Source organism: Battus philenor, unplaced genomic scaffold (assembly GCF_028537555.1).
Source record: "Battus philenor isolate CCGP_79_NKW_IND1 unplaced genomic scaffold, ilBatPhil1.0.hap1 SCAF_30, whole genome shotgun sequence".
NCBI lineage: Eukaryota > Metazoa > Arthropoda > Insecta > Lepidoptera > Papilionidae > Battus > Battus philenor.
The window spans coordinates 4,009,076-4,275,483 of record NW_027181694.1 but is presented as its reverse complement, the minus strand read 5'-3'; the positions used below and the strand labels follow the sequence as shown (position 1 = coordinate 4,275,483).

At 35.2% G+C, this 266,408-nt stretch overlaps 15 protein-coding genes and 1 long non-coding RNA gene across 26 annotated transcripts in view; 6 read left to right on the top strand and 10 right to left on the bottom strand.

Annotated features, from left to right (window-relative positions):
- Positions 1–4,566: 4,566 nt before the first annotated feature.
- LOC137927349 (uncharacterized protein MCAP_0864-like) lies at positions 4,567–10,057 on the bottom strand. 4 transcript variants are annotated; one of them, XR_011107753.1, is made up of 4 exons: positions 9,512–10,057; positions 8,496–8,870; positions 7,052–7,241; positions 4,567–6,582 (listed from the first exon to the last, which is right to left on the bottom strand). XR_011107753.1 is itself a non-coding variant. In XM_068771143.1 (3 exons), the coding sequence occupies exons 1-3, from the start codon at positions 9,890–9,892 to the stop codon at positions 6,286–6,288; spliced, it is 1,053 nt and encodes a 350-aa protein (XP_068627244.1). In that variant the 5' UTR covers positions 9,893–10,057; the 3' UTR covers positions 4,567–6,285. The 4 variants fall into 4 exon arrangements, 1 of the variants encoding a protein (XP_068627244.1); XR_011107754.1 differs by having other exon boundaries at positions 7,073–7,241; XR_011107755.1 differs by having other exon boundaries at positions 7,052–7,152.
- A 1,260-nt stretch (positions 10,058–11,317) lies between these two features.
- Positions 11,318–13,449, top strand: Pisd (phosphatidylserine decarboxylase). Its single transcript, XM_068771139.1, has one exon. The coding sequence runs from the start codon at positions 11,454–11,456 to the stop codon at positions 12,582–12,584; it is 1,131 nt and encodes a 376-aa protein (XP_068627240.1). The 5' UTR covers positions 11,318–11,453; the 3' UTR covers positions 12,585–13,449.
- Positions 13,450–41,072: 27,623 nt separating this feature from the next.
- Positions 41,073–58,168, bottom strand: LOC137927373 (solute carrier family 25 member 44). Its single transcript, XM_068771168.1, has 8 exons — positions 57,999–58,168; positions 50,367–50,792; positions 48,895–49,046; positions 48,186–48,275; positions 46,846–46,971; positions 45,780–45,963; positions 43,318–43,445; positions 41,073–41,278 (listed from the first exon to the last, which is right to left on the bottom strand). The coding sequence occupies exons 2-8, from the start codon at positions 50,473–50,475 to the stop codon at positions 41,084–41,086; spliced, it is 984 nt and encodes a 327-aa protein (XP_068627269.1). The 5' UTR covers positions 50,476–50,792; positions 57,999–58,168; the 3' UTR covers positions 41,073–41,083.
- Positions 58,169–58,748: 580 nt separating this feature from the next.
- LOC137927407 (calmodulin-like protein 4) lies at positions 58,749–63,200 on the top strand. Its single transcript, XM_068771205.1, has 6 exons — positions 58,749–58,849; positions 58,929–58,959; positions 59,985–60,098; positions 61,573–61,664; positions 62,170–62,277; positions 62,945–63,200. The coding sequence occupies exons 1-6, from the start codon at positions 58,847–58,849 to the stop codon at positions 63,044–63,046; spliced, it is 450 nt and encodes a 149-aa protein (XP_068627306.1). The 5' UTR covers positions 58,749–58,846; the 3' UTR covers positions 63,047–63,200.
- Positions 63,201–66,620: 3,420 nt separating this feature from the next.
- LOC137927362 (uncharacterized) lies at positions 66,621–86,156 on the bottom strand. Its single transcript, XM_068771156.1, has 4 exons — positions 85,782–86,156; positions 85,224–85,314; positions 71,563–71,681; positions 66,621–69,183 (listed from the first exon to the last, which is right to left on the bottom strand). The coding sequence occupies exons 1-4, from the start codon at positions 85,921–85,923 to the stop codon at positions 69,008–69,010; spliced, it is 528 nt and encodes a 175-aa protein (XP_068627257.1). The 5' UTR covers positions 85,924–86,156; the 3' UTR covers positions 66,621–69,007.
- Positions 86,157–94,270: 8,114 nt separating this feature from the next.
- Brd8 (Bromodomain containing 8) lies at positions 94,271–125,898 on the top strand. Of its 2 annotated transcripts, XM_068771100.1 has the most exons (19): positions 94,271–94,524; positions 94,796–94,976; positions 96,447–96,645; positions 99,042–99,143; positions 104,582–104,725; positions 105,545–105,698; positions 109,076–109,163; positions 110,206–110,265; positions 111,404–111,538; positions 113,180–113,295; positions 114,785–114,969; positions 116,784–116,953; positions 118,380–118,550; positions 119,526–119,598; positions 120,245–120,358; positions 120,632–120,746; positions 121,840–121,974; positions 122,981–123,089; positions 124,548–125,898. In XM_068771100.1, exons 1-19 carry the CDS (start codon positions 94,340–94,342, stop codon positions 124,698–124,700), a joined length of 2,589 nt encoding a protein of 862 aa, XP_068627201.1. In that variant the 5' UTR covers positions 94,271–94,339; the 3' UTR covers positions 124,701–125,898. The 2 variants fall into 2 exon arrangements, with proteins under 2 accessions (XP_068627201.1, XP_068627202.1); XM_068771101.1 differs by lacking the exon at positions 120,245–120,358.
- Positions 125,899–126,715: 817 nt separating this feature from the next.
- Positions 126,716–180,108, bottom strand: LOC137927471 (uncharacterized). Of its 7 annotated transcripts, none has more exons than XM_068771284.1 (46): positions 179,657–180,108; positions 174,532–174,645; positions 173,776–173,905; positions 172,531–172,610; positions 169,007–169,111; positions 168,658–168,740; positions 168,276–168,358; positions 167,511–167,640; positions 165,942–166,078; positions 164,964–165,083; positions 163,896–164,010; positions 162,918–162,984; positions 162,177–162,321; positions 160,861–160,945; positions 160,275–160,359; positions 159,410–159,477; positions 158,494–158,576; positions 156,493–156,724; positions 156,208–156,328; positions 155,430–155,555; positions 154,504–154,616; positions 150,360–153,472; positions 149,384–149,472; positions 147,349–147,447; positions 146,405–146,521; positions 145,414–145,554; positions 144,643–144,741; positions 143,832–144,364; positions 143,307–143,442; positions 141,965–142,121; positions 140,711–140,808; positions 140,241–140,360; positions 139,299–139,422; positions 138,360–138,491; positions 137,736–137,857; positions 136,333–136,461; positions 135,717–135,924; positions 135,163–135,326; positions 134,369–134,440; positions 133,959–134,045; positions 132,993–133,101; positions 131,763–132,772; positions 130,872–130,983; positions 130,093–130,221; positions 128,574–128,698; positions 126,716–126,882 (listed from the first exon to the last, which is right to left on the bottom strand). In XM_068771284.1, the coding sequence occupies exons 1-46, from the start codon at positions 179,951–179,953 to the stop codon at positions 126,787–126,789; spliced, it is 9,840 nt and encodes a 3,279-aa protein (XP_068627385.1). In that variant the 5' UTR covers positions 179,954–180,108; the 3' UTR covers positions 126,716–126,786. The 7 variants fall into 7 exon arrangements, with proteins under 7 accessions (XP_068627385.1, XP_068627386.1, XP_068627387.1 ...); XM_068771285.1 differs by having other exon boundaries at positions 130,093–130,218; XM_068771286.1 differs by having other exon boundaries at positions 154,504–154,598.
- A 5,341-nt stretch (positions 180,109–185,449) lies between these two features.
- LOC137927472 (uncharacterized) lies at positions 185,450–192,504 on the top strand. Its single transcript, XM_068771291.1, has 3 exons — positions 185,450–185,658; positions 188,746–189,509; positions 190,321–192,504. Exons 1-3 carry the CDS (start codon positions 185,463–185,465, stop codon positions 192,214–192,216), a joined length of 2,856 nt encoding a protein of 951 aa, XP_068627392.1. The 5' UTR covers positions 185,450–185,462; the 3' UTR covers positions 192,217–192,504.
- Positions 192,505–196,020: 3,516 nt separating this feature from the next.
- LOC137927266 (myb-like protein X) lies at positions 196,021–204,364 on the bottom strand. The gene is made up of 7 exons (XM_068771046.1): positions 204,349–204,364; positions 203,509–203,550; positions 202,276–202,719; positions 201,464–202,039; positions 199,190–199,336; positions 198,919–199,059; positions 196,021–196,102 (listed from the first exon to the last, which is right to left on the bottom strand). The coding sequence occupies exons 1-7, from the start codon at positions 204,362–204,364 to the stop codon at positions 196,044–196,046; spliced, it is 1,425 nt and encodes a 474-aa protein (XP_068627147.1). The 3' UTR covers positions 196,021–196,043.
- A 463-nt stretch (positions 204,365–204,827) lies between these two features.
- Positions 204,828–207,866, bottom strand: LOC137927479 (uncharacterized). Its single transcript, XR_011107761.1, has 3 exons — positions 207,795–207,866; positions 206,782–207,021; positions 204,828–204,891 (listed from the first exon to the last, which is right to left on the bottom strand). It is a non-coding gene; the product is annotated as an uncharacterized lncRNA (long non-coding RNA).
- Positions 207,867–208,371: 505 nt separating this feature from the next.
- pn (exopolyphosphatase prune) lies at positions 208,372–215,555 on the top strand. The gene is made up of 7 exons (XM_068771297.1): positions 208,372–208,564; positions 209,699–209,976; positions 211,101–211,396; positions 212,373–212,493; positions 213,369–213,498; positions 214,562–214,717; positions 215,340–215,555. Exons 1-7 carry the CDS (start codon positions 208,529–208,531, stop codon positions 215,502–215,504), a joined length of 1,182 nt encoding a protein of 393 aa, XP_068627398.1. The 5' UTR covers positions 208,372–208,528; the 3' UTR covers positions 215,505–215,555.
- Positions 215,556–220,261: 4,706 nt separating this feature from the next.
- On the bottom strand, positions 220,262–233,122 carry LOC137927473 (zinc finger protein 57-like). The gene is made up of 12 exons (XM_068771292.1): positions 232,946–233,122; positions 231,976–232,101; positions 230,166–230,813; positions 229,499–229,668; positions 228,453–228,530; positions 227,677–227,811; positions 226,715–226,792; positions 225,934–226,107; positions 223,934–224,044; positions 223,350–223,461; positions 222,759–222,857; positions 220,262–221,598 (listed from the first exon to the last, which is right to left on the bottom strand). Exons 1-12 carry the CDS (start codon positions 233,060–233,062, stop codon positions 221,428–221,430), a joined length of 2,019 nt encoding a protein of 672 aa, XP_068627393.1. The 5' UTR covers positions 233,063–233,122; the 3' UTR covers positions 220,262–221,427.
- Positions 233,123–234,655: 1,533 nt separating this feature from the next.
- LOC137927476 (zinc finger protein OZF-like) lies at positions 234,656–248,834 on the bottom strand. The gene is made up of 10 exons (XM_068771296.1): positions 248,673–248,834; positions 247,668–247,775; positions 246,043–246,495; positions 245,621–245,709; positions 243,077–243,199; positions 241,760–241,867; positions 239,916–240,131; positions 239,121–239,232; positions 236,888–236,992; positions 234,656–234,794 (listed from the first exon to the last, which is right to left on the bottom strand). Exons 1-10 carry the CDS (start codon positions 248,793–248,795, stop codon positions 234,657–234,659), a joined length of 1,575 nt encoding a protein of 524 aa, XP_068627397.1. The 5' UTR covers positions 248,796–248,834; the 3' UTR covers position 234,656.
- A 3,022-nt stretch (positions 248,835–251,856) lies between these two features.
- On the bottom strand, positions 251,857–260,806 carry LOC137927474 (zinc finger protein 782-like). The gene is made up of 9 exons (XM_068771294.1): positions 260,606–260,806; positions 259,329–259,463; positions 258,000–258,488; positions 256,462–256,580; positions 255,845–255,955; positions 254,573–254,776; positions 253,668–253,779; positions 253,120–253,227; positions 251,857–252,146 (listed from the first exon to the last, which is right to left on the bottom strand). The coding sequence occupies exons 1-9, from the start codon at positions 260,747–260,749 to the stop codon at positions 251,907–251,909; spliced, it is 1,662 nt and encodes a 553-aa protein (XP_068627395.1). The 5' UTR covers positions 260,750–260,806; the 3' UTR covers positions 251,857–251,906.
- A 455-nt stretch (positions 260,807–261,261) lies between these two features.
- On the top strand, positions 261,262–263,265 carry LOC137927478 (uncharacterized). The gene has a single exon (XM_068771298.1). It carries the CDS (start codon positions 261,411–261,413, stop codon positions 262,242–262,244), a length of 834 nt encoding a protein of 277 aa, XP_068627399.1. The 5' UTR covers positions 261,262–261,410; the 3' UTR covers positions 262,245–263,265.
- A 2,015-nt stretch (positions 263,266–265,280) lies between these two features.
- Positions 265,281–266,408, bottom strand: part of LOC137927475 (zinc finger protein 117-like) — an 8,811-nt gene continuing 7,683 nt past the window's right edge. The window contains exons 8-9 of the mRNA XM_068771295.1: positions 266,228–266,332; positions 265,281–265,502 (exon numbers count right to left, since the gene is read on the bottom strand). Coding sequence (XP_068627396.1) covers positions 265,365–265,502; positions 266,228–266,332 — 243 coding nt within the window. The 3' untranslated portion in view covers positions 265,281–265,364. The remainder of the gene's footprint in view (positions 265,503–266,227; positions 266,333–266,408) is intronic.

Below are 266,408 nucleotides of genomic sequence, written 5' to 3'. Positions count from 1 at the left end.
ACCGCATGCGTTATCCCTGCCAGTGACGACCAAACAAGAATCAATCGAACCCTTATATTCGCCATTACCCGCGAACAAAATTCTGGAGCCATAGCAGCTACTTCCTATACGCAAATACTAACCGAACGACCGTGAAGTGGAAAGGCGCTCGCGGGAGCCCTTATTAGATCCTATAGATACGATCACGATGCGATGACATGCAATAAAATTAAATATGTTATCCACAATTTACACCCGCGGAAAGTGCTGGACTCCGATGGCATGACCAATAAAATGATCAAACTCTTCCCGATCTACATCATTCAGGTTCTAATCAAAGTTTATAACGTGGTCATGACCTACGGATTTTTTCCCAAACAGTGAAAGAATGCGGAAGTCATAGGATTCTTGAAACGCTCTAAAACCGCAACCATCCCATCGGCCCATTGTCCTAAAGACTTTTCGAAAAACCAAAATAATACTTATCTGATTATTCCCCAACCAAAACAAATTCTGGTTTGGTATTAGCTAAGTGGAATTCAGGGGCGGCTCTAGCTCATGTAGTGTCGCGAAATACGCGATTTTTCGGACGCGTGACTATGACAAGATGGAAAAAAAGATGAAGACCGAATTTATATCCGTGAGGACGAAATGTTATTCGAAGGACCGAATTTTATTCGGGAAGAGAGAGAGCTAGCATTTTTCAGGATAAAGAGGACATGCGTTGGTGAGGCATGTGTTAGCGCACGAAGTGAACAAGTACAGAGGAGAATACGACACGTGTTGGTGATGCATATGTGGGCGCACGATGTGCGCACGTGCAAAGGAGAATACGACATGTGTTGTTGAGGCATGTGTTGGCGCACGGAGTGTGCGCGTATGGAAGAAAAACCAACATGCGTTGGTAAAAGATGTGTTGACGCACAGAGTGCGCGTGTGAGATGTGCAAAGGTGGAGCCGTGTTGTGCTGTGACCGATTGGTAAAGGCCTCACGTGATAAGATTCTTGTACGATGACGGTTGATTAGTACTTATCCATGGCCCGGATAACTTACACAAACCATTAGTAGATTGAATTGTATTATGAAATGATGTATATCGAGAGATAGAATAAAGACCATGTTGAGATAATGGTGGTTGTAGTGGGTCTGCAGGGGCTAGTGTGGAGGACCCTTCCGGATCAATGATCCGGCCGTGTTTGATGATAGCCTAGGACGACGGGCCTACCTGATTTACACAGGAGCCGTGCCCGGGTTACTGGGACTCCTGGGCAGGACTGGGTGTCCTAGGTAGAGGCCGATATGCTTGAGACAGTGGGTTCACCTGATTATTTAACATGGGAGTCGTGCCTGAGTTTCTGGGACTCCTAGGTGGATCGGGGTGTTTTGCTATCGGCGTTACTCTGTAGTGATGTGAAATGGTAGACATTAGTGGCTGGAGCATAGTTGGCAGCGGGCGTGTCCGTCCTGTGGGGACCGTGCACCGTTTGGTGACTCCCGGGTGCGACCGTGTCAGTGCGGGTTCGGATGTATGTGTTGGGTCTCGATTTCTCGGTATACATCAACGTGCTTTTGTCGCCAAATTGATTTTCTGTTTGAACCTAAAGTAAAAATGCGAAGCAGATTGATTGTCGATTACACTATTTATGACAGTAGTTTTAGTGTAGTGTGTTATACAGTGTAATATGTAAGGCGGCAACATGTACGCTCGTGTGCAATGAAACCCTGGCGCCCCCTAGGCCTGACCCCCTCCCCCCTGCGGCTAGAACTATTAACTCTACTGTCGTAACAAGAACGTTTTTTTCATATTCCAACAAGCTATTTTGTAAACAGGTATAGCTTACAGTGTGGTATTAGTTACGGCCTTTCTTCTTATGACGGCAGAATAACACTCACTTTTTTATGCCTAACATAGGGATGGCGGGCGACTGCACGTGCTTTTGATAGCATATTTATGATAGCGATAGTTTATTTCGAGTTGAAACAAAATGTTCGAAAAAAGAAGCCGCCCACAGGGCGCACGCGTTTGATAACTGCCGCCACCGCCCTGATTGGCCGCTTGTCATATCATTGTTTTACCATGATGGTCCAAGACGATGCTCTTAGCTGTCACAGGAAGCGCCGCGGCGCTCGTGTGCATTGCACACCCTGGACTATAAGTCAAACCACCCTTGGTAGAATTCATTTGTAATTTTGCCATAACTTAGACCACATTATACTTTATTGACCCGATAGACTCAACACCATAGATAGTTTAACTTATTTCAAAAGTTAACCATATTTGCAAAAACCCGTTTACATGGCGGCGAAAAGAAAGACGCAAACTTCATAAAAAATACAGCTGGGCTTTAAATGGATGCTTCAACTGCCAAACCGACAAATTCAATTTTTTTGTATTATTAAATTTTATTATTCAAGCACTAAATGAAAGAAACCGTTGTAGCTATTGAATAATAAATAATTTATGTCAGAAACCAATCTGATTAACCCCATACTATTATGTATTAAATACATGAAAGACAAATGTAAACCTATAAAAATAGTGCCGTTTTATAAGATTCAAATGATAGATAAGGACTTTTCTTTGCAAGTACTTTAGAAAATTCTATCAATAATAAAGGTATCAGTTACATTAACACCAGTAAATTGGCTCAAAACGCACTGCATAGAATTAGAAAAGTCGAAACCCCATCTGACACAATTTAAGTATGACTCTAACGAAGATACCGAATTAAATGTCATAAATAGACGAAAAAGTGTAACAGGTATACCACTATATCTAAAAATATGATCCAGCCTTTATTGCATCCAATAGATAGAACAATGAGAAGGGAAAAGAAGAAAGATGTGATGGACTTGTTGAAATTTTTTCCTCCTATTAAACACGAGTATTATAACACTTAAAGGATAAAACAACATGGTGGGAGCTCAAATAGAGCTAACGGATATGATATCATTTATAATGACGATAACTCAACTTAAACAAAGTAATACTATTATTAATATTATTGTTACGAAGCACGAGTTACAGAACCCTCTAAACAATAAACACTGAACTCTATTGCCGTGAACACCGTGACCTTGAAGTTATTTATAAATTTTTGTATACGGTTCTCGGAAATTATAACCGAGTACTATCTCGAACTTACTAGAACCTTATCCGTAGTATAAACAGGTGTAATCTCCATGTCGACAATTCAGTGTTGTTTTTCGAGTTATAAGATGGACTATAGATGTAAAAAAGCCGATTTAAAACGTTTAAAACCAAAAGTGGCGGTTTAAAACCCCAAATAAATCTTTTTAAACGGTTTAAAACTCGCCTACTAAAATATAAGAACAGTGTTTTTACACATCATTATCGACAATACTTGGTCTTGTGTTAGTTACCTATGCAGTTTATACCTATGTATATTACATATAAAGTACTATAATTATAAAGAAACAATATTACATACAATAGATTAAAATATGTACCTAAATCATAAAGAAATTGTGGATAGGAGTTTTGACCTTTATTTCCAAGTAGTTAAGGTCTACTCAAAGTTCTCATGACGTCTCTCCGCGTGAGAAGTGCAAGTGTGTGAGTTTGGTTTTAAACCGAACGAAACTGATTGATAAATCTTTTCAAAATAACCAATATAGTTAACTAGGTAATAGTTATTCAACTTAGCTAGGTAATGTCTACGCTTGGAATAGATAATGTGTTTATATTTAAGAAAAACATAGTCGTCAACATAAGCGTTTAAAATCGAAAAAAATAAGTTTTTTCGGTTTTAAACGGTTTTTTTCGTTTTAAACCGATTGGTTTAATTCGTTTTAAACCGGCCTTACATCTATAAGATGGACATCTCCGATCAGTGATACAAAGTGACTATTTAGTAAATTATTTTAGTGATTTCTTAAGCGATTTGGAAGCAAAGTTTGGACTAAACGAAAGTATACTTTGTGTTAAAGTAGGGTGACAATCTGATTTGTGAATAAAATAAAAGACTCCTTATGAATCAGTGGTGTTTCATTTCGAGTTCTGACTCGCTCTACCCACAGTACGTAACATTATTGTAAGGCTAACAGATTATTATTATTCAATTGTGCTAAAATATTTAATAAATCATATATTCATGTAACGAAATTTTTTCGGTAATAAAAGGATAATTTAAAGATTGCATTTGAATTTACCTTCACTTGACAAATCTATTAACTCCCCTAATCACAAAAAAAAATGTAGTAATAATACCAAATAGTTCAAATATATTCCATCTTCTACTTCCTATATGTCATCAGATAAAAGATGCGTTCGCAATAATAGTGCACATCGTATTTCTGAATTTGCAATTTAAAAAGAATTTTAAAAAGCAACATGCAATATATTGTCTTATAATATGTTTCAAAAGAATTGAATTGTAAAACGCGAAAACAAATGTTCAAAAATAGCTCGGGCTACCAAGGAGCTTAGCCGATATATATAGATACCGTTTTTTGATGATAGCAGTAAATGAATTACTTGGGCATTTTCAATAAATAGCCATGTATAAACGCATCTTTATATTTCAGTAAAATTATTGATTACAATTACAATCATCTTACCCTTATGGTTGAAAGAGCACTACAAAACATCTGTCTGTCATATATTATAGCATTACTCGACTATGCTATAAACATATATTTTTTCAATCTCCAATTTTATATACACACAGTTTTTTATAATTACAGTTTATAAAAATGATATACCTGATAATACCACATGTCATCAAGTAATTTTATAATTCTGGAACCCTGGTCAGACTAAAATATTTTAACATACTCTTGTCTGTATTGGTGACCCTGTTTTCAAATTAACATAGAAGTAAATTAATTACCTTAAAAATATTACACATGTAATTATTAAACAATATACTTTTGCAGTATATATTCCAATCAGGGCCGGATTTAGTCAAAAGCCACATGGACCCAGGCCCAGGGCAGCAATTAATTTATGAATGGGCGCGGTGAAATCCTCTGGGCGGGTCATAATATATTGTCATTTATTGTGATTCTAAAAACTGTTAGAAAAATACTGCATTCCTTAAACATGTAACCTCTATTTTGATTCATATTTACATTTTTAGTACACTTAAACTGAGGGTAGGTTTATATATATGATGATGGAAACAAACAAGATTTGTCACTATAAATTTTCCGTACTTTGTAATTACAATTCAATATCAAAAAAGGAATATAAGTCCAAATTCTGCGGTTTTAGCATCAAAACCATTTTTTTTCTCTTAGTGACACTAACAAAATGGTCATTATATCATGTCAAATATGTTTCAATCGGTTAACCCTTTAACTGTTTATGTCGAGTATACTCGTCAGTGCGAAACGAAAATTTCTCGCATAATGTCGAGTATGCCCGTCGTGAAGATAAAATAAAATCGCATAAGTATTGTTATTAAACAAATCAACTTTTGTGCCTGAAAAGGACAAATAAAGATCTTTAAGAAAATGTACATTTTAAATATTCGTTAGACTGGCAACCTTCGAAAAATAATGATAGGAGAGAATCCAGATAATGGTGAACAATATGCAAGGCATTATGTGCTGCGCTTTGCTTTAAAAACTATCATTGCCGTCAATTTAAATTTTTGCTTTTATAAGATAGATTTCTTGAAAGTCTGTGGGTATTTTAGCTGTTTTCATTCCTATAGTGCCTTAATTTCATCTTTATGAGATATTTTTATTATTAATGTAATAAATTTTGTTTCTTAAAAATAAACAAAAATATACATATTCTAATAAACCAACACGAGACGTTTGATTTTTAATCATAATTGGCTACTTTTATAGGCAGTAACAGTTTACTCTATTTGTGTCGAGTATACTCGTCCATGCTCGAAAATAATTAAGCAGGCGGAAAAAGTTTTTCGAAACAAAGTTAAACAATTTCATTTTATCTTCAGTTTTACAACATGCCTGTAGAAGCAAGGATGACATTGAAAAAATACTAATTTAATAATGTTCCAGTCATAATAATTAAAAAAATTGATGTAAAATAATTTGTGATATACGAAATCTATTAATATGTATTTCGTTGCTAATAAGTGCATAGCTATCATGGTAGCTTGAATTTAATACTATCTTCATAGAAGAGCGAAATGGGTTCCCTTCATATTTTTATACTAATTTCAGCTCTAGGCAACAAGAACTAAATAAATCTATCTTTGTGAAGCTCTGAGAAGAAGAAGACTTTACCAAGTTAAATTAAAAAGTGGTTATTTTCAGACAGTGGCTGATTTACACTTCAACAAATTGAGTAGTCAATTTAATCAAATTTAAAACTCTACAGGAACTTCTTCTACCACCAGCTGATATGGTATATTTTGTAATGACATAATACATGATATCAAATTATTTATATTCGAACTTTGATCACAGATGATCTGATCAGTTTTGACATTCATATCATGAAATTCTTTTACTTCAGAAGGGTTAACAAGGAACGCTGATGTGGACTCATTTCCATCATCAATGCCTTCAGTCTCCTCTCCAACCACTCTTTCACATTTGATATGTTGAATAGGTTTGTGTCTCGCAAGGAAGTTTTTACAAGGATTTGACTTTCCACATTCCTGAAAATATGAAAATAACATTTTAAACATATTCACATCACCATTGTGTCTATCCTGGATAGAATACTCCTGTAATGCATAGGGCTCTCCCAAAGATTACAGTGATGACCAATCTTGTGCTGCTTGCATCCAGTAACATCCCATGACTACGTAACACATATTTAAGAGCCAACCCATGCTGCATCTACCAATATTTGGTTGTTACATTTTTAATATTAATCATTTAACCATAAATATTAATCATTTTTCGAAGTAGTCATTTCTAAAAATGAGATAATATAAAGTCTTCCTAAGTGAATCAACCTCTTAATGTTCATACTACTTAAAACTACATACATAAGTACCACTTCCTACTACTAAATTATTTCTTTTAAGGTATACCTGTTATTGATCTAGAACTGATATATTCCCTTTGCATGGCTAGTATTGTAAATATAATAAATTATATATTTTGATAATTTCAACTCACAATCAAATAATTTTTTTTCACCTTGTGTAAATCCTTTATACGGTGGTACTGGGATACATAATAGTCCCCATATCTCCTTCCATGGTTGATAATAGAACCGGCTAAGGAAAACATATTTACAGATGATGAACAGTTCTTATTAGAAATATGGGGCTGTCCATGTCCACCAGTGGACATTTTACTGAAAATCCTAAACATAATTAATTCGGTTTAATTATTAATAAGTTAATTTTATGAAATAAATAAATAAACAATAAATAATTCGTGAAACTTTACTAATTACAGTTCATTCTACATGACAAAGAAGTCAAAATCAGATCCTGTTTGGTTATTTCTGCTAACAGCAATATCAAGGGCCAGATTCTGAGATTCTACTTTTCTATGGTTAACTGTCCACCAGTCATTTACATGACAAATTATTGATATTTTTATTCACATAGGATCATTAACAGTAATCACTAGCAGAGTGCAAGCATGCTGGGCGCATAACACCCTGAATAGTTTTCTGCATACCTCAAGGCATTCATTAATTGTGGTAGTCACCAAAATAAAAGTTTAAGAAACTTATCTTAATGTTAAGTACTTATCTTAATCTTAATGTAAGTTAAGTCTGATGTTTAGGTGCAAACAAATAAATTTTGAAGTAAAGTTCAAAAAATGACTGATAGATAATACAAACCAGGTACAATACAAGCTAGTGTCGTTGATGTTGTCTCACTCTAATAAGTAAATTTTTATTTCTAAAATTATAATGCAGTGTATAAAAGAGTGCATCAAAAATTTGCAAAAAAGCAAATAAAATCGCATAATAGCTATAAAAAATTGTTTTTGCTACGCAATCAAAAGTATTTTTATGTGCAAAATAGGAACTGCATCATGTAGAAAGTAACCAAAACGTTAATAAGAATTGCTTAAAGATATAACCATTATTCTTCATAATCTGACAATATGCAAATTTTATTTTGGGAAACAGGTTCAAATTAGACTTTTGCCAGAATGTAGCACACAAAAGAGGTTGAATAGTACTAGCAACTTATTGTGAAATATTTTATTTCTGGAATAAAGGGTATATAGTATTAAAGAATGTAGAGGAAAAAAATACGCCTGAAATATATTGCATTGTGCTGATTTAAACTGGTCAAATATAGAATTATACAAAAATATGACATCAAAATTGTAAGATTAGTGTCAAAAAGTTATTTTTCTTCTTTTGTTAGAATCAATGTTCTATACCTGACAGTAATGTATAAATACATATTTAAATTTATATTATATCAACATATTGATTTTCCAAAAATGCACAGCAAAGTCTATTTGGAACATAAATATGTGTTTCATTCGCAAAATGTTTTTAAAAAGTCTGTACCACAAGAATTGAGTACATCAGATGAACATGCATCAATAATAGTATCTGTTGTGTTATAAATATAAAAATAACACTTACCTCACAACAGTGCTTTGAAAGTTTTTTCCTTTTAAATTTTTGATCATCAATTTTTTTCAATGATGGGTTTATATTTGATTTTGTACCATTTCTAACTTCAACCAAATTTTCAGTGGTTGAATTAATATCTGTTGAGTTATCTGACACGGTATTAAATGTTAAGTCTTTTTCATTTGATATTTGTGTAATATAGTCAATTGAATTATCAATTTCAGCAATATTATCCTTTGATGTTATATTTTGATTAACATTGCATTCCTTTATATTACCATCAATATTTATTGGTTCTAAAAGTCTAGCTTCTGAATCACTATTTAAAGTATCATTTGTAATTTTTGATTCCTGAGGGTTGTCTGTCGCTTTCTTTGGGCCTCTCTGTAACAGATGTATATACATATATATATGATAGTAATCCATTGAATTTTTGGAAGTCTCTTTCTGTGACTGCTTTATCTCATATTTGCACATGTGATAAGTTGTAGTATGGTTTTAATTTATTATAGACTTTGTTATTTATTATTCCATGGTTTTGCATGTTAATGAGGGTATATGTGGTATAATAATCAACTTGGTACTTTTCAACACAGAAGTTAAGCAAATAAACAGAATTTTTAATCCTAGTTTTATATATATCTAGAAATATGCATCTTCTTTATTATAAATAATACAAGTGATATATGATACTTAATTGAGTCTTTTATATTAAATTGGTTTTTCCATATATCACAAACAGCATGTGTTAATGTGTAAAATTATGGTCTCCCTAAATTCTCGACACTGAAGTAAATATTCCTGCATAAGTTACAAGTACATAATTTTTTTTCAAGACAATTCTGGTTATGTTCATTATATTTAAAGTTATTTCGTAATAATACACTGCCTGAATTCCAATGTAATTTAAGTTGTTTTTTTAGCTTTCGTTTTGGATTAGTAGAATATTTTAATATGTTAATACATTTTCTAGATATCTCTTTGTATTTAATCTCGTGAACTGTTACATGATCGGAGAAACTCACCCGTTTTTGTGGTCGTTTATACTTTGCAACATGTTTCGCAGCATTTTGCAATCTTTTCGAGGTTTTGCAACTGTTCTTATTTATATCTTTAAAGTTAATCATGTTATCTGTATTAGCAACATAGATTTTGTTTAATTCTCTCTTTAATTCCTCCAAATCTTGTCTTATTAATGTAACGGAACTCTTCAAAGACAGCTTCAACGAATGTAATTTAAGCTTGGTTCCAGTTTTCAAATTAACATTATATTTTTCTTTACAATTGTTAGTTTTTCCATTTTTGTTAGATGGCGGCATATTTATACGTTCAAGTAACACCCTCGGCTGTTTTTCAAAACCGCGAAACGGCTTTTCCTCCAAGAAAATTTCTTCTGATTTTTCCATCTCAGTTTCTGCCTTCTTTTCTGTACCGTAAAATTTGGAATAATGTTTTACTCGATTTCTCAAAGACAAGAACAACAATAAATGCAATATTTAATCAGTAAAATATAAGTATTTCTGGTAATGCTTGAATGTTACATTAGAACTTAAGTTATAAACAAAACGTCAAACCACAGAAAACCACAAGGGCCATTAATCGCGCTGAAACTGTATACATACATACATATATATAAATATATATATATGTATTTTTAACTATTTTGTTTCAAAGTAATTCTTTGTAATATATTTAAAAAAAAACAGATACATGATAATTTTGTAACTATAATTAGAATTGTAAATCGTATTTTAATCGCATTTGAATTGTAATATAACAAAATTATTTGAATACCCCACTTAACGCATAAAATAATAAATAACAGTTTCTCGTTACAGTGATTGATTGAAAAGGTGTTTTTCTATAAATTAAGTCAAGTTACAAATCTTAAAATTTAGTTATTAAAGTTAAGTATTAAAATATACATGATCATAAACATACGCAAATACTCCATTAAATTTCGAATTGAACGACTTATTTGTCAACAACGAATATTAGTATCAACGAGAGAAAATCCAGCCAAACTACAAAGCTTATAAATAAGTAGGTAAGCCATAAAATTGATTAAAAACGAGAGATTTGTTAATGAAAAGAAATAACCAACTTAGTGAAAGCCGAGATAAAAGTAAAAGACGTTAATTGATTGACGTACTTTGAAAATTAAAGTTATTTAAAAAAATAGTACGTAGATTGGAAATAAGAGAAATACTGGACGACAGAATACTACAAAAATCATAACAGTTAAGTATGTTAATGATAAAGAAAACCACCAAGACATGTGGACTAGACTGACTTATAAGGGTGAAATGTAAGCTCTGGCCAAAGCCCTTCGACAAAAACTAGTAAAATATCAAAAGGTTATGATAAGAAGCATATCGTTCACACGAAGACAGAATCTGAAACGCTGATATTCGTATCAGAACTAAACTACCTTACACATTGGCAACAATAGATTTACAGTAGGTAACGGAGAAGATGTACGATTCGAGACTCGAGAGAAAAAAGGCGTATAATTAAATATTAATAAAAACAAGTTAAGTCTTTGGTACGTACTTTTTAATTTATTAACCTACTGTTTTCACAAATATTAAAAATCTAATAAAATTTTCTCGTTGAATAATTAATTAAAATATTTTTATATATAAATAAAAAGAAAGTAAATGTAGTATCTACATACGACTAAAATCTAATTTAAATGATAACTTTTTAGGTAATTACTATTTAGAATTAATTTTTAGTTGGTAGCGGAATATATTTCCATCGATTTTCACGTAATGACAGTTTTATGTATGGAAGCATATTTCAAAACGCATGCACGTGCAAAATTTAGTATTGTGCGTCTCTGTCCTTGTAATTTAGTTTCGATAACGGACGCTAGTGATTGAGTGCGCGAATCAGTTGAGAAGAAGTAGTCAGATAAACGTTGTTTTATATTTATAAAAGTGACGGAAGGCTGCCGAGCGCGAGATGTTTCCGCCGACGCGCATCCAGAGCTGCCTTCCAGTCATGAACCCGGTGTTCAAGCGGCTACGCCCGCATCGGCCTTTCCGACAAACGTCGCACCATAATCAAACAAAGGTTTCTAACAATACACAAATACAGAAGACAAAATGGATGAATTTAAGAGCGATATTCACTCGATGGGTGCCCTTAGGGAGCGTTATGTACGTGGGATGGTGTTATATCCGGGCTAGCGTTAATTATGAAGTGTCTAAAGTAGAAATTAAATTTTATGAAATGTTCCCGTTTCGCATAACCAGTCGTCTCTGGGGGCGGTTGGCAGCTTGCGAATTACCGACTTCAATTAGGAATTTCGTGTACGGGACGTATGTGAGGGTGTTTAATGTTAATTTAAGCGATGCGGCAATTACTGATTTGAAGTATTACAAGAGTTTATCTGCTTTCTTCACTCGGTCTCTTCGCGAAGGTGCTCGATATATTTCACCGTCTGCCTGCGTGTCTCCTTGTGACGGCGTCGTTCTCAACTGCGGCCCCGCTGACACGGACAAGATCGAACAAGTAAAAGGCGTAACTTATAGCTTAGAAGAATTTCTGGGTGAAAACAAGTGGTCGGAAAAAGGGGATAATTATTACAAATCTTTGTTAGTAGACAAAGAAAATATTTTACATCAATGCATAATTTACCTAGCACCTGGAGACTATCATAGGTTCCACTCTCCATGTGATTGGACATCTAAATTCCGGAGGCACTTCTCTGGTAAACTTCTATCTGTAAATCCTTGGATGGCGCGACTAATTCCTGGTCTGTTTACAATGAACGAGCGAGCTGTGTACATTGGTGAGTGGAAGCATGGGTTTTTCAGCATGACTGCAGTTGGAGCTACAAATGTAGGTTCCATAGAAATCTACAGTGATCCAGACCTGCGAACAAATACAAAAGGAAAACGAAACAGAGTTGACGAGTTGAATACTGTGGTTTCTTATAAGAAAGGAGAGTTGTTTGGTCAATTCAACATGGGTAGTACTATCATACTTCTCTTTGAGGCTCCGAGAGACTTCAAGTTTGAGTTTAAATCTGGGGACAGGGTGCTAGTGGGTCAGGCATTAACTGCGAATGCAGCGCAGCAAGCTAGATGACCTGGTTACAGTGATCTCATGCACCTAGTGCAAATTGGGTTAGTTTTTTACATGCTCTCCCTGTTACTATAAGTAATAGGTATTATTGCCTTGCCATGTTTAAAAAGATTCCATAATAATGCTGTACATGGGAGTTTGAGATTTTTTATACACCATATTAGCCAATAGGAGTCTTACAAAATAAAGTTTATATAGTTATAGATACAGCCTTGCTCAACTAAAAACAGAAACAGTTGAGGTTAGCATAATACACTTATTATTTATGAGGTGAGATTTATTTATTGATAGAAGAACAATTGAGGACCTTGTGTAAAGTTGTTTGTATATGTTCCTATGCTATAAAGAGCATTGGTTGAACTTCATTGTCATGTTTTTGTGGGTTTAATGCCAGGCTTCAATAATAAATAGCAAAAAATGGTACTACAGAATATATTTATTATAAAAAATCTCAAAATCCTTTATAATGTCTATTTATGATGTATATCCTTGTTCATTTGAAAAATGCACTGTTTGTTTAGTATCTTCTTAAGGCTATAATGTTTCAGTTGCCTTATTTTATTTACCAAATGGGCATTCAAACTCTTAGCTCCGAGTTAGATGAATCTATAAAAGCCAGAAAGGCTAACAGGGCTCAATTTTAATAATATGTGCAAGGCTATAAATGTTAATAATATTGCTTTTATTTATTGACTTTTATATCATGGGAATTTATGCAATCATCTACTTGCGAAGCTTGTTATGGTGGTAACTTTTAATAACATGTATTTAATTATTTATTAGGGGACCAGAAAGTAATGTTGTTTCTGTCAACATATTTTACAGAAAAATTGATTGATATTTATCACTCTGGCATTGAACATTTGTATACTAGATGGCAAAAGGTTGTTAATAATGAAGGTGGATATATTGTTGATTAGAAATAAAAACTTGTTAAAAATGTAGTTGTGTGAATTTAACCTAAGAAAGTGACATTACATTCCTGTCCCCCTAATGCATTATGATGTATCAGAGATATTATACTATATCAGAGATGAAAACAAAAAAACAATTAACTTCACACAGGCCAGTGAGATTAAAATTTATATGATTGTTTGGCAAAATATAATAAAAAATAACTATTTACTGAAAATGATTTGAGTAAAGTATTGATATCAACTAGATTGTTTCTAAGTGATGGGCCTGGTCATGAACTTTTCACTCCTCTCTACAAATTCTTCTCCAAGCAGTAAGTCATCCACCCATCTTTTGACTTGCCTGCCCTTGCTCATTTTCTCGCCCCCTAGCGTACCATTCTATGATGTCCTTTGTCCACTTCTCTTTAAAACCATGATTAATTTAAAAAGAAAAAGATTTCAGATTTTGCATAATATATAAAATATCAATTTAATTCCGATTTTCATACAATTTTAACCATGCAAATTAGCCCACAACTTCTCACCTTACCACAGATAAATTATTACTTTGATTTAGTGGAAAGCAATTATTGTGACAAATTTATAAATTGTACACTGTACATATAAATGAAAACAAAGATTTAGAGCTTTTTTTTAAAATTGTATCATTTTTACTCTCAATAACAGAAAGTTCCAAATTTAGAAATGTCTTCATCTAGATTCATACCAGACCAAACTTTGTTAATAATTGAAATTAATTAAAATTCTTTTTTCAAATTGACTTATTTTTCTATCCACTGCCGCCATGTGCATGTTTTTTCATTATCATTTCACATCAAAGGCTATGATATGATAGAACTACTAGTTTGTATCTTGGATTGTATTGCGGAGTGAAAGCTGTGAAATTGAGCAGTGGTAGCCCAGTAAGGACTGTCTATGACAAGGAGTAATAAGGATGTCTATACTTGTGATTGTAGGTCATGGGCCCAATACCTGAAATACAGACTTATGTTTAGTGACATTTGACTGAGACAATATGTTGCAGGTTGATTTCTAGGATGCAATGTCAAGTAATCCACACTTTGTGCATTAATTATCTAGGATTGCCACTGCTCAATAATAAGTTTCCAGAGAATGGGCAACAGCCTCCTCTGCTTATCATAATACCATACTGTGATCACCAACCAGTTTGCCAAGCATGGCGATTATGGTACATAACCCCATAGACTGGGGGAAGGCCTATATCTTGCAGTGGACAAAATAGGTGGCCTCATAGAGTTAACTTCACTCACATCTATATTATAGCAGAATTATGCCCTATATGAAGTAATAAACTAGCAATAGACAAATGTGAACAAACTTTAAATATCTTTTAGGTATTTATTTGTATATTTATTTAGCTGGTATTTAAAACATATGGTAGTTCTACAACAAATATAGTATTAAAAAGACAATAGAAAATTGTGTCAATTCTTTTATTATCTAAATAATTACATATATTTAAACAACATACTTTTACTGACAAGAAATGAGCTGTATATATTTATATATATATATATTTTTATATTTATATACATATATATATATTTATATATATATATATATTTTTATATAAATATATATATATATATATATATATATATATATATATATAAATATATATACTTCATACTACACTACACTACACTAATTATTTACCTTGTGTTGTTCATCTAAAACCATTCACAATCATTCTGTAAATGTTTGCACCAAATTTCCCAAAGAGCTTAAAGACTACTAAATCTGGTTGAATATTTATTGTATTGGATTAAATTAATGATCAAGGTAAACCTTGTTAAGTTATTGTAAATAGATCTAGGCTAAATTCCCTCGATTCTCCGACATAAAGTTTTTTTTTTATTTTCGATTCTGTATTGAACACAAATGCTTAGAACATGGTTTGTTTTCCTCAGCTAAGTAAATCAATGAGAGATTTTATGTCTCCTAGATGTGGGCAGAGTTCATTTGCCTATGCTAGAATCTATCCATCAAAGAAGTGTATACACATAATGTCGCTAGTGTTTCACTGAATCTTTGCCAACTACTTTCCCTTGACGAATTTTTGGCAATGGTTGCAAATTCTAATGACTCATAAAGTTTAAACATATTTATATAGATTATAACATTTTTAGATATTTTATAATGTGAAATGTGTTTAAAAATTCATTTGAGGTTATTATAGATGTTTCAAACATTTATCAGTGTTGCGATGTTGAGATATTTTAATAAATTGTCAGATATCCTGTAGTTCAAGAGTTTGGTTATCATGGAAAGCACTTTTGAATCAAAATATTTTTACTAGTGTGAGTGAGGTAACAAACTGCACTTGCTTCATTGTGAAGTTTTTGCTTTTTTTCATTCAGTAACTCATTAAAGCTGCCTCCATAGTTTCTGAGTTTTTGTATAAAATGCATCGGAATATCCATCCATATATTGTTGCTCAAAATATCCTGTGTTTGCCCTGATTATATTCTAAGTTTTTTGAAGTCTGGAAGAGTTAATGTGTTTTTAAGGAGAAAATGACTAGAAAAATGTATGACAAACACAATTTTAAATTGTGAATTATAATAAAGAAATAATTTTTAAACAAATCATAATACATGGTGCAATTTACCGAAATTGATATCAAATATATACCTTAATGTGAGTAAGCTTTCAGTTCAACGTTTTTAAAATACAATTGCGAAGTTATTAAATTGGCATTAATTACTGTTTTTTTGTACTTACCTCGAAAATCTGTTCTATAAGATTAAAAATTTGATGCAATGAATAGTCTTATAAACAAAATCAATTAAATGTAAAAAGGCATGTTGGGGTATGTCGATATTTAATTTCTTCTTTATAAAATAAAAGAAAGCTAAATTAAAAAAGTAAAAAAAATAAGGATTGGCATGGGTCTGCTTTTGATGTTGTTAATGTTCTAAAAATACAGGTCTTCGTTTTATACAGTTTATGTGATTTCCAGAACAAGAGTTGATAAATTTAATTATTTAAAGAGAATTTTTTTATAGAAAAGAAACTACAGTACATGTTTATGGATACCTAAAAAATATTTAAGAACTTTGTTTAAGAACGAATTCACAAAAGTTTTTAAACTACTCTCACTTTCCAAAGAAATGAGAGGATGTTATTCAATCTAAAAATTTGATCTTTTTAAGGTCACCCTTCTCAGTATTTTTGATTAAATATTTAACATAAGTTATATTTAATGTGCAGTAAGGAAGGGAAAAACTATATTTGAAAAGGAAAACCAAAAGTGTACTTGTAATATCTTAAATAATTTCATAAAATTGGCATTTTAAAAGCAAATTAAGCTTTGAAGAAAATTACCTTGAAATAATTTCAATTTTTAATTTTTTTAAACTTTGCTTTTTCAATGTCATTTTTACAACTTTTTTTGCTCAACTTATTTGCCAAAAATTTCAAATGTTAGTCCAACAGTTTAAACGCTGCAATATTATTTAATTTACATGCTATTTGTTTACTTTTGCATGTATTGAAGGTATGTTAACTTTTGTTATATGAAATATGTAGATAGTTATTATTACATAAGGACATGGCTGGCAATCTTAGATGTAACCCAATTAGTCTAGTCTAACGGACATAAAATTTGTGATCAGTGCAATGTATGTACAAAAAAAACCAGTTGAGGCAGTATTTGTTGAAATTTTTTTTATTTAGATGTGCTAGTGTTTTGAGCTACGGAAGGATATGTAGATGGATTTGTTAAATATAAGGCCTTCACCTTCACCGACCAAAGAATGTTGCTTGTGTGTTTTTCAAGTAAATCATGGTTAAGGATCACACATACACACACATCTCTGATAATGCTGAAATGACTTAATATTACAAAAGAATAAACTAAGATCCTATACACAGGAACAATGATTTATACATATTACAATAAGGAGAAAAATATACAGGTAATAAATTATCTGTGAACAATTAAAACCCACCGATATAATTAGGTGAGAACTGCTGTATTAATATTGAGACAAAGCCTCAAGAAGGCAACCCAAAGAGTAACATTTATTTTTATGTCATATATATACAAATATATTATCCATTGAGAAAAAGTCAGTGTGGTCCAGTATATTTAGTTGGATTTGCATAGAACAAAGGGACCACCAGAATGCTTTCGTACAAATCCACAGCCCTTCAAAGTGATTACTTTCAAGTATTTAATTTTTTAGCTCCTTGCAGCGAACTATCATATTAAATCCTTTATTGAGGAGTATTTATAAAAAAATATTAAAGTAAGTCTGTCATTTTTTCTATTTTTGCAGAGACAAGACCTTGAGCGTAGTATTGCTATTGTTAAAATTATGTGTATATATAAATATTCTGAACGAAAATCCAAAAAATAATTGAAAAGTCTATAAAGACCTGCTGAAACGAAGCGTGAAGCATTCGGTCCGCAAAGGGTTAAGACGTTTAAAAAAAAACATTCCTTCCGTCGCTCAAAATTATGTGTAATAAAAATGTTTGACTATGCTCATTACTGTATCTAAACATTTTGGTGTATTGAAAATAGTGTGCAGAAATATATGATTTTGTCGCAAAACTTGTTTTATTTGTTAATATCAGTATTACTAGATATATCATTGTAATGTCTTGCTTCTCCTTGTATCAATAAAACACATTTTTACCATGTGATAAATGATAATGCAGATAGCAACACTGAGCACGTCCGCACGCTGTCACGATCGGTGCCAGAGTGTCGTAGTCTGGTTGTGCATACACTACATTCATATTGGGCACGTGTTTACTTAAAGAAAGTTTTGGGTAAGAAATGATTTCAATTAATAGATTGATTAACGAAATCAACTATTTTAGGTGTACCTGCATACAAGTAAGGTAAATATAGGATATCGTTTTCTGGTTTATAACAATGAAGTTAGTATAGATGATGACTTGTATAATTTTACATAAATTCGTGATCAGATCAGATAAGAACAGTTTCATATTTCCAATACAAGTCGTGTGAATTTTAAGTAGGCGAGAGAATCGCCATTGTAAACATTCGTCTCAATCTCCCAATTCCCCCGAAACAGCGATTATACTGGACTAAGAATTCAGACGTGGTAAAGCAATATATTTTACATATGGTTGCTGGTTTTCAAGCAATCGTCTGTTTAGAGCAGTGGTTCCCAAAGTGGTCTATATCGACCCCTAGGAGTCTATGACAACCTGCAAGGCGTCTACGTCAGCGAAAAAAAATTTGGGAGTCAATGAAATGAAAATGGGGGTCCACGATAGTGTATCTCAACACATACATTGATAGTACCTATTTACTTACATCATACTATCTTATAATATCAAAACATTTACATTATTTATAAAAGTACCTATGAAGTAAAAAATTTATTATAAAGGTTTATAAAATTGTGTAAGTTGTAGGATGTTGGTATTCGCTTTGTGGTCGCAATACATTTTGAACTTGTAAAAACCGGAGAGTCGCAGTCTCAGAGCTTCGCAACCTTGCCCTGACTTGTTCAATACGTCACTTAATAAATACGAATGTGGGACAAATACGTTTATTCGTTCACTGAATCTTCAAAAGGAAAGTGCTAAGAAAATATTTTAAGTAAGGAGTTAACCCAACACGGAAAAACATGGCAAGAGGTCTACGACACATAAAAGTTTGGGGAACCCTGGTTTAGAGTTTACACAGTACAATGTAGAATAAAAACATTCTAATTTAAATCATATAGTTTAAGATCAAATTTGTACTTGTATGTTAAGCCATAGTAAAAATAATACCACATTTATTGAAAGTTTTCAAGAGAAAAGACAGATTAGCGATCTGCTGTTTTTGTAAACGCTCTACCATTGTTTGACGTTTACCTTATTTTCTAAAGATTAACACGTTCTCTGCTAACGCAGTCAGTGAACCTTTAGGCCTTTTAAAAATCACATCTCTTTATACTTTTGTCTTTTATTCAAATGTTACTTGGTTGTAACAAAAATCAATTTGATCCATTATTTATGGATGGTTTTCTCAATAAATTTTGTTTGTATGGTAATTGTTGTTTTTTCAAGTTCTTAAATTTTTGATAAATCAACTTATTATGTAAAAGCTAGAGGGCCACGCGGGTCAATTAATATGAGATTTTGTTTGATAGCACTACCTAACGGCATATACGAACGAAACGAAAACTCTCGTAAAATGCGGTCATTACTTACTGACGCGGTTTGAACTGAAAGTCTATAGACTTTCATATATGTCTTTCATATTGCCTTTCATATTGTCTATAGACTTTCATATATGTCTTTCATATTGTCTTTCATATATGGACATATATGTCCACCATCTCTGACCGACATAGCTTGGACAGGAAACTGCGTGTTTCTCGTCATAATACTCTGTCGTTTTAACTTACACATTGCTGGTGTAAGTATTGTATTTGTTCTGGGTGCCACTACACGAGTTCAACTTACACAGCGGATTAGCAAGATGAAGTGGTAGTGAACAGGACAAAGCGCGCAGAATAGATGTCCATTTAGGTCTCAGGTTTCAAGCGGGGACCGCTGACCATCAAACGCAGCGTAAGACATTACTCACAAGGTATACAGACGACCTTAAAGTTTTCGAAAGTCTCCAGAAGCTGGATGAAATCTTTTGAAGAGGCTTGGCAGCGATGAACATCTTATAGCTGAAATGACAACTTATACATAACACTTATTCTGTAGCACCGTCACATGAGTATTTTAGAATTTTATTCTGGAATAATTACAAGATTGAAGAAGATAGTAATGGATCCTGTTTTCATATAGTGCGCTGTAGTTTGATTGCAGATTCTTCATCGATTCCAATTATAATCTTTCAGTTGCATGTATATAATGCTACCGAAACTGCTGTTTCGCGTCTTAGAGGCGGTGAGGTGGGGCCCGTGCCTTCACCTGAAACACCAAAGAGGAATCTAGAACCTTAGTTATAAGAAGAGAAGCCTTAAGACGACGTCTCTTCGCGAACTTACCAGTGATGGTCGGCACTTCACCGTGTGTAGAAGTAGAGTTCGTGGAAGTGACTTCGGGTGTTCACGTATTTAAGATGTTACATACGTATTGTTAGTATTGATCCATTGCTATTGTAACGTCGACGCTGTAAATAAACACTTCTTTTGAATAAAAGAATCATTTTATTTCTAACGCCATCCTATTTAATGGAATCAGGCGTTATTTTGCGGAAGTCCATCCTTAGTAAGAAAAAGACTAATATTTAGTCACTTCCGCACATGCAGCGGTAGTTAAACACAGAGTCCCAAACTCTGTGTTCGGTATTAATCGGTGTAACATAACTACTGAAGATGCCCCGTGGAGGGGTGAAACACGTGTTGAGTGATTTAACGGTGGTAGTTGTGTAATTCGCATTGTTTGCCGCATGCGCATTTATCAGCGGGCTGGCGGGTGGTGCACTTTCTTGCACGACTACCACTGCATGTGCGGAAGTGGCTAAATATTGGTTCTTTTCTTATTTAACCTCACCCTGATACGTAATAACATTAAATAAACATGGTCAAATGGTCCTGATGTAATACAACACAGGGCATTACTAATGGGATCAAGATACTAATAGGATATGCCTCTCCCAAAATTGGGGGGGGGGGGGGATTTCATAATCGCTACGCTTGGCAGACGGGTTGGTGTTCGCAGTGTAGTATTATTGTATATAGAAGGCGCTGCCGCCCATTCTCTAAAAGCTTGTTTGTGAACATTGGCAATTGCATATAACATTATTTATGTACACACAGAGTGTGAATTATATAAGATTGTATCAGGAATCGAAGCCGTGACCTTCGATCGCACGCCTACCATTACTCCCGGTAATTACATTGTTTTTATTCTAATACACACAGGTGTATAATCTCAGACCGAATGTTTATACATTTCTATCGCATTACACGCTAAATCCACGTTGGCAACAGTCCAACTTTTTTTGCTGTGTAGTCTATTAGAAATTTATTTTGTATTTGCGCTTTAAATAGAAGGAAATAGAAGTGATTTCACAAATGTTGGGCGTTGAACTTAACGGATCAACAATACCATAGAGCATCACAATGAAACTATTTTCACATGAAAATACATTTTATAAGTCATTTTACGTTACATCGCATACGTATTACATTGTATGAAATATGAAACTAGTTTTTATAATCAATTCACTATTAAATCATCAAATAGTTAATAAAATAAATTTTCAGTAAATTACGTTTCATTTATTTAGTTTTTCTATTGAACAGCGACACGTCATTATGTTTTGATAAAGTTGTCTATCGGGTAGCTAGTGTATAAACAAAATAATATGTGTTGTTATATTTTACTAAAAATAAAACTTTTAATTTTCACACCTTATACTATATCAGTACAAATCACTTTTCATTTTTCTTGGGATTTTATGGTGGCCTATATTGGCATTGACAAAAAATGTGAGGTTCGAAATTCAAAAGCAGAATTCATAAAAATTTTATTTCTTTCGATAATGAAGAACTAAAATTTTGACTTGACGTTACCTGTCAATGTCATCGTTGTTTCAACCCGTAGACGCCCACTACAAGGCATAACCTTTCCCCAAAGATATCTACATATATATACCATAATCCAAAAATGCTGCTGCCTATCCTCTGGAAATTAGTTAGTGAGCGATGGCAAAACTATGTAATTAATGTACAAAGTGTGGATTATAAGACTACCCGGAAATCAAACCTGTGAACTACGATAGTGTCAGTCCTCTACCGCTCGTATACCACTGTTATTTAAATTTAGCCAGATAATATAATAAGTATAGCTTAGCGTTTGTTACTTGTAAAAAGATGCATACTCTATGTTAGGTTTAATCTTCACAATTTTGGCGAGTTTTGTGAAATATGTTCGAAATGTCTATTGTCCACTAACCACGGAACCACATAGGAACCACCTAAATTTTGAAAGTGAACTATGTGAATAAATGTCCAGGACCTCTGTGTTAAATTGATGAATAATTTTGAGCCAAGAAAACATCGAATATTAGGTATACTGTATATAATAGTTAAAACGGTAAATCAATACGAAATGGCGACATGATATCTTTCTATATGACTAAAATGATGAAAGGTGATAAAATAAACATTTATAACTAAAAAAGGTTTAATAATAACATTTTTTTAGTTAATAGATCATGTTTACAATATAAAATTTCACATGTTAACCACAAATGTTTATTGTACAATGCTATGATCTAATTCCAGCGTGGGTGTCTAAGAATATAATTCTTCCTGTTCTTCTTTTAGATAGACGTCCATTGAAAGGCATAAGCTTATTCCAGAGACTGCCACGATAATCGATGTTGCTTTGATCGATCCAGCCTTACCATAATCTGAACCACGTCGTCATTCCATACAGAGGGAAGTCTGCCCATCGATATAGTTATAAAAATGGAGAAAAAATAATGGTACTAAATCTGAAGGAAATAGGTTTTTAATTAGAGTTTTGATGTGTAAGTTTCTTTATGTAGGGGAATAAATGATTTAGAAGCCGCAGTATCAAATAATCAACCGCCACTTCTTATTCCAGAGCTAACGCTTTCCGAAGTGGTGGTACTAGCCAGGTGATGGCAACCGATCAAGTCCAAAAGGCGACCAGAATATGATAGAGTCATCGTTCATTTCTCAAGCGCCGTGTGAGATATATGAAAGGTGAGACGGCGTAAACAATGCGCAAGTTCTTCCCGGACGTTCATGATAGCCTATCGTGCGCTTTGCAAATTGGACCTGGACACAGGTCTAATTATTCACCGACTACTTAAATTTGTTTAAACCAAAGGAGAGTCCCACGTGCATCTGTATCTCAGCGATGGACCAGACGGTTGTGCACGTGATAACTAGCCGTGTGTATTGGGTCGGGCCAGAGTGAACTGTTAGCTGGAGGTTGGGAAGAAAATAGAAAGTGCATTTTTTTACAATACCGTCAGTATTTTAAAAAAAGAAAGAAAATAGTAAAGGACGTAACTCGATAAAAACACATAGGAAGTATGTAAAAGAAGGATACAGGATTCGAAAAATATTGTAATATAGTATTGGAAATAGGACTAAAGTTTAAACATTTTACTAATGTCCCTACTATCAAAAACAATGTAAAAATAAGTAAATAGTGGAAATTGGAAAAAAAAAGAATTTGTAGTATATCATATGGCTAAGTATGGAAGGAAATGAATGGAAAGAATATATATAAAAACCTACAGAATGCGAGAATATGTTAAGTGAGAATATGTGTGTTATGAAAGGAGTTGCAAAGGATGAAAGAGTATGGCAAAAAAAATAATAAGTGAAAAATCAATGAAATAAAAGTCACTGTCTTTAAAATGACAGAGGAACATGAGACTCCAAAACGAGGCCAATAAAAAAACCGATCGAGTTGAAATTCGACCCTCTCTAGCACTCTTGAGTTGTAATGCTAAACGGATATTACCTGCGAGTGACAAGTAAGTCGAGGTTAGATCGAAGGGGCAGTTGAACTTAGTTCCAGAACAAGCGACCTTGTTAAGTTCGTCTGAAGATACTAGATTCAGACATATAGATTCAGATACTAGATTAAAGACAAGAAAGATATAAATCTTTTCAAAAGATATAATCACTCTCCAGCGCGTGTTTCATATCTCTGTCTTTATACTTATACCGAGTTGCAGCTAGTTCAGAGTTAAACAGTAAGAGATGGGCTTATATATCAATATACACGTAAAAGAGAGAGACGGATAGCCATTGCATGTTTGTATTAAAAATGTAAACACTGATTTTCGGAACGACAACATCACGCGCGCGGGCGTTTAGCTTTTTGAATCTAAAAGAAGCAAATTTAAGCTCATGTATTTATTTAGGTTGACAGTCTTGAGCTTGTTTAGTATGAAGGAAAATTATTGGCTCTAATGGATTCCATTATTTCAATTTTACACATTTTATTCAGCCTTACTGAGTTTCAAGTCTGAGCTAAAAGAGCCGAAGATATAAAGGATATATGTTTAGTGTTAGCTGCCTGTCCGAGCTAAATGAGATAAAGATATAAAAAAGTAATATATATCTCAAGATCGAAAACTTATAAATCACTTTTTCATTTCATGCAGACCGCTATTTACATTTGGAAATCTATTTGGAGGCCCATATAGTGAACATTCTGGAGTGTTTTATTAAATCAGTAATATTTATTGTAATTCTGTCACTATGGAAATAAAAAAATGTATTATAATTTTAATAAAAGAACTAAATATTGATAAACTAGTTTGTATTTTCGATTACTAGAGAAATGTGAAACTCGGCCCATTAAAAAAACGAACATCCTGTCACTGTGTCATAAAAATCCAATATTCGGTCCGATTCCATTGAGTAGAATTATTACGTAAGTAAATCTGTTTCGTGAATTTTTGCTGTATTTCTCAATTTTATTTATATTTCTGTTATACCCTAGCTGCCATTACACTAACATATAACATATTACATTATTGTACTATATCTAATATATAAAATTCTCGTGTCACGGTGTTCGAACTTGAACTCCTCTGAAACGGCTTGACCGATTTTTACCAAATTTTATATGCGTATTTAGTAGGTCTGAGAATCGGCTACTATCTATTTTTCATACCCTTAAGTGATAAGGGTTGTTCACCCTTAATTTTTTTTTTTGACGAAATTTTTTGTTTTTATTTTTTTATGATACAACATACAAAAATACATACAACCCTAAATTTTCACCCCTCTACGATCAACCCTTATTTTTAAATTGAAAATTAAAAATATTTTTTTTGCAAAACAACGTTTGCGGGATCAGCTAGTTTCATATATAATTCTGGAATTTCAAAGCTACATCCGTGTTAACAAATATGCTTATATTTTCCTCAAACGGCCATTTTATCTATCACTGGTTACCAAGTTACATAACGTACAATAAAAGTAAATAATGATATCGCATTTTTAAACGCGCTATTTTATAGTTCCGTGATAATATAATTAATGAACACAGATAATAAATAATTTCGTTTTTTAACCTATCATACAGACGAAAATTATTTAATAACAAATAATTATTTTTGTAAACAAAAAGACGAATAATATGCTGTGAATAATAGGTTATCTGCTATATTAAAAATGTTTTTAATTCTGACAACCAATATTATGAGTACTACAGATTTGGCGGGAAAACCTGTGCACATGTTTTAATATATAAATATCTTAATTGATACTGTAATAGTAGGCTGTATACGCAGCCATTCGAAAACTAGCAGGCCTTAACGGTTCGTAAACTATAGAGAAAGCCAATCCTTGATCATTTAGGACAGAGTTCCCCAAACTTTTTTGTGTCGAAGACCCATTGCCATGTTTTTCCGTGTTGGGTAGACCCCCTACTTACCTGATATTGATTTCCTGTAAATTTTTAACTGTAGTGAAGTTTAGTGTTAAAAACTTAAAGTAAAAACACATGTTAATTTATACATTTATTAATTGAATTTAAATTAAAACTATTCAAAATAAATTTTGTATCTGTTATGTAAAACATACGTAACATTAAGTAAACATAAAATTTGATTTCATGGACCCCCAAATTTTTTTTCGCTGACGTAGACCCCTTGCAGGTTGTCATAGACCCGTGGGGGTCGATATAGACACTTTGGGAATCACTGATTTAATTTAGAATTTAGAATTTCTTCTTCCTGCGTCAACGCCTTCCGAGGTAATGTTAGCAATCGACAAACTCTAGGTTCGATCTTTCTTGGTGCTTTTGTGACGTAATACTAAATGCTAAAATCATCTGCCCTAGATCGGTTTCATGCGGTCAAAGCTCAGAAAATTTGTTACCTTTAAAAGAAATTTAAACTTTGCACTATTTGCACCCCGCTCTATCAAACTCGTGGAATCTGCAAATGCTTTATGCGCAGCAGTATATATTCAGACGACAAAATGCCAGAGCGGCAATCCCATCTGGTCTGAGTTTTGACTTACAATCATTATAAAGTAGAATAAAAACAATCATGCGCTTGTGTAAATTATGTTGCGTCATTTTAGGAGTGAAATTTTTATTTGTGAAAATGCTTACAGAAAATAATAAATACTTACCTAATGATTTCAGCTGAAGGATATTCACCGGTGGACAAAACCCTGCTCACAGATTTTTAAAGGGACCTGTCCGAAGCGATCTATATCCCGCGTCTTCCGACGACCTTGGCAAGATCGTCTGTCAACTTTTCGGGTGAATGTCCTGCGATAATAGTCTCTATTTAAATAGTTCGAAGAAAAAGTCTTAAATAAATATCTTTGACTGTACTATTTATATAATCTGGTTGGATTTGATGACATTAAAAAGCTCACATTAAAAAAAAAGAAAAATACTGTCAAATGTTGGTTACTGCTGTCCTTTATTTGTTTTTTTTTCTTTTAAAGTGAGTAAATCTAAGAAATTCGATACATTTTTAAATGTTACTCTAAAAAAAGACAAAATGGAACACAAGCCCCGAAAAAGATGATGCAGCCTGTATGGTGGGATTGGAAGGGAATTGTTAATTATAAGCTTATACTGCCTGATTATTCTTTTACAAAACCGTTCATTTTGATCTTTACTTCCAATAACTGATGATATTAAGAAGTTGGGAGAAAACAGGCGAAATTAATCAATAGAAGAAGAATCATTAGTTTCATCATATTAATGCTAGAAAACACAAATGTTTAGTTATTCAGATTCAGACAGTTTAGTTGGGAGATGATAATGCATCTGCCATATCACCCTGACCTTCTACTTTCATGGTCTGATTGTCACCTGTTTCAATCTCTTCATGATACTTCGTCTTCGGCTATCGTCACATCAGCACATAGACGCCCACTGTAAGGCATAGGTCTTCCCCAAGATACCTATGGGGGATATGCCACCACGTTTGGCAGAAGAGTTGGCGATCACAATGTGTTAATATGTTACACAGAGGATGCTGCACCCTATCTTCTGGAAACTTGTTTTTGAGCAGCGGCTATCCTATAAAATTAATGCAAAGTGTGAATTATATTACAATGCATCACGTAAATCGATCTCGTGTCCCAGGATTGCGAGTCTCAGTACTGTACTGATAAGCTATTACTGCTCACAAGGTGGCGAAATGTTATGGAACCAAGGGCACCTATATACGAGTACTCTAGTCATGTAAATAATGTTGTAAATAAACTTTAAAATTTTTTGTTTCTATTTTCATTTTAAATTTAAAAGAACCTTTTTTCAAAAATATTTAGTGTTATATCCACCTGTTGTAATTGTAATTAAATAACTGATTATTCTTTGTAAGAAGAGGACCAATATTTAGCCACTTCCGAGTCCACTCATGAGTGGTTTAACGGTGGCAGTTGTGTAATTCGCATTGTTTGCCGCATACTCATTTATCGGTGGGCTGGCGGGCGGTGCACTTTGTTGCACGACTACTATTGCATGTGCGGAAGTGGCTAAATATTGGTCCTTTTCTTACTTAGGATGGACTTCCGCAAGGTAACGCCTGATTCTATTAAATGAGTATTCTTTTATAAACTGTGTAATTTTCTTCTTACGCAAAAGTGATTTTACTAAGCTGTTACTTAAATATGTTAACCGCAGGGTTGCAGTATTAAAAAGGATTTATCATAAATTAATGTGTTTTACATTGTCATTCTCTAACACAAAATTATATTATCATTACCATTTCAGCTGTAAGATGTGCACTGTAGGACAGAGACACTACAGACATGCATTCTTCGTGCCACGCCGGCAAAATATAATGGCAAAGTAACTTTGTTTTAAAAGAGCAAGGCGTTTACCTTTCGGCAAACGATTTAAGATCTCGAAACATTCTAAACAGTTTTGAAGTATAAGATCATATTCAAATATTTACGTAATTCAGTATTTTTATTCACCTCGTCACTATCTAAGCAACCATTAGTAAATATTACAATATTGTTTACAATCTGACCTAGTCTTAAAGTAGGAAAATTTCGCAATCGAGGAAGCGTTTTGCCCTCATAACACAATCTTAAAGTTAGCAAATTATTTAAACATTAGGTATGTAACACAGCAAAAATGTTATTTATAAATTGCGCAAGAGTTCATCTGACCAAACATGCATACTAAGCAGTTATGTGTAGACAAAATAATAATTTGAAATTTGCAAATTAATTATTCGAATACATTTTCGTATAGAGAACCCTAAGATATATACATATATTACTTTCTGTATATAGATATACTTTCTCTACTCGTAGGGGTAAAATCTAAATCTAATCTAAAAATCGTAGATCTTTGGAAACACTGCGGTGAGGTGCCGATCGACCAGCAGATCAAACGCCGCAAGTGGAACTCGATAGGCCACACGTTCCGAAGGGTCCCTGATCATATACCGAGGCAAGCCCTAGAATAAAATCCTTAAGGAAAGTGTAGACGTGGCCGCCCAAAGCAAGCCTGGTGGCGGACGATCAAGTGAAGGCAGTTGGAATGACTTGGAGCGAAGTAAAGCGCGAGGCTTAAGACCGCTCGGGATGGCGTACTGTGGACGCCTTCTGTCTCATCTTGGAGATATAGGAATAAATAATGATGAAGGGTAAAAAAAAGAATTCTGTATTCTAAATGAAATCAAAGACTCATATGAGAATTAAACTGCGTGACTGTTCCATACGGAACGTCATTACGAAATGCTTGTATTTATCAAAGTTACAAAGCTATTTAAACACCTGTTATCATTAAAAGTTACGTAGCTCTTCATCTGTTGCTCGAAGTCCGTTGTTTATTAACAAGACGATAATATTGGCGTCGACTCTTTTTAAGGCCCCCGCTATTGCGGACCTATCGTACCTCTTGCTTTTCACATACTTTTTTTTTATTTTAATGCTCTTTTATCATTCCTTTTAAGATCTATCTTTCCTCTTCTTTCATTGTACAACATTCTTTCATTTTTTCCATTCTAATTTCCGTTTATTTATCGATTCACTTCCTTCGCCCCGTTCTTCAAAAATCACTGAATTATCACATCTGTATATTTGTTTATGCTTTTATATTTTATCTTCCTTATAATATTCTATTTATTATTACTTATCATAGATCACCATTTTTTTACGTTTTATTTTCTTAACGTATTTGGCGTCGATAGGACTCATGAGTTGACAAGCGGCTTATATGAAGGTTCAAGTGGCAGATACATTATATTCGAATAGTAATTTTAAGTATTATATTAAGTATCACACAGCATTAGTTAAGCCATCTGGTAGAATATCCCAATATAAGAAAAACTGCTAAGTGATGTCCATTACTATATATAATAAAATACCATTGCATATAAGAACACTACCACAAAGGCTATTTTTACATAATGTAAGGGTATGGTTAGTAAATAAATGCTACTATACTGTTAAGGATTTTGTAGATGATATTGAATAGAATAAATACGTAATGTAAGTTAGTAGTTATAAGTAGAATTGTTTTAAAACAGGTATAATACCTAGTTACTTTTGCATGCCGATATTGGCTAGACATGTGATACTTATGTTTATAAAATGTAACAAATTTTTAACCATGTTTACGCCAATAAAAATATTTCATTTTATTTCATACTTCATATTTCATTTTATTTCATATTTCATACTTCATATTTCATTTTATTTCACTCTTATTTATATTAAGTATAAGTATTGAAGATTTTATTTTTGTTCTCGAGTGGTGACCTCGAGCCGGTAGACGCAGGTTGGGTTGGCCCTCACAGTATGGACTGAAGATCTGGACAAGGTCACGGAAATTACTCTTCGTGGGCAGCGCAAGCTCTTCTTGGCGACCCTTAGGAGAGGCCCATGCCGTGCAATAGTTTTCTATCAACTGGTGTGATGATAGTGAATTATGTAGATAGGTATAGGTTCTGACATAGCCCAGCGGATTGGAGAGTTGATGCGGTAGTAGGCAGGCCACATAGCGAGTGGAACTAATGGCCCAATGATTCTGGAATTGAAGCCACGGATCGGCAAACACTGCATGGGACATCAAACTACAAGAAGGACAAACGAGTTCCTCAAGGTGGCATTAATTTTAACGCATAAAACAACATGATACACCCATAATTTACTGAGTTGAGAAGGCGAAAAGTCAAAGTAAAATGATAAAATAAAGTAATATATATATATTAAACAAAAATTTAAATGATAAGAATCCTTGACAGTGATGTAGCCTAATTATTTTGATTTTATTTAGGTTAAATCTGATAAAGAGTATATGTAAAAATCAGTATTAAATTTTTGTGTTGTTGTAGAATTTCTTCCTGCTTCTTCTCCACAACTATAATACATTGCGAAGCAGAGTAGAGTCAAAAATAAAATAGATAAAGAAGAAGATAATAGATAATAAGTTGTCGATCGATCAGAGATCTGATAAAATCTCATATGTTTAATAAACGTATTTTATATTTGCAGGTTTGTCAATGTTGTCAGAATATGCTGGTTGTAGATCGCTTCCAACTGTTCCTGCTGGAAAGTTATCTGACGGTTTATGTTCAGCTAAGTAGCTCTTACGGGTGAAATAATGGAATAATTAATGGAATCAAGCGTTACCTTGCGGAAGTCCATCCTAAGTAAGAAAAGGACCAATATTTAACCACTTCCGCGTATGCAGTGGTAGTCGTCAAATCACTCAACACGTGTTTCACCATTCCACGGGGCATCTTCAGGAGTTATGTTACACTGATTAGTGCCAAAAAAAGGCTCACTCTGTGTTTGGCAGTAATCGGTGTAACATAACTCCTGAAGATGCCCCGTGGAGGGGTGAAACACGTGCTGAGTGATTTAGCGGTGGCAGTTGTGTGATTCGCATTGTTTGCCGCATACGCATTTATCAGCGGGCTGGCGGGCGGTGCATTTCATTGGACGACTACCACTGCATGTGCGGAAGTGGCTAAATATTGGTCCTTTTCTTACTTAGAAATAATGGAACTTTTGTGACGTAATATTTCAAAGGTTTTCCAAGGCTTTCTGAACGTAAGGTAAACTTAATTTTAAATTGACAATTATAAACTATTGTCAAACTATTGTCATAATTTCATATAACCAAACTATATTACCTCCCCCGAAATTGGATTCTTTTATATTCGGCCTTTTTGTTGCAATATAAGAACTGCAATTGAATAACCCAGATAAGATAAAAAAGTGATTTTGAAACTCGGCATTTCATGACTAATTTATGACATCTATCGACGGATATGATGCGTCAACAGATATGTATAATTACTGCAAAGTACTGCACAAACCTATCACCGGATGACATTACGTCATTGTACAATACATTGATATTGCATTTTTTAATACATACGTGGCAAAAATGCAAGCTCTGCGTATTTATAACTAATAAATAAATTATCTGGATTTGTAAAAATTGATGAACGAACAACAGCAACAGAGAAATTAAGTTTTTTTAATATATTTTAATTATAGTAAACATTTTAGCTATGACATTTATCAAAAATTGAATACTGGATATAACGTATACTAACCTGGAAATTCTCTTCCTATGTGATCACTATACAATTGTAAAAAAATGTCGTATCACTTATAAATAGCAGAACATTTAGTTCATCTTAAAACAATATTATAATTTTTGATAACATTAAATATTTTATTATCTCTGGTGTCAGACCTTGACTTTTAAATTACACTTATAAGCTCATAATATAAAGAAAAATAGAGATAACTTTTTAGGTACTGTATTAGAATAGTAAAGATAGTAACATTTTTTTTTATGACCCCCGCTATTGGGGGCCTCTCGTACCCCTATTTATGGTGGGACAGGGACTTTATTTGCAATTTAAATTTCACATGATATTTTATTTTCTCTCTCTTCTTTCATATTTTACTTTCTCTTTCGGTCTATTATCTATCTTTCATGCTACATTTCTACTTTCTTACCCTTTTGCTCTGTTCATCTATCATTCTTTCCTCTTTTCTTATTAGATTTTTTCATTTTACATTTTTATTTTACATTTTTACTTATTTTCTATAATACATTATATATCACATTTGAGTTTTATTTTATTACATTTCTTATTGTATATTTGGTTTTTTATTTTTTTTGTATAACGTTTTTAACTATTAGTTTCTTTTTCGCCTATCAGGGAGGCTATTGTCTCCTCCCTGGTTTCAACGCCAGACCGGCACTCGAAGCCGTGCCGGAGTCCCACGAATGCGGGACACCGGGCCACAAGGTGGATCACGGTCTGGTCCACGCCCGGTTCACAGAAGCACGAGGGGTCCTCCTTGAGCTTGAACCTGTGAAGGTACTCAGAGAACCCCCCGTGCCCCGTGAAGAGCTGGGCCGAGGCCGCGACCACCTCGATACTGCGGAGCACGCGGTAGGCTGAAATGGCGTCCGGGAAAAATGTCCTCGTTACTGAAGCCGTCGTTCCTTCCATATACCCCCTGTTCCATTCGTCGAGCGACTCCAATCTCAGTTGTCGCTTGACGAATGAAATGGGGCATCTCTCATATCCAGGTCTTCTTTTACTCTTCAGGGCCGCGTCCTTGGCCAACTGGTCCGCCCTCTCATTCCCCTCCGTCCCCGCGTGCGCTTTCACCCAATATAATCTTACATCCTTCCCTTTTTCTCTCACTTTCATAACATTTTCTTTCACTCTGAACGCTAAAGGATGGAGGGTGTCTGATCACGCAGACTTGCGCTGACTCGCCGGTCGCGTACCCTGTTGCCTCAGCAAGAGCCAGCAGCTCTGCCTGGTATACGGTGCAGAAGTTGCCCATAGATAGTAACATTAAGAAATAAAACGGACTAAGAGAAGGTATGATAATAATATAATATACAAATTATAATGTGTATCATCCAAATAATTATAAGGTAGAGATAATAATAAGAAAGACTAATTAAACTGTAAATTGTTAGAGTACTCACGCTGCAAGTCAATGCACAAGACGAAATTTAAAAACTACCCTTGATTAGAACCGCTTCCTTGTATTAAAAGTTGCAAACTCATTTTGGATATTATATTATTAACAGCTTTATGTTATTCCTCAAAATATTATAATAGAGCCGATATGCTTGAGACAGTGGGTCCACCTGTTTAACACGGGAGCCGTGCCCGAGATTCTGGGACTCCTGGGTAGGATTGGGTGTCCTAGGTAGAGGCCGATATGCTTGAGACAGTGGGTCCACCTGTTTAACACGGGAGCCGTGCCCGAGATTCTGGGACTCCTTTGTAGGACTGGGTATCCTAGGTAGAGGCCGATGTGCTTGAGACAATGGGTCCACCTGTTAACACGGGAACCGTGTCCGGGTTTCAGGGACTCTTGGGTGAATCTGGGTGTTTCGCTATCAGTGTTACTCTGTAGTGATGTGAATTGGTAGACATCAGTGGCTGGAGCGCAGTTGGCAGCGAGCGTGCCCGTCCTGTGGGGGCCGTGCACCGTTTGGTGACTCCCGGGTGCGACCGTGTGTCAGTGCGGGTTCGGTTACGAGTGATTACATGTGTTGGGTCTCGATTTATCGGTATACATCAACGTGCCTTTGTCCCCAAATTGATTTTCTATTATTTAATGGAATCAGGCGTTACCTTGCAAAAGTCCATCCTAAGTAAGAAAAGGACCAATATTTAGCCACTTCCGCACATGCAAAGTTAGTCGTGCAACAAAGTGCACCGCCCGCCAGGCCGCTGATAAATACGTTTGCGGCAAACAATGCGAATCACACAACCGCCACCGCCAAATTACTCAACACGTGTTTCACCCCTCCACGGGACATCTTCAGGAGTTATGTTACACCGATTAGTGCCAAACACAAAGTGATTTTCTATTTGAACCTAAAGTTGATATGCGAAGCAGATTGATTCACTATTTATGACAGTAGTCTTAGTGTAGTGTGTGATACTGTGTAATATCTAAGACGGCAACAGTCTGGACCTACTACTTCTAGACGTTCATTGAGAATTTTCCCTCTTTGTTTAAAATTGTAAATTAAAAACAGGCTCTGACTACGTTTGAGGTATCTTTGTAAAAAAAACTAGGATCAACAGTTTCCACGAGGATACATCTGCTTGGTCGCTAGTCGATAATATACATTCAGCGTGTCAGCTTAAAGGGCGCCTGAGAGTGCCAAACATCGACTTGGAGTTATTACTTGGCTAATAATCACATCGGCAAATGAAAGCGTTGGGAAAAGAACCAGCGGAAAGAACTCTAGCAACGCTTCTCATATGAATGATCAGAGGTTTACGACCCTGTGATACATGGCTCCGACGAGGCCGGTTGGTTTTCGAAAACTTGCTTTGCTTTGCTTGTTGGCAAATAAGAATCTTTTCGGAATTCTTCAGACAGTATCAGGTTAACAAGAAGAGAAGTCTGCCAAAACTTTTTGTCGATTTTTTTGATCTTCTTTTCAGCCGACAGACGCCTACTGCAAGGTAAATGCCTCCCCCAAAGATCGCTACGATGTCCAGAACTGTGCTGCCCACATTCTGGGGTAGATCCACCGAGTGGGGGCTTACCCACGCCGCGTGTATTGACTATAATTAATGCACAGTGTCAATTATATAAGATTGTACTTCGTGGATCGCAGCCAGTACCTATGATCGCAAGTTTCTTCTACCGTTTGGCTATTCCTGAGTTTCAGTAAGAGAAAGTCTGTGTACAGCATTATAATTTTTTGTGAATTGTACTGCAAATAATACGACCCATCAGATATTTGATACTACCTTATAAATTTCAGCGTTTGTACATAAAATAACACCGATAACCCCATTTCCATGGCCTGATTAAGGAATCTTTATAACGTCTTATCGAATTTACGTTACTAAATGTTTTCGTATATTTTTATCTAGTACGCAATTACGCCTCGTCGCTTTCATGCGAATTTTGTATGAACATCAAAAATTATCAGCTATGAGTAAACAGTATGACTTCTAAAAATTTGCTCAGTAAAATGTTCATATTACAATAAAACTGCTTTAAGGATAATGGATGGGCTTAGTTTCATATAAGTGTATGTAGAATTGTACTATTATCGCATTCTTCAGTGTAAATGGATACGTAACACTTGTATTGGCAAGGGAAATTGTGTTAACAATTTGTTCATTAAAATTTATTTTATCGCACACCACTGTTTTAATTGAGAGATAAAAAACTGTAAAAAATCATTGACGTGAACACGCCTATTTTATCTGTGTATTTTTTAATCATCCGGTGATGTATCAAGCCACCTTTCGTGTCAGAGTTAAATGACAGATAAGAAGGCAATTTAAACAGATGATTACTGAAATATAAAATTATTCGCAGCGCTGCGTTTGAACATCTTTATATTTTTATTTACGTTTTGTTATTAAAAGTTTCTCACTTGTTTACTAGCCTAGATTGTCACAAGATGATCATATTTAAGAAATAATTCTAATAAAATTAATTCCATCGATGAAGAAGTTTTGTGTTATTTTGACTCGACGCGAGAATGTCTTAGTTTATTTTCATCATTTCAACTGTGGAACGTTTACTTCTAAATTTAAACCGACCCCACAAATTTCTAATGAGACTAGATAATCACTTCAGCGTATCGACATTTAGCACCGAACCATGGGCGACTTTGATCAGACGGTAGGAAGTCTTTATATGGAATTCAATATTCTACTGCTTGACGAACTATATTCGTCACTACTTCCGCGCAAGCTGACGGATCACTGGGAGAAATGTAAATGCGCTGACAGGGATAAGATGCAATAAATGAACGCATCCCATCCCAATCTGCTGACTTGCAACGTCATACTTGTCGGATTCCCACACCATAATAATCGGGTATGTTGACCCAGATTTTACCAGATAACGGTCAGAGCAACCTATAGGTGAAGAAACTGGCACAGAGTAGCAGTGTGGATCCATTTTTAGAAGGTGTAAGAAATTAGTTATATGTCCCTCAATATCGGGCTTGCTTGTTGCTCATTGAACTAGCTGGGTGAGGTTAAGAGAGGCTGACCGAAAGCTAGCCTGCGCCCTTTTCGTCCAACATGGTCAGTGTACTGATATAGGAAAAGCCTTTCCTGGTAGTGGGCAATAAGGTTACGTAGGTGTCGATAGCATTACCTCCCTAGAGATGTTCATCAGGTCATCATGTACTACCGCCAACCAGCATGATGGCGCAACCCTGGACTTTTCGTCTAATGGCTGGGCTGCCGTTTGAGTATAGAACACTACTTGAGCCCCCAACTATCAACGGCTAGATAGCAGAAAAAATTGCTTTGGATCTTGCAGTTTTTCGGAGCTAATCACTCGATATAGTCTGCCTAAAACAAGGCTACTGCTCCAACCTATCCACTTAAAGTGGCTGCACCGCACATCATTTTGGAACACGATCGAACTGCTTAGCGGCATGGCTTTGTTCCGTGTTCTTTTTGTTGTCACCTGTTTAACAGCGACCAGGGGTCACTCGTAGAGTCTCGATGATAAACATACAGACGCGTGTATTCCAACCTCTGTAAAATTTATACGATTGCCTCTAAATATCGCAAAACGTGTTACAGCAAAAGGAAAAAGATAAGTTATCAGAATTCGTTAGGAATTTTTATGCTTATCTGTGTTTAGAATTTGCGAAATGAACCACATTAATGTCAGGGTTTATTGTCAGATAAATTGACTATGGCAACACAGCATATAATGACTTTCCTTTTTTTTTGCACAAGATCAAAGTTCTAGTGTTAGTAAAGATAAAATTGACTTATATAACCTAGACATCGAAACTACGTAATCGAGATTCGATGCCTTGATTATATAACTGCGTAGAACAGGTGGCTGCTGGTGTATTATGGTTCTAGAGTTGACACCACAGGCTTCCACGAGGAGGATGTCCACCTACAAGGGGAATAGATGATCTTGTAGGGCCGTGGGACGACGCTGGATGCACAAACTTTCTAACTGGTCTCATTGGAAATTTATGAGGTAGGTTCATGTTTAGCAGTGAACGTCCCATAGTTGAAATAATGAAAATAAACCAAGACATTCTCGCGTCGAGTTAAAATAACAAAAATTCTTAACCGATGGAATTAATTTTATTAGAATTATTTTTTAAATATGATCATCTTGTGACAATCTAGGCTAGCAAACAAGTGAGAAACTCTTCAAACGCAGCGCTGCGAATAATTTTATATTTCAGTAATCATGTATTTAAATTGCCATCTTATCTGTCATTTAACTCTGACACGAAAGGTGGCTTGATACATCACCTGATGATTAAACAATACACAGATAAAATATGCGTGTTCACGTCAATGATTTATTGCGGTTTTTTATCTCACAATTACACGAGGGGTTTGCGATAAAATAAATTTTAATGAACAAAATGTTAACACACTTCGCCTTGCCAATACAAGTGTTACGTATCCATTTATTTGAATACTAAAGAATACGAGAATAGTACAATTTTACATTAACTAATATGAAATTAAGCCCATCCATAGTATACAGACAGTAAAATGACATCCGAAAGATTCTCGAGTGACCAACACATTTCGGTAATCGCGACGTGGATTGGCCCCCCATTAGGTTGGCCTCCTTTTGTGTCCGTCATGATCCAGAAAGAGGCGGCCAAACGGGATCTGTCCTCTGCAGGCCTGCCTCGGAGTCGAAGCCGCTGGCGCAGGGACGCGCCTCGCGACATCCCTCCGGGGAATGGTGATCCCTTACCATATACGAGGGCTTCGCACTCACGGGTGTTTAGGGCGGGGGCCCTAAACTTCCACTAGCTTTAGCGACTCTGAGGCGGAAGATGAGTCGATGTGGTCTCGAACTAGATAGCACCACAAGGGTTTAGGTGGTAGCGTCAACTATCCACGCATACCCTGGGACGGGCTACCTAAAATAGCAAAACGCGAGGGAAGACGTGTGGCGATCATTGACCGGGAGATACCGCGGTCCCCCGCATAGCACAAAGGGCGATCATCGGAAGCATCTTAGTGGATGGGGATCCCAAATAACCCGGTCCTCTCCCCAGAGGTAGGGTATCTCGAACATCCTGAAAATTTCTCCCCCGAAACCAAAAAAAAAACTGGCTCGTTATTAGGTAGACCAACCAACAAGGTTACGTGAAGTCACTGAATGCGGGTAGTGCAAGACCTGTCATCGTGGCGCTCTTTGGGCCTCTCCCAAAAAAACCGCAATGCCTGACGACGAAAGTTTTTGACCAATATGTGTTACCGGTGATGACGTACGTATCCGGAACGTGGTCGCTTATAGTGAACGTCTCATAAGACGGCTTAAGCTCTCCCGGAGAGCAATGAAGTGATCTATGCTCTGAGTTATGCGGCGAGATCGAATCAGAAATAAGACCAGCATACTCTGAATCTGTGTTTGGCACTAATCGGTATAACATTACTTCTTAGGATGCCCCATAGAGATGAAACACGTGTTGAGTGAATTAACGGTGGTAGTTATGTAATTCGCATTATTTGCCGCATGCGCATTTATCAGCGGCGGGCGATGCACTTTATTGCACGACTACTACTGCAGCGGAAGTAGCTATATATTGGTCCTTTTCTTACTCAGCATAAGAGGCGAGGTTACGGATGTAGGTTTAAGTATAGCTTGTCTGAAATGGTAGTGAGGGGAGCACATCACTCGTGCAACCGATGTTGGGGCCGAAAGGTTCTCAAGTGGCGATCACTAGCTGGTAGAAGCGAAGTGTGTAGACCCCCGCTAGGAAGACTGTCGAAGTAAATAAGGTTGCAGCAATTCCCTGGATTCGAGCGGCGCAAGACTGGTCATCGTGATGATCTTTGGGAGAGGCTTATGCCTTGCAATAGACGTCTATCGGCTTACATAATAATGAAGATAATCTCAAGCTACGAGAGTTCTAAACTCGCTGTGATGTAAAAGCCGACAACAAACTCTTTGGGTTATTTATGATCACTTTTCAACAGTATCATTAAATTAGATCAACCAAATCAATCCCAAGCTGTATGGCTAAATAATATCGTTTTGAGATATCGATCTTCATTCGCTCGATGAACACGGGTAAAAATCGATTCTCTGAAAGAGAACATTAGGGTTTTATTAAGTTTTGCGTGCAGTATAATTTTTTCTACATGTTTATGTATGAACATAATTTGATTGTGTTTTTATTATATAAAGATTAACACATTTAAACGCTTCATTGTGATAATATAGACTGAGAAGAACGAAAGATGAGTATGGATATAAAACGATCACGTGAAAAAATTACTTTGTTAGAAAGATACTCCCCCCATGCCTGAAAACGAGGCCTCAAAAAAAATACTCTGCACTAACTGTCGCAACCCTGACTGCGTCTGGTGGTAGGGGTCGTAACTGCTCATGGTTTTAACAAACGTTTGTTCACTTTAGAAGTTACGAACTGTTTTCTGTGCAGGGATTATTCGGAAGAGGAATCTGCTGCTATTAATAGTCTACTGCTCACGTACTACTACAGTTAATACCTAGTATCCTACAGGGCCACCCACATTGGTTCACCAGGGTGCCACTCGATATCCTCGGCGACATCAATAGTCTTCTGTTCACGAAATACTCCAATGTATATTTAGCATTCTGCAAGGCCACTGCTTATAAAGGGTGTCTGGTTGCAGATTTGTTTTTAAATACGATTATTTCAAAAAAGTAATGTGCGGAGGGTGGGCGTTGGGGTTGGAATCACTGGCCAGTCACGATATTGCAGTGGTTGAGTGAGAATCGTGCGTTCGCACACACAAAATCTTTTAAGAGTAGAAATTCTTATTTTGTATGATGGATGAATGATGGGCTGAGTGTAAGTTTTATTTGTTCCAGGGAACAGAGCCATTCGCGCAAAAACAAAATTCAAATTGTTCAACTACTGCTTGAAAGTGACTTTTACGCAAACAATTTTGTCAAACGATGTTGGAGCGTTTTAGCATTGTAAATCATAATAGGCTGGTACATTCTTCATTATTATATTTTGTAAGCAAGAAAGGGTTGTCAGAGTTTTTATCGGAGATGATCTCCGGCATCCCGTCAAGATCTATCCTTCTCCCCATCACTGACGCAAGTCACCACTTTACTTACCGTTATCTTTTTCAAGACCTTTACCCTTCACCGACAGCAGGCCTGTGTGGCGGTAAGACTTGGGATCATGGAAGTCGGATTCCCCAGACTTGGGTAGAATTACCACCACTGCCCTTTTTTAAGAGGTAGGCAAATGGGCCAAAATCATCTCCTTGAACAAGGAGTGAATCGATTCGTCCTCTTTCACCTTGTCGTCGGGAAAAAATATGCTCAAAAGGAGCTCTGCCGACCCACGTGAATCTAAGGTGTCTCCATTCCTCACAAGCAAACGGTCTTGTTGCTGCTTTAAGGTCTGGCGGATCACCTAGTAGATCCTGACCCAAAGATTTTGAGTCTGGGTCATGCAGAACTCCTTCCAGCTCCTCGTTTGGGCCACCTTAGCGGCAGCCTCCTATTTATCTTTAGCTGATAGGTATTGGTAGTGTAGTGGTAAGCTTATTAATTATTCTATCATATTCAAGTGAATAAAAATATTTTAAATTAGGAGCCAAGGTTATTCAAGGGTAAAGGAAAGTCATTTTGTGTCATCAGATTTAATTCACCACCGCACCCTCGTCCTGAATTCGTCGTTCACGCTGAATCTCTTGATTGTCTCGTAACCCAGGATAATTGAGAAGGAGAAACAGGCCGACTGCGCTAAGCGCGCCGACAGTCCTTTCGCGTACAACCCTATGAGTCCTTCTTCCCTCCACAGCTCTTTGAACACCTGCCGCATCGATCCAACACCTTCCACCTGGAACACACGTTTATTTATTTCATGATCATACCAGCTAAATGCAAAGCAATAGATATCCCCCATAAGATGTAAGTCAAAGTCAAAACTACTCTGTTATATATTACAAGGTCATTACATCAGCTTTAAATAAACACATTGGGATTTGTCATTTTTCTGTGATGATTGATATAGTAATCTTTTTCCTTAGCATTAGAACAATTTATTTCCGATCATTTTTATCCTGTGCTTAAATTACAAAGAGATAAATTTACCAAGACGTTTGGTAGTTTATTATAGAATCTTTTACATTGACGTGTGAATGAATAAGGCACTGTGGAACCTCATAGCGGGTGCAGCAAGTTTATTTTTATTCCTTACATTACGTTAATGAGATCACTGTCTGTCTTAAATTTACATTGATTTCTATGTAAATACATTAAGTGGTCGTAAATATTTTGTAGGTGTCCTGTGAGAGTACCAGGTCATACACATTATTCCTGAGAGAGTATTACTCTTAGAGCCACATATCTTCTAAATATTTAAATATATATTTTATTCACACCACATGTGCTACCCAAAAGACCAGTTTTTTTTACTTTTACACATATTTTTTTAGTGATGGTAAAAGGCTCAAAATTAACAAGAAAAATAAACGTAAAAGTTTACGCGCAACAGATGAAACTTGAAATTGTCTATGCCTGCTCATTCTCCTATGTTTATGGAGAAATCTTTTACTGTTGTCGCTGTCAGGTTATGGAATGAGATACCAGAACCAATTATATGCGCTAAATCGCTCCGCTCTCGTCCGGATTTAAACAATATGGTAAAAAAGCACTTCCTTGGCCTCTAAAATATGATATTGTGTAGCATTTGTATTTTGTTCATACTTATATTTTACCTTTCTCAAGTGAATATATATGTATATGTGTGTATATATATATATATATATATATATATATATATATATATAAATGTGTGTGTGTGTGCATTTTTGTATATGTGTGTATAGTAATGTATGTATTTGTATATATGTACAACCCAAACTGCCCTATCCTTCATGTTTGTCATCTCCATCCAAAGGTTGTCTGGTAGAGATCGCCTGGGGTGATAAGACCATCTCTTGTACCTCTATATAATTGATTCTTTTTTTAAAATATCTATGGTGTACAATAAAGTGTACACAAACAAAAATTCGGTATTCTTCACGGCTTACGGTAAGACAGCTCAATATAAAAACAGCTGCCGACCTGAATTCTCAGCTACACTATCTATGCTACTTAATTTTGTCTTATAAGATTCTTTCATTTTCTTAAAGATTTGGTATTCCTTATACCTAAATTATTTATATCAAGATTGATATTTGAATATTGTCGTTGAAATATTGAGCGTGAACGCACCATATTGCTGTAACACCTGTGTCAAATTATTCTTGCGCATTTGAATTCAAATATCGAACGCCAGTTTGAATTCGGACGCCATCAGTGATATGATCGTTGCCGTTGCGTTAGGTCGTGTAAATTGTAAATACTCTTTGTTCACATGAATACACTTTCTTCCATCACTACTGGCTCTCATCATCCTTGCCAACATACTGGGATAATAACTTCCGCTGACCCTTAATTAAATTACATCAACTAATTTTATAGCTTGATTCCTTTTCTTCTTTTGTAGATATCAAACATGATATTATATTTTTTAATTATTAATATTTATATTGAACAGTAAAAACTTTTTTTTGGATTGAAAGCTATATCAACTAACTTTATCAACACTAACACATTTTGGTGTAAATGAGATCTAACCATGAACATTATATTATAGAAATATTGTGTGTATTGTTGTTGACTCTCATTTCATTTTAAAATCCAAGTGTGATTAAACTGAACAATCTTGCCAATACAAAACACTCTAGATGATAGCAAGAGGAGTACCTATGTCGCTATATTATCTCGAATAGCATATCCCGATAATGATTGTGTACGCAACTTATAAAACCCTCGTTTATCGTGATGGTTCTGGACCACGTCTGATTCAAGAATGGAACAATCTAGACTTACCTGAAGCCTCGCCCGTACGATGTCCAGTGGGTTGGTGAGGATGGTGGTGGTGAAGCCGCCCAGGGTCCCGGCAACGCACTGGATGAACAGGTGTGATATCCACGCGGGACTAATCTTGAGCAACTCGTCTGTGAATGTACAAAAAAAAAACATTAAATTTTTTTACAATATTTAATCAAGGCATACCTTAAACTTGGATTTTTACATATTAGGTTAATGTGAAAAGTATTTTCGTATTATCCATTTCCAGAAAATATAATATGGCAACACGTTTATAAATTCAACGAAATGGCGACCAATGACAAGTAGGGCTCTTGGAGGATTGCTCTTCAGGCATGTTTCTTAGAACAATACAAGCAATTATTATTAGTATAAATTGTCATTATTAATCAAAGTGTAATAACCAATAATGGACAATTGTACCTCACCTGTTAACCCACGCGTGATTGTTGAGCGTGGGAACAGATAAAGCTATGAACAGTAAATTGGGCCTGGAAGAACTTGCATATATACTTGTAATAAAATGTTTCATCTTATTTGTATATGGGTAATCTTGACGACATTAAAGTGGATAAGGAACCTAAAGACCTCTTCACCACCTTGGGTTGACTGGTAGAAAATGCCTAAAGGCATTAAGTCCGCCATTACACAAATTGTAAATAGGCTTATTAAATAATATGGTTACATTTTTAAAAAAGAAACAAGTAGGTAGTATTCATAGATTTGTGTCTTTACAATGTTAGTAAGAGGGCAATATATATATATATATATATATATATATATATATATATATATTGCCCACACACATGTAAATATATATATATATATATATATTTACATGTGTGTGTATATGTATGTATAACATAGATAATGGCCGGAAATAATCATATGAGCAGTGGCAATCCATAATCCATAATTAATGAAAGTATCAATTATGTATAAGATTGTATTGAACATATAAGATTGGATTCAAACCCGGGACTTACGTACCTCAACCCTAAGGTATTAGGGTTACCGGAAAGTAATGTCGTTTCTGTCGACATATTTTACAGAATAACTGTTAGATTGTTACCGCTCTGGCATTGGAAATTAGTATACTAGATGGCAAAAGGTAGTTGACAACGAAGGTGAAATTATTGTTAATCAGAAATAAAAACTTGTTAAAAATGTATTCGTGTGAGTTTATTTACGAAAGCGAGATTACTTTCCGGTCTCCTTAACCTAAAAGATTTAAAAGTATGTACAGTATGAAAATCTAAAATACCGTGAAAAACTCATTTCTCTGTATGTCGAGTTATCAAAAATTATCGAAAGAACACAACTGCAATTTTAGAGGTAGTACAACTTGTAAATAAATGTCATTAGTATTTTATTAATAATGATTGTAAATGATCATAAAAGATACAGTTGTTTGTCGAATTATTTTAGATCATGTCATGTTCCAAACATTCAGCTTCATATCTTTAAGTAAAAGAATACCATAATATGAAATCTCAATGTTTCTAGATTCTGTCAAAATTGATCTCTTCGGGCATACGCACACACGAGTCACTTTATTACAAGTGATAACTATATCAGAGGTTCACAGACATTTTTTATTGATCACTTTCAAAATTTAGTGGATTCCGGTGAACATCTTGCTACATTTTTACTGTATTCCCAAAACTTTTAAATTTACGTTGCGGTTGAGTTCCATCCATAAATAGTTTTCTAAAATAACAAATCAGTCAAACACTGTCAGAAAAAGTGAACATTTTAATTCTGCACTATCTAAATCAGATAAATATTCGTTGACCCCCCCCCGTTTACAAGTAAGGAACTTCCATTTTTTTCTCAACGTGGACAATACCTTTACACTTCGATTATGTGAGGTTGTATAATGAAGTATTAATTTGTTAAGAACCATTTCATTGCACTTTTATGGTGTTTAACTCGTCAACCGCCTATGAACGTATCTGATCGCAACGATAGACTATATTATATCGAATAACCTTGAAAATAAAGTTTAAAATCGCTTGCTCTGGATGAACTGCAACACAGAACCATAAAAAATAATATTTCAATTACAATTTTTTAAAAATTCGTTCTCATCACTGACAAGCGTCATGTTGCACACTTTTCGGCCGACGAAACGTTTAGCTAACCATTAACCCTTAAATGCATCTTGTTGCCAAATGTATATATACCACGTTTCACGTTATTTTATTGAAGTCGTGTGGTATGTATTTCTGAACGCATTTTCACGACCATAAGATAATTAATATATTGAGTGTGAAAAAGAAATTATGCAAGTTTTGGCGGCAAATCTATTTTTTTGAATAGATATTTGTAATTATTAAATACCTACCAGGAAACATTTTTTCCAGGCCGCAATAAAAAACCATGCATTTAAGGGTTAATGTTCATTTTATATGTAATGTAATGTTTGTATGTAATGATTGAAAGTAAATTCGATGCGGTACCTTGGTAGGCGGTGTAGAGCGCCCACCAGAGGGCGGAGTTGGGCACGTATGCGGCCAGCGAGGCGCAGTAGCCGCGGTAGTATCCCAGCGGACCGTGCAGCCGGTACACTCGGCGCGCCACTTCACGCGCCAGCGCCGCGCGGGTCATCCGACGATCCAGTTCCAACCCCAAAGGGTTTAACTTCTGGAATCACACAAACAATTACCAACTTCTCATCTCAAGCATTTAATGTCTTTGTATTTTACTTTATAAAGCACAAAAAAACTAAACGCGCGCTCGCATGATGTTGTCGTTCCGTAGTTTACATTTTAATATAAACATGTACCAGCTATCTATCTCTCTTTTGCGTGTAAATTGATATATAAGCCCATCTCTCTCTCTCTAACTCTGAACGAGCCGCAACTCGTTATAAGTATAAAGATATAGAGATACAATTGCAACGCGCGCGCTGGAGAGTGATTATATCTTTTGCTAAGATATATATCAGTGATTCCCAAAGTGATCAATATCGACCCCTAAGGGTCTATGACAACTTAATTTACTTACATCATACTATCTTATAATATCAAAACATTTACATTATTTATAAAAAGTACCTATAAAGTAAAAATTTTATTATATATGTTTAAAAAATTGTGGAAGTTGTAGGATGTTGGTATTCGCTTTGTGGTCGCAATACATTTTAAACTTGTAAAAACCTGAGAGTCGCAGTCTCAGAACTTCGCTACCTTGCACTGACTTGTTCAATTTATCACTCTATAAATATTAATGTGGGACAAACAAATAAATTTACAGGAAATCAATGTCAGGTAAGTAGGGGATCTACCCAACACGGAAAAACATGGCAAGGGGTCTACGACACAAAAAAGTTTGGGGAACTCTGATATATATCTTTCTGGTCTTTAGCTACCGAGCTACCCATCTCTGATAGTCACCTACTCGCTCGGCTGTCACAGTTATAAATACAACATCACCCTTCACCCTGCAGAAGAGCTGATTAGTCTCTGCAGTATAACATACCGAGCAGTAATGTTGGTGGTTTTAGGGTGTGGAAGTATGACTTACGGGATTTATGTTGGCGCCGGGTCGACCTTTCGCGAGTCCCAGCACCATGAGGTGTTGGCTGAGAACGTCGAAAGGCACGATAACAGTCTGCCCCACCATCGACGCGCATCCGCCGCCTATGAACGACTGTAAATACGATACAACTTCATTAGTAATCACTTAGCTGTTATACCATCGGGCGTTTGATTTGGCACGCGGAATAGCGTTGTCATTTTCACAGCTTTCGAAAACGAAACCAAGGCGAATGTCCCTTAACTGTTGTTACCCACGTGCCAGATCAAATTTATAATTTCACGGTTGGCAATTTGAAGAAGTTGGTGCTGCTATATACCAATTTTATCTTAGCAATCTTTTACTTATACACACTCACACGTATGTATATATCTAATATATAAAATTCTCGTGTCACGGTGTTCGAACTTGAACTCCTCTGAAACGGCTTTTATCAGTTTATACCAAATTTTATATCCGTATTCAGTAGGTCTGAGAATCGGCTACTATCTATTTTCCATACCCCTAAGTAATGAGGGTGGTCCACCTTAAATTTTTTAATTAATTTTTTTTACAAATTTTATGGTTTTTATTTTATTATGATACAGCATACAAAAATACATACAACCCTAAATTTTCACCCCTCTACGATTAATCCTTATCTTTAATTTGTTAATTAAAAACTTTAATTTTTTTGCAAAAGAACGTTTGCGGGATCAGCTAGTATATATATATAACACATACATAAACATAAATACCTATTTCTCTTAGACACACCTTAACTTGTGAACGACTTCATTAGTTAGTTTGCAAAGAACTTCATGCGTTTGACAGTTCGCTGTGAAAATCGCGTAATTGGCACTGCGCCATGAACTTTGCGCGTTTGGTCATTGCGTATGAACTTGGCACGTTTGGCATTTGGTTCTGAATTTTACTCGTTTAAAAATCCGCTATGAACATCGCACGTTTGACATTTCGCGCATCTGGCAGTGCGCTATGAACTTCGCGCGTTATGTAGTTCACTATGTGATTAGAATCTTTTTAAGTGTTACGAATACATGGCATTACTTAATAGTGAACTATTTTTAAATAGTAAAGTAATTTTAAAGTAACAACTAAAGAATCCGTCTGAGTTTGAGGGTTCTTGTCAGATCAGAGGGGGTTTGGAACCTTTAGCTGTAAGTTAAAAGATGTTGTTGTATTACAAAAAGCTTCATTTTGATACCAGTTTCTTTAAATTGAGCTCTTTTGTCCTCTCATAGTGTACACAGTTGGTCAATTTAAATGGTGCAACGTAAATAACAATATGAATAAATGTATAATAATAATAAATAAATAGATATGCACACCTTCATCTTTGGACTGACATCGTATTTCCCGAGCTCGTGCCGAACGCCCTCGTAAGTTGAGATGTAGAATACTCCTGAGATTATCTGAAACTAGAGAAAGAGAGTACATTAAAGACTCTGTAAAAAGTAGAGACCGGGTATTCCTAGGCATATTTACCACAAATGGTCGTTAACGTACGAAGACAGCTTCACGACTTACTAGTTGATCATGTCATAGCCGATAGACGCCCATTGTAAGGTATAGGCGTCCCCCATAACGACCTCCCGTGAAATTGAGTATGATCAATCCACGCCGCGTCTATTGGCGCCACTCAAGAACCACATATACTGACATGACTTCTTATACGTTTCAGTGTTCAGTATTCAGTTAGATTTTCTATCCAAAATTTCTTCTATCATAGATAGATTTATATTTTTTTGCCAAGGAGGACATCCTCATAGATTTCTAATAGAAATGTTTGGAAGCGGGCCACATCCAGGGTCTTTTGATGACCTTAACAAAATGTATCCATCTTGTAAATGACGACTTTATGGTAATTTATTTTCGTTTAGATGTTAAGTGCTGGAACATAGCCTAGATATCTTTAGATATCGATGGCACCTTCAGTAATCTCAGGGGGAGGTTTAAGTTCAGCAGTGAACGTGGACGTCTTACGGCTGAAATGATGATAATGATAAAGCGTCAAAAATAACTTCAAACAGCACTCACACTGGATAACCAAAAGCCTCGGTAAAGACCGGAAACGCCCTCGTTTTGATATATCTTGGTGATCGCGTCCGTGACACCCTTGTAGGCCTCCTTCTTCCGCTGCACCTGTATCTGAGTCTTCACCAGAGTTAAAGGATATAAGGCGCAGCGAACTGGAAACGAAGAGTGTTCAAGTAAATTTCACATACCGAATCAATACGGTCAAAGGTTATGAGGACACGCCTGTCGATCATAGATAATAGAAACTTGGCTACCTTGTTAAAAATGATAGGTATTGTGAAAAAGAAGTTTTAATAATTTATTGCTAGATGGCATTGGTGACCTATACATCTCGATGTGTACGCTTAATTGTGACAATTTAACAGCGACATAGATAATTTAAATTACATCTCTGACAGACTTGACATGTCAACTGCTTATGTACATTATGCGTCCGACCTCCCCGGGTGATGGGCTGATGGGATCGTACCGTATGATCTGCCCGAAATAAAGCAGGCTACATTGCATCGAATCACCTTACAAATACAGTTTAAAATCGCTTGCTCTGGATGTACTGCAAGCCACGGATCATAAATAATAAAATTTCATTTATCATTTAAAAAAATTCGTTCCCGACAATGACAGGCACCACACGAAGGGTTAAAGGCGATATAACTAATGAAGTTGATTAATGCGTTCCAAACTAGAGGTAAAAGTGAAAATTGAAAACTTCTTCAACCTCAATACTACCACGTGATAAAAGCAGGTTGCCAAGAATAGATTTTTTTGTTTATGGAACCTTTTAAATATTAACCCTTAGTAGCCTGATTTACGAAAGTGATTTTTTTAAATATTACTGTGTTTGCTTGAGGGTCTAGATGAAGGGAAAAACAGATTTTTTTTTTAATTTCGTTGGAAAGAATATTATACAACAGTAAAATACGTACAGCCAACCTATAAAAAAACAATGTGAACATTCGGTTTAAAGGATTGGTATCAAAATTGAAACTCTAGGTTATTAAGAGTTAAATGCATCAGCAAAGCGGTAACTGAAGAACAGTGGCTCCACGGTACACCCGACCACCTCACATCAAGCCCTCAGAGCTGCCACCTTGGATCAGTACTACACATCGGGCTGGCCAGTTTGAAAGTGACTAGTTTAACATTGGCAAGGAGCTCGCGAAGATCGCCCAGTTTTGCTGCGAGATCGAACCAGATATATGGAGATCCGCAGAAGAACCAAGGGCGCTGACGTAACTTGAAGAATTGCTCGTTTCACATCGCTCGTGCAACCGATGGCTTTGACCATGAGCCAGCAGATGCGGTGTGGGTAAACCCTCCACCAGATAGACCGACGACATTGACAAAGTTCAGAAAAGTCGGTGGATACTGGCAGCTCTAGACTGGCCAACGTGGTTGTCTTACGGGAAGGCCTATCAGCTGAAAAGAAGAAAAAGGAACTGCGATTATAGTGCCATGTAAATTGAACTTACCTGTAAAACTGCTCAGGGTGTACAACGGAAAGAACTTGCTTTTGTCCATCATACTCCACTCTATTGTGGTGATCAACTGCGGCGGTGGTGACTCCACCATCGTGGCCATTCTCCCCCAACCCACGTCGTTTAACCCGTCCCGGTGTATTTCATACACCAATTAACATTTACGTAACTATGTCATATATCTTTGGTTATTCTCTTACATTTGTACATTATGTATTTTATACAGAATATATATGGAATAATTGGTAAATAAATAAATTATAATTTAACGTTCGACGTCAATAAATGAAGACTAGATGTCTAAAATTTGCCTAAGTTTTATTTCACGTGTTATGATATCTTCGCTCGGTTTTTGTGTGTGTCGCATACGATGGTCGTTTCAAGCTCTTCCATGGCTGGCATTAAAGATTGTTTTCACAGCTGCGAACCAAAAAAAAAAAAACAAATCATTGATTATATTCACAATATATATTTACCTTATTTACTCTATAAATAACACAATCAACGAAGCATATCGCTTCGTTTCCCACAGAGCCTATTTTTCAGGACCTATATACAAAATTTCAAAATCAATCGATATATGAAAATAACGATATTAAAATGTTATTTTATTAATTACAAATTTACAGAATTCTTTTTTGCGATAGTCTATGCGTGTATAACATTTCGTTGGCCGGAAAAGAGTGCAACATGGCACCTTTAAGTGTCGGGAACGAATTTTCTTTAAATGACGAATAAAATATTATCATTTATGGTATTTACCAATACTCTAGAGCAGTGATTCCCAAAGTGGTCTATATCGACACCTAGTGGTCTATGACAACCTGCAAGGGGTCTACGTCAGCAAAAAAAAATTTGGGGGTCCATGAAATGAAAATCGGGGTCCACGATAGTGGATCTCAACACATACACTGATTTACTTACGTCATACTATCTAATAATATCAAAACATTTACATTATTTATAAAAGAACCTATGAAGTAAAAAAAATATTATATATGTTTTTAAAATTGTGTAAGTTGTAAGATGTTGGTATTCGCTTTGTGGTCGCAACACATTTTGAACATACACTAAACTTCACTACAGTTAGAAATTTACAGGAAATCAATATTAGGTAAGCAGGGGGTCTACCCAACACGGAAAAACATGGCAAGGGGTCAATGACACAAAAAAGTTTGGGGAACTCTGCTCTAGAGTATATTCAGAGCAAGCGATTTTAAACTGTATTTTTAAGGTAATTCGATATAATGTAGCCTACTTCGTTTCAGGCAGATATGACCCGTAGGTACTCGGGCGTTGCGCGCAGATATGTCCATAGGCAGTTGACTTGCGTAAGATGTTTTATATCTATTTCAAATCGCCATGTATACAATGAACAATATGAATTGTGTTAAATTAATTTATTTTCCTATTTGAATGTTACAGGCCAATAACTTCTATCAGTACCAAGTCTGGAGGAATAGATGGTAAACAATAAATATAATGTTTCTTTTGAAGCCAATTATTTTTGAATCAAGTCTAATTAAAATCAAAGGATATCAGCCCCTTTAATGCTATTTCATTTGTTTTCGATCACCTTGTACCAATATAAAAGTTTTCATAACAAATTCCAAATCAATCAATAAAAATGTAGGTGAAATCTTTTTGTAAACGTTTTCGCAATACCACCAATAAAAAAGGAACCCTAAAACGACTGTAATTTTTAATGTATAAGTTACCAGGCCTTGCCTAGCGCCGCCGTTGACGGAGGATTGGCGGAACGAAGCGGTCAATACTCCCCCTCCGTCTCGCCGCGCACACACCTAAGGCGCGGTAAAATGATTTTATTTTCGAGATGAACGGCATCCTATTGTTACTACGGAATACTGAGACCATGTTCCAAATGTGTCCAGACGGCCATCCTTTGTACGAAATATTTAAATTTAAAAAATCAACAATTTTCTTTTTCGTTCAAGTTATAATATACTTTTAGAGGGCATTATATTAATCGCACCCACTTCCCTGATCAATTGCAACTGTAACACACTCCGACACATTGTCCAAAGCCTCAAAGCATAGACATTTTCATAAAAAATAATGACACAACTTATTTTTTGTATATTTTGTCAGAAAACAGACGAAAAAACAAAAAAAAAACTTGAACGGCTCCCAGCCAGCGGAACGTCTCGTCAGTCTGCAGTCAAACTGTTAACGGTCTGTAGCGTTTAGGCTGTTGACTTGAAATTAAATAATGTACCAATTAATGTATAGTTTAGTAAAACTTCCAATCTAAATTGGATATGTATACATTTTAGCTGTATTCACCAATAATTAAAATTGTAAATAATAATAAAACGCTGTCGTGAATCACAGCTGGGAGAAGAAAGATCCGTATCAAATAGCAGCAACCCTCTCCCAACTGTCTGCGCTCAGAAAACGCGAAAAAAACTAAACAAAACACTACCGATACAAGTAAGAATACAGACAGATACCGATAAAAGTAAGAAGACAAGAACCGATAGAAGAAAGCCAATTCTTTTTGTACGTAAACATGATTAACAAATAATTTTTGACCATTATCAAAACGGTTTACCTATCACTTGCTTTCTTCACAGATTGTTACAAGTTGCTAGCTGTTGCTAGTTGGATCCATTTTAATGGACATATTTTCTTTATTTACTACTAAAGGTATAATAGGTTGTAGTGGAAAGAGGAAGACTGCACTTATATTAGGAAATATGAATTATAGAAGATGATCAGCGACTGACATCACCATCATCAGCCGTCTGACGTCCACAGCTGGATATAGGCCTGCCCGATATATCCCTTAGGACCGTTCTGTAGCTGCATCCAACTTAATCCGGTAACTTGAACAAAGTCATCTATTCATCTTGTGGAAAGACGTCGTGCGCTTCTCTTGCCGGTGCCAGAGTTTAATAACAACCAATTCAATCCCTTCATTCACAGCTGCCTTGTACGAGTTATACTTATCAACACTAGAGATGATCAAAATGTATATGACATGAAAAGAGTGATTTATATGTTTTCGATCTTAAGATATATACCACTCTTTTATATATTTAACTCGGTACGGCTCAGAGAGAATTATACAACTAACACTTAAAACATATCCTTTATATCTTCAGCTCGGATTTAGGACTCGGTAAGGCGGAATAAAACGTGTGAATTTGAAATAATGGTACCTTAAAATTATGGCGAATTTTTGAGCTTTTTTGGTTACGTTTGCTTCTTTTTAAGCACTTTATGTCTTTGTCATAAAGCGCAAAAATAATGTCGTTGTTAAAAAACCCGAAAATCCATAGTTTACATTTTAATACAAACATGCAATAGCTATCCGTTTCTCTCTTTTACGTGTAAATTGCTATATAAGCCCATCTCTTTCTGTCTAACTCTGAACTAGCTGCAACTCGGTATAAGTATAAAGACAGATATAATTGAAACAAATTTAAGTTCACGGACCCCTCCGTTCCGTGAACTCTTTCCGATGAAGCTGTAAAAGCCGCAAGGCTATCAGCATTAACTTCTTCCGAAACAATACAATACAATACACAATTGAAACACTTGCGCTGCAGAGTGATTATATCTTTTGCAAAGATATATATCTTTTCTTCTCTTTAGCTCGCGAGCTACCCATCTCTTATCAACACTCTCTACCCTTCATTACAAATCTGCAGTGTCATCGTCATTACGATCATTTCAGTAATATGTCCACTGTTGGACATAGGCCTGCCAATAGATTTTCAATAGGACTGATTGGCCTGCGTCCAGACTATAACACATACGCTGCGCTGTACCAGTTGTGATTTTAGATTTAATCTTCAGTGTAAACGCTGCCTAATACTACTACTACTACTACTCCGCTGGCTCAGTGACCCAAAGTGAGTCTTGGCCTCTGAAGCGAGAGACTTCCACTTTCCTATATCTTGCACCATCGTCTGCCATTGGTTGACATTCAATTCGCGCAAGTCTGCCTCAACGCGATCGATCCAGCGATATCTGGGTCTACCCACTGGTCTTCGACCCCTCGGTTTTTCCAGGTACGCTACCTTCACGCTCCGATCCGATCCCATTCGCTCCAAGTGACCAAGCCAGCGGATTCGTTGAGCTTTATATTCGCCAATCATATTTGGCTGTGCTATGCTGCCTAATAGGAGATAATTTTATTCACATATAGGTTACATAACAACGGGCATTAAAACTATTTTTCTGTCCAAATTTTTTCACAATAACCTTTTCTTATAAAAAATAAAAAGCTATTATTAATATCGATTGAGCCAACGTAATATTAGATTGACAATAGTCTTTATTACTATGATGATACGACATAAAATCCCTTATCAGTATATGCAACATTGTAAAGTTGAAACCTTGAAATTTGTTTACTACATACGTGACAAATAGGCCTTACCAGTTTATGACAATATAGGAAGTTCGTATATATATATATTTCGCTGCGATAACGAATCGGAAATGAGGAAGATTTATAAGAAAATTAGTCACCGACGTAGCTCGAAGAATTGCTCGTCTGGGTTCTCGAGTGGTGACCACCGGTTATCGTGGTGTCAGTAGACCCCCCCCCCCCTCCAGCAAGATATGGACAACGCAAGACCGGTGGAGATCTTCGGTCCTATGCTTTGCTGTGGGCGTCTGGCGGCTGACATGAATGTACCTTGATAAGATATTTCTATGTACTGACTCATCACGACATCTCTGGGACCTTAAAGTGGTCACTAGGATTTTACAGAATTTCTCATAATTTAATATTTCTCTTTGTATTTTATGCCATAAGAAACTGGCCGAAGGCAGCTCAGCGTAAATAATAGCGTGTATATATATATATATATATATATATATATATGGCCTAAACCTTGCTAAACTTATTTCTAGAATAAACTTAGAAAGCAGCATCGGTAGGATTATTTAAAATCTGTCAGGATTGCCAAGTCAATCCATTGAATGCTGAGAAGCTATATCTCTTTACTATAATACAGTGTATGTAAATCAAAGCATATATAAACACAAAGTACTGTCACAGTTCAGACTAAAACATTTCTCAAAGACAACTTTAAAGTTAGTTTAACCTTCACTCTTTAATCTCAAATTTGTTAGCTGTAACAAAATTACATTTTACATAGAAACCATGGCCTTCAATCGCTTGGCACAATACATGAACCTGAGGTTATTCATTACTTTCAAATTTTAATATAATAAATTATTTTTAAAGATAATTTATTTGATTAATAACATCAAGTATACAGAAGATCAACGAAGTAACATTTTTGGTTAGAATCTTTAGTGTCCTAACATGGGTAATTCATATAATATCATTATTTATCATCATGTCAACCATGTGGATGTCTTACCACTCCTGGATTAGGACCTTCATAGGGAAGCCAATAGATTTACAATAAGACCCGTTGGAAGTGACCGACAACATAATGTGTCGGCCAAATATAATATGAAAAAATAAGTAATCAAAATCAATAACTTATGGCAAAAACATATCTCTAACTGATATAAAATTTAATGTCATCTTTCACATTACCTTTAGCTATTAAATGTATTATCGGTTTGTACTTAGAAACCTGTTTCTGTTCAATTTTTTTAAGCAAAAAGTTTGATGGTGACAGGAAAAATAGTATATAACTGTAAGATAGTCATCACAAAAAATTCAAATATTCAGCTATTCAATTATTTGCAATAAGCACATCATTTTTTATAAAATCCTTATTAATAATTATATCATAAAGTTTAGCACAGTTTATAGGCTTCTTACACTCTCTCTCTCTCTTCTCTCACGCAAACACAACTGAAAATGTTCAAACTCAAAAGCCTAACAAAGGATACCTTACATACATAATATATAACCTAACATATATATAGTATAAAACTCTAAAATATATAACCGAACAAAGTAAGAAAACTTAATAAAGTAAAATAACTATTCTGTGGTACTAAAGGAGAGACAAAAAGAGAAGAAGGCCATCACAATAGTGAGACGATCACCTGCAATGGAAAAGCATAAATACCAATATTACTGCAAAGGTCCAAATACAAATTTATACAAGAAATATAAATATTAACACAAAATTACATCAGCAACACATATTAACCTGTAAACTACCTATGGACATATCTGTTCAAATGTGTATGAGTCAGATCTGCCCGAAACAGGTTACATTATATCCAATTACCTAAAAAATACAGTTTAAAATCGCTTGTACTGAATGCACTACAAACCACTGAATCATAAACAATATTTCATTCATCATTTAAAAAAATTTGTTCCCAACATTGACAGGCACCATGTTTAAAGGAATCAGCCATTATTTTTAATGGAATCAGGCGTTATTTTGCAGAAGTGCATCTTAAGTAAGAAAAGAACCAATATTTAGCCACTTCCACACATGCAGTTGTAGTCGTGCAACAAAGTGCACCGCCCGCCAGCCCACTGATAAATGTGCATGCGGCAAACAATGTGAATTACACAACTACTACTGCTAAATCACTCCACACGTGTTTCACTCTTCCACAGGACATCTACAAAAGTTATGTTACTCCAATTAGTGCCAAACACAGAGTCACCATGTTGTCGCATACAAAGGGTAAATAAGATATTTTATGCTAGTTTTTCTAAGCTCATTTACATAAAGATAAAGGCTAAGTGTATTGTATAAATCACGTACAAGGACATGATGAGCGAAATAGACCCACTTAATTTGTAAGTAGGATTACAAACTACAACCTCTTGTGCACAAGTATAAAAAGATCCAAAATGAAATCTAACAATCTTGTCTATCCACCATATGAGGCTAAAACCTATGCTGTGCTTGCTTGCCCATTATCATATATAAACAATACAAATAAACACACAACCTTCATTAAAAGTGTTCAACACATAGCACTTTGCTATTCCAAGATATTCATAGCAAAACTTAAAATGAAATTAAGGATAGATTTTAATAACATTGCCATCAATGTTATAAATGAATGTAGTAAGTAGAATTAATCAAAATAAGTTTTGGTTGAAAATAAACTTATTACACACATAAATATTTTTTTACATTGCTATCATATCTATATGTAGGCTTTTAACATCCTGCCACATAAATGCTCTCAAACTATCCAACAAAAGAGATTCTTAATACAACAGTCAAAGAACAGCTATATAAGAGAAGCTTAAAATTTGTTGTGTAAAAATAAAATTATTATTATATAACAGATAATATAACTTTATAGAATACTACGAATATTTGTGAAATTGATCGAAATAAAATTGTTTTAAAAATTATATTATTACAAAAATGTATTTTAGTTATTTATTGTTACAAATAATGAAAGAAGGAAAACAAGAGAAGTCAAAATATTACGAAAATTTTATGCTCCAATAAAAATTTGTTTAACTAATATATTTTTAGCTTTTTTGTCTAATCTTATCTATTCTATTAGTTTCGATGGAGAAATCTAGTCGACTTACTGCACTTAAAAATAATTACACCGAGAGTTAAATGAAAATTTGCCATCGATACGGTTTTTCATTGCTTTCTGGAATGAAAATCGATTCATCACTCTTAATTAAATAAAATACACACTAATACACTTGCGTAAGCATTAAAAAATTCTTACCAAAGGCTATAAACAAATTCCATGATTATGAAGCACTCACTAATAATAAACAACAAAGTTTTAACACTGTACACGAATTATTAAAATGTTTTATTTAATAAATTACACAGTTCGTTAGATTAAATGATCGAATAATACATGTCCTTCCGCGATGTCAGTCAGCTGATTGCTTATTCTCCATCTTTGACATGTAGATGATATAAATTTATTGATGACTTTAGCAGATAGAATTCACACAGATAACTATGGCGTTAGTATGCAACAAATATCATTTTATTATTGTAATCAATTAACTCTTTTTTCAGGGATTATTAAAAAGAAACAAATTCTCAAGTCTTATAAAAGTTTCTTTTGAAATCTGAATCGTAGAATATTGGTAAGTTAAGAAGGTTTATTTGTAAAGGACGTGGTCGCTTTACTTTTAAATTCCATTTTCAATCGGTCTCTTCAGCTGTATTCAAGTTCTTACATCGCACATACTAATAAATTGTTATGTACAGTAGGAGTTAATCTATCTGAAATAAACGATCACGAAATTTTCCCCGTTCATAATTTTTGTACAAATTAGCGTTGCGTACATTTGCTACATTGTAATATCAGTCTTTACAGTATTTTTAAGTAACTTAGTGCTTTCTCAAAGAAGTTCAATTAAACCCCAATACACAGAACTGTAAAATTAGTTACACTAGATAGTTTTTTTCAATAACTATTTTCCTTTTATCTGTGGCTAATAGCTGTCGTCTTTCGTACTGTCATACGTCATAATAAAGTCTTGATTGACCTAAACTTTCTCTAAAAACTTTTCTTTTCGTATTTCTTTTATTTTTTTTTCTTTATTAATCTCTAAAATGGTACTTGTTCAATTATTTATATTTCTTATTTATGTTATTAATAAAGTGTAACTATAAATACTTTTATAATTTGTTGCAGGCTCGCTATTTTAAGGAACAAGATATTGATGGTAAGGTGTGAATTATGCTATCAGTAAATATATATTTTTATCATATCATCCTACCTTATTGATAACCAGCTATGCTCAGAACTTATAGACATTGCCTGACGTTGAGATCATGTCTATACTATATTTTCAGGACAGTAAATATTTATGATTGATACCAGAAAATGAACCATAATTTCATTGATTAGTTATAACCACATATAGGCGTACTTACATTGGCCATAAAATGTCAGTTTTTCATGTACAGTTTACAATTGTCAAGGAAAAACACAACCGGTGTATCATCATCCGAAAAAGAAAATACTACTTATTTTTTAAAGTTGTCTTTTTAAGTGTCACAGAAAGTGACTGTGAAACGGATAATGACAAATCTAGGATTTTGTCAAAAATATGCAAATCATACACATAGTACAAATAAGTAGTAAATGAGTATATCATATGTCTCATTTACTTGTTTAGTGAAGTGTGATTAAAAAAGTAATGTAGTAACTTTATCTGGTACACATGGTATAAATGTCTATTTTTTTATTTTTTCTGTAAATTCTACAAAGTACACTATTTACACAGGAACTGCACAGATTATATTTTATTTAAATGCATTAATACTTATGAAGTAGTAGTATAACATAAATTCTAATGTTTATAAATTCATTCCTTAGTATTTTGGAGGATTTTTTAAAGACATTGGAGATCCTGCTCAGAGATCCAGTGGTGTAATGCCAGAAGCTTTGGTATTGAACAGCCTGATAAAAGATATGGTGACATGCCATATAGTTTTAAAACTTTTAACATTATAATCTAAACCATAAAAACCTTTTGTTTGAATATACCTTATAACTATATGGTGTATTAGGCAGCAGGTGCTGCTGAGACATAATTTAAACTGTCACATGACCTAAGCAGATAGTGTGCACTGATTGGTAGCAAAACTCTTGGCCATTTCATTCTGGCGGGCTTAAACTAAGATATATTAATTTTATAATTAATGTTGATTTATGAGTTAACCTTATTGTTCATATAATTTCTAGAATTTAGGGAATGTTTCTACCTGTTTGCTCGGTCTGGGCAGATCACATCCCTGGATGAGCTGACAGTAGTAATGAGATCACTTGGCATGAGCCCCACTATCCAGGAGCTTACAGGTTTGGATAAAAACTTGTCTATTATATACATGTCAAAATTCCAAAGTCCCCTAGTCTTAGGATTTAGTATATACTAATTGATTGATTTAGATAAACTTAAATGGAATATTATCCTAAGATCAAGCCATAGCAGGTTTTTGAATGTTCTGGAAGATACCACTACAGTAATTCCGAAAGTTAATGGTTTTTTAATAAGAAAATGTGCCATGTTTGTTGGCAGAAATTAACCTGTGTGCCATATATCATTTAAATTTCTAGAAAAATGTACCAGGGAGATGTAACTAAAAATTCCATGGATTTACTATGTGAACACCTGTTCCATCAGGCATAGCTGGGAATGGTGCTTAGGGCCGATGACCAGTTTTTTATATGTATCTGTTGCATTTTTATATTTCTCTTCTTTCACTACTATCAATCTATTGAAGAATAAATCATATATGCCTTTACTTAAAACCATTTGGTCAATGATATTAAAAAATAAAAAAGTAAATTATGGTGGGAACAGTTTACCAAATAAAAGCAAAAGGCTTTTTTAAACTATACCTGTAAAGTTATAATAAGTCATGAGTCTATTCAGTACACTGTTTACAATGATTTTTGAGACAATAATAAAGAGGGATGTGAATAATCATCATATCAGACATGGGACATCCATTGCTAAACATGGGCTTATCCAAAAGATTTCCAATGATTGGTTGATAGCTGCATATAGTGCCTTGTCGTGTGAACAAGATTAGTGTTCACCGATTATATATGAAACTTCTTGAATCCTGGAGATTGGTATTGGTGATGTTTGGTGTTATTAATAGTTGAATCCTGAAGGAATATATATATATTCACCCAACTCTTTTTTATATGGTAGACATGTTCCTAGGAACAGTTCCAAAAATATTGTGTAAGATAAAAAATTCTCCATTCAAAGGTTGTCTGGTAGACATCGCCCCAAGCAAATAAAACCGCCGCTTGTACCTCTTTTTGAATTGTTTTTTTTTAGTTATTATCTACAGTGTACAAAAAAAGTTAAATAAATATAATAACCGTAGTCAAAATTCCAATCCATAAGTACAAAGATAAAAATACAAATTGTAATAAGATATAAAAAGCAATTTTGTAACTATTCATCACTACTTTGTAACAAGCATATACATGTTTATTACAAACAAAAAGTCCTAACATCAGATATGCAGATGTCTGACACAGTGTTTGAAGAATTTCACATGTCCCTAATTTTATCTGTTGCTGTTTAGATAAGTATCTATAAGCACCTGCAATATAAGTATTTAAAAAAACTTTATCAGCATTCATGTTAGAACAAAAAACTTGTGTCAAAAAATATATTTATTTTTATTGCTGAACTGATTATTTTAAAATCGTGTCAAATAAGAGTTGGGTGTACTCAAAAGTATTTTTTATAAATCACTTTATCTTATCAGCCGGCATTAAAATAATTAAAACTTTTTCTTCTACATTGCAGGTTACTTGAAGGGTAAGGGCGGTAAAATGTCGTTTGCCGACTTTCTAGAAGTGATGCACATTCATTCCCGCGCCGAGAATCTTCCTAGTGAGGTAATGTTGCAAATTCATTTAAAGCATGTGGTTGGTCCAGCTAAATTTTTTTTTTGTGTTTTAAAATGTTCACTTTTGACTTAAATATATTAAATATAATTATTCTATGAATATTTTCGGGGATATAGGTTGGTGTGACGCAAAATAAGGGTTCACAATTCGACAGCCCACTAAAATTTTTCTGCTTTCGACTGTCAAGAACTAAAACATTGACTTTGCTTGTCAATACAGCAGATAATATTTTAAGAGGCTTAGAGACTGTTACTCGAATAATCCATATTCACTACAATATGTAATGATTTGCTTAGATCTATTCTTCACATTTTTGGTTGAGTTTTGGGAATATGGTAGAATTGTAGTTGCCACAGGAATCAGCCAAATTTTAAAAGAATTCAATGTGAAAAGAAGTTGGGCACCTCTGATACACACTTATATATTTAACTAAGTGTTGTGCTGCTAAGTGGGATCATAGTCAAGTGTTTATTTATGTATCCATGCAATACAGGTGGTGAATGCGTTCAAAGCTGGCGACCCTGAAAAGAAGGGGACGGTGCCTGCAAGGCAGTTGCGGAATTTGTTGCAGAAGTGGGGGGAAGGATTGTCGCAGCGAGAGGTACTTTTGTTTTTTTTTATTTTTCATAGTCATGATCACGGGAAGTCCATGAATACAGGCAGCGCAAGAGCAGTTATCGTGGCGATCATTGTGAGAGACAAATGCCTTGCAATGGGCGACTATCAACTGCCATGATGGTAATCGATCAGTGGTCACATTTTCAATACCACAGTTCTAAAAAATCGTAAATTCGATTAACAGCTAATATGGTGACAAAGCAGAAATTTTAAGACTTCTGATAAAAACGCTACGAATAGTTTTCAAATTTCTCTCAGACTAATATTTAAACCAACTTTGTGCATTAGTTCGAAAAATGTTACATTTTTTTTATATGGCTTACATTTCATAATAAAACTAAATCATTTTGTCACAAAAAAAAAGAATCAAAAATAGCACTTTACATATTTTTAATTATTTGTTTCCTTTGAAAAAATCTAAACTTTTTTATTATATCAAAATCAGTCAGCGGCAAAAAGTCAGAGATTTTGTTAAAAGCTTATACATACTATATAGTCTAAAGATTTTCCCTCACCTGTTAGTTTGAATTTTATTTTTTTTTCTTTGATGCAGTTCCCGCTCTAAAAATTTTAGCCAGTATTATGTGCTATACACATTGCCAAAAGAGAAAGCTATTTTTTCAAATTATGACACTTTCTATTATTTTCAGGTTGACAACATATTCCGAGAAGCCAATGTCTCTAACGCTGGCACCGTTCGATATGAAGATTTTGTGAAGATTGCATGTGCTCCTGTTCCGGACTATTATTAAATATAAGCTATTTGATATCTTAATAAATCTTTAAAGTTTATGTTATACTAACACACATTCCATTATTTATGAAATTGAATTGTATGCTAAATGGTAATTTGGAAAAGGTGCCGTCCAACTTTATTTGTAATATTTAGGAGAATTGATTATTAAAAAGAAACTTTTTTGTAATACTCTTTTATTTTCAATTAAGGAGAAATGTGACATTAATAATTTGGTATCTGTCAATATTTAATGAGAATGCTGGCAACACTAAAGAATTTTTAGGACTGTCATATCAATAGCCCTACTACAGTATGTGTATAAACATCGATTTTTATTATACACAATATAAATATCAATATTTAAATTTCAAAAACCATGGGATTTTGCTGTGGAAGAACTGCCACGTAAGATTCCACATGCACTCACAGATCTATGTTCCAGGGCATTCGCCGCTTCAAGCGCGGAAGTGACGGAAATTTGCCAATATTGATCTTAGATATTTTGAAAACTAACACTTAAACATTTCGAAAGAGACCCTCGCGAGCACCAAATGTGTCCCGATTGGGGCTATCCCTTTTTTAAAACAATATTTATTTGATGTTTTTAATCATAAAGTGAGAAATTTTTACTTAATGTTTATACAATTCTATCAATCAATTTCTATATCTAAAAATTTTCGTATTATTTTGACACAATTTTTATTGAACATTATTTTTTAATATTTGATAGAAAAAGTAAGCGATGAGTAGTTATGGATAATAATTTTACCATGTTGGTAGAGTAGACCAACACCTCTTAAATTATCCTGTTGCTTTTTTCAGTTTCTCCATTTTTTCATTTAGTTTTTCCATTTATTGGGGCGAGCATTGGAGAATGCTTTGGTTTTGTACGCATTGACATCTTGTTTTAAGATTTATCACAGTTTATTTTTTTAAAGTTTATATTATGATTTATACTTTATCAATATTATTAATAAAAAATGCTTTATTTTACTGCATTTCACAGAAAACCCCTGGTATTAAGTGGTTTATTAAATAAACGCTTATTTTTAAAAACGCCTAAAATCGTAATACGATAGTCAATGTTAAAAATATTGACAAATATGCACACTTCACTGTCAAATATATCTTACAGTACTCGGCAATTAATATTGCACATCGGCCTTTGGAAAACGACAATCGGCTAATTTCGGCTTTGTAGAGCACTATCTCTGTCCCACACTACCTATGTGACGTTTTGTCAGTCGTTGTATTTCGTACAACAGAGATAACGCTCTACGAAACCGAAATTAGCAGATTGACTTTTTCCGAAGGTTGATGTGCATATTTATTGCCGGGTACTGTACTGTTTTTTTAATCTCTTGGGACTGCAAACATCAGATGATGAAATGGGACTTTACTTTCATTGCTCTTATATTTCCTTTTTTTTAAATAGATTTATTCGCGAAGTGACTAGTTAACTCTTCGTAACATAAACAGAAAAAACATTTAGAAATGTAATGAAAGAAAAACACATTCAAATTCAAACTGTTTATTTTCAAACATAACAACTCTACATCATGATATGGCACTAGTCGTGGTATGGTCCGTTCGCTAAAATATTAAAAACATTTGACTGTAAAAATATATACTTTTGTCAACCTACAATGTCTAACTGAATAAAAGAAAAAAAAATGAAATTTGACATTTATATTTCCCGCGCATTTTAATTAACGCTGATGTGTCAAATTGACGTATGTATACTGTATTCTACGGATAGAGGGCATTTACATGATTATAAAATATGAGCCTACATGCGTCGAGGAAAAAATTTATTTTTTTCAACCTCGACAACTTTAAAAAAAAGGTTAAAATATATTGAATTATTTATAAGAACAACACTGCACCTTTAAATGGGCTATTCATAATAATTACTAAAAGTGTTGAGTAAAAAAATCATATAGATCATGAGGTGTAAGTATTCGAAATATATGGAAGAAGTCTATGTCTAGCCGTCGACGTCGTACATCTGACATAGTGATAAAGTTAAAACTATAACATGAAAATAAAGACGATGTTTTGTATTACATTTAACATGTTATTTTCGCACCTTTAAAAATGTATACTCATCTTAAGATCTCTTTACTACACTGTTCAGTTTTATTTGACTTTCTTCGTTAAGCGTTCTTGTGTCCGCAACCAACGACTTCTGTCTCTTTCATTTGCCTACAATAGTACGATTCATAGATTTTTCCTAACCTCGAATGCATTATAACATTTTACGAGATTCACAGATTATAACCATTATGAATTTACGTCATGTGATTTTTTTACCCACTAATTATGAACCGGAAATTAACTTTAATGATTGCTTAAATATTCAACTTTAAACTATTTTGACATCTCAGAGTTAAGCTGCGTTTTCACCAGAGATGTGAGACGTCGCAGGTTCTTATCAATCGAATACGTAAGGTTTCCAATGTGGTGCCCCAGAGTTCCGCGGAATACTCGAAGGTTCTCTCAATATATACCACATTAACGTAACATAAAATGACGGTCCACTAAAACGATTCCACTTCACCTATCATTGTAGGCAGATAATATTGTAACATGCTCAGAAATTGTTATTTATAGAAACATGCATATACTATATTCGGTACAACGTGACAAGGATTCAATTTCTCACTTTTCTTTTCGAAAAATATTGATTCGTGATCTGTGAGAAAAAAAACTCTGGAAACCTTTACTCTAGTGGAATCGCAGCTTAACGGTTAGAAGTAGTTTTATTTATAACTGGTGAGACATGATCAATATCTTCCTTATCACGGACGGATACAGTTGAGCCGCGCAGACTACTGATGTTAGTTTAACTGTAGGCACTTATTTTATCGGTTTCATAAATTATTCTCTAGTACATACGTTTACAGTCAAACAGCTTATTAAAACTACAAAACCCTACAAAAAGCTACATTTATTGCACTCTTAGCTTGCTAATTAAAAACAATATGCAATCACTCTCAATATACTAGTATGATGATTAAGGCGTACATGTCAAAAATGTAGTTTTGCTTTTACGCGGGAAAAACTTATGGCACAGACTATACATATGTCAAAAAAAGAAAATGTCTAGGTTTAAACATAATTTTATTTTTGACCGATGTTACGATTTTATGTTTTTCTATTTTTCGTTAATTTTTAATTCAAAATGTGCAACCTAAATGTCTTATAAAAAATTGTGTTAAATGATTTTTTTTTGTCATATGAAAACATTTTTTTCTGTCTATGAATGTCCTTAACAGTATTTTTTTAAGAAAAAGTATATAATAAGATAAAGTAATATTTAGTTTTCTCGACCTCTAAAATTATTTGTGTTTTAATTTTATTTAATTTTTCGTGAAGCTAATTAAATCATCCCAGTGGACTTTATGGTATGAATACGGAGAAACACGAGTTTGATTTTTTTTAATGTAAAGGGCAGTAGAAAGATTAAGTCACGCACGCAGATCAAAAAAATAAATATGAAAGAAAGTTATGGATCAAAAGCCAACTATTCGCTACTTAATCAATTATTTTTAGATATATTGAGAGAATAGAGATAATTGAAGGCAATTAATGTCAAACAATTGGACGTAGATTTTTGTCTATGACAGAATTATTTAGCAAAATTTCACTTCGTTCATAAAGAGTACACTATGTGGTGCATTTGACATTAATTTAAAATATAATGATTGCACATAACAGTTATAATTAGTTTGCGTCTATCTGTTGGATTGCATTGCACTATGACATATGTACTGCTTGCAGTAATAAAATGTTTACAGAACTTGGATTTAACAGCATATAAATTAAAGCTAAGGCAATAAGAAGTATAATAAATAATAATACAACTCCATTTGCTAACATGCATTACAATTTGGCCGTATATATTCCTAAGTGATTGTTAAAAAATACAAGAACGGTTTCTATTGTCTGTGATCAAATGAATGAAGATCTTTTTGTACTAATATTTCTCTTTCGCTCTCTCTCTAACTAACACAAGTAGACAATGTTATGATAGATAAAATTCAATATTGGAAATAACAATCAAACATTATTTTCACTATAATCATATCATTGTGTTTAAAACGATAACTAATTGAATATAAAAGGAGTAGATTCTCGTGATATGGCATTTAATAATTGACTATTGCATCTGTATTGTATAAAAATCCTTTATATTGGCACTATTAGTAATAATATCAAAGAATATTTAAGGTGTTCTAAAAATTTAAAATGCTTATTTCCATACATTCATTCATTTCAGCCGATAGACGCCCGCAAGGAATAAGGGTCATCCAAAGATCGCTACGATCGAGCTAGTTTTCTGCTTCATCCGGCGACTTGTGAGGACACCCAGCGATGGGCTACTACTCGTACCTGCGACGCGTCTACTGGCTAGTGATCGCACTCGTGAACCATATTCCCAAACACGGTATCAACATTTTAAAAGAACTGTCATTTTTATCGATCTTTTTATTTCGTTCCATACGAATGTATAAGTAAAACATTGTTTTTAATTATAATAAAAAACGATATATCGTTATTGATAAAATACAAAATAATAAATATTTATTGTAAACGGTTAAAACTTTTAAAATATATCAGGAGAACATTCATAAAAGATGTGGTGGAGGATCGCTTAATGTGACAAGAGTTGACAGGAGGGTTAAATTTCAAGTAATGTATTTTACGAATTACCCTCCCCCCTCCGTCTACCGTACTATATATAAGATCAACAACAATCTTTTTGACATAAATTGGAAGTAGACTAGTAAACTATGTCACTATTACTTATCTGTGCTCAAAATTAACTTTCTGACAGTTGACGTAAAAAAACCGGGAAAATGACAGTTCTATTTAAAATGACATTAAATACTTAGACTACAATAACTAATGACCTATAGGCACAGCAGTGTCGTAAAATTATATAGCTAACTTGAACTCTATGTACAAACACGCAAACAAACTAAAATATGTGTACAGATGTATATAAGAATATTGTACCAAGATAACTGTAAATATACTAATTCTATTTCGTTTAAATGTATATAAATCTAAGTAAATAAATCACCTAATGTCATTTCATTCGGTTCGCCGTGAATTATTTTTTATCTTTATAACCGTTGACACCTGTCAAAATAACTAGTGTTGCAACATGGCGTATGAAAAGACATTTCGTTTTTATTCCATTAAAAAATTACCACCTAAAAAAACCACACAACACGGAATAACTTCGGTACAAATATTGGTCGATAAAATTTATATAAATATATCATAGTATATGTTACTTGTACTAAAAAGCTATCAGGCACTAAAATACGCAGTGTATTGCATATATTCGTTTCAATTTTTCACGAAGCGGGAGTTACTTAGATAAAAAGAGATAAAAGGAGTTGATTAATAAACTTGATTGTTTTGAAATTAATAAAAAGCTATAGAAGCACACGAGCACACACAACAATCACACACACACACACACACGTGTCGTACTCACCTAAATTTGAGGAGACCTACTGATTATGAAAAAAATAAAAATTTCTAAATTTTTGAAGGTAATTAGTTTTTAACTAGAAATCCGTTCTGATAGGAATGAAATCGAAGTAGCCTACTTCTTCAGCTAGCTTTTTCTATTCCATAATTTACTAAAATATAACAACAGGTGAAATTCTAAGCCATTCAACATAAGGGATATGCCTTGAATTAAATAAGACACTATTTAAGAAGGCAAGTTATTTTGCCACACCTCAACTTATATGGGGTTTAAATAAATAATTATTGCTTCGAAATATTCAAAACCTAATTTTCTAAAGATTTTTTTAAAAATTTCCACATGTCACCGACGACATTTTTTTTTAATTTATCACAATATTTTCGGAGAAATACGGAAAAATAACTCCTTTTGGTTTTGTTAATTTTAAAACCGTAACAAGTTTCTTATTTTCGCATCGCAACACCACGATCAGACGTGTTTATTTTTGATGGGGTTGCCAGCTTTCCTCCGTCTAAAATTTCCCATTTGCCGTAGAATATGGACGTTCTCGTCGTCTACCTCCCTGTCCATGCCCGACGTCCCGGGCACTGTGCCCCACAGCCTCAGCTTACCTGGCAGGTAGATAAGGCCCAAAAGTGTGATAGCTGAAAAACAGATTCGTTAATCATTAAACAATTAAAAAAAGACGAATAAATAGATAGGATATGGTAATAAAATTCATCTGTATAAAATAAATACTATGACCACATAGAATATTAAGAAAATAAAAAAGTGAAAATAAATGACCAAAATAAGATAATACAAATCCTGTAAAACTCGGTGAGGGAATGCGACGAAAGTGATGTGAGGTATGAATGTAACAAATAATAGAAAGGAATGGAAGAATATGCGAGGAATAAAAGAAGTAAGAATCATTGACATCAAAATGGAAGAAAGATGGGGATTTAAATAAAAGAATTATCTGAAGAAATTATAATATCTATAACAGTTATTTTAACCTTGAGAACCGGAGAGAGCAAATAAAATAGTAACAAATTTGTACAGTCTTACAAGTTTAGGGTTCTTATATATTTAACACTACATTTCTCATTAGAACTTTTATAGTTTTAATAATTATAATAAAAATGTAATGTCTACTAATTGTTCGGAATAGACTAAGAATTTTTTATATAGTGCTACGGGTACTGCTGTACCGCGCCTGGGGAAAGCGCGGCGAGGTGGGAAGGGAGGAGTAAATAGAATTCACTTGCAACGAGATATAGGTGGTTGCTTCATACCATTATTTTAAATCCATCGTTTAAACTTACTAAAAATCTTGAAATCATATTTATATTTACATAATAATTTAGACATTATTTTTGATAAATTACGCAATCTCATTTAACTTAAATTTATTTCAGATATGATTCGGGTACGAATAAATAAATTATAAAAGGCGGTGTATATCCTCATTTTTTTTATTTTTTAGGTTATTATTTTATCTGTCAAAGTTTGCATGTGCTTCCCTTCTTACTTGTAATGGCGCTAAAAGCTTATTAAATGCTTATAAAATAATTACTGTTTCACATATAAAAAATAACTTCGGCGGACTATTTTTAAACCGATACCCAAACCAAGTATAGCATGTGACACCTGCCAAATTTTTGACAGTTTCATGAATTCCATTTTCAAAATTTCTACATTACTACGCATGGCCATATTCAGGATTGACATTATCTTACTTAAATCTGTCACAGATCATAAGTTAACGAATGTAGATGTTTTTGATCAACGGATGAAGGAAAAAAAATTACAAAGTAGTCGGTCTAGATAGCGGGGGGCCTAGCCAAGTTTATTGGCTCATAATTTCCACTCGAGAACCTTTCGTGCCTAACGGCCGATGATTGCATGTGCTCTGCTACTTCAGACAACCAAGTGACTACGGTACTTCACCCGATTCTCATTTCCGATTCAATCATGTATGAATCATTCGATGGATGCGAGCACAGTGAGATCGGTCATTGTGACTGTTTTGGGAAAGGCCTGCCTTGCATATTAATTTTAAGAGTAGATTTTTAATTCATCGTGTCAACCTATAGACGCCAGTCTACAGGTTGACACGATGAATTAAAAATCTACTCTTAAAATTAATATCTTCATAATAATAATACGTATTTATTGCTAGTATAGTTACAGTAATTTAATGTATAAAAAATATGACTTAAACACACAAAAACAAAAAAATCTGTGCTAATAACATGAAAACATTTCTGAAATGTATCCGAACTGCCGTGCGTGTGTGCGTGTGTGTGAGGGTGCGCACGCGCGTGCGTCTGCATGTTGTGTGTGTTACGTTATGTTTTATAGATGTGCGCGAATTGATCATATGTAGGGGTACGGAAATTTCGTATTTACGAAATAGATGCGAATAAATGCGAAAATTACTCATAAATGCGAATAAATGCGAAATGTATGGTATTTTTCTTTTTTCCAAGGTCTTCCTCAAAATGAGCTAATTGATGAATATGCACACTGTCATAGGCTAATTATTCGGCCCATTAATATAAATAAAAACCCCAATGTGCAGGACATATTGTTGGCCGTCAAATGCAACTTTTCGTTTTTTTGCTGAAGCAGCATTACATAATGCAATTAACAGCGTGGACGCTTAACGCTTCTGCTGCATATAAAATCTCGTCGTACAGACCAAAAAACGACGTTTAAAAAGTCGAATCTTTATTTTTAACAATGTTATTTTTTAATTAATTAAAACTGTTTGATGTTAAGACTTGTACTTTAAAATTTTGTTAAATTTTACTTTCATATTTAGCAATAAAATTACTAAACAAAAATTTTTGTTTAATAAATGCCTAATTTACCCAAATTTTATAATTTTAAAGTATAAATGCGAAATTTGTGCGAAATTTGCAAATTTTGAAAAATATAAATGCGAAATTGGTGATTTTTTTTTGCGAAAATTCCGTACCTCTAATCATATGCCATTGATTTGAAAATTGTTATTACAGTATGGTTAGTATACTCACTATTCAATATACACGGAAACACGACGTAGAAGTTGAGATTTGTTGAATGGAAATAGAAGGCTTCGGTGATGTACAATATGATGGTCAGCGACAACGACCAGTAGCCCATCGACACGACGCTGAAAAAAAAATAAAACTCTATTTAGTTTTCATTGCACTGATACGATCGCTTAAACTGAAAGATCCAAGAAAAGCATTAACAAATTGAACTGTCCAATTCGAATTTTGAATATGGTGTCACGCCACCATTTCGGTACGAGCATTGGCCACATGTGAATGCCCAAAGACGGCTCTTACCTACCGCGACACTGACCCGTCTTGCTCTTTAACATGTTGACTGCCACGTCAGTCATCTATGACACCGATCTTGACTGTCACAGCTTTTCGTTCAGGCCTTGACAGTCACCAGTGACTGACAGTTGTGTAAAATTTATCCAACAATTAAGTCCACCTAAATCTTTACCAATGCTAAATTTATTATCGATGTACTTGAACATGTTCTAACTTTATTGGATTTTATGATAACATGATTTATTAAAAAATTGTTGTCCCTCGTATCACAAAATGTTACAACCTGTTTGGTCAAATTTGTTGCGTGGCATTCAACGTGTTAACACTTGTGATGAGAGTGTTTTACATTAATAGGTTAAAATTTGTTTTATATATATATATTAAAAACATGATGAAAAAGCTTTAAGCTGCTCAATGTACAAATGTATGTACGTTGCGGAATAAAACGTAAGTTTGTATCAAAAATTTTAGGACTGGTAGGATACAGACTAAATCTAAAGAGGTATGTTATATATACAGGATGATATAGATGTAAAAGATTTTTATGGGCGAATGTATAGCTTATTTGTTTGCCAATTTATATCCGTGTTGTAATGATGGAATTAATGTAAGTGATGCAGATTTGCTTCGTAGTGTATATGTATACAGGATGATTTGAAATAAATGTTTTTTTACTATCTATACTTGCAGATATCATTACGTTAATTATTATTTTACGTTAATTATATTTATGATATTCATGCTTTTAAAATTTTAACAGATGCAACCAATCAGCCTGAATAATTTATACCATGCACCTGCGGAAAGCCGTATATATGAAGAATCGGTCTAAATCCATTGACCGCATTCGAAAATCCATTCGCCATTGTGTACTGCTCACAAATCGATAGTGCGGACAAAGCCTTAGAAAAATTCCTCAACGAGTACCACTTTATAATATAGGTTAACCGCTTCCGGCTGTCGCACACTCAACTCGGATAAATGTATCCGGAAATTTTACGTTCATTTTTTTTTGCACGTTTCAACGACTTCATGGTACGGGAGTAAAAATTTTAAATGTACTTTCAAAATGCGTTTATTATTTTTTACCAGTAATAAGCAAATATCGATACAATTTGTGAGCTCTATTTATTTATTTAAAATACTTTTACTCATTTTATGCATAACGCCGAAGGCATTCTCTACCAGTTAACCGTTAAGCGATGCACAGATAAATTAATAAAGGTAGGTGAAACAAGTTAAGTGAAAGGGAAAATAATCACATGAACATATTTAAACATCCTATATACATATACTCATGGATAGTACTTACTATAATTACGTGTTAATATACCATAATATATATATTTAAATATCTGCATATACTCTTTATAAAATAAATAAATAATTTGAATAAAAAAAGGCTTTTCATGTAACCTAATAGGAGAAACTGTTTCAGACAACACGTTTCGTGTAGAAAATGTACTTTTATTTATTTATTCCCATTTTACAATTATGTAACATATATTACATACAATACAGTGAAAAAGGACATTTCATTACAATATATTATATAGAACATGACGATAGAACATAGTTGATATATATATGGGGATGTAGCAGGGTAAACATTTGATTTAACCCTTAATAGCTTGATTTACGAAAGTGATTTTTTTATACTACTGTGTTTGCTTGAGGGTCTAGATGAAGGGAAAAATAGATTTTTTTTTAATTTCGTTGGAAAGAATATTATACAACAGTAAAATACGTACAGCCGACGTATAAAAAAAACGAATAGTAATGTGAACATTCGATTTAAAAGATTGGTATCAAAATTGAAACTCTAGGCTATTAAGGGTTAAACAAAGAACATTAATTAAACAAACACACTCGTACATTCGTCATACATCGCAAATCTGACAGTCCACGCGACATCTACTATTAATGTCAACCCTTACATCCTTCTATCCTTACGCCTGATAACCATTTTTCTTCTACAAATATATGAGACAATCGGGTCTTGTTTTCAGACGATAAATACCCACTGCTAGGCATCGAACTACTCCCATAGTGAGGGATGTATGAAAGGCTTTACAGAGCGAAAGGGAAAGACAGAACAATTGTGGCAAGAATGAAAAGAACGAAAGATCATACGATGTATGAAAGACGATAATGAAAATAAATAAAAATATGTGAAAATGTTAAACAATGTTGAATAGTCCCTGTCCCACACAAGATAGGGGGTACGAGAGGCTCCCAATAGCAGGGGACATTAACACGTTGAACGCCAGACTAAAAACCATGTTAAGTTCAGTGGGCCGCGACGGACACCATGTGACTGCCGTCATGTTGGGTCCAAGAGGCCGCGTCGGACACCATGTGTCCGCATGCCCTCGATCACTTTAGAAGCCTCTAGGGAGCCAACGGACAGTGTTTCGACTGTTTTTACCGAGGCATGTGACCCGCGCGGCCCCGCAAAAAAATAAATCGCTGTTTCCGTAAGTCGCCCATTATTTTTAAGAGTTTTACTAACAATATTTGCAAAAAAAACACCTTGGCGATTTTTGACGATTTTCGATTTAATGGTGTGGCCCCAGGGGACAGTATACTGTCGGACACATGGTGTCCGCCATGGCGTTCAACGTGTTAAAGAAATAAAAAAATATATATCACAGGTCGCCACGATGACCGATGTTGCACTGTTTGCAACCTCGTCTCCTTACTGTGGGGCCTACTCACGCCGCGTCTGCTATCTTGTGGTTGGCACTGCCCACTGTCACTTTAATCGAGAAATTTTTCAGTCTACTTCGGTAACCATGTTTTTTTTGCGGATCTCATTTCTATTTCGATCTCGAAACAAAATTCTCAGCAAAATACGTGTCAATAGTCCACTCCATTGATCTCCGTGTTGTTTGTTTTCAGGTCAATCGTAAACGATCACATTGGACAAAGACAAACGTGTGCTTTTGTGCTATATTTTCTTTTGCACATGCATGTCTATGTGCAAAGATATTTTAACAAATATAACAAAAATATACGTAACATCTCAACATAGCACTCGAAGTAAAGATAGGCATGTTATATATTTTTGTATTCTTCATAAAATTACTAACACGTTTTTGGATAACTGTGCGGACATAGTCGAAATGGTGATGATAAATGAAGAGCTATCAGCTTCTAATTCCCCGTATACAATATTATATAATTCACACTTTGTGCTATAATTATAAGGGATTACCACTGCCCACAAACATGTTTTCAGAGAATGAGTACAATAATATCCCATTGCGATCGCCAACCCGTCTGCCAAGCGTAGTGAGTACGGTATATACCCCCATAAATATTTTTGGGGGTGTCTTATGTTTTAAGCCTTGCCGTACTGAGGGTGTTTATAGGCTGAAACGACGAATTCACAATCAGCCGGTCATCGTGACGATGTTTAGGAGAAGCCGACACCTTGCATATATATATATATATATATATATAGAATAAAAGAAATTGAGAAGTATGAAAGTAAGTGTCGAATAAAGGTAAAACTCTGAAATAATTATTTGTAAATAAAGTCCCTGTCCCAAACTAGATAGGGGCTACGAGAGGCTTCCAATAGCAAGGGCCATGAATTAAAAAAAAGACACCATGCATGTGATTATGTTGACTAAATGAAACACGACATCTGCGACAACTTATAAAAACATGTATTTAGTTTAACATGAAGTACCACCGAATACTTTATTTAATGGAATCGGGCGTTACCTCGCGGAAGTCCATCCTAATTAAGAAAAGGACCAATATTTAGCCACTTCCGCACATGCAGTGGTAGTCGTGCAATAAAATGCACCACCCGCCAGCCCGCTGATAAATGCGTATGCGGCAAACAATGCGAATCACACAACCGCCAAATCACTCAACACGTGTTTCACCCCTCCACGGGGCATCTTCAGGAGTTATGTTACACCGATTAGTGCCAAACACAGAGTGAGCTCAGTTCGTCGCCGCTTGTTATTTATATGCTACCTCCTATGTAATGAATTAAAATGAAGTATCACCGAATAATTTAATCATAGATTTACAATAGGACCGACTGGAAGCCTGCGTTCATCAGTGTTACGACGACTTTAAAAAGCGTGTGTACCAATCTCCGGTCTTGTTATTAAATTTTAATGAACACATAATTCGATTCGAAGGCGAATTTTAATTTATCACGAACATATAAAACAATGACTTCATACAGATCAGCTCAAAACGTGGAACTTTCATATCGTATACAAAGAATTGACATAGCTGTGCAATCAGTCCGTTTCGCGCTCCAGTTACGGCATCGCACTTCAGAACGAACGCGGCTTGCCGAAAGAGCTTTTATTCAGTACAAGCTTTTCTGCCATTATATTATTCAAAAAAAAATTCTTTTCCCATCCAGAGCTTCGAAGCTAGCGACGCATACAGTACATTCGTACCATTTTTTTATTTTTTAACAACACAAAGACACGAGAGCAACGAGGTCACAGGTAAGATGGTTCCATCTAGGGCTTTGAAAGATATGTAAGCGCAGAGTTTTTCGTTTATCTTTTTTATGCGAAGGGTGTCCCAAAAAATAATCTCAAGTCGAAATCAGGTGATAGGTCATGTATGTCTCTTATTACGAAAACTGTTGCCATTCTTAGTTTTCTTTTTAGCCGATAGACCCACTCAGATAGACCTTCCTCTAAAGGTCGCCGGGCCGATCTATCTTGCGGTGTGCGCATCCAGCGATATCCTGCGAACTTAACTATGTAAGAAAAGGACCAATATTTAGTTACTTCCGCACATGCAGTGGTAGTCGTGCAAAAAAAAAGTGCACCGCCCGCCAACCCGCTGATAAATGCGTATGCGGCAAACAATGCGAATCACACAACCGCCACCACCAAATTACTCAACACGTGTTTCACCTCTCCACGGGGCATCTTCAGGAGTTATGTTACACCGATTAGTGCCAAACACAAAGTAACTATGTCGTCGGTCCTAGGGCGGAGGCCTATCCACGCCGCGTCTACCGGATCATGGTCGCACACTCGAGAACCTTTCGGCCTCAATGGTCATAGACTGCACGGGCGAAATCAAAATTTTTCGAAATCAAAATACCTTTATTGAAGTAGACATGTACATGCGTTTTTGTATATTCCTACACACACGTGTATATGAAATTGTATATACACCAATACCTAAGCTTTGCGTCTATTCGTTTTGCGTTTTTTTTCGAAGTTGCGTCGCTGCTTAATTAGTACTAATTTTGTGTCGACACTGTGCGTCGTTAGATTTTCGAGGTTGCGTTGTTTTGGGTACGAGTCTTTATTTTTTTTCAATTTTCTTTTTTTCTAAAAGATGGCAGCACTTTTGTTTCTAATTGCGCTATGCCATCAAAACTCGGGGATTTCCTTTCTAACTATCAGTCAACGCAATTTTAATAGTTTTAAATTCACTTTGTTTTCCTAATTTTGGAGTTCAGTTTCAATTACGTAGTGTGTTGCAATGTTGTGTTGTGCTTTTTTTTTTAAAAGAGAATAACAAATTTATATAAATTTTAACGTGTTGTTTCTGGTTACAAAAAACCTATATATTTTTCCAATTTATTTATTGGCAGAGTTATATTATTTTTGTTTTTTAAATGTTTACTTTGTCCAATTTTCTTTTTAAAAGTCGTATTTTGATGACCCTGGAACCTATCTTCGATCTTTACATGGTTTGCTATAGAAAATCTTAATCATCACTTTGCGGCGTTTCAATTTGCGTCGTGTTTTTTGAAATGTAACCACGACGCAAAGTGAGGTATTGGTGTATATATATTTATATAATTCTTCAGTTTCAACGGATTGGAGCATATTCTACACTTTACCGTTGCCTTAGTAATTTCCTATAAATTTTTATAAAAAAAAACATACTATCTAACTCAATGTTTGCCACACCTGTTTTAATTTTCAACAATTTTTTTACGCTACGTTTGCATGACGTCGCACCCTGTTGAGCTACCTGTATGAACGTAGAGGTTGACAAGGTAAAATGTCTTCGATTTGTCGACAGAAATAGCTGCCTCAATGTTATCTGGATCAGATATACTCAACCTACCCGCCGAGCTTGTGGTTGACCCAAATGAGTTTATTTTATTTTGAGCCATATTCTAATTCAACAACAGTCTGTTTATTAGTTCAATGAATAGAAAAACACGTATTTAGTTATATAAGCGGTATAGGAGGAAATAGTGAAAAAGGTGATATATGAATGGTAATAGAATGAAAAGGAATGAAAGATCGTGCGAGAGAAAAAAGCGGAACTAATGTAAGAAATTGAGGACTAAAGAAGTGCGAGGAAATAAAATTACAAAGTGATTATTCACTTTGTATTTTAAAAAGTGTACCTGCGTACCAAGACAAGGGAATGTACGAGAGGCAGGTAACGGGGCTCACGTAAAATAAAAAAATAAAAAGAAAATAAAAACGTATTTAGTAAGAAAATAGAAAATGGAATATGTACTGCATGCTGTATATATCATATTATACACACATACATATTAACGAATGTTAGTCCGTATGTCCTTTATAGGATCGTAAACTATGCATTTGTTCATGTGATGATCTTTAGCAAAGTTGTTGTGCAAGAGCCCGCGAAGGTTTCAAAGTTAGTATGACCAATTTTCAACAAATTGCACCACTGACATTCCAATGAATAATGTGGCGTTTTCCTGAACGCAACTAATGCATTGTACAGGCAACCCTGGTAGGACTCGGATTTTAGTTCCTGTTTTAGCAACGTCGGGATAAGAAAATTTTCTGTAGTAACGCTCTGTAATGATAACCGGGTACTAATTTAAATATTAATTTATGTATATCAAAGTGCTCGTTTCATTCCGGCGCCAGTCCTACATAATTCATTGGGACAAGGTCAAGGATTCCCAAAATATCATCATACATTGCCGTGACGTTGAAATAAAATCAATAAAATGAGTTAAAATGAATTGAATATTTCAGTAATCTCTTTCCTTCAAATTTATTTTAATTAATGGCGTAGCAAAGCACGCGTAGTGCATACATAACATATATAACTGGAAACATCACCATCTTCTTCTTTTACGTACAGTTTTGTAATTTTTAATTTGAATTGATAATCACGTTTGTTGTTTTGACGTTGATTTTTACGTTGTTTATATTTTGTTATGTATAAAACTCTCAACTGTGAAGGAACTTAGAATAAATAAATAAATAAAAAAGCTTTACTTTGACAGACTTTTAAACATTTAAAAAACATCATCGTCATTTCAGACTTGAGACGTCCACTGCTGGACATAGATTTGTATCATAGATTTAAAATAAATACATTTAAAAAACTTTTAAGTTAAACGGTTTTTTGATACCCATATTGTGGTGGTTGTGGAAAAATATGTACCTAGTCCGCCATATTGGAACGGCGTCCATCTTGAATTTTAAATTTTGACATAATCATCGTGTTTTACTAGTGTAGCCCTTTCATTTGATACCCATATTGAGGGAATTAAGGAAAAATATGTAATTCGCCATTTTGTATCGGCGGCCATCTTAGATTTATAATGTTATTGATTTTATTATATTGTATTGTCATCTAAATTAAATGTGTGTACCAAATTTCAGATGAATCTGACAACGGGAAGATGCTTAAATTTCAATTTCTAATTTTGACCGAAATAAACAAATTCCGTACGGGTCGAACTAAATAAAACCGTTTAATAAGACTGATTGGAAGCGGCTTGCATCCAGGGTCCGAAATATCGCTACAATGACCGCATCAAGCGAGTTCCGGAGACCTTACTAACTATGAAGTCAGTCCGCCTAGTGGGGGCCCATCCATGCAGCTTCTGCTGACTGGTGGTTCCTACTAGAGAACCTTTCGCTACAGTATTATAAAATAAAAACAGACTAGCTCCACTAGAGGTTGATAAAATACGTTTGCTCTAAGGAAAGGGGGGATAACTTAAATATGATAAGAGGTGAGGGGGGGGGGGGCGGACTGGGATCACCGTCTATATCTTGTTTTCCTGCGTGAAACCCATGCCACATATACGAATCTACAATAAAATTCCACGAACAATTACAGATCTGCCACTGAAGATTTTTAAAACCTATATAAAAAAGTATATTATTCTATCAATATTGTTGATACTCAGGAAGCTAATTATTGTCTTTATAAAAATATATTTGTAAAGAGTAACTGTTGAGTTTCTCGCCGGCTCGTAGCAGAACTGCCTTCAGAGCCGTTGGTAACTTCCTGGACATTGATACCCAAATTTTATATTGACGATACGAAAGTACTTGTGGCAGCCTATTCAAATATATTTTGATTTTGAAAAACCGTCGAAAGCTGTTGCCGAATGGATATTTGAATAACATTTTATGTAATGGTAATTCGGAAATTGCGAGTCACACCGTCGTCAGTCCGGTTCGGCCTAGCTAACTTCACTTATTAAAATTATCACATATCATTCGACCTCGCTTCTGTACATCATTAAGCTGCATCGCAATACACGGATTTCCGTTAATATCTTGTTTAATTAATTAAATCTGAGAGGCAAAACTAATTCTCATACATATTGCACCATGATTGACACGTGTTTGTGTACAGTGAACAGAAAGGTCAAGTGCCACTGGCCTAGACGCTCTAACCAAAATAGATTAGCCACCAATGACTGCCAAAGACACTGTGACATTTCATCATTGTAAATAATCAAACATACAAACGCTGTTCATCGTTATCTATCTACAGGATGATTTGAAATACGTAGGAAATGTTTTAGAGGCGTGAATGACTCATTTGATGACAAATGACCTGATATATACCAGATTGTCACATACAGGATGATCGGTTATAAATTTGAAAGCTTTAAAAGTGTGAATATATGACTCATTTGTCACTAAAAACAAAACCTTATACACCTATTTCCAATCAACATCATAAAGTTATCTCTCAGAAATAAGTTTTAATAATTGTATTTTTAATTAGAATGCGTCTTCTCAATAACTTCTGGCAGAAAAGTGTCCAGGGATAGTAAACATTTATTAATTTTAATGTGCAGTAATACTAATTTGAAAACGGTTTTTCTTATTGCATTATCATTACGTTACTTATTATTTCTAAACAAAAACAAATAACCTATACATTGACCCCGTTTCTTTATTTACTTCTACTTCATTTTCTTCAGAACATTTACAATATTTTCCTTTTCATCGTCAGTATCTGTAGAATCAAATTAATTTTCATTTAATGGAATCAGGCGTTACCTCGCGGAAGTCCATCCTAAGTAAGAAAAGGACCAATATTTAGCCACTGCCTGACTGTGATGACACCGATCAGTGATGACTCTGTGTTTGGCACTAATCGGTGTAACATAAGTCCTGAAGATGCCCCGTGGAGGGGTGAAACACGTGTTGAGTGATTTAACGGTAGCAGTTGTGTAATTCGCATTGTTTGCCGCATACGCATTTATCAGCGGGCTAGCGGGCGGTGCACTTTGTTGCACGACTACCACTGCATGTGCGGAAGTAGCTAAATATTGTTCCTTTTCTTACTTCAGTGAAATCTGTTATTATACTAACATAATTGAAGATACCGGGTCTATCAATTCTATTTAATTACGTATTGGTCCTTTTCTTACTTAATTTTCATTTGGAACCATTATATCTTCATTTTCAGAAAATTCATCTTTACCAACACTATTTACATATATGAACTTGTACTGTCAGTACTTGTCTGCTTTGAGTTTTTGTTTAAGCACGACCTACATTTCTAAAGTCATCGAAATAAAATATAACCTACTTAACAAAACGTTCAATTTTTGCTACATTTTCAAACAATAAAGAGCTTGATATATTCTTGAAATTATTCTCAGTTACAATTTCTCGTATTTTCATTGAACTACTTTACGCAACAGTCTTTGCAGAAATGCGCAACGATAAGCAATATAACTCGATATGCTTGTAATACAAAAGAATGCTGTCGCGGTCAAATGTCCGGCTGTGGTAGATAACAGTCTACGACATTTATTACTCATTTAATGGAATCAGGCGTTACCTTGCCATTCACCACTTCCGAACATGCAGTGGTTGGCTGGTTGGCTGGCGGGCGGTGCACTATGTTGGACGAATACCACTGCATGTGCGAAAGTGGCTAAATACTGGTCCTTTTCTTATTTATTACTCAAAATAAATTTAAAAAAACATGTCCTAACTGTAGATTAATTAGTTCGAAAAAGTCATAAAGTCAAATGTGCAAAAATTACACATTAAAATACGTACAACATGTACGTATAATGCAAAAATTTAAAATTGGTAATTTGACCCGTTATGATATGTCTGTTAATGCTTATATTTATTACGTATGCGACTCTGAACCACTGGCATTATTTAGTTCTTTACAGCACACTTCCATACATAACATTGTTTTGCAGAATGTTTATTCGATTCTAACGTCTCACGAGATCCGAACTTGTGCCGTATTTTGAAAAATAATTTCCATATTATTAAAAGTTAGTGGTTGCTGGCAACAAAAAGCAAAAGAAGAAAAATATATATATTTAATTAAAATGAGTAGTGGGCAGAAGGCCTGGTCTGATTTTGTACCGCAGCTCGGTATTCCCCTGATGTTGGTAGCCAACCACACGATCTTCCAGGACTGGTCAGGCGGCAACAAGTCAAGAGCAGAGAGCGCCAGCCGTTCTCAGGACGTGATGGTTCCGGTGAAAGGTGATATAAACTAAATACTTGAGATGTACGGTTCCCCGCCAAGGGTTGAACAATTTTTGCTGTGTTGCGATTTATGAGATGTTTCTCGTGTTTAAATTTTTTTGATTAAAATTTTATCTAAGATTTATGGGACGTTAACTTGCAACGTTACTAACTCTAACGGTTAAAGCGACAATTTTTTCCTGCAACTTTTAACTGGACTGCAGTGTTACCAAAGTGGTATTTGCACGTTCCACGGGTTCGCGAATACAGATAGTGTTTGATCTAAACATCTTTTTAGGTAGGGAAGCTAGAAGTTACCGAGGAGTATCAACACGAGTTGCTACATTCTACTTTACTTTTAGATCGTTCAAGCATTCGCTCCATGGAATAACCTGGTAAAGAAGCCTCTGAGTGGGGACATAGGTTTGAGCTGTTCGTCAATACCTGTTTAACGGGCACGCCAACAACAATAACTAAATCAGTTTAATTTATATAATTATAAAATATATAATTTATATAAACTGCAAAAAAAATTTCAATGGCCCTCAGGAATGTTACAACTCGGGTAAAAAAATTTCTCATTTTATTCTTTTATATCACTTTCTCTTTTCATCCTTCACTTTATCTCTACCTTTCTTTACATTCAAATCATCTCCCGTGCACTTTCCATCCCTCAACTTCGTTCCTAGGCCACAGTTATCTACATTGTCACAGTTTAGAAAAAATCTTTCAATTTTATTTGTATTTTACTATTTGTAGTTTTATTTTCAAATAATTTTAGCTATTTTCGTCTTGATTTGTTACTCGCCGATATTTTCAAATGACAGCCAATTGTCTTGTACGCAGCTTGACATGTCGTCACACCGTCCGGAAACACAGGATTCGGTCTCAGGACAGCACGGCGTTTGAAAACACAAGAAGATTTCTCGAGCGACGGTGCGTCCACCGAAATAACAACAAAAATGCAATAGGCCCACAAATATTTTTTTTTATGTTGAATAGTAAATTTCAAGAATTATGACACTTTACAGCGTATTTACGCTGACATTAATAAATAAAAAAATTCTGCGAAATGTTTATTTTTTTAATTTAATTAGTCCTGAGTTAGAGTATTTTGCGGTTTTTTAATCTTTAATACTAATAAGCTTTGTATACGTATCAGCGCTATAGTATGGGTTTATCTGTACCTCAGTACATAACTGTGCAAGGATCCCTATTATTGGCACTTTTAATGTAATTCTTGAATTAGTTGTTACAGCAATGTTAGCTTAGGTGTAAAGGACTGACACTTGCGATCGTAGGTCACGGGTTCAATCTTACATAATTCACACTTTGTGCATTAATTATATAGGATTACCAATGCTCACTAATAAGTTTCTAGAGGATGAGCAACAGCGTCCCATGTGTACCATAATACCACATTGCGGTCGCCAACGCATATGCCAAGATGGCAACTGTTATATGATGCCCTCATAGATATCTTTGGGAAAGGCTTATTTATGCCTTGCAGTTGGCACCTATGAGTTGAAACAATGTTTAAATTTTTAATTAGAAACTAATTCATATAAAAATCTCTTTTCTTTCTTTCTCACAGCTTTATCAAATTGACTTATCTTTTTATATTCTTTAAGACTATCAGTAAGATTTTTATGGAGAAAAAGAATTGCAAGGAAAAATTTAAAATTAATTCTTCATATACCATACAAACCAAAGTTTAGTGTTTAGTTAAAGATGTTGTTTAAATGTTGACATCAATTGAATGAAACAGTATGCTAGGATGTAATAAAGTAAAATAATTAGTTCACTACTAAAATAAAGTAAATACTGTTTATTGTCTCAATGTTAAATCAATAAATAAAATGATCAGTGAAAAAAGTTTTATTTACTTAAATTTTCTAGTGAATTGGAAAGGCCTATCAATCCCTATATGCAATATCTTTCGTTGAGTAGGCATTTACACTTTTTTATTATTATAATTTAGTAGGTGTAGTCTATGAGTAAATGACTGATTCAGAATTGTGATTTGCTGAGTAGTGCCAGTTAGGAACTCAACAGTTTTATGGAACTTTACAATTTTTGATGAATAAATTGTATTATCAACAATGCAAAAGAAGTCAAACAAATAATATCTTCACTATAAGAGATCATTACAATCATTTATAATCTCCAGCTAAAAATTAAGTTTATTTTAATTTGTAACACATCACCTGCTGAGAAGAACTAACAACAAACTCTTAAGAATTGTCATATTTTATGTGATTGTATCAACAAAATTATTTTTTTACTTACAATTAGAGCAATTAATTTCTGAACATTTTTATCATAAACATACTCTGACCCTGTGCTAAATGAATTTATTAAAATTATATAGATAAATTGAGTATATTGTTAGCTAATATGTTTTAAATCCATATACATTGTAATCTATGAATGAATGAGGCACTATATAGAGCCTAATAGTAATTATTTTTACTCCTTAAATATTAATCAACTAACCAAGTTCCACATATTTATATGTACTTTAATTTTCTGATTATTATAATTAGATTTATTAAGCATATACCTTAAGTTTAGATAAAAAAAACTAAGAAAAGAATGGCCAAAGATACCTTGTGAAACCTTAGTATTTATGCATACTAAACTACTTGTGTAAAAAGGACAAATACTTACGGTTTATAATGTATATACAGTGTGCAATGTATCAAAGCCAGTGCTTTTAATACAGAGTACATTCCCAGCATCCTTGATATTGTGAAATCACCTGTAAAGACATATTCCTGTATAAATACACTATATTAATAGTCAGTTAATATAGATAAATTAAAGTAACAGACAGCCCAGTCAGCGAACTGGCAAGTAGAAGTGTTAGTAGGCAGGCCACATAGCAAGCAGTACTGATTACAATTGAGGTTGTAGATTGGAGAACACAGACCTGCAAGTGCAGCACAGGAGGACAGACATCCTCAGTTTAGATTGTCTACTTATTTCTACCATAAGACATCTAGGTCGAAAGTGGCCTGCATTCAGTGTCTTCCGACGACTTAAACAAAACTTTCTGTCCACCTTGTGTGTGGACCCTCTACACTGTGCTTGCCGTAAACAAATAAGAAATAGGAAAATTAAACACTTTTTTTTAAATTTCAACCTGTAACTTCTTGATCATAATGAAATTAATACTGCATGTTCTATCACAGGATTAGAAACGGTAAAAAGTTTAGTTTAACTTACCGTCTAAATGGTCACTCTCACCGTTGTGGCTCAAGAAGGATCGCCTTTCTATGTACGATCGTCCTGCAGTACCCAAATCCATAAAAGCCACGAAGGCAATCCATCCTCGGAACGCGTAAAGCACTTTATTTTGGACTGCCATAACCTCTTCTATATCAAACACATGAAACACGCAAAGCGGTATACAATAGTACAAAAATATATAGGTTCAAATGTCTTCACACCGCTTTAAAATGGTGATCACGCGAGCTAATTGAATTAAACTGTCTGCTTTCTTCATTCAGTGCGGTCGCGACGCGCTCGAGCAGCTTCGCATTGCGGCAATTCACCTGCATTATATATTTTCAAGTGAAAATTGTAATCAAATCGTGCAGAGAGACGCTTAGGCGCAGAAGCAGTACAATCATAAATGTCATTGTCATACTGACATTTCACTTATCTCTTATGGATGCATTCACATTTACACAATTCCTTTATTTGTTTATAGAATTTGATTATTAGTTAGTAACAACAAGGTAAAAATAGTATATAAATTGGACCTTCTAAGTTCAAGAACTTTTTTTTTTTAAATTGTAAATGAATCAATGCCATGGACCTTAATATGTAAACAATGACTGACTTTTTTATTATTCCACTATATAACCATAACCCTATAACCGTTAATATATTTAGTATTTATTATAATAAAATTTAAAAAAAATTACAAATCAATAAAATACAACGATCGATAATGTATGCAGTTAGTTTAAAGTCTTGCAGATAATAACATCCTCTATAGTTATAAAAAAGGTGATATTTTTTATTTAAGCTCTTTCTAATAATATAAAAAGAGTTTATATTTATATAAATACCTTTTGACGAATAATACTAAGATATTTACTGTATAGTATTTCTTTAAACTTGATGAATTCAAGTTCTGTTGCTATTCTTTGATTTCCGCATGCTGTGAAGATTTCTGATATTGCTGGTACGTGGGCGCTAGCTGCTAATGATTTTACCGACCTAACCATTTCCTTAGCTATACCTTGAGAATAAATATTTAAAAATTTAGTTATATTATAAAGATAAGTTTGTTACACTTTATCTATGCTTCATCAATTTGTTAACATTTTTATGGGCAAGTGTATACGGTATTGCAGTGTACTCCCATGTCATATCTTTAAATTATAAATACAAGAAATTCATTAAATAAAAATTAGTAAAAAAAAATATTTGTTCTTGCAATATTCAAGTGAAATAAAGTTGTATGTATGTAGCTTAGCGGTAGAGGGCGGAAAATTGCAGTCACTCGCGGGTCTTATTCCCGTAATATAATCTTATATATTTAACACTTTGTATATTAATCATATGGGAATGCCACTGCTCACTAAAATATTTTCCGAGAATGGACAGCAACGTCCCCTGCGTACCATAATATCACACTGCGATCGTCAACCCGCCTGCCATGCGTGGCGATTATGGTATATGTCCCCATAGATATCTTGGGTGAGGCCTATGGCTTGCAGTGGGCATCTATGGGCCGAAATGACGATGGCGAGCGTAGCAAATAAAAGCGTCAACAAAATTCGTATAACTAAATATAGCAAATAATTATTTTTTTATTCTATACTTGCAGACTTTATACTGCCAGAAGCACTGGCGTACCTAGAACTTTTGCCGCCCGGGGCGATATCCAGTTTGCCGCCCTTTCTATTGTAAGTCAATCAAATAGTGGTTTTCATAAATTAATAAATAAATAAATAATTAACACATAAATAAATTATTAAGTTATTTAATCAATATTAATTAATACACAGAATAAACTTTTTTAGACATATTTGTATGCACTCGTAAATATATTTATATAATATCTACTCTTCTAGCTTTCATACTAGAAAAATCGTGTATAATGTTCTTAAAATTTATATTATTTGTAATTTCTTGCTCTATTGACAAAATTGCAAGATTTTGTAGTCTTAATTGACTCATTGTAGAACGAAGATAATTTTTTAACAACTTCAATTTTGAGAAGCTTCTTTCGCAACTGGCGACACTGATTGAGATTGTTAAAAAAATTCTTAACAAAATTACAATGTTGGGAACAGAATTTTTCAACCTATACTGCTGAATAAATTTTAGCAGATCAAGAGGGCTCTTCTCCCCGTTTTTCTAATGTTTTGCCTCTTTTTTTAGTGTAGGTACAGCCATAAAAACCTGGATCCTTTTTCTTTCAATATGAAACTGTTCTTTATCAATGTCAATCAAGTCATTTATTTGACGTTCAAATTCTTCATTTAGTAGGTTACACGGTATTATACATGAATATTTTCTTACAAGGCCATGCAACTGATCGAAGCGTTTTTTTATTTCCTTTATAATTCTGTCCATAGATGAAAAAATTTCTCTTCTTACTTCTTCTTGTAAGGATAGCCCCACGTCTCCACGTCGAATTTTCCCCACTCATATTTTTTCTCCTTCTAACTCGACGCTCAGTCGATATCTCCAACTCTTCACAAATTATTTTAGCTGCTATAACAGCGTTTTGTACTAGCGTATCTCTTTGTTCCATGAAATGTGTTTGCAAAGAATTTAGTTTTATATGGCATTGGTGACATTTAACCCTTTAACTTGCAGGTATTTTTGAGCGTCCTTAATTTCCAAAAGGACGGGTTTCCATAAATGAAGGTAACATAGAAAAGAAAAAGTTTGCATAGAATTGAGTAATATTCCAGCATCTGATCTCGTTTTACTATTTTCTTTTTCTAATAATCATAATAATTATTTATTATTCAAGAAAGAAAATAAATTTGAAATGAATAAGTTGCTTTTTACAATTATAAGTAAATATAAAAAATGCCGCCCCAAGGTAAGTGCCGCCCGGTGCGGACCGCACCCACCGCCCCCCCCCCCCCTAGGTACGCCACTGGCCAGAAGTTATTGTTATAATATCATTACGTCAATTATTATTTCTAAAAAATCAAATGAGCTAAATATTCATGTAACTTTAAAAACTTTCAGTGATATAACCAATCAGTGGCGTACCTAGGGGGGGGCGGTGGGTGCGGTCCGCACCGGGCGGCACTTACCTAGGGGCGGCATTATTTATATTTACTTATAGTTGTAAAAAGCAACTTTTTCATTTCAAATTTATTTTCTTTCTTGAATAATAAATGATTATTATAAGTTTAATATCTAATAAGTCTAATATTTTATATTATACTCAAAAACCTATTACTATTTGATTGACATATAATAGAAAGGGCGGCAAACTGGAGATCGCCCCGGGCGGCAAAAGTTCTAGGTACACCACTGTAACCAATTAGCCTGATTATTTCATACTATGCACCTCGCAAAGCAGTATTTATATATTTTGCGAATTACGCGATTTTTCGGACGCGTGGTTAGTGTAATTAAATGTATTAAACCTTTTTTGTCACCCTGACAATGTGTAATCGCCATGCAATTTCTACTTCTTTTTTATATGACAGATTATGTCAAGATAGAAAAAAGAATGAAGACCGAATTTTATATTCGGGAGGACGAAATGTTTTTGGAAAGACCGAATTTTATTCGGGAAGACGGAGGGAGTATTTTTCAGGAGAAAGAGGACATGCGTTGGTGAGGCATGTGTTGGCGCACGGAGTGCACACGTGCAAAAGAGAATACGATATGTGCTGGTGAGGCATTTGTTGGCGTAAGGAGTGTGCGCTTGTGGAGGAGTAACCAACATGCGTTGGTGAAGGATGTGTTGGCGCACGGAGTGCGCGCGTGACAAGTGCATAGGTGAAGCCGTGTTGTGCTGTGATCGATAGGTAAAACGGTCACAGGCCTCACGTGGTAAGATGATGTATATCGAGGGATAGATTAAAGACCATGTTGAGATGACGGTGGTTGTTGCGGGTCTTCAGGGGCGAGTGTGGAGGACCCTTCCGGATCAGTGATCCGGCTGTTTTTGATGATAGCTTAGGACGACGAGCCTACCTGATTTACACGGGAGCCGTGCCCGGGTTTCTGGGACTCCTGGGCAGGACTGGGTGTCCTAGGTAGAGGCCGATATGCTTGAGACAGTGGGTTCACCTGTTTATTTAACGTGGGAGCCATGCCTGGGTTTCTGGGACTTCTAGGTGAATCTGGGTGTTTCGTTATCGATGTTACTCTGTAGCGATGTGAATTGCGTAGTTGGCAGCGGGCGTGCCCGTCCTGTGGAGGCCGTGCACCGTTTGGTGACTCCCAGGTGCGACCATGTGTCAGTGCGGGTTCGGCTACGAGTGATTACATGTGTTGGGTCTCGATTTCTCGGTATACATCAAAGTGCCTTAGTCGCCAAATTGATTTTCTATTTGAACCTAAAGTTGAAATGCGAAGCAGATTGATCGTAGATTTTATTTTTAAATGAGGCCTCCGCTATTGGGACCTCTCCTTCCTCCCCTATTTTGTTGGGAACAGGGTTTTTTATTTCTTAACAATTTTTTCACATGAATTTTTTATTTTCGTCCTCGTCTTCCATAGTTCACATTATCTTTTTTTCTTCCTTATATCATTCCACAATTCCATCTTCCTTTCTCAATCATTCCATTCCTTTCATCCATCCTCAAACACTTCAGATATATTTTATATTGCAGTATGACAACTATATTTAGTTTATTTATTTTTCTCATGTACATAAATTTTACATTTTTTATTTTAATTTCAATAAATCTATCTTAATAAGATTAAATATATAATAAGACTTACAATATTTGATGTTTAACTATGTTTTATTCCTATTAATTACATATTGTGCAACTTTCCTGAAGAATTTGAGGACGGACTCTCTTGCATCCTTTTCCATTATAATGGAGGCGAGTGTGGCCTCCTAAATCTTTTTTCCAATCCGGCATTCGGTCTCGTACCGGAGCAGCACCAGCTTCCTAGCCGCCGGCGCCCATACACTCGCCTTGATTGTAAATTACACTATATATGACAATAGTCTTAGTGTAGTGTGTTATACAATGTAATTAATTAATTAATGTAAAAAGAATTAATGAGTGGCTAGCTTTTAAATGTACATACGAGCTAACTAAAAACTTTTTTTCCTCCGCAAATAATTTAACTCGTCTTACCACTAGTGTCGGCGGTGAGTCCTAGGTGGCTGTTTCATCTATTTTGTGGAAAGCACAGGAGGTAATGTCTGCTCTGGAGCAGAACTATGTGCGGCCGGAGTTATTGATTTCACAAGAAATCGCGAGTTTAAAGATAAGTAACCCAGAGTATTTAAATACTTTGGGTAATAAACTAAAAAACCGTGTTGCTACCATAAAGTGGCTTAAACAGAGTATTTGTCGTCGATCGAATTGCTTCGCACGGTGCTATTAGAGTTTAGCGAACACACCAGAGATCGTTTTACTGACTATGCTGCCACACACACCTTTTGAGCCAACCGTCACTAAATTAGAAGTACTTTATAGATTTTTAGTTATTAAAGTAGAGCGACAGCTTAAGTATAACTATCTAGTTGACGTATCACCAGGTGCATTCCATAATAAGGCCCAGGGTTCTTCAAATAGTAAGACCTTGACTTTGGCTATTGATTCTAAGAACAAAACCTCTAAGTATACGTACTGCAAGCAAGTTACAAACACAGTAAAGAAATATAAAACTTTTTTATCTCTCACGGTTGATGACAGATCGCGCTGGGTGCGGCAGTCAAAAACTTGTTTAACGTGCCTGAAATTAACCCGCAAACATGGAACGACTGTCGAGCTAAGCGCCGCGGCTTCAACGACTGTACCAGACGTCATTACAGTAATAATAATAAATAACATAATGTCGCAAACTTTGCAACCTACCACAAGATATCCTTGAGGTTCATATAGCACGCCTCGCTTTTTATGGGAGGCGCGTGGGAACGAATGATACGATCTGTAAAAACAGCCCTACGCGCACTTTGAAAGTACGCACGTCCCTGCGGAACCACTATAAAACTATTTTGGAGTCAATCCAGTAATATATAGCAGAAGTTTGTGACCGATTTGCACTCAAAATACTCTGCACAAAACGCATCGCGGTGAGAAGGTCGGTGAAAAATGGCCCTGAAATTCGAGACGCGGAATCAGGAGCGGCTTCAGGGGTGCAACACCCGCTTTACTGCCAATTAAAGCAAGGCCTCCTTTACCGATGGCTCAGTCAGAGCCGTCGGTGAAGGTGTGGCGCTAGTACGAAACGCATACACAGGCTTGTTCCTCCCATCGGCTAATACACGAAGTTGGGTGTCGAACTGGTCTTGTCTGCCCACGTACCATCGGGGAATTCGCAGAGTGGTTGCAGATCCGAGTTGTACAAACCAAGACTTACACTCGGTTTCTTACTTCTCGGGAATCGGTGAATCCAGTCAGTATCCTCCCTCCGAAGCTTTTGAATTAAAATCCCGCTTTAAATAACTACTGGCACAAGCAAGCCTAATGGGTCATAAACACTCATTACGCTAGAGAGCAAGCGTCGTTCAGTTAGTTGAGGCGGAGAGCCTGTCGAATTATGGCCTGTATGGAAACCTGTAATAAAATAAATGATATCTACTCATTTCAGAACAATATTTATTGGATATCATAGATTATTTGTTATCAAGTCAGTATAAAAACTGAGCTAAGTAAAAATATAACTATAATTTTTTTATTAATAATACCGGTATCCCGATATTTCAAATATCAGTATTCAGATTTTAGTTCGGTATTGTAGGCCCTAGTTTTTAGAGATCTTTCCTTCTTCCCAGCCATGCGTGAAGCAGAATTTCACAACATGGGTATTTTCTCATTTTAGTCTTATATTTCACTTTCTCCTTTCTTTCTTCACGTTCGAATGGTCTCCCATACATCACCTACCCTCATCTACGTCCTTAAACCTCAATTTGCTACATTATCACAGTTTTGACTCAGTTATTCAATTATATCAACATTTTACTATCTATTGTGAATTTTATTTCTTAAAAGAAGTCAAACACTTTTATACAATTATAGCTATTTTCGAGTTGGTTAGTTACTTGCTTATATTTTCAAATGGCACCCAATTGTATTATAAGTAGCTTGTCATGTCGTCCAAAAATAAGTCTACAAAAATAACAATGAAAATTCAATTTTAAGAATTATGCGATTTTACAGTACATTTATAAATAAAAAAAATTTCTGCGATATGTTTTAGTTTAATGTATTTAGTCACAAGTACAAAGCAATTTGCACATTTTTAATCTTTTATAAACTTTGTATTCATATCAGCCACTGCTCCAGAGGATCGTTACCAGAGGATGAGCAGCAGCGTGCTTTGTGTACCATAATACCACAATGCGATCACCAACCCGCATGCTAAGAGTGGCAACTATTATATATGCTCTTATAGATATCTCTGGGAAAGGCGTATGCCTTGCAGTGGGTGTCTATGAGCTGAAATGACGATTTGATTTTTAGTTAGGAGGTAATACCAATAGACTCTCCTTTCTTTCTTTCTCCCAGCTTTAACAACTTAGCCTAATTTTTATTTCTTTAAGGATAAGGGAGAAAAAAATTACCAGCTAAATATAAAATGAATACTTCTTATACCATATAAACCACAGACTAAATTAAAGATGACATTGTTTGACATGACAACATCTGATGACAACTAGTTCAAAACAGGTTGCTAGAATGAAAAGAAAAAAAAAAGTTTATTGCTAAAATAAAGTAAATATTGTTTATAGACAATATGTTAAATCAATAAATAAAATGATCGCTCAAAAACAACTAAGGCTAACTAGGGCTAACTAGAGTTTGCACTTAAAAATTCCCGAAAATATTTATTGATAAGTAAAGTTTAGTTATATGTATGACAAAAAAAATTATAAGGTAGTCATTACGTTTGGGCGATAAAAAATAAACATTGAAATATTAAACATAGCATAACACAAACAAAACGAAAACAATTATTCAATAAATTATATAGTAATTATCAGTTATTGGGAATATTATGAATAATTATAAAAAATGACTTTCGTCAATTATTATTGTCAGTTATCACAATCGCGACGGGTGCCGAGTCAAAAGTTTAACACAAGGTGGCAATTAAAATTAATGTTACATTATTTTCGACGATAAAGAAGGTTTTTCATAACTCAGGAATTCATTTCATTATATTATTTATTTACAATAAATTACAGTTGTGTGGTCACACTATTACGTAATATTCTCTTTTTTACTTTCCTTTTTGACGTAGTAATATTGTATAAATAATATTTTTTCGTTACATTCCAAAATTGGTTTAATTTATAATACTTACTAATTTTTAAGTATATTTTTATTATTCCTAAACTGATAGCCTTCATGATTTTCTCTCTATTTATTTTTATTTACTATAATTTTAATTAATTTGAAAGATGTATTTTTTCTATTTCAATGACAATTATAAATAATTAAGTAAATAAAGTTGCAAAAGACAGGTATCCCAGATATGAAGAAGAAAAATAAAAACACACACTATTTTGACAGCTAGTTGTTGTCAATCAAATTATAGCCGGAATGTCTGTAATGTTTTTATAAATTAGTTATAACGCATCGGATAAATAAATAGATTTGACAATGAGTTCGCTTCAAGAAAGACTGCAACTGAAGCGTGTACCTTTAGACACTTGGAACATAAGAGAACAATTGTGCCTCGCGTCGGCCGTCGTTAGAAGTGGAGATCAGAATTGGATGTCTGTCTCTCGCGCGTTTAAAATCGTTGGCGAACCGAACAGACCTTCAGATTGGTATTCACAGAAGAGGTTTGTATGTGGAAAAACAATATTTCTTGTGATTGTTGTTAAATAGTATGAGCGCTATATTTTCGACGTTCCGGAGATTTGTGGCCGCACGAGTGTTTGTGCACGGGTCTATCGATTTTCCTTATCAATGAACCATTTAATTTAACTTGTACTTTTGTAAAGTATGATCAACAAGACGTCACGAGAACCTTTTTTACTAGTGTAGTGGAAGAAACAAGAAAAAACTAAACTAAAGCATGAGATGTATAAAATCTGTGTAAAAAACCCTCAGCTGTGCTGCCCAATATGGAGCCTTACTGGAACATGTTGAGACTCCAAAGAGGAAGAAAAGAAGCTCGGAGGGTGCAGTGGAGACACCACAGGAGAGCATCCTGAAACGTCTCACTCAGGAGCGTATTGTGGAGATCCAAAAGAACATTGCTGAAATGAACCAGCAGTATGAACAATTACAGGTTTGTATTGCATCATGGTGATCTTTGAGAGAGGCCTATGTTTTGCAGTGGGAGTATATTTGCTGACATAATGATATGCACAATTTTTTGTTTTGCTACATTTTTTATATCTGTAGTTTATTTGACATAATTAGTTTTATAGCTGGGTATAGGAGTTTTAATTTACTATTTTGTTTACATGGAAAAAGAAAAGAACTTTTTTAGCTACATACTACATATGTGCAATGAAGTGTCCAGCCTGTTGATAAACTGACACTGGTCAGTGTAACAATACTCCTGAGGATGCCCCATGGAGGGGTGAAATATGTGTTGAGTGAAATAACTAATGGTGGTGGTTGTGTCATTTGCATTGTTTGCCGCATGAGCATTTAGCAGCGGGCTGGCGGGTGGTGCACTCCATTGCATGACTACTGCTGCATAGCAGAAGTTGCTGTGTATTAGTCTATCTTACTTAGATCACTTGAAAATAAAGACATGATAAAAAAAAACAGAGAAGAAATGTATTAGGGGGACTGGAAAGTAATATTGTTTATGTTGACAAATTTTAAAGAAAATCAGATTGATTTTTACTGCTCCGGCATTGAAAATTTGTACACTATATGGCAAAAGGCTGTTGATAACGAAGGTGAATATATTGTTGATTGGAAATAAAAACTTGTTAAAAATGTAATCATGTGAACTTAAGAAAGTGACAATACTTTCCTATCCCTTTCATAGTTTCTTTATAGACATTTATTAACATTGTACTCAGGTAGAGTAATTAAGTAATAGTGAGTTTTTATTCATGTCTCAATTGGTTTGTATGCATTGTAATTTTTACAATTTAATCACCAACAATTTTCATTTCTACATCATGTCTTAACCTTTTCAACCTCAAACACCCATGGTTGAACAATATCCAGGGAGAGTCACAGATGGTTACTGGGTAGGAATATTTTTAGGCTAAGCTGAATTAAACATTTATGGCGTGAACAGTAAAAAATAATAGTCATCTTTTTGCAAGTATAATATTAATTCCCAACAAATTACATTCCACTTTGATAAACTTTATTTTGTTTGCTTGTTTTCTTTCAATGCCCATGTCTGACATTCGTACAATAAAGCTGAATATCTACCACAAAACATTACAGTGAATTTGATATGTATATGTAACAGAAAATAAATTTAAAACAGTTCTTCCCAAATATTTTCACATTGAAGATTTAAAGTAAACGCATAGCTGCGTCCTTCCTCTGTGACTTACTCCAAAGGTATACAAAAGCCCAGTAGACCTTATTACATTAAATAATTGCCAACTCAATATAACACTCCCTCTGTATGCAACTACCCACGTTAAATGATAGAGCAAGGTAAAAATTACTAGCGCCATCTATCAATGCTATTAGAACTAACAGCCTTAGAACTTGTTCATGTATATATTACAATAGATATACAATAGGTATAATACTCTCTGTATTGTCTGTGTAACAGAACGAGATAGCCGAAATTAGTAATTCAGCGACCACAGAGGAGAGGTTGCAAGAGATGTGGGCGGTTGTAGAGGCCGCCAAGCGCGCAAGAGATAGGGAGGCAGCGAGGAGAGCTACCTTGATGAAGGAAAGGGAGGAGAGACGTGCTAGAGCCGAGAGGACCTGGCGACCTTCGCAGCAACCATCCTCACCGGGATCAGGTGATTATTACCTTTAACACATTCCAAATTATAGTAATTAAAAAAAAAAAAAAAATATATATATATATATAAATAATATAAAATAAAGTAAAATATAAAAAGATAATAAGCTTAAACCAGTGCTTCTTTTTTCATTACTCTACAACTTTTCATCTATGACTACCTTTGTCGGATAATTTCATATATACTTTTAAAAACTTCTTATTATCATCATTGTCAAATTATCAAGCCACATGCTTATTGTCTAGCACCTTAATACCTAGGATATGGAACAGCATATATGTATCACTTTAAAATTTTTTTTTGCCCCATTAACAGATTAATTTTCACACATCCATAATGCCACAGTTTAAAATTGGCGTGATGGTAACCATGGGTTAAATTGTCATAAAATTTAGATATTAATTCATTATTACATACTGGTATGCATAAAATTGTGACCTACATATTGTCTCTATTGGGAGGAGTATGAGAAGAAGAAGATGAGTATGAGGAGGAAGAAAAGTATGAGGTGACGTTTGTGGAGGATTATGAGGAAGAGGGGAGGAGTGTCAGAAGGAATAGGAGTATGAGGAAGAGAGAGGCTGTGGGAGTTTCTTTGTGTGAAGACGGTGGCAGGGGAGGTGGTGGTTGTAGTAAAGGAAAAGGTGGTGTTTGTACAGAAGATAGTGGTGGTGGTTGTAGAAGATGAAGATGTGGTGGTGGCCTGTATTCAAACAGTAAAAGCATTACTTACACATACAAATGCAAAATACCTATATGTTAGCTACCTCTCTTACTATCTTTAGTCTGGGTACCAATTGCGAGTCTATATCTATTTACAGTAGTGTGTTAATTACTGTATTCTGTATTTCAAGTAACTTAAGTAGAGTAATCACTAAATTAATTGTGTAAAATGATGAATTATTATTTAATATTGTTCTTGACAAACCTTTGATCTTATGGCATATAAAGCTTGACGGGTTTGATGTAGTTGTGCACTTAAGTCGCCTAGCTATAGACTTTACTCGAGGTTAGAAATATTACAAAAGGTCCACTAAGTTCAACCGGATTAGGGATATCACCTATCTTATTAAGGTGATGATTCAATGGAGGCTGTTAGCTTGATGGTAATTACATCTTAAATGGGTTCTAGATGACTAAGCATTAAAAGCGCTCAGCCTATGTACAGTAAATTTACTCAACGGATTTCTTGTAAGTCTGTGGGTTCCACTTTATTTCATTGTTTGGCCGTATCATGTATTTAATCATTGTGATGATGGTGATGACGAATCTATTAGCCCATGGATATTCAGCTATACATAGCTTCATTGGGTTTGGGACGGTAGTGCTGGAAGCGCTGAGCATAGATCTATTTACAGTAACTAAACTCAAATCCTTACGAAAACAAGCTTAGGCAGACGCTCTACGAAGTATCTAGTTTAGATTCAATTTCCGCTCGTCGAGAGAAATACCTGTTTACGAATAATAACGCCAAATGTAATATAGACATCTGTAATTCAGTAAATACAAAATATAATTTCAAACTAAAAGGTTAACGGAAAGTAATGTCGTTTTTTCTAGTTAAATTTACACGACTATATTTTTAAACAGTTTTTATTTCTGATCAACAATATATTCACCTTCGTTATCAACAACATTTTGCCGTCTAGTATAGAAATTTTGGAGCGGTAAAAATCAATCGTTTTTTATGTAAAATATGTCGATAGAAACATTATTGCTTTCCGGTCCCCCTAAAATATGAATTGATGTATAAATATAAATGGTGATTATTTATTGGTGTAAAAGTTTTGAGAGTTTTTGAATGTGTAGTCCATAGAATGAGCCACTTGAAGTAAGTTACATCAATTTATTTTTTCTATTAGAATATTTTCAAGTTCATTTCAATGTCTTCAGGGATAATATTTTTTTTAATAATTACTGAAACCATTGACTTTAAGACAGTTAAATATACAATAATTGACAGTTAATAAAGTAGTCTTAAGGGATAATAATAATTTCTGAAACAGTTGACTTTAACACAGGATGTACTATACAATAATTGACAGTTAATGATCAGTTTATTCACCCTTAAAATCTTTTACACTTGTGACCTATCACCATATATTGGAACCTTAATAATGTGTTGTTAAGAATTATATTTTGAATCTCCTGAACTATGGATGTCTAAGGTATATAAATGCTTGAGGTAATTATTCGTAAGGATTTTACATTTACAGCCAATCATCTCCGTATGTTCCTTTCTGTGTTTGTTGTGATATTCAATTAGTAATTTATTTATTTTTGTGTAAAATAACTTAATATAAGTGCACGCATGGTATATGCCATGTTACTGGGAAAAGGTGGAGTGGATATATTCCTTTGATAAAATATTCAATAATTTTTGGTATTCCAAGGTTCGCCAGTTCCACCGTCTTCGCCATTGCTAACGTCCCTGCTCAAGTCGTCTCCGGTGGTGACCACGCCACAGCATATATCGCATCCGGCAAATGTAGTGGGTATGTGTAAAAATATCCTTTCAATGTTCCCAATGTTGGGACATCGGTCTGCTCCAATCAACGCGAGCTAAAGACAAAGATATCATTCTATAGCTCGCATGTGTTTAAATTATATCTCTATGTCATTATACTTAAGATTCAATTTCCGTGAGTAGTTACAGTTCGTTCAGATTTAGAGAGAAAGAGATGGGTTTATATAGCTACATACACGTAAAAGAGAGAGACGGATAGCTATTGCATGATTGTATTGGAAACGTAAACTATGGATTATCGGAATGACAACACAAGATGTTTAGTAGGAATATTACATACGTTTTATTTCGCCTTACTGAGTTCTAAGTCTGAGCTAAAAGAGACGAAGACATAAAAGATATATTTCTAGTCTTAGCTGCTTTATTCCCTTTCTGAGCTGTAGTGAGCTAAATGAGTTAAAGATGTAAAATGTAAGAGTGATATATTCTAGCTATCCTAAGATCGAAAACATATAAATCACTATTTTCTTTTCAAGGATACATTTTGCCCATCTTTAGTCTGCTTTCAAATATCCCTCGTGGTTGGTTATTCTTTCTCATTTCTACTGTCATTTAGTTTTGAAACCAAATATCTTATATGTTCGACCAGAGGGATGTTTTCAATTCTGTTTACTCTACAGTTTTAAGTATATTTATCCAAGTGTTCACAAAAATACCCAAACTTTTTTTTAAATTATTTTATTCACTTTGAATCATTTACAGTGATCAAATGTTTTTGATGTACGTAAAGAATGCTAAATGTAACCGTTTATTGGCAGACATGATGATGATAAAGTAAAATGAATATATATTTAGGTATCTGTATGTTTCATAAACTATCAAAGAAGCATTTTGGCTCCTGGATAGTAAATGGTTAGGTTAGGTTAGGTTAGTCGAGGATTTAGATGTAACGTGAACAATACAACAGACTGTACAGACAGTTTGTGGGCAAAAATAGGTGTTCTTATAAACTAGTTTTTATCGAACAAGGATACATTAATATAATAACTAACTTGTACCATGCCATTACATTATAAATAAGATTCTACTCATATAAAATGGATTAATGACACCAATATATGAAATATTTTGTACGTAAAAAGTAACTCTTAGTTCTATTAAGTGTTAACATTTCTTAAGACGTATGTTTTTTTTTAATATAAGAGGAGTTAAATATTTTCGAGTTCTTTTAGCATAACAGTTTCTTACGAACTGGTTCAGATTGCATTTGCTAGGGTTCCTCTGGAAGGACTATAGGGATTTTAGTGTTTAAGAATCCTACCTGTAACCCTGTTCTCCCCCGACTGGACAGGGTATCTTCATGCTAATGATGCCCTTGTCTTGGTGACTTCATCCGCCATTAAATAGTACTTCGGTACAGTTTGAGGACATTGAGGTAAAGAATGCAATGAAGCCCCATTAATTGATTTAGCTATACCCGCGTAAATCGCTCCTAATTGTAAAGTAAAGTTCACAGTGACCAGTTGAAGGAATACTTTCCAACGTAACGTATGTGTTTGGTCCTCTTTGTGATTTACGTTTTTAAATAATTAAAACAGTGCGATTTAAATATGAGTGTATAGAATAAAGTAAAGGGTAAACGGTTAATATATCCTGGTCTGAAGCATTTTAAGCGTAGAACCGTGGTAGACACGATTATGTAAAATTTTCGGAAAACAGAAAAGGCTGAAGTAAAATGGCTAAGGAGAATGACTTAATTAGTTACGACCTTCAGTCATAAGGAAACGGCCGAGAATAAGAAGTGAATGGAATATAGTCGGTGGACTGAACAATTTAATTTTGAAGTAAAACGCAGCAAAAGTCAAACATTTCGAAAGACTTTGAAAATAGAGTGAGTCGGTTCAATATAACAATGCCGCTTTAGGCGAAAAACCCTCCACCAGATAGGGTGGAGTTGGGATTTGGATATGTAAATATTCCATGGAAATTTATAAAAGATTCTCAATCAAAGTTCAATGATAAAGGATGAAAACGAGATGGAAGAATAATAAAAAGTAGAAGAAAAAGTTACTTGCGCAGCATTGCCAATCAGGTAAATCCAAACGTGCCGTCAGTCGGGGTCTGCTATTTTTTTTATATGGTCCCCGCTGTTGGGGACATCTCGTTCCCCTATCTCGTGTGGGACAGGGACTTTTTAATTCTAGAAATTTATTCATATTTTTTATTATTATCATTCTTCTCTTTCATGTATCATATTATCTGTCGTACTGTTTCTTTCATTCTACAATTTTCCCAGTCTTTCTCTTTCATTCCATTAGCCATACATCCATCCTCAACAGGGGTCTGCTATTTACCTGTAGGTATATGTGGGTAGCTTATTCCGTGGCAGCGTGTTTGGAAAAAGTATTATTGAAGAAAGGCAGCCTTCGCACAACTCCGTTCTGTATGACAATCATGGAAACAGTCTAGGATAGTTAAGTTCAAAATATTCCGGTCCAATTTGAAAACCGTTTTGCTATATGGACGCGAAACGTGGAAAGTCATCAAAGATATCTTGCGTAAGCTCCAAGTCTTCCTTAACAACTGTCGTCGACGTATTCTTGGTAAGTACTGGCCTGAGAAAGTCTCCAACATAGATCTCTGGAAACACTGCGGTGATATGCCGATCGACCAGCAGATCAAACGCCGCAAGTGGAACCGGATAGGCCACACGCTCCGAAGGGACCCTGATCACATACCGAGGCAAGGATAGCGAAGACATGGCCGCTTAAAGCAAACCTGGCGGCGGACAGTCACTGCAGAAGTGAAGGCAGTTGGAATGACGTGAAGCGAAGTAAAGCGCGAGGCTCAAGACCGCTCGGGATGGTGACCCACTGTGGACGTCCTCTGCCCCATCTTGAGGACAGAAGTAAATGATGATGAATGATTATTGAAGAAAACCTCCGAAAACGCCCTACAATATCATCACAATGATTAGAATGATGAAACTGTTAAAAGTGATGACGATCCATGTCTACGAAATTACTATTAAAATTAATAAGCACTAAAAGTAGTTAATAACAGTAAAATTCAAAGTTAAAATGTTACGTACAATACGTTATTTCGTAAGGCGCCAACTATAGAGAATAAGTAATAAATTCAATGGTATTTGACATTCTTATGACAGTTTTAAAAAATATTTTTTTGCTTTAACATGTTCATTGTGTTCATTCGATTGTGTTCTGAATGATTACACTATTAGACCCTGAGAATTAAAATAATGAAAATTTAACGTTTATTCATATAAAATATTTATTTTTAATAATATTTATAATCAATGACATATCAGAAACATAAGTTTTGTGGAATAACATAAACATAATAATACAGTATTATACAAAATAAAATATATTTAAAAAACTTTTAAGTTAAACGGTTTTTTGATACCCAAATTGTGGTGGTTGTAGAATAATATGTACTTAGTCCGCCATGTTGGAACGGCGACCATCTTGAATTTTAAATTTTGACATAATCATCGTGTTTTACTAATGTAGCCCTTTCATTTGATACCCATATTGAGGGGGTTAAGGAAAAATATGTAATCCGCCATTTTGTATCGGCGGCCATCTTAGATTTATAATGTTATTGATTTTATTATATTGTATTGTCATCTAAATTAATCTGACAACGGGAAGGTGCTTAAATTCCAATTTCTAATTTTGACCCAAATAAATTCCGTACGGGTCGAACTAAATAAAACCGTTTAAAAATCAAATACGGTTGAAATGACGTAATATCTTATATTGTTTTATTTATAATAACATTATTTATTGTTTTTTTTTGTGTAATATGTAGAATCTTAAGAATAGATAGAAAACGATCACATCTCATTGCCTTTTTTAAGCATTATTTGCATATATGTCGTTGTTTAACCGGTACAATCTAATTTCTGGCAATTGCACAATACTCATAATAAGCAATACGCCAAAAAAGTACTTGCACAATAAGATTTCACTGTACTGCAGAGCAACAAACACCGCATATGCAGGTCTTAACAGGTAATAACCACGCGCCGTCAGATGCATGAGTTCCATGCATGATGCATGAGATGAGATGCATGAGCGCCATCATATTTACATATTTATCGGATCATCGTCTGAAAGAGTAATATATCTTTGACAAAGCCTTAAGTTCCTCGAAATAACTTAAAAGATTAATTCAGCACTGCGTTTGTACTAGAATTGTATACATTGACCCATGTTAAGACATTATGGAGCCTAATAGCGGGTACAGAAAGTTTATTTTTATTTCTTACATTAAGGGAGATCAAAATTTACTAGGATTTTTACGTACATACGTTGGGTTGTCGTGAATATTGCGTGTACCCTATGTGACCGCGTGGGCGTTTTTGAAGCACCAAAATGGAATAAATTTAACAGTAAGTAAAAAATGTAATATAACGTATTTACCCATAGATTTAAGGGATTTGTCTGAGTAGTAGGAGTGTGTACGCGAGGCAGAAGCGGTAATTTAATAAAACAATTGTCGCATGGTGCAATAATTATAATGGTAAAAGAGCACTTAATTCGCCTATAAAATAGGATATTGTGAAGCATCTCTTAATTATTCGTATTTATGTAGTACCTTTACCACGTAAATTTTTAAATTGATATATATATAGTAGCTATGTATATTTATGTACGTACACGCTAAACTGCCCTCTCCTTCGTGTCTCTCATTTCCATCCAAAGGTTGTCTGGTAGAGATGAACCCGAGCGATAAGACCGCCACTTGTACCATTATATGAATTGTTTCTTTTTTTCCTCTCTTTATTGTCTATGGTGTACAAAAAAGCGTAAATAATAATGATAACTCTAGATCTGCCATAGTTAATATTGCGTTTATATTTCTAAACTTTGTGTTCTGTTAAGAAAGATCAAATGAACTTATACCTTTACCCCATTAACCTATCCATGTTCGTATAACTTGCCCTGGCAATTGTACCGAAAAAAAAATTGCACTGATAATGGTCGTCAATTAGGCCCGACGTCACGTCCCCAAATCTCGAGCTTTTTGAAAAAAATAAATATCTAATCACGGAATCAATTTACAAACGTTTTATTTTAGATAGACAATCGATCTAGTAATTTGTTTTATTTTTAACATCGCCGCGAATAAGTGTCTATTTTGCAGCTCCACTTTTCACTGAATTATTCACGAGAAAATAATGTCTGCGATATAACTTGCATTCTATTTTTTTTATTGTGCCTGTTATCGGGGTCCTTTCGTTCCCCTATCTTATTTATGGGACAGGGACTTTTTTATCTTTTAATGATTCACTTTCTTTTCTTTTTTATTTCCACGCTCTTCGATCATACTTCACATGATCTATCTTTATTTTACTTAATTTCTACCGTTCATTCATCGCCTCACTTTCCTTTCCTATACGAAAAATAATTAAAAATGTACCGTATTCCCTTGTTACAGAGACGGTATCGCCATCAGCAGGTGCGCCGACGCTGTCCATGCTCCTTGAGAAGACGCAGAATGCCACTAATCCTCAGGAGAGTAAGCACGCAGCCATTGAGCACATTAAGAGTCAATTGGTGCAGATTGAACAGCAATTGAAAGGTGGGTATACCAAAATTTTCATATGTGATTTCATTTAACAATCTTTTTACTACTTTTCTTGGTTTTTAATCTAAAATTAAGCGCATACTATTAAATAAATCTTCTTGCAGCATTCCAGAGTTGGTTCAACAAAATGTGTGGAACTTGGTTGATTGACTCTTTTGCAAAGCTAATATTATAATGTACACATGAAAAAAATTTTGTTGAATTTCATTTAAAAGAGCAACTATTGAGTTTTTGGTCGGATTTTATAGCAGCTAGGTAGCTTACTAATTGTAATGTTAAAATAATTGACTATTCAGCTAGCTCATGTCAATCCCTACTCGAATAAAGATATTTTCAATTTGAATCTATTATTGTGAGGAGGGGTATATGCTCCATAAATAGGGGGGGATACGTGACTGGTGACGAAATAAGAATAAAAAGCAGATATATATATATTTGTTAAAGCCTCTTCTTGTATGGCACAGCCCAATTTAACATTTCCTGCAAGTCGATTTCAGCCAAATCTTCAGGTTGCGATTTGAGCAATTTCTGAATTTGTCGGCAAAGTGTAATGAGATCTATTCTACTTTTTAATACTTCATTTGAAGGCATTGACAGAGGACATTGGGTTGGATACCTACAGGAATTCTTTCATTATTATGATTATTATTCGACGAATACAGGTATTAGATCGTATTTTTTTAAGCCGCGAATGAAAGAAGCGCGAATAAGGCGAATAATGTTTCTTATTTCTCTCTTACTTCTTTCTTTAAAATAAATAAATAGAATTAAATAATTTAAATTGTGTAACTAAAGGTTCATATGTTGTTCCAGCTAATCCACCTACGCCGCCCGCCGTTCCCCTCACTCCCACAGTTCCAGCGGTGGACATAGACGACATAGAAATAAAGGCCGAGGACGTCTACGCCTTCCGAGACATAGACATACACATTCCTCCAGTTACAGCCATGCACAAGTGTGCCGCCAGGTTAGTTCATATATATATTTAAAAATAAGATTTCTGTTGAACAGACATTTGTTGAATAGAGTCCACTCTGATAACATAACCCTCCTCTCCTCTCTCTCAGTCTCTCTTTTCTGGTAAAACTAATACACATTTAATGGAATCAGGCGTTGCGAAAGTCCATCCTAAGTAAGAAAAGGACCAATATTTAGCCACTTCCGCACATGCAGTGGTAGTCGTGCAACAAAGTGCACCGCCCGCCAGCCCGCTGATAAATGCGTATGCGGCAAACAATGCGAATCACACAACCGCTACGCCAAATTACTCAACACGTGTTTCACCCCTCCACGGGGCATCTTTAGGAGTTATGTTACACCGATTAGTGCAAAACACTCTGTGTCTGTGTCATGTGCGGAAGTGGCTAAATATTGGTCCTTTTCTTACTTAAAACTAATACAGACTATAAATTGTCTAGAAGTGTACAAGAATTGCTTAATTTTTGATGTTGGATTTGTCTTATTACCTATTGAGATTAATCTAAGCAAATCAGAATATAATCATCATCACCGTATCAACGGGAAGACGCTCATTGCAAGGTAGAGGTTTTCCCCAAAGATCATCACAGTAAGCGATGATGCGCTGTCTATCTGTCCACTTTAACCCTTTTAGTGCTGAGGTAATTTTAGTATATATTGCATAAATTGCATAAAGATTTTTGAAAAAAAAAATTGATGAGCAGGGAAGTAAAAAATTATTCAAAATATTCAATAGGCTTTACAATATCGGCAGGTAAATGTTTCGGTCGGGCAATATCGAAAATGTAATTAGATTTTTCGTTGGAAAAAATATAAATTAATATTATATTCACTTTAAAATAATTTTAAATGGATAATAACTCGTTGAAAAGGTTATAATGTATATGCGCGTGCTAAGACACGTCCGTACATGTCAATATCAATAAATAGACTGCGCAATAGTACTAGCGTCGCAATACGTCGGTATTGCGACGCTAGTACTATTACTCTACACACTACTTACGCTCTGCATAGTTATTATGAACATTCATGTAGCAACGATATATCGACGGTTAGCACTGTAAGGGTTAAGAGGGGCTTACCCGGCTCGTGGTCCCCACTCAAGATTCTTTCGATCCCAACGTTTTAAAAATGAAAAAGTCTGAAGTAATAGTCCAGCCATTTAATAGAGCAATCACTACAGCGACTTAAAAGCGTCCTTTGAGAAATTTAGACTAAATGTAGATTTCTATATATAGCACTCTGCATCCGTAAGAGGTGTCATCAAGTCGAGTCGGGTGTGAATAGCTATTTTAGGCGAGGTCATCGTCACGTACCATCGCAGACTTCGCCTTCGCCTTACATAAGCGAGACAGAGGTCAAACACTTTACCCATAACCAATAATAAAAACTGATGAAGTTTTGTGATAAAATAGATCACTTATTTAGGTGGGTAATTTATTCATCGCCATGTGTATATGGAAATTTTTATGGTGATGTTAGTTTAGCCGATATCACATGCTTATATACAGTTCAATAATTAATTGTAAATAATCACGCAATTCCACAACGTATTGACGCCGATATATACAGGATGATTCGTTGTAGAAAATGAAGCGTTAGTTTATTATAGATAACACTTATGTGTATATTCCGGGATAGGTGTGGGTGAAAGAGACGGATAACATGAACTGCTTGTGCGAGTGAGACGCAAAATTTCAACTAAATTAAGTAAATATGAGAAAGCTATTTAAAAAAGGTTTTCACAAAAAGACACGATATAGGGACAAGACGTCAAGATTAACTTACATTGTTGGTATTGTACATATTGTTTATAAATTTTAATAACATTCACTCATTATTCATTAGATCAAATTCATTCAGTCAACATTGAAACTTTTGACAGGACTCTTATTGATCGTAAACTTCTTTTATAATTGTGGAGAAGAAGTAGGAAGAAACTCCACAACTACACATTTAAATATTTTAACTATAAATACATGTACACACACACACACACACACATATATATATATATATATATATATATATATGTATATTTATGTATGTATGTATGTATGTATATATATACACATTTACTCTTAGATAGTGATAGTTCAGCCTTTAAACTCACACTGCAAGGTCAATACATGGGAAGCATATCCCCCCAAAGATATCTAATGGGGGGATTATACCATAATTTGTACCCTTGGCAGATGGCTTCGCGATCGCTGTGTGGTATTATGGTACGCAGAGGACACGACTGTTCATAATCTGGAAACTTTTTGTGAGCAGTGGCAATCCTTATAAAAATAATGCACAAAGTTTGAATTATATAAGATTGTATTCCGGGATTTGAACCTGCGACCTACAATCACAAGTCTCAGTTCTCTACCGCTGGGATACCACTGCTCAAACACATTTTTATTTCACTGTCAAATATATCTTACAGTATCCGGCGATAAATATTGTACATCGACCTTTGGAAAGAGACAATCGGCCAACTTTGGCTTCATAGAGCACTATCTCTGTTCCACACTACCTATGTGACGTTTTGTCAGTCGTTGTATTTCGTGCGAAAGAGATAACGCTCTACGAAGCCTAAATTAGCCGATTGTCTCTTTCCAAAGGTCGATGTGCAATATTTATCGCCGGATACTGTTTATATGAAAATTAAATAATCAAGCGCTATCATTGTCAAGGATTCGTGTTATTTAAATATTGATTACCATGCTTTTTGTCAATTTACTTGTAGCTCAACAATGTTTTCCGGAATTTTATTTAAAAAATCTGAATCCGTTCATAAAAAATGAATAAGAGATTGTTTATTCTAGTGTAAATAGGTTTTTACGGTGCCTTGTAAATATATTACGGACGTTTCATATATTTTTTTAAATTTATTATATTTATCGTAAATCTATCTTTCAACTATCTTAAGGAGATTCACAACCTTGAATCATAAATTGCTCGGATTTCTTTTGCAAAACTATAACATAAAAATTATCCGTTAAACATAATACTTTTTCTTCATTACAGCTTAGACTCCCACTGAAAGGTATAGGCCTCCCCCAAAGACATATATGAGTGGGGGGGGGGACATATAATCACTGGTATGTGGGTTGGCGATCGCGACGTGGTATTTTAATACGCAGAAGACTCTGCCTATCCTCTGGAAACTCTTTGTGAGCACTGACAATCCAATATAATTAAAGCACAATGTGAATTATATAAGGTTGTATTCCGGGAATCGAATCCGCCACCTACTATCACATGTCTCAGTTCTCTACCGCTGGGCTGTGGTGGCCAATGCTGTATAGTAGTGTTAAGATGAGAACTTAATATAACTTTTGAAAATGATCGTTAAAAAGTGACTTATCTTCTTTACAGAATAGAGAAGCCCATATTTAAGAAGGAGGAAGAAGAGTCTGCAGTGCTAGGGGCGGCAGTGGAAACGATCGATGATGTGGATGTGAAGGTACATATAAAAATTATATCACCAATACTGAACACAAGTATCGTCAATTTTATTAGATATATAACACAGACGTTCCATTGTTACATGGCATTTGGACCACCAACATTATCGGAAGTATTTGTAACGACTAACATTACTGCCACTTCGGAAAGAATTTGCGCTTTAGTGGCGGCAGGAATTCAAGCAACACTTCTATTTTAAATGAAAAATCCGAATGAATTTGTCGTGGGTTCTTCTAGGCGCATTAAAAATTCTGGTAGATTTAAGTTGAAGAATGGTATCGTCAACGTTTTAGTCGTTATACGTCCAGTGGATATAAGTCTCCGTCATAAATTTATAACGGCTGGTTGGAAGTGGTGAGTATCCAGCGTCCTTAACAGGATTCTCTGTTTACCTCATGAGTTGGATGTCCTTCGCTGCGGTTGCCGATCCGTGGAGTAGACTCCAGAAACATTAGAACCTGCCGACCATTGATTCTCTGTTCCATGTATAGAAGGCTTAGAGTAGCTTGTGAAGTGGAAATGGGTAGGAACATTGCTATTGGCAGCAACGCTTCCCTTTTGGAAGAGAACCACACTTTATTGCGGTTTTGTTACAATGTAATAACTCATGTAATTTAGCGTAACAAAACCTAAAATGTGGTAAGGAATGGGAGGCGATGAGTGAATGTAATGTGGGCAGATGCTGAGTAAATGATAGAAAATATGAAGTATGAAAGAGGGAAGAAAGAGTGGAATTGTGAAGGATAAGAGAGAGAGAGGGTGAAAATAGGAAGGGATCCCTGTTCTGAAAATATGACGAGGGAAAGAGCCCCCGGTGATGGGGACCATCAAAAAATCTGTTTAGGCATAATTGTTGTATGATAATGAATGTAACCACAACTAACTGGCGGTTCTACTTCAATAAATACAAATAAACTAAAAATGCAATAAGCCATATGAATCATTTATTCAATCTCTAGTCATAAATAAAATTATACTTAGTCTCAATGGTATTGATTGATATTTTTACACAATTAAAACCATTTATTATCCAATTTCAGATGGAGCCAGTTGCCATCGACTCGGCGTCTGAGGAAATCCTTGAAGCAGATATGGAGACGGTATGCTTACTAACATACAGGGTAATCGATTATAAGTATAAAAGCTCTAAAGTATTGAATGTACATCTCATATGCTATCAATGAATCGTATATAAAAAAAATAATAATTTCAGAAATATTAAATAACCTTATGATATTATATTAAGATACACATTTTTAGAAATTCTGATTTCTACATATTAAAATTTATTATTGCTTATTATCTTTACCTGCAGATTTTGTACTGACAGAAGTTCTTGGTTGTTATCAGTTGTATTCAAAAATTAAAAAAAATAATGAAACATTTAAAAGTGATCACTGAGCAAAGAAGCTAGCTATATATATATGTCCAGTAACAAGAATAACATTGAACTAAGTGTTCTTGCAAGACAAGATATTTGATTTAATTACAAGCAGTTAATCATATCTGAATATATCTTTTTAAAGCACATATCATTCGGTCTGAAACGGCAGTTAGTTTTTGCGGAACATATAATTTATTTATTTACTTCCAATAGGCACATAAATAGTATTACATGACATAAATTTGTATTAGTTTTATATGTAAGAGTACAAAATTAAATATGTTTGGGTATAGTATACGCGCAGACCTGAACATAATTACAATACCCGGCGATAAAAACTTGCACATCGAGCTTTAGAAAGAGACAATTGCTAATTTCGGCTTCGTAGAGCACTATCTCTGTCCGACACTGCCTATGTGACTTTTTGTCAGCCGCTTTATTTAGTGCGAGTTTAATTTATAACGTATCTGTCATTATTATTCATAAGATTTTAAATTATGGCGCAAATGTTTTTAAAAATGTATTAAATATCATCATCAGTTCAGCTAAAGCAAGTCCACTGCCCCCGACTTAGTTTTTCGCAGACTTCCAATAGGACCTATTAAAAAAGAACCCAAAGTAAGGAAAACCAAGATACGTGTAACCATTTAATTAGAAGTACCTAGATATAGAAATCACCTTGAATTAAGTGATGTATACTGTCGACCACGATACGTGTTCACACGAGCTTTTCTAATCCAAAACCTTAAGGTTATTGTGATACAAAATTCAATACTAAGTCAATACTAAGTAAAACTTATCTTTAGATAGTAAACTTCTTAGATCAGTAAAAGGAAACTTGATTCTGCTTATAGAACGAAGAGGAGGCAGTGGAGAGTGAGCCGCAGCAAGAGAGGGAGCTGACACCGGAAGCAGAGTCCAAGATCGCGTTCCCGGAAGTCAAGTTTCCAACGCCCGAAATAAAGGTCATACAGCCAGAAGATCAGAAGGTAGGTGTCGTCAATTGGGCTTATTTTTCTTTAGCGAGGTTTAGATATAGCTATATGTAAAGGCTTTTGTGCCAATTCGACTTCTTCCCTCTCTTTTACCCTCCACATGTTTTTATATAAATTTTAACATCTCTATTAAAAATATTGAACAGTGATAGCTCATCGGCAAGGATTAAAACATGCTAGTAGGTCGCGGTCTCGATTCCCGGGATACAATTATATGTAATTCATACTTTGTACATTAATTACATAGGATTGCCACTGATCATATACAAGTTTCCATATGGGCAGCAGCATCCTCTGCGTACCATAATACAACATTGCGATCGCCAATCGCCTGCCAAACGTGGCGATTATGGTATATCCCCCCCATAGATATCTTTGGGAGAGGCGAGACCTAGGCCTAAACATGGAGCATCTATGGGCTGAAACGACGATGATTTATGTAAATATACTTATCGGAGAGAGAAAGATAGATGGTACTGTAGAGTGAAAGAACAGAGAAAAAGATAATATGAAGTATGGAAGAAGAGTATAGAAATATATATTTATCTCAATTATCCTCTTGGGTCTTATCTTCCTCACCATTGAGATGGAACAGGTACTGGAAGAACGAAGACCAGCAATGTGTCGTGTGTTGTTCAGCTTTATTATTTATTGATATTTTTAAATCTGAAAATATTATGGTTTAGAAGAAACTTTTAAATTCTCAGGCTATTTATTACAAGAAAAAGCTTTTTGCCACAAGCTTAACAGGTGATATAATCTTATGGTATTTGGTCCAAAGTCATTGTTAAATTTTCAAAATTTCATTTTGTAAATAAAAATAGTTTTTTTTTACAAAATGAAAATTATCATGTCTTGTTACGTCAGTTTCAATTCGTGTATATGTGAGTTACAAAATATATTGATAATTTCGAAAGGTAAATTCATATACTAGGAAGTTATTTATGTAATCAATTTTAGTACAGATAACACAAAATGCTATCGTACCTAATCGCAGTATAAACAAAGAAAATTATATTTATAAATATATAGATTTATATAAAATTTAGATATTTATATATATATCTTTATCTTTACAAATTTCCTAAGTGTTTCATAGATATATAACAAGGTGATTGTATTTAAGTGTAAAAGATTTGAAAATTAATGTATGGTACAGTACCCGGCGATAAATATTGCACATCGACCTTTGGAAAGGCACAATCGGCAAATTTCGGCTTTATCTCTGCATTAGCATTTAGCATTATCTCTGTCCCACTCTACCCTATGTGACGTTTTGTCAGTCGTTGTATTTCGTGCGACAGAGATAACGCTCAACGAAGCCGAAATTAGCAGATTATCTCTTTTCAAAGGTCTATGTGTAATATTTATCGCCGGCTACTCTAATAAGCTTTTACCCATTTATTAACCGTGACATTATCATGGTTTGTTTTGTCTCTCCTCGAATATGGGTGAAGAAGAACAGCGTGTAACTGATTCTTGTATTAATTCCATAAGCAAAGTCTGTACAAAAGCTTTTACTTTGTCCCATCGTCATTATATTTTAATTTAATTTTAAGGCAATACACTTATCTATGCACATAATAATAATTATTTTTCACATATCTAATATACCGTTAATAAATAATTTTATAGATAAAGGAGGAAATTAAAGAACCGGAAGTGCTACCGGCGTCGGAACCAGAGAGAGAGGTAGAAGAGAAACCTCAAGAAGTAGTAGAACAAGAAGAAACGCCAGTGGAAGAAGTTTGGTAATTAGAAATAATATTTTTTATATTCTTGTATGCAGCTGGGAAACAGGCGTTCTATTGATTGACAGGGTTACTGCAATTTTTAAATTTGGAATGTATTTGTAAGACACAGTCTAATCTTTGTAATTTAGGATGATTTTTTGAAATGGTGATGATTTGGTGATGCTGTCAACTAATGCGTGGTACACAGTATACAACAATGATATCTGGTATAATAAATAATTTATAAACTAAAATGCCACTTGTACTCAAAAGATTTGTTTAACAGCGTACACGGATGTATACTTATTATTTGTGTAAAATTTAATAAACTACACGAACTCTAGTCTGCTACTCCGCGAACACCTTCAGTATTCTTTTTTTTTTAAATGGCTCCCGTTGTTGGGTGCCTCTCGTACCCCCTAACTGGTGTGGAACAGGGAGAACTTTTTGTTTACATTTATTTTATTTTTTCACATACTTTTTTTTATTTTCTTTCTCTTCTTTCATACTTCATATTATCTGTCGTTCATTTCTTTCTTTCCACAATTCCACTATCTTTCTCTTTCTCTCTGTATCGCCTTTCATTCATTCCTCATTACTTTTACATTTTCTTATATTCTATATCACATTTTTTACTTATATTCTTTTATTATTCTATATCACATTACTTTATTTTACTTTTATTTTATCTTTGTGTTGAACCTCTTTTGAACTTAATGAACCTCTTTTTTAGTTTTTTCGTCGCATATCAGGTAGGCTATGGTTTCCTCCCTGATTTTTACGCCAGACCTTCAGTATTCACTATCGCTTCGTTATAACCCTGAAAAGTCAGACGAATGACTTCCCGTCTTCCTCGAGATCAGTCTTTAATTACCAGAAGCAGGTTATTTCTAGACGGTTCGATTCGGTCAAAGGTAGACGTAAAGATAATAAAGCCACCTGAAAAACTAGCCTTCATTATATTCCGTATATTATTTTATCTCACCGCCTGCCAGCTGCAGGGAAATATGCAATAAAGCGAGGGACGTACAGTAGTGTCAAAATAACTTTATCATCTAATTACCCCACCTGCACCTTTTTGATCGAGCCGTCAGCCCCGATTGGCTCGTTCGTGAAATTCGTTCTTTGTTCCCGGAGGTCTCTTTTGAAATATTTCGGCGGCCGTTACAATAATATAGTAAAAAAAAATCATTTTCAAAAGTTGGTTTGCTAAATTTAAATTTAATTGTTGTTTATTTATCTGTCCCTGAATACTGTACTGCCAGAAGTTATTGGCTTGGCGTATTTCAATAGAAAAAATAAAATAATGTATTATATTTCACAGTGAACACCCTATACAAAGCGATTGGAAATATGTGTCGAAGCCTTAAGGTTTTTTATTCCTTTAAAACTTTTACATCTGTAACCAATCACACTGTAGTATTTTTTTTTATTGTTTCTACTAAAGAATACATTTTTAACTCCATTACAATTAACTATTGGTTAATAATTATAATTTAATTTTCAGCGAGAAAGTTACCGAATCTAAAGAAGAAGAAGAAGTAATAAATGAAGAAATACCGGAAAAGACCGCAGAAGAAGAAAAGGAACAAGTGAATGAAGAAGTAGAGCGAGTTCCGGAGATCATGAGACCAGAAGAAATACCTTTACCCCCCGAGGTTGACGAACCACAAGATGATAGTATACCTATTGGTGAATATATTTTAAAATATTGCTATTTTTTTCTATTAATTTGTAATGTTAAATATACATTGTGTTAATAAACATTAAGAATAACAATAGTTAGGAGGGCAACAGTAGAAAGACATTTGACTAAATACTAACCACGATGTCAGATACCACATAGCGTGCAGAACTGACCGCTGGAGCCTGAAGGTTCTGAAATGGAGACCACATACCGTCCTATTAGAGTTCTATGGGGGTAGACCTATGTCCAGCTGTGGATGTCTGCAGATATGAACTTATTACGATAGATCTAGTCGAAATAACTAAATAAATTCTTGATGAATCCGTAAGCAGAGGGAGAGATATAACAACAAAATATCTAAAACCTTGTGTAAAATTTAGGCCTGGTACGACCGAAAATCAGTTCATTTCTTAAATGGGATTGCAAAGCAACATCAGTAGGATCATTGAAAATTAGGTAAAGAACAAAGATTAGGTAAGGTACAAAGCCTCTAAACATGGTATGCAAGGTCGGCAGCACCGTACCTTGATCCTCTATAACGCGATGAACGAATCCATAGAATGCTGTGAAGCTGCGTATCAAGTCAATATAGATATGTTTTTATACAAAAAGTAATGTTAATTAAACTTGAGTAATCTTTTTTTATATTCATCGATATATCAGTCGAGAAACGCCCATTGTAAGGGGTCACCCCTCAAAAGATCGTCATGTTGATTGGTCTTGTGTTGCTCGCATCTATAGAGTTCCCGAGACCTTGGCTATGACAGCCCAACTAGTAGGGGGTGAACGCGGTTGGTCCAGATGTTCACGGGACACGGGGGATTCTCGGAGTACGTTCAAAGATTAAATGAATGAAGTGCTGCACCTGGTCACCGATTGTCCTCCATTTTCGAAATAAAGAGCGAAACTGGAAATATGAAATAAAAAAGTAGGTAAATAGAACGGATAATGTAGATAAAAAGGAGAAAAAAATACAATTCATAAAACTGTACTGTTCTGTAAACAAGTTATTTACTGTGGTATTTTAGAAGCGGAATAGGTGTATAAGGAACAAGCCAGCCAGAAGAGTGTAAGATATTGTGTCAAAAATTAATGATGAATGAAAGAAATCGTGAAGAATGTAAGGAGAAAAAGAAAATTAAAAAAAATATTTTTTTTTCATACAGTAAAAAGACTATCCCTACCTAGAACGCTCCTACAAAATGCCCCCAATAGCTATTGTTATAAAAACTAGTGAGGGCTACCAGCGTTGTGGTCGCCGCCCTAGAATCCAAGCGACAGTTCATTGCCAATTCAGACGATTGAAACTTTAAGCTGTGTCTACTATTATAATAAACAATATAAAAAAGATTGTACAATGTATAACAATGCATCTCGAGTATTTCCATATAAACTATGTATATTTAACATTATTTAACTGCATCTACAAACTACAGGGCGCAACGCGTTCTGCATACGCGCAGTAAATCTTATAACGATTTACCATTACATTTGGATATTGATCTATTTAACACCAGCGCACGTCAAATTAGAAATACCCTGAGTAGGGAATATTTTGGTGATGATGGGAGATAGGCAATAGATTCGAAAATATAGCACAGTTTGGTATGGTTCATTCGTTTTGTTGTGTTTTTTCTCTCTGTTTTTTTTTTTCTGTATGTTTACCATCAATAAATATACACGCTAATGATACAATAGTCATGAAAGCTTGGAATTAGCAATTTAAAACTTGCTATTAGTGTGTAAGATTTCTGTAAAATTAAGTAAATAAATTTTAGTGTAAGATTATTTAAAGCTGTAGCTAATAACAATTTTGCAGAGAAACCGTTACCCGATGAACCACAAGAGACACAATTACAAGAGAAAGAAGTTGATAACGACAAAGAGGAGAAAGAGGAAGTGGTTCCACTTAAAGAAGAGACCGAGGTTGTTGAACCCAGTGCAGACGAGAAGTTGCTAGAAGATAGCAAGAGAGATGAAGATGCTGAGGTAAATATTATACTTTTACATATAGTTATATATCATAAATCTCCATAAAATGCAACCGAAGAATGATTTTTTATACTATTATTCTAATTGTCATATAAAAATTTCCAATAAGATCGGATGAATTTTACCTGAATCCAGGGTGCTTTATATAAACTTTTTTAATTTTTTTTTTCGTGCATCCTGTTTGGCAACGGACACAGGGACGTTACAATTTCGAATAAGAACATTTTTTAAATATTTGTCTTTGTTTCTATCTTCACAGTATCTTTCGTGCTTTTTCTTTCTTTGTTGCATCATAAAGTTTTTCACTCCATAAGCATTTTTGTTATTCAACCGTCGCCTTCCATCTTTCATTTCCATTCCTAAAGTATCACAGATTAATTATCACAATATTGTTTCCTAGTTTTGTGTTTTGACTTTTGTATTTACATTTTATTATTTTCTACAACCATATTACAATTCATTTTTAGTACTTTGTTATCTATTCTCAATTTTTTTTCCTTTGGTCTTACCCGACCTTTTATTATTATTTATTCTCTTTCTACAGTACTCCAGAAATGGTGGGCGACACATATCGTCGCACAAAAGGAAGGCAATGCTTCAACTGTGTATTATCTTTTCTATTTCCTGCTCACATTCAATTTATTTAGCCGGGTACCAGGTGCAGCACGAAGAAGGTACTCTGATAATCTCCCGTGCCCCGTGAATATCTGGACCCTATGCGATTAGCAGTCCTTATTTCAGACGATAGCGTTAACTTTTTTGTTTTGGAGGCAGGGTGAACTGTATAAAATATACAGATGGGCAGGTCCTCAGAGATCATGTTATATGTTTTCTAATTGTAGGAACAATAAAACAAGCTTAACTTTATTTTTGATACTAATCCTATGTACATCGCTATTTTACGTAAATTTAAGTTTTTGAACGGCTGCGCGCAGTTAGCTTGTCGTTGTCGACTGAAGATGGCGGTGCCTTTATATGGCTATAAAACTAGACTATTACCGCCATCTGTTGGTGAGCTCCGGAGTGACTATATTCCGATATATAACCTGTGGAGTACTCAAATAATTCAACCAATGCTAATGAAAGCAGTGTCACAGTTGTGGGTATTTTGAACAGCACTTGCCTCTGTACAATATTACCCCCAAAGACGATCGTATAATATCAATAGTTAAGACCAAGTTGCGTGCGCTCTATGCGGCGTTAGGTTAACAAAGTAATCAGCAGGCTGCGCCGGCGCAGGCGAGAATTACAAGATTGCTCGGGGCGCTTCTGTACCTGTGATTTTACTGCGATCGACAAGATTTTTGTTATTGCATAGTAATGATATATTAAGATGAAATATATAGGGTTTACCACAAACTGATATAAACTGGTTTTATTACACGATATGTAATATTAATTTAATTTTCTCTATTTTGTTTAGGACTCGATACCTCTAAAGGAAATGATGCGGGAGGAAGCTTTAGCGGCTGCGGCTGCAATGGAAGCGGAAGCGGAAGTTGTAGCGGAAACTGAAGCGATCAAAACAGACATCGGACGGCCCGTTGACACTGAGGACACACACACTGAGACCGACGACGACACGCCCATGGAAGTGAGTGCACTTTGTCACACTAATATTTAATTCATCATCATTTCAATTGTATAATGCCCACTGTTGGACAAAGCCAGCGTTTTGCGTCGTCTGTCCACCTCTCATCTGTGGGTATACTACAACTTCCTACGCTCACCAGTCAGCCCCCCACTCCACCATCAGCTCACCAGCTCACTGCCGAACCCTTAGACCCTCGCTTGCGCATGTTTACGCTATGTAGTCTTAATGTATAAACTAATAAAACAGTAGAACGTATATATTATATATCTAATAGATCCAGGCATTACCTCGCGGAAGGGAATCCTAACTAAGAAAGAGACTAATATAGCTACTTCCGCTATGCAGTACTACTACTTCCTCTGCATAGCGGAAGTAGCTATATATTAGTCCTTTTCTTAGTTTATATATTAGATTAGGAAAAAAAAAGTTCTGTCGCATCTTGAATCAAAATGAGAGATGTATATAATAAAAGTTTGATTATATATTTTATCTATATGTAAATATAGGTTACACAATCCGGAATGCTAAGGTTTCAATGGCCATCTTTTCGACCCACTATGTCCACTGAAATTCAGACTGCCTAATCCGCTGTGCTAGTTTAGTTACTTTTTTCTTACTTTCGTTCTAAATATTCTTACTACTGATTCGATCTAGTAGATGAATCTCGGGCGTGACAAGTTGTGCAACTGAGTTATAGGATAAAAGGTGTAGGTAGCAAGTTTTAATAACAGTGGACAGTGCAGAACAGATGGCCATTGTAGCCTTGGGGTTCCGGAGTGTAAATAGATGACCTTAAGATTGAAAGACTAAACACGCACGACGCTTCCAACCGGTGATATTGGATACAGAACAGGTCTATTTCTAGCAGTGGACATCCTCTGTACAGTATAATGTGTAATCTTAGCGTGTTAAACAAAACTTTTCAAATTTAGACTTATTGCACAATAATTTATTTAAATTCAATTATCACTACAGTTAAGCAGAGAAGAGGAGAAGGATGGAAAGAAAAAGAGAGACTACTCGAGAAAGAAGAAGTCTGAATCAAGAAGTAAGTTTATGTATACGATTTGAAAAATTAATTACACTAATGAACGTAGATGCGTGAATATATGCATCGAGCGGTGGTAGCTCAGCGGTAGAGGACTAAGATTAGCGATCGTAGGTTCGATTCTCGGGATACAATCTTATAAAATTCACACTATTCTTTAATTATATAGAATTGCCACAGACATAACAAATTTTAAGAGGATGGGCAGCATTGTTCTCTATGTACCATAATACTACACTGCGATCGACGGTATATCCCCATATTGATATATTTTATATGGTGTAAAGCAACACCTTTCTTTACATTTATTATTAATTTTACATTTTTCGTACAATATCATTTCAACGAGATTATGAAACCTTGTCTATATTTGATTTAACATACGGTACATTGTTCTTCTTCTGTTCTGTTCTGTCAACAATGTTTATATATAAGCTGACATAATTATCTAATAGATTCAGGCGTTACCTCGCGGAAATCCATCCTAAGGAAGGAACTAATATATAGCTACTTCCGCTATGCAGCAGTAGTCGTGCAATGAAGTGCACAACCCGCTGATAAATGCGCATGCGGCAAACAAACGAAAAACAACTACCACCGTTCATTTACTCTACACGTGTTTCACCCCTCCACGGGGCATCCTCAGGAGATATTAGACCGACCAGTGCCAAACACCGAGTGAGCTCCGTCCGTCACCGCCATGCCACTTATATGCTACCTCCCGACCACTACACACACTCAAAGTCACGTGACCGATCACGTGAGTGAATTTTTTTTTAATTAAACGCGCATTTATCATCAGGCTGGCGGGCGGTGCAATGAAATGCACGACTACTGCTGCATAGCGGAAGTAGCTATATATTAGTTCCTTACTTGGTTAACATAATTATGTTCAGGGCTGTGTTCATCTACAATAGCCAAAACTAATTTAATTTTGTACTCTGTTATATAAAACTAATGTCAACTTTATATTGTGTATTACTATATGTGTGTCTGTTTAAAATAAGTTATCTAATAATTCACTGTGACGTAGCTTGCTCGGGCTCTGAGAGTGCAGCCGAGGCGAGCGCTCCAGACTCGCCTAGCGCGAGCGACGCCGAACGCCAGCACCGTCTCTGGCGTAAGAGCGTCATGCTGGTCTACAGCAGGTAAACTCTGCTGATCTCTCTTACTCCCCACCCTTCCTGTCCCTGTTTTATTTTTGTTTAGGGAATAAATCTTCTGAGAGTTCATGAAATCTTACCTCTGTGTGGAAGGACAAGGTTATGTGACATTCCTACCCATTAAAACTCTCTAGGTGGTCGCCCTCTGCGCGGTATGTGGGACTCTAGTAACTCCATAAGTAATTAACTATTTATTTGGTTTCGATGGGATAATCTTCTGGATGTTTAAAATACCTTGCCCCCAAGGATGTGTAATGTGTAACTTTGGTAATTAGTAAACATTTTTTTGGTTTCGTGAGGAAACTTGCTCTCTGAAGAAAGGACAAGGTTATATGGTATTCCTACCCACTAAAACCTTTTCGGTGATTGGGTTGGTATAGTTTGACAGGCCGGTGGATCTCACACGGAAGTCGCGGGTGTGTGTGTCTTAGTACTATATCACATAACTCCTTAGCTTCAAGTTACGCTTACTTCACCTTTTGCCAATCCATTCTTGTTTTTTTCTCGTAATATTAATATATTTGTTTAAATAGGTACTAAAATTGATTAGTTCAGCCAGTAGATAACAGATGGCGCTACTAGCATTTTATTTATAATTTTTTTACTATCGCAGTATGGCTTTTCTTCCTTTACGACTTTTATAAGCAAATGGTTTGTTTGGTGAAATATTGTGATTTTGACAGTGAAAGGTTGTGTTATTTACATATCTAAAGCGACAATTTTTATTGCGCACACTATCAGTTTTAGTACGAATATTCGAAAACATTCCTTAGTTATTCCGAACGGTATGATGTGTGTTTGTGTGTTTGTATATGTGCGAGCCTATCGAACATGATATACGCGCTGATTTTGCACATGTCCGCAGTGCTAAGTGCGCACGATAGTGTCACATTACTATAATAGTACAAAATTGCGTTGAAAACGTACTCTCACGTGATCGATAATTTGACGCCTTTAGTACATAAATTGTCGCCTTGTTGCGCTTTTTTCTATTTTTACTGATCTAAAGTGTCGCTGCTTGAAGAATTCTTAAATTACTAATTATTGTGTGTTAATTATTATGGCGTAATATTCGCAGACTCTGTGCGCATAAGTACGCTTCGTTGTTCCTGCGCCCCATCAGCGACGAGGAGGCTCCGGGCTACAGCATCGTCGTGAAGAGGCCCATGGACCTCACAACCATCCGGAGGAACATCGACGCTGGTCTCATACGGTTAGTTTGCTCTTGAACTTGTGTTAGGACCTGTCTAAAGTGGAATTCGGAAGCATCCGATGAAGGTGAACATGCGTTATAAGACCTTCACCATATACGGTTCCTCTTTACGACGCGATAGACTCCCGCATGGTGAATTCATCAGATGTTAAAGAAGTTACATCTCTTATTTTCTTTGTCATAATTGTAACAATAGTCTTGTGCTGATTTGGAACTCTTTCTTACTCCTCTTATGTATTAAAGGAGATTGGCAATTAAAGGTCCGAGAAAGAGATTTATTTGGTACTAGCAGTTAAAATTAATCATATATCCACCTTCACGTACTCCTTTTAAGTAACTCCAACTCCGTTATTATGGCAAGTCTGAATCAGTGTTCACCCATTCATCCAAATAGAGCCAGTTTAGACGAACTCCTATTGCAGTCAAATGTCCCAATGTATCGATTAGCCCATAGATTTAACAATAGCGGAGCGTATAGTAGCATAGAGCAGGGGTGGCTAAGCTTCTAGATAGTCCGAGCCATATTTATCAAAATTGGTGATATTCCATGGAGTCGTAATTTAAAAGGTATTTAAAATGCAGCAATTACATTGAGAACATATAAATTAAAGTACAATATATATTGTTATAAATATTAAAATTTAAACACAATTACTTGACTTCACTGACAGTAATTCTCAGTAATTCTTTCAGAAGATTTTAAGTTAATACTGATCGGTGTTTAAATTTATGGATAATATTTTTTTAATATGATGTTGAACCAAAAGGAAAAGTTAACTTGGGTGCAATTATTGAGAGCCACATATATTCTTTACAGAGCCGCATGTTGGCCACCCGTGGTAAAGTTTTCATATATTTTTATGCTGCCAATTTCGTAAGTAGCTACTTATGTAATTTGCGGCGTTCAAAAGGTAATGCGATGTAAAATACCACTGGAGCCATCTAGCGGAGAATAGAAGAGCTTCATAAGTTGTTTCACCTATTGACATAACCTTTGTTGCGACAGGACGACGGCGGAGTTCCAGCGCGACGTGCTGCTGATGCTGTCCAACGCGCTCATGTACAACAGCAGCGAGCACAGCGTGTACACCATGGCGCGCGAGATGCACGAGGAGGTCCGTACTGATCTCTCTTTCTATCCAGGCTCTACTCTACTACTCTAGCGTTCATCTACTCACGCTCATTTACTTACTGTAAACGCGACCTCAGCCTCACCTTACTCACGCTAAGCATTACTCCTGCCCTCAAAATTACCTCACCCAGGCTTACCCAACTCCACCCCACTCCCCCTCGTAGCTTTTTTATGCTCTCGCCCTCAGCCTTACCCGACTAATGCCCCCTACTTCTCTGTACTCATGCACACAATCTGTCCCTACTCACGTTCTCGATCATAGCCTGCTCATGTCCTCAGCCCATACTCAACTTATCCCCCATTTCTCAAGCTCCTCAAAAGAAAAAATTAGATGCTATTGTTATAGAATTTAATTCTATAATAAAAGCATAAGACATGGGCAGTGCTGGCATAAATGTGCAGAGGAAAACAAAATGTTACTTAACCCGCTGTTATCATACCTTTTGACGGCGAGGTGGGGGTCGAAGGTAAAAGGAGTATAAACTTCTCCGCGACCGTATACGTACTAACGAAACGGAAGGGCCGATACTCCCCTCCCTGCCGCGTACATACCTAAGGCGCGGTACAGCGGTTTCGGTAGCACTATTTGTAATGAAAAGTTAATTTTATTTTAAGTTCACTAACCAGTTGCAAAATTAAAAAAAATACATATGATTTAATATATAAATATATATGTAACGTATGAAATATGAACCATCTACGAAATTACATTAACAATGTTTATGTTACTATGTATACAATAATAATATTTTCAAACCTAATAATGTATACAAACAAACATTGTTAAATTTCATTTCTAAAGAGCAACTGTAACAGTTTCTATCCGTATTACAATATAAATAAATAATTAAAGATTGTCAAATTATCACTTATCTAGCCGGCTCTTCTCAGCAGATCAGCGCTCCTGGTCGGCTAGCTAACTACTTATAATATTAAAATGTTTGACGAAAGTGCGCATAAATGCCTGCTAGCTTAATCATATTATTATGGCTTAAGATGATTAAAAGTGATGACAGGAGAGCCCAATTTGATATCAACTAAAATCAGAATGAACTGCCCATATAAGGCATCGCGGAACTTAAAGCCGCGAGGGTTCTAAACGCGCGCTGATATGAACTCACGATAAACTTGGATGTTTTTTTTTTTCGTTCAATTTTACAATATTTTTAATACCAGCGCTATTATTAATTAATAAACCTTTAAACTATAATATGGTTTAATAAAACCTAATTTAGAGACATTACATAAGTGTAATGTAACATTGTAAAATGTTGTCCACAATATTTACAAATTTTATGAAGCCTAAAGAAATGTGTAACAAGCTTTCACTTATTTATTAAAAATCTCATGTACGTAAGTAGATTTTGAGTTTCTATGAATTTTTAATAATGTTAAGATTTAATGTAAAGGTTTGATGTTTATGAGTGTATATGGTTGACAGGCGCAATGCCAGTTGGGCATGCTGCTGGCAGCACAGGCGCATGCGGGGCTGGTAGCGGCTCCGCCCCGAAGGAAGCGGCGCGCGCCCCTCGCCGTCGCGAGACACGCCCGTCCCACTGACCACTCTCACGCGCCCAAGCGTCACCACCATTGACTTCCCCCCCTCCCTTCATACACCCCCACAGTATTCATACATACATACACATACGACGAAATTTGTGTAAGAAGTGACTGAAATTAATAATTGTATTAAAGTGTAGGAAATTTTTAAAAATTTACCACCAAATTATCGCGTCACCATCACCACTAAAACATATAACTCATACATAGGTGTACATACATCTTTCATAATTATGTAATTTATACACGTACGGACTGTGAAATTTGTAAATGTGTTAAAAAAGTGCGTGCATAAGTGCCCAAGCGTAGCACTATATACTGAAGACACATTAATACAAACACATACAACTTTTATGATTAAGTAATTTGTAGACAAATAAAGTAATCAAAAAAATCGAAGCCGGCATTTGATTATTATGATCAACTTCATACACTGTGTTTAGATCGCAGCGTTGTTTATAGTGATTATGATAAATTGTTAAATAAAATAGTTTGCCGTGTACTAACAAGCATACAGTGCGACTTGTGATGATGTAACATAAGTAATCGCTCGGTTCTCTCAAACAACCGTGAACAGGACTTCAATTTCCCCCCCTCCTTCACTACACTTTTTGCGACCTTTTTAAAAAATATTACGTCATGTGCGCCAGAGCATCCCTTTCAGAGCGACGTTATTTTATGAACAGTCCCCAAATACGATTTGGAAGTCCTTGTTCTAAGTGGTTCCATTATTACAATGGTTTTTTTAAAGTATTCCGACATCTATAACTTACAGTTCCACACTACACTCTCATGTACATTTCGTTTATAAATATTCAATATATATGTAAAAATAGTATTACAAAAAGGATTTTTTTCATTAGTCACTATTAATAATTATTTCTAGAAAAAAAACTTGAACAATGTCACTATTAATATAAATCATTAATTTAACAATCAAAACAATTTAGTGGACATCTTAGATTGATCTGACAGATTGTTAGAGGATATGTTCTATTTAAAATATAGGAAATAAAGGTTAACCTTATAGTTAGCCGTCGAAATGTTACTTTAAAAAAAATTACATGATTTCATTACACATTTTGTTTAGATTTTAAACGGGAAAACATTAATAAGCTTTAAAATTTACAACGGTAATGATTCTCTTATTTTAGCTGTAAAAAAAGTTGTTCTGCCATGGACGTGACGTCACGATACGTTTGGCGCGCTGTCAACCGTTTGACATTTGTAAACTTAAGTAAATAAAAAAAAAATCTATTTTGTTCAGCGGTGTTTTATTTAATATCCATTTTAACATGTACAATAAAATTCTACGGCCTTTGTAATTTTTTTACGAATAAACTGTTTAGAAAACGACTCTTCACCAGATAAGTAGTGATTTAGACTGCAGTTATGTAGCAGTTACCCACGTTCAATCATAGTGTTATATCATACTTCATGACCAGAGGACGGAAATTGGATAGCATATATATTTAGATACTAACTACGAAAGTTCAATGTAACGATATTTAACGAATAAAAAATAAAATAATATAACGAAATAACAAAATTTTTAAGATTTAGTTCAGCACATGAAGATGAAGCAGTTAAAACAAAAATTTACGAGTAATTATACGAAGTTCGCAATATATTCATTACTCAAAAGACCTGTAAGTTATGTCTCATGAACTGTAGTACAGCTCAGCGCTGATCAATATTTTAAAACAAATATCACACAAAATTACATAAATATGTATACTTACCAGATTATCAGAGCTTCTCATTTTTGCAAGAGCCAAAAAGGTGGAAAATATTTGCTATAAAATTTGTCGATGATTGCAAAATTGATCATCGAACGAATATCCTGAAAAGGATATTCAGTCTTCCTATATAAAATGCATTATAAAGAAACGCCAGCACAGACAGGATCTGGCATTAGTAACCTTTTTATTGTTATACAAGTTAGGTCATAAATTTGTTAATAATTAAAAAATTCGTATAAAAAAACCATTACATGTATTTTAATATTTATATATTTACACGAAATAATGTTTATTATATACTGTGGAATGTGTGGTAATTATAATTGAAATATATCATGTAAATTCCCACTATTTCGATTTTTGTCAGCGCGGAAATTTTCATTCCTTCGTCGACAGAGACCGCGAGTTCGCCGACATCTCTTCTTTGATTTTTCTTTCAGTTGTCGTAGCGTATTTTGTTATTGGATGTTGACACTGTTGAAATAAAACTATTCAGTCACTGTTCAAATAAAACTGTTTCATACAATAAGCGCGCTGGGATTCCGTGAAGCGACCCACTGCTACAAAATTTCCGGGAAATGTCCTATTGAGACGAGAGATCCCTCTTCGCGTCCCCTTTTTTTGTTCTTTGACTGGACTTTCGCTGCTGCTCAAATGGCATTTGCAGTTTCACCCATATACTTTAGTCAGATGTAAGTAAAAATTATAAAAACATGTCTAAAATTTTCACATAAGCTATGAAAACACTTTTTCCTCCAAAACGATATACACTAAGAGTAGGTCCCCGCATATCCCAGCAGTGGTCATACAAGAGGCTTCTTATAAATAAAACAAAACACATTTGTAAGATGCTTTATTCTCGCACATCAAGTTATTTGTGACTAAATCCTTTTAAATATCAAGTTACCACTTACATACATGACATATATATTACAATCTCTTGAATTGTCGGAAAACACACGCAATATCAAAAGAGTCCCTATACACCGGCGGCCCGCTGCCCCTGCGGCCGGCGCAGCGGACGGGCGAAGCGCGAGCTAGTAACGCAGGTCCACCACTCCGCGCTCAACTCCGAGAACTTGGAAGCGTCTACGCGGGCAGAGTTCAAGCGGATTTGTCACATTCACTATGCCTTAACTAGGTCGGAAATTATAACAAATAATTATAAACGTTACTAGCTCTTATATTATCGTATATTACACTGTCGATTCCTTGGTTTACCGCGTCCTTAGGCAGCGGTATCGTCACGTTATTTGTCGTGTTATTGACAGAATCCTTTAAACCAATACACAAAATCGTCCCTACGCATATAACATAATCACTTTCCGTGTCATCTCTTGGATTGGTTCAACGTATTAACAATACATTTTTGATTTTATAATACAATTTGTTTTAAATATAAACATCAGAATGCCTTGATTGTCGTACAATGAAAAAGATCAAATCTTTTTTTTTTATTACTTCATTGTTTACTAATGAATAGTAATGTTTAAATATCTTAAGTCTCAATGATTGTTTTGGTTTTTGTGGTCTAATGAATGTGATTACTCCATGACATCAAAAAAAAATCCCCATAATAATTTTAATTACTACAATTACACTGACTATGACATTACAATGACATGATAAAACAAGATAATATATTTGTAACTATGATTTCAGCTGTTAGATGCCCATTGATTTGGAATAGCGCCTGTAGGAAGTTAAATTTAATTCTAGTTTCTGTGAATTTCTAGTCAAATAGGCTCTTCTGGCTTTGGACAAAAAAAAATATTAAATATAAATAATTATTAATATAAATGTTCGGGTCAAAGTCGTCTATCCATCTCGTGGGTGGACGTCTCACTCTGCACTTGACTGTGGTCTCCATTTCAGAACATTACAATTATTAAAGAATTTATTTTAGTAAATAGTATTTTAAACAAATTTTATGTTTTAATTAACAAAGATTCTTTCAAATACTAAACAAGTCTACGAAATATTCGTTGAGGATGCGACAAGCTTTATAGATCTAAAATGGCGGACGATTCAAGATTAAAGGTTTAATTTTTGGGCCATGTCAGTAATCGCATTTATCACTTTCTTAATGAAATAAGATTTTTATGTTTTTTTCGTAGAGGAATTTATTTGTGCGCAGGTCTGAGAGCATTAACATCGAGCCGGACCCTGGGTTTGTGTCGCGGGGGCTCGAAGTAGAAGTCGAAACGTTTGAACGACTCAATCTCCCTCTCTGCCGCCTCAAGAGCGGATAGATTTGTGATACTGCGGTCCGGTAGAAAAACACTGCTCTCTGTAAAGAAAAATTTTAATTTTATTAAACGAACTAAAATTATTTTGAATTTGATCAACTCCTAAACACTTTAATTTATTGTAACTCAGACCAATAAGATATACCATCTGTTGTTCTATAAAACATAGTTACGCTTTTCAATCCAATACATCCAATAAAACTAGTCACTAAGTTATGAAAGTTTTTAATACTGACAGCACTAAATTCTTTTTTAATGTAATTGAATGGATAACTTGTACCTTATCAGAACCTATTATTCTTAAGTACATTTGTTAGTACAAAAAAATACTTACTAGTTGCGCCAAAAGACTGCATACAGGCAAAAATTATTGACCCATCACAGAGCAATACAAAATATAAGTAAATACAATGTATTCCAGAGTGATCACTTTATTTATCGTGTTAATAATTAAAACTGATAACTTAAAAAAGGTTTCGTTATTTTCATTGTATTGGTTTATGGTACGCGCTGCAAGCGTAGCAACGTCACCAAATACCCAGTAGTTACTATACCTAATAATTATTTACCGCAATTATTTAAAATTTTGTATTTTTGTTATAAAATTTAACACCGACATTTAGCATTACGTCTCCCGTGTCGAGTCCCTTTTAGAATTGCCTTTCTCACCCCCCCCCCCCACATCCCATTTTGGGAAATACCGCGTTGCGTCTCTTATATGCGTTTTTTTTTAAATTACGTTCTGCCTAAGATTTGCATTTGATTTAATTTAATATTTTACATTTTGCTCTCTCTCCATAAGAATCGTCTGGTTTAAAGCTTCGAGCAGTACACACAGATCTAACGAGTGAGATAATCGGTAAGTGATTCTTTCTTAGTGAATAAATTCTTCGGTTAAAGCTATTTTGGTAAATGTCATCTTGTGAATTAGTAATCACAATTAGAAATTTACATACAACCCACATATTTATTCATATTTTTTATTTACACTAGTGAGTCCCATGACACAAATAGTGGTGAAGATGAGCTCCAGATAGACATATATACCGTCAACATGTTAGAAAGATTAACTGTAGAACAAAACGACGGCAGTGAGAAAATGTATCATACTCTACAAAATTAAATTAAATATTGATTTTTTTTACTAATAAACATTCCTCGATCTCAACGAATTCGTCATCAGCCAAATATTATTATTAGTTATACGAGGGTTTGTGAATGTTTGTTTCTGCTATAAAGTGGCGCCGAGTAGCTGATAACCAACGTCCAAAATAGTGTGGAGTGCAAACGGTTAAAATCAGAAATGTTGCTGTACCAGTAGACTTGTTCATGATTTCTAAGCTTAGCAACACATCTGATATATTTTCAAATATAAATTGTTTACTGCGATGTTACATGTAACAGTGGTAATATTAGTTAGCAACAAAGAGCGTACCGTGGTGCGAATGTGGCGCCCTCTCCCCTATAGCGCCGGGTCCCTCGTCGAGCGCCGGGCACGGGGAGGCTCCGCCACTACCCAGTACGGTCTCGCCCTCAGGAGATCCGGGTGACGACGCGTTCACTGCTACCACCAAACACCATTTGAACCACCATATAATACACAATACACACTTAGCAAAGGCATTCACAAGATTGTAGCGCTGCTTGCATTCAGCGATTTCTTACAAGCTATATTATATACTCGATCCACGTAAAGGAAGGCCTGTCATCACCAGTCGAGAACCTATCGGCTCCAACGACCATCAATTGTACGAATGATGTGCCCCAACCGCTGCAACTTCAGCCGAACAGTTCTTCAAGATATATAAATGACTTTTACATTTCATTTCACATTAGCTACAACATATATATTAATTTTCATTGTCAGTAAAAACACTTTGTATGTTTAATATGACACACCACATTACAAACTAAAATCAAAATAGTCAATAATTGTGATGCTGATTTTAAGTGTTAAAAAGGCTATCGATTACCATGTTCAGGTTTCTTATAAAGGATAATTTATTCTGTATATAACAAACATTCTAGAAATGATATATTACAAAGTCAGCATTTCAAGTGAAAACAGTGCTCAGTGGTGCAAATATAAAGCCTCCTACTAGAGATAATCAGTCACATTACCTAGAATCTGGGGAGATACTTGTGTAAATATATATACAACATATTGTCTACAATGGTATAGTTTCTTAAATAAATCGAAAGTTAAACACTCACCAGCGTTATGGTTGTGGCAGTTGGCGTGGTACATCGCATCAGGCCACCCTGGGGGCGAAGGCCGGGAGAACAGTGACTCGTCGCCTCGCATCCCATCGCATGGCATGCCTTCCTACAACACAATATTATTTCGTTTAAAAAAAATGCGATACTTGCTCAAAGTAATCTCTCCTGTTAGCCAATCATCTATAGATGATTTACAATCTAATCACCTGTTCATCTGTCTAGTCTACAGTTTAGTGTTGTAGTGTTCTAGTCTGTAGTTCTCTCTAATTTATCTATGTCTAGTCTCCTTAATGTGATCAACTACCGATCAGTCAAGTATAATCTATTTTCAGTCTTACCTGAATTATAATTTATTTTCAATCATATCTCCTAAAGTAGATATAAACCGATGTGTAATTTTCACTAGGATAAATTTCAAAATGACCAACTAACAGTATAATTGACCTCCAGTCTAGTACCCAAAATAATCTGTTACCAATCTAGTACTCAGATTAATTTTTATGGTCTAATTTATCACTCCTGTAATTAGCAGTAGAATGTCGTCAGTCTAATCTTCACTATTACCTATTATCATTTTAATCCCCAATATAACATATCATCAGCCAAACCCCCATATAATCTTTAATCTTTCTAAACCTCAGTATTTATATATTCAATTTGACTATTAGTGACACTATCAACACCATTAGCACCTGAGAATATCTATTTTGCTACACATGATGGACAAATCTGGATGCAGGTTGTTTCTTATCGATTTTATTAAGAATGGGATGCCACGTTCAGTGGGCACCCCACAGCTGAAATGATTATAATAATGAATAATAAAGAAATCAAGTTATCAATAAATGATAACACCAAAGTCCGTGATAACTCGGAACAACCTACCTGCCCCTTGTAGAATTTTGACTCAGTGACGTGGTGGATAGTGACCTCGTTGTTGAGCTTAGAGCCGACCCTCAACCGCTGAAAGTATGGCAGGGGGTCACCATTGGCAATGTGGCTGATGCCCACATCCTGAGACTTGCATGCACCGGCTCCCATGTCGCTCTTGTCGTTGAAGAGTGCGTTGCGAAAGACGTTTCTGTCCTCATGTCCGAAGGGAGTATACAACCCACCACTGAACTCATTCGTGTCGTCCCGTCTTAATGGAGTACCGATCGGTTCTGGTCTCTGAACGGGATTTGCGAACAGAGATTCGTTCTCGAACGTTCTCTCCGTGTTCGGTCTCGTCCCGATCGGATTGGGCGAGACCACTGGCTTTGGAGATTCTTCATAATACTCCGGAGTGAGGAAACTTTTCTGTTGATGATCTTCGGGAGTGTTGAACAGAGAGTAACCGTCTTCGTTCTTCTGAGTGAATGACGCAAGGTTCATGATCCGGTTCTGGAAGTCGCTGTCATGGTTCTTAGGAGAGTTTCTGGAAGGATCTAGAACATATGTCTGTGCGGGAGCAGTTTGTACTGGCTCGTAAACATTGGGGTTTACGTATGTGTACTGAGGCTGCGTGAAGAGAGTGTTCATTGGTGTGATGGGCGCAGGGTTCCTAAGGCCCATGAGACTTTGTTGGTGCATCATCGACATGAGAGGATTTCGGATTGTGTACATCCCATTAGAAGTGGGGGTTATGGTAGCTTGGCAGGCTGTGGGAGGCATGGGGATGGGATCTGGGATTCGAATCTCTGCTTTCTTCTGCGGTGCATTCGATATCTGTACTGACGGTAGGTTGGGGTGGAACATGGGGTTCCGGAGAGTGACCATTTTGGCACCCTCTTTCTTGGCGTCGTTGATCTCTGCGGCCGCTGCGGCTTTTTTGGCCTTCTTTTTAGCTTTCTTAGATTTACCAGTCGCCGGAGGTTGCGGTGGGGGTTCTGGCACTATAATAGTTTTCGGGGCGTCTGAAAATTTAAAGAGAAAACTTTTAAAACCGAAACATTTCCGCGCCTTATTTATTCGCTGGTATTTGTTAACAAAATTCGTCTGATTTTATTTTGTTGCTGTATAGAAAAGTCAAAAAAATAATTTTTTATTTTAAAATCGTGTAAAAAAATTATAGCGGTTTATGTGTGTTGTTTGAAAACTTGTGTGTTTGTGTATATGTGCATAGGAGTTACTCACCTGGCTGTGTGGTTGTGAACATGGACGCGGCTGGATCCGCGGCGATAACGGGCGGCGGTCGCGGTGCCGGAGTAGGGGGCGCTGCTAGCGCAGAACAACGCCACAGAGGCTGCACAAATAACACCAATGAAACATTAACTGTGGTCCCACACATAGTATACACACTTTATTTTAACACGAATACTATGAAGGCTAGACCATAGATTTCTAATAAGACCGCTACAATCCAGCGCAGCGCAGGACGAACCACAACGAAAGTAAACTAGATAGACAATACAGCGCGCAGAACTGACGGCAGCAGTTTTATGATGCCTGCTTACACGTTAAAATATTGCGGTTTTTGTAAAATATATTAAATAACAGTTATTTTAGTAATTAAAGAAATATCGTCGGCAATATGAGAGTAAAAAGGCCAGAGGACGCTTAACTGACTCAATTTCAAATGATATGGCCCTCAGTCATGAGGAAAACGAAGAGTACATAGATATCATTGTAACATAGGCTTTTATTGTCATTAATACAATTTTTCTATTTAATGCTGCCAGGTTCGAAAAGGTTCTTCTATCAAAAGAAACCTTGCAAGAAACAACGTATACAGCTCAGAGTAATTCAGCGAGCCATGGAGACGGCTATGTTCTTGAATTCTTTATGAGATCAAGTCAAGAACGAGATTCTTAGTTCAAAAGAAATGTATCCCAGAGGATTATACAGTCGAAGTAGCTGTGGACAGTAGTCCTTATAGCGCTTAAACCAGATGTTGGCTGAGGCCTTGAGGTTCTGTCGTGGAGGCCTTGGACCGACATATGCAGCATTGTGGTCGGATACTGCAGGTCGCTTCCAACTGGTCTTATTGAACATCTATGGGCGTGGTCTATACATATGTTACTGTATTCTGATTCCTGTATTATCCTTTCCTTATAGATAATACCTGTAAACATCGTACTGACTAGTCAGTTCAGTACTCACCACAGACTTGAGCGGAGGTGTTTCCTTTTTCTCACTGGGTTGTACCCTGGTCAGTGTGATGCCCGGAGGCAGTTTCAGGTCAGCCACCTGTAACCAGATGGAATAGTCATAAGTCAGCAAGGACTCGTTGTAAAACCGCGAAATTTCACATATTTTGTAAACATTTCATTATTAATTAAAAATTAAATTATTGCGAGATCAAATAAGAAATGAGATCCACATAAGAACAAAAGTCACTGACGCAGTGGGGGAAGGTACATTGCTAGTGCATCCGGGGCGAAAGGTTCTCTCTTAGACTTAACAAAAGGCGTCAAAGATCATTGTTTTAGATGGAAATGAGTCAACGGAAAGATATTCCATGAAGGGTTTACCTACATTTATAAAAATCCTTGACATCTGCTACAACTTACCTGTACACCGCTACTCAGCTGCTCCATAATACTACACGAGGCTGGTTTGTCGTTCTCGCTTGAACAAGGACTCTGTAATACAGAACAATTTGAATTTAATTAACATAGTACAACATACAATAATTAATTTCACGTCAGCCGTTAGTTGCCCACTACAAGGTACAGGCCTCTCTTAAAGACCGCCATCATAAGCAGCTTTAAAACGTCCACATCGACCCACGCCACGTCTGTAACATCTTATATTTTTATAAAATCGAGTTCATCCGTTATTCTCTTCAGGACGTACACGAATAACTTTCGTAGGTAGATAATATCTGAATAAATAAATAAATATAATACAGTTAAGAATTACTTGTTTGCGTATTTGAATACGACTATTTGTATCGTATTGTTTCAAAGATGATTAACATTGAGCTTTTATCCATAAGACTTTTATAGCTTTGTCTGACAAGAGTTCACGGAGTGGAAAGGTCCATGAACCACTTTAATACATCTATACACATTTATTGCATATTCTAACACTCACTTAAAATTAATAAAGGAAACAGATATGAATGTTTATCAGATGATGTTTAGAAAATTAAGGCGTAATACTTAAATTATTTATATCATGGGCATGGAGCCATTATTCTTAGGGGCATTGGACCCATTTATCTTACCATAAGGGAACACATAGGGGTGACTAATTATATTTTGCCTACATTAATGCCAATATTGTTTGAGTACAAAAAATTATTTGTGTTACTTGTTTTATATTTTATCTACATAAACATATATTATAGTCATTGCATTACCTTCTTACTGACAACTTCAATGGTGGTATCCGGAGTAATATTGATGACCTGCGGCTTCGGCAGTTGCTGAGACTGCTGTTGCATCTCCTTCTTCTTTTCCTTCTTGCTGCTTTGCGCTTGATTGTTATTGGTGGGTTGTTTCGTTTTGGAGGCAGGCGCGGGCGCTGCAATAATCAATATGTAATCCGTGTATACAAATAATACTTACTGTATTTAAATTTTAACATCAAGTATATTCGTTTTCCTGTTACGTATTTTTACAAATTAATCTTAGTAATAATAAATTATTATATATGTAAGACATTATTGCTTTGCTAATAAATGTGAGTTTATATCACGTCACTTTAATTTAGCGAATCCACTTAGTTTGAAAATGGGCAAGTCAAGGGAAGCCAATATAAGGGAGAGCAAATTCTGACTCTAGAATCAATCAAATTAGGCTCATATGGCATTCTTTTTATAGCGTAAATACTGGTCCCTATAAGTGAATTTAAGTAAATAATAAAATGATTAAATGCATACGTCATATGATTTTATTAAGCATAAAAACTGACCTGTCTTCTCTTGTTTGGACTCCTTCCCTTTCTTTTCAGCCTTTTCCTGTTTTTTGGATTCCTTCTTTTTATTTTTCTCCTCTGCCTTGACTTCTACTTTCTTATCTGCCTTCTTGCCTGCTCCTGGTTCTGGTTTCGGTGGGTCGACTTTTTTGTCTTTTTTCTTTACTTCTGTTTGCTGCTGCTTCTTCTTTTCTTCTTTCTCCGCCTTCAAATTAGTATTTACATTATTCATTTTTGCTTTTGATGTTTAATTTAAGAGATATTGACATCCATTCAATGTACATGTGTTCTAAGCACATTCTAATCTAAGAAGAGCTTACAATAAACCCCGGCAAGATTTTTCTTTTTTGTCTCATCCATACATAATCTTGTAACAGTGTTTTGAGCAAATCAATCCTAGTTTTAAACTTAAAAAAAAAACAAGTTTAATACGTTTGAACTAATCTTGTGGAATAAATATTGCAACTGTCAGAGGTGAAGTCTCAGGTTTACATTCTTCTCCAGCTAAGAAAATATTACCAAATTCAATTTGAAAAATGTTATACATTTTATATTAGATACACCGTGAATCGAGTGCAAGTTTAAAATAAAAGTGAATATTGAATTTGCATACCTGTTGCTTCGCCAGAAGCTTTCTTTGTTTCTTTGACAGCGGCTGCGGTTCGGTGCTCGGCTGAGCTTTCTGTTGCTCCTTTGTCTGTTTGGCATCCGCTTTAGCCGCCTGCGCCTCCTTTTGCTTTTTCTGAAAATTGTAGTTGAATGTCATTATGTCACCGAGCCATTTAGAGGGCTTTGCAAAGGCACTCAGAACAGATGGCCACTTGGGACCTTAAGGTTCTGGAGTGGAAACTATCGATTACAAGGTAGATAGACAATATGATTGTCTGTCTATCTTGTTTAACACGTTCACGCCGGGACGAAAGTCTACATTTATCCGCGTGAGGCGCGACTGTCTTATCGCGTTACGCTTCGAGGGAAGGGGCAATATCGCTGCGAGTTTGAACACGCTTATTGCGATATCATAACAGTGCGAGGCTTCTTATCTAACTGATCAAACATCATCTTACTACAGTTGTCTTTAAAGAACACTAATATGGTACAGAAAAGTTATGATAGAAATAATATGCGAAAAATTCCTGGTAAATGCATGGTATATTCACAAAAAATAGGGAACTAAAAAATTCACATTTTAAAATTTCGAGAACAAATTAACGATCAACTTTTGAACAAAGATCGTCACAGAGAAATCGAAGATGCTGAAATAGAAAAGAGAAATCCATCAAGGAAACGTACATATTTTCTACAACAATACAAGGGGCTGCCAGGAACACGAAAACGATGTAAAGAATCTCACAATTATCAAAAACACAAAACAGATTATATGCCGCAAAAAAAAGGAACGCCATATTGTACGCGTTATAAGGGCTAGCTCACATTATGCTTATAATGTTTTGAAAAGTTGCATCGATATAAATATATTTATATTTAATTTTTACATGTAATGTTGAGAAAAAATAAAATCTACTTATTTATAATGACTAATTTTCTGGAAACGCGTGATCCACAAGTGGATCACGCCGCTCCGCGGAACAGCCAAGTGTGATCCATGGGTGAATCACGCCGCCCCAAGGAACAGTCAAGTGTGATCCACGGGTGGGTCACGCCGCCCCAGGAAAAGTCAAGTATGATCCATGGATGAATCACGCCGCTCCAAGGAACAGTCAAGTGTGATCCATGGGTGGGTCACGCCGCCCCAAGGAACAGTCAAGTGTGACCCACCCGGTGGGTCACCCCGGCGTGAACGTGTTATGTTCGTCAGAAAATTCTGAATGAAGGTCCGACTGGTCCTATTGAAAATCTGAAGGGAAGAAGCCTATGTCTAGCAATGAAGAACGTCGTATGGATGAAATGATGATTATTGATTAAACAGATTCCAACCAGCCACGTTTTCATCATCATGTCAGCCCAAAGATCACCTCTGTGTCTGGTCTTGCGCTTCCCGTGAACTTCGTTTACCTTATCTTTATTGCCTCCTTTGGCGAGCTGATTGATATGCGCCAAAGCCTGTTCCCACGTTTGCTTCCGTTGGGGCTGATCAGGTTTCTGCTGAGGAGCTGGTTCTTCCGGTGCCACCACACCTGAAATCGCAACACATTACATTTATATATGTTACACTTTTGAATTTGGAGAAATACACACGACTTTTGTAAAACCAATATTTTTAATTACAGCAAATATTTCGAAGACACTTTTTGAGTAAAAACTAAGAAAATTACAGTAAAAATGACAATAACCATTTTAAACCACCACATTTTTTAAAAATAATTGGTTATTTTGATAATAGTCTACTACTAGCTATTTTTTACTATTATCAATATGTCAGTTTCTGAACCCTGATTTCCTTAATATTTTGTGAGTATTGTTAGGACCGTTAATAAAAAAAATCTGAATTAAATATTTAGAACAAAGAAATTTTGATGTATCTTAAACGGAAGTATCTAAACCGTGATCCATTTATTCTTAGACTCCACCCCGTACCTCCCCTTGTCATACTTAGCGATTCCCTTCATCTCCCTTGAGAGAAGATTTTTGCTCTAAGAAACTTGTGTCCCATCAGTGGGAACGTTAATGTATCAGTACCAGGTTGTTTGTTTATGTCGGTGGCCTGCAGTAGTTGTGCGAGGGGCACATCTGCACGTCCGCCCACAGACAGCGTGACACCGCCCGAGCCCGCTCGTCTCACTCGCACTACACCGCTACCGTCTCCACCACCTGTTTCACCAACAATATATATGTTAAGTATTTATAAGTATAAAAGCTATAAAGGATTAAATATATAGCTTATGTAATTTTAATTAAAGTATAACAAACCCTAACAGAGAATCAATGTTTCCAGAAATAATAACTAACATAATGACAATATAAGAAAAAAATGTTTCCAGTATTCCGATTACTACATATTAAAATTAATTATTATTTACTATTTGTTTCTGCAGACTGTACTGCCAAAAATTATTGGCCTGTCGCATTTCAAAAAAAATAAAATAAACTAATGAAATATATTTTCGAGTGATTTACTCTAAATAGGTGTATGACAAATATGACATTCATTCTCTTAAAGCTTTTACATCTATAACCAATCACCTTATGTATTATCTAATTACAATATATACTATATTTCGATCATATTACATATATTTAACTCTATATTAAAATTTACTGTTAATTAATTATTATAGTTTAATTTGCAGTTAGAAACTACCTGAATTTAATCTGTCACAGTCCAACAGTAAAAACAATTAAATATGTAAAATATAAGGGGATTTTAATTTAATCAATGATTTGTATTGGAAATTAAAGATATTGTCTTTGCTATTCTGACGCATTCATAAAGAAAATATTACAGAACATATTTTAGAATTATTACTTTATAGAGGGTGATTGAATATAGGCGGAGAAGATTTAAAGCTATTTTGCAGCAAATAGCTTTAAAGCTATAGCTTTTATACCTATAACATATCAAGGTCAGTATTTTGGAATAATAATATTTAGTACAGATCTTCAGTATGAAGAGCTCACCTAAGGCTCGCGCTGCATCCTTCAGCTGCAGGAAATGTTGCAACCGCTGCCGGTTCAGTTCTTGCTCTTGCTGCATCTCCTGAGGATTTTCGATGGGTTTCTCCTGCTCTTCTGCAGTTTGATTCTGTAAAAATTATTTTCTATTATAACATTTGGACATTTTACAAATTTCGTCCTATCCATTGAACAAAAAATACATTCTTTCACTGGCAACACAATACAAAAAAATAAATTGTTAATCGTAATCATGTCAACCGATAAACGCAGCAAGGCATAATATATTACCTTTATATCATTTAAAAATAAGAACAATATAATTGTAATAAGATTATTTAATTTAAGAAGATATGTGTATTATTTTCGACCTTAGATTAAATTTAGCGATGCATTGTGTTCATTCAACAATTCAAGCAGAAAAAATAATAATTTTTTTTTTCTAAAATAAAAGCAGCCAAATTTACTCCTTATTACATTAGCTAACTGCCAGTATAAGTCCCGTCATAATTGTTCTAGCCATTTCAGAGATTAACCGGAACAAACAGATGTACAAAAATTTAAAAAAAATGTATTTTTGGTATATATATACCATGTATATATTTACATTAGCATTACATTAACATAAACCGGTTATTTTAAAATTTATAAACTGACACTCAATTTATTTGTATAGATTTGTAAAATATTACAAAGGTGTATTTATTTTTGATTTTTATGCAAACTGTACAAGTGTACTCTTCCTGAATTTTATAATTTAACTTCGATATTGAAATTATCGTCGAAACCGCTTATTAGTAATCTCTGGGGGTAGCCTGTGTCCATCAAGGAATGTGCTACGGTTAAAATGATGTTGACATAACGTAAACATTGTCTCTTTAGCTCTGCAGATATCATCTACCTCACCTTTGTAGTGAAAAAAGTGTTTTACATATGGTTATTGCTTACTTGCTGTGCAGCAGCCCATTCCGTTTTACCCTGCATAGCCCTAGCTTCTGCCAGCTCCCTGTCGCACTGCTGCAGGCGGCTGCTCACCTCCGCCACCTGCTTCTCTGCCGCTTGCAGCTCCTGTAAGACAAATTATTTAATTAACCAAGCGCAATTATTAATACACAGTCCACTTTATAATGCTTTTAGAAGCTCATACTATTTACTTTAATTTTTAGAGGCAGTATTAAGGTTAATAAAATCATGTAAAATAGTGTAAATATCTAAATCTCTGTAGCACAACTGGTTTGTCTATAACAAAATACTTATGTATATAATATATCTCGTACATTAAGTTTTATCTGTTATATAAGATATTCGTCAAAAATAATTTTCGTTTTTTTTAAAATGTAAATATGGTTGAATCCAATAAATCTAAAATAACATATAATTGCAATAATAAATTATATTAAAAACAGTTACAATAGTACCTTGGTTGTGGTGGTGATGAAAGAGTTCATCTTGGTGAGCTGTTCAGTCAAGAGTTGGACCTTGGCTTGGATAGCAGGATTTAGCTTCTGTTTCTTACCTGAAAGATAATGGGAACACTCCTAAAATTTGTGATGGTCATTGGATGTACATTTATTTTATTGTATGCAACACATTCTTATTATTATTTTTGGTACACCAATACCTTACTCAGCGTCGCGGTTACGTTCCAAAAAAAAAAACACCATTCAAAGTGAATTAAGATTTCTTACAACAAAACCATGATAGAAGATAGATTTCGGGGTTAAGAAAATATTACTTTTTGAAAAGAAAAATGAAAAAAGTAAATATTTGAAAAACAAATATAATATAACTACCAATAAATAAATTGGAAAAATATTTAATTTTTTTGTAACCAGAAATAACATGTAAAAATTTATATAAATTTATTACTCTCTTTTTAAAAACCACAACACACTACACACGATGTATTTGAAACTAAACTCTAAATTGGAAAAACTATTAAAATTGCGTTGATTTTTAATTTAAAAGATAATCCCCAATTTTGATGGCATGGCGCAATTAGAAACATGTGTTGCCATCTTTAAGAAAAAAAAAAGAAATTAAAGACTTTAACTCAAAACCACGCAGCGACAAAAATCTAACGACGCACAGTGAAAATTAGTACTGATTAAGCAGAGAAGCAACTTCGAAAAAACGTAAAACGAAACGACGCAAAGCGAGGTGTTGAGATATTGCCAAAAATTTACTGACAGAAAACTCAAGGTAATGTCATTTATACTCTTATCTCTCACACACTTGTGTATTACACAATATATTTACTACAACCTATTGTATGTACAAAAAAAAATAATATAAACTTAAGAATGATTTTAAAGATTAAAAATATACTTATTGTACCCGCTAAAAAGCTCACTCATTCATAGGTCAATATATACGATTTTATAACAAGTAACCAAACGACGTGGTAAAGTATTATCTTTGTTAATACAAGAAGTTCATTAAACACAGGCTCTGCAAAAAGTATATTACTCTATTTCAGAGTATGCTCACGATAAACATATTTGGGAAATTTGCTATTTTAATTTTAAGAAAATGAAAATTTCTTAGTAAATTAATCAAAGAAAATGACACTTCACAGCTTTCATCCGACATTACTTTTTATATGAAATTAAAAGTAATAACTATCAACACACACCGTAGATCACTCAAAATAAAATATAGTTAACGCTCACCCTTCCTTTTGGCGCGGTGATGAGCGAGTGCAGCCTTAGCATGCTGCGCTCTCCTGGTGGCCGCCTCGATCGCCTCGGACATCGTGGAGGCCACTGCCCTGGTATACGACAGCTCCCCGGCCAGGGCACTACGCTGTTCCAATAGCCGTGACTCCATCTGACACAAATATTATATTTTATTAAAAAAATATAGACCACAGCTCTCATATATCGTTGAATGGGAATATTAAAGGCGTGTATGTAATAACAAACATTGTTATTATTATCCAAATAGGATCATTTACACCGACCACCTGTGAAACGCAATTTACGAAATTCCACCCGCAAGAGAGGATGAGAAGACATTAATTTAACCCTTTAATTGTTAAATTTATTTTTGAGAAACTTTTTCTGTCGGCATAATTATTTTCAGACACGCGAAGACGAGAATACTCGACATAAACAGAGTAAAATGTTTCTGCCTATAAAAGTAGGCAATCATGAATAAAAATCAAATATTGCGTTTTGATTTGGTTTTTTATAACATATATATTTTTATTCATTGTTAATTAACAAAATTTATTTCTTTGATAAAAAATATCACAAAGATAAAATTAAGGCATTGTAGGAATAAAAACAGAAGCAATGAAAGGTCAACTGAAATTTAAGAAATATAAGTTACAAAACTAAAAATTTATATTAAGGGCAATGATAGCTTAAAGAAAGGCGCAGCTACCATACTACCTTGCATATTGGGCACTAACAAATATTCTAAAATGAACATTTTTAAAGATATTTATTTGTCCTTTTTCAGGGAATAAAATTACAATTGATTTATTTAATAACAACACGAATGCAATTTTCTTTAGTTCCTCTAAATTATGAAAAAAAAAACATAGTTTCGTTCTGACGAGTATACTCGTGATAAACAGTTAAAGGGTTAAAAAAGTGCATATTTTCAAAATATAGCCCTTATAAATTTTCAACTCGGTCTGAATATTTTTTAAGCATCCTAAAATTACCAAGAACTAATTTTATCAAATAACACACACAAAAGGCAGTACATGAGAGGACAGCTAATGTTATATACATAATAAATGGTATATGCATTATATAATTACTCTCCATTCATTAAAGTCGCAGTAGTGTAAAAAAAACTCATGTTTCTTGCACAGGGTTGGTTGAATTTTAATTTAGTATTTTATTTTAATTTAGTCAAAGAATTTTAATTTGACATTTTAAGTGTCAGATCATGCGTATTAAAGCGCAAATACGTGAACTATGTCTTTAGTTTTCGAATTTTTAAAGAAAAAAATTTTCCTGATATAAATATATGTCGATGGCGACTTTCAAAAAAGCTAACCTTCTTAGCGCGCTGCCGCTGTTTTTTGGCCCTCTTCTTGCCCCTGTCGACATGTCTCTGAGGTCCCTCTATGTACTGCAGTAAAGCGTCCAGATCCCTTGGGTCCTCTGCCCTACCGCACCTCCAGAATGATCCTCTGCAAAATATTTAAAGTATTTTTAACTTTCTATAGTACCAAGAATAAATTAGTATGTTTTTAAAACTTACTATCTCCATTCATGTTTAGGTTCACCACCGTAAGGATGCATTTGCATAATCTCATCCAGCAAATTTATTCGAGTCATGCAACTTGTATAAAAGAACCGTCATCCACGTTAGTCATCTAGACATCTATCATTTTCGGCAAAAGTTATTCTTTCCAAAACAATACAATTGAATGATTTTAAAATCAATTAATTGTTTCAATTATATTTGTACGAATGTACATTTTGAAAACTCTTTTATTAATGGCAGAAATATAAGGACTGCAAGTCAAAACAATCTACAGTCCAGCAAAGTACAAAAATAATTAAAATTCTGTCTTACCCAGAACAACCTGATGAAGTAGAGAAAACACTTGTATCTCTGCTGGACATTGAAACTGTTGCTTTCTGTTGCGGCGCACGACCTTGTCTTTGTTGTTGTTGTTGTTGTAATTGCTGCTGGTGTTCCTGTTGCTGTTGTGCTAGCTGCTGCTGCTGTTGTTGTTGCTGTTGTTGCATTTGTTGCTGATGGTGCAACTTTTGTTGCTGCTGCTGTAGCTGTTGTTGCTGCATTTGCTGTTGCATATGTTGTTGTTGTTGTAGTTGCTGTTGTTGCATTTGCTGCTGCTGCTGTTGCAATTGCTGCTGCTGTAATTGGTGCTGCTGAAGTTGCTGTTGTTGTTGCTGTTGTTGCTGTAGTTGTTGTTGTCTTATCTGTTGTTGTTGTTGAGGTGTTAAGGTCGGTTTATTATGTATAGGTAAATCGTATATCGGTTCCGGTTTCTTCTGTTGGTTCTGTTGAATTTGTTGTTGAAATATCTGCTGTTGTTGAAGTTGCTGCTGCTGCTGTTGTTGTAAATGTTTCTGTTTTAATTGCTATAACAATAATAATAATTCACAAATTGAGTTTTTTGCACATACAATTCTTTTTTATATATACAGGATGATTGGTTATAAGTGTAAAAGCTGTAAAGCGGTGAATGTAAGTAACATTTCAAATCAATTTGCACACCATATCCAAAAATCAATGGTTTCACAAATAATAAGCAACACATATTTTATATAGTATTTCTGAAATGACAGGATATTAATTTTTGGAACACCTCAAATCACTCTGTATAAGCAAAATTGATCAAAAATATCATTCATCTTACCTGAATTCTTATTTGTTCCATTGCATTTGGGTTGACCTTTCCGTCAGTTTTCAAACTGGAGAGCACATTGGTCTGCACTGGTACAGTTCTTTGAAGAGCCTGTAACATTAAAAATGGATTTATCCTTACAATAAAAAATTCAATCCTCATTTTTCAGATGTTATTTCTTTCAAATATGACTTTTCTGACATTCTTCATATGCCATCACAAACAAAAGTGATCACTACAGATGATTTAAAATGCATAATAATATGAATAAATATATATGTATCTCACTGATCTATTTGTATCCGACTCGATGATACAAGTTCTCTTTTCACAATTAATCCACTGCTTCAATCATAGACTGTGTGCTTGATATTAAGTAGGTAAACAGATGCGGATATATACAGGGACTTTATTGTACGAGGAACAGATCTAGATGTATTTATATAAGGTCAAAAAATGCGACCCCTAGCTTGGCTGCACTTGATTGCCAGTCTAACTTGGTCTCACGTACTGTGAAAATTACCTTATTTTAACTGCACAGCAAAACACAGTTTGTGTTATTTGTAATATAGTTATATAATTATGTGATATATATTGTTTTTTTTTTTCATTTTTAAATCTAATTTTGGATCAGAATATAAGTGTTTTTCAATAAGAAATAATCAGAGTTTACTACCATGAACAATATTTATAGCAGAATTCTAGCCATGGTATGGCGTCAATGTCATGTGTGGTTTTAAACATTACCAAAGACTCGTACATCACCATTGAATAATTATTTACCTTGGGCTTTTGATCAGGTTTCTCGGAGACTGTCATTTTGGCCATCTTGTCTGCAAGCTGCCGCTGCTGTTCATCAGGAGTTGTCCGCTTAGGCTGTACTGGAGCTGACGTGGTGGTGGGCGGTAAGGTCTTCGGTAGGGCCTGGAAAATATACAAATATTTCTTTTAAAATAGAGTACACGGAGTGGGAGAAGGTGATGTAAGTTTTTAATCTATTTGCTTTAGGAACTGCTACCGTCTTCATGCAAAGAGTTCATAAAATGCCGCTCCCGATGGTAGCCAATGTTCATTAAGAGGATTAAATATGTACAATTTATTTACTAATACAATTAATCATATATATTTGATACTGTCAGCCTTAGTTGCTGTTCCAGCTACGAGAAACTCACAAGTTAAAACAAAGAAGTCAAATTTTACTAAACTGTAAACTCTTCCTTACAGCAATGTAGATTATTCCGCGTCGTGTTAGGACGCATTGCACGAATATCTTCGTATAACACGCATTATCTATTTACCATTATAAATTCCGCAGTAGAGACATACACAGTACACGAAATAAACTGTCCCCCCCAAACTAGGAGGACCCATGATACATTCAAGGTTGCAGCAAGTTGCTGAATAAAAGCAGTGGAAGACCAGTGCTCGTATCGATCTTTAGGAGGTGGTGAAGGCTTGCGCCTTGCAGTGGACATCCAACGAGTCATACGTTAGACGTCCAATGATGATGATGATGGTGGCAGAAATAAAACATATAAAATAAATGATAAGAAGCACGAGAAAGTTATAAAGGGAACTTGTGATAAGTGGTATTACACTGTTGAAAAAAGAACAGGGAATAGTGCCATCGGGAGCATAAATTGGTTAATGCAACCTATATCAATCTCAAGTTATTCTGGCTTACTTGAGAAATGACTACCACATTAATTGTAATTTGAAAAGGACAACTGGTCATTCAGATATATTTAAAAAAAAAAACATAAGACCAACTTACCGGAGGCTTCGGTTGCGGTGTGACCGGCTTCGCAGGTTTAGTTTGCTGCGGTGTCTCTGTGGTTTGAGTCTGCACGGTCACCTGCTTCTTTTCAGCGGCCGGTTCTGCCACTTCGCCCTAGGGTTAATTACATAATTCTATATAACTATATTCTTAATGTCAAATAAAGGGATGGATTGGTGAATTAAATGCTTGCTTGTGATTTTCACATGACATCGGCAACCCAAATTACAAGCTGAAGAACGCTGCGAATTAATATTGACCACCGATCTGTACCCAGAACTACTTATGCTACTTGGAACATTGTTAATTAATGTATAATTTTGTAATAACAGCCATTGTAACGCACATGTAAAATGTTGCCTATAATTAAGATCGATTAATGGTGTCCTATCCTATTCAATTAAGAGTACACATAATAACGCCTCGTTGTTGAAAAGTAATTGATGAGGGTAGATGGATAAGAAGTAACTTGTTCGTCGGTAAGGTAAAACCTTTGACTCTGTGTTTGGCACTAATCGGTGTAACATAACTCCTGAAGATGCCCCGTGGAGGGGTGGAACACCTGTTGATTGATTTAACGGTGGTAGTTGTGTAATTCGCATTGTTTGCCGCATGCGCATTTATCAGCGGGCTGGCGGGCGGTGCACTTTGTTGCACGACTACCACTGCATGTGCGAAAGTGGCTAAATATTGGTCCTTTTCTTACTTAGGATGGAGTTCCGCAAAATAACGCCTGATTCCATTAAATATCTGAGCTGGTGATCTGACTGGCTGAGAAAAGCCTATAGCGCTAGTTGATTTCTACGAGAGCATCATAATGTAGAAGGAGACGGTTGAGCGCGATCGGAAGTGCGCTGATCCTGGTCCGCGGTCTCAACAGACATGTATATATTGCTGTTTGAACGTTTAAAGATACATTATAAATAAAAAGGTTTACTCACATTGACACTTTTACATTTCTGCTTCTTCTTGTTGAGTATTGACCTAAGACGCTCCCTAGTTTCGTTGAAGTTCCTCGGTACGGGGGTCGTTAGCGGAGGCTGTAGGAGAACAGGTTATATGTATTTAATTACACTGTGTAGCCAGAATATAAGCAAGGCATGCACCTGTTATGTGAAACTTTCTACCAACAACAATAAAATGGTGAAAGATAATAGAAAACTCTAAAGTAAATAAAATTAATTTTCTTCGACGACTAAAAGTAGATCTATCTATATTAAATAGTACAAGATATTATTGGAATTTGAGCAATATATGAGGTTTGACGCATCAGTTCATTTTAAATATGTGTGGGCAAATTTTTTTTGCACAATATGACCTTCAGACTGCAAATTAAAAAAGATGTCAGACACATTACCAAATATAATGTTTAATTTAATTAATAATAAAATAAAAGAATATAGGTTATTAAGTGACAACCACGAGCCGGTGGGGGGATACCCACGCCGCGTCTACCCCCTCCCCCCACCAGGTCAACTGACAACATGGATAAGGTCGCAGGACAACGCTAGATGCGGGCAGCGACGGACCTGTCATTGGGGCGACCTTTGGCCAGGGTAGCTCATGAATTTATTTGCAAAATAAATAAAAATTTCCATAAATAAAAAAAACAGTTAAAACAAATATAGTATGAGCTCTTAATTCGCAGGGTAATGAGGGTAATGTTCCATAAATATGCCGCGAATACAGTATCCGTGAATCCGGAATGCTCACTTATATGGGGTTTTAGGGGATACATACCTGGATGACAAAATAAAAAAGCAAATATTTGAAAACAAAAACCAATCTAATTGAAATTTTTCAACATTTTGATTGACTCATTCGCTGCCAAGGACGCGTATACTCGTCTTTGGCAGAGTGTCACGCATTTCCAAGACGAGTATACTCGTCCTACTTTAAATACTTATGTCCGTCCACATATTGCCATTTCTGGTATCTTCATTTATTTATTACACATTGATAGAAGTAGTAGGAACTTCATCTTTATTTTCTGATTAATCCGAATCATACACCACATTAATTCGTGGTCTTTTTTTGCAATTGGAGATAGACTTTCGTCTGATTCAGTCTCGAAATCATCATTTAGAAAATATTTTTTATCTGAATCAAAATCACTGCCATTTGATATATCGTCGACCATTATAACTAAATTGAATTGTATAAGGGATAGAACCATTGAGAATTTTCACTTTGATAGTATACCTGATACAATGTGTGATATCACTGAGCAAAACTTGTTCAAAATTTTATTTCACAACTAATAATTTGTTAATCCGAACTCTACAAAACTATTGCGATTACTGATAAGAGGTGTTGCAGGTACTCAGCTCGAAGTGAAATAAAAATACGCGGCACTATATTATCCCGTTATCTGACGAGACACTGTAATCAACAATAGTGAATTTCTAAGTGTTGCCAATTTACAGAATGCTCAGCTACAGTGTCTCGTTTTATTGCATTTTCATTACTTTATCCATCTGCGTGATTTATTATTTTTATTCTACTAAAATGTAGGCAAATACGAAAAAGGATATCGAGTCCTTTTGCCTTTCCATTGCCAAAGACGAGTATACTCGTCTTTGGTTTTCTGCTTCTAAATGATTATGTATGATAATATATGTGCTCTTACCAAAAAATAACAGGTTTTTGGTAAACCATAACGCGCAAAATATAAATGGGAATGGGGATGACTTCATATAATTTGGGCTTGGCAGCGAATTGATTAATTATCTTAAGGCTTGAACAATTATTTGAAAAATATTGTAATTATCTCATCAGGAATGTGTCTCTTAAGAATAAGACTTCGTTCCACAGACAGATCAATGTCCATAAAGGGATTTGCCATTCTTAAACCTTCACTAAGATTTTTCAAAATAAATATTACGTTTTTAGTGCTTGTTGAAGCCTGATCTTCAATGAGCTGTGAATAGAACATTTTCTGCAAGTTGAGATCAGAGAAAAGAACAAGTCACTTACAGCGTGTCCAAAAACGGTGCAGTAGCAACAAGAGCAGGGCTGATCCGAAGCGGCCTCCCCTGCGCAGGCGCCACCGCCGCTGTGACCCACTACACACACAAATAAGTATATAAAATGTAATAAAATATATATATAAAAGTTTCCATTATGACATTACTGCTAAATTAAAAAAATTCTTCTCATATATGTTATATATTACTAGTAATCTATGTACAAATACCACACACTTTTAAACACTAACTGTCCCTCTACATATTTATAGCTGTAATATCCATAAATATTATAATGAGTGGAATAGATTAACATGTTAAACGGGGTAATTGGTTATTTGTGTGAAAAGCTTCAAAGCGGAATGTACATCTCATTTTATCTTTAAGACTTTTACACCTAATTCCAATCAAACTGTGTAAAGTAATCACTGAAATAATAAGTTACATTAATTTTTTTTCTATTGGAATGTGACAGGCCAAAAGCTTCTGTCAGTACAAAGTTTGCAGGGACAATTTTTATTTTGTAGTAATCCAAACTTTTAAAATGTTTTATCTTACTACATTATCATAACATTATTCCTGAAACCATTGATTTTTGGTATACCACAACCAGTGCCATACACCGAGTCATCATAACTCGGTATTTGGCGCTGGTCGGTGTAACATCTCCTGAGGATGCTCTGTGGAGGGGTGAAACATGTGTAGGGTGAATTAACAGTGGTAGTTGTGTTTCGCTTTGTTTGCCGCATACGCATTTATCAGCGGGCTGGCGGTGCACTTCATTGCACGACTACTGCTGCATTGCGCAAATAGCTATATAAAATATTAGTCCCTTTCTTAGTTAGGATGGACTTCTGCAAAGTAACGACTAAATCTATAAGATATTCCTAATTTGCTTTATGGTTCCAAAGATATCGTAAGGAGTCAGTAAACAGGTGGAAATCTCTTATAAAAATAGTTTAATTTAGTCCCATAACAGAACTTACCTTTGCAAATGTGCTGCTGATGTGAAGCGTTCTCACACACCTTCGCCGGCGGCTTGGCTGGCTTCGGTAACAGTTTGGGCTGCTTCACCTCCTTCTTCCTCTCTTCTAACCCATTCTTGGACTTGGCCTCCATATCGTAGCACTGCTTAACGATGTCGCCCAAGCACACTGAATTGGTGACGTCAGACTCCTTGCAGCTACTGCAAATGCAGTCGTTAGTCCACTTGCAGTCGCTCTTTGGAGTATCGCACGCGTCGCTCTCGGACTTGGTCTGACCATTTCTCATCATGTTTCTAAAGGCGACGGCATTCAACGTTTGCTTCGCATTCCTTAAAGCCTGTGCAGAATACTTTGCGAGCAACTCAGGATTCTGTGAACCGATAACTGATAGGGGCGTCTTATCTTTAGAGACTTCAATAACACATTCTTCACTTTTATCGTCTACTTTTAATTTCAAAGTTTCCTCAATGTCTTCATCAAGTAATTTTGCATCTATACTGGAACAAATTGATATGACATGCTTCTTGTATGTATCTGGGACGGGCAAACCTTGAGTTATATATGATTTGATTGTATAAAAACTATCTAGAAGATTCTTTTCGCCTTTTGATGTAAGAATGGCTTCACATTTGGCGAGAAGTGCTTCATTTTTACTTTTCCTCTCGTCTTTATCATTCACTTTTTGCGCTTCTTTAACTTCTGTTTCTGTTTTCTCTTCTTTATTAACAGGTTTTTGTGGTTCAACGTTTGTTTTTTTAATGGTTCTAACTGAGTTCGCTTTCCCTATAATTTTGCTAAGGCCTTTAGCGGCTAATATTTCAGCTTCACTCGCGATTTGAGATTGCGGAGTTGGTTTTACTGGCGGTGGTGGAATTTTTGAAAATGTATCTTTGAGGGAATTCTCCAGTTGCTCAAGTCTGTATAACATCACTAACCATTCATCACCAGCTAGAGCTTTCTTGGGTAAAGTTTCCATAAATATCCTGTTCATTTCCCTTAAACGCTCTGTGAAATATTCCTTCTTTCTATCTAAGCTCATGGTTGTGAAGTCGGGGACGTTGACAGGTTTTTTAACGGGTAAGCCCGTGTGTTCCAGTATAACATCAGCAGCTATTTCAGGGTCGGTTAGAATCCAATTGACTAACTGCTGTGACTCAATACAGCGTCGCACAACATCAATGTATTTGAACTTCAGACTTTTTACTGTAGTCTTCTGATCCTCTGTCATCTTTGATAACTTCATTATTAATAAATCAAAGGTGTTTCCAGCTTGCGGACTAAATAGTTTCGTTATTTGCTTGAGAGATTCCTTAGATGCAGTGCAGCTTTCGTTCTCAGAGTCATTTTCCCCTTCCATACTTTTTCTAATTTCTTCTATCTTCTCTGTTATTTTGTCTGTGTGATTTACACTCTGTTTTCCCGCTAAATCGTGAATGAATAATTGGAATTTGTCTAACATCGTTTCTATTTCATTTTCCAGTAACTCTATAGGTATGCTTTTGAATTTTGTTGCTACAAACTGTTTCCATGAATTAAACCTTGATTTAACTAACTCCCGTAACTCCTCCATACTGAGTGCGTCTTTAACCGAGTTGTCGAAGAGTGTGGCCTCTTTTGTTATCATCTCTTGCACAAGGATATTCTTACCGAGTAACTCCTTGTCCTCTTCTAAGCATTTAACTATTTCTGGACTCTTATTTTGCTTAACATATTCAAACACCTTATTATTAACTATTTGAGCTGATATAGAGAATAGCAGATCTTTAAAGTCTTCTTTATTGTTTTTATTTTTCATAAGACTTTGTATATCTTTTTCTTCCTTCAAGAGCTCGGAGAGTTCCTTGCTGTCGAGCTCGAATGTCATTGTACCCATAACATCGCTGCCTTCGAAATTATTCTTAATCCTACGGTTGTTTTTGCGTTTGGCGGTGTTTTTGGTAACCTTGACGCTGTCCCTGGTCTTATTGAGTTTTAGTTCGCGAATTTGTTTGAGTGTCTCCGGTGTGAGCTGGGCTTCGTTGTTGACATCGGGCAAGCTGCTCATAATGGACGCAAACTCGGGGAGTTCAAATGACGTGTTCGCGAATTCGGACAACTTAGACGCTATTTCGGGCATGTTGGCAAGTATCTGTGGCATGTTTTCGACTAACTCTACTAACTTCGTGTTTGCTGCGCCCAGGTCTATGGACTCGTCGGAATCTATTTTCTCGAGGAACTCTGCGTTTTTATCTAAACTCATCATCACTTCGCAGATGTGTTCTAGAGACAGTGGGCCATCTTGTGTGTCCTCCTTCTCCTTTCCGTCCTTATCTTTAATACTGTTGTATGAGTTGATGATGTTCTGACACTCTTCCATTGCCTTCTTTATCTCCAAGCCGAACGTAACATATTTATACACATTTGTGTCTCTACTGGAGTCCACTACAATCTCACAACTGTCCACTTCACTCACTTTCATTTCGTTTTCGGTTTCATCTTTTACTAGGAGCGGTGTACGACGGGCGTTCAAAGGTACATTCATCACTTCAGTAGTTATTTGCGATTGGAAGTCTAACACCTTGTCATTGAGATCGTTTCTCTGTAGGAATTTGTTAACGGCTATTAACCGCTGATTAGGTTTAGGGGAATACACAGGCATTGGTTCTGATGAAGTGGGTGACATCTCCTGTAAAGGTGGACTGATAGACTCCGGATACTTAATTTCCTGATCTTTCTGTTCTTTAATTTCTTGATTGTTCAACGCAAAGTTCGCAAACTTCGCTAGACAATCCTTCATCTCTTTGCACATATCTCCTTCCTTTTCTCCCACTATCGTTTCCGTGTCACTTATATTTTCTTCTCTATCTAACGGAAAGGCTTCCGGCGGTTCTGCTTCCGATCTGGTCTCATCTTTCGTCTCATTTTTCGCGTCTATATCTACATTCGCATCTGCGGTTTGGGCCGGCAGTTTATGTTTGAGCAGTTGGAGTATTTTGTGTGGTTTGTTAATCGAGGTCACGATAGGCTTGATTTTTCGCTTGGGTGCGGCGTTAATGCGCGGTGCCTTAGGACTAGCTGTCCTCCTTTTGCGTCGCGGTAGATCTTCTACCAACGTTACGTTGCTATCTGGAAGACTGAAAGAAAAAAATACATACATGTTGCAATCATTTGTTCACTTGAATTAAATGAACTAAATGCAGTCAATCGCCATTGTCTATCTGATTAGAATGGAAATTGAAGTTCAATGTTTAAGACATACTTTCGAAAATATAATAGCCATTTTCAATTAGTTCCTTAAGACCAACAGGGTAAACTTTCACTAGCTAAAATGATTTACTGTTTGTCGTTGTAAAGATAATGTGAAGTATTTTAATGGGTTTAATGACGTTAAAAAGGTTAAATTTGCAAGTAAAAAAAATACAAAATCAATTCTAAAATGTACTAATTACGTGTGTAGTAATTGAACAAAATGGCATATATAAACTAGTTTTTTTAAGGTTAAAGTAGTTTTTAAAAAATATCTCGAATTGTCAAGTAAAATATGAAGGAACTTTTCCCCCAGCTACTACACCAGTGAATAGTTCATTGCAATTTTATATATTTATACAATTCAGCTAAACTTTAAATACATAAAACTTATTAACTAAATAATCGTTATCATTTTGATTGGTATCAATTAACATTATCATTTAAATGCCTTATTGGGAACTTACGGGACTTTGCCTTGGAGAAAGTTCACAGAGTTTAAATTCCGAGGTACAGTTATCCTGATTCACAATGGTACTAACAAGGCCCTTAGCTACTAAATGTGTACTGGCCCCTTGAGCCATCACTCCCCGAGGGAGATTTGAGTATACTCGTAAATAAAGGGAGGCATTTAGAATTTGGGAAGATCAATTAATTTATGGTCTTACGCTTTAACGTGAATGTACATGGTTACCAAATTCTCCAACTTCTATTCCTTAAAAAGTTGCCTATGGCAAACTGGATCACCTGGGTATCATGTAATAGCCTCCCCACGCCATCACCGTTTCTTTTGTATATGATTATTACGAATTATTGAGTATTCCGAATTTACCCTTTTAAAACTACCTGCCATAACTCCTAATGCTCTACAGCATTATGATTACGATCTGTTGTATGACAAAGTAGTTGGGGACCGTACCTCTCTCGCTCCTGCCGGAGCTGGTCCTCCAGCCACATCCGCAGGCGGTGGTAGTATAGCTGCTGATCCCGCATGTGCATCACTTTCCGCCGCACCTGGTACACATAGAGGATCTACTTTAATTTAGCATGAATGTTCACGACAGCTGTGACAACTTGTTAATAGTTATCATCAATATCATGTCAACGGATAGGCGCCTGCAAGAAGTTTAGATCACCACGATGAATGGTCTTGCGCAGCCCCCGACCTTGACTGTCTTCGGTCCAGATCCGGGGTGTCTGCCTAAGCCTCGTAGCCACAACACGAACATCTTTCATCGGCAATGACCGTTGGTTGCGTAAGCGATGTGCCACTTTAGACGAACAATTCTAAATACAGCTGTTCTGATTCGACCGCACAGCGAAGCCCAGCGCATAGTCCTCTCCGTTGCTATTCTTGCGTTCGTGAGCCTTCGGATAAAGCCCGTAAACCGTAACAACCGTAAACAACCACATCTTGGATCAGCAAGTCATTCCTGGCAACACACACACACGTCACGGACCATTTATAGTGATAACTTGTGCGACATGACGTCAAAAGAGCGAAATTTGATAGAAGAAGAATCAAATTAAGCTCCTCTACACACAGCTCCACAGTTTCTGCTACCATTGTCCAGCGAGATTGCCGACAACTATTAGCTTCTCTAGATTATCAGAGCTCCTCCATGCAAGGTAGCCCAAATAATGGTGTATTATACAGATTGTGGATAGCTGTGTAGATGCTAATAAAGAAGTAATTCATTGACATAGCCTAAAAAAAAGTGAGAAGAGTTGGGTTTGAAATTAACGGCTGCTGTGACCTAAGCAAATAAGAAAGATGAATTTCAGCTCGATAGGTTGCTACTATGGTAAAGCAGGCAGGTATTTCTGCTGTATTAGTGAATGTACCTCTTTGAAGCGCTGCAGATGGTACTCCGGACAGAGAGCGCGGCAAGGCTGGTGGGGAGGCGCGGGTGGAGGGGAGCCCGGTGGTGGAGGGGCCGGAGCACATCCACCGACCAGCTGCGTGCATACCTGCAACAAACAGTCATGTCAACTTTTAATACTGGTATCTAGAGAATCTTCGGGGCGTTAAGTTTCTGAAGTAGAGAGCACGGGCCGGCAAGCGCATAGTAGAACGTTCACCCACAAGTGACAAACGCTTAAAAGTTTTCGAAAGACGCTAGATACAAGCCGCTTTCTACCGGTCCTATTGAAAACCTTTGGTGGCAGGTCTATTTGCAGCACACATCTTACGACAGAAATGTTAATTATTTAATAACGAGACCCAAACAAAAATAAAACAACAATTGAAACAATTACAAACTAAGCTCTTTTTTCTGGTCGCCCTCAAACTGAACCTGAGCCATATACATAAATAACCAAAACAATTATCAGCTAGTATGTTTTATTTATAATACTTAATAAATTACGTATCTCTTGTACATTCACTTTTTAGCCGATCGACGCCCACTGCAAGGCATAGGGCTCCTCCAAAGACCGGCATAATAACCTTTCGTGAGCTGCCCGCATTCAGCGACTTCCGGCGACCTTGACTATGTTAATCGTCTACCCACGGTGCGTCTACCGGCTCGTGGTCACAACTCAAGGCCCTTTCCGGACGAAATTTCCATGAATCATGTCCTTATAAATCCATTAGTAAAAAAAAAATCAATAATCACAATACCGTGGAGAGTTTTTTCTGTCTCCTGTACACTTGCAGCTGTCTCCGGTGCACTTCCGGCAGCCGACGGTACATCGCCATCAGCTTCCGGTCCACCTCCGATAGCCCGAGATCCACACGTTTCCTGTAAAACTATTTGTTTAGTAACTCGTAAAAACTGCTAATCAACAGCATTGACATGCTTGAGACTGATATCACGATATTGTAGCCTGTAACAAATTTCCTTACTTTTTTAGTATATGAGGTGAGAACATTTTTTTAATATATGTATCATAGTCCCGGGGTTACCTATGCGCATGCGCAGGCGGGGGACAGGCTGCACAGTGACGCAGCACGCGGTCCATGAGGCGCTCGATGCCGGCTATGGAGCGAACGAGTCGTCGCACTGCGCCGCAAAGCCCGCTCGCACCGCCCGACCCGGACACGGATCCGGAACCGGACCCTGACCCTGAACCAGACACGGAACCGGACCCCGTCCCTGAGCCCGTCATGGAACCAGTCAGCGACTCGGATACAGACACTGCAAACATTATATAACATATATTAATACGCGAAACATCAGATGGATTACGTCTCTATCTCAATAAATTATAAATAAAAATAAAAAGTTAGTGCGAAAAGAGAAGGAAACAGATAGAGAAGAAGTGTCAAATGGTAGTCAGACTAGACATTACAGGAGCTGCAGTTACCAACTAGCATTGTCAATACATCGGACAAAATGATACAATCGATGGAGACAGTTAATTGTCCGAGTCTAAAAGAAACAGAGTTCTTAACAGAGAGTACAACTAAAGATAGAAAAACAAACAAACATTATTTATTATTGTATTACACATTGATTATAAAATTAACACTAAATAGTTCTTTTAAATAGGAATTTGACCAAGTACTTCATAAATGCATTCAATAAGCAAGAAATATAATTATTTATTTTACTCATTGTCCAAAACCCGATTCTATTAAAATAAAATTCCGCAAAACATTGTTGGACCACTATTTAAAAAATTAAAAACGCACATTAAAAGTAAATTGACCTAAAGAGGATATTAGTCAATAAACATACATTCAAATGAGAAGCACCCTTGGTAATGACATCGCTTAATTATTTTGTTATATCCATTAATTTTTTATATATTTCGTATGTTTATTAAAGTATATCTGACGGTAAATATAAAACAATTTTATAAACTTTTTTTAAAAACGTGCGTTATTGTTCCATATCTTCCTGCTTCTTTTCCACAACTATAACATCTTGCAAAGCAAAAAAGAGTCAAAATTAAAAAAGAAAAGTTAGTGATTAACAATAGTTCTATTAAGTTCTTATATTAAATAAATTAATTTTATATTTATCTTTAACCCCTTTACATTATTAATTGGTTTGGAAGCATTCTCTATTAAACTAAAATTGGCAAGCATTTACATTATTTATTTCAAAGTCCCACAGCTGATAGGTTCATACATAACAAAATAAAAATTTTAATAGATAGCATATGCCAATTAAAAAAATATACATAAAAGAATAAAAAAGCTAAACATAGGATAGTGAATTATATTAGAGGCACGAACGAACTGTAAATGTTTAGTCTGTGTGCAGTATGTCATCACTATCATTCTCCTTTTATCACATTTCCTACCACAATTTTCTGTCTCACTCATTCATTGTCATTCGAGATTGTTTATATTAAGATATGGTAAGTACATAAGTTGATATGTGTTTAGGCAATTTTACTTCAAAACTCAACTATCACAAACAGACCAAAGAGAAATCTTGAGGTATCTAACTAAAAACTTGTTTAAAGTTAAATTGATTACTGGTAACTTAATCGGTCTAACTTACAATCCCCCTAATCTATATATTCCACTATTTGATACAATATTATTAATTAACACTAATGCTACATTAATTATACTATATTACAAACACATTTACTATATTTACATCTATATAAATTACCTACTAATATTTCAACACCGTTACATCCCTATATCGGTTTGTACATAACTCATTTATTTTTTATTACCTGCACCGGCGCAGCGGTTAATTCACTCATATTTTAGACCCAGCGCCGAATGCATGTCCATCTCGGAAGTATACCCTGCTTACTATACTAATTCCTATTGTTTAAAAAGTATCGCCTATCTAGCGAGCGCGTATGCCACTGTGCCTATGGTTGCTAACTAAAATAATTGAACACTAAAATATTATGGCTGTAGTGGCCAGTAACAAGTGTGATATATTTTTTATTGATATTAATATAAAACAAAGAGAAATAAATAGACAAAACTTACAGTCATCCATGTCAGCAATGGAGTCGCTCAGGTCTCGATCAGAGCCCATCTTCACCAAGGACATTGGATGGTTATCTGGTGGTCTGTAATCAATAAAAATACAATTAGTATCATTTATATACAGTACTTAAATTAACTTAAATTACCATTTATTATATATAGCCTTTATGCGGAGGAATTTTTTTAGGAAAGTATTGATTAGTTTTGCAGCGGTTTAAAAATGAGTAAGGGTAAATCATATTATTATAGACATAGCCAGTTTTTGTATGACTCTATGAGGTACTAAAACCAATTCTTCTTTTCAGCTGATTGGCGGTCACTGCAATCCCTAAGATGACCGGTTTGGCGCTGCCCATATCCAGCTACTTTCTGTGACTTTTTGTTCATCGACCACCAAATATCCTCGTCACGTCTATCAGCTCGTAGTCGATTCTCGAGAATATTTCGGGCCCGCTGCATCAGTGATCTTGATAATTCTGCGGATCTCATTTCTGATTCGATCTCGCATAAAAACTCCGGTCATATTCCTCTCCATTGCACCTTAAGTCTTCTATGAGGCCCGTTGAGGTGCCATTAGGCCTACCTCAGTAGGTGGATTGATGACAGATTAAGGTCGAAGGGAAGTAACTGGATGCGAACAGCGCGAGATCACTCATAGTGGCCTATGACATACAGGAAGAAGATATCATTAGAAACAACCTGGGTTTTTATTTATGCCATCAAAATTGACATTAACAAATACATTTAAAATGAAGAAGGTAGGAAAGCTAGCAATAACTATAGATTATGAGTATATCCATTTTAGTTGTACCAACATATCACATACATGACGCCCACAGCTGGGCAAATGTCTCTCACTTATACTCATAATAGACTAGTGTTGCTATTAATCAAGTTGCATTTTTATCTAACTTACTTCGCACCCGTTCCGTCGCCTTGCTGCAGCTCTCTTCCCGAAGGCTCAGGTTCGATGTCACTGGCGGACTGGATATATTTAAAATTTAATTATTATTTAAACATTTATCTTTCAATCGTAGAAATACCAATTTACCTTAGATCTTAATTTTCTTAGTTTTAACTAAAATTAAAAGTAAACTGTCAAATAATATATCTTATTACGGCATTTAAAATTTTTGGATCGCTTGGTTGCGGAAACCAGCTCGCAGAGACAAAACAAGGCAATCCTTATAACAAGTATTTATAAACTTCATAATAACATTAATAAAACCTATATTATATAAATCAGTATTTTAACCCCAATCTCAGTGCCTTTAAAGAACAAATTAAAGTAGATTTTAATTCTTTAACCTTATTAAATAGTTTAAAGTTTAAATAATAATAATAATACAACTTGATTTTTTATATCATGCTGTATATACAAAGCAAGGAAAGCATTCTAGATTATTCTTAGGAAGGCTTTCGTTAGGCTCGGTACAACGATTTCAGTAGCACTTTAGGTTGTAGGTATCTAGGTCGATACTAGCAATGGAAAATCCACAATCTCTCCCTTAACAAAAATTTGGAGTTGAATGGGAATGTATTAGGGTGACCAAAAAGTAAGGTCCCTTCCTTAAGTTAAATTCACACAACTACATTTTTAACAAGTTTTTATTTCTAATGAACAATTTATTTACCTTCGTTATAAAGAACATGCCATGCCATGTATTATACAAAATTTTCAATACCTAAATGGTGTAAAAATCAATCGCTTTTTCTGTAAAATATGTCGAAAGAAACGACATTACTTTCCGATCCCCCTAATATATCTTCAAAATGCCCACCTTATCGTCGGCAGCATTCTTGCCACTGTTGAACTCGTTCACCGCCTGCATCATGCCGAAGAAGGAGATCCTGTAGTATACGTCACTGTAACAGACAAATTAAAATTTATTTATATGAACATACAATATTATATCCACTCGTGGATGCAATTACTACACAAGTAATTAAACAATTAATGTGAATTACACTTTTTTATCTTTTATAAACTTTTTTAATTAGCCACTTGCAATTTCAAAATTTTTTTACGTTTCTTTTTTCTTATTCTTTTCAAGATAGGAGTCGGAGAATACGACCACACCATGCAAACAATAGAACTATATTGAAATTTTGGTTCCATGTAAACGCAATATGCGTGGTACAGTGGGCGTTCAATGGATAAAATTATGAAGAAACGCATTCTTATCTCAGTTATGTAATTTCTATAAATATCTTTATCCTGAGAATACTGTAAACACAACACAAGTTCAACTTGTCGCTTTATTTTTTTTTTTCAATACTGAAAAATTCAAAAAAGTGGCCATAAACTATCGTAGAAGTTTATTTTTCCTTTAGATCCTCCAATATATTTAAGTTAATGTAAGTTACCTTAAGAGCTGCTTCCTCTGCTGCGCGCAGAGGGACCGTGGGCTAAGGCAATCGCATCGGTGCTTGTACCCCGACCAGGCGCTAACTGCAAATAACATCAAGTGTTAATTACATCACATTTTTTTTGATTGCCCCCGCTATTGGGGACCTCTCCTTCCACCCCCTATTTAATTGAGAACAGGGTTTTGTATTTCTTAATAATTTTTTCACTTGAATTTTTATTTTCGTTCTCGTCTTCCATAGTACACAATATCTGTTTTCCTCCTTCTACCATTCTACAATTCCATATTTCTTTCTCGATCATTCCATTCCTTTCGTACATCCTCAAACACTTCAGTTATCCATTTCTATTAAAATGTTTTATCCACCTATGTTTTGTCCCTGTCTATTGCGTATTTTGCAACTTTCTTAAAGAATTTGAGGACGTACTCTCTTTTATCCTTTTCATACATCATCATTACATCATAATTATAAAATACTATCAACTATATGTCTATCCCTAAATTGATTCTTTTCTTATTTTAATTTTAATCTAAACTCGCTGACTCGGTAAACTTCGTCAACGAATTAACCGATGTAAAAAAATCGTAGAAACTCATAACAATTTTTAATTTCAATGTTATATGTTATTTCTAAAATTAAGAAAACAAGTCAAACGCGAACATAATTCATTTCAAATTTGATTTGGCAATGTGGTCAGTGAAGGTGAAAGCTAATATAATGCAAGACGTCACTAAATCTGGTACGTGGGTCATCACCGAGCATCGTACTACTAGGATGGTGAATCCATACAACGCTGAAAAGTACTCAACTGACGCTATTGGACTTACCAGTCTTCTAGTTTCAGTTTCGGATTAAGCTAACCTATGCAATGAAAACTAACTTGTTTATTTAAACATACAGCAATAAAATTAAAAATGAAAATAATTAACTTCACACTAATCACCGGTTTCCCTGCTTGTAGAGAAAAAGTGATTATATCAGTAGCCTTACTGCAAATACAATATAATTGTATATAGTAATTTTACATCTCTTTACAATGGCTAGAAAACCAGTACCAGTACAGTCCAAGATCATAGGATTAACTGTGGCGCTTAACTCCCTTGTAGCTCTAATGAAAAATATATTTTGTCTGTTGTCCTTGATGATGCTATAACTGATATTGGTGTGACTTATAATTAGATGGTTTGATTTACACCAGTTATGTCTCTATAACTATAATAAATTTTCCATGGATGATCTTACCCTGAAACTGATGTAATCCATACATATGCCAGTTCTTATTTTAAGGCTTTTGAGGGTGTGTGAGGACTTACGCTCATGGGTGGTGGTACGCGCCGCCATGTCCCGCAGGCGTGAGGCTGTACTAGCGCGCTGCTGTGGCGCCAGGAATCGTGCAAGCCGTCGCCGTGCACGCTCCACCCATTCCTCGTCACTGGGGTCCGTTGCCAACATCTCCACCTGCAAAAACCACAACCGGTTACACATCATTTTTTATTTGTTACATCTTTCCTTTCTGATCTTCCAATGGGTGTCTATCTGGTTATATTTTCAATCAAATTGAGTTCTCCTTCTTTTTCTAATAACGTACACGAATTCCATGCACTATAAACGATCTGTCGATCTATAAATCGAGCAGTGGTAACCCAGCGGAAAGGACTGAGACCTTCGACCGCAGGTCGCAGGTTGGATTGCTACTATATTTGCAAACAAGTTTCCGGAGGGTTAGGCGCGAGCGCTAACCCGCCTGGTGTGGCGATAATGGTATATCCCCCCAAAGATATCTTTCGGATGAGGCCTATGACTTGAAAATGAGCGTTTATGGGCTGAAAAAACAATAAGATTTGTAATTTGAGCAATTTGTAGGTTAAAAATATCGTTTCTTTCTTTCTCTCACTTTTATCAAATTGGCTTATTATTTTTCATTTCTTTAAAGCTAGAAGCAAGATTTATAAGTAAAGAAAAAAAAATGATCTATTAGCGATTATAATATGAAAAATTTTTTCCTCCCATCTTATGTACACCAAAAAAACATTTTGCTTTTCAAATGGACTTACCTTGAACGTGATAGTAGAAGCAGCCTTGAAATTTTCTAATATCTTACAGAACCTTTCCACAGCGTGCCTGCAAATCAAAACAAAGTTTATTTCGCTTCACATCAATTAACACAACAATATTGACTTATTGCTTATGTTGTTTTATTAATAGTTTATTTTATGTTTATTTAATGTTACGTATATTTTACATAACAGATACAAACATTTAATTTGAGTAGTTTTAATTTAAATTCAATTAATAGATGTATAACATGTGTTTTTACTTTAAGTTTTTAACACTAAACTTCACTACAGTTAGAAATTTACAGGAAATCAATATCAGGTAAGTAGGGGGTCTACCCAACACGGAAAAACATGGCAAGGGGTCTACGACACAAAAAGTTTGGGGAACCCTGGTCTAGAGAGTCATACTAATTGTTCACTTTAGTTGTGTATTCTTTAGGTATACTTGTTTTTTTAGAGAAAATAATTTCTACCAGCACATGTTTCATGCAGTGATTTTTAAATTAAGAATATACAGGATGCTTGACTATAAGTTAATAAGATTTTATAGTTTTTCGATAGGGAACAAGCTATGCTTTAAAAAAACAAATTCAATATGCAACCATTCCGCTCCGTGAACCAAGTTCCAATGAAGTTGTAAAAGCCCCCAGGCTAACAGAATCAACTTCAATCGAATTTGTTGGAACAAAATATCTTTCAAACAATACTTAATAGTATTAACACTTTTTGTCATATATGGCCCAGATGAAAACAAAATAAACAATCGACATACATTATTATTCTTTCATTAAATGACATCATTGTCAATTTATTTTTAAAATGTGTTTTGAATTCAATTACAAAAACTTTTACTCTCATATTCAATCACCTGCATATACATAAAGTTTACATAAAGCAGACTAGCGGAATTTAATAGTAAGATTATGAAAAATTTTGAGTGATTTATATTGTTAGTGAATGTGATGATATACTTACTCCTTCTCGAAGGGTCGGTCGTGCTCCCTGCAGAGACAGACCTTCCTGACGATGTGGTCAGTGATCTCACTCTGCTGTGACAGTCGGTTCAGTTGCTCGTGGACGATGGCCGCACCTGCAACATGACCACCATTAGCTGATGCAATATATGGACCAGAGTTTTTTTTTTTACTTTTAAATTCCTCTTTCCATGGTCTATCTTTCTGGACAGAGACATATACCTTGCTATTTTCAACCTAATTTTTTCTTCTTCCACAATTTCTATCATTCACCACACATTTAACATACAGCATTCACCTACATTACATTCACGCATCGCCTCCCATTCCTCGCCACACTTCCTGTTACGGTTTTGTTTTGCCTAATTACGTCACCGACCACTCAACAATGCTCCGGCCCTTTTCCGCTTCGCAAGCCACTCTAAGTCCTCCATATACGAGATAACAAATTGCGTGCACTAAAGTCTGGTCCACAGCTGGGTCACAGATGCACGGAAGACTCCTATCGAGCTTAAACCTATACAGGTATTCTCGGATTAATGTGTAATTCAAAATCAAAACTGTAATATTTATTGTTCAAAACAATATTAGTTTTGAATACCAAACCAAAGCTATGTCATATTATAGTTACACCATAAAGAAAATTTGTATATGATAACAAAAAAAAATGTCTATGTTCTTCCTGGGCCCTTCTCATTTCACGAACACGATATGAAACCTCATATCGAGGCTTTTCTGGCATTATTTTTATGATCAAAACTAGTGGTCACTGTTAATCTTTAGTTGCTATGAGTAGAATGAAAAATAAATAGATAATAAATTGACGATTGATAAAAGTTCCTGTTAAATACACATATTTTATCTTAAAGTGGTTTAGGTAGGCTTTCAGAGGTCCAGGGAATACTCGACACGAATTACTATAGCGTGATAAAGAAATTTGGGGTTTACAATTCGTAATAGCGGCCCAAATCTACTGTCAATAGAGAAATACTAAAATGTCGGCTTGAGTTCACCTATCTTTATTTTAAGAAGCACCAAACATTTACAACATCATAGCATAAGTACATACCATCTTCGCCGAACCGCAGCCGTTGTAGGCGCGGTATGTCCCACTCAGAGACCCGACTGGTGGAGCCCGCGCGAAGGCGAAGCGCCCGCATTATCCCTGCCGCCGCGCTGGTGTTGCCACCTAATAAATACACATATTTAATTTAAAAAACGCCATTTCTTGAAAAATCTCATCTATAGGCGCTATTTTCTTAAGCTGTATGAAAATAGGATTTATTTGTATCATCATCATCATTTTAGGCTTTCATGTCATAATCTTATAATATTATTTAGTTATATATATATATTTATTAATATGCCAATAACTTTTGGCAGCAGAAAGTATTTCAAGATAGCTGATTATCATAATTATTTCAGCCGTAGAGCATCTACAGCAGGAGATAGGCCTCTCCCATAGATTTATAATATTAGAAATGAGGAAGCAGCAAAGAAGAATGAGATCTATCTTACAAGGGGTATGTGTCGATATGCGTCAGGATTGGTATGACGGTTGGTGACACCAGTTTTTCATTTCATTCAGGATAACATTCTATGCGCAGCTGCTGCTACAACCACGAAACTGCTGGCATCATCATCATCAATCACTGATCCCAAGTTGACGGATGTAAAGTTTGTTTTGTATCAATGGATGAATGAGAAAATTGTACAGAGTTATATAAATTCTTAATTAAGTCGATTTATTTAATGAGGGGGTCTACTCACGCAACGACTACCGACTTGTAGTCGCCGCTCGAGAACCTTTCGTTCTCAAAGACTGTCGGTTGTACGAACGATATATCCCATGAACTGCCACTTTAGAAATCAAATTCTTTACACTACGATCCTGGTTCTGCGGATTTCCTTATTCCATTACTCTGTGTGTGACCTTAAGCTTTACAGTAAGGTCCATCGTAATTTCCAAGTCACTGATCCTTATATCACCACTACAACTAATATGCAATAATTTAAATTAGTATTCTTTGGGTTTATGTATTCTTACCATGCGCGAGAGACCACACAAGGCCGCGTAGGAAGCAGTGCAGAGCACTCGCATTGTTCGCCAGGCACAGGCACAAGCGGCAGTGGCAGCCGAAAGATGCCCGATACGACCACTCTGAACGCACCGTCTCCACGCTCCTATGAGAACAAACACATGATTTTAATTTGTAAGACTATAGTTATTCACTGCCAACACCTGATTCTTCTTAACAATTGTTATCTATATTATTTCATACTTCTATTTGAAATTGGTAATGAAAACGCAGATGATATTGCAGTCTATGTCACTAAAGGGCAGAAACACCTATGGATTACTCCCTTGACAAGGGGACTACCCAATGCTCACTGCTTCGTGGCCTATGATTTAATAACAGTCAAAAGTAAGTACTTAAAGTAGCTTTTAGTTCTTCATTCCGGACACTCCATTGATGAAGTTTGAATATCTCATGAGAAAAGAGATTCGTCTCACACAGATGAAGTTTGTGGTGTAATCAAAGAACTTAAAGATGAACACATGCTAGTGGATTGTGAATGGAATAGTGTCTAAAGAGAGGCTCTGTTGGGAGGCCTTGGGATGTCTGTACTAAAGTTTTGTTTTCAAGCCCTATTACCAAAACCCTACACTGAAACCGCTTGGTTGATCTAAGACACGGTCATCCCTTCAGCGTACTTTGTAATTTCTGAGCAGTGAAGTTTACTTTTCTGTGAGGTTATATACATAGAATCATTAACAGTTATATCTTGTGCACCTCGTTAAGATGATTCATGAAGTGCGCTAATTTAATAGAAACTATATATTTAATTGAGCGAGCTGCCCTTTAACTGGCAACTAATGTGATCTGATCTTAGAGTCCAAAACAAGCTCAGACAGGTTGTATTATATAAAGGGCTCTATTTAATAATATTAAGTAGCTTATTTGATTTCTTGCTTTTGTAAATTTAAAATGAATTTGCTAATAATAAATACTAAAAGTTTTGTGATTAGTATTGTTAAAAAGTTATGTGATTAGTATTGTTGAAAAGTTAGTCACCTAATTGCAACGCCCACCATTGCAGATATTACAGGCTGAATGAGTTCCAATGTATCTTTTGGTACACAGGCAGATACAGATAAAATAACAAGTTATGTTTCTCTACTTGGGAAGAAAATTAACCCAAATTGGTGGCTATAAAACTTTCCATGAATGATATTGTCAAAACTGCCGACACAAACTAGATCAGGTTTGATTGGTAAATATAGTATTATCAATAAATTTGTAATGTATGTCCGTATATCTCATTAAATTGCGTATAACACTTAGACACCTGTTCACTAATTATCTCTGCACCTCCTTGGGTTGACTGGTAGAGAATACCTAAATGCATTACATCCACTATTACACAAATTGTAAGAAGGGTAAATAAATTAATCTGAAAGAATCTTGAGGAGGCTTTTGTCATGAATAATCAAATAATTGTACACAAAAATTATTGTTAACTTTACCCTAAATAGTTTGGACAGATTCAATATGTGTAAAATATAGTTTTTAACATCTACAAGATTTAATATTGAATACACAAGTATACTCACATCTCAGTACCGATGAGCGTGTACATGAGCGCGCTGATCTCGCACCACGAGTGGTACACGCCTAGCAGCCAGTCCTCCACCGGTTTGAACCTGTCCACTTCCACACCAGATCCGCCCTCGCGTTCCGCCTCTACACAATGAGGAAGGAAACTTTTAAATAACGTGTGTACATAAAAATCAATGTAAATTTAAGACCAATGTTCGTCTCCAACAATGTTAAGTAAAGAATAAAAATAAACTTGCTGTACCTGTAGGCTCCATTAAATGTCTCACTCATTCATAGGTCAATATATACTATTTTATAACAGACTACTAAAGGACTAATATTAAAAAGGACTAATATTTAGCCACTTCCGCACATGCAGTAGTAGTCGTGCAACAAAGCGCACCGCTCGCCAGCCCGCTGATAAATGCGTATGCGGCAAACAATGCGAATCACACAACTGCCACCGCCAAATCACTCAACACGTGTTTCACCCCTCCACGGGGCATCTTCAGGAGTTATGTTACACCGATTAGTACCAAACACAGAGTGATCACTCTGCACATAACTGCAACATCCATACCCTAGTGTCAATAGTGTTTATCTTACTATTATGTCATAAATAAATATTAATAGGTAGCTTTGGTTGCCTTTTCACTAAAAGGAGCAATAGTCTATAAAAGATTGAGAACCTATCATCTACTCTTTTATTAAACTAGAATATATTATCAACGAAGACTGGAATTTGAAGAATCAAACTTAATCAAAAAATAAATTGTTACCGCAGACATAGTGCAGCAACGCAGCTTCCTCCTCAGGAGAGACCGGTGCCTCTTCACAAATGAACATGTCACTACCTGGCAACCTGTAAATTGGAACAACATTTTCTTACTAAAGGAGTTTTTTTGTACCAGGCTTTTGCTGCTGCCCAAGTGACATTTGCAGAAAGTGCAGATTTAAATCAACAAAAGTACAGAAATCAGATTCAAACTTTCATTGTCAACTTTTTTTAACACTTTTATTTTGACTCTACTCTGCTTCGCAAAGTGTTATAGTCGTGGATGTGAACTTGTGAAAGTGTGAAAGTTTAACATATATATGGATCTTATTGCTGACTCAACCAGTAGATACCCGAAGCCAATCTAAGGATAATTAATTACTCACATATCTGGCTGTGAATCAAGCGCGGCCTCATCATCCTCGAGAGGAAGCTCGTCCCTAACACTATCTTCTGCAGAGGCCAGCAGCTGAAAACAAACATTACTACATTTTAGGGTCCTTATTACTTGCATTTCACATATTTTAAACTTCAGGAATTCCTACTTCCTTGTACAACCGAAACCGCTGTACCGCGCCTTAAGACACCTCAGCTAGGTCGGGGCCGCGACTGTCGACAGCGGACTAAGAGCACGAAGCGGCCAATACTTCTCTTTGTCTCACGGCGTATACCAAATGCAATGTACAGCGGTTCCGGTAGCTTAAAAATTTATGCAAAAGTGTAGCATATACCGACCTGCAAGATGTCCTCATGGCGTATGAGAAACTGATCGGGCTCCGGCGGAGCTGGGCCCGCGCCCAACAGCGGCAGTAAAAACTGTCCCAGCGCCGGTGCCTCCGCCTGTAAGTTACAACAGCCACTGACAAATATCTGTTACAACATACAATATCGACAACAATTACATTGGCTTTATGAATGTCCTAATAAATATATCTATATAAACAAAATTGAATAATCAAAAGTATTTCCAAGTGCAAATATTAAAATATGGCTCTACCAATTTCGTTTTTTTTTTCATCATCTTTCAATCATAAGACTTCTTCCCTGCCAAGACCTCCTAAGACCAATAGCAAACTGACTGCATCCAGCTTCTTCGATCCGCTTTGTGGGTGGATGCCCTAAGTTGCGCTTGCTCCAGCGGGCATGCATTTTGAGGCTTGCCCAATGGCATTTAACCCTTCTAGTGGCAGGGCGATATATCGACTCCTGCTATACTGGCGAAAAGTGCCAGAGCCGATATATCATCCCGCGCCTCGTAGCGCTTTACTATTTGCATTGCGGAAGAACTCTTTTCCAAAGTACATTTCTTGGAGACAACCGACTTTGGAGGCACCGAAATCTAACATAAACACCGATGGTTGCCGCTCCGGTGACATACAAGTTGCGATGTCATTTGCTACGGCTTTGTGTCCTTATGGAACCTTTTCGTGATATAATTCATAATAATTTTTCCATATAAAATTATGATGAAGAGACGTTTTGTAAAAAAGAACTCAACTTTCACTATTTTTTTAAAAAATTATGTCTTGTTTTTATATAATTTTTAATGATCTCTTCATCTTTTTCGCCCGGCACTAAAATTAATGAACATGCCAATACCTATATTAAGGTGCGCCAAAGATTTGTTATTATTTAAATCTGACACCCGAAGAAAAACGACAAACGGTTTCTTGGCACCGATTGCACTGGATTTTGCTGGTTACAATTGTAATCCATGGTTTCAGCAAAATGGAGTCACTTTTCACACATCTAACAAGTCCTTGCCGGTGGTCAAAGAAATGTTTCTGGAAAATGTGATTTTCAGACAAGGCGACATCCTATGCCCATCAAGGCCAATCGACTTCTTTTATGGGTTATTTAAAGAGTGGTGTTTGCATGCATAAACCAGATACTCCTACCATACATAAACGCATACATAAACCAGATACTGCTACCTCAATTGAAAGGAAAAATTCGCGAAGATATGTCGTCTCACGGTCTCTTTGTCAAGGAGTATTTGAAAGTTTCCACACTTGCTTAGAAAAGTGTTTCCCAACCTTTTATGGTCCATGCTCCACCTAAGCCTTTCTAAAAATCTTACGCCCTCCTATGTAACGCACATCATTGCAATATTAAAGCGATAGGATTAAACTAGTGTCGAGTTCATTTTCAGATTGCCCCACTATGGGGCGTGCATCCCATGTTGAAATACTGATGTAGGTCATACATTTATTAAAACATATAACACATTCCTTTGAATTAACTTTACTGTAAACATATATATACACATATACACTTATATATACATATATATACACATACATATCTTATTTTAAGTACTATAAGTGATAGAACTACACTTCGTATACATCAAAGCCAATACTGTGCCTTATATTAATTACCTCAGGTAGTTCTGTGAAAATAAAAAATGCTTATTATAACAATCTGATTGAACAGTGGGTGGTGGTTGCAGACTTATTATAACAATCTGATTGAACAGTGGGTGGTGGTTGCAGACTTATTATAACAATCTGATTGAACAGTGGGTGGTGGTTGCAGACTTATTATAACAATCTGATTGAACAGTGGGTGGTGGTTGCAGACTTATTATAACAATCTGATTGAACAGTGGGTGGTGGTTGCAGACTTATTATAACAATCTGATTGAACAGTGGGTGGTGGTTGCAGACTTATTATAACAATCTGATTGAACAGTGGGTGGTGGTTGCAGACTTATTATAACAATCTGATTGAACAGTGGGTGGTGGTTGCAGACTTATTATAACAATCTGGTTGAACAGTGGGTGGTGGTTGCAGACTTATTATAACAATCTGATTGAACAGTGGGTGGTGGTTGCAGACTTATTATAACAATCTGATTGAACAGTGGGTGGTGGTTGCAGACTTATTATAACAATCTGCATGAACAGTGGGTGGTGGTTGCAGACTTATTATAACAATCTGATTGAACAGTGGGTGGTGGTTGCAGACTTATTATAACAATCTGGTTGAACAGTGGGTGGTGGTTGCAGACTTATTATAACAATCTGATTGAACAGTGGGTGGTGGTTGCAGACTTATTATAACAATCTGGTTGAACAGTGGGTGGTGGTTGCAGACTTATTATAACAATCTGATTGAACAGTGGGTGGTGGTTGCAGACTTATTATAACAATCTGATTGAACAGTGGGTGGTGGTTGCAGACTTATTATAACAATCTGATTGAACAGTGGGTGGTGGTTGCAGACTTATTATAACAATCTGATTGAACAGTGGGTGGTGGTTGCAGACTTATTATAACAATCTGATTGAACAGTGGGTGGTGGTTGCAGACTTATTATAACAATCTGATTGAACAGTGGGTGGTGGTTGCAGACTTATTATAACAATCTGATTGAACAGTGGGTGGTGGTTGCAGACTTATTATAACAATCTGCATGAACAGTGGGTGGTGGTTGCAGACTTATTATAACAATCTGATTGAACAGTGGGTGGTGGTTGCAGACTTATTATAACAATCTGGTTGAACAGTGGGTGGTGGTTGCAGACTTATTATAACAATCTGATTGAACAGTGGGTGGTGGTTGCAGACTTATTATAACAATCTGATTGAACAGTGGGTGGTGGTTGCAGACTTATTATAACAATCTGATTGAACAGTGGGTGGTGGTTGCAGACTTATTATAACAATCTGCATGAACAGTGGGTGGTGGTTGCAGACTTATTATAACAATCTGATTGAACAGTGGGTGGTGGTTGCAGACTTATTATAACAATCTGGTTGAACAGTGGGTGGTGGTTGCAGACTTATTATAACAATCTGATTGAACAGTGGGTGGTGGTTGCAGACTTATTATAACAATCTGATTGAACAGTGGGTGGTGGTTGCAGACTTATTATAACAATCTGATTGAACAGTGGGTGGTGGTTGCAGACTTATTATAACAATCTGATTGAACAGTGGGTGGTGGTTGCAGACTTATTATAACAATCTGATTGAACAGTGGGTGGTGGTTGCAGACTTATTATAACAATCTGATTGAACAGTGGGTGGTGGTTGCAGACTTATTATAACAATCTGCATGAACAGTGGGTGGTGGTTGCAGACTTATTATAACAATCTGATTGAACAGTGGGTGGTGGTGACAGACTTATTATAACAATCTGGTTGAACAGTGGGTGGTGGTTGCAGACTTATTATAACAATCTGATTGAACAGTGGGTGGTGGTGGCCGACTTATTATAACAATCTGATTGAACAGTGGTAAGGCAGACTTACGGGTTCCTTGTGGTAGTCGTTACAGTCCATATCGGCTATGCCTCTCGCCTCCTTGCCCGATGAGGTGTCAGACAGCCCAGCTGCAAATATGGACATGATTAAATAGTTTAATTTGCATCAAGTTTCATATTAATGTATAGCTCATTTGCTGTCAATTAATGTATGGTACACCCTATATCAAAATCAAAGGTCGTAGAGAATATAAATAACAAAATTGTACAGACTCTTCGGAATTTGTACTGCCAGTAAAGAAAGATAAAAAACGTTTATTTAACATTTGAACTTTTCACAGAACTCTTATTGATCGTCATCTTAAATATCTAATAGATTCAAGAGTTACTTTGCGGAAGTCCATCCTAAGTAAGAAAAGGACTATTATATAGCAACTTCCGCTATGTAGCAGTAGTCGTGCAATAAAGTGCACCGCCTGCCATGGCTGGTGGATTTAATATTTGGTAAAGAAAATTTTATGCATTTAGATTTTTTAGAATTAAAAGGCAAGTTGTTAACCGTAAACCATTTGAATACGCGCGGAAGAGCTTTGTTCACATCGTAAAAATGATCAGCGTCTACCAGCTTGTGGTCACCAGAATTGTTGCATGAACCATAAGTCTGGTTTCTCTCGCCAGAATCAGAACTTGGACTATATGTAAACTGCTGTTACGTTGGCTTCTTGCTTCACCGTTGCCACATCCGTCGTGGGTATTCTCTTGGCAACAACTTGGTTTTTCTGAGTCATCAAATGTCTTACAACTCCCAATAAATGTGTCCTATGTCACCAAGAGCTTGGACCAACATATAGAGCAGTATTTTACGGACTATACATAGTTCTAAACTTCCTGCTGGTTCCTGTAGACAACCAATAGCTATGTTTCTAGCATATTCCTAAAATACGACAAATAATGTGATGATTAGATCTAACTGTGGAAAATTGCATTGCGGCAGAGTTCCATCCATGAATTAATAGTTTTCAAATCAGTCAAATACAGTTGCTGAGCATATTAAAATATTATCTGCCGACATTGATTGGTGAAGTCAGTTTAATTCTTCCTTATCCACAGCAGATAAGTTTTCATAGACATCATTATAATCCTGAGGTCGTGTCTCCCGTGGAAACCGGGAGTTTAGGTAGACTTTTTAAGGAAATAAAAGTTATAGAGGAAGCCTTTCATACAAGATGCAAATGGTTAGAGAAACAATTCGATAAGTCACAGGAGATCAAGTTGCGTATATTAATATACTTACAGGCATCATCCAACTCCGTCCATTGGTCCTCAGAGTCCGAGTCGGCACCGACATCGGACGCATCGGAGGGCGGAGCCCTGCGACTCCGCCACGCAGCACGACGAGCCAACGCACTTCGCCTGCGCGTCGCCTGGACATAATGAATGATTCATATATTATTATTAACCATCATTAAGATAAGTAAGGCATGTTTGTGTGTTGCCGGTGATGTATTATGGTTATGAGTTCGTTTACGATGGGCCTCACAGGAAGGCTCCAAGTCACCCAGAAAGCAAAGGCGATGATCGGAGATGGAATCCACACAAGAACCAAGGTCACCGACGTAGTTAGTAGAATCGCTCATCTGAAGCAGCTGTGAGCTGGGCACATCGCTCGCGCAGCCGGCGGCAGTTGGTGCCGAAAGGTTTTCAAGTGGCGAATGCGTGCTGGTAGAAACGGCGTGGTTAGACGCTCCAATAGTTATAAAGAGGGCATAGATTGCATTGATATTTCTAATAGACATATATGAGAAACGTCAGTTAATCTTAAAAGATATGACGGTGATGTGTTTCAGACTATACTCACCACTTTTTTCCAAAACTTTAAACGCGCAACATTAATAGACTGTACTGTTTCCTTGATAACAAATATACCTGGAGATCACCCAGTACCACCTTTCGGTAGCATCCTAGCAACCGGTCATTGTGAAGAATCGACTTGATTGATTACAGGGAGTGGCTTGTCCGGAAGATGATAAATAAAAAAGGTTTTGTTTACCTCCTTGCCCTTGGTGATAGGTCGACGACGCTGAGGGTTCCTCGGTCTGCCGGTCCGACGGCGCCCCGACCACGACGAGGATGAGGATCCACTACCTGAACTTCGGTGACCCATCTATAACAATACCAAAATACATTGAAAAGACTGAGCACTAGTGTATACATTCACGAGCTGACTGGACAGATGTTAGCCCGTCTTAGCTATAAAGGATCTTGGAAAAATTGAAAAATGAAAGAATTCTGGAACTCATTTGGCAAAGTCCAAATCTGAAAAGGCATTTGCAGATTCTTCGATTTTTGAGCTGACAGGACCTAACGTAAGACCGCTTCGGCTCGGGCCGCTACATACTACTATTTAACTGGACTAGGAGGCCGTCGAGCTCTTAGAACGTTCCATAGAGCGGCTCAAGGTCCCCGCGAGGGGATTTCGAACTGCGCTGTATCTTCGTCGATGATACCAGTTTAGCATTCCGACACAGAGGCGCCTGAAAGGGTCGAATCTCGGTTTGGCCGTTACTTTTGCCTAGATCAGAGTTCCCCAAACTTTTTTGTGTCGTACTTACCTGATATTGATTTCCTGTAAATTTCTAACTGTAGTGAAGTTTAGTGTTAAAAACACATGTTAATTTATACATTTATTAATTGAATTTAAATTAAAACTACTCAAAATAAAATTTTCTATCTGTTATGTAAAATATACGTAACATTAAATAAACATAAAATAAACTATAAATAAAATAACGTAAAATATAAACTTCATAGGTACTTTTATTAATAATGTAAATGTTTTGATATTATAAGATAGTATGATGTAAGTAAATAGATAATATCAGTGTATGTGTTGAGATCTACTATTGTGGATCCCCATTTTCATTTCATGGACCCCCAATTTTTTTTCGCTGAAGTAGACCCCTTGCAGGTTGTCATAGACCCCTAGGGGTCGGTGTAGACCACTTTGGGAATCACTGGCCTAGATTATAATATACTAACCCTTCGAAGTTAGCGATAAGATAAGTGGCGGGAGAAATTACAGCAACACTTGTATCTAGTATGATCAGGGGGTTGCTGTCTCCTGTGATATTTGATCACACCTCGCTTCGAACAAGACAGGTTGGTTATGGAATGGCAAGTTATAAGATAGAATCTAATTAAACTTTTCCTGTAATGACATCCTTTAATTTAAAACCATAAACTTCCAAACTCGCCATGATCAAAGAAGAACACACAACAAACTCAGACAGATCTTTTTAAGAACTTTCACAATATACTTATTAGTGTCTCTTTTCAACATTCAAAAAAGTTTTTCACTTTGTAACATGGTTTTTAGGTATTGTAAACTAAATTTCTGGTATATATTTTAATACAATAAACAGCAAAAACCAAAAATAGGAAAGATATCACTTGTTTATATTTATTTCTAATGCATCAACATTGCTGATCCTAATTTCTACCTATTGGGCTCTTTTGGCTTTCTTCTACAACCAACATGTATAAGTAAATGTGTAATTGGCACACACAATGTTATGTGTAAAAGAAAAATAATGATTTAGTATGTTTGGGATTCTGAACAAATGACTTGCTATAATAATAAAAAACATTACATTCACAAATACAAGATACACATGTTAAAATTCATATATAACAAAGAAATGCATTCAACTTGAATATTTGACTAGTGCCTTGTCATTCCACTTCAGTACAAATGTTTCAGTTTAACAACAGGTGTTTTTTTTTTGCTTATTTTTATTCTTTTCACTATTAAACATTGGCCAGATTGTTTTTGGCTTTTACAGCTTTATCTAACATGTACCGCTAAAATAACAATCAGATAAAAACCTAATATGATTATTATTATTTGTAAACAAAGATAAAATGATATAAAAGATAAAATGCCTATCTTACTCATACAATATATACTAATGACATTACATACCATACTAGATATACCTCACTCATTTTGCATGGCCCACACTGCCTTTTGTCATTTCAAACATGCAAAAAAATACACTGGCTAAGTTTTACATCTATAAGATCTGTACTTCAATAATATAAAATTTTATTAATAAACACCTATTCAATCCAAGAGGAGTTGTAGTGTTTATTAAGAATATAATGACAAACACTTTCATGACTCTCTTACAGGTGGAATTTTGTGAAATTTGTTCTTAGCTGAACTTTAATAAAAATTTGTACCAAGTTTCAAGACCCTATTATGCCTTATGGTTTCCGAGATATCATGATAAATCAGTACATAGATAAAAATTGTAATATATACAGAATATTAATTACCCATACAAGATATACACAAAAACAATTTCTATTGTAAATTAAGATGGTTGTATAAATAAGGTTCTGAAATCACTAAACCAAACAAGGAGTCTGGAATCCACCTTTAAGTAGGCACTTGATCCCAAAATTAGTTACCATTGAGAGAGAGTGCTGAGCCAAAGAAATATGTGAACATTTCTTAAATTCAGCTACTCATATAGTGGTATGTGCAACAATCATTATATAGAGTTGCTACAAAGCCATGACACTAGCCATTAGGGTAACTAAAAAATCTTACAACATATGGCAAAGGCTGCAATATAATAGCTAACATAAAGTATTATATTGTACGGTTATTTCTAGGAGCTTAACTGGTTACTATAAGAGTACACAGAGATGGGAATAGATGAAACATATTTTGATACTTGCACTATCTATTAGTATTTTGATGATCTTAAAATGTCATAGAATAGATTCATTAAAAATTATTTTCTTTGAAAAGCTATTGAGAGTGATAATCACTAGAGTTCTCTCAGTTGCGATCCACCAAATGACATTTGCATTTTTTAACAAACTATGCAATCACAGATTTTATATATAATGATGATAGACAATATAGTGGGTAATTGATATTCTTTATGTGCCATCTGTATGACATGAAAGACTTAACTTTGTTCAAGTTATAAATTTTGCCATATGGATCTCTCATACAAATGGCAGCTACAATTTTCAACTTTTTCTACTGATTTATATGAAGAATTTCTTAGCGACACAAAACTACTCTCTCAAACACTCATTATTGATTTATCAGCCAATTGTCTGATGAACAAGAAAAAGCCTAATGGTCACCTGTGAGCTGAAGTGACTTGAATAATTCATTAAAGAGAAAGATAAAATCCATTTATTCAACATTGGAAGTCTTGACAGAGCTCTTATTGATTGTGGCCTTTTTTAAGTCTTTTTTTATTTTTGACTTTACTCTGCTTTGCCCAGCCAAATAAACAGGAAGAAATTCCATAACATACATTTTTTAGTAGTTTAATACAGATTTACACACATATACTTTATTAGATTCAATCTAAATATAATCAAAATAATCAAAAGATATCATTGCCAAGGATTATTGTCATGTAAATATTTATTTATTGAATAATAGGACTTCTTCATAAATTTATTTTTCATAGGCACTTTGATTTTTGTATATATTAATTGACAAATCTAATAAAATTAAAAAAAAAACTTGTTAAAGCCTCTATTACTGTTTCTTTTTTAAGGGTTGGATTAATAATGCTTGGGAATGGATTGCTCCGCTACTTTGTTAACAATTTTAAAGTGACCACCACTACCAAAAATATGAATTTGATGTTGGCCCTTCTTAGATCCGGGTGCTGAAATATTGCACATTTAAGGACCATAAAAATGACATCATTTGTTTCTAGTTTGTTTCAAATTGGGATTTTCTGGACATCTACTCATTATTCCCTGTTAACGATACTCATCAGATACCATAATGAATAGTCAAATATTCTGTTATGTTCAGAATTGTTAATCTTTAAAGCTTACAATCAAAGTACTTAAACCAGAGTTAATACCATTAGTTTAAGAGTTTTTAAACTATTGCATTTAGATTTCCTGAAAGTGATAAATGTTGACATCATTTTCCATAAATGTTTTTAAATATTGCAATTGCAGTTCTTTTATAAGTAATTACATCAACTATGGTACCCTCTAAGAATAATATAGCAATGTTAATGGAGAACTCAAAGCTGGTTCAACAGATGCAAATGGTTGCCGCCAAAAGTGAAAAATTGGCAACAATCTCACTGTATTAAAGTACTTCAAAATGTAAACAGTAAAATTAAGACCTATCTTAATTATTTCCAAGCATAATATCATACTAAGATAAGTAGTATAATATGGTTTAGCAAAGTAATAAACACAAAATTAACAGTTAAAAGATTTCAAAGAATATTTAAATTTTATTTATCATTTCAATTTTAACTTAGTTATTAGATATTGAATGAGGTGTGACGTTACTCATGACAATTTTTATTATGTTAAAGATATGAATTATTTTGTTTTATGCCCGCATTTTCAACACAAAATTTTTATGTATGGCTTTCATTAAAGTGAACTATCTACATCTCTGCATCAAAGTGCATGCCTATGTACACTTTAGTTTTTATTTGAAAACTTAAATTAAGCTATGGGCTATTTGCTTCTCAACTTTTTGGTGCTCCCTACCCACCCATAGTTTCTTATCCAATTAATATTTAAAATAAGTAAGTTTAATGAATAAATTAATAAAATTAATATGTAGTTAGTTAGTACATATATATATATATATATATATATATATGTATGTATGTATGTGTGTATACATATATATATATGTGTGTATATATATACACATGCATACAGTAACATAAAAATAAAGAAATCATTTAGTCTAGACTTCAGTTGAAATTTTAATAGAAAACATTACTGTATGGTAAACAGGAGAACTGCCACAAGTTTTTAATATACTAATTTATCAAGAGTTAACATTTACATTTAATTTTAAAGCAATGGAAATTTGAATCTAATAACTAAAAATTGAATGACTTTCAATGTTATAAAAAAAATTATCTGTTTGAGCCCTAATAACAGTTACATTTCTTTAAAACAATAGACTTTACGAAGAAATTCGTCAAATCTATTATTTTAACAAAGGAATTACAGTTGTTTTAAACTAAATTGATTTTGTGGTTAAAATATCAAATGTAATGCGGTACAACAAAGTAAACGAATTAACCGACTAATTTATGAATTAAAAAAATACGTTTTGTTTTATATGATATAACATAGACAATACTAACAGCGATTTCAAAGAGCGAAGGGAAGTCTTGCTGCGGTTCTCCGTCGGCCAGACCGGCCAGGAGCCCGAGCTCTGCACTCAGATCGGCCAATTCCGCACCGATTCTGTCCGCTCGATCAGCATCACCTAATTCATCTTTAAGAATGTCCCCAATCTCGTCGGAGACAGCTGCCACTGCCGAGTACACCTCATCCGATGGCACACCTTCCTTCACCAACTCTCTACCACCGTTTATCTCCGAATCCTCCGACGTCCCGGACCCACTGCGCCCTGAACTTTTCTCCATGGAAAACATCATTTACAAACCAAATCGCGCACCGGATCCGACAAACGAGTCATCTAAATACACGATGGGTGGTGTCCGATCACAAGAAAACAGGCGACACGTTATTGGAAAAACGGAAAATCATTTTTTCCTCGACAGCGATGGATCGCGAACTTTTTGACAATACCAATATGGCGACGATATTTTTAGGTATTTGTGACCAGCCGCGAATGGACAGGATAATATGTCTAAGTTGCGTATGGCAACAAATAATTTAAGCTAAATATTTTCCCAGCGAATCATCATCAATGACATATAAATGATTTTACACAAAGACCAAGTATATTCGACATTGTAACCAAACATACTTCTAAAATTGTGTTCGTTAAAACCTTAAAATATAACATATTAAAAACTAACTCGCACTTTATACACCCGTTTAGTTTTCTTGAATTCTATTAATTAAATTATGTAGTAATAATAAAACTTAATTTGCATATTTGTTGGATATTTTATTGACTACATTTTATTGATGAAAAAAACTTTAATTTATAGAAGTAGTGCAAGTAGCATAGCATTTAAAATAGAGTTTTATTTTAAATATATATACAGCATTTAAAAACGGCCTAGAATACTTAATTAATACCTAATACCCTAACAAATATAGGAATGGTTATGATATTTATTTTCATAACTAACAATAACTACGAAAGTATAAATGTGAAAGCATCAATAAGAGATAAGTGAAATGTCAGTGTGACAATGACATTTAGGATCGTACTGCTTTTGCACTTAAGCGTCTCTCTGCACAATTTGATTACAAATTTCACTTGAAAATATATAATGCAGGTGAATTGCCGCAATCCGAAGCTGTTCGAGCGCGTCGCAACCGCACTGAATTAAAAAAGCAGATAGTTTAATTCAAATAGCTCGCGTGATTACTATTTTAAAACAGTGTGAAGACATTTGAACCTATATATTTTTATAATATCGTATACTGCTTTGCATGTTTCACGTGTTTGAGTTAGAAGAGGTTATGTCAGTCCAAAATAAAGTGCTTTACGCGTTCCGAGGATGGATGGACCTTTAGCCTTTACGGATTTGGGTACTGCAGGACGATCGTACATAGAAAGGCCATCCTTCTTGAGTCACAGCGGTGAGAGCGATCATTTAGACGGTGATTAACCGAATTATTTACCAATCTAATCCTGTGATAGAACATGCAGTATTAATCTCATTATTATCAACAAGTTAAACATTCAAATAAAAAAAAATAATTACAATTTTCCTATTTCTTATTTGTTTACATCAAGCACCGTGTAGGACGTTCATGTATAAGGTAGACAGACGATCTTGTTAAAGTCGTCAGAAGACACTGAATGTAGACTACTTTCTACTGGTCATGTTTAAAATCCATGGTGGAAACCTATGTCTAGCAGTGCAAATGTTATGGTAGAAATAATCAAAATTCATGGTTAAAGAAACATCTACTGCCTGCATCTAGCATTTTCTGATGACTTAAACTTAGGATGTCTGTACTGTGCTGTGCTTGCATGTACATGATCTCCAATCTAGAATCTGAATTTCTGCCATGAACTGACATTTCTACTTGCCAGTTCACTAAGTGGGCTGTCTGTTACTTTCATTTGTCTATATTAACTCACTATTAACCTTTGCATTCGAGACCGTTTTTGTCTGAAGCTACCAGCCACTCAAAGCATTTTGCGGTGCTTTTTGGTGAATTTGTTACCTCTAACTTAAAATTATATTAGTTACAACTCCAATATATGCCCACATTTCTTGAACGGTCACACTGTGCCAAGTTTTCTCATATGGTAAAGATATGTCTTCAACTTCATTTGCATTGTTGATAATATAATGCATTTATCAAAAATTGTTGAATTAGATAAGTTCTGGCTGGCTCTACTTTGCAGATCAGAATTCTGTACTGACGGCAGTTTACTCACAAACTGACTACACCACTATTATAATAATAAAAAAAATGTGTGTAAATGCCAAAAAAATAAAACTCATTTCACTCTTCATATAGCCGCCATTTGATTTTAACAGATCCTGAGTTCCGTATCGATTTATAATCGATACTGGAACGAATATTTGCTGTTTCTCGCGAACTTGACTCAAAGATCACTTCATTGGCACCTATTATGATGTTCGCGCGGCTAACGGCAGCACTATAATCACCTATGGTACTTCAAATTTAAATTCGAAAGACAAGGATTATTTTAAACAAAGTATTGTGGCTATAGTTGCCAGCAATACGAAACGTTCTTAAATGAACGCTACAGAAACAATTCACACAGTTTTTTTATTACATTAACATAAAAAAGCGTTAAATTTACTATATCTTAAATTACGAAGTAATAAAAATTATACAATTAGAATATCAAAGTTATATGTGAAAGTAGATTTAATATAGTTTCATGGTTAAAAATAAATTATTATAGGAATATTTCTATACGTTCTACGGTAGGAGACTCTGTACTCAACGTTTTCGTCCTCGGCGAAGATTCTACCAACGATTTGTTAACAAATTGCTTCCATAGCTTATCTGTTAAAGATTTAACAAGCTTGTTTGTAAGAACGTGTAAAGCATAATTTATATTCTTCACTTTTAATTCTTTTTCTGAATCTAAATGAGGTAACTTATTTTTTCTTTTTATTAGTTTATCAAGTGTCCTTCGATAAGTTTTAGCTGTGCTTCTTTTTGTTACTAATCTTTGTTTAAACTCATAATTTTTAGTTGAGTTATACACACTTATTATACTTCCAAATGTATAATTCTTAACATGATTATAGTTTTTAGGCTGCAGGTATATAGAGATTAAACCAAGTTGATCCTTTATTAAAGGTTCTGAAAAGTATTTAAACATTTATTATAACGAGTAGTTCCAAAATGCAAATATTAATTAACCAATTATTAGTTACTTTCTATAATTGAATAGAAATGATGACGGTAATTCGCTGGAAGCGGGCAGCGTAAGATCGTCATCGTGATGATTTTTGGGAGACCTATCTTTTACAGTTTGCCGTTATGATGGTGATAACTCTATTATAGTCGTTTATCCAATAATACAACTTGATTGTAAAAGTGTGGTTCTTCACTAGATGACATTATACGATTCATTGCGACGTAATAAAAAAATTCAGCAATTACAACATTTTCCGAGGAGATCAAGGTGAAAGAAAATACACAATTATTACCTGAAAAGATTTTTAAAAAGTATCCATGTGCAGCGTTTTTTATATTACTTTGCAATTGATAAAATACGATTGAAAGAACAGTACGATAAATTAGTTTGCAGAAGATTTTGTTGTTTACAAACTAATTGTTAAACTTACTGAAATAATAAATCATGTGGAATGGAAATCACATGTTAATCTACCATAGTTAAAAAAAGGAAATAAATGCTGTCATTCCAGAAAAAACATGAATTACATATAGTATGCTTCCAAATAACTTTATTCATAAAGGTAATAAATAAAAAAAAACTCCTTTACTCACGAACATAAACCAATATCGATAGCAATGTATGAAAGTGAATAATGCATTTGTAATGTTTTCTTGTAATGTGCATGTCATTTAATTATACTCGAGTATATGAACAAAGTGTTTATATTATTTTATGAAGGCTATAAAATGTAAAAATCCATTAAAGCTCGTCATGAAAATGATAATTGGAATTTTTCCTGCTTTATCTCTGTTCTTAATTAATACAAATTTATTTATGATGATAATATATTGTTAATTATGACCGTCCTGATGATTTTAATCATATATAGTAATTAATTATTATAAATTAAATTTAAAAATTCAAAACGTTACTGCTGCTTTTTGAAATGTTATATATTTATTAACGCGTATTCCACTAATTTCCGTGGTTTTTACGGAGTTATATTAAATTGTAATCTAATTACCACGTTATATTGCACGTATAATTAGCACGTTATATTTTTAAACCATGACGAAATGAAACGTAACAAAATTGATAGCTTATCAATTAGTTTAATGTAAATATAGTGTAGTAGTATAATATACATTGAAATTGTTTTAGAAAATAATATGGAAGTTTTTAAACTACTATTATTATTTAAAATTTTAATATATCTAGTTTTACGGGCAATACTGTTATGGGGATTCTTGGAAATTATTGACATTGACCGAAATATGACAGCTAAGAATATTGTTAACCGAACTTTTATTTCAAAGTTTTGTTTTGCATTGTATATTTTCTTTGAATCTCCTTATAATATAACAAAAAATAAAATATTATTACAGTTCCTGCATCAGCGTCTGCTATTATTTGCTATGATAGACTTCGATTTTTATTAACTCACGGTGAGTACACTAACATATGTTTTTTTCGCAATTGTAATATTTTCTTAGATAATAAATAAGCTATAGACATACTTTCGCCAGCTTTTCTTCTAAAAAATTCTCAATAATGGTGATTTTTAACATGTGTAAGATGGTATTAATTGGCGAAATAAGCTAATATAATATTTATCGGGAATTCAAATTCACTGTAACTACTCATCCTACATTTATATTACGCGATAATTGCCACACTATGATCAATTTCATATAGAGAATTCAATTTAAATTTTTTAAACAATTTCAAGCACTAATAACTAATTGCCGTTTAAGAAGTTAACCAATTAACAAGTAACCATAGATTTAAATAACAACAATCAATACCGTATTACCTCCTAAACTAAGATATACAAACACATTAGGAAGACAGGGCTCCCCCATACAATTTAATATATTGACTTGATTGAATAATTCATGATTACAAAGGAAACTCATTTGTAATTAGGAATGGATATTCTGTTAATCATTTCTTACAGTCATACTACACAGTGTTGTGAAGAACTGACTCTATGAATAAGGATAAGTTTGTTATTCCTTTCCTTATGCTTCACAAAATTAATAAATCTTTTATGGGTAATTGTGTATAGTATTATAAAACACTCCCATGTTATGTATCTGAATTATTATGTGATAAATTTAAGAAGTTTATTAAACAGAAACTTGCAATATAGCCCATTAGTGTCAATATTTATGTAAACAATAATAAAGTGTGGGAATGAATTTCTTTAACTACTGTATTAGGGTTATTGTATAATGACACAATTACATTCATAGCTTTAAAATAAACTCTTGAAGTAATAAGCTGCTTCCAACCAGTTATATTTGAAAGTTATGAGGGTGGCCTGTGAATATTGTATATCTTAAATGATAATGATTATAGGGGATTTCTATCCTCAAAGCAAATTGAGTGTAATTTTGCATGGTTGCAAAAACCAACCCTTTACGACAAGACAAAAATGCATGGAGATTAATCTGATTCTACTTTCTATTACATTTTGTTCCGGCATTCTTCTAATATAAATAAATGTTTAAATTAAATTATATATTTATATATATTAAATAATTATAATAAAACAATTTTCTTTTATTACTTTTGGAGTATAATTCATGAAATACTGTATTTTTTTATAGATAATCTAAAGTTTAAACATGGATTACATGTGGCAAAGTTATTCATTTTCTAATCAGAATTTACCATTTTTTGATTCATTCAACAATAACAATGGTTCCTTTCTACCGTTGTGGGATATAAATAACTTGACCCGAAGAACCGAAGATTATTATGTACAATTTGAAGTAGTAGAAAGAGAGAGTGATGACGGTGATGCTATTGTTGGACATGCAGGTAATTTTTTTTATAATTGTGGTTGTATCTACTGGGTAAGCATGTGCCTACACACTCGTTACTTTTTTAAGCACCATTTCCAGGTGTTACCTGGCAACATCTGATTACAATTTTTTTTAATTGTTAACATAAACTTTGAGATAATAGAAAGAGACTTCATATTGGCTCTCTGTGCAAGGGCATCCACACCAGTTTGTGCAGAGAAATAAAATGTCACTAGCAAAAATTTTATATTATTATTTTTGATTACATACATAGGTACAACATTATATTATGTTAAGTAATATTACTTAACTTTTGACAAACAGTGATGTGGTAACAATTAATAATATTCTTAAAGAATGTTCCACAACATGGCAACATGTATGTGCGTACATATATATCTTGACCTACATTTCTTACCTATTTGCTATCATATATCATAGATATTGCGAATGTTGCACACATGTTAAAAAAGCAGGTGCATCAAAATGCCTACTTGTTATAATGAATAATTGTACTATTTTAATGCATTTACTTTTGGTTTGCTTTTTATATACAAATAAATATATAGTAACATTTGTTATGCCAAACGGTCATTTCTATCTGAATGGTATTTTTTTATTTGTTTTATTTATTTCTGTTACTGGCTGTAGATAATAAAGAAAATTAAAAAGATACAAGTAGCCACAAAAGTTTGACATTAACATTGTGGAACCAAGAGGGACAAACATAGTTGACATGACTTATGATGTGCCCTGTAGTGGGTCAGACCATATATTTAATCTCGTAATGGATATGATTGGAACTACAATTGAATTCAATAATAATTGAAGTTATGATTATATATTAAAAAAGGCTTAAGAAATTCAGATACCTACATATCAAAATGAATTATTGTTTACTATCCATCTATGTAAACTTTGTACTGCCAGAAGTTATTGTCGCAATCCAAAATAAGTAATAAATGATTACTGCATTTCGCAGTAATAAGATTTTAAATCTTAGAATATTTTGGCTGATAAATAAACTATACATTCACCCTTTTAAAATCGAATCAACCTGTACTTAATTAGTCGGTTAACTAGATTGTTCTCACTGGAGCTGTAATAATTTTGCAATAAGTTTATAATGAACTGTAAATGAGCAATCAATGCAACAATGTTTAAGAAGTCTGAGATAAATAAGCGTTTGTACACATGTTATCTATTTTCAATTGTTTTTGTATCCATTCCCATCAACTTGAATTATTCAAAGTCACGGGAAGTTGTTGGGAACTTTGAGAGAAGCATATACTTTGTAATGGAGGTTTATCCTTTGACATAATGATGTTTGTAATTACTTAAAATAAACATCTACATACTTCAGTGATATTGTATTTATCGCGAAAAGTAATCACCAAGTAAGCCAGCCTTGTATGATTGTGATATTGAATCTTGTCTATGAAAGATGGTTCCTCTGATGGAACCCTTTAATTCGCTTCGCGAACATGTGCTCCATGTAGAGATAGGCAAAATGTGTCCCTGACAAGAAAAGAGTGATTTATATCTTTACATCTTTAACTCATTTTGCTCAGTGCGGCTCGGAGAGAGAATGAGGCGGTTAACACTAAACATATATATATATATATATCCTTTATATCTTCGGTTTTTTTTAGCACAGACTTAAAACTCAGTAAGGCGGAATAAAACGTGTCAAATATTCCTATTAAGCATTTCACGTCTTTGTCATAAAGGAAAAAAAATTAAACGCTCGCGCGCGTGATGTTGTCGTTCCCAAAATCCGTACTTAACATTTTTAATGCAAACATGCAATAGCTATCCTTCTCTCTCTTTTCCGTGTAAATTGCTATATAAGCCCATCTCTTTCTAACCCTGAACAAGCCGCAACTCATTACGAAAGTTGAATCTTAAGTATAAAGGTATAGAGATATAACTGAAACACACGCTCGCTAGGTATTGATTATATCTTTTACAAAGATATATATCTTTTTTGTATTTAGCTCGCGAGCTACCCATCTCCAGCTCCGTGATACGGTGCACCTAGGTGCAGGGGTTTTTGGCACAAAACCAAACTGTTCGAGAATTGTAAATCCTTTTTCCCTCTATGAATTTTATAATTCTGGCAGAGTTTAATATTTCTTAAATATTCCCTAATGTCTTTAAAAGGCTAATGGGCTAATAGTACGTGAGGTTGTTTGCGGGTTTAGAGAGCTTTAGGAACTCTATGATCTTCGCACTCTTTCATTGTTTTGGCGAGAATCCGTCCGATTGTGGCCGCGTTAAAGATGAGTGATATCAGTCTGAAGGAATGATTGGTTTAAGGTGTAAATACTTTAAATAAGTGAATGTATGACCTATTTGCAATTAGTCTTTGTAAAGTGATCACTCTGAAATATGTTACATTATTTTATTTTTTGCATTGATTTGTGACGAGTTTATAAATTCTGGCAGTACAAAGTTTACAGCAAGATTAGTGGCCCGCCGACAGCAAAAATAATACTCTCGTACATTCGAAAAATATTGAATTCTATTCTAGAATAAAACCAAAAAAATGTTCGAAAAGTAATCTGAATCTTGCGCGCGCGCTATTTGAATCTAGCGCTCAAAAATGCTAAGTCAAGTAACATCGCTTGCCGCCTTTATATCAAGTTTAAAATAGTAGAGAAATCAAAAATTTTCTAGCGCGGTGTGAGCAAGCGAGATAGCAATAGTCCCGAATTCCCGATTGCTCGAGTAGGTAGATACACGAAGCTTCTGGTGGCCGGCCCGCCATCAGTTCATGACTTGCCCGAGTGGCCCCTAGTCTTGATAAGTCTGTGCAACTATGGTCTACAGGGACGGATAGTAAACAATAAATGAGCCGCTCAGAAGCCAACTCGTTTTAGAAGGGCTGAAATTTTTTTGCCAAAAACCACTTTAGAATATTTTTATTTACCTTCTTGTACATCGTTACCATTACGTTGTCTTCCTTTTCACAGACATAGATAATTGTTAAAACTTAGTAAAATCTAAAAAGATCTAAAGTCCCTATGCCATTAAAAGTTATATTTGCGCGTTGAAATTACTGTATTAACACAAATATTTCTCTTTTTTTTAATGATTTCAGATAATTTACTATATTCCGAAGACAATTCGAAAGTTGAATATGTATTTTGTCATTTATGTAACATAGAAGTACCAGCGCCATACATAAAAGAACACTTTGAAAGTTCTAAACATAAAACCTATAAGAAAATAGCTGAAATAGGCTTGGAAAGAGTAAAGAAACAAATGGAAAATAATTATGTCGCCGAAAATCCACTACCCTCGACATACTTCTGTCCAACTTGCGTCATATTAGTACCGATAGCAAGTAAATCACAACATTTAAAGTCTAAAACTCATAATAATGCAGTACTTTTAGATAAATTATTGACTGATTTGCTTAAAATTTACTCTGACGATAATTTGGATGTAAATAATGATGTAGAAATACCTGAAGATGATAAAAATAAAACTGTTGATGATCCAAATTTAAAAGATGATGATAAGCTTGTCGTTTCAAAAGATACAGTAAAACCTGACGAAGATACTGTTGAACTAACCAGTGAAATGTATACAAAATTTAATGAATATATAAGAATTATTAATGACGCATCAAATTCGTACACATTAGAATATATAGACGGCTATTATGTTAAAATAAAGACTGACGACAATGTTCATGTGAAAGTGAAACATCAAAACTACCATGGCTTTGTTAGATTAGGCAAATACCATGCGCAGTGCAAGTTGTGTCTAGTGATACTCAAGGACATGAAGGCGCATATGACACATCCAGATCATCTGGATAAAGTCATGATACCAATCAACAAACAAGGCATAAGAGAGGTAACTCAATGTTCAATCTTAGAAGCATCTTTTGAATTTGCGAAAAAAAAAACTGCTCAAATGTTTGTGAGTATTGTAATACCCAACTCTTCAGGTGTCGTGACCCTTAGGGTGAGGATTTTCTTAGAGAATTGTTTAACACATTTCATTCCATATGGGGCGTATACGACGCCCGTTGCACTTTCCGTTCAGGCCATTTGCAGTTCTCATTGAAAAGCAAAGGATTCTAAAAAAAAGAATTGTAGGCTCGAATATAAATTGCATAGTTAAATATGTCACCTTTTCCCGCTAATTATAGCTTTGCAATATTGAAAAAGTGTAAAGCGTGCGTCTTAAACGACTTTTAAAGTGTGTCGTATACGCCCTACGCGGCTTGAATGGAAAATCTTCAAAAATTGCCGTGGCACGAACCGTGGTAATGGTGGGTTCTCCCATCTTTGCATTTACTACTTTTTGGACCATTTGGCATAGTATAGCAACGAAGTTGTCGGGTTACTTGACCACCGCTATCATTATTAATTTGTCTGACAGTTTAACGATTGGGTTTAGTCTCTGACTAACCATCATCCTTTAGCACTCTGGGATGGGACTTACTGTGTATATTCGTTGTCCTTTACGACATCCCAGGAAGAACGAGAGTTGTGTTGTTCTCCAAGGTGGACCCTGACAGCACAAAGGTGACACAGGCACCAAAGAAATAAATAAATCAAAACACGAGTTAATTCTGTGAGAAACTCTGTATTATTCTATAACATGCTTTTTTAACCAGAAATTCTTTTAAGTTTTTTTTAACGTATTTTTTCTTTTTTAGCTTGGAGTATCGGTAAATCATTGTGTCATATGCAATGATATAATTGAGAATCCCGACACGCACGTATTTTGTTCTAAAACCCACGATAGATTGTTAATGGACGCTTTATTGTTTGAAAATGGTAAGGATAATGAAGTTGTTAATAAAACAGAACAGGCAAAATCTAAGACTGTTGCTTATTTACTAAAAGATAATGATGGAAACGAACCAGAAGGAGATAAAGGTTCCCTAAATAAGTATAAAACCCACATTCACCAAAATAAAGAAGATGGTGAAGACCAAGTTTTATATAGTGCAGTCTTGAAACAATTATATAAAACCATAAATAATAAAGAGGAAAAAAATATCGTTAACATGAAAGAAAAGGATTTAGATAAACACGAGTGCAACGAAAAAACATGTGTTTATTACATTTTAGAAAGCGTTCCAAATCTGAATAAAGTTAAATGTAAGGTCTGTAGCGTAATGTTATCGAAAGAGACATGCGACGAACACTTATTAAGTAGAAAACATGTGTACGAGCATGCGAAGATGCTAAAAGAAAATTTTTTGAGAAAGGGACCAGAAAAATTTACATTAATTTGCAAAATATGCAATGTCAATTTACATATTGGTGATGAGTTAGATCACATTGAAACTACCAAACATGCTACCTTAGCTGAAGCATCTACACTAAGCAAAAGTGATAAGAATCACGAAGAGAACAATTATAAAGAATTACTCGGAGTCGTTTGTCAATACGATTTGCAATGTAATGAATCAGGACAAAGAAAAAATAACGTTGACAAGTCCGGAAAACGACCTAATGAAAACCTAAACGTTTTAAACTTCAAGACCGATCAAACAAAGAAATCGAAAAAATCTCACAAGTCTGACAATCCCGCTACAATTAAAAAGGAACACAGTTTTGATAGATTCATCGACCCAATGATGAATGAAAACGTGGTTAATATAGACAGTAAGAATGAAATAAAGGAAAAGAAAAGCGACGATATTAGCGCAGGCGCTAAAAACTTAGACCTCAGTGGTCTAGAATCTAATTTGAAAACAAATAAAAAAACTTGTAAGATATGCAATTTTTCCATCACAAATAATCCATTTAACATCATCGAACACTTAAAAGGTCCCATTCATGGCTGCAACATGAACACTCTGAAATGCAACAAAATAAAGGTATTGGATAACATGTTCTCTTGTGAACTTTGCAGTGAGGATGTACCTTTAGGAGAACAATTTGCTCATATAACTTCCCGCAAGCACTTCATAAACCATTCAAATGCTTGGTCTTCATGTAGGGTAGCTGATAATAAAGATGCACAGAACTCCAATTATTCAAATATCAAACCTTTAAATTTCTCTCAATTTGGTCTCTCAAACATTCAAAGATATTCATATTTTGAGATGAAGGCATCAAATAACCCAAGTGAAGTAACTTGTCAAGTTTGCTCTACTAAAGTTCAGAACCACATCTCCATATTAAGAACGCATGTTGATGGCAAAAAGCACAGTACACTGTTAAATGAGATGGTGACTACTAACAATATATTTTTTAAAAAGAACCATTTCTTTTGTGTTGTCTGTTGTATAAAGCTGTCGACGTCTGACCTGTTCTCTCATATCAAGGACGAACGACATTTGACAGCTCTTAAAATGTTTGCTTGTGTGATCACTGATAATGATTTTCGGGTCACTAAAAAAGAAATGAATGTAAAAACACATAATGAGGGCTTACAGCACAAGAACAATATTAAGTTCCTAGAGGACAATACGCTCAAGATGAAGGGTAGTGTTTGCTACTGCGAAACCTGCGACAAGAGTTTCTCACAGGACCAAATTCAAGAACACATCAGCACAGCACGGCATTTGATTTTGAAAGGTGCGGACGTCGCGCAGTGATGATCTAAATTGATTCATTATCATCATGTCAGTTGATAAGATGCCTACAGTAAGTCAAGAACCTCCCCAAAGATCACGATTGTTGCGCTTGCGCTGCCTGTTCTTTTTATATTTATTGTCTCTTCATAATCACAAATTCAATTTCTATTTGTATTTCTTTCTAATTTCATAATGCTACACTAGTTTTTACATCTGTTACCGTTTCTATAAAAACTCTAAAACCCCACTCGTGGGTGGTAATAACTGCTGGGATAAACCTATGGAGTACTAAACTATATAGACTACTAACTTTTTTATTTGTAACTTTCATATTTGTAATATTTTTTTAAAATAGATGTATATTAGAACTAACATAAACATTATGTAAAGATTTTCGAGGCAAATGATAAACGTGAAAAAGAATATGGGTCACCTGTGACTTTAAACATTTTGAATTTCCTATATTTTGCTTTATTGAATGTAGCAAAATAAAAGGCATGGGTAACGCCCCTTCTTAGATGTACAGAGCACATTGTCAGGATCGCAGGATGCTGGATTCGATGCAGGTCATCATGGCTGTCATTAGGAAAAGTCTATACATTGTAGTGGGCATCTATCAATTGAAAAGAAATGTCAAATAAAAGACTTAAGATCATCTTCTTTTCCAAAAAATTTTTCATTATTTTTGATTACCATTTAATGTGATTTTTAAAAGTTTCTACTAAACATTTATGCTTTATATAAAAATGACAGATGAAAATAAACATCTCTTTTGAATATTTTCATAAATAAATCTAGTTTTTGTGTAACTTCGAGCTTAAAATGATTAGATCTATTTATATAACTAGTCCAAGATTATAATAAGTACATGTATTGTTTAAAACGAAGTTAATATTTACCTATAGTTAAAAAGATTGATATTTTAGTGTTGGCAGTTGACAATTCTAGTTAGTGTGTGTTGTAATGTTGTATATTAATGTTTATTTTGTGTCAAATAACGTCCACACTATTTTACGAATGATTTTTTAGTACATGATCTATGTGGGGTGCTGAAATATATAAAATCTCCATAATAACTTTGCCAAATATTTCTTTAGGTGAATACATTTGTTTAGTTGATCTGTAACCAGTTATGAATATGTAGTTATTTGTTATGTTAAATACGTGTTAATGTATATTTAAAACAATTATCCTAATGTTAATAAGTTTTTAGAGACACAGTAGATGTTATATAAGAGTAGAGTTTATATAAGAAGATAAATGATTTACCAAATGTAAGAAGAAGGCTGTGAATGATGTTTTATATATATAAACTTAATGTTTAAGTATCCTGCTCTTATACCACTGGAAATTTCAAGACACAAGACAATAGTGATGTTTTGACTTTCAGTATACTATATATTTTTTAACATTGATGCCACTGACTTTCAATATTTTATTAAATATAAATTAAAAACATAAAGGTTTACGGTAGAGCTGTTCGGTGTAATGTGCATCGCCTAAAAGTTACTTCCTTTTGTTAAAAATATAAAGTTTTTAAATTAAGATGTGTATGAACTATTTCTAAGAGCATATAAGTAAAAATAAAAGAAATATATTGATAATACTTATACGCTTCTAATGCAAGGGCCTAGGATACATCAATAAGTACACGGGATATGTGATGAGGATTAAAGTAATAAAAAAATATAAAAGGTTGAGTGATTTATAAATTTCTGTTAAAATTCAGCAATACCGTCTCGTAGCAGCATATTATATAGAAAGACGAATTCAAATCTATACGTTTTAAGGTCCGTAAATTTTTAGGTTACATACATTCAAGTGATTGTTACAGGGTGATTTTCCGTAATAAATGAGATATTGAAAGAAATTGTTTTATTTTACAAGATAATTTTCTTGCTTTTTTTCATCGTATCATACTTTTTTTGGAAATTAATTTTTAAAATGAGAAGTGAGATCAACTGTCATTGTCTAAGTCAAATTATAAAAAAATATCCGTGTGGATATTAAATAGATTGGATTCGTGTTGAGTAAGGCCACGATGGAGTCCGGTCAGATCCAGTACATTGGACACCGTTGTATAGTGAAGAAGGCATCGAATAAGTTAAAGAATTCGTAGCGTTCAACCCGTGGATTACTGTTTACTTCGGCAAGTAGTAAAGTAAAAGTACTAAAGCAGTAAAGTAAAAGTGCTTAAGCAGTAAAGTAAAAGTGCTAAAGCAGTAAAGTAAAAGTGCTAAAGCAGTAAAGTAAAAATGCTAAAGCAATAAAGTAAAAGTACTTTAGCAGTAAAGTAAAAGTGCTAAAGCAGTAAAGTAAAAGTGCTAAAGCAGTAAAGTAAAAGTGCTAAAGCAGTAAAGTAAAAGTGCTAAAGCAGTAAAGTAAAAGTGCTAAAGCAATAAAGTAAAAGTGCTAAAGCAGTAAAGTAAAAGTGCTAAAGCAGTAAAGTAAAAGTGCTAAAGCAATAAAGTAAAAGTACTTTAGCAGTAAAGTAAAAGTGCTAAAGCAGTAAAGTAAAAGTGCTAAAGCAGTAAAGTAAAAGTGCTAAAGCAGTAAAGTAAAAGTGCTAAAGCAATAAAGTAAAAGTACTTTAGCAGTAAAGTAAAAGTGCTAAAGCAGTAAAGTAAAAGTACTAAAGCAGTAAAGTAAAAGTGCTAAAGCAGTAAAGTAAAAGTGCTAAAGCAATAAAGTAAAAGTACTTTAGCAGTAAAGTAAAAGTGCTAAAGCAGTAAAGTAAAAGTACTAAAGCAGTAAAGTAAAAGTGCTAAAGCAGTAAAGTAAAAGTGCTAAAGCAGTAAAGTAAAAGTGCTAAAGCAATAAAGTAAAAGTACTTTAGCAGTAAAGTAAAAGTGCTAAAGCAGTAAAGTAAAAGTGCTAAAGCAGTAAAGTAAAAGTGCTAAAGCAATAAAGTAAAAGTACTTTAGCAGTAAAGTAAAAGTGCTAAAGCAGTAAAGTAAAAGTGCTAAAGCAATAAAGTAAAAGTACTTTAGCAGTAAAGTAAAAGTGCTAAAGCAGTAAAGTAAAAGTGCTAAAGCAGTAAAGTAAAAGTGCTAAAGCAGTAAAGTAAAAGTGCTAAAGCAATAAAGTAAAAGTACTTTAGCAGTAAAGTAAAAGTGCTAAAGCAGCAAAGTAAAAGTGCTAAAGCAGTAAAGTAAAAGTGCTAAAGCAATAAAGTAAAAGTACTTTAGCAGTAAAGTAAAAGTGCTAAAGCAGTAAAGTAAAAGTACTTTAGCAGTAAAGTAAAAGTGCTAAAGCAGTAAAGTAAAAGTGCTAAAGCAATAAAGTAAAAGTACTTTAGCAGTAAAGTAAAAGTGCTAAAGCAGTAAAGTAAAAGTGCTAAAGCAGTAAAGTAAAAGTGCTAAAGCAGTAAAGTAAAAGTGCTAAAGCAATAAAGTAAAAGTACTTTAGCAGTAAAGTAAAAGTGCTAAAGCAGTAAAGTAAAAGTGCTAAAGCAATAAAGTAAAAGTACTTTAGCAGTAAAGTAAAAGTGCTAAAGCAGTAAAGTAAAAGTGCTAAAGCAGTAAAGTAAAAGTGCTAAAGCAGTAAAGTAAGAATACTAAAGTAGTAAAGTAAAAGTACTAAAGTAGTAAAGTATGAGTACTAAATTCTAACGACGATTTGAATTCAACCGCAATAAATGATGTCGCCGCCATTTTATTACGGTCATAAATGTGAATTCTAAGTAGTCTTTGTAAACATGTCGATCAAACTAGGATCGAAGTCCTCGCAGTGTGGTAGCTCACCTGTACTTTCTAATCACGGATATCACTGGCTAATACGAATGTTTGCTTTTTCTTAAAATAGGAAGGTAGAGATAAGCACGTGTTCGAACGAAAATCATTATTTATTTAGGTATTTACAATTCTTCTTCCACGTCTTCTTTTTCCAAAAGCGCACCTGGGATCATCTGAAATAAATTGCTTATTTGAGTTTCAAAAACATGTTTACCGGATGGAGCCTGCGATGAAAATGTACCCCACGACAACTTTTAATTTTTTTTTTGGGTTTCGTAAATTCATTTCAAGTGTTTACATTTACGCAAGTCGCAGGTATTTAGTTTAGGAATTATAATAAATAATTCAAATTTAAGTACTCCATAGTTATAGATATTTTTTGGCTAATAATATTTGCATCACCGCTGTTTGGTTGAACACAGATGAGGTCAAAGTTCTTAGCATCATCTTCTCAGCAGATGGTAAGGCATCGTCTCCCTTAAGTATTGCCCCCCTGGATATACTACTTGAAAATATCGTCGTTCCGTCTATTGTCCGGTCTACACACGCCCAGGTTGCCGAAGTAGTCGTAGTAGAGTAGTAGCCGTAGTCGCTATTCGTGAATCATTTGGACTCAATGCTAGTCGGTTCCACAAGATTAATAATTATTAACTTATTAAAATAAACCGTAAATAATAGTAAATGAAAAGGCTAGTCTAAAAGTATATTATAAAATAAATATTAATATAGCATTCATTTTTAGATTAATCGAAGTATGTGGTGCTTGTTTTGTTTACGCATTTATTTATTATTCTATAAAAAATTTATACGTTTTCATATAACGGCGAACTTAATGCCGAAGGCATTCTATGCCAGTGAACCTTTTTTGCGATGCAGAGATAAATTGGTAACGTAGGTGAAATTAGTTGATATAATAACATACTAGAAATAGAATAAAAAGTACAATCGTATTGATAAGGAAGAGAATAACATGAAAAAATGTAAATATATAATAAATTCAATCCTGTATGGAGTACTGCAGTCACCTCTTGGACAGTGCAGCAGAATATCCTCTGGAAGCTTTGGACTCAGTTGACCGAAAAGCCCGTAGGTTAATTAACAACGAAAAGCTCTCAAATAGCAGACTACACACCTTTGAACATCATCAGCTTATTGTTTTTTTTATAGGATACACTTCGAAGAGTGCTCGAAGGCTCGAATTGATTGAGCCATCTTCGTTCCTTTATCAGACAACTAGGCGCAGGCAAAAGTTTCATCCATACGTTGTTGACATACCCAAAAGTCGAACTAAACGGTTTGACAGCTCGTTTTTGGTGAGAGTCGCCAAGATTTGGAACGACCTGCCTGGGTCTATTTTTCCTGATAAGTTGAACTCTGGAGCCTTTAAGAGTAGAGTGAACAGGTTTCTTTTGGATGGGCGTGTACCAACTTCGTCTTCATCTACACTTTCCATCAGGTGAGATGGAAGAACGCCTATTCCAATTTAATTTAATAAACAAATATGCTAAAGGCTACTACACAATATAATTATATAGAAATATAGCATAAAATATATGTATATATATTTTAAATATGTACATATATTTAATATTTATATAAATGTAATAAATAATGAAATCCGGCTATCATTTCATATTTACATAGATGATATTAAAATGTAAATATAAAATTGTTAACTTTCATTAAAAATAGAACACCTGTTGAGTTTCTGGCCGGCTCTTTACAACGGATCAGTATTCCGGTATTTGCTTACAACTTGTAATGTGAAATTAATCGACGGTTTAAAAGTGCGGCTAAATGCCTACACGTATAAAGATATTTTAAATTATTGTATGGATGCTTGCGAACAAAGTTTAACATTTAACACGTTCACTGCGGCTTGAGGTCGATTCAGCCTCATGGTAAACTTTGCACTGGTGCGGCGCGTAAAACTCGTGTTTTCTCTCTAGTGCGGCGGCTGTTTACACTCAACTGTATGAGGTATGACAAAGACAAATATAGCTTTCTTTATGTCTGCGAAGCATTGACTTAATATTGTAAAAAAATATTGATGAACATGAGGCAGAAAAGGCCTCAACCGCACTACTAGGAAGTTCAGCTTGAGGCTGATTCGACCTCAGCCGCACCAGCTGAAAGTTCTTCAAAATTGGGCCCGCAGTGAACGTGTTAACGGTGCACGCAAATTTCTTTTATTACGATTATTTTAAATTGAAAAGGTGAACAATACTAACTAGATATCTGTGATAATAAATAATTTAGTAACAAAACATTTTAGAAAAAACGATGATGCATTAAGTTCTGATAATAATAAAAAAATTAATAATAAGCACTTAATTAAATAATAATAATTATCTACTAACTGTTTAAATTAGATTAAGGTATGTAGGATGTAAATAAATTTTAAATCTAGTTTTTACTTCAAAAATTCTTTTTTTTTTCTTTTCTTGGGTAACCTAGCAATGTGGCTGCCCCTCATTGAAATTGAAATTACATCCATTATTTTATTGAATTGTATTTATTCATTTTCTTAATATTTTATTTTATTTATTCCAAAGTCCTTTATAGCGGACAGAGTCATACATAACAAAATATAAACATTAATAAATAGCATACGCCATTAATTTCGGATTATTATAGACCACAGATAACATACAATATGTACACGTCATTATCAATTCGAAGTAAAAATTATGAAAATAGACGTAAAAGAAGACGAAAAACTAAATGGAGGATAGTGTACAATATTGACGGAGTGTGTGTTTATTTGATATTTTGTGTGTGTGTGGCGTGTAAATGCTTCCTACTATACATAGTATAAAGTAAACAACATATAGTGCATATTTTGTAATACATATCATATAAATTAAAGGTGGCATAAATAAAAATAGTCTTATTTACTTTTTATGGTAAAACATCGTATGTAATAATGTTAATTTTGGTAGCAATCATTAATAAATGAAATAAAATATTTGGTTTAGAATTTACTTACTGGAATCTCCATTTTCTCTGCATCGGATAAATCTTAAAATTCTATCTTCATCATCAGGCTCCCTTACTGTTCCTCTTGTTTTCATATCGTTAAAAAAGGGAGCAGAAAGTATACAGGGTTTCCGCGAAACCAACTCGAGTTCTAGAAAAATCGAAGGTTATGTATGTCATCATCATCAAGATAGCTGACAGGGTGATGAATAAATAAATTTGACTATGTCGTTGGACTACTAGCAATGTTATCGGTAGCATAGTAAATCTATCATACTCACTCTCTTCAGGGTGCTTGCAGTTGAACATTCTAAGGTGACATACACTCATAAACGTTCTGTATACGCCTTCTTTACACCGAGCACACAGCATCACGTGTCGGGCGGGACACACTGTTGGGCAGTCCTCTAAGTATTGATCTCTGTCCACTGGAAATCAGGAATTTTCTGATAATATACTTGATAAAGCGGTAACAACATGGAAAAACTCTTGATCACTGGAAAGATGGATGACGACTGAGGGGCCGCAGCCCCAGGTTTTAGTTCGATTGGGTCCGAACCACACTTGAGGCTAGTGATCGAGGCAATGCACATCGTCGAAGACTGACAAATGGCGTAACAAAGTGCGTGACAACTTTAACAAAAAAGGTCACAATTCTCAGTAGTGAGAGATTTGACTGAGGGAAGAGGAGGATACTTAGCGAAGGTCAGTCTAGTTCTATTTCGAATAGCTGTGCAATATCGTAACACGGTGGCTTAATAACCATGTCCCGGTCACTCACAGGGATTCTTAGAGGATTCTATTTGCCCAGCTCGTGGCTCAAGCATCAGTTGCTAACTTCAGTAGTGGATGCGGCAGCAGACGGGCTGTAGAGGGAATATCCACGTCCGTGTTATTTGGCGACAGGAGTCAAAATCTAGGTCCATAGCAGAGGGCTGGAAATGGCTTGTCTTTGTGAGGACTTCTTTTCCTCTCCTTGGCCTCTAGTCTCTCACTTGGCGAACTCGGCAAAGGCCCTTGCCCGCGTTGGAAAAATGGGCAAAGATGAAAGGTGAGTTACTTTTCGGCGCACCTTTCGTTCGGAGGAGTGGGAGAAATTAATGTTATTGCATGTGTGAAAACGTCCCCGTGGCTCTGCTAGAGAGCAGTGATGAAGGAACATCATACTTGCCCCGGCAAGGACCCACACTCACATTTGCAGACGGTTATCTGCGGCATGTACGAACGGATGAAGAAGTAGATCTCAGGTCAGGTATAATATTAGGTTTACATAATTCATTTTGGTAAAAGTGATTTTAGAATTTGTCACATTTTATTGGCCGGTGAATCGCCTATTCGTGATTGGTGGTCTTTTCAGAAAGTTACCTTATGAACATAACAGAATCATTTCTTATGATAGCTAACTTTGCTGTCCAATGATATGGGTAATTGTAATATGAAGGTCAAATGCCGAAAATAAACCATACAAAAAAAGACTTTATAAGAAGGCCCGCCGCTCAGAGAGCAATGGGGAGGTTTATGCTCGGTGGTTCACTACGATATCGATTCAGAAATGAGAAGATCTGCAGTACAAGCTAGGTCACCTACGTTGTTCGAAGAATTATTCTGTTAAAACTGAAGTTGCAGTGGGCGTGGCACATCGCTTGTATAAGCGACTGCTTTTGAGGCTAAAAGGTTTATGAGTGACAACTACAGGCCCGTAAGATCGTTGTGGGTATGCCTGTGGAAAGCACGCACAACACAATACGACGGGTATACCGTCTGGGTGTACCGACGACATAATTAACACGTTCACTGCGGCTTGAGGTCGATTCAGCCTCATGGTAGACTTTGCACTGGTGCGGCGCGTAAAACTCGTGTTTTCTCTCTAGTGCGGCGGCTGTTTACACTCAACCGAAACATGAGGCAGAAAAGGCCTCAACCGCACTACTAGGAAGTTCAGCTTGAGGCTGATTCCGCACCAGCTGAAAGTTCTTCAAAATTGGGCCCGCAGTGAACGTGTTAAAGTCGTGAGATATTACTAGATGCAGCCAACGCATGTTTGGATATAATAACAATTTTCCGCGAAGCCTATGTATTGCAGTAGGCGTCTGTCGGCTGACAAGATGTTGAATATGAACGTACAAACCACTTGTTACAAAGTTTTATTATTACACCTCATAAGTTTGATGAGAAAGATCAAAGAAATTATTCCTATATATGTGATTATGATAAAAAATATCCTTGATAAACAGTTCTTTGTAAGTACAGCCTACAAAATCTCTGTTGTAAATCAATTTTTTAAATTTCCTTTTTAAAATGAAATATATAACGTTTTATTCTTCTTAAATATGTTTTAAGATTCATCACCATTATCATCATTTCAGTCATAAGACGTCCACTGCTGGATACAGACCTTCCCATAGATTTTCAATACGACTGGTTAAAAAATTCCTGTGTTTTCTGTCGACTTAAGATTAATAATTTAGAATACGCTTAACTTTTAGCTCAAGCTCAATGTAGGATACATTGGTTATTATTGCTATTGTTATATATGCTATCTGCAGAAAACATACCATCTTCGTAGATAACTTCTGTGGGCGCGTTTATATTTTCCCCTTTCCCTTGTTCTTCTTCGTCTTTAACGACAACATCTTTTTTTTCTTCTTCCGTTGATGTATTGATTTCAGTTTCTTTATTCTTTTGGCCATTGTTCGTTAATTGTTTTCCATCACCCCCCGTGCCTTGATCTTTCGATATGTTAACTTGCACAACACCAGGTTTATTTTTTATATTCACGTGTATTGATTCAACAGGTTTGGCAGAAATTTCCTCAGGTTCATTTACGCTTTCAGGATTATTTGATTTAACTTTATCTGGTGAACCCTTTGGTACGTCATCATCTTCAGTAATCATTGTTTTATTACCTATGGAATCTTTATCATCTTGGATAGTTTTGATTTCTTTCGAACTATTTTGGGATTCACTATTTGCTTTGTCAGTTTTATCATTCTTGTTTTTATGTTTAAATTCTATAACAATAGTTCGGTCTGTGTCACCGGGTTCTTCGTCTATTACTTCATCTCCTTTGTCAATTACATAATCATCGTCTATATAATCAGGATCTGCTTTTGATCTTTCGTCCCCAGATTCTTTATATGAAATATAAATAATTTTACAATAATTTATACTTATTTTATAAACATTTTTTCGTACAAGAAGAAACATTACAATACGTATGTAATGGTGAATGCAAATTCACTTGTTATAAGTTCTACTGAGTTTTATCTTTGTAACTAAACATCGATAATAGATTAGTAAAATTCAATACAGATTTGTTATTGTGTTTAAGCTTTTGAAAGCGAAAGATGTAAAATTTAAATCTTACCTTTATCTACTGTGATACCACTATCTATGCCGATTGTAAATTTAGAATTCGGGTTTTGGTTAGAGCCTTTAATTTTAAATAATATCACTTCTCTAGCATCGCTCGCATCCGCTTTAATAGTTTTTGATATTTCTTCGGTTTCGGTGTTAGGATCTTTTAAAGATTCATCTTCAACAACCTGCTCTTTGTTACCTCTGTCAACTATATCTTCCCCTTCGTCAATTTTGTGATAGAGAAAGTCTTTCTCAACAACAGCAGAGTCCCCAGCTTTACCACCGTTTTCAACTTGTTGTTCAACTTGTTTGTTGTCGTCTCCATGTTTTATATAAATAACTCCTTCTCTGGGACCATAATAGAGTAAGGGTTTCTTATGGTATTTTGGTGATTTATTATTGGCTAATCGTTTTCGAGACTTAGGAACTTGATTATTTCCTGATCTTATCGCTGAAATATCATACAGAATTTTATATAAATATATAGTTTAATGTAAGTTAAACACATATTTCCTATATAGCCATCATCATTTCAGCTATACAACATCCACTGAATAAAGACCTTCCTCATAGATTTTGCCTAAGACCAGTTGGCAGCGGTCTGCATCCAGTGTCTCGACGACCTTATTAAAAAGGTTTATCTAGATGGAAGTCCTAGGCTGTATTAGGTCTCTCTCTCTCTCTGTAGTAGCTTTCACTTCACAACGGCCCACTGCCAATTTGACTTGCTAATAAGCTGAATTTGTCGGTTACTTTTGTTTGTCTGCAAATCTCCTTATCCCCGATTAGACGTAGAGAAATCTCGTCAAGCGACCAAGTTAGCCAATGCAAAAATACTTTGGGCCTCCCAAAGGGAGAGGCCAGGGTTCAGTGCCGTAAGTTATCACTAGTAACACATTGCTTAATGATTTTCGTCTTAAGACACTGAGGGATATTGGACAAGAAAGTATAGCCCTTCCTAGTTAATTTTGAGTATTTAAACCACCATTTTTCAAATACAAAACATTGCATGTCTTGAATTGAGATAAAAGTCTTTTTATGTTTATAATCTACTCGTACTATACACCGGTAAACCTATATTACACAAGTAGATTTGCTTTTTAAATAAAATGAACAAAATGCCGAACTGGAAGCGAGTTTTTTTAAATTTAACTGCATGGCAGCAATATTTAATTTAGCATTTGAAAAATCTTTTCTTTCATATTTATATCTGGACACTAATAATTCAAAAGGAACATACCAAAATCAGGACTTCTTCTAAATCGCTTCTTCGCAGTCTTATCTGTTAACAGTCAATTAATAAATTTTAAACGAAAATGAATTCTTATTTCTTTAATGGTAGTTTTTATTTATTTATGTATTTTATTCACTGCTAATTCCAAGTTACACCGTACACAGTAGTGCAGGATATTTTATTACAATACATTAAGGACAATTTACATTTTACAACATTCCATTATAACGAAGATACTAACGCCCTCTATGTACTTCGTGAATAAGCGCGTAAATAAATCGAGCGGTTGGACAACGTGCTAAACACATATAGCTCTCTTTAATAGGGCCGCAGTTCCATTGTTGCCAACTCGAGACACCGAGAGCAACGGCCCCACAAACATCACGTACGGACAACTCTTCATTTAAGAGACTGGACTACCGAAAATGTTAAATAAATAATAACATATCCGTCACAAGTTACTTTTCTACAAAATTCCAATTTATAAATAAATTAAACAGTGCAACAGGACTTTAACTAAAGACGCCGTGCAACTGACGCAACTTCTGTTCCCGTAGGTGTTTGTATTTGTAAAAGTAATCGTTTCAGGTATCCGAGACATCTTTTTAAAAAGTTATACAAGAATATATCTTTTATTGCATTGTTTAACTTATCCAAGAGTCTATTTGGGAACTCTGTGAGTCTGAGCTGGTGCCCTGGTGAGCAGCGATTCCCCCGGAGCCTTACTTAAAATTGATGCTATGACCATCGGATGTCCCTCACGTTGAGTTTCTTGGAAGGGACGTCGGATGTTTTGCAGACAGTTTATTTAACAAAGCAAATTCAAGGAATTTGAGAACTTATTGCCTAGTTTGTACATCATTCTGTAATAAGCCGTCTGCTGTTTTTACAACAAACTTATAAATACAAATATTTCTTAGCAGGAATCTGTAAAGAACAGCCATGCGGTTCACTTTACACTATAGTTTATTCTAATTAGAATAGAAAATCTTTCTTGTGCAGTTGTAGCCCAGTGGTAGAGGACTGAGACTTACGATTTTAAGTCGCAGGTTTGATTCCCGTTTTACAACCTTATATAATTCAATCACTTTGTGCATCATTTATACAGGATTGCCACTGCTCATAGTCATGTTTCTAGAAAATGGGCAGCAGCGCCTTCTGCGTACCAAAATACCACACTGCGTTCGCCAACCCGCCTTCCAAGCGTGGCGTTTATGGTATATCCCCTATAGATATATCTGGGGGAGGCCCACGCGTGGGCGCTTATGGGCTAAAACGACGACGACAAGTGAAAACCTTTTCCAAAAATTTACAATAATAATCACTTACGATTTTCAAATGAATGATTGTGTACACATTTCTCGTTCGACACCGGGATCGCTTCTAGGCCTGTGGAATGGTAAATATGCTTCAAAAGAATGATTTAATTCCTGCGACACGTTATAGTAAAGACAGAACAACAGCAAAAACAATGATGACTTTTTTGTCATGAATACACTTTAATGGTTTAGATACTTAACTAAATTTAAACAAGATTGAAATATCCAACTATTATTAAGCAATGTATTAAGGGGTACCAAACATTTTGTTTTGTGATCAAATTATAATGCGCAAAATATAACTAAGTTATCTGAGAGAGACAGGTTCCATCTTTAAGTTAAGATTTAGAAATTAGTATAGTAAGCAAAGCCAAGTTTTTTTATTTATTTAAAATTTTTGGACACCATAGACAATAAATAGAAAAAAAGAGAGAAATGATATAGAGGTACAAGTAGCGGTCTTATCGTTCGATGCGATCTCTACCAGACAACTTTTGGGTGGAGATGAGAGACATGAAGGAGAGGGCAGTTTGAGATTACTACACACATATTATACGTAATGTCGTTTCTGTCGACATATTTTACTGAAAAGTCATTAATTTTAACCGCTCCGGCATTGAAATTTGTGTAAAGGTGGCAAAAGGTTGTTGATAATGAAGGAGAATATATTAGATATAAAAATTGTTAAAAATGTAGTCGTGTGAATTTAACTTAAGAAAGCGACATTACTTTCTGGTGATATACAGGAACATGTATTACATAAATACTACTACAAAAATGTACACGTGACAGGTCTGTTAACCTAACGCCATGATGAATACGATAGCTTCTAATCATGGGTGGCTCTTGCTCGTGTAGTGCCCGTGTGCAATGAAACTCTGGCGCCACCTAGACCTGACTCCCCCTCTCTGCGCGGCTATAACTATTAACTTTGCCGGCGTAATAAGAAAGTTGTTTCATATTTCAACAAGCTATTTTATAAGTATAGTATTAGTTACGGCCTTTCTTCGTATGACGGCAGAATAACACTTGTTTTTATGCCTGTCTATCGGCGAACCGCGATAGTTCATGTTTCGTCTTGTGTTTTAAATTTTATGGACAGCGAAATGTATCGAATTTCTGTTTCGCTGCCGTGAAATAAGGTTTATTTCGAGTTGAAACAAAATATTCGGAAAAGAAGCCTCCCATAGGGCGCTCACGTTTGATAACAGCCGCCATCGCGCTGGCTGGCCGATTCTGTCATATCATTGTTATATCATGATTCGATGCTCTTCACTGTCTCAGAGGGCGCTCGTGTGCATTGCACACCCTGCACTATAGGTTAAGCCGCCCCTGCATCTAAACTATCAGGACTTTAGGTTAATTGACCAAATATAAAAATTGCGAATTCTCCGCTTTAAACCGTGTCACTTTATTTCGTCACATAAGATTCTCTATTGATTTTCATAAAGATTTTTGGTACCTGGAAGGTTGTTAATATATCAAGTTTAGAATTTGAAACTTATGAAGTATGATACAATTTGGTTATCAATGGATTTGGTATGAAGCTATGAAATGGTATAGAGCATAGGGCTTTTAGTTCAAGTATTTATTTAACTGGATTAGGAGCCCAACACGTTCTTACGTTTCTCAGGCGGTAACTCCATGGAGTGACTAGGAGAATGCGTCCCAAGAACGAACATAATATTTATTTATTTAATTATCCACATAGGATCGTTAATAGTGACCACTTCATTAGAAGAATGACAGAAGAAACGAAAGATTTGATAAAAACGAGAATCAGATTCTGATCCTCTATAATGGCCTTCATTCTTAAAGCCATGAGAGTTCCAAACGTGCTCTGATTTGAGAAGAGCCTTAAACTACGACAGACTTTTTTGTGGCCACTTATGGTCAAGGGTGCCTGAGAGAACATTCAATTTAGAAATAAATATGATGTGTAGTACGGTCAATTACTTACCTTCAAAACATTTTATATAATTTATTTCACACTTATTTATTACTATTACGTAAATATTTTTAGAACTGTATCCTTCTTTGTTTTTTATGTGAACGCAAATGGGCTCATCGTTTGCAGGGCATTTAATTTTTTTACAATTCGTTTTCTTTGATTCGTGCAGTCTCTTCGAGTTTCGTGTGGAATGTAACATAATTTTGTCACGGCGCTGTGTGTCTTGGGACGATAAATACACAAAACATGCTAAAATTAAATAATATAAAGACAGTGTTGATTAAACTAACGAAAAAAAATGGTCTTAAATCACGCAAAAGTCAGGTCAGTGTAGACATAATATCGACGGACTTTGGTCGACACGTGCATTAAGACCGACTCTGGCATTGGATCACTCAAATCCACCAGAAAGTTTTTCAGACTAGTCTTGTGGCTTGCCTTGCCACTTTGGATAGTGTATGAACTTTAAAGCTATACTATTCCATGACGCAATGTTACTAGTATACAAATGTTATAATACTCATTTTACAAAGAGTATATATTTTAGGTTAACCCACAGCGGTCATATATTAGGGAACCGGAAAGTAATTTCGTCTCTGTCGACATATATTATAAAAAATAAATGATTTTCACCGCTCTGGAATTGAAAATTTGTACACTAGATGGCAAAAGGTTGTTGATAACGAAGGTGAATACATTGTTGATTAGAAACAAAAACTTGTTAAGAATGTAGTCGTGTGAATTTAACTAATTTGGAATAAGTAATTACTTGAATTCCTTATATTATACTCAAAATTGGCTAATGAAATTAAATAAATTTCTTTCCTTTCAAAGACAATCATTTTTAGGTAAGATATCATGTGGAGGTAGCATGTGTCATTTAAGGATACCAGCAAGGGACTGTTAAATAAAGTGATAGTTTATATCTTTACATAAATATAATATGACTATCATCAAAAATCTATGAATTAGTGTTTATAGTCATCGTTTGTAATATATATATTTTTCTTTGTTCTACATACCCAGCAATATAATAACAACAGTACATTTCATTATGGATCTATCGACGGAGATGGAATAGAACTCTGATTAAAATTTTAATCGAAGAAAAAATTACATAAGAACAAGCTTCAGTGAACTTTATTATAACATTTTAATTGGTTAGGTGTTGCAATTTATTTTAGGTTATTTTTGAATGTGGATAATAGTGGTGGAAATGCTTAAATCGACATTTCCACTATAATTTTATTGGTAAGAATAATGCTAGTTATTAAATAAACTGAAGCTCAAGTAACGTATGTCATCTAATTTGAATTTATTTGAATAAAAATGAATTATGCAATTAAGTTGTGGAATCGGCTATCGCTAACATTTCCGGTATAATGTGCATTGATGACCTTCAATAAAATTATACATTCTTATCATAAAGGCCGGAAATGGTGCCTGCGGTGATGGTCACTTATCAATACGTGAATCACAGTCACTCCCCCCCTGTTTATGGAAAAACTTGGGGTAGAATGTATTTTACCTAATGGTAACACCAGTGTGGTTTAAGTTTCATATTATCATTATGGTTGTGTTATTATTTATTTAATAGAAATTTAAAAATTATTTATTTAATTTAATATTATGTAACAGTGAAGTTATGAATCTTTAAAGGATTTCAACGTATAAAAATGAAAATATTTAAACTAAAATAATCAATTCGGTTATTTACAAATATTGAAAAGCAAAGAAGAACGATAAAATTCATAAAATGGATCAATTTTTAGCAACGACAGCTCATAAATTGGTATTTACTTCTTATTTTAAAGCTACTGCTTATTTTAACGTAATTTTTACTTACATTTTAATTCAATAAATTTATATTTTATTTTAACTTATATTAAATAGAATAATGTAAAAGTTTACATAAATATTACTATGTATATAAGAGCATAAATCTTAAATTATTTATATTAACTTTAATATTCCTACTACTGGATGTACCTTGGATTGGTATGTTACATATTTTTTGGTGTAGATACCCAAAAAAATGTAACTTATTAAATATATACTCTATTTGTCAGCGGCTACAATATTATACTTATCACAAAGTATGTCCCTCACATGTAATAGAAGCTGTAATTGTAAATTGATAGTTCCAAAAAGGATCATTCTCTGAAATTGAAGATAATTTCAGTGTTTACTAAATGCATTCTTAAGTTGTTATCAATTATGTATGTCTACATTAAGCATGATTGTCACAAATGTTATTATAGCCATACATTTAATTTTCTTATACCTATTATTGATTTTAGAAAATAAATTCATATCTGCTTACTAAGCGCATCTCCCATTTGCTGAGGAAATATAGTAATATGAATTGTTTGTTTATTTTCTGTGGGTCATTAATGGAATATACCATGTTCAGAAGTCCCAGTTTTTTAGTTCCCTCCGTTTCATCACCTTTCATCCTTCACCTTAGGTCTTGGGTTTTAGATTCTTTTTTTTTATTTTTACACCCATAGACATATTAATGACTATTTGTATTAATGATACAAAATATATATCTTTTCATTGACCAACTAAGTACTAGATCATGGGTTCTAAATGGAGGCAATAATATCCTTTATTTATTTATTTATTTAATATTCTTTATTGTACACTTTAGGATACATTTAAATACTTTCACAATAATAAACAAAAAAGCACAAAGAGTGGTCACCTTTAGTGAGTGTTGGAATTTTTCAAGAAGGCAGTGGTGGGTCCAAATGGCTATTTTTATGAAAAATCATTTTATATGACCATCAAAAATTATGTAATATGATTTGTTATTTGAATTTTTTTTGTTTCATGTAACTGAGTACCTCTGAAAAGTTTGGTACTAATGTACAAAATTGTTCTTGTTTTAATGGTCTCTACACATTGAAAACATTATTCACAGAGAACGAATGATTACTCCGAATTGACCATAGTACTGGGCAATGAGAGCTGTGATTTGGATTCCGCAGTCAGTGCAATAGTTTATGCAATGTTCCTCAGTTGGCAGTATGAACAGATCAAGTGTAAAGTGTGTACAAAAACACAAAGGGACGAGAAGGGCTATAAGGATAATATATTTGTGCCTGTTCTTGATGTTGCTAGAAGCGACTATAACTTGAAGACGGAAGTTGCTTATTGTCTCAGAGAGAATGGTGCGTCGGATGAAAATTTACTGTTTAGGTAAGACAAACTTGTTTAGATTGTGAATAAATAAGAGGATATACAGGTTGTCTCATAAATCAATGTCTGGCGGTAAAAACCATGGTCCAGCTTTTCATGGGGCATGGGGGGTTCTCCCAGTACCTTAACTGGTTTAAACTCGAAGAGGACCCCTCGTGCTTCTGTGAACTGAGTGTGGACCAAACTGTGGTCCACCTGGTAGCCCACTGTCCCGCATTCTGAGGATTCCGGGTCGACTCTGAATGCTGGTAAGGTTAGCAAAGATTTTGTGGCTTCTCTAATCAAAGACAAGGAAGCAAGATCAACAATCCTAAAACTGTGCAGATGAATACGGAAAATGTGATAAACAGAAACAAGAGTTGACCTAAAATTAAAAAATTGTAAATAAATTGGTTAAAATTGGCACTAAATTTATAAGTAAATAAAATAATACATGTAAAAATGTACACATAGAATAGATCAAAAATGTGTTAAAGAATAAAAATGTATGAGGAGAAGAAAGAATGGTATTTAATGAAAGGAAAAAAGGTTATGAAAGATAAATAAAATGGTTATGAAAGAGAAAGAAAGAAGAATTGCAGAAAGAAAGAAAATAAAGGAATGACAGATCATAGGAGGAACAATAGAACGCGAAAAAATATTAAATAAAAAGTCCCTGTCCCACAATAGGTATGAGGGGTCCCCGTAGAAGGGGCCTTATTAGAAAAAAAATATAAAAACCAAAAGAAAATGCAAATTATTTATACCCCAGACATGACTTTATCAAATAAGTAATTCTTCCTAAGGGCAATGTATACACTTTTGCAACATAATCCCAGAAAATGTTTTGAAACCCTCCATAGCTACATTTAAATGACTTCATTCATCACAGAAGATAGCACAACTTTCGAATAATGTTTTCGCCTAGATAATTGTAATTCGAGTTTTATATTCAAATTAAAATTTAAAAAAAATATTTATTTTTTTTCACCTGTTCTTTACAAGTCTAATGCATTTCATCTCAACAGATGGTAGCCTCAACTTGATATGAACGAGAGATGTAATTCATCATATATTAAATAAAGAATTATTGAACATTTTTTAAAATTTTAATATGTTTCTCATAACATAAGCATTTGTTACAGAAATGACATAGATATGAAAACTCTTTTAGCTTCAAACAAAACAAAAATAATTCTGGTCGATCATCACATACTATCGAAGAGGTACAACTACCTATCTCCATATGTAACTGAAATAATAGACCATAGACCTATAGATAGGAAGGAGTGGACATATAAAGACGATACTAGAAGTACAATAGAGACGGTGGGGTCCTGTGCTACTCTAGTGGCGCAGCGGATAAAAGATCTCAGTTCTCTGATCAAGAAGGATGTTGATTTCTTCACAGCATTTCCGGAGTGCACCGATCTTCTTCATTGTATGTATGACAGAAACATCTATAAGATATTAATAATTTATATATTTCTTTATTTATTAATTGACCTATTAGACTTTCTTAAAGTTGGATGCCAGCTAACTTGTAACAGGCCTTTTTGGAAATCTTTGAGGGAGGCCTATATCTAGCAATAGATGTTCTCCATTTTGTGACTTATTATCAGAAATGATTGTTCTGATGCAGGCCTAAAACAAATTTAAACCAGGAATGTATTTCAAGATGTATATATAGTTAAACATAAACAATGATACACGGTTTTTCTGTTTAGTACACTAAAACAATTAATAATATAGTTATATTATCATTATAATGCTTCATGGTACAAAACATTTTTTGTTTGAATATGACGAAAGCACATTACAGCAATTGTTTCTCATTACCACCACTGTTATAATTACAAAAATATTTAACAATTGGTGCTTAAATAAGAAAACAATAAATAATGTTACAAAGCACGTGTTACAGAACCTCTAAAAAAGTTACTTGGACAGTAATTTCTTAAGCGATTTGGAAGCGTAGTTTTGACAAAGCGAAAGTATACTTTGTTTTAAAGTAGGGTGACCATCTGATTTGTGAATAAAGGACTCCTAGTGGACCAGTGTTGTTTCATTTCGAGTCAGAACCCACAGTACGTAACAATAATAATATAAGATTGAGATACAAATTGAAACATAATATTATGGTGTTGTAAGTGTTTATGGCATGGTTAAGTGTTATACTTGACATATATTCAAGTATGATTCCAAAATACACGATTTTATCCAGTATTTAGGTGTTATAACTAGGATATTAAATAATAAAATATTGCATAGTTATATTATCTAAATTTGTAACATTAAGTCAGTCTTTCGCATGAGTATAAAAAGTATAATCATAAAATCCTATTAACCCAAGAATATTGTTTGTGCTCTGTGTTACGTCCTACATATCTAAAGATCTTAGCTTTGTGATGTTACAGGCGCAGTGGTGCTGGACACCGTGAACTTCTGCAAGGAGGTCAACAAGGGTACGGCTCATGATAAAGAAATAGTGCTGTTTCTGGAGAGCATCATCAAACCAGATGACAATGAACTACTGAGGTAATTATGAATGATTTTTTGAAACAATGTGCTGGTGCAGTTCGTTAAAGGAGGCCACGGATGACTGTTCTAATTTCGAAATCCGTATACCATCGTCTTATAAGCAAAATATTTTTATCCATTCCATTTCATTCAACCCAAGTTTTTCTAATGCCATATATATTAAAGATGAGGGGTGGTAATATGCATCCTTGGTGAACTCCTTTTCCGAATTTATTTAAATAACTCTGAAAACATGCGCAAGTCGGTCCCACCGGTACATTATCTTCATAGAGGTTGAGAGAAATTTCCAAGACGCAATTACGAGAGGACATTCTGAATGAAAGGTAATGTTAGGTTATAATTAAGGAGAAGCTACAAATTATGCGTTACATTTGTGGTAGGATAAGAAAATAAATGAAAATATAATCTAAATAGAATTTCGCTACTGAATTAAAAATGAGGAGACCAGAGGTTGTCGATCGTGCAACCGATGGCCGAAAGGTTCTCAGGTGGCGACCACGACCAGGTAGACACGGCGTGGATAGAAGCTACCCACTACCTGGAACGACGACATAATGAACATTAGATAAGAGATATAAAGTCGCGAAAAATCACCGAAAACAGAGATGTAAAGTCACAGATTGCACTTAACTTGCAAAATGATGAAAATGTCGGCACAAAACATATTAAGTTTCATCCTTCCTTACTAGATGGCGCTTGTAAAATTTTTCATCGATAGCGCTAACTGTTCAATTCAAATTTATGCGGATACACATCTAAAGATGTTATGATGATGATGATATATATATATATTTTATTTAAAAAAAAAACACTTTTTTTGGTACTATTATACCATTCAAGGTGCAAGAGCTGATCGGCAGTTTTGTTCCCAGGAAGTCAAAGTTAGACAGGCTAGTGGCAGCGAGGAGTGATGTCACACATCTTACCGCATCCGAGCTCCTGAAGAAGGATGTGAAGGTAGTAGGAGATGTCCTGGTACCTTCTTTCCCGGTGCCCGTAAAGGTGAGTGAAGCTGATGATATCGGCACATCTTTTGTACTGCAGAGTTTATTGTGGTATCTCTAATTGATTCATGAAGTATTTTCACACTGAATGGGGGATGGTTCAGTCCGATACAGATTAGGAAGGGGGTCTAGAGAAACATGATCACAGTTGAGATACTTCAATGGAGATTATGAATGGTTCGTAATATTTCAGAAATACTTGGACATCTGAACAATGGAGAAACTATTTATAAGTTTTTTTTTATTTCAGGTGTTTATTAATTTATTTAAATTTAGTAATCATTATGATATATAATTTTTTGTCTATAACATTATGAGCCGTACTTGACGAATTGAAGACGTCATATTCAATTGGCGAAAGCTTAGAGCCATCGGCGGACCGGCTTACTGCATAGCGTTAGACCATCCTTCCGCGCCGGTTAGGGAGTCGCTGTAAAGTGTAATGTGGTCAGGCAACGAGGTTAGCAAATGTGAGGTTTCAGACTAAAGACTTCTATCTTGAAATAGATCAGTATATATATACATGGAAAGAACATCGATTCCATCGGGAATCTTTCATTTTCATCATTTCATCATTCTTTCCATGTATATATTCCATATTCCATGTATATAGACGGTTTAGATAGATGCAGCCTATATAGGTAGTCGTGGCGTGGGGCCCCCACTAGGTAGACCGATGACATTGCCAAGGTCGCGGAAAGTCATTGGATGCGGGTAGTGTAATAACAGTCGTGGAGGCGATTTTTATGGTGAGGCCACCGCCATGCAGTGGGCGTTTACCGGCTGACAAGGTGATGATTTGTAAAGATGTGGCCAAAGTTAGACCCTCTAGTAACATATTGAAAATTCTAGTTGATTTCAAAACGGATTTATAAGTTTTTCGGTCACAAAACGGTAAAAACTTTTCATCATCTAAGGCGACCATGAAGCTGCAGCCCCGTGCGCTGGTCCGATCAAGTCCAAACTACTCTCGATATTACACTAGCCGAAGCCATACATACTTACGAATACGTCGCAATGAGAAACTGATCTTGAGTTGTTTTTTGTATGTTTTCGCTCAGGAGTTTCTGAAGAAACCTGGTGCTTTACTGGCTGTCGCTGAAGCCCTAGTGGAACGGGACTGCACGCTGGCCCTTCTGCTCGGCATGAGGCTGTGTCCAGGGTTGCAAAGGGATGCAGCTGTATACGCACCCAATGCCAGGAGGAAAGCGGAGAAGGTAATTTTTGTTTTACCCTAAATCGAAGTTTACGGACGAGAAAATAAAGTTAGTGAAGAGCTTAGGATCCACGATGAAAATAGAACTCGCCTTGATTTGCTTTCTATATATTTTGTGTCTTAATTGACTGGACTGGAATAATAAATAAAATTTCTTATAATTTGGTTTGTTGGTGCTCCCATGTCGCAGCTACGACTCCTGCGACACAATGTTAAATAATTCAAACTTTGTGCATTAATTGGCAGTCCTATATAATTACACTCGCCTCATCGACAAGTTTCCAGAGGATTCTACACCGCGATCACCAACCCGCCTGCCAAGCGTGGCGATTACGTGGTGGGGGGGGGGGGGTGATATATGCCTTTTAGAGGGCCTCTGTAAGCGACCATAATTTAGGTTAAAAAAATAACAATCATTAGCGTAATGATAACCTTTGAAAAGCATAACACAAGGTCTATGAAATTAATAATTATATTTTCTCCTCTCCCATCAAATACAGACTCTTTTCTCTCCCATAAAATAAGACTCACGAAAAAGATTGTTTTAACACATATCAATAAAATTGTAAAATTCAAATGAAATACAAAATTATTACATACTAATTATTTTCACAAACTTCCAGCTGGCGAAACACCTTCAAGATTGCGTCAGTCCTTCGTTCCAGCTGGTGGTGGAGGACTCGGAGTTGAAGCTGGACTGTCTCTACTTCTCGCAGGCCAATCTCCTGCTCACACGGAAGCAGTACATGCCAGTGCTGGCAGAATTCTTACAGCACTATAAAGATTAAACAATGCGGCGTATGTTTATTGGTACAAGCAAATGAGATTTATAAAATATTCAATTACAGTTAATATGTTTTATTTCAATCAATCATTATTATCTTATCAGCCGTTAGTCAGCCATTGCAAGTCATAGACCTGTCCCCAAAGATCGACATGATGGCCGGTAGAAATAAAATAAAAGAACCAAAATTAAGTTTAGCACTGTTATCAGTACTGCCGTATAACATTTGATATCGGTTAAAAACAGTTAAAAAAGTAAAGACCTTATAATAAATGTCCAATTAATACCACAGAACCAGCTTTACACGCATGTTCCCATTTATTTTTGACCATGTTTTAAAAATAAATTTTCAATATATACCCACTCCAAAAAAACGAAAGCAAAAGTAAAGTTATGGTTTGGCTAAAAAATAAATCTTACTGCTATTATAACCTAAAAAATATAAAAAAATCCACACGAGATTTATATATTTTATTCTTCTCCACATATTGTCTCGATGTACTTTAAAGAATTCATGAATTTAAATTTAGCCGTAAAACATTCGTTCTTATACATAGTTCTACCCAGTATATTTCTAGTAGTTGGAGGCGGCGTACATCTGACGTCTTCGGACGACCTAATAACAGTCGCCTGTCGACCTTGTGGGCGTACATTCTACACTTATCGCTCCATGGTCTCCACTCCTTAACTTCAAAACTCCAACGGTCATTAGTTCTGCACGCTATACAACCTGTTCACTGCCACTGCAACCTTTGTTTACAGGTCTTCACATTCTTTATTTGGTCTCGTATAATGAACTTGTATACTGATAAGATTGATAAACAAAAGAACTAAGAAAATGTAATATTAGGTCTGCCCACTGCTACTTCGGTTTGCCAATCTGCTGGCCTATGTCGTTTACTTTAGTTCGTTTTCAGATCTCCTCATTCGTGATTCGATCTAGTAGAGGAAAACTGTACACAGTGCAGTAATATTTATACAAAGTAAAAAGTTTAGTCATTTGAAAAATAAACAGTATATTAAAAAAACTAAATATTGTAATAGTAAATTAACATTTTAGTTTTAATCCGTAAAACATAAGCTTATAAAGATGAATTATTTTTGAAGACCAGAATTGATAGGTGATGGTATTGAAATATTGCTATAAAAAACTTAACATAAAAGTTGAAATATGCGTACGATGCTATGCCACACATCTGCTTGATCGTACGTCCACTGCTAGCCCGCACGCCGTCTGCCATATCGCACGCCCGCTGTCATACCGCACGCCTGCTACCAGACTGCACGCCTGATGTCAGACCGCACACGCCCGCTACAAGACCGCACGTCCACTCCTTGATGACACATCCACTGCTAGCCCGCACGCCGTCTGCCTGACCGCACGTCCGCTGTTAAACCGCAAGCCCTCTGCTAAACCGCATGGCCGCTGTCAGACTGCATGTCCACTGCTTGATCACACGCCCGCTGCTAGACCGCACGCCTGCTACCAGACTGCATGCCCGATGTCAGACCGCACACGCCCGCTGATAGACCGCACGTCCACTCCTTGATCACACGCCCGCTGATAGGCCGCACGCCACTCCTTGATAGCACATCTACTGCTAGCCTGCACGCCGTCTGCCAAATCGCACGCCCGCTGTTAGACCGCACGCCCGCTGCTAGACTGCACGCCTGCTACCAGACTGCACGCCCGATGTCAGACCGCACACGCCCGCTGCTAGACCGCACGTCCACTCCTTGATCACACGCCCGCTGCTAGACCGCACGCCTGCTACCAGACTGCATGCCCGATGTCAGACCGCACACGCCCGCTGCTAGACCGCACGTCCACTCCTTGATCGCACGATCACTGCTAGCCCGCACGCCGTCTGCCTGATAGCACGCCTGCTGTTAGAGCACACGCCCGCTGCTATACCGCACGCCTGCTGACAGACCACACGCTTGCTGCCAGACTGCGCGGCCGCTGTCAAACCACACGCCCGCTGCTAGACCGCACGCCTGCTGTCAGACCGCACGCCCACTGACAGACTACACGCTTGCAGCTAGACTGCGCGGCCGCTGTCAAACCACACGCCCGCTGCTAGACCGCACTCCTGCTGTCAGACCGCACGCCCACTGACAGACTACACGCTTGCAGCTAGACTGCGCGGCCGCTGTCAAACCACACGCCCGCTGCTAGACCGCACTCCTGCTGTCAGACCGCACGCCCACTGACAGACTACACGCTTGCAGCTAGACTGCGCGGCCGCTGTCAAACCGCACGCCCGCTGCGATACCGCACGTCCACTGCTTAATCGCACGTCCACTACTAGCCCGCACGCCGTCTGCCTGATCGCACGCCTGCTGTCAGACCCCACGCCCGCTGCTAGACCGCACGCCTGCTGACAGACCACACGCTTGCTGCCAGACTGCGCGGCCGCTGTCAAACCGCACGCCCGCCCGCTGCGATACCGCACGTCCACTGCTTGATCGCACGTCCACTGCTAGCCCGCACGCCGTCTGCCTGATAGCACGCCTGCTGTCCGAGAACACGCCCGCTGCTATACCGCACGCCTGCTGACAGACCACACGCTTGCTGCCAGACTGCGCGGCCGCTGTCAAACCGCACGCCCGCTGCGAGACCGCACGCCTGCTGTCAGACCACAAGCCCGCTGCTAGACCGCACTCCTGCTGTCAGACCGCACGCCGTCTTCCAGATCGCACGTCCGCTGTCAGACCGCACACGCCTGCTGCTAAATCGCACGCCTGCTACCAGACAGCACGCCCGATGTCAGACCGCACAAGGCCGCTGCTGAACCGCACGCCTGCTACCAGACTGCATGTCCGATGTCAGACCGCACACGCCCGCTGCGATACCGCACGTCCACTGCTTGATCGCACGTCCACTGCTAGCCCGCACGCCGTCTGCCTGATAGCACGCCTGCTGTCCGAGAACACGCCCGCTGCTATACCGCACGCCTGCTGACAGACCACACGCTTGCTGCCAGACTGCGCGGCCGCTGTCAAACCGCACGCCCGCTGCGAGACCGCACGCCTGCTGTCAGACCACAAGCCCGCTGCTAGACCGCACTCCTGCTGTCAGACCGCACGCCGTCTGCCAGATCGCACGTCCGCTGTCAGACCGCACACGCCTGCTGCTAAACCGCACGCCTGCTACCAGACAGCACGCCCGATGTCAGACCGCACAAGGCCGCTGCTGAACCGCACGCCTGCTGCCAGACTGCGCGGCCGCTGTCAAACCGCACGCCCGCCCGCTGCGATACCGCACGTCCACTGCTTGATCGCACGTCCACTGCTAGCCCGCACGCCGTCTGCCTGATAGCACGCCTGCTGTCAGAGCACACGCCCGCTGCTAAACCGCACGCCTGCTGTCAGACCGCACGCCCGCTGACAGACCGCACGCCTGCTGTCAAACCGCACGCCCGCTGCTAGACCGCACGTCCACTGCTAGCCCGCACGCCGTCTGCCTGACCGCACGCCAGCTGTCAGACCACACGCCCGCTCCAAGACCGCACGCCTGCTGTCAGACCGCACACCTGCTGACAGACCGCACGCTTGCTGCCCGACTGCGCGGCCGCTGTCCAACCGCACGCCCGCTGCGATACCGCACGTCCACTGCTTGATCGCACGTCCACTGCTAGCCTGCACGCCGTCTGCCTGATAGCACGCCTGCTGTCAGAGCACACGCCCGCTGCTAAACCGCACGCCTGCTGTCAGACCGCACACCTGCTGACAGACCGCACGCTTGCTGCCCGACTGCGCGGCCGCTGTCCAACCGCACGCCCGCTGCGATACCGCACGTCCACTGCTTGATCGCACGTCCACTGCTAGCCCGCACGCCGTCTGCCTGATAGCACGCCTGCTGTCAGAGCACACGCCCGCTGCTAAACCGCACGCCTGCTGTCAGACCGCACGCCCGCTGACAGACCGCACGCCTGCTGTCAAACCGCACGCCCGCTGCTAGACCGCACGTCCACTGCTAGCCCGCACGCCGTCTGCCTGACCGCACGCCAGCTGTCAGACCACACGCCGTCTGCCAGATCGCACGTCCGCTGTCAGACCGCACACGCCTGCTGCTAAACCGCACGCCTGCTACCAGACAGCACGCCCGATGTCAGACCGCACAAGGCCGCTGCTGAACCGCACGCCTGCTGCCAGACTGCGCGGCCGCTGTCAAACCGCACGCCCGCCCGCTGCGATACCGCACGTCCACTGCTTGATCGCACGTCCACTGCTAGCCCGCACGCCGTCTGCCTGATAGCACGCCTGCTGTCCGAGAACACGCCCGCTGCTATACCGCACGCCTGCTGACAGACCACACGCTTGCTACCAGACTGCATGTCCGATGTCAGACCGCACACGCCCGATGCGATACCGCACGTCCACTGCTAGCCCGCACTTTTGAACCGACGACTTCTAGCGACTTTCTGTGACCTTGACTAAGTTGTCGGTTCACCTAGCGGGGGGCCTTTCTATGAACCATAACATATATATATATATATCATTATGATCGTTCGCCAGAATCAAATCCAGAAATTTCTTAATGTATTTAAAAATACATAAATCTAATAACAAATCTGTAAAAAAAATGATATATTTTTGATATACACAAAAGATACGAACAGTTTGAACAATTAGACAATTTCTTTTTTTTTCGTTAAGGATTGGGGAAGGATATTACATAAAAAATAGCAAGGTAATTTATCAAAGCAAACACTTCTATAGCAGACATTAAAACAATAGAAGAGTGATCACTCTGATATATATTTATTTATTTTCTATTAACAGTACAAATTGTGACGTTACAGCACGGTATTAAAAACAATTGCATACCTTTTCCAAAAAGTTGTCACGTGTAAGCACATCCTTACATTTCTTTATAATTGTTGTCGCACACTGATCTCTTCTGTCCTTTTTAACAACATAAGTGCTTTTGAAAGAACATTATATTTACTCAAAGTATTATGTAATTATTTAACTTGACCGAAACCGGTATACCGCGCCTTAGATATGAGCGCGGCAAGATGGGCGAAGTACGTTCCGCTCTGTAAGTAACGCTCATGTTCTTATCTTCGGCCGCCATCTTGCTGCGTATTCCTAAGGCACGGTATCGCGATTTCGGTAGCATTACATTTATTTCAATGTAATTCAATTGTCATCAACTTGCTAACATTCTCAGTATTGGTAAACATACCAAAGTGTGCGTGTTAGTATATTTGGGTGGATTTCGCATAACTTTTTCGATTTTCGGTTCTATGAGATACCTGTTTATTTATATATATGGTTCTTAGCAAAGCGTGTGTTGGCTGGAAATTATATTTAGGTCAACAAATCAAGGATCAGTTAGATGTTGTGTACTGGATCGCTCGCAGTTACTGGTTGGTAGTTTATTTGTGGGTATACGGTATGGTCTCTTTATGGGCGTGGTCGCTTGTTTGTTTTGGGTCTGTGTCTGGGTGATCTGTTTGTCAGGATGACTGTGTATAGGTGTCTGTTCGGGCTGGGAAGACGTTAAGCTTTGAGTTGGTTGATCAGTTAGTCAGTCAGGGCAACTGTGTATAGGAGTCATTTATGTATAGAAGGGTCTATGGGTGAGATGGTCGATCTTTTTATTGTTTCTGTGCCCGTTTTTGAGGCCCCTCATACTCCCCAAACATATGTGAACAGGGATCTTTTTTACAATAATAATTGGGATGCCATGTCCGTGAAAAATTGAGCGGTGTTTATGTGGATAGACGGGCGGAGTGGTTTGTGTGCAGGAGGAGCAAATCTGTCTGTCAAATCGACTAACTTTGATATTAAAGCTGGATTGGTATGCTTATTAATGCTGGATTGCATTGGAGCATTTATTTATAGAGTTGACGGGGATCCATCTCTTGTAGGTGTGGTCTCTCTGGTCCGGCGGACTGTTTGCAAGGTGGGAGCTCTCAATGGGGGGTCAGGGGGTGTGTGACGTTGGTAGTTCCACTCGCGGTGCAGCGACGCACGTGCCGCGAGAGGCAAGAGTGCCAGGAGAAGCGGGCGCCGCATGCGCTGCAGCGGTACGGACCTTCGCGGCCGTGCATCCCCGCTACATGAGCGCGAAGTTTCGCCTGGTTCTGTTGACAAAACTTTTCATCAGCCTCCAAGACTGATTAGATTCTTAGCAGTAAAAAATCCCATAAAATACAGCATTAGTTGGTCGCACTCGAGAAACTTCGAATTTTAAACAAGCCATTTTTATGCGTCCCGCGAATATGTCTAAAATTGAGTTCATTTTATAGATGTTCTCTCATCAATATATAGTTAAATATAATAAAAAGTAAGAACATACAAAACCAAAATAATAAATCAAAAGTGACCATCGATCAAGATTCAGTGGGGCACGGTTAGAAATGCTGCTGCCTATGTAATTGTACCCCGTAAATTTCGATTTACATTAATCAACTTGTATCGAAAAATTAGTGCTTTACTTCTCAATATATATTGGAAGTAATAACGTTTTTCTGTCCTTTTCTTGTTTTTTTTTTACATTATTTGTTTTAATTCTAAGTTCATTATAAATAAAATTTTGTAAATTATTAACATGTGTTAGTTTTTGTAAGATCCGCTAAAAAAAATTATAAATCTAAATTGACCCGCTGATTTAAAAGGTTGCTCAACCCTGGTGTATTGGTATTTACAATACACGCCCATTTAATATTAATAAATTTAAATAGTTAAACTTGTAATAATAAACCTATTATAAAGTAAGAGTTTAGTGAAAATTTTTAAGTGATAGTGGTGAGTGGGAGTTAATTGCTCTGTTCACTGTATAAATAATAAAACAAAAGTGACAACAAAAGCGTTTGTTGTGGGCTCCTCTCATATGAGGGTACGTTTGGAATCCACATAGCGTTGAGATGAACGATACCGTTACAGAGGATTTATTCTGATTCTAGCTTATTATCAAATTAGATTCGGTTGACATCCTTTCTATGATACCCACAACTGGTCAAGTGATCCTATATAGATAATTTGAAGAAATTCATTGCATAAATAAGTGGCTTTTCTTCTCAGTTAATTCTTTACACACGAGCATAAGTCGGAAAATTAACCACTATATTGTCCGTTACAAAAAGAAAGTTTTAATTTTTTAATTTCAGAAAAAAATGTATCAGCAAATAAAAGTAAATATTGTATTCTTTGCAATAGAACATATAGAGATGTATTTGTTGGAATTCTGTAACTTCAAAGACCTACCTAGAAGTTAAGGTTAGATGGGAAGTAAGAAACTTACCGGAAAAGACTTCCCGCAGTGCTGACACAGATGGCCAGCCTGGTCTTTCTGGTGAACGTTCTGTTTGTGCAGATAAAGAGAAGTGTTGCTCTTGAACACCTAGAACAAATCAATTAATAAAAAAAATATCATAACAAATCAATTAATAAATAAAATAAATAGTAATAAGAAATAGTTGAAGGGTAGTAAAAATTTCCATTCTCAAAAACCTCTTTGAAAGCCATCTTCAGAACTGTAAAAGGGTTCCATGATGAATTTGTAATGAACTGGTAATCCTCGATACATTGCATAGGTACCTTCGCTGTACATGGGAAAATATCTAAATCAAATGACACACCTAAAGACCACTAGTAGAGTGGTACTGCAAATTCTGCATTTCAAAATATTAACTTTATGCCACTGCAAAAACTTTGGCACTGTATATTTTTCATTTTAAAATTATAAGACATTTCACTCGCCTGTAATTACAGTGGTACTAAAAATTATGCATTTCAGAATACGGAAATTCACTCCACTGTAATTACTGTAGTAATACACATTTTCCATTTCAAAATACGCACTCTGTTGGTGTGGAGTGGTATGCAACCTTACCTTCTGGCACTGAGCACACTTGTAGATAAAGTTCTTGAGGTGATCCCACATCACGTGGTCTCGGAGGCGGGTCTTGTTCGAGAAACGCTTGCCGCATTCGCTACACATATATCTGAAATATTTAGAATAATTTATTTACATCATTAAGAGCCGAATAGGTTTGAAACTAGAACTAGATTGAGCGGCCTATACCAGCATTCTTCAACTTGAAGCTATAAAGATTATAATAAATAATAAACTGTCGAAGTTTTTATGATCACATTTATCGTTTAGAAACTTTAATACTTTATTCAATAGTTGGATTTGACCCGTATTTTTAAATCTTTTATGCACCATGTTCCACCTTAGCCTTTTTAAAATTCTTGCACCACCCCGTATAACATATATTTTTTTATATTCAAATGAAAGTGTTAAACTCGTGTCAAGTCCACTTTCGAATTGCCACCCTGTAGGGCGTGGGCAAAACATTGGTAAACACTGTTTTAGATACTCTATAAAAATATATAACAAGTACATCAGAACTCAAATCAACACAAGGCTGATACAGGAAGAAACTTTTATTTTTAATGATTTATTGTTCTTACTTGAAATCGTTCTCGGAGACATGTTTCATGCTGATTCTCATGTGCTGTTCGTACGTAGCCTTTGACGAGAAGGTGCGGTTGCATGGCGTGCACACCAGGTCTCCCTTCGCTCTGAAACATGATACCATACAGGTTGTCCCATAAATCAACGTCATCACAAAATCAAACTAACAATTAGTTCTTAAGTAGTGCAGCTGGACCACCGAGGGTCCACAGGAGAATCGATGGCGTCTGCGTTGGTGTGTCAAAAATTTATCAGCTTTCGATAGTGAAGAACTAAAATTTTGGCAGATATATTCTCAGCTCAGCAAATGTTATTAAACTTTCATATTCTATATTAAATAAACTTTTTTTTATTAAAACTATTGATTAGTTGATAGAACTCGGCACTAACACAGATGTCCATAATTAGATCTAATATTCATATTTTCGGAGATATAGTACAAATTAAGCTTCAAGGGTCCATAGGAACAGGTTAGTTTTTAAAATGCTGTGAAGAAAGTTTGGGAACCTTTGCGTCAAACATTTAAAGTCAATAAAGGAAAGCGTTTGTTAAAGAAAGATAGATCAACAAAACATGTTATTAAAGATTATTTAAATAAACAGTATTACTACTACTACTTATATACTTATTTTTACGTCACAAATAGAAAACAAAAAAAAACTTAAATTGGTCTTAAAAAAGGAAACTACCGAGATTTTCGCCAGGTTCTTATCAGTATAATCAACATTCTTAACTTAATTCTCAACTTTATTCAAGTTGGAACTAATGTAAAACATAAATGTGTAGCAAAATAATCACAGTTTTCAAAATGCTTTCCCTTATCTGTCAATGCATCGGTCTACGCATGCGCAAAAACTAAGGACGCGCGGCGTGTGATTTGTAGGCGGTTGTCAAAACCGCGTCTCGCGCCGAAAAATATAATGAAATATAATAATGGCGAACGGCGTCAAGTGACATATGGGTTTTTTTATTTGTATTAAATCTTTAGTGCTTGATGGAATATTGAATTAAAGACTTTCTCATGTTAATTTTTAATCAATTTTTAATATGAATAAATGAGTGGTGAAAGTTTTATGTAAAAATTATTTCATTCACATGAAAAATAATTTATTACAGCGTTGGTGTGTCTGAAGTTGTAGGCGGATGACTTTAAAAATAAACTGTCTATCTTTCATCCGAGCGTTTTAATTTTTGTACTCCAGTTTGTTAGGTGTTGTCTCTAACATTGCCTACCTAACCTGTTAAACTTCCACCACAGGTCCCCCTCATAGATCGCCACGATGACTGGTCTTGCGCCGATCGCATTCAGAGACTTTCTGGTAACTCGACTATGTTGTCGGTCTACTTAGTGGGGACCTACCCAAGACGAGTCTAACGGCTCGTGTGCGCCACTCCATGTTTTCGGCCCCAACGCCGGTGGGCGGGGCATGTCTCTCGTGCAAGAGATATGCCCCGCCCACTGCCATCTTAGTTGGGCAGTTCTTGTTACGTCAGTGACCTTGGAAGCTCGCAGCATAGCCTCTAGACGACCTTAGACGACCTATTGCTCTCTATATGATCTCTAGCAGGCTAACTTCTTACAATACCATATATAAATATATTTATAATCACCTCAATGTTTTGAAATTTCGAATAGGCTTACAAATGCTTATTCGAAAAATGTATATATTTGTTTAATTATTACATAGATAATAAAATAAATCCTACAAGCCTTCGAAATCACAGTGAACTCTATTTCTTTGACTTTTTCCGGTGTTCAGTGCTTAGATTCATGTCACATAAAGGTTACTTTAGAGTTAGTTTCTTCACAAATACTGGTGTATAGACCCTTGTCTTGCTTCACATCTTCATCATGTCAAACGATAGACTCCCATTCGGTATAGGCCTTCCGAAAGATGGCAATGATGTCAGATCTTGCGTTACGCATATCCAGGAACTTCTGGCGACAATGTTTCAAGCTTCACTTAAAAAAGTCTGAAACAAGTTAAGTTCTCACCTAGCGGCATGACTGTGAAGATGACGGGCGAGGTTCCCTCTCCACTGGAATTTCTTGTCACACTGAGGACAGGGGAACATCTCTCTCTCTTTATTCACCGAGTGTATGATCTGCTCGATTATGCTGTGCTGTTTCTCTGCACTGCCTTCATCTTCTGCAGACTCTCTCAGCTTCCTGAACAATGTTAACCTTTACCCATTACATAATCAATAATAAATATTATTCTCTCTTAGAGAAAAACATGATGAACAATTTTGAGGACGGTAAGTACTACTATATATATATATGTATATATTGTGTGTCTGTGTGTGTTTATATATATATATATACACACACACAATATATATATATATATATATATATCTAATATATAAAATTCTCGTGTCACGGTGTTCGAACTTGAACTTCTCCGAAACGGCTTGACCGATTTTTACCAAATTTTACATGCGTATTCAGTATGTCTGAGAATCGGCTACTATCTATTTTCCATACCCCTAAGTGATAAGAGTGGTCCACCCCTAAATTTTATTTTTAATTTTTCAGACAATTTTTTTGGTTTTTATTTAATTATGATACAGCATACAAAAATACATACAAACCTAAATTTTCACCCCTATACGATCAACCCTTATCTTACATTTGTTAATTAAAAACTTTAATTTTTTTTGCAAAACAACGTTTGCGGGTTCAGCTAGTATATATATATATATATATATATTGTGTGTGTGTGTGTGTGTGAGTGATTACAACAAATATGAATGTAAAATAATATATTGCATACCTCAACTTTAACTGTATCTTATGTTTTGAACTCGTCTTCACGTGTTTTTGCAAATTTGATGTAGTAGTGAAGGACAAACTGGAAATAAAAAAATTACATGCAGTGTCTTAAACATAGTTTAGATCCTTGTTTACAGGTGGTGAAGCCCTAGGGCTACGTCAATATCCTCCACCAGGGATGCTATATTCTACTCTTTTGGGATAAGAAGGACGCCGACCTCTTGGGTCACTTAGGCAATTGCTCAATGAAGTGTCTTGACACCACCCCGCCTTTTTGACATTCCGACTCAAGAGTGCCCGAGTGCCGAATCTGTGGTAATAAATGCAATAGGTATAAATAAAACAAACACTAAAATATAGAAATAAAAGAAATATAGTAGTACCAAAAATAGTTCAATAAACAGTCATATAAGATGATAATTATAAAGAAAATACGTGTTAAATATTTGAACAATAAATGTAATGTTGCAAAATAAAATAGTAAGGAAACCTAGAATGTAGTGGTTGTGGATGGATGTATGGCTAATGGAATGAAAGAGAAAGACTGGGAAAATTGTAGAATGAAAGAAACAGTACGACAGATAAGATGATACATGAAAGCGAAGAATGATAATAATAAAAATTATGAATAAATTACTAGAAATAAAAAGTCCCTGTCCCACACGAGATAGGGGAACGAGATGTACCCAACAGCGGGGACCATATAAAAAAAAAGTGCCGAATATTGGTCTGTTGCTATCACCTGACTAATCGAGCTGTAATTTGTGAGACTACCCACGTATAAGTAGTAATAGTCAATCGACTACTCTTGACTACTCCATTCACCCAACTTAGTTTATTATGGCATTTTTCGTGTAAACGCCACCTTACCCTACATTCATCTAGCCTCACTCACAAAGTCATAGCTCTAGTGTAAACACAGCCTTACAATAAATACAACACACAGACAGTAAGCAGTGATACCTGCACGTTTCGCAATACGGTTTCCTCTTCTGTCCAGTCTCTATGCGATGCAACTCCAGGTGCTTCCTTAACGAAGTCTTCCATCTGAAGCTCTTGTCGCAAAGCTCGCATGGGAAGGACGCCGGTTCCTCACCGCTGGAACATTGTTTATTTTTATTTTATAAACAGAAAACCAATATAAGCTAGGAACTACGAAAATGCAGTGAGAAACCATCGGTTCTACGCGCTTTGGGGCGCTTGGATCTGGGAATAGAGATAAGATATAAATAACCGAAGAGGTCTTAAGGTTTTAGAACAGACACCACCAGTCGAGACCAGTAAGCGCAGCGCAGGACGATTACCAATACCACCACCAACACCTGGTACGTATGGAAATCTATGAATTACACATCCAACAATGGATATAATGCAATTATAATGAAGTTCCTTCAGTTTGGACATTCGAAATTTAAATTTTTGAATGCCGTAAATCCATAAAAGCCTTAAAAAAAATCTTGATCTAGTCTATTTTGTAAAATATCCATTCGGACGGTTGATATTAACTAAGCTGGAGAAATTCCACAGGGAACTCAGGTGAATCCGTTACAATGGGATAGTTGGACATATGATAGATGCCCACTGATGGGTCTTGGGCTGTCCGTGTTCTTTCAGCGACCTTGATTATTATTCACCCAGTGGGGAAAACTTCACCGGGTTTACTGGCACGTGGTCGACATCCTCTTATAAGATCCATCATAAGCAAAAGGTTTTAATATTAGAATTAAAAAAAAAAATACCTGGCGGTCATCTGTGTTTCATCCTGAGCATCTGTCTTTACATCCAATGTCACGTTGACGTCGTAACTGTGGTCTATACTGTAAAAAGATATTTTCTAACTAATTTTCTTACTATTTCCGAGTATACTATTATATATACTATACTATTTAGACCGAGTTTATAATTTTATTTATTTATTTTTAACGAATCTTCTGATAACTAACCAAATATGAGCAGTGGTAGACCAACGGTAGATGGCTGAGATACAATGTTGTAATTCACACTTTGTGCATTAATTAGAAAAAAATTACATTGGTCACGAACAACCTTTAAGTAAATGGGCAGCGTATCCTTTGCGGTTTTGGTATATCCCACCATAGATATCCCTTAGAACCCTATGCTATACAGTGCATCTTCACAGTTTCTCCAGTGGCTACCACGAGCCCGCAGACGCGGTGGGACCCCTCGCTGGTTGAACCGATAACATAGTCAGGGTCATGAGAAGTCGCTGGATGCAGGCAGCGCAAGCGCAGCGCAGCTATTGTGGTAATATTGGAGCCAATGTGTTGCGTATATAATTCACACGTGGGCAGCAGTGTCCTCTGTCTACCATAATATTATATTGCGATCGCAAACCGGCTTTCCAAGAGTGGTGGTTATGATTTATCCCACCATTGATACCTTACAGTGGAGATCTACGAGACGCAGTGGGCGTATGGGCTGAAACGACGACGGGATATTGAATTCTAGTATTTTGTTCACAAATTACCTAATTATAAACTATGTTACGACCACATTATTATTCTCATTAAATATCTAGTACAAAGTGCGGTTAAACAAGCAGTTGCTATCCAGTGAATATACAGGGTGATTAGTTATAAATGTAAAAGATCTAAAGGGATGGTTTATGGGTTTTTATAGTCATTTATACTGGTGCAACAATGACAAAAATATTTTATTCCTTCAATGAGACTTTGCCAAGCACCTTCAAAAAGTCTAAACATTGATATAACATACAGTGAAATATATATGTATCGACAACTAAATCCCGGTCCAAATACATCACCTCTGAGAGTGCACGAAGTTATAATGTTTGCTGGCACCTAACTTGCTGTTGAAGTTATTTCTGCAAACAATGCACCGGAATCTCCTTCTGTGTTTTTTTATGTGGTAATTGTATGATATCTCTCGGGCAAATGTGCAGCAACATACCTCACATTTGAAGTTTGACGCATTCTGTGAATAAAAAACAAATTGAACTTTAAAAAAGGGGGACTCTACTATCACATAACTAAAAATAAATAATCTATGGAAATAATATATTAATTGATATATAGATATTAAATAGTACATTTCATAAGTTTATAAAGCCAACATGTTATGGATGTTTTCGTGTTACTCCATATTTGGCATTTACAAACCCCAATATATAGTCTGTGAATTACTTTAAATGTTAAAAAGTACTTAGGTTCTTAAATGCTGAATTAGTAAGGTTTACTTGCAAAAATAGATTATATTTTTCAAGTTACACCTATTTTGGAGAGTTGTGGATTATCAATAAATAAAAACAACACTATATATCTAAAGTACTTGATACCTGACTTTTACTTTGGTTTTTGTATGACAATTTATATGATATGAAATAAAGTGAGCACCCTGAAATTTGTCATAGTAAGTCTGTTGAATAAACTAATGTTTGATAATAATTAATTTGATAAAAATGTATTACTTACCAATTCATGTTTCAAACTAAAATGATCCTTTAGATCATCGGCATTCGGGAATGCGAGAATACAATTCTCACACTTATACATTGCATTTACATAGTCATCTTTTGCTGCCAGTACCCGTCTTTCTTCTTTTAATTCTTTATCAGTTAACTCTACTTCTTTATAAAATTCTGCAGACTCCTTATGACTTTTCTTTCGACCACGCTTTGTCACTTTATGTTTCTTTTTTTTCTTTGGCACTTCAATTACTGCATCATTATCATCCCCATCAGTGGAGACTGAACTGTTGTATTCAGTTTTTATGGATATTCTTCTGTCTTCTTCTAATTCTGTTTCGCATAACTCTTCTTCTGGAGTTTCTGCTGTGTCATTAAGATTCTTTTCTGTCAAATTTCCGTTGCTCACTTTTCGCGACTTCTTTTTTCTTCTCGCCACTTCTACTAATGCTTCTTCGTCTCCATCAGAGAAGAATGAACCGTTATCTTCACTTTTTACTTTTACTTCTATTGTTCCATCAAAGTTCGACTCTTTTTCTGTTTTAATCTCTACATCTAAAGCCTCTGAAGTCGTGCGATTTGGTGAAATTGCAATTTCTACTATATTTTGTGTCTTTAATTTGGAAGCTGGCTTTACTTCAGTAATATCCAAATTCTGAAATAAATTATTTTATAAAAATATTATGTGAGCATGCATTAAAATGTCAACATAGTTAAGTTTTGTGTTGTAGGATATAAAGAATAATAAATGCAACTTCGGAAACCTAAAAAAACGGCTGCTAAATTATGAATTTATAACAAAAAAGAAACTAACAACTGAGTCCATTTATAACATACAAAATTCTTTAAATACAACAGTTGTGCTAGACATCAGCATATCTCACATATCTACCTGATAAGAGCATTTTTCCTAACGCTTTGCACTCAGAGAATATTCTCACATTTCCTTCTAACAACTCGTTTGCATTTGCGGATAATAAGTACGTAAAAAAATTCTCTTCTTTCGTCTTTTGAACCATCCCCACAGTAGATTCACCAAGTGATAATTCTTTTTCTGTATCATAAGGTTCCATAAATAATTTATTGAGAAACTAGATAGCTGGTTATTCTTCTAGTCCTCATCTTCATGACTGACCTTGGAAGTGTTTCTAAATGTAAAGACTAAAATATTTGCATAAATCAATCATGTGTGCTTTAAAAAAAAGGTATTTTTGAAATAAAATTGTTAGTCCAATAATCTTGAAAACTAGGCATTTTTTAAAATCCCATTTTCATAATAACTCTAAAGAAAGCATTCATTTCACATTCCGTAATGTATTTCCATTGTTTCCAAATGGAAGATTTTTATATTTTTATTATGCCCTATCTCATCTTTTTTATGCCAGTAATGTCTGCTTTTCGAATTTCAGAAATAAAACTTCATGCCAGCACTGCTGGCATTCCAAATGCAAAGGTTTAATAAATGTGTCTGCTTGTTATCAGACACAAATTTACGAAATTGATTTTAATTCCTAATTTTAATTTGTTCTTTTATATATTATGTATTTATTGATTTCTAATAAAAATCAATTGTTTCATAAACACTTATAACAATTTCATTATTTGGTTTTCTGTGAAAATATAGCGACTTTTCATTCTACATGATTTCTTAAATATCTTAAAGGGATTCATATGTATTTTTACACAATTTAAAAAAAAAACACCATATTAAAAAAGAATGTGTATGTATGTAATACACAATTACAAAACATTATTACATCCTTTAAATACATATTTTTGTCGATACATTTTTAAAGTGTTATATAGTAATATTCTACCTGTTTCAGATAGTTCTGGAATACTTTGAAGGATTCTACCACTTGCCGTTTGAATCTGGTGAAACGTGCAATGACTGCCTCACATTCCCAGCAAACAGAGAATGGTGCTATTTCACCAGGAGCCAACTGAAATTAGATATTTTTTCTTAAATTTACCATGATTTAGGACATAACATATAAGTTGCCAATAGGGTGTTTTTGCTCCCTAGTGAGCTTCTCATAGGTAGGTGCAAAGGCAATAATATACCACTAAATGTAATAGATTTTATTTGAAATGGTATAGGAAAGTACTGTCTATTTTGATAGAAAAACATGTGAATTTTGTAACATTACGACAATAGAGTAATGAAGTAAGTATATTGTGAATAAATGGTATAAAACATTAAAAATCTGAAAGTTGTGCAGAATTGATTTGGACTTCTTACAAATTCTCCATCAGAATGGTTGAGAGCAAACAAAATCTACCGGAAATTTAAAAATTACCAGCCTAAATTTAAATTTAGGTCTGAATTCGTCTTAAACTTCATAAAACTGACATATTTGGTAACATCTGTAATGTATAGTTTTATTTTCATATAATGAAGACTCAATTGTTAAAAGGCATTAATTTATGGTTGCATTAATGGCATTTACCTGTGACGAAACTACCTAGTAACTAAAGATCAAGAGACTTTATTAGGAACCCTGGCCTGGGCTATCATATCGAGATTTTTTTTGTCACAAATATTTTTCATTGCATTGAAGCATTTGGTCGCTTTGACGATCCTTGGACTGAATAGGCACAAAGTGGGACCTCCGCCTGGGCTTTTACTCAATACACATTAATTTAGATCATTCCGATTCCGTATCATGAGAGATCCGAATCTGTCTTCGATCAGTTGTTATTGTCGTGCTAATCATAACAAGTCCAAAATTTAGCCAAAGAATAATAAAAATAACAATAATGATAACAAAGGAAAATTTAATTTACCGGTATTTCATTAAATATTTGTTGAAAACATTTCTTTTTCCAGTAATCTTCGAGAATTAACATTTTTCGTCCCACGCACAGGCATCCGACGCATAAAATACTACTCCTAACATCCATCACGGCTATACTTTTGTGAAAATACTTAAAACGTGATTATTATCATTAATAATAATGAAAATATAAATGATTATTTGTTTGGGAAGCACAAATTTTATCATTGAAATAGTGTTTATAAATGTCACTGTCAATTCTTATGTATTGCTAGACGTATACGTACGTATTTACAGATCGATTATGGATATATTTAACCTAAGGGTTAAATATATCCATAGCCTGATTTACGAAAGTGATTTTTTTTTATATTACTGTGTTTGCTTGAGGGTCTAGATGAAGGGAAAAATAGATTTTTTAAAATTTCGTTGGAAAGAATATTATACAACAGTAAAATACGTACAGCCAATCTACAAAAAAAAACTAATAGTAATGTGAACATTCGGTTTAAAAGATTGGTATCAAAATTGAAACTCTAGGTTATTAAGGGTTAAAGTTAAAATGGTATTCATTTAAAGAAAAAAGCGAAAGATAATATTTAAACAGAAGTTAATTTTAAATTTCAGTTTTTATTTTTTCACGCGTTACGGTTGCATTGATAAGTCGTTTCGCACTCATGGATTTAGAAATCCATAAGAGCCATTACTTGTTCTGCCCATTTACCCTGGATATTATTCGTATACTTGGGTTTTATTACGCATTCCGGTAATTCCAATTCCAGTGGTTTCTTCATTGTATTAGATTTGTACATATGAAATTACCCGTTTTCGATACTGGAAAATTTGAACACACTGAATTTTTTTTTATTTTGGGAAATGATTTTTATCAGAATTCCTGTGTAAAACTTGTAAAGTGACATTAAGCTACTTTGTGGTCTCGATAAAATCTTACTAAGGGTCGCATTGGAGAAGGCCAACCCTACATCAATCGTAGATAATAACGTCTGTAACACCAGCGTCATAACTTGTCTATCCTTAATTAAGATCGACCAGCCCTACAAGCTTTGTTATGACAATAAACAAACTTGAATATACCTGGCAACACCCTCAGATAAAATCCACCCATGTGTACTTAGTACATCAACTATGGACACAATAATAATTTTTTTAATGGCCCTCGCTATTAAAGGCCTCTCGAACCCCTAACTTATTTATTATGGGTTAGAGACTTTTATTTCTTTTTAATAATTTTATTACCAATATTTTTATGTTTGCGCTCTTCTTCCATGCATCTTAAGATCTTACATTCTACATTTCATCTGTCTGGCCCTTTCATTTCATTTTCCCTCTTTTCCAATGCCTTTCATCCTTTACCTCGTTTCTGTTTGTTACAATTTTTATTATTTTGCTTGTATTCATTTTATTTAAGTTTTCTTACATTATTGACTCCCATTTTTTATTGCGTTTATCACAATTTTTCTATATAGCCTAAGAAACACTGGTCGCATCTCATCATTCTCGATAATCAAGGCTACAATACAATAATTGCGAGCAGCATTTCCTGCGATATCTATAAAATTAATCAATTTGTAAACTACAAGGCTTTAAATAGTTAATTGTAATCGGCCCATATAGCGCAACAACACTATTATTTCGTACATTAATTACAACAGTAAATGATCTATACATATAAATAAATAAAACTGCAAAAAGGTTTCATTTTATTTATTATTAGCGTGTAAGAGCTTGGTGTGTGTGTAGCGAGCAGCGGGATGCGCGAAGGCGGCGGGGCAGTGTGCACAGCGCAGCGGCCGCTCGCCTGTGTGCGTGCGGACGTGTGCACGCAGAATAGAAAGCGTCTGCGGAAACACCGCACTGTGAGCAACTTTATTGCACTACCCTCACTGGGAGGCGCCACTTGTTATAATACCCTCATCAAGATTTTCATGTTTTATGCTACTTTCACAATGAGCACCATTAGTTGAAATACCCTTACTGTGGACGCATCTAGCTATACAACCATCACTGTGTTTTATATGTAATACAACCTTCAATATATCCACCACTAGCTATCAAACTTCGCTGTGAGTTTCTATTATTATGCAACACTCAATTTTTTATATATGTATGTTCCCCCTACCGTGTTTGCAGTAGAGACTACATTTACGGGTATATATTATTATACAAGATTTTAATTTTATTTCGAATTCTCCCTCCATCCATTTCAATTTATTTACTCTCCTTCTGTCCTTCACAATCTCTTTCTTCCTCTTTCTTTCATGTCTTCTTTCACACATCGCTTACCTTTCATCGTTCTCATTCCTAGGTTAACAAATTATTACAGTCTCACAGTGGATTGCACTTTTATATAACTTTTATTTATATTTTATTTTTATATGTAATAATAATTTTGTTTTCGGAAAAACTTATTTAATTTCTAATCTTATTGACCTTATTTTTATTAATCGTGCGCTGTACCACCTTTCTACAGAACTATGGTAAGACAGGGTGACAATTATCATCGCCCACGAGGGAGGCAACATTTTCTTTCTCTAGTCTCCTACCTATTGCGATCACAGAGTCCTCCCAACACAAGACAATTGAAATTGTAATGTCTTTGTCCAACACCAAACAGGTGAAACATTTAAAAAATATACAGGCACAGAGAAAGATCGATCCTTGACTTGGTCGGTGGCTACTGTCTGGTTAATATCACTACTATCACTTAAGAATTAGTGAAACTCTTCTATCAAGTATGATTGGGGCTGCGTCCTTTGATATACAATCCAACCTCGTTTCCAACAAGACAGTTTGGTAATCGAATGGCGAAGGTGATGGTGTGCAGTGTACGTGGTTTGTCTTATGTTCGTTGTGTTACTTGGAAACTTGAGTAAGTGCCTCGGTGTCAATACGGTGCGGCGTTTAAATGTACAGTAATACCCCGCTTTACGCGATGGATACGTTCCAAAAAAATCGCGTTAACTGAAATTCGCGTATAACAAGGTTTATGATTAAACATAGTCAAAAATTATTACAAAAAAATACAAAATATTTTTAATAAATCACTTTAATTCTAGGAACACTTTATGGAACACATACTCTTATTTTTTACGGAAAAATACATCTATTGTCTTTTGGGTAACGTTTTGTTTACGTTCTTGTAAAATACGTTCATAACACCCAACACTGTTTTTAATTGTTTGACAGATGGTCAAGACACCATAGAGAAGTTGATGACTACATTATATTTATATGCACTCTTTCGCGTAATTCGATATAGTGAAACCGCGTATAACGGGGTCGCGTAAAGCGGGGTATTACTGTACCTGGTGTTATCGTATTGTAGGTGACGGCACCTACAATCAATGTACAAAGTAATGAATTACCAGTTTAAGGAACTGATTATTGGCAGTTCCATGTTAACATACAGGTCTACATAAACCTATCCTGCACGACATGGAGTCTGAATGACGCGCAGGTTAGCAAGCGCAAAGCACGGGCTTGCGTATGTGAGGTCGGGTGTGATTACAACTTTATAAAGTGTCACTTTTGACAGTGATATCTTACTTCCGCTATTTAGCAATAGATAGTGGCAGCCGAACACGAAGTTAATATTATAATGTACACATCAAAAATTGTGAAATTTAATTTTAAAAAAGCAACTGTTTGAGTTTCTTCGCGGCTCTTCACAACAAATTATTATTCTGTGCCAATGGTTGCTTACTTATAGGCTGATTACTATTTTATATTGTAATAAATAATTAACTATTCAAAAGAATGTGTAAATCTCTATTTGAAAAAAGATATTTGAATTTAAAATTTGAAGTGCAATAGATATACCGTGGCAGTTGCCGTAAACCATAGCGCCTGTTGAAAGAAAGACTAGTGTTACCATATCCTAAACTATTTTACGTCAGTCTTGCCATATTAAAATTTTATTTTGATGACCTACAGTAAAACCTCTTCCGCAGTGATCGCAGATTTTGTTCCTAGGCGGCCTCTTCTTCTCGTGGACGTAATTTATATGCTTCTGTAACCCGGAATTGTTCTTGAATACCTTAAAAAATAATGGAAGGTAAAATTAGAACATTTGTGATAATTTAGGTCTAACGGTAGACGAAAGACGCACGCTAAACATCTTGGAACACTATGGTGAGAGTACTTTTTAGCTAATAAAACTACTGGAAATTCATATAGGTTTATAAATTTTGCAATTAAAAAGTTTATTCCGCCGCATCATATATTATCTTGTTATAAAAGCAGCAGGTGTATGAATAGAAATACGGTTTCACAAGTTTTTCGACGAATCCTTGAAATTAACTTTATTTATACAACTAATCACACGTAGGAAAGCATCATCTCAATAATGAAAGAACAATAATAGGCCAGCGTTCTGCGAAAGAACAGTGAAATATATCATAAAAATAAATAAATAAAACAAATAAAGGTCTTTAGAAATAACAAAAAAATGGCATTAAATTTAGCATTAAATGTTAATAAAATAAAAAAATTAAGGAAAGAAATCTGTGAAAATTCTATAATATTTGGGAAACAAGGCGATGAATGAACAAAATTAAGTATGGAAAAGAATGTAAAAAAATTGTAATTGTAGAATGAAAGAAGAGGAAAGATAGATCATGCGACGAATGAAGAGTACGAAAATAAAAGAAAAGAATAATTAAAAAATTATTAAAGAACAAAATACCCTGTCCCAAACAAGATAGTGATATTAGGCAACCAATAGCGGATTCATAAAAAAACAATCACACGTGTCGTTTGATTGAGAGAAACGGAAGATGTGTGCGATAGAGAAAGATATATATATATATACGAACGCTACTAATAAAGAATTAAGATCGATATAAAAGCGCTATAGTCTAAGTATTTTGGAAGCGTTCAACCGACGATATAAAGGCCTTCTGCGATTATCCGTGAAAAATAAACAGTTGGAGCGCTCTGGACTAGTATTTCGTCCGACACCCTATACAGTACATTGCATAGTTTCCAGCCGTGAATTTACGTACCTATACGTAACAACGGTTTAGGCCAATGATGCAAAAAGGTTAAAAAGCGTTGAAAAGGTTCAAGACAATATATTTACCTTTGGTAAAATATACTTAGTAACTATAGAACTTGTTTTAATATATTTATTAAGGAATATTTCACTAAACTATTCTTATATAGGTTTTTGATGCCTGGCCCGCTAGGAGAGGCTGCCTGCAAGTTGTATTAAACCATGGTTGCACAGACTTATTAAGACTAGAGGCCACTCGGGCAAATCATGAACTGATGGCGGGCCGGCCACCAGAAGTATAGGTAATTAAATTTTTTTGGTTTTATTCTGGAATAGAATTCAATATTTTTCGAATGTACGAGAATATTATTTTTGCTGTCGGCGGGCCACCAGTATTCGACCGGCGGGCCGCGGTCTGTGCATCCATGTACCAGTGACAGAGCGTTTTGATAGAACTTTTATAGCGCCAACAACCAAGTTATGGAACATACTACCTACGTCGTTATTTCCAGCTAACTATAACTTGGGAGTCTCCAATTCAAAATTGAACAGGTTTCTTTCGGGCAAGCATGTAGCCTTGTGGACATTCATCACTTAACATCAGGCAAGACAAACGTCAAATGCTTTGCCTATATAAGAAAAGGACCAATATATAAAATGCAATAAAATTCGCATTATTTGCCGCATACGCATTTATCAGCGGGCTGGCGGGCGGTGCATTTTATTGCATGACTACCACTGCATGTGCGGAAGTGGCTAAATATTGGTCCTTTTCTTACTTAGGATGGACTTCCGCGAGGTAACGCCTGATTCCATTAAATAGATTTGCCCATAGTCGATGAAAAAGAGAGCATGCGCAGGATATCTACGCTATCGATTGAGAAGTCAGGAGGTCCGTATACGAACTAATTCTGACCTTAAAAAGTAAGACAGAACACCATGTAGAGGTCAACACAAAAAGCTAGATACAAGCCGCTTTGGCCCAGTTCCTATTAGACATTTTAGGAACATACCATAGGATTTATGTACAACCGAGTACGTCTTATAGCTGAAATGAAGACGTCATATAATATGCACTAGCTATTGTTTAATTTCTTCCATGCTATCGAGTTGGCTGCAAAATGACACACAAGATTAGATTTGCCGTAAAGTAAGACATTTAAAAGGTCACCTTGGGACATTTATCGCATTCGAACTTGGCCTTCTTCAGATGCACCCAGTCGATGTGCTCCTGTAAAGGACCCTTGGTGAGGAACCTCAGTCCGCAGTCGTCGCATGTGAAGCTGGAACACACGATCTAGTTATTCCGTTGCCCAGAAGTAATATGAACCTTACATATAGTAATAGATTATTAAAATAATCACTATAACCATAACAGGAGATAGACGACCACAGCAAGGCAAAGGACTCTCCTAAGGATTATCCAGGATCCGGGGACTTTCCTTAAGTGGGGAGCTTACTTTACGTCTTAAACGACTTTTTTTAATTTAAAGTGTGGCTCGTATACGCCCCACGCGGCCATAATGGAAAATCTTCAAAAATAGCCGTGACATGAACTCAACTCTAAAATGAGCATAACAAGTTTATATACGTGAAAATAAAACTATTAAAATTTGCATTGATTTTAATTTAGAAAGGAAATCCCGGAATTTTGAAGGCATGACGCAGGAAAAACAAAAGTGTTGTCATCTTTAAGGAAAAAAATAAAATTCCAAAAAAAATTAGAGCGAACCAAAAGAAACACGACTTCGAAAATATAACGACGCGCAGTGAATATTAGTACTGATTGAGCCGAGACACAACTTCGAAAAAACGTAAAGTGTATAATATCAATGGCTAAAGCCATGAAATGACTGAATCTATAAAAATATCGTTTACAAAAAGTGAACATAAAAAAGTATTTCTCTAAACTGATGGTGATGGTCATCACCAAATATGATATCACCATAGCATCATAGCATCTTACCGTTTATCCGAATCCCTTATGTGCTTGGAGTGCGTCTTCAAGTGATGCTTCAAGCCCAGCGCTGATCCGAACTGGGTTCCGCAAGTCGCACAGAAAGTGTCCCCGGTGTGGGCACTGTTGTGGCGGCTCACGTGGGCCACCAGGCTGGATTTCGCGTGGTAACGCTTACCGCACACGTTGCAGCTGTACACGCGATCCGACTGCCGGTGGACTGTGCTGTCGGTCACAACTAATGCTAAATACTGGCTGACGGCAACTTGATAAAAACAATACCCTGATGGCAATCATCATAATTTCAACCGTAGAACGTCTCTCTGAGTACCTTCACCGGTTCAAGCTTAGAGAAGACCCCTCGTGCTTCTGTGAACTGGGTGTGAGCCAGACCATGATCCACCTGGTTGCTGACTCTCCCGCATTCGAGAAGACCCAAATCGATACCGAATGCCGAGTTATAAAGATTGAGGAGACGAGAATTGCTTCCATAATAGCAGATGAAGAAAGCAGAACAGCCTTGTCTTGTTATTGCAGGTGAGTCGTAGAAAATATCATAGAAAGAAATAAAACATAGGTTAAAACGGTCGGCTAGTAGTAAATAATAATAATCAATAATAACGAAAATGTGAATAAATATTAAAATATGAAAACAAAATAAAATGTAAATAAAATACTAAACGAAAGAAACTGTAGAAATGTATATATAAATAATCTAAATAAATATGTAATATACTGTAACAATAAAATAAATCTAGACTGTAGTGACTGAGGATCGGATAGAAGGTGACGAATAAAAGGAATAAAAAAAATGTGATAAAGCAAATGTTAAAGAGCGAAAGAAGAGAAAAGAAACTGTAAAATAAAAAGAGAACTGAAAAAATTGTTACCACAACAAAACCCTGTTCCGAACAAGATAGAGGGTGGAACGAGTGGTCCCCAATAGAGGGCGCCAGTTATAAACCTGTGAAAATCCATTGCTCAACACAAGCCTCACACTCACTCTGTGTTTGGCACTAATCTAAACTCCTGAAGATGCCCCGTGGAGGGGTGAAACACGCGTTGAGTGAATTAACGGTGGCAGTTGTGTAATTCGCATTGTTTGCCGCATACGCATTTATCAGCGGGCTGGCGGGCGGTGCACTTTGTTGCACGACTACCACTGCATGTGCGGAAGTGGCTAAATATTGTTTCTTTTCTTACAAGCCTCACTAGTTGGAAGCGTCACGCATACAGCGTAATATGACTTTAACAACTTCGTCTTTCTACCAGATTGAGGTCGTAAAAGCTAAGATTTGAAGAATACTCTCTCTCATTTAATTAAATAAATCTCACCTCAGGATTTGAGTATTTATTAAAATTTTACTTCATACTTTCCTTCTAGACAAGTGTAATTCGCATATACATTTACCTGATGATCGGTACCTTAGAATTCTTTCTAAACATGGACATAAATTAACATCACAATCACAAAAAATGTTTAATTGTTGCCTGTTAAATAAAGTATATTTTCTTTACACATAATTAATGTTAATTATTTACGCTTGTTACACGAGGTTACCTATAAGCGTCGGTCGATGGTATCTATTCCTTAAAGCCCCTGCGGCCATCTTTGATGATGAAAGTCATCATCATTTTTGCTGTACATAGATCTCTCAGATTGATTTCCAATAAGACCATCTTTTAAACTAAACAAGATTTTCCGTTGCTAGTCTGTGGTCTTCATTCTAGAATCGAAATTATGACCATCAAATGCTAAAAATTCAAAATGATGAAATATCACGTAAAAATAAAGATATTAGTTTTAATAAGATGAAACTATCGTCTGTCCAAAAGGTTAAAATGGAACTCACAATTTGTGAACGCGCAGGACCGTTGAGTTGACGAAGGTCTTGTTGCAGTCACTGCATTGAACCTTTGCTTTGTGTTTGTCCCGGTGGTAACGAAGACTACGCTGTGATCTGTAGAATTATTCTCAAATTACACCTATCCCCCGATTTACACGGTACTCGTTTTACACGTTTTCGTTTTTACACGGTTTTCCAAATAAGTTTTTTTTTGTGCTAATAATCGATTTTATTACCATCTCTCATAATGTAAATATTTCTACATCAAACATCGAATCGGCACAAATAACTTCGAGTGATGAAAGCGAATTCGAACCTTCGATTCCGAAAAAAAGAATGAGAGTAATTTACTTTTTTGTTCTTCTGTTTAATGTATATTGTAATTAAATATATTAAAAAACAGTTTTTTCGTAATACATTAAATATTTTAACTTGTCAATGCATTTTATTTTTATTTCTGTGTAAACCTAAAATTATTGAAAAAAATTCACAACTGTTAAATAGCAAAATCATGCATTTTCTGCAAGTTTTTCGATTTACACGGTTTTGACTTGAAAATTTTTAATTTTCGATTTGCACGTTTTTCTCAGGAACGTATCTACCGTGTAAATCGGGGTATAGGTGTATACACATATTATACGATTAGTTACAGTTATAGTAAATATATAGCTTATTTGGCAGCAAAAATATTTAAAGCCTTTACTCCTATTTTTAATGTGACACTAATTTATTTTTAATTTTGAATGCGACAGCCTAATTACTTCTGAAAGTACAAAGTCTGCCGGAACAGATAGCTAATAATAATTAGTTTCAATATATTATACAATACCCGGCGATAAATATTGCACATTGACCTTTAGAAAGAGATAATTGGCTAATTTCACTTTCGTAGGCCACTATCTCTGTCCCACACTATCTATGTGACGTTTTGTTAGTTGTTGTATTTCGTGCGAAAGAGATAACGCTATACGAAGCCGAAATTAGCCGATTGTATATTTAATCGATGGGTATTGTAATCCGAATTTTGTAAACGCTTTTCCTTACTCTTCCCGTTTTTAAAACCTTTGACTATTATATCGGATGTACCATACATTGACAACAAGTGACTTATACATTCACCTAGTTAAATTTTTTACACCTATATGTAATCATCCTGTATAATCACTGATCGTAATAAATGTAACTGTACTAGTCAAGTTATAAAATAGATTTTTCAAATATTTTGAAACACAACCTGCGGTATCCCTCGGCTTTACTTTTACTTGATGAAGCTGTGATTATTCTAAAAAGGAAAAATACTCTACCACCACCAGCCCCACTTACTCCGTGGTGAATTCACATTCGCTGCAGGAATACAGGAAGTTGATAGGACCATGTTCTTCTTTATAATGCTTCACCACAGAGTATACGTTGTTGTTACGTTTGCCGCACTCCACGCATTCGTATCTGTTGGTAGAAAAATACATTACTTATGGTAGGATCCCCAAAAAGAGACAATACATGCTATAAAACAACACCTTTGGAATTTGAATTACAAGTTCAGTTACTACAAGTTAGACTATAAATATCGTAGAGTAGCTTAAAAAAATGTGCTATGCAGAATCACAATATCCATATTTAAATACTAATTTACATGCACTATTGAATCATCGATTATTTTAACATCGTATAACCTACCACCGCCTCGGACCTCTGATCTATGGGGACGAGCCTTCATAATTTACACATTTGCTCCTTTAAAATGAAATTTAACAAAGTTTGATGATATAATATCAACCATTTTGGTCAAAAAAACCGAACAATATTTGTTTAACAATATACTTTTAATTTTAGATTTAAAACTAAGAAAAGGTAGGTATTGTTACACAGCACGAGTTACAGAACCCTCTAAACATTAACACTGAACCCTAGGATCAAGTAAGCACCAAAAAAAATAGTTCTACAAAAGCTCCATAGTTCTAGTTAAATAAACTGTATAGGAAATTCATTCTTATGCTAAATAGATAAGTGCCGTATTCCCTTAAACACAAGTGACCTTAAAGTTATGTGTACATTTTTGTGTATAAATAGGTGTACTCCCCGTGACGACGGTTCAATGTTGATTTTGGAGTTATAAGATTAAGATTAAGATCAGTGATACAAAGTGACTCTGGCAAGTTATTTAGGCAGTGATTTCTTAAGCGATATGGTAGCGAAGTTTGGATTAAGCGAAAGTATACTTTGTGTTAAAGTAGGGTGACAATCTGATTTGTGAATAAAAGACTCCTGGTGAACCAGTGCTGTCATTTCGAGTCAGAACCCACTGTACGTAACAATATTGAATCATTTAACAACATGATAAGTAACTTTGTCACCATCATTATCACATCAGCCAATAGTTGCCAATAATTGCCAATTATTTCCGCATCCACCTGCAATCCAACCTGCATCCAGCGACTTCCGAAACGTGTTACTTGGTTACTGAATTATCCTTTACAACTTTACCAATTTTTTTATTTATGTGATTATATCGTCTAAATATGAATTGATATAACAACTGTATTAAAAGCATTTTGTAAAAGTGATAATAGAAAATTATTTTCACTTTATAACATTTAGAGTTCACTCGTGTAGAGAGTGTATATATATGTATGGTCTGCGGCATATTTTTATGTATATTAAAATTTACGCATGTGGTTTTATCTTTGTTATAACATTTCATCCCCTATTGTGATCATCATAAATGTTCACCATTAAACCATTCAATAATCACTTTGATGATATGATTTGTAATGTCCAACATTGCACATACCAAATTCTGATTACCTCAACAGTGACTCTCTTAACACGATTTTTGACATATTCCATTAACACATGATGTATATCGTCCTAATTTCATCATCAAATACGAAAATTTGTCGATGCTAAGGGTCCAAGACCTAAACCTTAATGATTTTTTAATTTCTATTATTGTGCATAAAATTATCAAACCATGGTGTATGAAGAAGCTCTGGTTGTAATATCTTATAACATCTGATCTGCTTTGATTTTCTATCTTTACTCTTTTATGCGACTCGTGTCAAAGGATATCACAAGGCAATCGACTACCAGCGACATCTACCGGCTTCCTCCGAAGTTGTTTGATTTTTTATTGACGAATATATTAGAAGGACCAGAAAGTGATGTCGCTTGTGTCGACATATTTTACAGAAAAACCGACTGTTTTTTATCGCTCCGGCATTGAAAATTTGTGTACTAGACGGCAAAAGGTTGTTCATAACGAAGGTGAACATATTGTTGATCAGAAATAAAAACTTGTTAAAAATTTAGTCGTGTGAATTTAACTTAAGAAAGCATTACTTTCCATTATTTACATTACTTTAACATTACTTTCCGGTCACCCTAATATATCTCCTTAAACTTAAGACAAAGCTATAAGAATTCTCTGAGAAGTAAGTACAACGAATTCAAGTCACTAATTGTGGATTTACACATATAAAAAACAGTTGTTATAGCAACTTGTGTTATTTGATTGTGAACTAGCATTATATGAGCATTAAGTTAGACAAAACTTCTAGCTTAGTACTTTACCAATTAACATACAATTATGACTGTACAGGTGGTTGGTTATAGGTGTAAAAAGTTTTTCTTCAGTTCAGTCTTTAAAGTGGTTGTTTTATATCTGTCCCTAAGACTCTGCTTCCCGAAGTTATTGGCCTGTCACATTTCAGTAAAAAAACATAAATTTATGTATAATATTTCAGATTGTCCACTTTATGCAGGGTAAGACTAAACATATACACTCGCTCCTTTAAAGCTTTTACACCTATAACCAATCACCCTGTATAAAATTAAATACACTGCATGCTTATGATTAAAAAGCTTTACCGACGCAAATGGCGTTGTTGGTGAGCCTTGAATGATGTTTCAGTGCTGAGAACAGACTTGCATATATCACAAACGTAGCCACCACTCTTCTGAAAGTCCAAGAGAAAGGGGATGATACAAAGATGTAATCCTTGCAATGGGACATCCACTACTGAACATAGGCATTCACTACTGAACACAGGCATCTATTACTGAACAATGGAAAACCTTTACATTTTTAATAGTACTGGTTTGATGTGGCCTACTATCTAAAATCTTCCAAAAATCCTAACAAGGTCTGTCCGTTTTGTGGGTGGATGTCTTTTCTGCACTTGCCGGACAGGGGTCTCCATTCCCAAACCTCAGGGCCTACCTATTGCCACTTCAAATAGCACCTTCTCTGCTGTGAATTCAATAATGGAACAAAACAAGAAAATACTTACAGTCGAATGTCTTTGTTCCATGTGAAGGTTCAGTGTCAATTTATGATCAAATCCTGTTATGCAACTTTCGCATTTATAAGGCAAGTTAATGTATGATGACTTCAACAAGTCAGTCCTCCGTTCTTCTAGCATTTCATCTTGACTTATCATAACTATTTTAATCTTGCCATCATATACCCTCGGCCCTAATCTCACTGATGTCTTATTAACTTTCTTCACTTCTGCCTTCAGTCGTTTTTTCCTTGTCCTCTTTATCTTCATTAAAGGCTGATCCATCTCTGTTTCAGAACAGCTGTCATCTTCTTCCTTCACATCTGATAGTTCCGTTTTCAAATCACTTTTCGAAACAACAAATTCTTTTGTTACATATTCTATTGATTGATTATTCACAGTGGAATATACATCAATTGTTGATATTTGCAGCTTGCGTGTCTTGTTTTTAAGCACCTTGGACTGAAAACAAAATTGAAGTCAAAATTAGAAAAAAATAATAATAATTGACATGTAAGAAACTTACAACAAAGTCAACAAACTTTTCTATCCATTATTCTACTATTTTTTTAGCCTATAGGTGCACACTGCGAGGTCTTTCCCAAAAGATCGCCACAACTACCAGACTTGCTTTGCCTGCATCAGAAATTCTCCCAACCTTAACTTGGTACCTAAGTCTTACTTTATTTAGTAAAAATATATAATAAATAACAAACTTGATGCACAAGGTTTTTACTAACATTCTTCTTGATTATGTACTATTTAACTTATTTTTAAATCATTTTTTATTTTTTTGTCATTCAATGTTAACTCTGATATAGTAAATGTAAACCCAAGCGGTTTCTTGTATTTATTTTTTTTATACACATGTGTTCTTTATAAGGCAGTAAGTAATTTGAAGTGAAAAAACGTTGGTCATGCCACTAGTGGCATGGTGAAGTGAAGACCTTCATTAAGTACCTGAGGGATATGAAGAGAAGATTAAGCCTTACAAATGGTAGGTTGATGACATAAAGATGGCCAGGCGAAGCTGGACCAGTACCAGGCAGAGCAGAGCACATGACCATCAGAATAGTTGGAGGAGATATTTACCAGAAAGTGGCACATTTGGAAGTAATACTAACAATTAGCTGTCAAAATGTGTTATTAAATATATATATTGTTTTAAATTGAACTTAGTGCCTCATAATCATTTTCAACCAATCAAACTAGAGTGCCAAAACAAATAAAAATAAATAAGCTCATAAGAATTGGAAAGATGTGTAAATGTTATTAAAAAATAATACAAGACCTAAAGTATGTACTGCATATTCATTATAATAATAAAGCTCACTTGTGTATACACAAATAATATTGCTACAGAATATTTATTAACACTTAAAAAAAATACCAAAGTGAAAATTAAGACAATATAATTTATGTAAGAATATTTATACTCTATAAATCATCATCATTTTAAATACAGGCATCCGCAGCTGGACATGAATCTTCACCTAGTTTTACAATAGGATCATCAGGAAGCTATCTGCATGCAAAGATTTCTGACAATGTTAACAAGATCATCTGTGCACCTTGAGGGTAAATGTACTGTGTTACATATGCCACTTATACTTAAAACCAAGTTAAATACTTACAACTTTTTTCAGTGCAAAATAACATTCCTCAACTTGATGTTTGAAATTGTTTATTTTACTTATGATACAATGACAAGAGATGCATACGAACATTCCAGCAAAGTCCATCTGTAAAAATATATTTCTGTTAGCATCTTACTTAACAAATTATTTTCTTTATTATCATAATAACATGTTAGTTTATGTAACAACAATAAGAAAGATAGCAGAAGAAAACATTGCATGTATCCTATGGTTTTGAACAGCAAAGGGTTGGGTTTAAAGTAATAAAATGTTAAGAGGCCTATGATATGAAACACTAAAATAAAACTAAATTGATATACCAGCAATTTAATAATATGTTTGGTTTCCACCTATGTACTTATTCATCACAAAATATCTGGATTTGAAAAACTTTAAGACTTGAAATATTATAGTATTATTTCTTTTGTGGATTTATAGGTCAGCTAAAAATGAATTCTTCAAAATTTCACAGAGTGTTGTATATATATATATATATATAATATACAATGAAATAGCCCAGAGGTGTACATATAATACTTTAGATGTGCAATCTTCAAAGTAATGGTGTACTATTTATTAACTATAAGAACATATTTTTCTTATAATTTTGTTAATACTGGCATTAGGAGCGTCCTGACCATTATATGGATATTATTATAGAACCATTTCTAATAGCGAGATTAACAAACTCGAAGTAGTCTTAAGTATACAAAATTTAGATAAAAACTAAGTACTAATAATAAATAAATTAGTAACCCCTTTTTTTAACTATTACATTGGTACATACTTGTCAATTGGTTTCACGAAATTTATATTACTATTTCTACTATTACTTCGCGAAGCTCAAAACCAAAATTCGCACAATTTTATATTGTATTTATTATAAAAGGTCAAATTGTAAGAAACTACTTTTATTTATAAATAGTAATTTTTAATTCTCATCGTCTTAACAAAAAATAATTTCGATCGTAAAATATTATGAAAAGATAAAAAAAAAATTACCTTATTCTCGAAAATAGTCGAAAAGAACCCGGCATGTTTACATGTATTAAGATTAATGAAAGGCACTTTTGTCGCTAGACAGCACATACATTTTAATACCGGAATATTTCCTTTATCGGACATTTTTAAGTTTTATTTATTTTATTCACTATATTAAACATAAGTAGTTTATCGTTTGAAATGTTAACAACAAAAATAACGTGATACTAAAGAGTTGTCATAACTCATAATAAAACCAATAAGCATAGAGTATAACATGGTTTTATATTATGCTAGAGAAGACTGAATGATTTTAATATAGTATACCAAAAATAATGTATCAATTTATAAATGATTTATTTAATTAAAATAGTCCCGTTAACAACTTATGCACCGTGGCAACGTTTAAAATTACTGTGAGAAACATTCGATTCACTCCTCTTTGGTCCTATTTCACGAGGTTTTCGAACGAAGCCGATGCATCTTGGGAACTTTAAAATCAAATGTATACATAAAACTGGAAGTGGTGCAAGGTCGGAATTGTAAGGATGGTGACCCCACAATTCCACACCTGCCATAGCCCAATACTCGTCCGCAATTTCTTGATGGTGAGATTGAGCAATCGTTGAATTTAAATTGGTAATGCTTGGAAACAAACAAGGTTTCTTTTACTAAAATATTAATATTGGAACATAAAACAAACATTTCATTGCTAGATTGTAATATTGCCATTTATCTCTAGATGCCGATCCATGCAAATAAGTTCAACGATTACAAATAGAAATTTTTACTCATAAACTATTTATGCCCCTTGCCCACGGTGATTTTTTGAAGCGATGCAATAGTGACGAGTCGGCATCGATCGTGAAACTATAACTATATAGTGCGACAGAGGTTGTGAAATGTCGATTAATGTTGTTCAAACTAATTATATTCTGGATACGGTTTTTTTGTTTACCAATACCATACCATACCTAGTGATCTAAAGAACTTCCAAGTAATGACAGGTGAGGAGGAGGAAATATAATCCAGAACATAATGGCATTTAGCACAGCGCATTATTTGGTTCCATCGATTTCTTGCACACTTATAGAAAGTCCTAGTTGTCCTCCAATTGATTCTTTCTAAATTTGCAAAATGCTCAAAACGTCTCATTGCCATGCGTACACCTCTGGTAATCTATGGTGCGAGTAAAGGTTTTATCTTTATTTTTTTATGGGTCCATGAACGTCATAGATTTATGTACACTTTTTTTTGTAAACCATAGATAATTAAAATGAATTAGTTCATTTTGAGGTACATAAGGCGGACTTATCGTTGGAGGCGATATCTACCAGACAACTTTTGGATGGAGATGACAGATATGAAGGAGGAGTAAGGAGGAGGCAGTTTAGGCTGTACGTACATACAAAACTACATAGATTTTCATTATGTTATTATGAAAGATGTCGACTTTTTGATCTACCGTTGTGGCTGTCGTAAGTTCATCTCCGTTAAGTCTGGCAAAATTTTTATAGTTTGGATATATTCATAGATGCGAAGCAACATATGTGTAAGATCCTGGGGTTGGATTTTAGTTTTTTTTTTTTAAATTTTGCCTCCGTTTTGGGGACCCCTCGTGTTCTCCTGCCAGATCTTACACATGGACAAGGGCATTATTTACAATCTATTTCACACAATTTTTTATTTTCACGCTCCTCATTCTTTCATTCATTCCTCTTTTCTTTCTCTTCTATTCCTTTTCATACCTTGTAACCTTTTCACAGATCGCCTAACTTCCTTCTCTCCAGAATACTGAGACAATTCTTAATTTTATTTTTGATCGTTATTTTACAATTTTTGTTAGTTATATTTCCCTTTACTATTATACATTTCTATATGACAATGTCACTTACGTCTTTTTTATTACTGTTCCGATTATTCTCCTACAGTACTCCAGAAAGATCTGGCATCCTTGATCTTAGCTAACTAGAAAGACGATTTTACTTTCCTCTATCCTCTCTGCAACCGAAACTGTCAATGCGTTCGTTTTACCCGGTGACTATGTGGTCTGGTCCACGCCCGAGTCACAGGTGCACGAGCGACTCTGCTTGGGCTTATACCTACGAAGGTTCTTGGAGAATACCCCGTGCCTGTGAACATCTTGACCAAAATCGTATCCGGCTCAACCTGACGAAACACGCTGAGATGGCGTGCGAGAAACACTTTATCCATTGCATCGTACAATCAATTAAGGAATTTTGATTTAAACGATAAAATTAGCTAGTAAATACGCAAAGTACACTATTTTTTATTCTTTTAACCTCTGGCGCATCGTACCAAAGTAAAAATAAGCTAAATTTTAATAAAGCATCAAAGTTTACGTTGAACACGATGAGCTCAATCAGAATATCCCAAATGAAATAATTAAAAAACATAAGCGTTGGTCAGTTTTTAAAATAGCTTCGGTAAAACTGATTAACGTACTAAACAACTTGAAAATATTTTTTTTCCTGTTTAACTTAAATTACATGTGTCTGTCTATTATTAGGTCTATATATTATTGTAAAATTTACAACAGTATTAATATGAGTTAGTCTATTGGCAAGAAAAGTCCTAGTAGTACTACGCGTAAGATTTGGGTAAAACCACTGAAAATCGGCGTTTTAAATATGTATTTAGTTGCGGTTCACAAAAGATAGCTCGGACTATCAAGAAACTTGGCCTCCTTTGCACTAGACTAAATAAACGCGCTATTTTTAATCTGTGGGTCTCTATCGACGACACTGCTTTGAACAAAGTCGACTCTCTTTAAACAAGTTATGTTTAACATACAACTCTCTTTCAAGAGGGCCGTCGCAGCGATCAGCGCACTTCGAACGCTGCCGCAATGACACTATGAAAAAGATCTACATAACAAACGGCGTGCCATTCGATACGCCGCGCCGTCGGAACCCTTTATACTGGTCACGCAGGTGTATAAGTCATGTAATTCCGCCAATATAAGCATCGGAACATTCACTGTGGTTTACTTAACACAATAGTGATTCATGAAGAAAAAAACCTATATACTTATTTCTATTACTTTCAAGTGGTGTGTAATTGACTGAAATCAGGCTCTTGAGGGAGCCCCGAAGCTAAATTTCAGATCATGAAGGTTAGGCTACATGTAAATGCCAAGTGACCGTTTGTCACATAAAAAAGAGAAAAAAAAGCATTTATTTATTTTGTACATATAAATACATTTATCATATTACATTTTTTTATTCGACTATTTCAAACTTTCTTTTCGTTACTAGTTGCGTTCAAGTCTTCCACTCCTTCAGTTTTCTTCCACGTATTGGTGATCTCACTCTCTATTAATTCAACTTGTTTCTTCTTCGGGTATATCTTGTGTACTCTTTTCTTATGTGTGTACAGTGTCGCATTTTGTCTGAACGTACAGCCGCATATTTCACAAGATAGAGGCCTTTCGCCGGTGTGAATTAATTCATGCTCTCGTAAACCCTTTTTATCCTGAAATATATATTAATTTATTTATAAATGATGACTTTAACAAGGTCGTCTGTTCATCATCTGGGTGGAGGGGATGGTCTACGCTTGTTTGCTTATTATAAAGACGGATTAAGTCCGCTTCCAGCCTTCCGCAGTGGACGTTTTATGGCTGAAATTATATTTTTAACTGTATATGTTGGGAATAAATTGTTCTACTACTATATTAAGAATGTTGTAAAAGTGATCACAAAAATAAACACGTTTTAGTTTTTAGTAGGCTCTGGTCAGATCAGGACGCGTTTGGAACCCGTTGAAGGATGCCAATATAGGGCAATCAAATTTGAACCCAATTTCTGTTAAGCATTTTGGTCATGGCATACACAAGTGGTCACTGTAAAAGATCCTAGGTATATAACAATTAATTTTACACCAATCAATTTATTTCAAATATCAAATTTCTTTATCAAAGAATTAATGGTACGAATATATAGTCAACGTTTCCCGCCTACTTTTTTATATGTAAGCATTGACACATTTGCTTGAGAAAGTTGAATTAGGAATTTTATCTTTGTTTTGTTTTGTTATAACATGGTGTATGTATAATTATTGCATCTAAATTTACTTTTTTTTTCAATGCTATATAGCACGTCATAAAGACTGTGAATGTGGTACACACTTTAAATAAGCAATTAGATCATTGGTTTAACGCTTAATTGTACCAGTTTAATGCATCTGACTAGATCTGATGGAGAACCAAGGTCACCGAGGTAGCTCGAAGAATTTCTCGTCTGAATCCCCACTTGGGGCGTAAAGGTTCTCGAGTGGAAACCACGAACCACGTGTTTAGGTCGTTCACTAGCTGGACCGACGACATAGTCTAGATCGCGAGAAATCACTGGATGCAGGTAGCGCAAAGTCGTTGTAACCAGCTTTGGAGATATTTAAACCTTGCAGTGCATCTGCTTTTGAATAAATAAATTTACAATGAAATTACCCTGAAAGCCTTCCCGCATTGCTGACATATTTTGTCCCTCTCATTCTCTTTCACACCTTCGTGAGTTCGTCGCACGTGACGTGTTACACATCGCCTCGTCGCAAGCGCCTGCATGTCAAAGATAGTAGCATAGTATATTGGGCAATAGAAACAACAAAATGCAGAAATAAATTTATATTAAATGATAACAAATTAGAAGATAAGTATACTGTGATATTGTTAATAGTATATAAATAAAAAACGAATGTAATTTTTTCTTGTCAAAACTAAGAAATGAGGGAAAAGGATGACGCGATGAACGAATGGCAATAAGAATGGAAGAGAACGACAGAACGAATTGTGGTATGAAAGAATAGGATGATATACTATACCTTTTACTATTTATTATACCTTTGTATAGTGGTTGTGTGTACAATAAATCAGGATTTTCTAAATTGCATCCGTTTATTTCATTTCACCACCACATAAATAAATATAAATTCGTGTCCTACGTGAACAAAACAGAAAATAAAACGAAGACTGCAAAAACAATAATGATATATCCTCACCTTACCGCAGATGGGACACTGATGCTGGGTTTTTCCCATATGCTGATAATTGATGTGATCTCTCAGCTCCCCTTTGGACTTATAACCCTTGTCGCATGTCGAACATTTGTACCTGAAAGTGTTTAAACACATATTATATATTTATTTGGCAAACTCACAGTCTCTCAATGATAATTCATCGCAAGATTAAATCAGGATACCGATATAGATCATGGATCGACAAGTTGAGGTTACAGTGGGCAGACCACATAACTGCGTTGAAGAGATAGCTGCTGTTTTTTTTTTAAATCGTCTATATTATTGTAAATGCAGAGGATATTACTATATATATATATATATATATATATATATGTATATATATATATATATATATATATATATATATATGACAACTCTGTATTCATCCGGCGTCAACATATGGCGTTGGTTCTCTCCCCCTCTAACTTATTAAAGAAACACCACACGGCCATAGAGCTGAAGATGATTTTAAACAAGTTACCATAAATGAGCCACGTCTACACAAACAATATCCAAACCGGAAAACTACGTCGTTTAAGTGGTGAAAATAAAATGTACACGATTAGTAATCTGTGTTTACGCATATATAAATAACAGAACATGTTATAGACCTTCTCTATTTTAGTTTTAAAGTTAAGAGTACTTAATCAAATAAATGCTATTATATCACGAGTTTTTAGTTGATCGAAATATAAGAGGAACTTGGTTTGTTGACTCATTTACATGGATGATATTGTAATGTATGCAACATTATTAAATTTCATTTAAAAAGAGCAACTATTGAGTTTCTGGCCGGTTCTTCTCAACAGATAAGTGTTTCGATCCGCTGGTAACTTACTACTTATAATGTTAAAAAAAAGACTTAATATTTTGAATTTGAAAATTACTTTAGCACGTCGACAGCCGCGTGCACTTGCGTGTACTTCAAATGGTGCTCATAGGAAGCTCGGCTCGCGAAACGCTTCTCGCAGTGCAAGCAGGCGACGCGTTCGCGCTGCGCGTGAGTGCGTGCATGTGCACGCATCAAGTCCGCGCGCACTTGCTTCTTGCACGTCGCGCATTGCTCGCGCGGAGGCGGCGACGAGTGCGTTCTGAAACTCCACTTACGACAACATCATCAATCGTTCCGAAATTGAAACTCATTCTCACATATTTATGTGAATATTAACTATATATAGGTTTTGTTTATCGTCGCTTTTACCTTTAGTCACAGAGATCTCCGATCCGCGAGCTAAACTGAATCTCATAGTGCAGCACAAGGCATACTTTCGAACGAAATGACTAACTTATAGACGATACGAGCCAAGTCCAGTGGACAGTAATGTATCTTTGCATTCTTTCGAACGGACTTTTGTTTTATATAAAAAATCATAACACTACAGCTATCTTTACAGTATTTATTTTTGTGAGAATTGTCCTGAAATTTAATATTTAAATAATTTTTGGAGCCTCCGAGATACTAAAAGAGTTTTACACTAAACAACGTCAGTAATTTGCCACTGGTGCTGTAAACACCATCGGGCAAAATACGATTATCACCATTGTAACCGCCCACAGCTGGTTAATAGCATACACCATAGATTTCCAATAAGACCGATTGTAAGCGGCCTGAATCCACATGCGGTCTCCCCTCCAGAACCCTAGGATTCTAGTGCCATTTCAACTTGCCAATCTTCTGGCCTATATGGGTAACTTACGTTCGTCTACGGACCTCTTGACCCCATAAATTCATCATTATCATCATGTCAGCCGACAGACATCTACTGCAGCGCACAGGCCTTTTCCAAAGATCGCAGTGATGATCGGTCTTGTATTGCCCACGTTCAGCGACTTCTCGCGACCTTTACTATGTTGTTGGTCCATCTAGTGGGACTAATGACCCAAAAAATACAAATAGGTTGTGGAACTCTTCCTAGGGCCGGTGGATCTTGAGTTAGTAACAACACGAAGTCCAAATTAGAAGTATGTATATTCAATCGAGCTCGTATTTATATCAACGTAAATGAACAATTTTTTTTCTATGAAATTCCTCTGAATGATGACGTAATGTTGCTGCCATAACACCGATGTAAATAAAGAATTATATTTCTGGGGATGTCTTAATGTTGCCCTTACAGTTTAAAATAATAATTCCTTATAAATGTTGATATTTCACTCACAGTTCATGCCTGGTGAGATTATTTCTGAAGGGGAACCTCTTTCCACACGTGGAGCAGGGAAAACCCTCGCGGTGGTCCCTCTGAACGTGGACCCATCGGGATTTCTTCGAACTGAAAACAAATCCTCTTAAATATTTGACTTTATTCTTTAAATTATTTATATACACCGTTTTTTATTTGGCTTACACTGCTGCCTAAGAGACGTTTGCAGATTTGCGGGCTGAGGAAAGCAGAGCGCAAAAGGCGATTAGCATAAACATGTTTTAAAGTTGCTCGAAGGCTATCAAGGTAGCCACGGTCCAACCGCTACATACAGTTTCACAGAATTCAGAAGCTTCAGAGTTCTTAAATCGCTTCAGCGGAAATTCCATGGAGTGACTAAACTCAAAAGTCCTCTAAAGGGCTTGGACTCTATCTCGTCGATAATACCCGTTTAGCATTCTAACTCAAGGGCGTCTAAGAGCGCTGAACTTCGACTTGATCAGGTGCTATTGCCTGGCTAACATTACTACTACTTTGGAAAGCGTTAGCTCTGGGAGAAGTAGCAAAATAAACTCCTGCTATGCACGAGTCGAACTCGATTCGAAAATAATAGATTTGCAAACCTGTATACTTACTCAAAATATTTACCGCATTCCACACATAGAAACCCCAGCGGTGTTCGTTTGTCGTTCATTGCTTTATTCCGCCTGGGCTTAGATCCCGGTTTCATAATAGATGGTGATTTATTTTGACCCTAAGTATAAAGTGACACTTCATAAACATTTATTTATTTTAAGTTCATCATTAAAGTTTACACTATAAACATTTACAGTTTAAAAAAAATTACAGTAATAGTGGTATTAAAATCTTTATTTTTATAATAAATAATATGTATGCAATAGCAAATAAAATGAATAACTTATTTATAGTACAAAAATGTTTCATCTGAATAGCCAGATAATTAAAAAATATAAATACCTTTCTTTTAGCATTCATGACTGAATTCTTTACATCATGGGCGACTATCAAATGATCCAAAATGGCCGCTAATTCATACGTCACGAAATCACATAAATGACAGCTGTGTTTTAAATAATGTTCCTCCCTATGCGCGTTTAGGCGGGAAATTTTGACATAAGCTTTGCAAATATAACATTGCAAATATTTATCCCTCTGCAAAGAACAGGTTTGAACATTTATGTGTATATTTTTGTCAAACCATTTACGAATACATTGGGAGTCAAATATACCTTTAGGATCACACAACTTGAACAAGTACTACGAACGAGTAAACAAAATTATTAGGAATAAGTAAATAGTGAATTTGTATGCCGTGGTCGTAGGAGCGAGAGTTATAACAGCGCAATTTATATAATCTGCTGAAGTATTTAAGCCTGTCAAGACCGAACATTAACTCGTTCCTGAAATCCTAGGTTAAAAGTTAAAATAGCTTTGGTATATGAAATCAACACAATAAATTATTATCACCAGCTAATATTAAGTTTACGTCAGTTTGTAATCGGCCACCTACCGAGAAACTAACAACAAACTCAATGGCATTTGTATTTTTTTTGATGATTGTTTTAACAATTTTTTTATAATATTTCATACTCTGAAATAGAGTAATATGCCTTTCGACATAGCCTGGGCTTAAAGAATATCTTAAATTTACCAAGAGATAAATTAACCTCATTTTCAATCAATAAAATTTATTTGGTTAGGTAGGGAGATGGAAGATGGTCAGTGAAAGCGAACATCAATGCCCTGAAAGGAAGCGTAGTTAAGCCTGCAATGAGGGTTTATCAGCCATACCCACCCCATATGGTGGTTGGAGCTGATGAACCCTCCTTATATTAAAAATATTGGCCACACATTAACATTCAGTAAGAATGCTGTAAGAATTTCGATTGATACAGTTCCTAATGCATCTTGATCTTAGAAGAGGCCTCAACAAATATAAAGTTTTTATCATTACTTTCATAATTATTCTTAATACAGTGATGCATTTTTCTATTGGAATGCAAGAAAGGACAGATCATAAAAAATAATTCATTTTAATATGTAGTAATCTGAATTGTGGAATTTTTTTTTACCATATTATCACAGTAATCCATTGATTTTCTTCTTAAAATTTTTACCATTTTAATGCAAATAGCGAAAAAAAAAACCTCACCTCTGTATGCATTTGTAAATTATGCCTGTCCAATTCACTTTGAATCTTATAACCTTCAACACAAGAGTCACATTTGAATTCAGCCTCTACATAACTGGCAGCTAATTTCTTTGCACATCTACTTTCCAACATTTCTACTTCATTCATTTCTACAGTTGAATAATATTCTTTATTACAATTACTTAAAATACAATTTTCTGTAACACCCATTTCAAGTTTACATTTCTTTTTTACCTTTTTACTATTCAAATTTGTGCTTTTTAGTTTTTGTTGCAGACTTTGTATTACAATATCTGTATCATTATCAGAAATGTAATTATTGTGTAGCTCTGACAAAGGTATATCATCTAAGTCACTTTCCGCTTTCAGGTCAATATGTCCACAGTCTATAAAGTTATCTATTGCTACCTCAGTATCAGCATAGATGAATGTGTTATCAAATGTCTCCTTCAACGTATGGGTTAGCTTTGATAGTACTTTTATGGCTTTCTGAAATAGAAAATAGCAATTACTATAATAGAGGTTAATAAACTAATTAAAAACTTTAAGATATCCTTTGATTATAGCCTCCCAATAGTATCATTTCAAATTTATGTTGTTCCTCTAGACATAGTTCTACCCAGTAAATTTCCAATAAGACTCGTTGGAAGTTGTCTGCTTCCAACATCACTATCAAGGTGGACATACTATGAGGTGTAACATTTTATGTGGTTGTCCATGTTCCCCACACCAGAACCCTAAGGCCCAACTGCCACTTCAACTTGCTAATCCACTGAGCAATATCCATTACTATTGTTTGTCTATGGTTCTTCTTATTCCTGATTTGATTTCGTTGAGAAATCGCGAGTGTAGCCTCCTTCATGACTCATTAAGCTACTGAGAGCTCATCAATAAGGCTTGAAGTCATCACTAGTAACACTAATTATTCATTGATCAATGAAGAAGATCAACTTAAGGCACTAAGTGACCTCTTTTTCTAAGTAGGACGAGTTTGATTATTTGAACTATGTATGTGTACCTAATTTGCCACTTATAAATATAAAGAGGCTGGATGTAGTAAACCTCTAAAGGGTTTTATTGGATCTATGGGGGAATGTACAGTCCTATTCATCCTCCCCATAGGTTTCCAATAGGTTCATTTGGAAGCGGCCTACATACAGATCTCCGGCAACATTGACAAATCTGTCAGTTCATATGTGAGAGGATGTATCATATGCTGCTCTATCTGATTGGTCTTCGCTCCAGGACCTGAAAGCGCCAGTAGCCAACAAAAAGAGTATGGTCAGCAGCTAGTATATATAAGAATAGATAAATTTGTAGAGAACCTACACATCTCCCCTCAGTAAGGTTGGCGAGTGTCTTCTGTGCATCACACGCCTGGCGACGGAAGCTACATATCCTTGACATAATTGCTTTGCACTCCCAGCAAATGTGCAAACTCGCACTGTTCTTGTGAAAACCTTCCTAAAATCAACATCTTTTTATTTATACACTGTCTAGACACACTAACAAAAGACTTCGGTTTGATAAACAGATCACTAGAATAAAATATTGACAACAGATTAAATAACTTTTTAATCAATAACATAGTTTAAGTAATTTTAGGTTTGTTTTTACAATTACTTAATTCTTTTACAAGGTTTGTAATCAATTAAAACAAGGTAAACACTGCAAAAATCAATAGTTTCAGAAATAACAATTGAAATGGTTGAATTTAATTAAACTTTTGGTATGTAGTACATCAACAAAATGTCAATATCATGCAACTGCTACAGAGCCAAAATGTTAATTGATAGAAAAATTTAAATGATAGTATATACAAATAGAAAAGACAATTGTTACAATAATGACAAAGTCTTTGGAATCCTGTTACTATAAAAAAGTAAAACCATAAATTCAATCTGTGATAGAAAAAGGAGGTTCATAATATCAGTAAGCTTGAATGATAGACAAATAAATTCGAATAAATAAGCCTTGTGTCATTTGAGCAAAATTACTTTCTTTAATAGAATGATGTGCGCAAGTAATGATAAATAAAATATTGGTCTTTAATAAAGTAATTGCAAAGTATTAAACGGAATAAAACTAAATGCTACAATTTCAATACTACCGAAAAAGTTTAAAAAAGAGTGTGTCTCCAGAAAATAAGCAGCAATGTCTTCTGCATATCATAACACCACACTGCAAATGCCAATCCACCTGCCAAGGTTGATTATGGCATATCCCCCAATATATATTATATTACTGTTTTGAAACAAACCATTATTGAATGCAGCACTATGCAATATATTTCTTAACAAGACATTAGTCAAGTAATAAAACACTTTAATGAGATTTGTGTTGGGAGACAAACCAATGTTGCAAATTCCATTGAATTAATTTTCTTTATGAAATTATAGACATGGCTTAAAATGACACAAAAATAGGCATCTTACTAGTGCATCGATTCGCATCACGGAATCTGTTTTTACACAAAAATACATTTCTGTTATTATCCAATACTGCGAACTTAAGTAAATATGTGTTAGCGGACACGATCTCGGTTATTATATTGTCGCAGCATCGCAATGACGCTATTAATTAAATAACTAAGAGAAAAAAATTACCCTGTATGCTTCCCAATCATAAGACAATAACCAATATAAGTTATTTACACCGTCTCTAACTCTACACAGTTGAAAAAGTTTTCGATCGTCACTTAAACAAGTACAGCACATTTTCTTTAATATTGTCTCATTATTATGATCCATATTTTAACACGAATTTGTTGTTTTGCCAAGGAGTTGTTTTTGAGAAGAATTTTGTATATAGAACCACTACTGACAGAACACTGATATGATAATTTCTGATAACTAGTGATGTGTGCGTACTTTCAGATTATCATATGAATTAAAACGTAAAAACTTTTTCGATGTCTGGGGGAGACCCATGCCTAGCAGTAGGCTTCTATCGGCTGAGAGGATGATGGTGGTGAAATAAATATATTAAAAGATCTAGTTGAAAATAAATATCCGAAATATTCAACAACTAACTACTACTACTACTGTACTACTACTATAAGTAATCAAACTTCGTAAAATTATCAAAGGGAGACACAATCTGAATTTATATTTTATAATTGTGTTATATTATGACGTTAACCATACTCTTCATACGGGATATTAAACAGTAATTCAATAAGTAACTATAACATACCTAAAATTATTTAGTTGAGAGATGGCTAGGAAATCGTGTAACATCACTAACTGTCCCTGTTATACAAATGGCGGCGACTCTTCTCGTCAAGCCATTATTGTATTCAAATAAACATTATTCTAATGATTTACAAACTTATCAAGTGCGACTGGATGTTCGGTGAACTGTATGACAGTGTGTGTTTTTTGTTATTAAGATCGTGATCCCTGCACAATAATGGAGAACCATTTACATGAAGTACCAATTTTAAATCAGCACGAAGTACCATTAATAAATCAGCATATAGGTCCTATGTCTATGCCTCAGCAACAACCACAACAACAACAACAGCAACAACAACAACAGCAGCAGCAACAACAACCACAAACACATCAGCCACAACCAGTGTCAAATCAAGTAAATCTTCAAACAAACCCAGTTGAATCGACTGTTGCACCTCTAGACGAGTTAAAACTTAAACCAGAAAAAAAGAAAAAGGAGGCCATAGATGGACAAGCGAGGGAGATCATATTTAAAGTAATTAAATTCTTCGAAAGCGAAAAACAGAATAGGGGTTACGCGTTTCCAGTCGATAACGTTGTGAAAAGAGCTTGCGCTGCTACTGGCTTATCTGAAAGTACAATCAAGAGAATAAAAAGGGACGGACTGCGTGCGGAGGCAACCCACACGAAAATGACCGGACCCAAAAAGAAGAGAGTTAGAAAAACAAAGGTACAATTGGATTATTTCCAACTGTGTGCCCTCAGAGGTATCGTAAACAGTTACGGCAACCGAAAAGAAGTGCCGACGCTCGGAAAGATACTCGCCGCGGCGAAACACGAGTTAAACTACAGAGGAGGTAAGGAATCCCTTAGGTTAATACTATTAAATAAGCTCGGTATAAAGTTTAAAAAGTGCGAAAAGAAAAATAAAAAGCCGCCGGAGACTATTCCGCCTATACAACAGATACCAAACGTGATCAACCATCCACCTATGCAGCAAGTGAAACCAGTTGAAAATCAGTATATGTATAACAATATGATGCCACAAGTACCTCCTGTGTCTTACTAGTGTATAGTGATTAGGACACAAGTGCAACTCAAGTTCAAAAAACTATATGGATACAGTACCCAGGATTTGATTTGGTAAATTGGACAAAAAAGAAAGACTTCCTGCAAAAATTGAGCTGGATTCAGTTTTGTGGTGTTGTCTACATTGCACAATATACTGATATTTTGTTGTAGTACTTGGCATTTGATTTGGCACATTGTCATTGTCTACATGGCACAACATATATAGTTGTTTTAATACCTAGAATTTGATTTGGTGCATTGGAAAAAATGATTGGGCTTATAGCAAATTACAATGTGCCAAATTTAATGTTGAGAAGTATGTCATGATGTCTAAAGTAAGTCTTTAGCCATGCAGTAATTTTGCAGAAATTAGATATTTGGATACATATGAACACATGTGCTCCATCAAATGCTAAATGGTATATTAAAACTAATTCAAGTTGCTACAGAAATTATTTGGTGCAAAAATAATTAATGGTTTTTTATAAGTAATATCATGCTTTTCTTGTTTACTAACTCCAATTACCATTATATTAAAATTTACAGTAGTTTGTCAGTATTACAAATATTGACTGTGTCTAATGTCTCATCAGCATGTCATCCAATAGACTCCCACTATAAGACATAGGCCTACTCATAGATCTCCATGATGACTGGTTTTCCACTGCCCATAGTGACCTAGACTATATCTGTTGGTCGTTAATGTTATTAAACAGACAGTTTACTATATAGTACACAAAATTTTTATTACAAATATAGTTGTGTAGTTGTACAGTCAGGGCAAGATCGGCTACCATATCTTTGATGGATGCCCATGCCTTACAATGGGTGCCTATAAGCTGACATGTTGACAATAAGATACAGTTGTAATAAATAACAATGACATCAATGTTTAGAAGAGTTATAAATGATACTAGACCTAGAAATATGTTGAGGAGTGTCAGACAATAATTTTTCAGAGAAATAACCTAGATTTCCACAGTACTTATAAAGTACATTATAAAAAGCATGCATAAGCTTAATTTAGCTTAATGGTAGGAAACAAATAAAACATTTTTTTATTACAGTAGATTTTTATCACTTTAATTAAACAGATACATTTTACAGCTAGACAAAATGTATTTTTAAGAAAATCAAGGTAGTTCATATTGTCATGCCAAGAAACATCTTTTTTAGTTATTGATAATGTTTTCTGTATGTTGCCGAATGTCACAAAGTAAACAAATTTTGATTTAAATTTGATAAATCTGATGCTAATTTGGAGTGGTAAACAGGCAAATGTCAGTGATAAGTTTATAAAGATTTTTTTTTGATAGATCTAATGCACATTCATATACAAATTAAGTTCCTGACTTGTAGGCCAGATATAAACTTAATGAGGAGGATAAAACAAATGGTGTTTTATAAATGATAAATTATGTAAAATGATATATGTAAATATTATTTAGTTTGACATTGGTTAAGAATTTTTTATTCAGCATCACCATTCAGTATATTTATGATATAATCAGTTTTAGGTGCTTTTGTGCTATATACAGGTGTTCCATGAATCAATGTAAAACCACAATTGGGTTCTGGCAAACTCCAGAAAATTAATATAAGTAAATTTTATGCCACATATTTTAAAAATAAATGGAGAAGAATGTATTAGTAATTTTGAGTATAGGGTTTGGAAATGTTTCAGTCTGATGAGAAGTGTCTCAAGGATACATGAAAGTGAGTAAAATGTAGTAGTTTTATTCAGATAGTTATAGAAAGAGCATCTTGGGACACACAAAACTCTTTATGTTTGAATGGCAATAATTTTAAAAATTTGTGGCCTAGATATTTTAATTTATTCCTGAAGTTATTGACTACCTACCCTATCAATTTGATGGTTTGACAATGACTTATGGCACAATTGTATATAACTATATATCAGTTAAACTCTTTTTTACATGGTTAATATGCTGAATAAAAAATTCGTAATAATCATTTTAAATCTGACATTTATTTAAGAATAATTTTATATTAATGAATAATTTACAAAATGTATAATAAGGCTGAATATGTATTATAATTATTTTCAATGAAATAAAATCAAAATTTAAGTTTTATATTGCTTTATTTGATGATATTCAATTTTATTATTAATTGAGAGAGATATTGCATTATCCTCAGTTTCATTTAAACAGTTTTCTTAACAAGCTCATTGTTTAGTAGATATCCTTTACCTATTCCATGATCTTTGACTACTGCAGCTCATAAAATAAAGATAAAATAGATTTATTCATCGGAACTTTTAACAGACTCTTATATAACATCAACTTTTTGTCTTACTTTTTTCTCTACTCTGCTTCACAAGTGTTATAGTTGTGGAGAAGAAGCATTTGTGAAAGTTTGCAGACGTACAAAAGAAAAAGGTAGCAAAACCATCAAATTACAAGTACCTCATAATTTTTGTTTGATTATCCATTATCTTAAAAAATAAGGGTTCTAGTATTTGTGACATAATATTTCTGGACGTGGATTCGCAGACATGTGGAAGACAAGGTAAAAAAGTTAAATTTCAGGTAACATGTTTTATAAACAGTTCCTTATCTAGTAAATTCTACTAAAAAAAACCTTATATATCTGGTGTTTTTACACAATTTTATATAACATGGTTCACCAAAAACAAGAAGTTTTTACACTATTTTTTTAAATTTAGATTTTGACAATGCTGACAAAAATTTATTTATACAGCAATTAAATACAATTGGGAGAATACTAGAACCTCAAATATTGGTCCAGTCCTGATAAATGTGCATGCATCAAGTAGAATACTTACTCGAATTTTTTATTGAATTTTTGCACACTAATTTCAGTTTTTTATTATAAATGAACTGTTTTAGTTAGAAAACCACACATGTAATATGGATGTTATTATTAATTCTTTTGCATGGTGTTTAGAGAAGATATGTAGAATTTTCTCACCTTACATGATTTTTTAAAGTTTTCGAACATATCATCAATTTTATCATATTTCAAATGTATTTTAACACAATTTATTTTGTTGCAATATGACCATATTGCCCAAATTTCTATTACAGCTGGTATGGGGTATGACAGTACCGAGGAGTTGAATGTATAAATATTATTATCCAATCATCTTATGCTGAGACCTCTCGTGGGACTTTTTGGCGCAGAGCTGTGCGAAGGCTGCTGGACACTGGGAGCATTTGTAAGGTTTCTCACCAGTGTGGGTGCGTCTATGGTGTATTAACACTCGGTTTGTCTGAAATGATAGAATGGATAAGTTTTTATATGTGATTTTAGGTATCCAACTAATAACATGTCACCAAGTTTAAATTTATATAAATTGGCTTGACAGACTTGGCTAATTTTATATAGCAAGAGGACGAACTTATGACAAATAAGAAAAAAAAACTAAATACTGCTGGTAAATTTGAAAAGAAAACATTTTTTCTCCTTAAAAAGCAAAGCAAATTATAACTTCCGTCATTTTGTGTACATATAAAAACACACATACCCTGACATAAACGTTGATAGTTGGCGCTCATTTCACTCACGCTAATTTACGTTTTATTTATGTAATTTTTTTTCAAGACATGGGCTTGGCTTAATTTGAAAATTTCTAGAAACTTCCATAAATACTGTTCTTTAATATTAATAAAGACTTCAATTTTATTTATGTCCAAGAAATAAGCTTAGAAATGCAAGACAAGTGGTAGAGTTCTGCATATTGTCCTAAAATGGCACACACCTTACATTGGTCTCCAGTGTTATTAAAGTTTTGCTTAAATGAGTGTATGCACATTTAATAAAGTTTCACAAGATATCTTAGATCTTTCTTTTATTATTTTTAAATGTAAAATTTGTTTTAAATTTAGGGTAGTCGAATATAATAACAGCACCACATGGTTATACAAAAGTAATCACTAACCATTAGATAGATACAAAAAGAACACTAAGTTTAAGAAAAAAGTATGTTACACTTACACTAAAACCTCTGCCACATATGTCACAGATCTTGTCTTTAGGCGGGTATGTTTTTTCGTGCACTCGTAATCTATGGTTTCGTAATGCATATGCTGTGACGTAATACTGAAACAATATATAGACTTGATTATTTTCAATGTTTTATTTTTCAATATTGGTAATATTTCTTCTTATTTATTTA

Excerpts from the sequence above, each read along its gene's own strand:
- LOC137927473 (XM_068771292.1), bottom strand. The coding sequence starts at position 233,062 with ATGGATGTTAGGAGTAGTATTTTATGCGTCGGATGCCTGTGCGTGGGA. Across the intron at positions 232,102-232,945 it reads AAATATTTAATGAAATACCG|TTGGCTCCTGGTGAAATAGC; the intron begins GTAAATTAAATT and ends ATCTAATTTCAG. Across the intron at positions 227,812-228,452 it reads GAAACACAGATGACCGCCAG|CGGTGAGGAACCGGCGTCCT; the intron begins GTATTTTTTTTT and ends ACAATGTTCCAG.
- LOC137927472 (XM_068771291.1), top strand. The coding sequence starts at position 185,463 with ATGGATTACATGTGGCAAAGTTATTCATTTTCTAATCAGAATTTACCA. Across the intron at positions 185,659-188,745 it reads TGCTATTGTTGGACATGCAG|ATAATTTACTATATTCCGAA; the intron begins GTAATTTTTTTT and ends TAATGATTTCAG. Across the intron at positions 189,510-190,320 it reads ACAAACAAGGCATAAGAGAG|CTTGGAGTATCGGTAAATCA; the intron begins GTAACTCAATGT and ends TTTCTTTTTTAG.
- Pisd (XM_068771139.1), top strand. The coding sequence starts at position 11,454 with ATGTTTCCGCCGACGCGCATCCAGAGCTGCCTTCCAGTCATGAACCCG.
- LOC137927373 (XM_068771168.1), bottom strand. The coding sequence starts at position 50,475 with ATGGCCACGATGGTGGAGTCACCACCGCCGCAGTTGATCACCACAATA. Across the intron at positions 48,276-48,894 it reads GAGGCTTTTGGTTATCCAGT|TTTCAGATAATCTCAGGAGT; the intron begins GTGAGTGCTGTT and ends CTCTTTCTCTAG. Across the intron at positions 46,972-48,185 it reads ATGTCAGTCCAAAGATGAAG|TCGTTCATAGGCGGCGGATG; the intron begins GTGTGCATATCT and ends TCGTATTTACAG.
- LOC137927474 (XM_068771294.1), bottom strand. The coding sequence starts at position 260,749 with ATGGATCATAATAATGAGACAATATTAAAGAAAATGTGCTGTACTTGT. Across the intron at positions 255,956-256,461 it reads GAATGCGGTAAATATTTTGA|TTCGAAGAAATCCCGATGGG; the intron begins GTAAGTATACAG and ends ATTTGTTTTCAG. Across the intron at positions 253,780-254,572 it reads GCGGCTGTCGACGTGCTAAA|GTACAAATGTTCGACATGCG; the intron begins GTAATTTTCAAA and ends AAACACTTTCAG.
- LOC137927478 (XM_068771298.1), top strand. The coding sequence starts at position 261,411 with ATGGAGAACCATTTACATGAAGTACCAATTTTAAATCAGCACGAAGTA.
- LOC137927471 (XM_068771284.1), bottom strand. The coding sequence starts at position 179,953 with ATGATGTTTTCCATGGAGAAAAGTTCAGGGCGCAGTGGGTCCGGGACG. Across the intron at positions 143,443-143,831 it reads ACTTCATCAGGTTGTTCTGG|AGGATCATTCTGGAGGTGCG; the intron begins GTAAGACAGAAT and ends AATATTTTGCAG. Across the intron at positions 135,925-136,332 it reads AGCTTCTGGCGAAGCAACAG|GCGGAGAAAGAAGAAAAGAA; the intron begins GTATGCAAATTC and ends ACTAATTTGAAG.
- Brd8 (XM_068771100.1), top strand. The coding sequence starts at position 94,340 with ATGAGTTCGCTTCAAGAAAGACTGCAACTGAAGCGTGTACCTTTAGAC. Across the intron at positions 114,970-116,783 it reads AGATGATAGTATACCTATTG|AGAAACCGTTACCCGATGAA; the intron begins GTGAATATATTT and ends ACAATTTTGCAG. Across the intron at positions 123,090-124,547 it reads CGCGCGAGATGCACGAGGAG|GCGCAATGCCAGTTGGGCAT; the intron begins GTCCGTACTGAT and ends TATGGTTGACAG.
- LOC137927407 (XM_068771205.1), top strand. Across the intron at positions 61,665-62,169 it reads CCGAGAATCTTCCTAGTGAG|GTGGTGAATGCGTTCAAAGC; the intron begins GTAATGTTGCAA and ends CATGCAATACAG. Across the intron at positions 62,278-62,944 it reads AAGGATTGTCGCAGCGAGAG|GTTGACAACATATTCCGAGA; the intron begins GTACTTTTGTTT and ends TATTATTTTCAG.
- LOC137927476 (XM_068771296.1), bottom strand. The coding sequence starts at position 248,795 with ATGTCCGATAAAGGAAATATTCCGGTATTAAAATGTATGTGCTGTCTA. Across the intron at positions 243,200-245,620 it reads CAACAACGCCATTTGCGTCG|ATACGAATGCGTGGAGTGCG; the intron begins GTAAAGCTTTTT and ends TTCTACCAACAG. Across the intron at positions 241,868-243,076 it reads GAATGTGAATTCACCACGGA|ATCACAGCGTAGTCTTCGTT; the intron begins GTAAGTGGGGCT and ends ATAATTCTACAG.
- LOC137927362 (XM_068771156.1), bottom strand. The coding sequence starts at position 85,923 with ATGGCAGTCCAAAATAAAGTGCTTTACGCGTTCCGAGGATGGATTGCC. Across the intron at positions 85,315-85,781 it reads TGAGAGTGACCATTTAGACG|GTGATTTCACAATATCAAGG; the intron begins GTAAGTTAAACT and ends ATGTCTTTACAG. Across the intron at positions 69,184-71,562 it reads GTTTCCGTGTATATTGAATA|CTATCACACTTTTGGGCCTT; the intron begins GTGAGTATACTA and ends TCTGTTTTTCAG.
- pn (XM_068771297.1), top strand. The coding sequence starts at position 208,529 with ATGGATCAATTTTTAGCAACGACAGCTCATAAATTG. Across the intron at positions 209,977-211,100 it reads GATGAAAATTTACTGTTTAG|AAATGACATAGATATGAAAA; the intron begins GTAAGACAAACT and ends CATTTGTTACAG. Across the intron at positions 211,397-212,372 it reads GTGCACCGATCTTCTTCATT|GCGCAGTGGTGCTGGACACC; the intron begins GTATGTATGACA and ends GTGATGTTACAG.
- LOC137927266 (XM_068771046.1), bottom strand. Across the intron at positions 199,060-199,189 it reads CTGCAAGCACCCTGAAGAGA|AACTCGAGTTGGTTTCGCGG; the intron begins GTGAGTATGATA and ends CGATTTTTCTAG. Across the intron at positions 196,103-198,918 it reads CAGAGAAAATGGAGATTCCA|ATGATCCCAGGTGCGCTTTT; the intron begins GTAAGTAAATTC and ends AATTTATTTCAG.
- LOC137927349 (XM_068771143.1), bottom strand. The coding sequence starts at position 9,892 with ATGGAAAAATCAGAAGAAATTTTCTTGGAGGAAAAGCCGTTTCGCGGT. Across the intron at positions 8,871-9,511 it reads ATAAACGACCACAAAAACGG|AGAGGCCCAAAGAAAGCGAC; the intron begins GTGAGTTTCTCC and ends CATCTGTTACAG. Across the intron at positions 6,583-8,495 it reads TTTCAAAGCACTGTTGTGAG|GAATGTGGAAAGTCAAATCC; the intron begins GTAAGTGTTATT and ends TCATATTTTCAG.